General features: G+C 41.2%; 11 protein-coding genes and 4 non-coding genes across 18 annotated transcripts; 4 read left to right on the forward strand and 11 right to left on the reverse strand.

Moving 5' to 3' along the window:
- The first annotated feature begins 20,458 nt into the window (after positions 1 to 20,458).
- Positions 20,459 to 103,671, forward strand: kcnb2b (potassium voltage-gated channel subfamily B member 2b). The gene is made up of 3 exons (XM_058645023.1): positions 20,459 to 21,040; positions 22,051 to 22,756; positions 97,860 to 103,671. The coding sequence occupies exons 2-3, from the start codon at positions 22,118 to 22,120 to the stop codon at positions 99,822 to 99,824; spliced, it is 2,604 nt and encodes an 867-aa protein (XP_058501006.1). The 5' UTR covers positions 20,459 to 21,040; positions 22,051 to 22,117; the 3' UTR covers positions 99,825 to 103,671.
- Positions 103,672 to 104,570: 899 nt separating this feature from the next.
- Positions 104,571 to 109,236, forward strand: terf1 (telomeric repeat binding factor (NIMA-interacting) 1). The gene is made up of 10 exons (XM_058649531.1): positions 104,571 to 104,806; positions 105,008 to 105,103; positions 105,609 to 105,736; positions 105,992 to 106,078; positions 106,194 to 106,343; positions 107,312 to 107,454; positions 107,556 to 107,579; positions 108,257 to 108,354; positions 108,456 to 108,526; positions 108,632 to 109,236. The coding sequence occupies exons 1-10, from the start codon at positions 104,623 to 104,625 to the stop codon at positions 108,791 to 108,793; spliced, it is 1,143 nt and encodes a 380-aa protein (XP_058505514.1). The 5' UTR covers positions 104,571 to 104,622; the 3' UTR covers positions 108,794 to 109,236.
- Positions 109,237 to 109,336: 100 nt separating this feature from the next.
- LOC131472403 (somatomedin-B and thrombospondin type-1 domain-containing protein) lies at positions 109,337 to 114,039 on the reverse strand. Its single transcript, XM_058649546.1, has 6 exons — positions 113,085 to 114,039; positions 111,732 to 112,717; positions 110,730 to 110,924; positions 110,521 to 110,599; positions 109,778 to 109,954; positions 109,337 to 109,614 (listed from the first exon to the last, which is right to left on the reverse strand). Exons 2-6 carry the CDS (start codon positions 111,955 to 111,957, stop codon positions 109,497 to 109,499), a joined length of 795 nt encoding a protein of 264 aa, XP_058505529.1. The 5' UTR covers positions 111,958 to 112,717; positions 113,085 to 114,039; the 3' UTR covers positions 109,337 to 109,496.
- A 6,389-nt stretch (positions 114,040 to 120,428) lies between these two features.
- si:ch211-171b20.3 (uncharacterized) lies at positions 120,429 to 124,159 on the reverse strand. The gene is made up of 7 exons (XM_058625500.1): positions 123,751 to 124,159; positions 123,605 to 123,650; positions 122,880 to 122,971; positions 122,450 to 122,591; positions 121,855 to 121,962; positions 121,707 to 121,762; positions 120,429 to 121,098 (listed from the first exon to the last, which is right to left on the reverse strand). Exons 1-7 carry the CDS (start codon positions 123,965 to 123,967, stop codon positions 120,959 to 120,961), a joined length of 801 nt encoding a protein of 266 aa, XP_058481483.1. The 5' UTR covers positions 123,968 to 124,159; the 3' UTR covers positions 120,429 to 120,958.
- A 90-nt stretch (positions 124,160 to 124,249) lies between these two features.
- On the reverse strand, positions 124,250 to 128,361 carry rpl7 (ribosomal protein L7). Its single transcript, XM_058625489.1, has 7 exons — positions 128,231 to 128,361; positions 127,634 to 127,733; positions 127,375 to 127,541; positions 126,689 to 126,826; positions 125,802 to 125,911; positions 125,037 to 125,253; positions 124,250 to 124,742 (listed from the first exon to the last, which is right to left on the reverse strand). The coding sequence occupies exons 1-6, from the start codon at positions 128,341 to 128,343 to the stop codon at positions 125,045 to 125,047; spliced, it is 837 nt and encodes a 278-aa protein (XP_058481472.1). The 5' UTR covers positions 128,344 to 128,361; the 3' UTR covers positions 124,250 to 124,742; positions 125,037 to 125,044.
- On the reverse strand, positions 124,903 to 124,995 carry LOC131473695 (small nucleolar SNORD12/SNORD106). Its single transcript, XR_009242222.1, has one exon. It is a non-coding gene; the product is annotated as a small nucleolar SNORD12/SNORD106 (small nucleolar RNA).
- LOC131473699 (small nucleolar SNORD12/SNORD106) lies at positions 125,419 to 125,511 on the reverse strand. The gene has a single exon (XR_009242223.1). It is a non-coding gene; the product is annotated as a small nucleolar SNORD12/SNORD106 (small nucleolar RNA).
- On the reverse strand, positions 126,486 to 126,577 carry LOC131473692 (small nucleolar SNORD12/SNORD106). Its single transcript, XR_009242221.1, has one exon. It is a non-coding gene; the product is annotated as a small nucleolar SNORD12/SNORD106 (small nucleolar RNA).
- LOC131473706 (small nucleolar SNORD12/SNORD106) lies at positions 126,896 to 126,987 on the reverse strand. Its single transcript, XR_009242224.1, has one exon. It is a non-coding gene; the product is annotated as a small nucleolar SNORD12/SNORD106 (small nucleolar RNA).
- On the forward strand, positions 128,351 to 141,262 carry rdh10a (retinol dehydrogenase 10a). 3 transcript variants are annotated; one of them, XM_058625479.1, is made up of 7 exons: positions 128,351 to 128,482; positions 130,227 to 130,564; positions 130,809 to 131,044; positions 137,186 to 137,284; positions 138,270 to 138,415; positions 139,479 to 139,610; positions 139,708 to 141,262. In XM_058625479.1, exons 2-7 carry the CDS (start codon positions 130,279 to 130,281, stop codon positions 139,829 to 139,831), a joined length of 1,023 nt encoding a protein of 340 aa, XP_058481462.1. In that variant the 5' UTR covers positions 128,351 to 128,482; positions 130,227 to 130,278; the 3' UTR covers positions 139,832 to 141,262. The 3 variants fall into 3 exon arrangements, with proteins under 3 accessions (XP_058481462.1, XP_058481455.1, XP_058481447.1); XM_058625472.1 differs by lacking the exon at positions 128,351 to 128,482 and adding an exon at positions 129,926 to 130,136; XM_058625464.1 differs by lacking the exon at positions 128,351 to 128,482 and having other exon boundaries at positions 129,926 to 130,564.
- Positions 141,263 to 146,969: 5,707 nt separating this feature from the next.
- stau2 (staufen double-stranded RNA binding protein 2) lies at positions 146,970 to 226,277 on the reverse strand. Its single transcript, XM_058636261.1, has 15 exons — positions 226,206 to 226,277; positions 223,917 to 224,124; positions 223,274 to 223,404; positions 222,452 to 222,611; positions 221,545 to 221,680; positions 208,567 to 208,726; positions 204,101 to 204,208; positions 196,825 to 197,037; positions 196,250 to 196,387; positions 193,552 to 193,680; positions 191,385 to 191,442; positions 183,788 to 184,140; positions 172,324 to 172,437; positions 150,030 to 150,095; positions 146,970 to 147,933 (listed from the first exon to the last, which is right to left on the reverse strand). Exons 2-15 carry the CDS (start codon positions 224,113 to 224,115, stop codon positions 147,898 to 147,900), a joined length of 2,001 nt encoding a protein of 666 aa, XP_058492244.1. The 5' UTR covers positions 224,116 to 224,124; positions 226,206 to 226,277; the 3' UTR covers positions 146,970 to 147,897.
- Positions 226,278 to 227,514: 1,237 nt separating this feature from the next.
- ube2wb (ubiquitin conjugating enzyme E2 Wb) lies at positions 227,515 to 236,809 on the reverse strand. 2 transcript variants are annotated; one of them, XM_058645035.1, is made up of 6 exons: positions 236,759 to 236,809; positions 235,757 to 235,848; positions 232,679 to 232,781; positions 230,047 to 230,202; positions 229,863 to 229,938; positions 227,515 to 229,766 (listed from the first exon to the last, which is right to left on the reverse strand). In XM_058645035.1, the coding sequence occupies exons 1-6, from the start codon at positions 236,795 to 236,797 to the stop codon at positions 229,753 to 229,755; spliced, it is 480 nt and encodes a 159-aa protein (XP_058501018.1). In that variant the 5' UTR covers positions 236,798 to 236,809; the 3' UTR covers positions 227,515 to 229,752. The 2 variants fall into 2 exon arrangements, with proteins under 2 accessions (XP_058501018.1, XP_058501028.1); XM_058645045.1 differs by lacking the exon at positions 236,759 to 236,809 and adding an exon at positions 236,238 to 236,390.
- Positions 236,810 to 238,046: 1,237 nt separating this feature from the next.
- On the reverse strand, positions 238,047 to 240,359 carry eloca (elongin C paralog a). The gene is made up of 4 exons (XM_058636153.1): positions 240,213 to 240,359; positions 239,733 to 239,760; positions 239,397 to 239,540; positions 238,047 to 238,529 (listed from the first exon to the last, which is right to left on the reverse strand). The coding sequence occupies exons 2-4, from the start codon at positions 239,734 to 239,736 to the stop codon at positions 238,339 to 238,341; spliced, it is 339 nt and encodes a 112-aa protein (XP_058492136.1). The 5' UTR covers positions 239,737 to 239,760; positions 240,213 to 240,359; the 3' UTR covers positions 238,047 to 238,338.
- Positions 240,360 to 245,241: 4,882 nt separating this feature from the next.
- On the reverse strand, positions 245,242 to 275,098 carry jph1a (junctophilin 1a). The gene is made up of 7 exons (XM_058636986.1): positions 274,996 to 275,098; positions 274,352 to 274,871; positions 271,441 to 272,209; positions 255,204 to 255,322; positions 248,083 to 248,807; positions 247,811 to 247,907; positions 245,242 to 247,685 (listed from the first exon to the last, which is right to left on the reverse strand). The coding sequence occupies exons 2-6, from the start codon at positions 274,728 to 274,730 to the stop codon at positions 247,827 to 247,829; spliced, it is 2,073 nt and encodes a 690-aa protein (XP_058492969.1). The 5' UTR covers positions 274,731 to 274,871; positions 274,996 to 275,098; the 3' UTR covers positions 245,242 to 247,685; positions 247,811 to 247,826.
- A 2,490-nt stretch (positions 275,099 to 277,588) lies between these two features.
- Positions 277,589 to 282,671, forward strand: gdap1 (ganglioside induced differentiation associated protein 1). The gene is made up of 6 exons (XM_058636334.1): positions 277,589 to 277,774; positions 279,035 to 279,227; positions 279,590 to 279,763; positions 280,902 to 280,996; positions 281,353 to 281,467; positions 281,590 to 282,671. Exons 1-6 carry the CDS (start codon positions 277,619 to 277,621, stop codon positions 281,940 to 281,942), a joined length of 1,086 nt encoding a protein of 361 aa, XP_058492317.1. The 5' UTR covers positions 277,589 to 277,618; the 3' UTR covers positions 281,943 to 282,671.
- Positions 282,672 to 288,358: the final 5,687 nt, after the last annotated feature.

Raw genomic sequence — 288,358 nt, forward strand, 5'->3', positions numbered from 1 at the left:
GATTATACCGGCGTTTGCACCAGCGTTATCATCGAGGGAATGAGTTAGACTGGCTTTTGACTACACAAAGAGGATACTCCATCTGCCTTGTCAGGTTTACAGAAGTTCTTTAAAAACACACCAGAATATTATATGTAGTAAATGAAGAAAAAAAAAGTACAGTGGATGTTTAACACATTCATTTAAGCCATGTTGGCAGTGGCCACAGCAACAACTGTTGTCAAGGAAGATAATTACTTAAGTAAATATTGTTCCGTTTTTTGTTGCCAGTTTATGTTTCAGGCCACTTGTTCTTATTTCAGAAGCAAATATTGCAGATTTTATTCCAATAAAGCACTATACCTAATGTACCGTACATATAAGACAACAAGTCATGAAATATGATCATGAATTTAATCACCCAGCTGCACAGAGAGCAGGTCGGAGCTACATTTTAACTCGCTGTAAGATTAAAAGTGCTGCTTTTGCATTAGTGCGTCACAAAATGAACACAACATGGTGTTTACAGTATCCACACTTTAGAAGGGAATTGACATCTGCTCGTAATTAAGTATTTGTATTGGGTCACATTGGTACTTTTTGATAGATGTGGGTACTTAAATGGTCATGGTACCAAAGGCTGAGTCATGATGATGTCGTACTTTTTGTGCAGCCATCAGCACAATGTACTCACACTGAACCATCTCACGTTTATTGGTTTGACTGGTTTGGGTAGGTTTGGGTACTACCAAAAAAGAAAAGAAAATACTTGAAAACACAGTACATTTAAATTTAGTAGAACTTATCTAATTCAGGGGATAAAACACTCAAATGTCTAAGCACAAGGCTGTTCTGTGGAATGGGGATTCGCACTGCGCCTTAAACACTTTAGAAACCTTATACAATATAGACTATCTATTGGGCATACTTTGTGGCTCACAGCAACGTAGCTGATTTCATTTCTGAAATGAAACCTTGAAGATACTTGCAGCTGTCGATGCGGGACTGATATATTGCTGTTGTATTATAATCACGGAACCGGTACATCCACAAACAAGCAAAAAATAATGCATTTTATTAAATAACTTTTAGATTTGTTGCTGAACAACAGGTACAAAACTATCTATCACAATAAATGTCACCAAGTATGCTTTTGCTAAGAGCCAGAGTCACCAACTGTAAAAGCACAGGACTAATATTTGTCCGGATATTGTTCTCAGGAGTTTATCTATATGAGAGGTCTTGTTGTAATATTTACAGAACGCCACGCATGAAGCAAACGGCAGAATGGTTTTTACAAAGCGGAGTATTATCTTTCCAGGTGAGCTGAATTGCTTGCATCAAGCTGCATAACACATATATAAACACAACAGATCTAACTGCACCACAATAGTAGATGAGTTTGTTTTGGAAATTAGCGGTGGGGACAGTCTTTATTGCACATGAATAGATAGATGTAAGGGTAAAGCGAGGTCACGCTGGTAGCATGTGTGTGACAACTGACTTCTTTGAGCGCTTCTGAATGTGTAATGGATATGTAACAACAATACGATTAAAATGTTCTTTCATTCAGTGTAAAGAATGAGTTCTTAGCAGTGGAGCGATGCCAGAGGTGGAGAGTAATGAATTACCTTTACTTGCGTTGCTGCTATTGAGTAGGTTTTTTGTGTATTTGTACTTTTTAAAGTTGTTTTAAAAAAAAAAAATCAAAATTTAAAATTTGTCATTTTACTTTTACTTAACTATGTTTATTTGGACGTTCTGTACTTCACTACATTTTAAATCACATCCGTTACCATGAGTGATGCGGACAGGTGAGTGAATGATGAGGACAGGAGAATGATGAAGACAGGTGAATGAGGGGGACAGGTGAGTGAATGATGAGGACAGGTGAATGATGTGGACAGGAGAATGATGAAGACAGGTGAATGATGGGGACAGGTGAGTGAATGATGAGGACAGGTGAATGATGTGGACAGGAGAATGATGAAGACAGGTGAATGATGGGGACAGGTGAGTGAATGATGAGGACAGGAGAATGATGAAGACAGGTGAATGATGAGGACAGGTGAGTGAATGATGTGGACAGGTGAGTGAATGATGTGGCCAGGAGAATGATGAAGACAGGTGAATGATGAGGACAGGTGAGTGAATGATGAGGACAGGTGAATTGGTGTTAATTAAGGTCCAACGAGTGAGTGAGCTAAAACGTTTGTGACCTTTGACCCATGACTGATTGACTGATACATTGTGTTTACATATTTTATTTTGTCAGCACTTTAATTTGTGAAGGTTTGCCTTTAATTAACAATTCATGTGAGATTTGTGTCCCTTGTCCTTTTTGCACGACACAAGAACCCCAACAAAAGTAGATTTTACTTTTAAAACAAGCTACTTTTTACTTGAATTTGAGTACATTTTTAAAACATGTACTTATACTTAAGTAAACAATTGTACTTTTACTTGAGTAGAATATTTCATTACTCTTTCCATCTACTGAGGTCTGTGGTGGAAGGGCTGTTTTTACCGTTACAGCAAACTGTAAAAATCACCACTGCATTAAAATGTAATTCCAATTTGTGTCCTCATATTCTTACCCCCACATACGATACCATTATAATTCATTTCCTGTTATACTCGCTTGCCCTGATTTAAATATTGACACTTTGTTGGGAAAAGGCAAAATAGGGGGATGACAACAATAGGGGATAAGTTTGTTTTGGAAATTAGTGGTGGGGATGAGCTCTATTGCACATGGATAGATAGATGTAAGGGTAAAGCAAGGTCACGCTATAGTAGCATGTGTGTGATTTGACAAAATTGATTTTCAGGGACTTCTTTGAGGGTTTCTGAATGTGCAATGGACATGTAACAACAATGTTATGCTCGCTTGCCCTGATTTAAATATTGAGCACTCTGTTGGGAACAGAGCATCTTCAGGCAAAATACAGGGGGGTATTAGTAAATGTGACTTACAAGAGCTATTTTAAGTGTCTTGCTTCCAGGAGCGAAGCCTCTTATTGGGTTTTCAGAGTGTAAAAGGGACAGGTTAGCGCGTTGCTCGACACAAAAGTGGCTGAGAGCAGCAATATGCAGAGTGCATTAACTGCTCAGATGTCAATCAGAAGTTCACAACGATTCTAAGTGGTGCTAGTGTGTGTGTGTGTGTGTGTGTGTGTGTGTGTGGGTGTGTGGTTGTAACATGTGGCACCGCGTTGGTGTGCCATAACTTATAAATGAGGTTACCTAAGAGTGGCAACGTCTTTTGGGACTGTGCAGCTGACACTGACATCTGCTGCTGAAGATGCACTCAGCATGTTTGATTTGAAATCTGAAATTATTGAACTATCCAAAAAAAGGAAAGAAAGAAAAAAAGAAGCCACTTCTCCATTAAATTAAGCATCGTGAACTTACACAGGTTTTGTAATGTTACGCTCATTATCCCCCCCCCGCCCCGCCACTGATAAGCCTTTCAGACAGTTTAATCATTTGGAAATGAGGAACATGTTTCCACAGGGAATCTCTTTAGTTACACCGAGGATTACATTCTTTGTGAGCATGGAATTAAAAGCTCACAGACAGGCTTTATTCAAATATGGAGTTATGCCAAAGGGACGTATTAAGATGATTTTCTCTACTAAAAGAAAGAAAAAAAGAAGTATGAGATCAAATTTGTCACTTAAGACATCCTGCAAATTAGTATTAAGGAATGCACATTTGTAAGTTCAAAATGTATTTAAATACGTCCTTATTTAAGTTAGTTATTTATGAAGTATTCTCTGAAAAATGTTTATTTTTGAGCATGTTTTATTCATTTAATGTATATTTTTGTTATGCATTTCTTTGCCTTCATTTGGACCCCATGATTTAAAGAGAAGGTGTGAATTTGACAGAACACAATGTTGCCGTGTGCAAAAGTTTCATAGTTTTGCATTAAAACTTTGACTCTTGCTTCCTAAGCACAAAAAAAACGTTGGGTTTCATTCCCGGCGATTAACCTTTTGAAATGCTCCCCTTGTGAGATGTTGTTTCGACATCGTAACACATAATGTTGACATTTACCTGTAAGTGACAGTCGGAGAGGTCACAGCTAACAGTATGATAAACGACGGCCCCTATCCCTGAGACCCAAAAGTGTTCCGTCTCCGACTCTGCCCCTTACTTCCCGTCTCTCATGGGTTTCCTTTCTCTCCAAACCCAAAACTGTTCCGACAGCAGCTCAGCTGCATTGTCTTGACTCCGCCACAAGCATTATGACTACACTGGAACCCCCTGAAGTCTAAATCCCTGATCCCAGTGCCTGTGATTATCTGTGTGGATTTGCACAGGTTCAATTGGGAAAAACAATCATGATCTGCACAGGCTGCAGCGACAGTATCGTTTCTATCCCATCCTGCGACCCCATCTGCTTAGTCTGTAATTGTGTTCATTTTTCCTGCATTTCTTTAAAGTCATGTCCATTTGTTATGCCTGACATTGCTTCTAAATACTTTATATTACTCCTCATCACATAATTATTTTATGTTCTGTGCTCTTCCCCTGACAGTTTCTTCATAAACTTTTCAAGATGACGGACGACACCAGCGTCCCCCACCGAATCACACTGCAACATCAGCAACAACTGCCGCAGACCAGGACTGAAGAAGAGAAAGACCCCTTCCCATGAACCGACCTTTAATCCTCTTCTGGAAGTATTCTTCCCGCTGTCAGTGTTGTGCCCTGTATCAATCATTAGCACTACATTTATGCTAATTTATGCAAGTTTGGGTAATATCAAAATAATAATTTCCACCAGTTTACCTAACTGTGAATAATTGGATTTAAACATTTCATGCCTAATGTTACAGCAAAAAACTATTTTATGAAGCCTAAGAAATGTGCATTTAACTGCCAATTCTTTACTTTATTTGGTTAAATCCTTATAGAAACACTGTGTTTTGCTTTGAATAAATATGTGTATGTAAATATGAATGACAGGTCTTTACTGTTTGTTTTTTATCTGTCCTTTTTTTTAAAGCCTCTGTTAACATCTTTTGGCACAACAGATGGTTCGGGAGGCAGGCACACACTCTGTCTTTACAGTTAGACTTCCTTCCTTTTTAATAAAGCTTAGTTAGAGATGGGGACAGAGAGAAAGAGAGGGAGGGAGGACAGGAAGGAAAGGCTCTCACTCTTTATCTTTGTCCTCATCTTGCAGGCTGCAGGATCCAGATCCAATTTCAAGGTTGTTGTTATTATCACTTGCAGTAGTATTATTGTCATTATTATTATGCTATAATCAAAGTTGGTATTGGTATCGTTTATTTTTTATTTTTATCAACAATCCCTGCTGCTGCTTGTATAAATGACATGGATATGACATATGTGGAACTATAAACAGGTCATAACTGATTTAGGATTGTCCTGTCTAAACCTATAAAGCTTGCTCCTGGTTTCTTCCCTCCGTCTCTACCTCGCCTCCCTCTTTCCTTTTCTCTCCCCCCTCTCAGTCCCCCATTTTTCCCCTTTCACCCCAACCGGTCAAGGCACGTTTTTGAGTCTGGTTCAGTTAGAGATTTGTTCCTGTTTCTCCTCTCTCTATAAAATTGTATCTGCCTTACTATGTACAGAGACTTAAGTGTATGATAGATTATTGACAAAATACCATTTTTAAATAATGTCATTGGTTTCTGGTCTTTTTGGTCTTGAAATGAGGGGGGCCCACTTTAAATATAGCAAGCTTTATAGTTTGATAGAGTTTGATATATACTTTTACTGCCAGTTCTGTAACAACGTATGCTTTGAATACTATAGGTAAACCAGCCTTTTCCATTAGATATCGTTGACATATGACTCACAACATTCATATTTGTATGTGTTATTAAAAGCGTCCATGTCTGTGGTCAATGTACCTACTGTTCAACGCATACACGTGCTGGCGATGACTCAGTTGAGAGCATCATGAGTCATTGTTAGTTCCACTTGTTTGGCCGAGACAGCACTTGTTAACAGTGACACCGTGGAAGTCACGCCTGAGTAAACTACCACAACCAGAACCGACCACTCAGCCACGTGTCACCGGGGATGGAAAGGTAGTTTACATGTTCTTGTAGTGTGTAATCAATCATCATTTGTTTTTTTTACACCCATAAGAGACTTGGAGGATTGGCAAATCAATAAGTAATTGATTTCTGATTAAAAGAAGTTCTTCAGCAGGGTGCTAAACCTCTGGTGTACGGGCAGGGCGTGAAAAAAGGTAATTATGTTTCTATGGAAGATATGAATGTATATGTTTTCTATCGATTAGGGCAATATATCAGAACAATAAGAAGTTGAAACGTTTTGTTTCAAATCATCACCACGTACAATATTTTTGGAGTAGTCTTGCAGTTGTTTTTAACGGGAGAATTACTGTTTGAAGACAGGATTACAGGATACCATTTAAGGCCTTAAAAGCTGGACTTGGATAAAGTTACCAGACCATCTGCAATGAAGAAAGAGTGAGTGGATAATGCATTTTTCCACCATACAGACATTTCACTGTAACGTGAAGATTCACATTTGGAAACAAATTCGATTAGCGGACATGTGGCTCAAAACCTATACAGCCTGAGTGAACATTACCTTTATAATGATCATAGTGTTTTTTGCTGTAATTACAGTTAGAGATGAACAACTCACCATATTCCCGCTTGTATATAGAATCATTTTATTACTTTCTGTCCCTGTTTTATTGATTTTGCCCTCATTGCTTCACAGTCTTATCATTTCTAATCTTGTTGCATTATTATTTTTTTTATATAAAAATAGAGACTGCACTTTTGTTGTATGCTTATTCATGTAATGGACATTTAGTTCTTAGCTTAATTGTATTTTTAATAATATTTAAATTGGCAAATTGTATCTATGTGTAGAGATAGACATAGAGCAGCAATGCATGCAGAGTTTACAGGTAAAAGGGTGAGAAAGCACAGGGGATTGAAAAGAAGGGATACGTAGCGGAGATAAAGATGAGCGTCGCCCCTCTTGAATGCTCTGTTTACCTGCCCTCATTTCGTGATTGTGGATGTGTGAGCTAGAGGACTGACAGGCATTGTGGGTAATGAACTGTCTCCACTTCACTGCAACCATTATTTTGAAGGTCAGTGAATGGGTTAAGACAGCCAGCTCCTTGGACCAAAACTGTGGTAATGCCAGCTTCACCGGCTCCCTCGGCTGAGCTGAACACTACAGAAAAGCAAAGGTCCAATTAAACTGACCTAAAACATATGCACATAATTCAAATATTTCTCTTCCTTGTTTTGCATAATTCAGAATTCACTCATTATTCTATTTTGCACGAGTTTGCACTGTTTCTTTCAGGATGTGGTGTAGATATGGGGGAGAAGAGAGAGGCCGGTAGCAACACTCACTCAGCTAAGAGGCCAATGGACTGTTGTGGAAATGAGCTGCAACATTCAGCTAATGAGCATGACACCACCTTGTGGAGACAACTCAGATTTCTGACTGGAGCAGTCGACGACTTGAGCTCTCTTACTATTTCAGACATACCGTTCAAAAGCATCATGCAGTTCTTAGAGAGGAAAACTGTTACATTTTTAATGAAAGAAAAAAATGCTTAGCACACAAGTCCACAAATATACTTGAGGAGTGCGGCGGAGTGTGTCCTCCTAAAAAACTGAGCGCTTCCTCTTATTAATCTTTTCTTACCTCGTGGCCACATTCTGTGCTTCTGCTAAGGACATTAGTTTTGAAATGTGTTTCACTTCACTGTTTAAGAGGTAACACCAAATCAAACGGGCGCCATCTCCTTTTCCCTGTCACCCCACAAAATCCAATCAGGCTTGATGAATTTGGAACTGATGACAAATCTTTACGGGTGCGGACGCTTACTTGTGTGGCGAGTGTGTGACTGAGAAATGTGAGCAAGAGAAGGTTGGCGGCAGAGATAGCGAGGAGACGGCTCCAGCAGCGAGAGGGAGAGGAGTGAGGATACACCGGGAGATTTACGGCTTCTTGTTTAGAGCATACTGCTGAAACAGACTCATAAATGTTTTTGATGGTGCACAAATAAATAACTCCCAGCATGTCTGCTCAGCACACAATAAATAATCCTAAAATTTGTAATCATTCTCAATCCCCCTCCCCCTAATATACACTGGGGATATTTATGTAAGCCTATATAGTGTGTACTGTGGAGTGTATACTGCCATAGAGGTGCACACTGTGTCACCTTCAGACCTGTGAGAGTTTAATGGAGCTGTAGCCGGTATTAACATAAAAAATGTTGCTCGGGCAAACTTGTGAGAGACCAAAGCTGCGAGAGGATTTTTGTTACGGCATCTAAAATTCCGTTGAGTGTCTCTGGTGTGCGGTAGTGTGTTTGCTCTCAGAAAACCATGTTCACCCTTGAACCTCCTCCTCTCGCTCTCTCTCTCTCTCTCCATCTCTCGGCAAACAGCTTCCCACATGCACAGGTCAAGACACTCGCAGTAGAAGTTATCCTCTGTGCAACTCAGTTTTCATTGTAACACGTTGGGCTTTTGCAAAGATACTTTATGTGTAAATGCATCACTTCTATATCGCTATATTCGGCACGGACGTGTGACAACGTACAGGACTGTGCCTGACCATAAGATACACACCAGTGCAGGAAGAAATGTTGTGGATTGACCAGTGTGTGCTCATGTGTGTTGGTGGAGGTCTTTTTTCTAGAAAAGCAACAGAGCTGACCTTGCAGTTTAAAAAAAACCCATAATGTTTGTATTGACAATGCACAAATTTTTCTCTATCTTCTATCAGGAGCTCCCCGCTGTTATCTCAGCTGTTTTAAAGCGTCTCTTCCTGCACACTGTGCAGTATTGATTCCTTCCAAATACTCTGGTACTTTGGTTCAGGACATCGAGATCATAATTTACGATGTAATCAGTGTTCCTTGTAGCTTCCCCTTCATAATCTGTAATCAGTTTGATACCATTTTATGGATCCGCACTTATAAGCATCACTACATTGTGTATTTTCAAAGCCCTGAAGCTTAACCTCGCTGTAAAAATGTCTCTTATCGGACAAGGTCCAGCTGGCAATGTCAAACAGATGGCTTTACACCCTCTAGGGTTTCCATTCAGAATAAATTAGATCAATAAAATACCAAAAGGGCATTTAAAGCGCAGACAATTAAACACCTTGCATTAAAAAACAGTCCAGCTGTATTTCTAATGTCTGAAAGCTTATACTGATGAATGCAGTCATTAAAAACGGCAGCACTCAATGCCAAATCAACAACACAAAGTAAACACACGAGACAACCTTAAATGGGCCGGAGCAAATATGGGTTCAGAAATTGCCGTTGTGATGTAAACTGCATGACTCGCACCATATAGAAACGTGTTGATGTTTACTTTCACGTTGAATGTATCTTCTTTTGACATGTTGAAAGCCTTCCATTTGTGCGCGTGATGCATGACTGAAAAATCTCTGGTCACTATGGTGCATTAACTCCAATTCAGCACAATAATGGGAGACCCACCTATTGTCTGCATGTAGGATGATTATAGTTGTTTGTTTGTTTTTTTTTTTAAATGACTTCAGGTTTCACTGAAGTCTAAATGCAGTGCGATTTTGTGAAGCGTGGATAATAAATGTTAGAAAAATCCCGCCTGCTTTAATTACTTTCAAAGTTAGCGAGGAAGGATAATGTATTTTCCAGGAGTGTCACACGGATCGCCTGCTCTTCTCCAGTGACTTTTCTCGATACACAAGTGTGGTGGCGTGTGCGTGTTCATTGCAGGAGTCATGTTCAGTTGCGGTGATGCTTGTTAGTAGCATGACTATCTAACACTGCTTTGCACTGCCACAGGAACCACAGATAATGAGATGAAATATTCATTGAATCCTATACTCAACATAATTAAACAGTCCTTACTTAATTACATTTGCTTCTGTCACAGTAATCAAATGGATAGTGTTCAACAATGTGCTAACCTTTCCCTCAGGTGTGAGTTACAGAGCACCCAGGGGATAACATTACCACCGCTGCCAGGGGCCTGTCCGTCCCTTTCTTCGTAGGGCTTCATTCCTTTTCTGTCTGACTGCCAGGCCCTGAAGGATTTTCTGCCACAGTAGCTCCTGGTTGTGCATCTCTATCAGCCCTGTCCAAAAACCAAAGACAGTATTCTTACAACAATAATTCAGTTCCACTGTGACAGTTTGCTTGCATCCGATCCCTTCACAGGATGTGGGTGCCACGATCGCGGCACCACCACCTGTTCTCGGGAGGGGGGGGGGGGGGGGGTTGTTTATGGTGACACCAATAACTCATTGTGATGCTTCTCGCCGTGACTCCGCTTTCGGACAAGGGATTGGACCTTTGTGCTGGGTTAGAGGACACATTGAGGCGTGGAGGGTTGCCGTGTGCATAGGATGATGGATGAGGGGCAGAAAGCCCAAACATGGATCCATTCAGTCGGCCTCGTCATTGGGGATTTCTAAGTGCAAAGCTTGTGTAAGGTTTTTAAAGTGCAGTCAAAATCAATTAGGAATCTGTCCTCCAAAGAAAAGCATCAAAGTCTAAAATGCTTTTAGCTCACGCACTTCAGAATAGGACTGGAACCATTTTGATCTTCGGTTGCTGCTGAGAAATGAGACGCAATCGTTCACCTTTGAACTGCTCACACTGTACATGTTTGGCTGTCATCACTGCACAGGAAAAACACAGAGGAATCTATCCAACTGGGGTTTCCCTGGGAGCAACAGGAGTGAGTGGTTGTTCATAAAAGTAAGTCATGGGATGTGAAAGAGTGTAGCTTACATTGACAGGATGACAAGTTTGAGATTCATCCAAAAACCCAAAACTGCTCTTTTGTTGCTTACTGGACTTACAGGTGTATATTTAAAGATTTAAAGGGAAAACACTTAAGGGGCCTGTGTTAGATTTACAGTGGTAGGAAAAATCCCTATTGACTCCCTGTGATAGCTAAGTATATTGAATTAAAGGGCCATAAAGAACTGAGAATAAAACTCGTGACAAGCAGGACCATAGTGATAAACTAAAACCTGAGAGACAAATGCACATGTCAGCCTCACAGCACATGTTCATGTCACAAAAGGGCGTGTGTGTGTGTGTGTATCGTTGTGCGTTTGACGACATCAGTGCGCTGGTCAGATCTATTTTTACACAAGTATTCAGACACATTAACAGTGTCAGAGATGACTTCATGGGGTCAGCCTTTTGAACTTCTACTAGTGAAAACAGGGTGGGAACAACAAGTGGCACCTTCCAATGCCTGAGCAGCTTTACTGTACTGTACATGACCCTGAGTCGCTGATCCCCCGCCCCCCTCCCCCTCTCTCCTCCCCCCAGATGGTGAGGAGCTGTACAGTGAAGGAGGAAGAAGCCTTTTGAACTTTAGCAGTGTGAGAGGGTGTGGAAAATAAATCGCCCTGGAAAACTGTAGTGCATTACTTTTGAATAAAACATATTCTGTTCAAAACCATTGTTTAGAACCCTTTGACATTTCTGGGCTAGTATATAGCACAATAGCATGATGACTGCAGACAGGTTGGCGTATGACTGACAACGCAGGGAAATGCCCACAAAAAGTGACAGAAGTGACGTCTATCGTTCGAGAAATGTTCTGTACTCAAAAACTCTCTCTGAGGCATGTATGATATACATACCGTGTCTCCACTACATGGTCCCAGCTCGCCTCGCTTTGGTTGTGTTTCCATTACAATATCGTACCTCCTCAACGTGGGTGGAGTCATCATAGCACGTCCGTGGTAATCGCTGGAGATTAACCCACGTTTTTAGGATTGTTAAGTCTTTTTAACTGATCTAAAGTTCGGCATTACTTGGCTTGATTCTTGCGTCGGACGTCTTGCCCACGCCTCTCCCTGTGACGGCGCTCTGACCAATCAGTGGCCGGCAGTCTGGCGACATCACGCATAGGGATCAGCTCAGCTCGCTTGGAACCCCGCCAGTGCATGGAACTCAAAAAGGACCAGGTGCTTTTGCTAATGGAAACACAAAATAACAGTGACAAGGCGAGGCAGAGCATGCTCGTGGAAAAGGGGCTATATGTTGGCTGACAGATTTTGTTTTCAGGTGAAACACGTAGTGTGAAAATAATGTTAGACAATATCTGCTCATGGATTCTAAACATAATAACATCATCACCAAATACGGAAACACCTATCATCAAGTTATGCACTGGAGCTTTAAATTATTTGGTGAAACTAAACAAACGAGCTTAACCAACACAGTAATGACTCATGGTTCACCATGGTAAATGCTCTAGTTTCACTTCCTTATGTGTATATTTTATGCTTTGAATCCCCAAAGTTGTATCCAGAAATCACAAAGGTGAACATAAACACCAGCCTCGAAAATATAGGAAGCCCTTTTTGTGTGAGTTTGTCTGGAGCTTTAGTCAAACAGAGAAGACAGGTGCAATTTATCTGTTTCACTGAAGAAAGAAAAAGGATTCCCAAGACTGTGGGAGTGAAAGACAGCAACGGGTACAAAGTACAAAAAAAAGAGAGAAGGAAAGGAAGTGGGCAAGGGCAAAAAAAAAAAATGTTGCCCTTCCAGTACATTTCTATCTGGGACAATGCCCAAAGTAATAGTTTCCTTTTAAAGGCATAATTGTACTTCTCTGTCCCCAGGCCACACTAACTTTCAGACCTCCAAGACAAAAACTGCTGCTCCTTGTTCCCTGCACTTTTTGTCTAATGTCTACAGTGTTTCTATGAATAATTGATTACACACTGACTCTGCTGTGGGGTAATTTAATTCAAAATGCATTATAAAAGTATTATCCAACCTATACGAAATGAAGGTTTTAAAACTCAACAGATTCTGCAGAGGATGTAAAGTGGGACAGTTGTACGGTACAGACCAGTGAATGTACGGTACACAGTAAAGCATTGAGGCTGATGGTTTTCCAGACTGTTCAATCATGCTTGGTACTCAGTACCATGATGCTGACCTGGGTCAATCACTGTGGGGCCCACTCTGGGGGATCGCCTACGTCAAGGACGGAAATTGAGATCAGCCACGGTGACCTCTTTAATAGACTGCTTTAAATTAGTGGGCACTTCCATCAAGAAGCCATCAAGAATCTTGACATCGCCAGCAGTTTGCATTATCTTTTAAGTCCAATATGTGTGACCTTGAAGGACACGAGCGAGATGAAACGATACCACGGCACCACTGGACACTGGCAGTGATACAACATATCAATTGTGTGCATTAAATTGCCGCACGTCTGGCGACTTGACAAAGTGTTTAATGTAAATATCCAAGGTTATCACTCACCCAAGCCACACAAACACTCACATACGCACATCGGGAGGCATAAAGTCGAGTTGGCTGAGGGGACGGAGGATTGGATGTCAGCACAATGCCATCGCCCATACTTTAAGTACAGAAACAGCTCGCGGTGGCTCAGTCTCCTCAATGTGACTGGGATCCCACGTCAGCAGGTAAACAACAGAGGCGACAAGGAAACAAGATATGGTCATATCACCTGCTTTAGTCTGACCTTGACTCGCAGACAATGTATGTCCGCACATGCCTACAGTTAGCGCTGTTTGTAAACATTTGTCACCTACTGTATTTTTGGTCTGTCTGCAGCAGTGAACACTAATATACAAACTGCTTAATCAGAAATGAACCAAGAGAGACTAAGATGAATTGATCCAATCATTAAGAACCAAGAGCATGTTGTTCCATAATACGAGAGCAGCTGCTGCTTTATTTATTAGGGGGCTATAGAGAGACTTGTAGCTTTGTTCTTTGTCAATATACTGAACCCCAAAATTGGCACACAATAGATTAAATGTTGCTTCCTGCAAGCCAAAGCATTTTAGGGCAGGGTACTCCCTCAAAAGGCTATTAGTGGTTAAGTGCAGTATCAATATTAGAGGCACTGTAACCTCTCCAATATTTGATTACATTTAAAAGCTGCCATTTCACTTTGTTTTCGCTTTGTTTTATATTGGGAAATAAAATGTTTTTTACCATGTTTTGGACTTTAGTATAGGATTCAAATCATTCTGTCACTTTAAAAGGTTAAGAACAAGAGTCAGCATTATCCACACATTTAAACAGACTACCGTGGTCATTTGTGAGAGGAAGAAGGAATTTCCCCCATGATGACATTCCTTCCAGCGAGTTTTGGTTTCCTGTCCAAATGATTAATCGTTCACATTTTTTTACAGCGCGACTCGCAGCATCGCAACACTACCTGTGGACCCAATTACACAACTGACAACAGCATCAGTGCAGCTCGCTGAATTATGGAAGCATAAACATGGGAATGTTTGGGGTGCATCTGCGTAAATGATTGAGAGGAAAGTTCTAACGCATTTCTGCTTCTGTTGGTTAAAGACGCAAAACCAGTCGTATAGACTGTGTATGAAAAAAGTGGATGTAGTCTTCCTCGGGTACAACACAAACCATGATTTGCAACATGCTATTGCAGTTAAAAGGGGAAATGCAAAGATGTCACCAGGCTGGTGAGCACACTTTACTGTCTCTATATCTTCCTATAAATGGAAACATAATTTAAAAAACTAAATAAATAACAATGTGCTATTGCAGAAGACCTGAAACCTTGAGTGAGGCCATTAAAGTCCCGGGAAATTGTTGACTGACTTTGTAAATGAGAAGTCTCAGTATAATTTAAACTAAATTATTTTTGTAAATGGTAAGTGGCTTGAATTTATATATTAGAGCAACATGGGGTTAAGTGTCTTGCCCAAGGACATATCAGCATGTGAAGCTGGGAATCAAACCCACGGACTTCAAGATGAAAGACGACTTGCTACTGTCACCCCCTGGTGAGCTTATTGCCACTTAAACTGAAAACAGAAGACTATCTGTCTATATTTTTATGGTTGTAATATATATATATATATATTCTAAGAGCCGTCCATTACAAAATGTCCCCATCACCTAACTTACTAAATGGTTCACCCCAAATCCCAGATAATCTGCCCGCCAGCGCCATCACAAGTGACTTCATTACTATTCATACCATCATCCATCCTCCCTGTCTTTCACTCCAGTGCACATCACACTTTAATCACTAGAACATGCTTGAGGTGCCACACCTGCCCTGATTACATAAATGCTTGCATTCATAAGACGACTCTTGACAGGAGTGACAGGTCAATTTGCCAGTCTGACTGTTTTCACACCAATTAGTGCGAGAGCATTATATTCACATTATCGTTCAGCCAAAAGCACTTTGGGTGAAGGTGCAGCGTTGAGTGTCTTGTCTTCCCAGCAAGGTGGAATTATTCACAGTGACAAATGCAGAGGGAGTATGACACGTTATCCTGACATTTGGAGGTATATGCAGTGACGCTGTGTGCAAATGTAGCATTTTTTGGGAAAGGGCGATGCAGGGGTTAAATAAGAGTAAGAGGAAGTGTTTCTTTCTGCCTGTTTTTGCTTGTTGATTCAAATACAGAAGCGAGAGAAACCAACAGTTACACTATAAATGCATTTATTTATTGCGGTAACTATTCTATCTGGGCCTGCAACAATTACTCCATGAAGGTTTTCAGACTTTTCAGCTTCTTAAATGTGAGTATTTTCTGCTTTCTTTGCTCCACGTCACAAAGAAATCCTTAAAACTGAATCATTCTGGACATTTGAGAACATAATCATTGACATTCAAATAATCAAGAAAACTGATTAATCGATAATGAAAATGCAGCCCTAATTCTGTTTATATATAATACACTTGTCCATAGCATTGGCCGTATTACACAAACAACTCCAGACAGATGGTGGTGTCATCAATCATGTGGTCAGATCTTACAACAAGACATACTGTACACAGACGTCCAAAAACTGCTTGTTGGTGGTGGATTGAACCCGGATCTAGTTATTGCAAGGTTACATGTTACAGACTAAGGCTGTTAAGTCTCCGGCACATCCTGCACAACCAAACACCAAAGCATGTTCATGTTCACGTTCATTGAGCCATGTGTATTTTTGACACATTCGGAGTTGTTGGTGGCATCAGAGGTGAACAGGTGTGTGTTGGGGGGGGTGGATGAATGAAAAGATGACATAGATTAATGACTCTGGTCTACCGCAGACCATTATATCGAAGGCCACTGCTGCCCACTGTGGGTGGGTGCTTGTGTGGACCTTGACATGGCCGGCAGCTAAAAATAGCCAAAGAGAATAAACAGGCGCTTGTGTTTCCTCCCTCTTATTGACAAAAACACACACACACACACAGGAAAGCAGAGACGGAGCCGCACACTCTTTCGCACGTAATGTATTGTGATGGAATATGCGAAGTCACACAGATGGTGGTCTCACGTTGGAGCCAGTCACAGAACTTTGAAATTCACCGAATAATAAATGACACCTCTGAAAGTTATACACAAGGCCTAAAAATTTAATGCACAGGCAACAGTGAGAGAAAATGGGGGGGGGGGGGGAGCATGGATATATTTCCTTTTTTACTTTGCCTACCTATGAATTTTTGTATTTTTTCTCCCCTACCAAGCATTCAAATCTGTCTTAGCTTTCCATTAATAGAAAGGTACTGCGCATTGATTGAATGCTTATTATTGTAATTTAAGCGAATGTGACTTTTGCTCTCCTCCTCCTCCTGCAGGAGCACACAGTAAATTACAGTTATCCACAGTTCTTTCTCCTCTCTCTATCTCTTCCCCTCCACGCACATTCACGCACACTCACTGACACAAAGCCATTTTATGTACAAGAAAACTACAGAAGCAAATTCTTTATCAAATGCATTCAGCTGATGATTTGGAAATCTACGGAAAGATCCGTGTATTGGCCCCTGAGTGTATCTGTCTATGAACAGATGATGGTGACGTGTCTCACTCTAAAGTGCTGACAGCATCAGAAGCCGGAGCTGTGAGGTGCGAGATTGTCCACAGTGTCATTTGGATGATAGAGTGGATGCATTTGAATTTGATGACAATCTGGAAATGGAAAATATCACCAGCCAGTGATGGCTCAGGGACGAGGCAGATGGAGAGTCAGTCAACTCTTTTTGCTCTAAGATTGATGACAGTGTGTGACAGTGACACCAAACACTGGTGGGCTCCACACCTTTGAAAGCTTACACACAGAATAATACAGAATAAGCTTCTTATCACGGCACAGGATCGTCGCTGTCAGTCTGTGTAATAGTATCCTGTTAAACACAGACACTAAAGGTTAATTGTCCAAACAGCTGATTCAATCATTGTCACAAAATAGCAGCCACGCTAGCTCACAAGCCTATCTGGCTCCATGGCCAAAAGTGTTTCTCCAGCATGATGCTACAATTTGAGTTGCTATGGCAACAGCCCACACAGGCTCACATGCCCACATTGTACACAGAGCTTAAAAAAAAACACATACACAACCTCATCTCTGTGAGCGTCCTCAAGGGGAAAACACATTTTCTCATCGTCTTCATAACCTGCAGAGCATCAACAAGTTTCTATATGGTAAGTTAGTAATTATAGATATCAAGCTGGTAACCAGAGTTATTCCACCCACGTGGATGGACGCAGGCTGGCCCCAACTCCCCGGTGTACCGTGCATGCAGTTGGTTTTAGTTTAGAGCTGGAAGCATCTAGTGCACCAAGTATCAAATTACAATACACAACACTTGCTGCCTGCTGTAGAGGCCGCGGCGAACAACACCACCGCGGCTCAGCTGATTGTTGTGTGTGTCCATGTCGCTGCTAACTCACACATCCTGACTCATACTCCATGATTGGCTGCCAGTTTCATAATAACTGACGAAAGGGGACGCAGTCAGTTACCCTTAATCCTTTCACTGTACCCAGAAATAATTACCAGATGCAGCGTCAGCAGTTTTGATGTCATCAAGGGAATAATTTGCATCAATCAGCTCAGGGTCAGGGAGAGGCTTCTCAACTTGAGTGCTGCCAAATTAATGTCATTGTGCTGTCGAGGGTTTGCGGGAAGGAATTCTGCAAGTCTGCTAACTTTATCTTTACCTCAGTGTTATAAACATCATGACCTACTGTTGCTTGTTGATGCAAATGTCTAATCACAATACCAAATGGCAGCAGCGTAATGTATTGAAGCATGTAGACATGGTCACGACGACCAGCTGGAGTTCAAGCTGAGCATCAAAGTGGAAAAGAAAAGTGACTTTGAACGTGGCATGATGATCCGAGTATTTCAGAAAATGCTGACCTACTGTACGGGGGATTTTGATTCACAGTCATCTGAACCACTTACAGAGAATGGTCTGAAAGAGAGAAAATATCCACTCAGTGGCAGTTTCTCTGAGTTGACACCAGCGATCAGAGGACAATGGCCTGGTCACTTCAAGATGAAAGAAACTTGAAGCTGGGTGCTACAGCAGCAGAAGACCACACTGGGTGCCACTGCTGCGTGGCCGGCGAGTGTGTACTTTCACACCTCTTTGTGCCTCTTGTCATATTCAAATCAAATTTGCACAGCAAACCCACAGCTCGTGTGCTCTAGACTCAGACTGAGTGGAAAGGTCACATTCAAATGATCCATATGCGATTACTGGGCGTGAAGAGTCTGTGCACCTGCAGATCTACTGTATGTCCGAAATCAAGACAGTGCCAAAGCCTTTTGACCTTCAAAAAAAAGACCAAACAGTGACCACACACTTAAGACACACATGCACACGGAGCCCCCCCCCCCACACACCCTGTTTTCGTCAATGCACCATTATTGATCACGTGTCACTGGAAGGAAGGAACATGGCAGGGAAATCAATTACACATATGCAGTGCATAATCAAATTTCTGGAAAAACGCTTGGCTAAGGGGAAACGCTCAACTGACACATAAGCTCTACAGGGAAATATCATTGCTGTATTGAACACTATTCATGTATGACTTGAGAGCGAGGGAAAGACAGAGAGGATTAGACGGAACAGTGACACAGGTAACGATCTGGGGGATAATAAGGGGAACTAATAATAATCTAATATCTTTATTTATTCATTCAAAACCAGGGAGTCAGGAGATCATTATATATTGATAACTAATAGAGAAAATGGGTTTGATTACTTGGAGGAGGCATAAGGTGCATCTGCCTGGCTTTATGACTGACTTACTGCTGATGGCTTTCTCAAGTGTACAAGAAAAGAAAAAAGAAAAGGGAAATCAAAGTGCAAAGTGAAATCGAGCATCTCAAGTACTCGGTTTAGTGAGGTTTTTGGCTGTTTTGCTCGTAATAGTCGGCAGCGCTGTTAGTGTGAGAGTGAGTGTGGGTTGGAGGCAGCAATTTGTTGTGCTCGTGTCCTAAAAAAGAAGCTCAGGGAAAATATTATTTTCAGCCAAGTTGGTGGCAGCCTTTTCAGCGCTGGAGATTAAAATCGACATTTGCGGCGTGGCAAATGCGATCATGTGTGTGGTCATTTCACCAAAGGTTGCTGCAGTTTAAATGCTTCTGTAATATAACGAACACCACCAGCACTTTAAATGCAGCCTTTAAAAAGGTCCAGGGTGCAACATTTAGTTTTTATCTAATGGTGAGACTGCAGAAATTGACTCACACATCAGCACATAGTAGAGAGGATGCCGTTCTTCTTTGTTTGAATAATAATAATAAAAAACAAATCAGATGCTCTGGCAGGTTTGCCCTGCTGGAGAAACATGGCAGTGCAAGAGGGCGGCCTCTGTAAAGCAAGGCCCTTGCAAGACGTTTGTGCAGATCGCGGACCCTGGTATACTAGCGTCAGGGTCCTGCAGTATCCCACTTCACCACTGGGTGTCGGTACAAGTCTGGATGCAGGGAATGGAACGCATTCCTACCAAAGAAGAGGAGAACAACGCTACAGCTCCCTCAGACACGTCTGGTTCGCGCGGCTCACGGCTGAAAGGCCCGTCGGGCAGGGTAGTCGGGGTGTCAGTTGGTTCGAGGCACGGACAACTATCCTTGAAAAATGTTTTCGACTTGGTGAGCGGGGTTTAATACTCCACCGACCAGTGAGGCAGAAGTTTAGTCTGCGCATGCCCTGTCTACGTACGCATGGTTCCAAAATCTGGGCAGATGTGGTGTAATGCCCACGGTGCATGTGGAAGTAAACCAGGCCCTTAAGGTACATAAAGAAGGCTATAGAAATGTATAAGTGTATATAAACACTTATTCAAACAAACACATAGGTAGTAAATTGAATGATACACATTTAGTGACATCGAATTGTGAGGCTGCAGATGGTAATACATTGAATAACAAAAAAACAGATGCTCTAGCTTTGCCTAAGGTACATATATGAAGCTATAGAGGGCTACAGAAATGCAATTCTTATTTTATTGTACAGTGATTATACTCTTTTTCAAACATACTTGTGGGTAGTACACTGAATATCTGCTTCTAAGTCCTCCCAAATGATACACACTGGACCTTTAAGGAGCAATCGGCAGTGAATGCTCCCATTCTAAGATGCGAGATGAGGTTCTGTAACATGTTCTAATAACGGAAGTAAAACTAACATCAATTGTTTTTGCTTTCTCAGACTCTCGGCGCGGGGGAAATAGCTGCCTATAATGTCTGTGTTGTGTTTCGGAATATAACCGACTGGTGACTTGCATTAGGGTTTTCACTTCGGATGCTGTGCAGCCTGAGTGCCTCCTCTGCCTGCTCCTCCTTAAGTAGTGTACAGCGGGACACTCTGCAGTTCGCTTATCCCGTTCCCTCTCGCTGCCTTTTACGCGCACGACGTCCGCAGCCACAGTGATTCAGTGGAGCCAGTGGAGCCAGTCTTCTCTGCACGCGCCCAGCTTCTTTGGATGAAGGCGAGACTCTTTCCACAGTGTTTCGATGGCGACACAGCGCTGGCTGCGAAGTCTTTGAATTATTTTACTGCGGGATATTCACGCTTTTTCTTCTTCTTCTGGTTTTCCCCCTCAACGCGACTCATTTTCAACAAAATGTGGGGCGCGCGTTCTCTGCGCAGCGTCCGCGGAGTGTTCTCTACAGTCGTGGCCGCTTGACTAAAGGGGGATCCCGGCTCCCTTTCCATCCGCTGCTCCCGTAGGAACAAGAGGAGTTTGCATGCAAACGGTGGTTCATCTCGACAAGGTAAAGACTTGACTGTATTGACGTGATATTGTGCGTGTCTGGTGAGCACTACTTTGAGCCGAGTGGAGAGCAACATTTGCGCGTTGCCAGGACAAAATAGTACTCTGAGTTACACCGGAGGTGCAGGAATATGAAGGCATTAAAAACCCCTTACACGTTGTAGCGTAACAGGTATCAATGTATTATTTAACAAGTAGATATAGATTATCACTGTGATGCAGCTTCACCACCTTCATCCACTCACATTGTTCCATGTGGGGGAAAAAAATAAAATATTGTATATGTGAGGTTTAAGAAATGAGTGGCACATGTAAACTGTTGCATTCAGGAACAACCTCTAACCACACACATATTATAGCTTTACTAATACAAGTATTATACGTGTGTTACATCAGCTACTCTACAGTGGTTATTTACATTATAGGGACTTGATATCATGTCAGTAAATGTGACTATAATGACTGAAGGTTAACAATATTAATGAGGAATCAAACAACATTCCCCGACTTGCTCTCACATTTGTCTCCTCCAACCAAACTGATGATATATAATTGAATTTCTAGGTGTCTTTAATTTGTTCACTGACTTACCCCTGAGTCCCATTTTGACCGATGGGCTGCAGAGAAAGTAGTGCTCCAGCAGGAGTTCATCGCCTCACTACAGCCCTAGCAGTGCAGGAGAGGAGTGCAAAGCATAGCAGCCATATTGACTGTTAAAACAAAGTCATTGATTCTGCCTAACACCTTTGTAGAAATGTGAAGAAGGGATCGATAACACTAAACAGATGTTACTATTTTTGACTGACAACACGATTGTTGATTGCCAAGGAGAGCTGATTTACGGTTCCATTGTGGAACGGAGGCATTGCATTGTATATTTGTATTTTTTTTTTTTATTACTTTTATCTGTTAAACTCAAACTCATTTTAAGACCATTTCCACTACCTAATGTCGCTTATTGATAGTAATTGACAAATCATTTCTCACAAGTTGTCTCTTTTCTTTTCTCAGCCATGGAGGGACTTGTGTAAAGAGGATCCAACATAATTCAACGTTTTTGGATTTTCTTTGCCATTTTATGCTTTTGGGTCACCCTAACATCTTCCCAGACACGTCTCCTTTCCCACCTGCCATGGCTGAGAAGCTTGGACCAGCAGGGCTCAAGCCCACCGATGTCCTAAATAATCCCTCGCTGCCCCCTGAGCCCATCGACATCATCCGCACCAAAGCCCGCTCACGAAGAGTCCGCCTTAACGTTGGGGGTCTAAACCATGAGGTGTTGTGGCGGACCTTGGACAGACTTCCCAGGACCCGGCTGGGAAAACTGCGAGACTGCAACACGCACGAGTCCCTGATGGAAGTGTGTGACGACTATAGCCTGAACGAAAATGAATACTTCTTTGATCGGCACCCGGGCGCATTCACTTCTATTCTGAACTTTTACCGCACAGGCAAGTTGCACATGATGGAGGAGATGTGCGCCCTTTCTTTTGGTCAGGAGCTGGACTATTGGGGGATCGACGAGATCTACCTGGAGTCCTGCTGCCAGGCACGTTACCACCAGAAAAAAGAGCAAATGAACGAGGAGCTGCGGAGGGAGGCAGAGACTTTGAGGGACCGGGAGGGAGAGGGAGAGTTTGATAACACCTGCTGCCCGGACAAGAGGAAGAAATTGTGGGATCTCCTGGAGAAGCCCGGCTCCTCTGTGGCTGCCAAGGTAAGGAACTCAAACTGTGAGATTACACCACCCCCATTTCACATTTTCTGTTCACATTAATAGCTGATCACTGAATCACAGCACATTATGGGCACACTCATTGGAGAACGGCTCCCACTTGGCAAAAAAAAAGCACCGTTTCATCACTTTGGAAATTGGACAGACGAGCTCTGCACTCTCACCAGGTGAAATCCGTACAAACAGTTGTTAATAATGAATTGAGAAAGCCGTCTTTGCATAACATTTTGTGTGGACCCAATATGGTGAAGAAGAAGACGAAGAAGCTGAAGATGAGGAGTTAAAGGAGTTGTGTAACCTTCATGTAAACAGCACGGTGAAGTCAAATGTAAATTTCCAGACGTGGAATCACGGCAGGAGCTCAATTTACACTCCGTTTGCTTTGATGAAATAAGTGCTAGGTATGTCAGCTACTAGTGTTGCTTTCTTTGCTTTGATAAAGTGTGTCAGCGCAGACCTGACCTGTCAGTGGCTTGACACATAACATGTACATGAAAAGAACAGATACAAGTCTCTTGGCTCGCTCGCGCGGCACCATTCTGTGCCCCTCTAAATGGACTGATGTCAAAGGTTTGTTGCATTAACACCGCTTCCTCAACTGTTTGCTTTGGCCACATTTGCTTCGGTGTGATCGAAGGCTACATTTTTCCCGTTCCCAAATGTTTAGAAGAGTTCGGCCTCAGCCACGCAAGGTTCCATTATCATTTGCACACTGTAAAATCTATAGAAGGCTGTCGAGGCTCTGCCCCCCCTCTAAAATGATGATATCTCCCTCAACTCCTACACGTTCACCTCTTCATCTTATACCTGCTCTCACTCAGTCTTCAATTAGGTAGGTCAACCTTGATGAAATCCAATCACTGGTAATTTACGTTGGGTCTCCAGTATCCCGACCTCATCATCAGGCAGTGTAGGGCAGGGCTGCACGGGATTATATTCCATGTCAGAGGATCATAAACACAGGGTTGTGTGTGTGTGTGTGTGTGTGTGTGTGTGTGTGTGTGTAGTGTTGTGATCCTTCTTCCCTTGAAGCAGAGGATGTTTTCCTTTGGCGAAGGCATTTTTAGAAATCACCATAGATTTCCGGTGCTAAATGTTGAATAAAAAACAAAAATACACTAATGAAACAAAATATGGAGTTCCTTCAGTAGGACTACCATTATATTTTTGCTGCTCGTCCCTGCACGGCTTGTATTACCTGAATAAACTACTCGTGTGACTGTGACAAGAGTCTCATCTCACCTAAATAATTGTTTTCAGCCTCTGTATGGAAGCCGGGCATCACATGAATCAGTTTTAAAGAGGCTGCCAATATCTAATCTCAGGCAAATCAGGTGATGGCAGTGGGTAGGTTATGTGATATGTAAAGTGATTTACCCTCTCATTATTGTCCCTCATTCTCCAGACGCACGTCTCAGTATTGCTGACCTGTTCACTATACCTTGTGGGGGAAGACTTTAAAGGGAAATCCCACACTAATTCAAATTGCATTGACATTTTCGCTGAGTGCTGTGCACGGAGAACTTGAACGTGGCTCTAATGGCCTCGGCCATGTGATCGTGCTATGGTTTTCCACAGCAGAAAGTACATTTGGAAATAGACTGCAGGGTCTGCTCCACTGTCAGATGGCAGCTCCTTGAGGGTGGGGAAGCCTTTAATGGGGCATGAACTGTGCAGCAAGGAACCCTTGAAAGCTCTTGACCGAGGAAATGCCATCAGCAGGCTCTGCACGCTCATGTTGACAAAACAAGCCTGTTTTTGTCAAATGTGATCACAGATTCTTTTGGTATTCTCTTTTTTCCTCACTATACTCAGATGTGACAACACACGGTGCCGCTCTATGGCACTTGTGGCCCGCTCTGACCTTAAACAAAGGTTTAGTGTGAGAAAACTGACCTCTTCAACAGGGTTAATTGAGCTAGAATTACATTCATCAGCGACAACAGCGGCAGCCCCCTTTTTCAGAGTTGGGGCGAGGGGGGGGGAGATGAAAAAGGCATGCTGACATTGCACCAGAAAAAAACATTAGTGGAACACAACAGAGAGGTGTTTCAAGTGACCGACAAGAGAAGAGAAGAGGTGGAACAGATAGTGACAGAGGAAAGCCCTGGGAGAGAGTGATGTAAGAGGCGTAGTCATGTAAGTAAGTTATGCCCACAGATGCTGAGCTGGATCTTTGCAAACCTTCCCCAATGAATAATGAATGAAATGGTCAAACCTAAGAGGACACGGCTAATGCAGTGGCCTCTTTGTGATACGTAGAGACATAGGGTTGAGTGATTGAGGCGGAGGAGGAGGAGTGTTATGCTTGGCTTGTCACAGGTGAGTGTCAGAGGGTGATGAAGGCGAGAGCGTCATATTACAACACAGGAATATTAGTTGAATTTCCTCCTCGCATTAAAACTTTGCAGAAGTTGAAAACATTAAAATATTGAAGTCTTAAGAATGAGAATTAGTGGAAGTGAATTTGGCCTCTGCATTTAACCCATCCTTCTTACACACCAGTAGTGAACAGCAGTGGGTAGCACTTATCTGAGCCCGGGAGCCACGGGGGATTTGGTGCCTTGCTCAGGGGCACCCCAGCCCTTAGCCTGTCCCAGGATTGCACCAGCGACATAGTTATGATCTCTGTTTTGTTTCAATATCTGCACAGCAAGAGATTCTAATGTGCTCGTAATTATAAAAGTGTGTGACAGTCAAGTATATGAAAACACGACTGTGCCATGAAGGGATATGTCCATTGTTTTCATACTGTAGGCTATAATTTCTATTAATCCAGTAGTACATGTCATCTTTGATATTGAGCCAGATGGATTTGTGCTGCGCTGACCCTCTTTTGTTTACAATGAGTCACGGTCGTATTTGTGCATCCAATGCACTTAGCACAAGCTGCAAAGAAGCCCCATCCAAATTACTGGACTACTTTAAGGACGCTGAATTACGGCGACTTGTGTAAATGTTTTACCATTACAGCCATGATCCCTGCAGCGATTGATGCAAATGTGCGCAACTTGTGAATGTATTTCATGACCTTGTTTATGTTTTGCCACTGGGAGTTTGTGTTGTCGACAGGCCGACAGGGGAATGTGATCAGTTCCCTCAGATGTCTTTCTCTCTCCGAGCTCCGACAAACAGAGCGATATGCAGAAAGTGTGCAATAAATATCAGGACCTCACAGAGTGTTACTACACATCAGTGATTTAGTGAGAGCTGCAACATTAACATATGAGTCAGTCTGTGTTCCTGGTATCATAAATTAATGCTATTAGTTGTTCCATGCCCGGCTGCAATGCTCTGTTTTAATATATCTATGGTACGGATTGCAAGACCAGCATCTTCCTGTTTTGATTTGTGTTCACGCAAAAGCTCCAGGATAAGATCTGCAGAATAATAACTATTAATGTAATATGAAATATTCAAGCTCTAACACAGGCCGAAACCATACACTTTTCCTGACTTAAGTGTCTGGTCTCTCTAGGCAGCATCAGAAAATAATTGCGAAGGATTCTGAGCATTTTAAAGAGATCAATGTTTTGACCAGCCAGAGATTTTCTCTCAGCCTCTCTCTCCCCCTTCTTCCCTGCATCAGGCACCGACCAAGTTCATGTGCACCATTACTCTCTCCTTTATCTAATAAGCTGCTCTAGCTGGTGGGAATGCTAAGCAATGGGCCTGCATGGGTGCAGACGGGTGCTGTTTGGTCCTCCCACGCTTGGAAGCAGCCAGAGTCAGTCCAGCACATGCACTGTTGATGATGATAACACAATTGTGAGGAAGCTGTAGCATAATAAGATACAGACACCCCAAATGTCAATTTGGGTGAATGTCGGCGTTGTCATAATCATCCGTCTTTAAACTCCAGTGTGTAACATTAAGAATGGTATAATGGCAGAAATGTAATAATATGTTGAATAGCTTGGCTTTTGTAGCCTTAGAATAAGTCATTTATATGCGCTTTAGGCAATGTACATTTTGCTTTATGGAGGCCGGAACAGACAAATGAGTCGGAAGCATGCGTTTTACATCTTAACCCTTTAACACCTAAGCCTCAAAATGTTCGTCTTGTTAAATTTAACCATAAAAGGGCCAGAAAATGTCCTGTGGCTAAATGCTTTTGCCCATTTTCCCAGAATAACTTTCAATATCTGGCGGTTATTTACAATTTACTGCATGTTAAAATACTTAAAATACAAGTTTTATTTAAAACAGCCACTATAGTTGTACATCCATATATTGCGTGCTAAATTAGAGATTTGAACAGTATAAAACATATTTAAAATAACATTTGCTTGAGTCTTTATCTAAATGGCCAAAAACAGGCCAAAAAATTGAAACCATGCACAGGCGTTTTTCCAACTATTTTCTCTCTGGTGATTAAGACTCTGATTCGCCGGCTTCCTGCAACAGCGCGAGTGAAATTACCGTAATAACCACATGTTTGCTTTGACGTGCAACTTCTCAGCTTTCAGACACTGTTGGAATTGTTCCCGCTAGCACGAACCATCACATGATTACAGTAATGCAAAGTGTGCTTGTGTAAACTCGTCATCTGCTCGGTGGTAAAGGGTTAAAGCAGAAAGCTTACATCATCCTTTCTGGTATGCACAGACCACTGTAGTTCCCTGACACATGTGGGACAGGGAGGCGTGAGCAGAGGAATCCTCCATTTGTCACAAGCTGATGCCTCACCATTGGATGTCAGAAATTCTTTCACACCGGACCTTTAATGTGGTGCAGTGGCAAATGTACAATACACACCCTTCTGAATGAGTGATTTCATTTAATTGTGAGGAAAACTGCAGTCATTCGTGGCTCCTACTTTGACAAGAACAAGTTCAGTTGACCTGCTGCTGTGATGTAACTTCAGCTCCTGGAGCTGCAGTGTTGCTTTTGCAGGTAGAGCTGGATATAAAGAGAGGTCTGCAATGGTAAAAGTGACTGAGAGGCCCTGAGTCAGCATGACGTCAAATGTCCTGTACAGTATGGTCCCTTTGGGTGAAATTCAAGCAGCACGTCCACTACCTTGTGTTTCATTATCATCCTTTCATCTCTGCATGAATTGTGGTAGCTCCACAGAAGGTTAAATCAATTGCATCGACGTTTTATGGAAGACATATTCCGAGCTTGTTGAGTGAATGGATTTGTGTTACTTTATGCTTATTCTGTAAGAAGTCTACCGGCTGGATGCTAGCCTTGCCCTATAAAATCGGGATTTTTTTTTTGGGCTTTGCTTTTCTTCACTCATACTTCATAATCTTATTTCACTGATTTTTAAGCCTGTTATTCCTCTCTCTGTGTGTGAGCGGCTGATCATGCCTGCAACCTGTAGCGAGTGTTATTGTACAACAATATCTTACACGACCTGTCAGAGTTACTGTTGTACTACAGTATATTATTTGACCTGTCAGAGAACTAGATTATCTTGTTTGACCTTTAGCAAGTTATAAAGATGTATTATAGGAGTGTGGTTTATCACTGAGGTGCAGCACACCTTCTCCCCTCCCCTGCAGACGCCTAGTTGCATAAGCCTTCCACCAGTCTAATCAGTGCAGCCTAGCATTTAGGCTGCAGCAGCCCCCTAAATCCTCTTGACCCCGCAATCATAATCAGATAAAAGAGAACCTCCTAGATTAAAGACACAGGTCCGTACAGTGGCTGTGTGCGCAGAGGCAGCGCCGTTTGTGTAGAAGTAACCTACTGTGCAGCATCGGGATTATCTTCATTTGAAAACCCAGTTTTAGAATGATTTGGTTCAGATCTGGACAGGTTGTTATGAGACACGGGGGTCAACAGGATGATGCAAGTTGTGATAAGGCGCAGAGATGAACAATCGTGTCACCACTTCACAATGTGCATCCCTTTCTTCCATCGAACAGTCTCAATAACCTATATTCTATATTCTATCCTATATTGTTCTTTTGAAAGTGGCTCAGTTGTTGCATATAAAAGGGAATACCCTGCTGTCGACTCACTCTAAACACAAATGTCCTCATATGGACAACAAACTGCTCTCGGGTTGTACGCAGTGGACACTGTGCTTTCCAGTCGAAACAGGTTTGTCAGCATCAGTGCATCTCTTGATATGGTGATTTGATATTAGAATGTTTACATTGCAATTAGCTCTCACCGGCACTGCATTTGTATTTGATTTGTGCTGATGGTGTTGATGGACGACAAAAATAGAAACGCATGTGGCGCACAGCGCACACTGGGAGAATAATAAATCAACATTTCACAACATGGAAGCTATTTTTTGATTTTAATTGCGCCGAAACGTACCCTGCACTTGTGAGATTACCTCCCACTGTTAAAGGGCTGACTAGACCTCATTTGGGTTTAAGAGAAGAAGAAGAAGTATCCCAGGGACGTATTTAAACCAAGAAGGAAGTTAGGAGACTGCAGCCTGTTAATGATCCAACTGAAAGTGCTGTATGTGTGAGTTTCACCTGCAGGGTTCAGACGGAATATCTGAAGTCAGTTAGAGGAAGTAGTCGAAGACAAAGCTATTGACTTTGCTGACCATTAACATTGATTAGTTGAAATCATGCTTTCCCTACATTTTTAATTATTCAAGAATGAATCACTGCATTCGATTTAAAATGTCCTCTTCTCTCTCCTTTTTCTGTTGTCGCGTTTGTGTTGCTTTGAATTTGCATGCAGAGGAATGTTGAGGTGATGGAGCTCTGTGGCAGTGGTGCACCTGAAGCTCCCACTGGCCCGTCTGAGGGCTTGTTGTACTTGACACTTGCGCATAGTGATTTATGAATGAAAGACGCCATTAAGTGAAATATCAAGAGACACAACCAAGCACAGGAGAACTGTTGGCGCTTTGTTATGAGCACAGTGTAAGTAAAGGACTCCGTGCTACTATGAGACAAATCGGGATTCAGTGGAACTTCAGTGCAACACAAAAAACTTAATTCCCTGACAAGTCTAGTATCAACAAAATGGCCAGTACAAGCCAAGGCTAATGAGTGGCCAGATGGTGTGAGAGGCCCGATGGGCTGCAGCCTCATTAGTATTTCTCCTGTCATCCCCAAAATGCACCCTCACATTTTTCAACAAATAAAACTTCACTCAATTGTCAGCCTTGGCCTTCGGCTGTGAAAAAGAGGATTGTTGTCAACATTTATCAATCTGTCAATGACATGCTCAATGAATCATTCAGTGTACAGGAGTTTAGGAAATATAGTGGGAAAAATTTGGTTTCCAATTCCCAAGAACCTCCGGTAATGTCGCCAGGTTGCTTTTTTTGTGCAAATTGTGGTATAAAACCTAAAGGCATTCAATTTGCAACCAAATATAATATAACATTAAGAACATTAACTCAAATTTTACAAGCCAACACTGGTGAATGGCTGGTATTTTGTCACAGTAATCACTCAAATGATTATCAAAACAGTTTCCTCTCCTCAGATTAAAGAGGATCTATCCTAATCTTGTATACTAAACCTGTGGGGGGGGGGGGGGAATAAGCTGTAAACACTCACTGGCAAACCATAAAGTTGAAGCGAAGGAAACAGGCTGTCATTTGTTAATTGTCTCCGATTAAGTAACTAGTCTCCCAAAAATGATTGATATGATCCATGTAATTATAAGATAAGAAAATGGAGACTCAAGTGGTCAAGTGTCCTGCCACGAGGACACGACGGCATGCGAGGATTACTGGTTTTGTGTTGCCCACAGTTTCGTATCCACACTGCAAATTTCACACTTTAGAGTTTTTCAGCCAGCAGAAACCCAAAGAAATGTAATCTGGCAAAAAGCCCTGCGGTCTGAGCACCGTCAAAGTGAGATATAAATCCCACTGAAGGCAAGGAGTGGCTGTGGACCAGTAGCGAGCGGCAGCACTGGCTGGCACTGCCAGCTTGAGTGACACTTTGAATAAGAGGCTAAGGTGTTCCTTCCTCCTCCCTGATTTCCTCATCTACCTTCCTGTCCTGCTGCTCTTTACCTCCACTGCTGACTCTTGTAATGTTTGCTCACACTGTCTTTGCTGGGTTTCTTTTTTTTTTTTTCTCTCTCTCGTCCCAGAAGGCATCAGAAAAAAGGGGCAGATGGAGAGAGAGAGGACAGGAGCTGGTAGAGAGTCATCATTTTAAACGCTGTGAACACCAGGTCTCTATTACGTGCCTCAGTGATCCCCCGCCACACACGCACACACAAACTGTATCCCACGCCCAGTCTTCCACATCTCTGCACATACACAAACCGTAAAACACACATTATGCACTCAATAAGTAAAGCACACAAACAGGAGTGGCCATATACGACACACGCACGCTCACGTCTTTAACTGCAAACCTTCAAGTACTGCTGAGCCAGCTCTCTTTGGGTGCAACAACACAGTCGGTTCCCCCGCTGTTGTTTCACTCTTTTCATACCGTCTCCTTTTCAATATTCTTCACTTCCTTCTCTTTTCCCATCACATTTTCTTTTTAACATCACCTTCACAATGCAATCCTCCATTTCCTCTTAGAACTTCAACTTCCTTTCATCTCACTGCTCTGTTTTTCACCACCCCCTCCACAATTCTGTCTTGTGGTGGTGGTGGGGGGGGGGTTGAATTGTGGTCGTGCTCACCCTTCCATCTTGGAAGCGGTGGCATGAAAGTGCATTGGTATTCATTGCAGTGTTTTTACATTTGGCTCTTTATCAATCATATTTGTGATTTAGCAACAGTGGTGGGAGCGATATTTCCTCAGGTGGCTCAGCGTTCTGCTCCTAGAACTGCTCTGCAACATCGCGTTGATTCTGTGCGATGGTGGATTTGCACGCTGTCAATGCACAAACGATCCATTTCGAGAATTTCCAGCAAACAGAAAGGGATATCCTTTGGCGGCAGAGCCGTGGCAGCCTTCTCTGACCAAGAAAAACCCTCCGAGAAGCCCTCGGAAATGCAAAAAAAAAAAAAAGGAATGTGTAATCAACTTCATTTTGGCTCGTTTCTTCTGAAATGCTGTGTTTGCGTAGTTTCCATGGCGACCATGGTGTGCCATGGTGACTTATTGACACCCAGGGAGCAATTCATCTCTATACAGGCTGTGCGAGAGCCAGAGCAGCTGGTACCTCAGCCCCCACATCCAACCCCTGATGCAAATGTCTGGGAAACGCTTGAGCTCTACCTTATCAACACAGTTCAGGTCTCACTGACTTTTATTACATGCTTCTGTTATTGAGATTCTTTATTTGTACCTTTGACTCAGTGTCTTTGGCAACTTTCGTGGTGTAATTTCTTCCAAAAAAACAAAATCTCAGTGAGACAATAACCTCGTAATCTGCAGTAGAGTGTGTAAAATGAGCTGCTGTGATATGATGATGAACGCATAAATACCTCTAACTTTAATTGCACCAAAATGCAATAATGTGTCCTCCTCTGTTAGGGGCAGTTGAAAAGAGAAGGGAGCAGCAGGGAAGTTGGGCTTGTGTCACTGTGAAGGAAAGAAGAAAAATGTTGTCACTGTCGCCGTCTTTCTCGAGGCTCGATTCTCTGGACCTGTCCGCGTCTCCAGAGAGTCAGCAGCCCTACAGCCACTTGGTTTGGAGGCTATTAATTAAAACTCTATGCTCTATGAAGGAGCCTCCGAGGACATGTAAGAGACAAGAGATGGATAGAGCGGATCAGGCGGAAGCTGGGTTGAAGTTATTGCCTCGTGGATACAGGGTGACGGAGGTTAGGGGGAGGGGAAGCTATTTGTGATTGGGCATTTCTTCACTTTTCCTTCTCATCACCATCTTCTCCTCCCGAGACTTTTCCTGATTTTCCATTTCACTCTCCTCCTTTGGATCATTTCCATACAATGTCTTCCATCATGTGCTGCTGGTGTCACTGTGCGCTGTGATAGCAGCCGCGTGCCGTCTCCCAGCACACCGGGAAGTGACAGAAGAAAATATCATCTCCATAACTCCCGCTACTTCTGCACAGCCAAAGGTGTTCCTCATTGATGACCACATGACACATTATGCTTTATTGCACTTACTGCACAAAAAATCTATTCATTATAGCTTTCGGTTAAAAGGGTATGTGAAAAAGCAACTTTTTATGTTTAAAAAACAAAGTTTGAGCACAATATTTAATCATTTCTACGTCTTCTTTCTGATATTGCAACAGTTTGATTTGTGTTAAATTCTCTGGAGATTGTGTGCTAATGTAAGTATCAGGTGATGAATTATAATAACGCGAGTAGATCTGGTGACTTTGGTTTAAAACCTTAGTTGTGCTCATACTTCATTCTCTTCATCCTCTTTGCATGCAACTAAATGCATTGTGTTTAGCATTTTCTTTATATAATTCTGCAGGTATAACATGAACAATGTTTGTTTTCACTGTAATAATTATATTATTACCAGCACAGCACTCAATGCTACATCAACTACACGTCATTGTTATAATAAATAATCTGAGGTGATATTGTCAGATGCACCGTGGCTCATTTTCCATTCTCTCAACTTCTTTCTACTTTTTTATCGAAGAAGAACCAAATGAAAAGTTTTTCAAAACCTCCTGGTTTTACTTCTGCATTGGCTTCCTTAGGAGAAGACTACATGTCTATGTCCACTTTTATGTATGGTGCATATACTGTATGTATTAATATTAATGCATACCGTATTCATTTTTTAACATTTAACATATTTTGTAATCAATAAAAAAAAAAACATCCCACTGCAGTACACAATTGTTGCTTTGATTCATTCATACATTAAAATGATGTATGATGTTTTGTTGGCTAAATTAAGCCGTCCAGGGAGCAGGTTCTTCCCTAAAACCTTTAATCCACGCATCAGATTTCACAAAATGAAGGGCTTTATATTGTCTACTCATCTCCCGTGTCATTACATTTCCAGCCAAGCCATTCATGAAATTAGTAAATCAGTCAATCACATCAGTACATGCGTCTTCAACCAGAAGCGTCCATCTGTGTGTCTAGCCAGCCGAGGCCAGGAGATGCATTGATACACTCATTTAACGCCCTGATTGTATGACTATAATCAGCTTACTGCTACTGTATGGTGAGGACCCAGCTGCCCTGAGGGCACAGAGCGACTAAGACGCACACTCTGACCGCGTGACTCTCGCCAATGCCAGGAAGCCAAGCAGCGAGCCAAAAGGATCAGAATCTGACACACCTGAAAGGTCACGCATGAGGTTTTTGTTTGTGCTAATGTGGGTTTGGCCAACCGTAAAAATACCTGCTACGAACAATTTTGAAAATGAAATTGAAACGGTCTCTCTGGACATCCTCTGAAGTGTCATCACACACATCGTGGCACAACTCTCCTCGCTGCGGTGCTTGTACGGGTCACCGACACCTCAGGATGTGTTCTGCATCACTGCAGGATGAGAGAACATTTGGGCCTGTTGGGTGTTGACATTTTACCGAGGCCTCGCCAATCGATGGGAAGACTCTCAGATATTAAACGGTGTGCTGAAAGCCCACCTGTCTCATTTTTATTGCTATGTACAAGTTGTGTAGTATTGTGCGAGTCTCAAACATGAGCGGCCAAGCGTGATACGGCTGCACTGACTTTTCCACTGTTGTATACTGCTGATATTTGGTCTTTTATTCCCCCAGCTGCAGCACATATTGTGTATTTATGTCTGGATTATTTTATTTATTTCCCTGAACTTGGTTCTTCTTTCACAGCCCCCCAGCTATTTCCTTTATGTTCGCTTGTGATTCACCTTTGGTGACTCACACCTAAGTTGATTCTCTTTATACCTGTCTTTGATTATCTCCATCTCTGGTCTGAAATATTGCTTGTTCACCGCTTCTTCATTTGTCCTTCATTTTACTTTGGTGTCCCCCCGGTCACTCACTGTTGCTTCCAAACCACTTGTTTACCCTTCTGTCTTCAAACTGGTGCTATGCAAAACAAATATGTATTTCAAAGCACGTTCCAAATGTTTTCATCTACTATACCAGGAACTATAGAGCTATAAGGATTTACCAAACGCAGTATAAGTGCAAGTTATTTCCCCGTGTCTGACTTACCCGTGCTGGAGACTGTCACTGGCACTTTACCAACTAAGGATTTTTAAAGTATACTTGTTTTGCAATAAATCCCCCTTAAGTAGCATGACAGTATCTAAAGGCCACCTAGCACTATTAAACGTCCCCAGTTTGTTCTTCCTTTTCCAAGGTAATGAATACAGTGTCTGAATGCAAACTAATGTTGATGGATGACTGTTGATACAAGGCGAAGTATAGCACCAGCCTTTGTCACGTTTCCAACATTGCTATTCTTGCCAGTTCACTGAAATTTGCCCGCTTCTGTTCGGAATCACACTAATACCACTTTAAAAGTGCATTAATGTTGCCATAAATGTTATATTATGGCAGAGATAGATCATCCTAAAGCTTTACAGCACTTAGAAGCAAATGTCAAACACCCACAAGGCGGCTGGTGCCGCCACGTTAGCACACACTAAGTGAGAGTAAGCAACAGTGTGTAATAATGCAGAGAATTAAACCTTGGAATCGTGATTTTCTCTCTTCTGTTTAGTCTTTGGCAATACGGCTACAGATTAAGAGGTAACATATAGCTGCGTTGTGAATGGGTAAAGGCTAATGCGGATTATAATATGAAGCATTAAATCGGTTAAGGCAGTGATTCATCCAACCTTGGATGCATGATTCATCTCCTCTATTATTACTTCAGTATGTATTTATTCCGTTTCTTCACATGTCACGGCTGATGAAAGCCCGGCCTTTAATCTGTGCTTAATTCAGCCGGGACAATGTGGACGTGAGGCACCTCCAGAGTGACATATTCGGCCGTGTGCACTTCTGTATTGTGCTGTATGTATACGAGTTTAATTTTTAAAGGAGTCTCAAGCATACAGGAGTGCATGCACACACATATCTTTGGAGGATTATTCATGGAAGACAGATGAAGGATGATAAAGATAACGTGGTGTCAGTTTTGCTGGATCAGAAGGCAGCTGAAGGGACTAAAACCTGTTTTTTTTTGTTGTGGTTTGGTTTGATTTGTCACATAAAAAATTAATTTCCTGTCAGATTTGTCCCTTTTGACATTTACTTTGTTGCTATTTTCATATATCTTAGTTACCGCTCAGATTTACTGGTTTATTATCGCTGATGGATCTCCGTGGTGGAATGTGTCAGGAGAAACAGCGCACACTTTGGCAGTGGAAAGTTGTGTGACGGAGGAATGCTGTTTAAAAGTTTCATAAATATTCATTGGAAAATGTTTACCATTTCCCATGTGTTAAGAGGGAGCACAGATTTAGCCTCGGCAGTGTCATTTCTCTTAGTGAACGCAAACAAAAAAATACACAATTAACTCTCATAATTGAAAGTCTATTTTCTGGCAAGGATGAACACTGGTCTAAAAATTTATAAATCCTTCCTCCTGTCTTGTTGACTGGCAGGCAGACACACCCACTACCTGATGTACTGCTACCCTAATCCCATCTGAGGACACTACAGAGTCACAGGACAGAAATTAACAGCCCTGTTACGTAGTGTCATCTGTCTGCTTGTCATCACTATAATCACACTACCACGATGATGCTGAATCAATTAGCATTGCTGGCATATATCAGATTAGGAGTAAACAGGGCCAAAGGGAGGCTCATTAAAAACCGTTGTCTGTTTGGCTCATCTAGCAGAAGGACAGGCAGTGGCTTAGCGTCATTAAGAGATACTGTGGATTGGAGCGTTTGGATTCTGTCTGTCTCCAAGCTGAACAATAAAAAAAAGGGAGTGAGTGTGTGTAGGTAGAGGCAGGCGTATGAAAATAAATGCATCTGCTTAAATTTAAAGCTCCTCTCGTTAGTATATTGGTGTTAAATTTATAGTTTGCAGGTTCGCTGGAAAAAAATAGTTTTGCTAAATTTCATCCGCAGGTTATTAAACTACTCGTGCAGCTGCTTTCATCCGGTGAGCACGGACATACCCACTCATTTCACATGTGATAGATGACTTGAGGCAATCTCTTTATCTTGGCAATTTTCTGCTGATATTTAAATATGTCCAACTCTCCTTAGGTTTCTTTGCATTGATTTACCATCCATCTCCTATCACTTCATCCTCCACATGAGGGTCACAGGGGTGCTGGTGCCAATCCCAGCTAACATAGGGCAAAAAGCGGTGTACACCCTGGACAGGTCACCAGTCCATCACAGGGACACATAGAGACAAACAACCATCCTCTCTCACATTTACACCTCCGGTAAATTTAGAATGTCTAATTTGCCTAATCCCCTAATCTGCATGTTTTTGGGCTGTTCTCTAAGCAGCAAAGTTTGTCCTCAGCAGGCAGCTGTTCCAATGAAATAGCTCTAAAACACACTCAGTGCTACCTCCCCAGCACCAAACAGCAGAGAGACAAATTATGCAATTATAACTGGTGAATATATTCATGCATTTAACATGTTGAAGACCAAAATCTACCCTCAGGAGTTAGCGGAGGGAAGAAAACATCTATAAGGCTAACTCGTTAAGTCACCTAAAATGAAAATCCACATTGCATCAGTTTGTCCATATTTGCCTCATTACACATTAGGGAAATATGGACATGTTTATGTAACCAACTATAACTTTAAACAAGTTTTTAGTCCAGCATGTTTAAAATACATCATAGACAAAAAATACTCAGCACTGGCAACAACCAGATGAAACTCAACAATTTCTCTAGCAATTTCACCTATTGCAGCTCCAACCATACCTACCATACCTAACTACTAACTTGGGGCGGGCAGAAATGCTACTCGAATATTTAAAGCGGTTATTTGTCAGATGATGGAATATAATATCCCCCTTCACCACATACACGCCATCTGTCCTCCATGGGACAATTTTGTAGGTATCCGACAGACACCACAAAAATACAACACGATACTTGACTTCAAACCAACTTCACAGCGATCATTATGACACGATCAGACTCATTTTGTCACAAGGACAACAAACAGCAAACTGCAGTGCATGAGAGCTAGTGAAAGTAATGCAGGGTTCACAGCGTGTTTGACAACAGGAGCAGCTACAAGATGCATTCAAGAAACCTTGTGAAATGAATCACTTTTGCAAACACACACATGCAAATGCCTGCTTCTACTGCCAACCCGTGGTAATAGATTCAGTTCTGTATTAACTTTTCAAATGGATTATCAAATATTCAAGACCATTACTACTACTATCTTTCCCCTAACACCAAAAACACATTTGTATTATGTTAAATGATTCCTGGAGGTAAAAAAAAATACATTGAAACTGTGATGTGATAACATGCATGTGTGCTCAGATTCATGTAATATCAACTTAATGCCTGCAGAAACAATGTACTGTATATAAGAGCCTTCCCATTTGTCCCCACAGGGCTCCATGGTGAAAAATACAGTGTACACAGCCTCAGCAGATCACATTAGTGCACAATGGATGTGTATGTGTGTGTGTATATGCTCATGGATGTGAAGGACTGCGAATGCAGCACACCGTAGCCAGTCATGTAGAACATTGCATGGACAGCGTCATGCAAAGTACAGTGCATTGCTGTAGCGCTCTGCAGTGCAAGCGTGAAGTCCCATTTGCAGAATAGATCAAATGAAGTCTCAGCGGTAAATGTCACACACATGTGCCTTTAGTTTCTTTGTACTTCAGATTACACGTGAGCTCTGGATGAGCTAACGTTTTCGCTGAGACCCTTTTTCTTTCTATGAACACGAACAGAATGATAATGAAATCTCCAAACTTGTCGGCTCTTTGACAAAGCACTCACATTTATATCTGTGAGCACCAGTGAAGGGCTTTTCTGAAGCATGGGCTGGTAAGGAAGATGTACTTTGATATGAAATATTGATGGCCTGATCATTGACTTGACAAAGTGCTTGCAGAGGGAATGCGTGAGTTTTGGCTCAAGAAAAAAAAAACAACAACAACTGAATGATGAAGGCCAGGAACCACCGTTGAAGGAAAGCGAGCAAGAGATGGGTGAGGTCCACATTGTCAGACTAACAGACTGCAGCAGCTGGACGGATAAAATCCTATTGTGAAGAAGTGCAGTCGACACAGCCTCACAGGGTTGGTGCTGTGGTGAAGGTTGTGACTCTGCAGCCATAACAGCAAGGTGGCTCCTATCCACAAGATTTTACTGATGCCTTCAGGGCTCCTCTCCTGCTCTCCCTCCTGCTTTCACTTTATCCGCGATCATTTGTTCTGAGCCCACATCGAAGACTGAACATGGAAGAAAGCCACAATGCTGAAGTACAATCAATAGTTCCTAAATAATTTCTTACCTCTATTCATTTGATGTGCGTTTCATTTTGAGAGTTTCATTAATATTGCTGTCAAATAGAGTCTCTTTGGGTGAAGCAGATTGAGGTAAATGATTAATGACCATGTGTGTTCTGTACCACCATTTGCACTGTGTTTTTACTATTTTACTAATAATAATAAAAAAAAAGTGACAGCCCTAATATACACTGTAATATACACTGTATAATGGGCCTAACAGATCCATAGTCTGGGGATATTGAGCTGCTCATTACATCTATAATGTGGTGCAATTATAAATTTTACCTGCACCTACACCATCACCTTACTGAGATCATAAAACATCCTTGTTTATGTATCTTATTTACTATTCTTTTTTTTGTGTTCTCTTTCTCCTTACAGTCTGCAACTTTATCTCTCCTTGTCTTCATTTTCTGCCCTCAATGCCAATCCCTTTTTCTTGTTCCTCCCACACACCCACCTACTATGCTCTGCTTTTCTGTCAGCAGAAAAACCCAAAAACCCTGCACTGTATTTTACTTATTCCATGTGGAGAACAGTGCACCTAACCTTTTATCATCCCAAATAGCACTTTTGTACTCAATTTATATTTTATGAAATAGTTTGCAACCATTTTCTCCGCAGTTTTGGACACTTAGAGTTGCGGTTTTTCAAAATCTGACCCTGAACTCAGGCCTGAGCATTCGGCGTATGTACAAGTCATCACATCACCTAATCTGACTCTACCACATTATACAATTTAGCAAATTAGCCAGGGAGCTGTGCCTGGCCTTGTACTAATCTGGTATGGACATAGCAAAGGTAATTTGAAGTTCCATGTCCACTGCGACACAGCTTTACACGTGTACAGATATCACTTTATCATTCTGATAACTTAATCCCTTTGTGTGTGGTCGTCCAAGAAGCAGAAATTGAGGGCGGCTTGAGTTGGAGGTTATTTGGGCGCGACTGTGGATAAACAAGCTCTGGTTGGAGCAGAGCAAAGAGAACATACCTGTACACTCCTAGAGATATAAGAATGACCATAGTTTGATCTAGGGCAACTTGGGTTTTTATGATTCTAATTAAAACAGAGTTTAAAAAAAAAAGAAATCTTCAGATAGAATGTGAAAATTGTCTGGGGCTTAAGTAGAAGCGTCTTCAAAGGAGACTCTGCGAGTACAGATAGTCCTGTGTTTAAACACATCACACTCCCACAGATCTGCTTCCAAGAAATGGAACAACCCAATGAAAGTGATGTTTACTTTAGTCCAAAATACTGTCTCAGGCTATGGAGGATGATGTGTGCACGGGTTGCTGTCATTGTGCGAGCGCGGCGTACACATTATGTCTACGCACTATCACTACTCACAGTTTCCAGATTAGCAGTTAATCAAGGCCTTTGGTCCCAGCTTTTATTTGACTTGAAAATGAATGTTTTTAAATGCGCATGCAGGGCTGTGCCATTGACAGGCAGCGCGTATTTATTGGAGTAGAGAAAAGGTGGGCATGGTGGTGAGGTGTGATATGGAAAAGCTGATGAACTGTAGCCCAGAAAATAAATTGTAAATGTGTGTATGGAATAATATAGAGGTGGAGAGGTGTATGGGGAGAAAGAGAAAGGGCAGCAGGATGGGAAAGAGAAATGAGAAGGGAAAGGAGAGGTGGTGGGATAGAGGGTGAGGGGACTAATGTGTCCTTCATGGGGTGAGGCTGGACAGAAATGGCTCAGCGTGGAGCTAAATTGACTCCATTACAGGAGCAGTGCACCGGAAAGCATCAGTGACATCATCCACCCATCCCAGACAGGCAGTTACAACTCTCGGAGGGAAAAGATGAAAATGGGAGCAGCCTATCTGCAGGATGCGGCAGCCGCTGTGATTAAGGCGTGTTTACCACTGCTTTGCGTGTTTTACACGTGACACCGGGGAGAACATGTAAGATCATTTACTGTATGCTTGTGAGCCAACAGACAGTGTACAAGTAGCACTACAACAAATATAAATAGTGTCTATCAGAGGAGTGCACTCATCAGTGGGTTCTCACTCGTCAGCATGCTGGTGTAATTTCCCCTGCAGTGAAACAAGCAGGCACATGTGGACATTTGGCCTTTTAAATGCATGAGGCATCTACAGTACAAACACTTCTTTTATATATTTATATTGAATAAATCAATGTTCAAAATAATCCGTTTGGCCTGTATATAAATAATTTTGAAATGAAAAATTAATTTAGCAGCTTTCAGTTTGGCATTCCTGAATTTATTATTTTTAGTTTTAGTTTTAGTTTGTGTGTGTTTCGAAGAAAACAGGTGGCAGTTTCGGTAGAAGAAATTTGACGCTGACACTAAAAGCAGAACAACTAAAAAGAAAATGCAGTTAAAATTCTGAGCTCAATCCTATCTGCTAGCTTGGATCAACAGCAACACAGAGGAATCTGTATCTGACTCTGTTCCAGTATGGGATTGCTCATGCACTGGCTAAAGAGAAGGTCATGCTACCACAAGTATGGGAATCACATGCCAGTCTGTCATGTTGCTCTGTGTATTTGTTCTCTAATACACTATTTGTTGAGGCTCATTAACTAGGCTTCATTATTGTTAAGGTGACAGGTCGCGTGGTTAAACTGGTGGTCGATGTTAAGCGTTGATTGTTTCAAGTGTCATTTTTTTTTTACATTCTGCCATTCATTTTTGCTACTTAGTGCTTCCCACTGTGTTCCAACTGTTGACTCATACCAACGGGAGCTTCCTCTGAGTTCAGAACCCTCAGTGATATTTATAGAGGAAGAAAATACAAGAAGGAAGATGTAACCAAGACAACAGTGGATACTTTCACACTTCACACTGCTGAATGGAAAAGAAAGCGTACAATTATGTCTCTCCCCTCACTGTGATACAGCTGCCTGATTATAGAGGCACAACATGCACACGCTGATGAACACATCCAAATAAAAAACAACTGTGGGACACAGTGTGCCGCATGTAAACACCTTTAACATGATCGCGTGGAGTAATTCCATCATTATTTTGTCTCAAGAAGCATCTGCTACCACTGTTTCAGCTTAAAATCCCTGTGTCCTAAACAGCTGATACTGTGTGCTTTCCTTAATGTCTATTAGGAGGAGCAACAGTGATGTAATTAACTATAAACAAAGGCAAAAAAAAATAAAATAAATATGATTTGCACAAGCAAGCAACTGATTAGGGCAGGTTAGAGGAGTAATTATGCCGCTGTATGGTGTAGTTAATTTAAAAGAGCACTTGGCACATCAAGCGTATTAGACACGCAGAGCATGAGATGGAGGCACCTCAGCGGCTGCATTCTTCCTGGCCTTTGGCCCGGGCACACAGTTTCTCCTCCAGCTCCCCAAATCACTCCCAGGCCTTTTCGATGAAGCCAGAGCACCAGGTGTCCATTCTCTCACCATATTAATGTCTATATGTTCTTGAACCTCCTATGAAAAATAAGACGGGGGAAGACAAGAAAGGGAGACCCCGTCATGGTTAATGCAAAAGAAGTACGTTGCCTGCTTGTCTCGTCTCTCTGACCCGTTCCATTATTGATGTCTTTTTCCAGAGGAATTGTACAGCTACTGATCTTAGCCAGTTTGGTCTTGACCCATGTGTGACAGTCACAAGAGGTGCAACTATACTTCGCAGCTGAGGGTAGACAATTCAGTTCAGCTTTATTTGTATAAGTCCAAATCACAACATACATTATCTAGAGGCACTCTACATACTTTAGTAAGGCAGAAACCTTTACAATATTGTATAGAGAGAGAAGAGAAAACCGTCAGTGGCGAGGAAGAAAACTCCCAGAGTCAAAGATCTGAAAAGAAAGCCATCTGCCTCGGCCGGTCAGGGTGAGGGACAGAAAAGTAGAGACAGAAGAGAGAGAGAGACCAGGAGCAGATATAAAACAGTTGCATTAAGTTTTAGGTTCAGTCAGGACAGCTCTGAATCGGTTGTGATATGTTTATAGTACTACTATACAATGTCATTTACACAAGCGGCATTGATTTTTGAAAAAACAAATATCTACTGGTATCAATATCAGGATGAATGTCAATTCAAATTTCACTCAGGCCGCAGTGAAATATTCCTCTGAATCTCTTGTTCCTGTTTGACATTTGATATCTCGAGGCAAGTCCCATTTGTGCCGCTGTCATTTCTTTTGTGCGCGAGAGCAGAAACAACACACTTTCTTTCTCTCTTTCACACTGAAATTGACAGGTGTAGCCGGGATTTTGCCCAAACTTGAATAGCTACTGTACCAGTGATCAGTGACATCTCTGACTCCAATAGCTAATTTAAAACGATCAGGTTTAAAAAGTAAGGATAACTACATACTAACAGCCAGAAGATGAATGGGCAAACAAAGATTTGACCAAGGATTGAATGCCGATTAAACACTCCCCCCTGGTAAAAAGAACAAACAAAAAAAACCCATAGGAATGGGTCTGGTTTTTACAGTTCACTTAACCCAGGGGTCTTGGCCCGTGGGCCACCAATCGACTTCATGCAGCCCGCCACTTAAATGTATGTTTTTGATACTTAAAGATACATTTTGCCTCATAAATATGTTTTTTATTGTGAACTATGTATCCATCCAATCCAATCACCCACTCTCACACCCACACCTATGGTCAATTAAGATGCATGTTTTTGGACTGTGGGAGGAAACCGAAACCCAAGTCCTGGGTTTGCTGCAAAGGCAAGAGTTCTAACCACTACTCATAAGACAAAAAAGCTGGACTCCCCCCCCCCTCCTGACCAGACTTGAAGCTCATGTGACCCCCAAGGTGATTTGAGTTTGAGGCCCCTGACTTAACCCCTTGTGTTGGGTTGATCTGGCCCCCGTTACTCCAATTAGCGGAGTAATAATCACACCGGTGCACAGCATCCACTTGAGTGGTATTAATTAGACACTCGCGGACTCAGCATTTGCCAGCTGCTGTGATGCCCTCATGTAGGTTCAGAAACCTCTCACACCTGCAATGCTTAATTCCTGTCCCTGTGCTATCGGTGCCCTTGCATCTGCTCATTTGCTAATAACACAGTGACCCTGCAGCAAGACTGATTCCAGTGGCCCCTATCATCACAGGGCAGCACTCCATCACCACAATTAAAGCTTTATGTTTCAGGTTCGTCAGGTCTCCCACTCCAAAGAAGGTGAAATGAAAGACACTGCAAGTTAAAGGGGGCTCACGGAAAAGCAGGGCGTGGGGGGAGGAATGGAGGGAGGGTAAGGTGTGTGCTGAAAGGGTAGAGGGATTATCTGTCCTTGCATTCATGCAAATAAAGGCGTTTTCTATTCTCAGTATTTGACACAAAGGGGAATGGAATTTTTTATCAGTTTCATAAAGGGGGCTGATAAAAGCAAAAGCAAGGGAGAAGCTACCTCTCAGACAAAAAAGTGAAGAGGAGATAAAAAAAAGAAAGGAAAGAGTGGTAAAGTAAAGGACAGAGGCTTTTTGAAGTAGAGTTGGTTTAGTTCTGGCGAGAGGCTCACCTTTATTGTTCAGGTGCACTTAGCCCAGATCTGAAACGAGCTGACTCGGGCGTCTCATTGGAATTCTCTGAGGTTTCTATCTTTATCAAAGAGCACTGCCGCTTCAGAAACCATGACTGCGGGGCTGGGTTACTGTCTGCCCTGTCAGGATATTTAAATTTTTCCAGCTCTTATGCGCACGAGTCAGGAGAACGGGGCAGGCGTTTCTTACACGGCCTCGTTTGCTTGTTTGTTGATTTGACGTTTGACAACTTTTTGTTCATCTTCGTTTGCATACTAACATACTGATTCTTAATGTTGTCATTTAAAGCCATTTAATAGGATTCCATTCAGTAACAGTATTAGATCTACAGTATATGAGGTTATTGCTAATGTGCACTATTTCTTTCAGGTTTCTAGTTCACATTTAAAGCCTTTGACTCATGAAACACTGTTAAATATGTGTCACTAATGTTGAAAGTGATGACGTGTATTTTCTCCAAAGAAAACCAACAAAACAAAATAATCTCTACTTTGTAAAATAATGCAGAAAATTCTAAATATGCATAATATATTCTAAATAAATATGCTAATCTGTCGGATTAACTACCCAGCAAGTCCTTCCACTATTGGCTGGTTTGTGAGTAACTACTCGTACCATGTGCTGCAAAACTTTGCTCACAGCCAATTATTTTTGACTGACTTTTCTATTAGAGCAACATGATTTTGTTTGGCTGCACTGAAAACCAATGCACAAGTTGCTCTTTTGTCATACTGTATGTCTCGCATTACATCTGATTAGATTTTTTGAGTTTTGTGGCTTAATAATGAAGTAAATTATAAATGCATGTTATATTGATGTGGTCACTCATTTACAGTTTAAAGCAAAAACATATAGAACAATATACAAAGGTTGGTTTGTTCTAAATGTTCTTAACCTGTAGCTGGAGGTTAAGTGTATTCTAAGGTGGAAACAGACACGGCCGTCCCAGTGGACACTCTGTCCCAGGCTTTATTTTTATGTCTTGACGGCCGGACTGACTTTACCTGTCCTATGAATGTGGCGGACTCCCCCACATCCTTCTGTGGTCCCGCCCACACAACAGCAGGCCGACATGGCCCACGGCAAAGTTAGATTTTTCCTCATCCATAAGGGAATGCACATGCACAAAAAAAGAGAGGGAGAAGGAGAGCAAGCCGTCGCAGCAATATGAACGCTGTGAACCATGACCTGTAAGATTAACAAAGCAGAAATACAAAAAGAGAAGAAGGGGGGGGGGAAGAGTGGTTTGACAAAAATATAAGAAAGAAAGAAGGACGATAGAATACAGTAGAGACAGGTGAGTCACTTCGATTCTGTCTGAATAATCAGATGTTGTTACTCGTGCAAAGCGAGCTGCTTCGCGCTGCCACGGGCCACGTGCAAAAGCTGAATTACTGTAAAGAAAGTGAATGATAAGCTAATGAACGTCTGTGAGGAATCACTCTGTGTGGAAGTGCACAGTGTTTTCCTTTGTAACATTTGCAGCAGCAGCAGCAGCAGCATCATGGCTCATTATTGTGTGAATGAGCTCATCCACATAACTGTGGAGCAATGACAGTGGAAGAGAGAAAGGCTATGGGATGTTTTTCTTTTACCATTGGCATTTGAAAAGCAATCTCTCCTTGAGTCGATGATTCAATGCACAAAAAATAATAACTCTATATAGCAAAGCTGTACTTTTTGTAACTTTTGGTTATTTTCATGTTCACAAACCAAGGTGAACAGACACATGCAACATTTTCTTCTAAAATCCTAGGAAAAGCCAAACTAGGATCTGTGAATTACTTGCGTGTTCTACCCTTTGCAAAGTCCAGTCCATGCACCGATGCACTCTCTGCCTCCGTCACCACCTCTCCCCCGTCTGAGCCCATACACGCAGTGTCATCTTTTCAAATCCTCATGTGTGACAGTATTGCATCTCCCTCTTTTGAGTCTGACAGCTGCTGCAAACCATCAATTATGAACAAATGCAGGGGTTTGGTATGGTGAGAAGAGCTGGCAAAATCTGTTATTCTTTGTGTAGTGCAAATCATTTACTTTTCCCTCTGCTCTGAAGTTCTTTTTTCCACCACATGCAGGTCGCATTGGGGCCATGATGAATATAAAATAATCATAGAAATGCTCTTCAATAAATTATTTAGTGAAAACTTTAGTTTAAGCAATTATATTCCACACATACAGAAAGAGAAAGGTTAACTTTATACATAATATGTAAGTATAATATTATTATACTTGCAGCTAGTAGGTATATTGACACTAATTATAAAAACAAGTTTGTATTAGGGCCGAACAATGAATCGAAATTTTATTGAAATCGCAATACAGCCTACTGCAGTTATCAAATAGCAGGAGGTGCAATATTTGTTAAAGCCTAAATGTGTCAAATGACCATTTTAAATGAAATATTGTCCCGACAGACTGAAGAAAACATTGTGTCTCACAGATCTGCGCAAATATCACACAGTAATCATTTTAAATATGTGACTGGGGTAAAAAAAAAAAAAAAGAATTCCCTCTCATATCGCAATCGCAATTTCAGTCAAATATAATCGCAATTCGATATTTATTCAAAATTGCTCGGCCCTAGTTTGTATGCAAGTCTATGAAAAGACAACAACCAAGAAAGTTCCCATGTCATCAAAGTCAGTGAGCATTAATTAAAGCATTTCATTTAATGTTATGTCAATATAATTAAAAAGAGCAAAGCAATTATCACAAGTCGTCTGGGGTGTAACTTGATTTAAGTTTAAATTAAGTGAAACATTAGATGACATAAAAGTCATTTTGATTAAGAAAGTAAGAGTATACATTTCAGCTTCTGTCCTTTGCGTCTTGCCATGTGTCCTCCGGGGTTTTAGACATCCAGTATTTGAAAGCAACACTTTGGCAGCGCTTTTTATCATCCATCTACCCATCTATTTTTTATTTTCTTTTTAATTCATTTATTTACAGCATTTCTCGCCTAAGGACATAACATTAATGATGAGTTCCATTGTTGATCCACTGGGACTTCTCACAACTCAGCGAAATTGCAGTGCAATGAAGTAACCCGCAGCACAGCAGTGTTATGATGAGAACAAATGACTCATCATGCCTCGAACTATTTACTTTTTTTTTACATTTCGGACCAAATGAAGTCGTCAGTGAGAGCTGAAAACTGCACCAGAGGAGTGGCAAATGCGGTAATAAAAAATGCTGTCGCACGTGACACAGTCGTCTTCTCCATTTAGTGAGATCCATGTGGTAGAGGGTCATACTGCCTCTAACTAGGCTCCTGTAGTTGGAATTAATTTGATATCCAGGTATAAAAGAAGGGTGAGAGAGTCATTACTGTGCGAGGGGCGATCATATTTTCCTCCTCGCAGAAAACCATTATTCTGTCTCATTTGTCACATGAGGCATACAGGATGGCCCCGTGATTAATGGGGCCTTTATGCCGGTGTGCACATCGCCCACCCTCCCACATTTCTATACCTCCTCACCATGTGCTTGTTCTGTGTCGGACAGAAACGATGATGTGACACGTAATAGGCATAAGGCTCCCGAGACTGTGACTGATATGAATCAGGAGTGGGTGTTAGCAGATGGTTGTCAGTAACCTCACCTTAGCATAATAGATAGATACACGACGTCACGATCCCGACCTTCCGTTTAACAACCACACATTACCTCCTGCTTCTCTGAAATCACAGGTGTGGAAGTATGTCACGTTCCCCGTGAGTTCTGTCAACAAGGCAACTCTTCCGTCCACATTTGGAGCCAAACCTCCTCAAAATTCAACCAACGCTATAGACGTGATTACAGCAACGGACATGTGACCTTATTCAGTGGTGGAAAACGTTGTATGATGACGTAATTGGAGGTCAGAGGATTATCAACAGATTTCTGGACCTTCTGAGCAACACAAAGCTACAGGACTTCTCTTCTTTTTACAGTTAGTTTCCAATTCATTGGTTACTGTCACATACGTACTGTTAAAACATGATTTCAATTTGACAATAAGGCCTTAGTGTGGTGCAGTGCAAACCAATGATGGGCATTATGTCACTCATGACACCATCAAAATGGGAATTAAAAAATTAAGCGAGTCATCATGACATAAAACCAATGATCCGAGACTAAAAATGACGAATCAAGGATTTGGAGGATCGTGACACCCCTAATGGACAGACAGACAGACAGACAGAATCTTCTTTCAAACTCTCCGTCCTTCAACTTTGTTGTTTTATGTAAAGAACCTTCTATTAACTTTGCCTTGAACCGCGTGGTCCTCACATCTCTGGGGGATGAGAGTATGCCTGACAGTAATTAGCCATCCTGCCGAGATTGGGGTGACATTAGCCGTGGTCTAATTTAACGCGAGCTGATTATATGACACCGTGACACACCTGAAGGGTTTCATTGCTAGTTAAAAAGGATGGGATTGGAATTTGCGCGACCTGCCCATAGCTCTTTTCCAAAGACGCATGCAAGCTCTTTTATGACAAATAGCCTTAAACAGTCTTCCGAGACCCTCGTGCTATTACCAAAGTGCACAAAAAAAACCGAGGAGAAGAGATAACGAGGCTCAATTTTGGGCGTGATGTACAAACTACACACTGTTGAGAGCGAGATAACATCCTGTGTGTGTGTGGTTGTTGTTTCTCAATGACTGGAGTTAAATGTGTGTGATGTGTGTTTGGCAGGCTTAGTAACCGTCAACAGGCCCTGCTGTGATCTCCTATTACTATTGAATATTGTAATTTGCCGTGCTCGGCATGAAAGCCATCATTAACAGGAGCGGCGGAATGACGCTTTGTCGCTGATTGCAGGAAGCAGAAGAGCGATCTGTCGTGCCGCATCACAGTTTGGAGGCTTTTTATAGAATCACATGGAAACAAATGAGGGCGCACCCACCCATTAGGTCACTGTCATACAAAACGATCACACTCGACACATCATCAAAACCACACATGCAGCGAGAGAGACAATGCAAAGACAATGTACGGGTACATAGCCCGGGCTCATCCCTGTCCCAGCAGTCTGTCCAAGGAAATATTGACTTTATTGCTGCACCACTGACGGCTCCACCCACTGATAACCATCGGCTGCATCACACGCTGATCTCAAGCATGTTTCACTTCATTAACACGGCCATTATCACTGACGGTGCTTATCAGGACGGGACGGACACTGAGCATGAATATGAGTGTGTGTGTGTGTGTGTGTGTGTGTGAAGGTCTATGGGGAAAAGTAGTTTGGAACCGTCAAGGACTTGATGACTTTCATAATGTGTGTGTGTGTGTGTGTGTGTGATATTGACATTCCCTCTGTGCCAGCCCCTTCAGCACACAGCACAGCAGGTGTGACACTGCACGAAAGGATCTGTTAACTGAGACAGAGAGATCTTCCGTGTCCCACGATGAGACCCATTACAAGATGTTAGGGAAGCACGCCGTCCTCATAACTGTGCACTTCTGTCCATCTCCACAACAATTTACAGATCCAGTGGAGTAGTAGCCGGCGTCACAGAGTAACCCGGTGCAAGCCCAGTTTTGATTTATCTGTGGCTTTTGCCATGTGAAAATGAGTCACTGCTTCATCCAAACCAATGCAGAATGCAGTTTGACACACTCCCCCTAACTGCTGCTTTCTGTAAATCACGTTCTGAATGTGTATTGATTTAGTTTTATGGCAGGAATTTGCGTTGTTTTTTGACATCACATAATTTAATTTAGCAAGTGCAACATCATACTGTATACTGGCAACAAAACTGCTGCTTTTTTTTCTCTGAGTTATCCCATTTTTGCTTCCTATTTCTCAGAGGTTTTCAATCAAATGTTCAATTAAGGCTGTTATCCATTTAGGTTTATATAAAGACACGGTGCCATGCTATCGGCCCACATGTGAAATTGTACATTAGCATAAGGTTTTATGCACTTGCTGGCCCAACGCTTTTTGCTGACATTAATGATACACTCTGGTATCCCTTTGAGGAAGCTGCTAATTGTTTGATATTGGAGCCTCCCTTAAGTCTGTTCAGGGAAATAGAGATGGTAAAAGCTCCCACAGATCACTGCCATCACAGGAGAAAGCTTTTCTACCACATGTGGCCCTCCTCAATCATATAACTGAGCCAAAGAGCTAAATAGACTTTCTGGAAGTACACTACAGTAAACAGGATGAATTCATGTGGAGCATGTGATGTGGCCGTATTGTGATTTAAAATGTATGTACATTAAAAGTAACAAATGGAAAATGGTTTAGTGAGAAATAAACCTAAACAATGGACTTCAAATAAGTCAGAGAAGACTGCTAATTCAGAAACGGTCTATGGAGAAAACGGTCATGACTTCTCTTATTTCATGCGAGTGCAGGATCTCAGACTCAACAGTTGGGGCTGGGTCAGCGGAGCGTGCCGTCTTCAAGTTTATCAAGTCCTCTATGTGTACTGTCAGAGTGCCCTCAGCGGAGACAACAATGACATTTAATAGGAGAATAGACGTTGGCATCCCGCCTACCTGTCACTCTACGGAGGCTTGACGTTAACATATGCTCTCAGTGTGACAAAGTCATCCAACTGCACACTTTACGGCATTTAACTCTTTGACACTTGCATAAATTGGCACAAATTTCCCAACGACTATCCATATATATTGTAGACAGACTCGTAGGAAAGTGTCAAACTGTTTCTTAACAGTGTAGATTTACTAAAGAGCGATCGGTCACCTCTTTTCTGAGATATTACACATCATTTGGTCCTGTATTGTCTTTTTTTCCCCCGTCAGTTCAGACAATGGTGCAGAACATCCATAATTCATAACATCATTACACGGTAAAAAAGAGGTAGATGCTGTGTTCGATCTCTCTCTCCACGTGTGCATGCAGGTGGGAGAGGTGGGTCATGTTTAACGGGCAGCGTGGTCAGAGTTGCCGTGCAACCTGCTGCTTGAGTCAGTGTTGTATGTTTGCAGAGTATGTGTTGTGAGGTTAATCTGGTTAAATGAGACTGTACCACACGGTGTGTAATGTATTGCATGTGTGGGATATGGCAGTGTTTGTTATTGTGTCAATGTTAGTGAAGAAGTGCAAAATGTAGAGGCAACAGAAGGCAAGACAGAATCCCAGAGCTGTATTTATAAATGTTGAACATGCACAAGAACAAGCTTGAATCGTGTTTGTGCTTTGATGCAAATGGAACTTTGAAAATAAACTGGAGGGGATATTTGTAAAGCGGAGTCATTTTCATAATAAAAAAAAAAAATAAAAAAAAAAATGCTCCAACACTACCTTTCCTTTGCCTCTGAAGCAATTTATGAATGACAAGTAACCTGTGAAGTGTGTAATTGGGTTCTCGAACACCTCTTTTTACGTCCATTAGAGAAGCCTCCTTGGTTCATTAAAAGAAATTGCATCATTAGACAGGTCTGTGTCTCCTTCCTTCTGTGGAACAACACCTCAGATGAGACCATCTCCTATTATAGCAGCCAAACACCACTGACAGAGTTGGAGCTCAGGTGTCTCCCAAAGCTCAGCAGTGGCAGCTATGCTTTGTTGGTGCCCGGCAATATCATTTCTTGGCGCCGCCTTTGATATCCTACCACTTCTTCTAGATTTGCGGAAGGCTTTTCAGCTCGCCGAGCTGGAACAATCGTCGATGCGGTGGCATGCCGTCACCTAATAAACCTTCTCTCATGACAACCAATGACCTGTGAACTATGAACTATAACAAACTAAAAAAGGACTTCAGCAGGCCACCTCTGTTTGACATTCAACACTCCTCACCGACTCTCTTTGTGGTTCTCTGTTTAAAAAAAAAAAAGTGCCGCCGAGTTATATTCACATTGTTAACATGCAGTGCAGATCCTTACACCTATAAAAAGGAAGATTGCACTGCATCAGTATGGAGCGTTGCATAAATCAAAACATACTGGCGATGTAAAAAAGAGGAAGTCTGTTTGAGATAGACAGGGAAACAATGCGAAGGACTGCATTTACATTTACACCGAACCTATCTTGTTTTGTGGATGTACAGGTGAATCGTGAGATACATGGTTTATGAGCAGAAACAGCAAGCAAGAGGAGAGCCATTACAAACAAAAAAAGCCTTTCTTTCCTCTTAAATGCGGAGAGTTTTCTCACAACCTTCGATGGGGATAAGTCCAAAAAACGGACTGATCTTAAACTTGACCACTGTCTTGCCTCCGCAGGCAGCATCATGCACATTATGTCCCATGATTAAGATGTGGATTTTATGCTTTATTCTCACATCCCTCCAAACCCAAAACCCAATTCAATTAAAGAACAATTGCATTCTAATTGCCACTGCATCACTGGCTTGTTGGCAGAGCTACCAAAGTGCCTTGTGTTGTGTTTTCCAGAAAGCTGCCCACCCGCATAACAAGAAGGGATTGTACCGGAAGTTTTGAGTGGATTGAGAAAGACCCACTTGGATTGAATTACTTTGCCATTACTGACCACTTAACTGTGGAGACACACACTCTCACACACAGTAACATCTAGGTTATGGAAGTCTAGATGGTAGGCACTTATTTCATCCACTTCCCGGAGACAGAGGTTGGAGACAGAAAACTAAGAAATACACTTGAAGCTTCCAAAGTCTACTTTTGGGACTGGCGACTCTCTGATGTAACATAAAAGTCAGAACTGCAGGAAACATTACATTGCAAAGTATTGGGGATTACGTCATGTTCAGACTTAATTGCCCTTGCAGAAAAGGGTTCCTCGGCAGGAGCTATGGCTCACAGTTGATGGATGGTTCGGGGATAGTGGTGGATTTCATTATGTGGCATCTGTTTGTCCGTTCAGCCTTAAATATCGTGATGATTTGCAGCCCACAAATAACTGAAACACATGTCAAGATTGCATTAAGAATCACACAGCAGTCGTGGTTTTAATGTTAACCACTCAACTCTTTCTGCTTTTTCTGCTCTCACGTTTACGGATTTGCGCCAAGGACAGTAAAATCGACCAAATATGGTAATCTTTTCAATGAGCCAGACAGTTTTCAGGAACTAGAGTGTCTTCATTAGAATTTAAAAGAATAGATAAAGTAGTGTGTGTGTGTGTGTGTGTGTGACTGGGTTTTTTTATTGCCCCTCTGCTCTGACGTGCACGTCGAAACCTTGACAAGAACCGAGGTCAATTGACAAATGACAAAGATGTTCAATGGTGTCAGCTGATAAGGACAGTTACCATGGCAGCAAAATAGAGTGGCCCCTGCGATGTAAAGAGCTGAATACTTGATGAGTCCCACCATTGTCGTAATGACTGGGGTGGAGATAAGATTAAATCCATGGCAGCACTATCTTGTCAAAGGGACACAGCTGTACACACAAAACACATTTCCTGACATTTTGAAGACACAACCTGACACTTAGGTCTTAAGTTTGAAAAGTAAGTGATTGCCTCCCTTATCTGACCTAAAAGGGGAGTTTGAAATAAAAAGTGTAACTTTTTAGGTTCTTTATAGCCATTGTTTTAGTTTTTAAACTGTAATCATAAGTGGTGATTAGGTGGGATGCTTTTGGACAAAACCATGCCCCTAAAAATACCACATATTCATTTTTTGTAAACAAAACAGTATTTTCAGCAGTTTCGACCTCATATTTCAGGTCAAGTATGTGGTTCTTGACTGCTAATGGATCCCACCACTTGCATCATGAGCTCATGGACACTCAATGCAATCCCCCTCATAGCTTATAGCAGGATTGCACCAAAGAATATAGCAAATACCAGCAAAAGGGCTTAAAAAACCACGACTGCTTGCCTGAAGTCATGGGTGTAAACAGTGCAAGATTCAAATAACTGGAATAGTAATTGCTGTCAAAAACGTGAGACCTTCAGGATACATGCAGTGTGTTTTGGTGAGTGATACCACTATCAACTTTGTACGACGTAAGCGCACATTCATTTCACCTGTAAGAAGACAGCAACTCTCTCCTCTCTGTGTTTTTCTTTTATTGAGAGCCGGGCGGTCTAATCCCATTTTCTAAGTGTCTCTGTTTTTGCTCATTTCTTGTTGTTTCATGAACTGAGCCTCCTACTCCTTTGAAGTGATTTATTCATTAATTAGCCGCTGCAGAGCACTCTAGAGGCAGCACTTGTTAGCCGCTGTGCAGGAAGATCATCTGTACTGAGTGGGCCAGCGCTGCTGACCCCTCTGCTTGCTGCACAGATGGTTGTTGTGCTCCTCGCTTGTTGTAACACATTGTTCTTTTCAGTCGGGGTCAACGTGGAGACACACTTGTTGTATTTGTTATATAAGTGCCGGTTTTGGAGAATGAATATTTGATTGCGGCCCTTAATGCAAAGTGAGCATGTAGATGAGGAGGTGGTCAGTAGGCGGAGAGCAGTGAGCTGCATCTCAGTCCAGGAGCTGGCAGCGGGCCAACGTAGAAGAGAGCTTTTACTGTACCTACACTTTCACTCCTTTCCTCTTCTCTCTCTCTCTCTCTCTCAATTTACTTTTCCACTTCTCTTCCTCTCTCTCCCCTCCCTCCACTCTCGTTCTGTCTCAGGATGACCATCCAGTGCACACAGCACCTTCATAAAAGGCTCACAAAATGTTCCACTGAAGGTTTAGGATGTCTTTAGTTTGGGTGACTTTTCGTTTCGGCTCTTTCATGAGGCTTCTGATTAATCAAATGACCAAATCACAACACACATTATCTCAAGGTACCTTACAGAGTAAGACAGAGACCTATAATATCATATGCTGCAAATATACAAAGTGTGATTATAGATAGTGTTAACACTGGCACATTTTCACCATCGCTGTATGATTCTGTGTTTTATCCAAGTATTGGCTTTATACTTGGCGTTCACGCACCCTCTCACTGTTGCTGTAAGCAACTATGCAATTATATTCAATGACTGGTGTTATTTATTTGGTATGGTGGGAAAAAAACTGGTTTCACCAATGGGGATTTATAAAATGAGTTTTCTCTTCTTTTTTTTACTCTTTACGTTTCTCTCCAATTGTGCCTTTTGTTAAAACTCTAGTTCATGACTTCTAAATATAAACATACAGTATACGTCCATTGCAGTCAAGCCAGTGTTAAATGAGTTCACACAATGCTGATTCAGCCCATCGGCTCCACTTAACTCTCTCTGTGTTTAGTGTATAGTGTTTAGGTCTTGCCAAGCGACTTTCCCACGCTGCACACAGGAAGTGATTCATTTCATGTCAAGAGAGACAGAGGCAACAGCAACACTGTGCCTGTTAAGTGAGACAGCTGCACACAGGTTGGAGTATGACATAAGAAAATATCAAAGTGAATTCTGCTGCTCAAAAAAAAAAACCCTGATCATTGAGCCGTTCGACTGGACACACGCTTCCTCAGACAGGATAGCATTGTTTGACCAAGTCCATATTCAGATAAAGGACAAATAATATTTCATTGTTTCTAAACAAGAAATCTCTATCTCTGATTCTGTCTCGACAACAACACTCTCCTGTTTACTCTGGCAAAAAGTCTGACAAATCCATCAATGTCTAATGCATTTGTAATAGATTTCTCATGCACCAAGATCATCAGATTCCTCTTTCTCTCATGTAGCATGCCACGTCAATGGTACTGTAGTGTACTACTGTTGGTTCAGAGCATTCTGGGCTTGACAGACAAACATAGGGGAGAAAGCAGGCAGTGATGTGGGTGACTTTGAAGGTGTACTATAATACTATATAGACTTATTTTTCTCTTTTTTTTAACATTCCCATTTTTCATTGTTAATAATAATAATAAGAATAATAACAACAACAACAACAACAACAACAACAGCTTGTGAGAAGACCGATGTTCCACTTAGCTGTGTTCTGCCTTGCCTCTGAAATCTGACTGTGATGTTACTACAACACCATCGGTCATTTGCATACTAACAGTGATTAGATTTAACAACGGTAGATGGGGGGGTGGGGGTTTTCTCTGGTTCTCCACACACACACACACACACACACACACACACAGCGCTTTTCAACTATACAGTTGTAGCATGGCACGGCTGGACTCGGCTCGTTTTTTGTTTTTTTTCGCTTTTCCTTTAGAGATAAAATCAGCTTATTCTAATGATTCAGTTACACCGTAAAACAACTGCTTTGCTCATCACTAGTTTGTGTGTTTGGGTCGCGTATGATAGCGGGAAAAAAACAAACCATCTTGAGTCCAACCGTGCTACAGCTGTATAGTGGAAAAGTGCCATATGTGTGTGTGTATCTAGCTTTGGATTGACTCCAGTAATTATTCACATTTTTAGTTTACCTGAAACCCTGGGTTCTCAAACTCAAATGATCTGATGGCCACTGAGCATCTAGTCTGGCCAGTCATCACACATCACAATAACAATATTAGTGACTATATTTCACAGTATTCATGATGTAAAAAAATCCATTTATGTTATTGTTTTGCATCAAAACATACAGAAATAGCACATTCTAAGTTGATATTATGTGACGGGCCAAATTAAATCCATCGGAGGGCCACAGAGACCTCTGCCTATACCTAATCTATTAACAAATTATTTTCCTATTCCCCAGATTTTTGTTTAAGAGAGCAAAACACTTGATTTCCACTGTGAGGAGTCAGCCCCGAAAACAAAAATCACCAAAAGTAGCTTTAACTGCTCGGTGTAGTTGAGTGTTTTCCAACACTGAAAGAATATGATCGCTGAATGAAGTGGAAGTGGAATCTGTATGCTAAAATATGGGACGTGTGTACAAGTGTGACTTCACACAGAAAGTGCTCATGTTTATGTACAAGACTGTGCATGTGCGTCACAGCCCAGAAAAGGCATCGTTAAGTTTACGGGTTAATTTGACGCTTCATCGCAGAGCAGCGAGGACTTAATGTTACACTGAGTGACATCACGGCCTGTGCTGCTACCCAAGCTAATAAGGGGAAACCCACCAAAGTATGATTAAAACAAACTGTAGGAAGGAAAATCCCTGTGGATGAACTTTCCCCTGTTATTATATCTCGAAGCCTAATTAGTGCATGGGTGTGTCATGTGTGGGGAAGGAAAATGAGCATCAGATGAGTGTTGTTACCGACTTCACACCTGCTCTTGAACATCCCGCATGTGTAGATGAACAGAATGAACCTGCACCGTCATGGTGACAGTGATGGAAAAATTAGACGACTGATTATTTAAACCAGTTATAATTAATTGTTGACAATGTCAGCCAGACGTTAAAATGAACAAAAGGAAATTTGCATGATATAAATGTTGGAATACACTGTGTTGAAATAACAGGTGAATAAATAAATAATTAATATTGGCTCAGGATTTTCAGCGCTCTAAATCATGCTGTCATTTTATGGGTGCAGAGAAAATCAGAACGCCTTCAGGTAAAGACATAAATAACTTGGGTTGTTACTTAAAAAAAGCCCAAACAGGTTAGGCTGTGGTCAAGTTTTCTGCAGTAGGTGCACTCACAGACAAGCTAGGTCAAACAGACTGAAGCCTCAGTGAATTACTTCACCCTCGCGTCTCACCTGCTCACCTTCCTCTGTGGACTCACTCAGACAAATGGACAGAGTCACGTAGCTCACTTTGTCCCTGTATTCTTTTCCAGCCACCTTGTCTCTGTTTAACCTGAGTGGTTTTTTTTAGAGGTTACAGCCTTTGAGGGAAGGGTGCAGCTGTTCATTGGCAGTTTTTCAGCTCTAATTTTCTCTCTATTCTCTCCCCATCGCCCGCTCACCCACGGGGGAGGTCATGGAGAGAGGTGGTTTGGCACCGGTTTGTTGCTTGCCTAATTGTCGCTTCCAGGTTGCTGAGCAAATGATAGGGATAAGGACTGTGGGGTACAGAGGGGACAAAGGGGAGTCAAGGGTCAATCTCTCATAAAGGCAGTAGCTCATAATAGCATATGCAACACCGAGTCTTAGCTCATAATTGTGGATGAGACACACGGGAGTCCAAAAGCACCGGCAGCATTCGCATGGACCTTCACTAACCATCCCAGCGAGCAGATGGCAATTGGTCATATAGGGACACGGTGCAGCGTGGCAAAGAATAAGAAGTAGAAACAGAGAGAGAGCGAAAAGTAAAGAGTGGCATAGAGGGGGGGACAGATGGTGTGACGCATACGTGCTCACATGGCTGCATTGTTTTCATAGGACATCTGTTGGCAATAAACACAGCTATTTTGTTTATACATCTTAACAAGTATTTACTGCAGCGATGGTTTCCGGGACATTTGCATCACCTTTTCTTGTGTTGTCAGGATTTTTTTTTCCCCCCGGAATCCAGATTTGTTAAAGAGCATTAAAAGGACATGGATGTTTGTTTTATCCGTGTGGCATTTAGTTGGATTTGAGGTGTGAGTTATTAGTGGGCAAAATGTCCACCACTGAGTGTGTGTACATGTTTTTAGTCGGCCGTCTTTGTGGGGACATTTTGGCTGGTCCACACAACTTTTATGGGCTTTTTGAGGATTGGTTTTAGGTTTTTGGGGATCTAGTTGTGATGGTTAAAGTTAGGGTAAGGGGCTAGGGAATGCGTTATGTCTATGAGTGTCCACTCAAAGACTGCACAACCAGCATGCATGTGCATACCAGTAACTAGGGCTTAGACCTGCGAGTGCTTCTGTGTCCATCATCTTCACCATTAAACCCGTCACAAACAATTCAAAATGGGTTTCAAAATGATTTTCATCCATGAATGAAGCTTCAGATTTGCCATTTATATTCTGTGCCTCCTGGTCTCCTCCTACATAAATAAGAGCATTTACATAAAGATATGGAGTCAAATTACTTTCTGATATCGTGATTGATTCTCCGCATCATTGTTATTAATTTTGTTGTGCGGGGATCATTATGCAAATTGAAAGGACTACATTTCATTAAAAGTAACTGTCAGCATGAAAGCGGAGACTCATTAACTGGAACTACAAAAGGTTTCTTGTGAATGATTTTTCTCAAGCCCTTGCTCCAAAATTGAGTTATTCTTAGCTTTGGTAGCTCCAGGCAACTGTTGCCATGCATACATATCCATAGATACGCTTGGTGGTGCAGGCTTTCCTTTTTCCTTTTTTTTTTTCTTTTCCAGCAATGGGGAGACGCAGTGGTAAAGAGGGTGAAAAAAGGGGGATTGGTGAAATGAACCCAAGGGATCATTGATTTCCGTGGGGCAGGAGATATCGCAGTATGTTTCCACAGTTGGACATGGAACCATAAAATGGCCATTGTTTAGCACTGGGTCAATGGAAAGGGTTCCCAGTGGGAGGGAAAAGCATGACATAAAAAGTGGAAATAAGAATATGAGACAAAATATTGTTGTGAAGTGGTTGCAAAATGATCCCGTTGTGCATTTGCGCACCTGTTTGTGTATTTATGTTTTCACATGTGTGTACATCAGGCAGCGGCTTAGCTGTTCCTTCTGGCCTGGTGTGGGCAGATGTTTGTGGAAAGCTTCCCAGAAAAGAAAGCTCTCTCCCTTGTAAACATTTCAACAATACCTTAAGCTTCTTACAGACTTATATTGTGCTGCGATTGACCTGCATGGTTTTAATTTACGTTTAATCATCTGCAGTGCAAAACCTGATCATCTCAACAGCATTTACCACTTCAGTGACGGAGGATTGATGCGACTGCAAATTGAAAATGGAACTTGTGATGAGACTAAAAACAGATTGAGTTTGAAACGAGCTCAAGCAATAGATTATCAGTTATGTTATTCAGTTTGAAAACTTTTGGATCTGACACCGAACTCTAAAGAGGATTTGAAGACTGATACCCATGATTTTCCGATATGCATTTCTTCTTCCTCCGTTTACTTCCTCAGCTGGGATTGACTACAGCTCTCACTGCCATCCTCAAAGGTTAATACAGTATAGATTATGGATGGATGGATGGATGTTTTCTTCCTCTCTCACTCTCTTTCAATTGCAACTCACATTTCTAAAACTGTTATTATCATTATTAAAGAGATGATACATAATTTTTTTGCAGTGTACGCTTCAGGAGGCAAGAAAGATTAGGTTTTGGGTACTTTTTAGTTGGTTGCTCTCCCCAGGTAACTCAAATTGAATTGATGGATGTTAGCTGTATTGGAAAAACCCTCCAATGTCCAGTGGAGAGTGATCATAAATGAAAAGGGGAAGAGAAGAAATCCAGTGTGGCAAAGGTTAGGACAGCGGATTGGATTTCCTGAGCTGTGCTCCATCCATACATGGATTTATCGCAAGGGATCCTTAAGCTGACATTCTTATCTCATTAATTCTGGTCTGAACATGTGTGTGTGTGCAAATGTATATGTATGTTTACTAGTGCTTACTGTCATTATGATGTTCTTCATGTCAAAGCACAAAAGTGGCATTTGACGTGGCAGCGTAGGACCGTTAAACTCACTGATTGCCACTTAATCAATATAATTAGTTATCTTTCAATGTCGTCGAGCGTTCGCTAACAAAGGACAGACATCTGTCTGCAGCAGGAATTAAGGAGGCGGGTGAAGAGTCGCAATTTCTCTCTGCTTTTTGCATCATGCCCTTTCTGCACACCACCACTAAAAAAGCCCTGGAAAACACAACTTGTAATCACCGCAGTCCTGCTGGGAGCTGAGGAGAAATGTTTGTTTTTACTTAATTTCAGTGTGCACAGAGAGAACCGTGCTCGGCTAATCATTCGCCGGCTGTTTGATTAAAGCCTCGTGGGATGCTGCATGGAAGCTGAGAAAGCACAGCACTGGAGTGACAGTAGCTGCATTCTTTTAATTCAGTTACATACATGAGAGGCTGTAATGTAGCCTCATAAAAGCCGCGTGATGGCAGCAGGAGTGTGATGGGTGTCGAGGCAGATTATGGTTTGTTTCTGTCAGGTGTTCACTTTACAGTTTAAAGGGGTTTATTTTAGGCAAACACAGGGAGAGGCGGTCAGAGGGAGATTTTAAAGTAGAGGCCTTTAGCTGTGAAAGTGCATCGGCTCTGTTAGAAAGCTGCATACTGGGCTGATTTTTCCCCCCCATCAGTAAATCTTGTAGAATACAGAACCAGTGGAAAATAAAAACAAGCCTGAGGAGATCACCAGTGTACTTACACCACATTCACAGGTGGTACTGGGACAAATGTGGACAACAGTGAGTACGCTATTGTGTCCTGAGTCACATTGAAGCACTGCTGACGTCCCCTGACCTGCTCTGAAGTGGAAATACATTTACATATTTGGGTGTCCTATGATGATATCAATATGACGATTTTCTTTTAAAAACTTTTTTTTTTAAATGAGTGAAATCACAATACTTCTGCGGCCGTGCATCGTGCAGAACTCTTTTTGTCTCTGTGTCACTCACATGCACAAAGTCATACTTGCACGAGCTGAAACCAAATGTAAATGAAGTACATGAGTGTTTGCATACAGAGCTTGGAAGTGAAATCTGATCACAAGCGATCGCTTGAGACACAACTATGATGCTAGGTGTTAATACACGGGACGGGCATTGCAATCAAAATGCTAGACAATAATCCCTGGGTATTATCTGATGGGAGACTTTTTGCTATCACCGGACTTTAATCAGCAACGTTTTTTTTTGTTGTTGTTAGGATGAAACAGTTTTCTCTCTCTCGTTCAATTTCCAAATTCTTATCTGATTAAACCCGTTGGTATTTCCCCTTGTGTGCAAAACCTGCCACGTGGTTTCAATGACGTCTCCACTTCATGCACTTTCCCAGAATATGTACAAGGGATGCACAATATTATTATATGCAGATATTGGCTTGAAAAAGACACCAGGATCTGCCGATATGACTAATAATATAATTTTTTATATAATTGGTAACGGCTTATAGTACCTAATATTCACTTTTACTCTTCACCTCCACACCAGCACCATTTAACCGATTCTAATCCTCCCCTCGTTTCCAAATTTCTCACTGTATCTCCTTAATCACGAGCCTGCAGTCATGTCCCTGACAGTCTGACCTGCCTCGACCTTCTCTGTTGTCATGTAGTCTTTTGCCCGAGGGCTTATTTCATCTCCGAGTAACTCTACTACCATCTGTCGCCCCTGCAAACATCTTATCTCCCTGTAACTGTCAAAGACTGGGCCTCCACATGCGGCAGCTACATATTTGTGGTTATGTTTTCTTTTTGAGCGCACACACACACACACACACACACTGCAGCGTTTCCACCGGCGCGCTTTTCTTCAACACCCACAAGTTATTTCTGCACAACCTCAACACTATATTTTCTTCTGGAATGTTGTTTTCTCCCCCCCGCGCGCCTTATTAATCTCCTTTTCATTTATCTCGCCGCCTTTTGACAAGCTTATCATCATAAAACGTGACAGTTTATGCAGCATTTTATGCAAATCGAGCTGGCATGAAGAGTCATAGCTGTGTCAACTCATTCTACAATATTTATAACGCTGGTTGACTGTGCGATATTTATAACCTATGACTTAAACTTAAACTGAAGCAACACAGTGCCAAATGGAGGGACTTTTTTGTAAAGCAGGAAGACCTCTCAGTATAAACAGTAAGGCCACTTTGAGTGCTTTGTTTTGCTGTGCGGTGCCTCATAAGTAAAACACTGTTCCTCATATAAGCAGGTGATAAAAACACTATCTGGGGAGTAACTAAAAGTGATACTACAAATCTGTATTTATGACTGTTATCACTACAGTGCACGGTAATATTATGCTGGAGGGGTATGAGGGTTGAGGTGTCCGTCCATCTGCTCAGATAATAACAGAACCTGTGAGGATGATGTGTCTTGGCAGTGCGCGTCGATATTTAAAGCTGCGTTAAGTTATATTTCTGTATCAACACTGAATAAAACAGCTCCCTGTAAAAACCAACAAACCAAGTCAATGTCAGCTCCTATAAAGCTCAGAGCAGCAGGTCATATAAACTTGTTGAACATCACCCGAGCAGATGGAGTTTATATATTGTATAATGTCATAGTAAATATAAAGAAAAAAAAAAATGCTGCCATTTTACAAGTTGTATTGTCAAGTTTAAAGGCAATATTTAGTATTGAGCTTTTACAAAGTTATACAGATCACTTCTAGAGTGGATCCTACATTACCCAGAATGCAACTCCAAAGAATACCTTGTTTGGAAGTTGATTACTGCTTTTCCAGACTTGTTTTTGATGGGAAAAAACTCTTTAAACTGACAGGTTTTATGTCACAACAATGTGACTGGCAGGGTTTATTGCTTAGCCTCTACAATACGCGTGATTGTACTTTAACTTCCATTTTCCATCCATCCATCTTCTACCGCTTTATCCTCCACATGGGGGTTGCGGGGAGGGCACTGCTGCCAATCTCAGCTGACATAGGGCGAAAGGCAGAGTCACACCCTGCACAGATCGCCAGTCCATCACAGGGCCACACATAGAGACAAACAACCATCCACTCTCACAATCACACCTACTGTCCATTTAGAGCAGGGGCCTCAAACTCAAAATGACCAGTGAACTTCTAGTCTGGTCAGGAGGGGCCGGGTCAAGTGAAAAAAGTCCCAACAATTTTGGGAAAAATTAACGGTTTAGTGATTAGAAATTAAAATGATTCCTGTGATAATCCATCATGATGTTGCAATTACAAATATTTAGCATGACATTTCAAAGTAAAAGTGTTTGTTTTGATATATAGTTCACGCACATTGAATGTCCAATTTACCTAATCATGCAGAAAGGGCCTTGTTCCGACTGGGTTGTGAACCCGAGTCTTCTTCGCTGCAAAGGCGAGAGTGCTAACCACTACACCAACCGTGTGGCCCTGACTTCCATTTTATTACCTAAAATACTATGTTAGGACCATGGATATGATGTCATATTTTAGTGGACGAAAGAAGGATTTGATATGTGTTGGAAATAAAGCTCAATGGGCCGAGCAAAACAGAGAGCTACCACCCCGCAACTCCTTCCTCCCGTGCCATGAGCATGAACGTTCCTGTAACCCGACAAATGGATCACCCCACTCAGCCAAAAGGCATCTCAAACTAGAGTTGACATATTTCACTTCTGCTCCATTCTGTTGAAATGAAAGGAAAGAAAGTGCCAAGCCTTAGAAATATTACCTCATAGTTTCTCTCTCACGCACTGTCAGCAGCATGATATAAGAAAACGGAATAGAAAGTTGGCAATATAAAGAAATATGACTGCCATAGCCCATTTTCTAGATATGTGGTCATCCTTACAGGCTGTAATACAAGTTCATAAGGTACGATAGATTATACAGCTTTACTGTGGACACCTTATCCATCCTTTCACACAGCATACCGGAGGACACTGTAACCATGGTCACCTCATTAAAGAGGCAGAAAAAGAGGCAAAGAAAATCATCGCAGAGGAGGCAGTGTTACAGCTCCACAAAAACACCACACACACACACACACGCTCACATTTGTACAACAACACTCACAAGCAATGTGTGAGTTCATAAATGCCTGGCGTGCACACTGTTAAATGTGACTTATTTTAAGTAAGTAGTAACCGGTATTGAACGTGGCGATGTCAGCGCTGTGTCACGTCGCGAGGGTTAAGGTCAGGAGCATTTCTGCTGGTTATTTCTCGTGTTTGATCACATCATATTAGATCTGCACAGCGGGTGCAATTTGGGGTTATTAGAAATGACCTTGAAGACGGCGGCTGAAATGATCCTGGGGAACTCTTTGTACGGTTTTTCCAATAATCTGAGACCAAAATGTGGGAAACTCAATATACCCACTCTTTCATTGCTCCTGGAATAGCTGTATCGATCATGGTACTCTTCTGTGCAGGGTTTTTTTTTTTGGAAAGGAGGCACTTGAGAAGTGTTCCCCCAAAATACACCTTCCTTTAGCCTTCACCTTCTCGACGCACTGGCTAAAAGCGATCAAATGTTTGCAACTGGAAACCTAACGTCACAGGTTAGCCCCTTTCCTCTAATGTTAATTTGCGTCATTTGCGAACTTTAAATGTAACTACGGTTAACGATCTGTGCAACTGTGAAGCTGTGGCACCTCATGCAAATTCCTCATTTTATGGTCCTGCTTCAAAAGATACTGTAGAACCAATAAAATATTGATTACAGATGGATTTAAGTTGATGTAGTGCCTATATTTCACACCACTTTTAGATATGATTAAAGTTTAATTAGTGCCTCCGGGGGAAAGTAGGAAATGGAAAGCTTTTCAGCACAATTTGTAAAAAAAAAAAGAAAAAAGGAAATGAACTGAGAGTCAAAGACTCTTTGTTACATAATTGCAACACATTGTATACTGTTGTTTTAAAAACAGTATACAACAAATGTATTGCAGCTATATTAATTCAATATAATATTCCAGTGGTACAGTAATCTGCACTTCTTTAGGCCTGGGCTGCTGTTCTTTCCTGTTCTTTCCGAGTATGGAAAGGATTGTTAGAGCCATGAATGTAGACTCCATGAAAGTATGTCTGTGTCTATGCAAATGAATGTGTGTATATTTTGTATTTTATGTGTCACTTGTACCTATACCTCCTGGAAATACTGGACAAACAACAATTAACTTGTCATTTGTCGTGGACTACATAGATTACATCATCAGGTTCAAGAAAAGATTGGTTTGAAAGATTAAAAGAAAAAGAAAATACAGATAAACAAAATGTGGAAACAGTCCAGCAGTCACATTTCCACGAAGGATGACAGCTCAAAATCGGCTTTGGTTTTCTGCCTGAATACACAATTAAACCCATATAAGATAATTTAAAATCCACTGAACCTCAACGATTTTTGGTTAGAAAGGAAATGACTTTAAAGTTCTTTGGGGTTTTACTGAAGATTAAAACAAACACAATCAAAACAGTTGTATATGCTATTTATATATATTGATGGTCCAGTCTATAAAATGATTTAAAGCTCCCCCTGACAACATATTGGTTTTTATTACCACACTGCTCTGACAAAATGTTGGCTCCTGATGATCTCAGATATTTGTCAGGGAGGATAATAAAGCGATGCTTTACCCCCGTCAGGGCATAGGTCATGGACAGAGCGATGCATCTTCCTTTCATCTGGTCATGGGTTGTTCCAGACTCTATTTTATTTATTTCTATTTTCATTTTGTTTTTTTGGCTTCTCTGGTGCTTGACTTTCAGTCACACACACACACACACACACACACACACACACACACACACACACCAACAGTTCAATCGAATGGTTGCTGGTTAAATAACAAACACGTCCTGTTCCATGACCGTTTAACTCACACTGTGGTCGAGAAATGAGATTTATTTGCAGCATTACCTTCAGAACAGAGGGAGCTAAAGGACGCACATGCTGTACTTAAGTAGAAGAACTGATACTTGTGTAAAAGAATGAGTAGAAGTACTGATTCAGCTTATTTTACTAAAGAAAGTACAGGCTCTGAAAATCAGTGGCAGTTTCTGTTCTTTGAAAGAGGGGAAGCTCATTTCTGGGCCCAGTTATTTATACATCAATTCTGCCAATGAACAACTAGAACAAGGAAATGGGATAATTATGTAAAACTGAAATGCTATAATAGTGTACACAGTGTATATGTACAAACAAAAATGGTCTATATCGCCGAGAAAATAACACACAACGACCAGCTATTTGTTTACAAACTTCCCTCAGAATCCACACAGGACTGAGGCAGAAAAGGCTCCTGTGTGCCTCTGATACGCTGTCAATCAAAAACTTACATGGAAGTGACGATTGTGTCGCATTTGTCCAAGCTCACCGCAGTGAACGAGACCTATTCTGTGCCAAGCTGAGCTTCCCATGCTGTCTGAGAGCGTAATAGCTAAACATTTCTACCTGCACGCTGCTGGTATAGAGAAACTGACCAAAACTTGTGGGTTTTAAGTTGGCACAAGACATCGCCATGAATCATTTTTGGCACAAACAACATGGAATAGCTCTCTCAAATACAGCCACGGATGGGTAATGGTGCATCGTTATCGGGAATTCTCGCTGGTTCACTTTCTTCCGCCTATCAATAGCTGCACACTGACTCTGCGTCTCCTCTCTGCGGTTGACTTTCCCTCTCTCGTTCACATTTTTATCGCTGTGTCGTCATCCGCATGTAGAGTACGTCTAGACATTAACACACAGTCCTATAATAAGCCCCATGGTCATATAAGTACAAAGGAAGAGGCGAGTGATGATGCAACAAATTGATCTGTGCTTCATATTACTTCAGACTTACAGCATCACACTGTTTTCTTTACATTTTCACCTGCACCTTTGACAAAAAAACGCACATATGAGAAATCCTGGAACACCATCTCTCCCACCATGAAACGAATCGTAACAGGCTGGACCGTGAAGCAGTAAAAAGTGAAGGTCGTCTTATAATTAGCCCCCGCTGATGAGCTTGATGTTGTCTTTTTGTGATGTCACGTTCTCCAAGGAGCCTGTGCAGCTTACAACACCTGATCAATGCATTAAATCACGCAGTCTCATTATGGCACCTCTGGGCGAGCGCGAGGCATCTGTATAGCATGCTGAATGTAATTTTGTGTCGGGTAGACTTAAGGGACTTTTAAGGGAGAATGGCTGAGAGAAAACACATTATATTAAGGTCGTTTAAGGTTGCTGAGCCGGACGTCTCCGCTCTGGCATTTCGAAACATTCGCCGTCGCTAATATTGTACAAAATTAAGGATTTATTGAAGTGAAATGTCATTTTTTGACATTCTTTGAGATCATACCTCAGTTCATCAGCACATTCTTTTGTCTTAGTTCTGTAATGGCAAATAATGATGATCAGTTGCCTTGGAAACGGCAGCAAGTGACTTGACCTTTTCGGAAAAAGTGGAAATTATGTGCATTGGTGAGATTTAGTGTTTTTGTGTGAACGCAACCATGTGTGTATTTAGGTCGGGAATATCACAGCAAAGAAATCAGGAAAGTCCTTAAGTCTCACTGCACATGTGTGACTATAATGTAGAATTTATTTATAAATACTTTACTGGTTTTACAATCCCAATGTCTGTGTCACTGAATTTACTGAAGCTATCGTATAAAATCCTGTGTGCTCATGTGACAAATTAGTGTTTCATGGGGACCGATCATACGTCCATGTCTCTCGTGACTGATGGTTTTTTTTGGTTTTTTTTTTAGTCTTTTGTGTCCTCATCTCACTAGACACACAGGCCTGTAATTTTTTCCCACTCGCTTGTTTTATCTCCGGCACAAATGATAAACATAATTCTCTCCTGTCAGTGTGTGCAGAGGCAGAGGAGAGCCTCCGAATCTGCACCGAGATATGTTGCCATAAACAATCCCTAGTTTCTTCATCTTACGCTGAGCAGCTGATACATGCGGAGCTGGAGGAGGCGTGTGTGTGTGTGTGTGTGTGTGTGTGTGTGTGTGTGTGTGTGTGTGTATGGGGGGGGGGACTATAGAGTGATGAAGAAAGATGGGACGAAGAAAGCACAAAAGTCTTGGAGTCGGCCCAGCTCAATGAAGGAAAATCCAAATCTTTCAATTAATCTGCTTCAGCTCCCCTGTGGGCAGATGTTGCAGCGGCTGCAGCGGAGCACAGGGCTCAGACATAAATAAACAAGGGGAATAAAGAGGGGGGGGTGGGGGGTTGGTGCAGAAGAAATCCAAACTTCACTGCTGCCTCTGAGTTGTTGCGTACCCTCTGCACAATCTTCCCTGCCCTTCCAGCCACCTTATCTAAATCTCTTCTTCCATTTCTTTTTTTTTTTTCTCTCTCTTTTTCCTAATCAAACCAACACCATCTGGGTTCTGATGCGGACGGAAATAACTCGCGAGTGATGTCAGTACTGCTCTTACGTATTCCACTGTGGGGGTACAATTTAACTAACAGCAGTACTTGTGCATATGCCTTGGTTATTTCTGCATTCTCCATCACAATTTGTGATCCTGAAGAATAGAGATGGTGTTGTTTTTCAGGACCGACACACTCTCCTCTGTCTGATGAACTCGTGAACTTTATTTCAGGTGGATTGTCCCGACGGGGAAAGGACAGAAGTTGATGTGGTGAAAGGAGGCAGAAATATTCACTTTAATGGGGTTTGTAAGTTATAATAATTATGTTTTTCCAATTAACTCAGTTCAATTTTTTATTTATCATTTTTCTACACATCACAGCCACATAAACACTTGATCAATCAAGTACGCACCGACTTTCCCCAACACCCCATTCAACAGCGACAGATTTTAGTTTTGCCGTCATAAGCAATAAAACTTCTGCAGGTGTATGAAATGGCTTTTCTTCAGGCATACATCTGCTGAGAGCGCACAGTGTATGGATTATCTTTTTTTTTTTTTGAATACACTTGAGTAATATTCCTTTGATTGTGCTTTTGTGAAGTGTGACATTGGTATTGCCTCAGCTGGAAATGTTCATAGATCTGTTTTCACAGGCAGAGGAAAGAGTCAGGGAATAAAAAGAGCTTACATCCCCCAAAGAGGGATCAATTAAACCTGTATTTTTTTTTTCTCCCTGTTGCAAATTGAAGTGATTGATTTAGCAATTATATGTTGGAGGGAAATAAAATAGCATTTCTCGGGGCCCCAGACTCTTGAAAATGGTCCTGTTAGTGTTTCCATTACCATTGTCTGGTTTCAGCTGGCACACATGCTCCATTCTCATTTAGGATTATTGTATGGATTAGAGAAAATCTCAGTGTACATAAATCTTTTCATTAAGTCTTTCCTTTCTGTGTCACTATATAATCTTCAATGACGCAACTCAGCCGTATATATACATACCTTATCCACACAGATTTATTGCCATTATCATTTGGCATTCCTATTTGCTTTTTGTCGATTTTACACAGAGTAGCCAATAAATCACTTAAATGTGGTATGTTTTTTTTTTCCACATTTCTTGTTACAAATTAAATTCTATCCATCTTTTCATGTCAGAATAAAGGTGTTTTCATGATAAGAATAAGAATTTACTTAAGTACCACAGCTGTGCTGTGAGGTAAATGCTGATATCAGTGGAACCTTTGTTTTCCTGCATGGGATGATTTTTAAGGAAATCTGAATTATCTTGCACGACGACATATTTAAAAGGTTTCTGGATCACGAGGTCGATAATGAGACTGGCACTCTCAACTCGTCAAAGGAATAATAAGACTTCCAACCCACAAACACAATCACACAGGTTTAAAGAACATGACAAAATAGATTTAACACAAAGAATATGGTGTTAACAACACTGGAACATTTAGTGAGTTCAGTTTATCATTTGTTTCCATACATTTCTTATTTTTCTTTCTTACTTTTTACTAATTTTCAGATTTGGGCCCAAACAAAAAATACCTGATATCTCAGGGTTTTTTTCTTAACTGCAAATAAATTAAATTGATCCCCTTGGAAAGTTGCATTTAAAAGGCTCGTACCATCATAAAACTCAGTAAACTATACATGTTCCTCCTGTTCAGATCAACAAATACAGGTAATCTGTCAAAATATACAGAAAAGAACGATTTTCCACGTGCAACTTCTAGTCTGGTCAAAAGGGGGCCAGGGGTCGCTCAAGTGAAAAAACTGTTTTCTGTTTAGTAATAAAATATTAAACTTATATCTTATCCTATCATAATGTTGCAATCCAAAATATTTAGAATGATATTGCACACCATTTAAAAACAAAAAACATAATTGTAATGCAAAATTAATCTGTAAATAACAAAAACAGACATGTAGACAATTGTAATTAAAACACTAGACAAGCTTGTATATGATTAAATGCTAAATGTATTGAAATAGTTTTTTTATCAGTTTTCATTATGATTCTAAAATGAAGTGAACGGCCACAGGACATCAACTGGGGGGCCGCATGTGTCCGCGAATTTGAGACCCCTGTATTACTAGTTAGTTAGTTATTGTTGCGAGAGGTCTATTATTTATTGTGTAATTAATGTTGAATGTCTTGAAGGCATTCAAGTAAGAATTTCATTGTATTCCGTACCCTGTACTTTTTATGCAACACTTTTGAATCTTTTGAATATACCAAACAGTAACAAAACACTCCAACATATTGCTTAACTAACCTGTATTTTATCAGCATCAAAATGTGCACACCTAAATGGCTAAATAACCAAGTAGCTCATCTCATTCTTACCATGTATAAAAGTTTTTAAAATCATTTCCATGTCGAACAGTTGTCATTTCAGCTGTTACAGTCAGTTATTAGCTGAATAATGTGTGCTCTGCAAACCACAGGTGTATCACTCTGCTGGAGGACATAAACTCTACCAGAGTTTTCTCTTAATGAGGCGTTTATGGACCTTCTCTAACTCAAGAGAACATGATACTATCTCACCCATGGTGCATTCAATGAACCTTTTGGACCATAAAACACCATCAAGCATGTTCATACTGTGACAGTATTTGCACGGTAACATGCCAATGTCATGGTTACCCATGTGTGGACATGCAAACATTGGCGTTCTTAGAGTAACACTGGTGCTGAGGCAAATAACAGCATGACACTTCCTCAAATCCCCGTCCTCCCCATGTATCAGCCAACAGAAGCTACATCTGGTCCCTCCACTCGGTTTGCAGCCACGTTGTGCTCGCTGGAGCCACAGCTTGCAGCCTTATTAGCGCCAACAAAATCGTTCCTGACGCTAATTACAGCTTCACACTAAGCAGTGCAGTGGGCTAGACAAATGAAAGGCAGCAATCTCCCCATCAGCGAGACCTTTTTTGTAAGCACCAACAGTGACAGGTGTGGGGGAAGGAGGAGGGAAAACAATGGATCCTCTTCTAGCTTCTGGGTTAAAGGTGGCCTCTTCAAAGGAAGGAGGAGGATGAGGGGAGGATGAGAGGGTAACGGTGGCAAGGTCATGTAGAGTGGATCTCTTTTGTCTGTACTGAAGGTTGAGGGAAGTTGAGAGAAGGTTCCCATGGCCTTTCTTCTCCATGCATCACGAGAGAGTCAATATATCTGTTGGATCCATCTATGTTCCTTTCACTTCACATGTTCCATCCAACAGTTAGGGATGAGCCAATACAATATGCAGTATTGACATCAGTCAGACACTGGTCAGAATCATTGGATCCTTGACCAGAGTAAGGATGGGAATCGTATCGGTCAGTATCGGCATTGGTCCGATACCAGTCAAAATCACTGGATCGGATATCGGACAGATAAAAATGTTAAATTTGTTACTATCCAAAAATACTATATATCGCATTCTGCACTATGCAAAGACAGTAAAAAATTCAATAAAAATCAGAAAAAAATGTTCATGCTGTTTGTTACACAGTTGGAGAATTACTGTATGTCTTTGACTCAGTACAAATGTGTCATGAACAGATTCAAAGTTCATAAATGGTCTAAAATGACTGTATCCGATTAATATCGATATCGGACACAAATATGGTATCGTCCCATCCCTACTTGAGAGCACTCGGGTGCATTACATGCAAGTTATAAAACCCTTTTTTTTTTTTTTTTTTTTTTAAATCTATACTGGTTCGTGAGATAAGAATGAAGTTTGTTTTGTTACCAAGTTTCCCGATAGGTCAGTGAATGTGTCTTGACTGTCAGTGATTCTAGAGGCCTGTCAATCATCTGAGGGCCCTGTGATTGATTCAAGATCCTTTACTGTTATATACTACTACTGTAAGTAATACTCTAACATTATTACTGGTAATGGAATTCTTTGTGCTCAACGCAACAGAAGAAAAATAGATGCAAAATCACTGAAATTGTGCATTTTCATTCATTAAAATGGGTACTCTTTTTCTTTTTTGCCTGATGGCAGGAGTGTGAAGAGACTGTAGCTGCATCAGAGAGGTGTGTCTTCCTCCTGCAGTGCTGGCTGTAAATGTCTTGAGGGGTTGAGCAGCTCTAAGCTGATGATGCGCTGCGCTGATTTTATCACTCTCCACAGTGCAGACTGGAAGAAGAAATTTAGAGGGAACACCTGTGTTACTGATGTACCTAAGCATGGGATATTGGATGTATAACCCATGAAAGTGATGGCCTGAAGAAGCACTCTTTTAGCTGTAGTTGGTACAAAGACAGATTGTTCAACTGCAAGATGCAACTGCAACTTTTTGGGAGTTTAACAGCCTGATGTGTGTATCTGATAAGGGGAGTTTTGTGGATAAAGTGTAAATCAAGCTTCTGCAGGAGCTAACAAGGACTTTAACTCATGGAGTACATTTGGCTCAGTGGAAGTGAACTTCCACAGGATGATGGAAAGTGGACATTGCATTGATTGTAATGTTCAGTGCCTCCTGCAATAAATAGCATCAACAGTACAGAGTATACATACAGTATTTTACTACTTCTAACCTACTAAGTTGCAGCCACAGTGGTGTAAATGAGATGCACAGTATGTGATAAATGACTGTGTGGCTAATTTCATACTCAACTATACTTTGTGAGTGACGTTTAATTATAGGAAGTTGATTAAAAACAAAGAAAGTATGTCAAAAATTAGCCCTCGTGAAAATGAAATGCCTATCCACCGATTTGAATCTGGCACTAATTCTACTGGATCAGATATTGGAGAAGAAAAAACCTACACAACACGTAAACGCTGCACCAGACACTGGCTGTAAAGAGAGACGTCTGCCATGCTGCAGTGATTCCGTGATTTATGTGGACTTGTGTTGAAACAAAAGAAGGAAAAAAGCAAAACAGGTGAGTGTCACGTTGGAAGAAATACTATCAGACCGACATTGGTATCAGTAGACACTCAATGCTGTGATATCGGTAACGGACATGAAACAGGGGATCGAGCCTCCCCTACTAACAAACTGCTCTAACCCACAGAAACAAGAGCTCACAATCTCGGTTTCCACCACAGCGGTGCGGAAACAATCTGCATTTCCTGTCATAGGTTTCAGTTGCAATCTATATAGGTGTATCCCCATGTGAGATGAGAGTTCACTCAGTACATCCCCAGGAGGAGCAAAGGCCTGTGACTGTGCAAGCGTCTAAAATTGGAACAGTTCCCCTGATGTCAAGTTACTCTCAACCTTCCAAACATCCACTGTGAAGGCTTGTGGTGGCAAAATGTTGGCACTGGTAATGGGCACACTCACAGGACTTACTACTTTAGAGGAGTCAGGATGTAACTGATGATGAGGAAGGTGTGTAGGTGGACCCACCAACGCTGCTGCAGATCAGTAGAGAGAGCTGCACTACACACACACACACACACACACACACTTATACATGTACAATATGCTAACTTGTGCTCCCGCAGCTATTGCTCTGAAGAGGAAAAACACTGTGTTTTTTAGGGAGTTTGGATCATAAAGCAGATACTAGGGACTGCATTTGTTTCTGGTCAGGGATCATAAGCCAGGCTACAGAATGCCTGGAGCGTACTTAAAGCAGTTGGGAGGACAGTGACTCCTTCAGGAGTTCCAGACAGGCCTCATATTTACTGCTGTGAGTGGTTTAAGGCCACACAAAGGTTGTTACAGTTCGATTGAGCTGACCCTGTGGTATTTCCGGTTCCAAATGGGATTGAATTTGACAGATGGGCACCAAGCATAAGTTTAGGCAAGTCCTGGAAAGTATTTCGATACTTTTACAAACAACAAAATTAGAAGAGAGCAGATACAATGAGTGATAGCCTTTAGGCACGGTAAAACAAACACTAGAAATTGTTTGGAAAAGCCTTTTGCCCTGTGTCTAATGGACGCACACACCGAAACTTGGCTTAACTGACAGTGATACTCCGAAGCACCAAATATGGCGTGGATGCGGCGCCGTCTCTTGGGGAGATTCCGTAGTCCTCCCACATGTACTCCCATCTGTAGTATTTAGTTGTAATGTAAGACTCCCCAATCCGCCAAACTGGCACGCACACACACGCACACACACACACACGGTGTGTACGTGAGTACATGCACATATGTGTTCAAGCATGCTGTAATATTTGGTCATGACGATGGACTCCCTGGAATTTACAAAGGAAATTAATGGAGAAGTGTTTAAAAAAAAACCTTACCACAAACACTGTGAGGACCAGTCGTCCTCATGGGAACTAAAACCTGGTCCTAATAAGGCCAGGTTAGGTTTAGGCATTAACTGGTTATATGGTTAAGGTTTGGGATAATGCTTTTTTTAAGCCGTGCAAATGCATGCGGTGTGGCTATTTAATAAGGAAAGGAGTGGCCGTGGATATTTCCACTCATTTCCTCAGACAGTCTTGCACGTGACCTCCTCTTTTCTCAGAATCACTTTTCTTCTTCCCTCCCTCCTCTCATTATCTTCATCTTTTTAAGTAATTCACGAAAGCATTAAATATTTACTCTCCTCGAGGATCGTCCTTGTACTTTATCCCCTCGCTGAATCTGTCCCTGAATCTCCCTCGGAAAAAAGAATTAATGAAAAGCAAACTTTCTGGAAAAAATATTTCTTTCTAAAAAAAAATTAATAAAAAGAGAATGGTAAGTTTGCTTTTTTAGTGTCTTTTTTAGTGTCAAATTAAACTCCCCTCAATAGTCCACCTGTCCAAAATGCTGACGTAGATCATGTTCCAAAAAAAGAAATAAAGCCATTCAAGGCTATTTCTAACATTTCCATACACATGAATCGGCGTTCTATGTTTATATTTGCATCAAGGCCAGAGTAATTGTACACTTGGGATATAAAGGCATAAAGCTGCATCTATTTCTACTCAAATTAATAACTGAGAGACATTGATTAGTCAGGGTAAAAAAAAAAATGCTTTGCCAAACAGTGTCATACATTCTCTTTTAATTGGTCATTTGTCCTTAATAATCAGTGTGTGCCCCCTGTAGAGGTCTGAAAGGCTAACATCACGATCATTATATGAACAAGGAAATGGAGTAAAACTGTTCATTAAAAAGGAAATGAATGTTTCAGCATAATTATGTGTACTGTGTGTGTATGCATGCTTGCATGTGTGTGCAGTTTTCTTTGCCACAGAATGTCCACATGTTCCATGTTCTCTGGCGTAGCCTCCACACAACATCATCATCATCATCACCACCACCACCACCACGCAGACATGAACAAAGAAGACTTGCTTGTTTATCCGACAACCCACAGTGAAGCCACATGCTCCGGCGCAAAGCGGCATACGAGCGCTGCCACTTAACTGTCATCAATATCTGCCTTGTTGGCATTAACAAACTCAAGTGTGCCACAGAGAATCATTAGTGGGTTTGTTTATGTCAGACAGGATTATACGTTCAGTCCCCCCCGTCCCCGTCCCCGTCCCCCTTCGCCCCCGCCCGCAGATGGCTTTGGCAAGTTTTTGTCCTAAAGACGTCAGAGAAAGCAAAGATTGTATCACGCTGTGTTGTTTCCTCATCTAATCCGTCATAAGTGATAATGTGTTCACTGGATGCAAACCACCAAATGAGGAGATTAATCAGGTGTAAAATGTGGGAGAAGAGGCAGAGGGGAAGCTTTACTTTATGAAATAGAAGGGGGGGACACTAATTACGTGATGCATGGAGCATAACTAAGTCCTTATAACCCCGAATTATTTCAGGATATCAAAACCAATGTAGAATCTGAATGAGCAGGGAGAGAGAGATTCACCTTTAGAAACAGCATGTGTGGATTCTGCATTTACATTTTAATGTGTTGTGTCATTTTAGCAGGTAGTTCTGTAGTTTTAACGTGTATTTAACGTGTATTCTATGTTAACCCTTTAACACCTAACACCATGTCTGGACATTTTTGCTTATTTTAACCAGAAAAGGACCAGAAAATGTCCTGCATGTCAGTAAGTGCTTCTGCCCATTGTTCCAGAATAACTTCCAATATCTGGGAGTTATTTACAACTTACTGTATGTTAAAATAGTGTATTAACAATTTAAAATGCAGAAAAACAAAATTTTTTATTTAAAGAAACACAGTAGGTGTACATGAACACTAGATTTTCTGTATTAAATTTGAAATTTGAACTTTGAACAGTATAAAACAGCTTCCTGCAACAGTGCGAGTGAAATTATCGTATTAACCACACGTTGGCTTTGACTTGCAACTTCTCAGCTTTCAAAAACTGTTGGAAAACCATCACAAAATGACGGTAATGCAAAAGTGCGCTTGCGCAAACGTGTCTTCTGCGATACACGCATGGTGAAGAGTTAACTGTATTGTCCCTATTTATATAAAATTATATAATATAATATATAATAACATTATATTCTACTAGTAAAAAAAAAAAAACTAAGCATTTTCTTCATTGTCCTGCAGACAAAAAACAAAACAATCCTCTGTGGTGAAGTAAATAATACAGTGTACTACGAGTTAAAATTATCAGTGGTGTTGACCATCAGCAGAATCTGTCCCGCTCTATCTCTCTCTCACGTTAAGTAAATGTTTTAGCTGCCTAAAACCGAGGTAAATGGTTAAGTGCTTTTGTCTGTTTGAAAAGGAGGATTTCAAGGGTCACGGGTGGAGATTTTAATACCTGTGGGTCTCAGTTTCAATTCGCCTGAAATATATGTGCCAAGGATTTCCTAGAAAGCAGTGCTGGTGCGGACTGGAATATGCTGGTGGGGGTTGGGGTGGGAACTGGATAATCTGCAGGTCTGTAACAAACTGGTGTGAAACTCAAAAGTTTTCCACAAAAGTGGAATAAACAGAGGTGAGTTGTAGATGATTTGAATGCCAAGAAAGCTGAGGAGGGAATTTGAGGAGAAAGCAGTGATGGAATACAATGCAATCTGGCTGCCAAGGTTAAAGCCACATGTTGTCCGTGTGGCAACTGTTCTTTGGACCCCTTGTGACATCGGTTTGTGGCCTGCTGCTGTCCCCAAGCCTAATTTAGCCGCAAGCGCTGGCAGCCGTAGAGTCCACTGTTCCCGTTTGTCAAGCGGGAAACAACTTATGCCAGCGATGACATCAGCACTCGGCTGTACAGGAAAGCTTTTAAACCAAAGACACGCAGAAGCACATGGGCGATTCTTCTGAGGACACTGGAGTGACTTCAGTTTAATTTGGACGGCTTTACAAAGTATAATCCTTAACCTTAGTTCCTCAGAAATTATGTTTTGCCTCATTAGGACCAGGTTTCCATCTCCATACTGGTCTTGACAAGGTCAGTGATAAATGTCAGAAAAGGTCCTAAAAGGTAACAAATACAAGTGCACACACACATACAGTATTCAGGATCCCTAAAGGAATATCATCTTTACAAGTGCAGCCGATGTTATTTGTGTTACACTGGACTGGTGTCGTGTCACAGACGCGTCTGTGTTTCTTCTTCACTGGCGGGAAAGGCGGCGTAGACACAAACTGAGAGGAACAAAGAGATGAGATTGGTTTGCTTTTCGAGAAAGTCATCACGATGAGGGGATTTGACTGTGATTTGTGGAACAAAATGAAATTTGGACCATAATCCCTGAAGGACGCCTGAGCTCCGCAAACACAAACTCACACCTCGCTTCTTCTTTTCTTTTTCTTTTTTAACGCGACCACATTTCTCAACAAACCAATCCCTCATTAAAAGGTGATGAAAGTTTCAAGAGGGTTTTGTTTTTTGTTTTTTCACAGTATAAACTTCATGCTGGTAGAGCTTGTGACTGGATTTAATGAAAAAGAATCAATATTTGACATTGATCGTGGGATTTTCTGAGAGTATGGCGCGCCTCGATGGGCTGTTCTAGCAGCATAAATTTTTGTGTTTTAACAGGAGCTGAGCAGCAAGGTCAAAACAGGAAGCAAGAGGCTTCTAATGCTGCTCATTAATGTTGGCTGTTAATGGTCTGGTCACTAAGAGCTCTGAGATTTAGAGCAGGGGGGTTTTTTTCTACCACCATTCAAATCCAAACCCTTTCACAGTAGCATAACTGTAAACATCTTTCTTCTCTCAGATGATGATGATGATGATGTGGTTTGAATGGTCAGCTTTACTGGATATCATTTATTATGAGTGTCCAATCCTGCAATCGAGTGAATAATAGTATCATAGTTTTCGGTGGTTTCTCATAATAGAACGTGAATAGAAGTGGCAGAGGTTTACACTCATTTTGTAAATTAATCAGGATTAATCAGGTACATGTTTGTCTGACAGAGAGAGTCTTCTGTTTCCCAAGAATTGCCCCAAGCACATCAGACGTGTTTAGCTAAGTGCTGTGAAGAGTAGTCGCGTTTGTTTGCTCAGCGATGTGCATCACCAGCAGGGGGAGGCAGAGGGGGCTTCTTTGTTTTCCCTGGCTTCATTTTTGGAGAGGAGGAGCTGGGGGAAGGTAACTGTAATAAATGCTTTACCTGCTGTAATACAGACGAGGCAATATAGCACCAAACGAGAGACACGGCCAATTATTTTGACCCGACCTTGAGGCTGCATCACAGTGTGAAGTTGTTGTTCCGCTGTTTTCATGTTGGGGCTCATGAGAGGGGAAAAATCAAAGTTCAAAAAGCAGGCCAATTACTGCATGGCTGTAGTAGACTGCTCGGAATTTTCAACTTTCTTTTCACCCACGGTTATAAATTATACATGTTAAGTTTAACTATTAAACTTTCCACGAGTGCACAAAGCATTCTGCTCTTTAGTAGACCAACTTTCTACTTTCCTACTAAACCAGCATCATGGGTAGAATTTGTTTTAAAGCATGTCATTATTATTAAATTATATGCCCAATTTTTATAATGCAGAAAACACAAAAAAGCCGACTTCTTTTATGCCATATCACATTATGCTAAGAAATGTTATGGCATACCATTGTTGGTTCCTTTGAGGATGATTTGTTGGGAGATTTAGGTTTAAGCGCCTTTATGATTTAAGACATCTATTGAACTCAAGATATTACCTTGTTTTGTTTGTTTTTGTTTTATTTTATTTTTGCACTTATATACGCATACATATAAAGAAGGAAGAATTATTACTTTTAAGCGGTGAAGAGTGTTGTTGTTCATTACAAACTATTAGTTTTTGTCAAGTAGCAATATGCTCAGATAAAGAAATTCACCTGTTAAGTATACATTAGTCTAATTTCTTTAATGGACTCCATCGTAGTTGTAATAACTTTCACAGATGCTTATGGATCTAAGAGGGGAGATCAGGTCACTGGAGAAGGTCTCTGCTTTACAACCTTTACACAAGCGGAAGGAGAAATCCTCTTGGTTCCTCCTTCATCAAGATATAATTTATCCCTGATTCCACATTAGCCTGTTTTATGGTGTTTTCTCTCTGAGGTGCACGAGTTATTGGACTTTTAAAAATGAAACAGTTCCCTACAAGGTGGCAGTGCTTGCTTTTTATTAGTCTGTGCAATAAAAGTGATTAATTGACGCTTAAAATGCTGGCAGTGCATCGTTAATCAACAGGATATACCATTATCTGACTGATAGGAGATTTCTGCTTGCTTATCGTGACATTACAAGTTTTTAAGCTGTATTAAAAAAATTAAAAGTCTTAAAGTCTTAAATAAAAAGTAGTGATACAGACCTGAAAGAAGTTAGTAAAGAACTACTCAGAGGCCATTTCAGGTCAGTCATATGGATTTCCGAAAGCATTAGGTTCCCAGGAGCTGATTGGTAGCTTTAGCATTAGTATATCTGTCTCTGTACATCTATTTATTGTCTTTAATGTCTTGTCTATTGAACATGAGTCACTGAAAGATCCGCGCAACAAATTATTTCATTTCCTAAAACGATTTAACCGTCTCATGTAAACATCCTCTGCATTATCTTATCTGCAACGTCTTCATATTTCTAAGTAAAGTAAATGACTTCTGGTGTTCTGGGGCCTGTTCAGGGCTGCAAATAACATTTTCTATTTGTTGTTGTTTTTTTTATTTTCTGAATAAGGGATTGATTGATTACTCGCAAATGTCAGAAAATAGAAAATACTTTACAACGACACGAGAGGGAAAATTGAACATGACGATGAATCGATGGTCCACATTGTTGTCTTTCTCTCCATTGAGCAAATGGTCACTGGGCTTTGAGAATATGTATATGTTATATATACACACGTTTATATATATATATATATTATATATACACACACGTTTATATATATATATATATATATATATATATATATATATATATACACACACACAGTATACATATTAGTCCAACAACAGGGAAAGTTGCAGTGTCACAGCAGTGGACGTAGTAAACGGTCAACGTAATAAATAATAAGCATCCATTAATATAACAATATAAAATAACAATTTTGGAAATATATAAAAAATATTAACATGATTAAACGTATAAGTATATTCATTTCTTTTACACGTGGAGATGATTAATAGGCCTTCTCAACAAGTTCCTACAAAATGACCGCGTAAAATAATTACCATTTTTAGGGCATAGAAAATTTTGTCATCCACTTAGATTTTTTTAAATCAGTATTTTAGTGTAGGAAATTGAAGATATCTGTATTTGTCTCCACATTTCTACAGTAAAATTGAAAACTGTGTCAGAGGTCAGGGATATAAACATTTACAGTGGGGAATTACAGATATCTGTGTCAAACTTTTTGCATAATTAACCTTTTCCCTTAAGAATGAAAATGGCAGATGCTTGAGCGGCACCCTGGGTCCATCTATGCATGTCCATAATTAGTACCAATACTGTCTACCACTACGTCCCTCCACAGGGAGGTCAAAGGTTAAGGTCAAAGCCGCTGCTTGTTGGGATTTGGTGTCTTGCATATTCAGATGTTTTTCCACGTCTCACTACACTCTCCAAATGTGAATTGTCTGTGTGTTCTCATTCTTGCATCTGCAAGTGCATCAGCTTCGGGCCACGATGACTGTATGATTATCAGGGAAAGTTAGCTGTAATATTTGTGACTTTTGCCGCGTCTGATCATCCATGTTCAACCCTCCACTCCTCTCATCTCCCTGACTTGAGGCCATACACTCGACTGCAATATCGGTGTAGCGGTGTACTTAACCCACGCTGATCAAAAGGAAACATCAAGTGTTGAGAATTCACTGGCTTGGTGTTAGTACAACACCGGAGCACCACCTCCTTCTCCTCCTCCTCAGCCTCCTGCATTTTGGGGTGTTCAATCTGCAGAGGCATTCATGCCTTTCACTCCGAGGTTGATTCAGGATAATTATAATAGGATTTAATGTCTATCTTTAGAAAAGATCCAAAGAGGGTTGTAAGCAGTTACTCACCGTTTCCCTCACATGAAGGGGTTATAGACATATAATCTGATCGCACACCTACCCTTTCATTTTCAAACTGCCTCCCTCCCCCACACACACCTGCACGGAAACACTCTTGGTGTTTGTGGAAATGTTGGGGGAGCTTATCGCCTTACACACACACACACACACAGATTTGTTAATCCTGTATCTGCTCCAGCGCTGCTGTGCTGATTACCTGATCTGAATGGACCGTATAAGCCCGATGGCCACAGTGACACACATCGCGCTGATATGACAGTACGGGCGGCAACACAAAGCAAGGACGTGGACACACAAAAACGCAATTATTTCAAAATGAGAAACTCAAAACCACGGAATAACTCCATAAAAATGAAATATCTGATCAAGGAAAGGTGAGAGATATTCATATTTTTTCATGTGAAACATGGGACAGCATGTTTAGCCATGCAACTATTGTTTGGTTGGGATTGTGCTGACATTTTGGGCCGATGATTGTGCACCGATTCACTGACATTTTCCCTACAGGCCTGAGGAACCTGCTAATATTGCATCACCAGCACCGTAGCAAAGTTTTCATGGAAACTAAACTGCAGTAGTCCGTCCGAAATGAATGGAAGTCAATGCAATTTCCTTGTGTGTGAGTACGTAACTTTTTTAGGACATTTTCTTGCACAAACACTGACCTCTTCAGGACCATGGAGACGAAAGCCAGGTCCTAATGAGGCAGAAACTCATTCGTAAGGAGCTGGTTAAGTGTGGGCCTAGTGGTTAGGTTAAGGTAAGGGTTAAGCATTAACTGGTTGTAATTAAGGTGAGGAATATTACTTTGTTGAGGCTGTCCAAATGAATAGAGTGCAGTGTGGTAACGGGAACCTGCACAACTTTAGAGTGTGTGTGTGTGTGTGTGTGTGTGTGTGTGTCTGTCAATGCATGTATATCCATTCCTCGTTTGGATTAATTAAAAGAAGTCTCCCGTGAAGTGTGGGGGCGCGCCAATCCAGCCTCCTCAAGGACAGACAACCTATCGATAATACCCCAGCCTCCGGCACATCCTACAAGCATTACTGCCACCCACTCAGATGTCCACACACACACACACACACACACACACACATATCACACAGGTTTGAGCAGCTATTCTTTTTGAGATACTGCATTTACAGCCTTAACCATAACCATAACCTAACCACAACACAAGACTTAGCCCTAAACTTAACCAGTTCCTCAGAAATGAGGTTTTTCCCCACTTAATAGGACCAGGTTTTGGTCTCCAGGAGGACTCCTGGTCCTGACAAGGTCAGTGTGTATGCCACAAAAGGAGGTACTAAATACAAGAATACACACACACACACACACACACACAGAGGCATGCCTCATTCTAACACCATGGAAACCGTCACCCCAGCACCACTCCCAAGCCTGGTGATCATTACTCTCATTTGCAGGCGAACAAAAGGCTGTGAAACGTTGTCTGTTATTGCAGCTTCCGTATCAGTGCTCCCTGCTTGCCTCCGCCATGAGGCAGCACTCAGCTCGACTGCTCAGTCATCCATACCAGGTTTTGTTTTGTTTTCTTTTTTAAGCCACATTTCTATTGTGGTGTTCTTGTGTTCTTTTGTTGCTGACGAACACTCACACCGAGTATGATCCAGCATGAGTCATTAATAAAGTAAACATCATGGCACATTGGGAGGAAGAGAGTAGCATGTTTTTGCTTCCGTGTAAAAGGGCTCCCCCAACAGAGATAATAGCTGAAATCACTCAGTTGTTTCATGCATTTATTAAAATCCCTCAAATGCAGCATGAAAAATCTCCTTTTAGACATAAAAAAACTGGGGGATTCCCATCACAAGTTTCTATGGTTACAGAGCAGCAGTCTGCAATGCGTGCAAAGTGTGCTGTTTGAGTAATCCATGGCCAAGAGAAAAGGAACTCGGCTGGTAACCAGAGGGATTGCTGGTCCAAATCCCAGGCAGGTCAGGGGCTGGGGTGGCCCCTGAGTGAGGCATCTGTTCCCCAGTGCTCCCCAGGCGCAGGAGCAGTGTCCAGCACTTATCTGCACCTGGGGAGAATTGTGTGTTCACTACTGGTGCGTGAAAAGTAGAGCTGTAACAACTGGTTCCCTTTTTTTAGGATTGGGCTCCCTCTGGGTCACTAAACTGATCCGGGTCAGCGTTTGCAAATCTCCAGCTGAATTGTTTGTTTTTCATAGAAGTGGCTTATGATGAGAATGAATGCACTTCCAAATAAATGACAAAGTATCAAAAAATGAATATAATTCTTATTATTGATCTATGGGACTCGTTTAATTGGTTTATAATGCACCATTTTTTTATGAAACACCAACAGAAACGTCATTGTGTTTCTCGCTATATTGAACAAAGTGTTATAAATTACATTAGGCTCTTTATTTCATTTAGCCTGATCTGTAATTCCTGCAAATAGCTTAATGGTCTGTCTCTGTATTGTCTTACTGTATGTACGGACGGGTTGAGGGTTCTAATTTCACGGTACTTGTATCAGTGACAATTAAAGCTCATTCTCATTCTCAAGTTAGTGTTGGCTGAGCAGCCATAGTCACTCAGAGACTCTGAATCATCTCTTCACATGTAACAGAATAAAACAGTTTCACATCTGTTTGTTGGTCCTTGCATTCCTCTTCTTGCTTCCTCTGCCCCATCAGTCTCACTCATGAATGTATTCATGCCAGCATCATCAGGGCGGATCTTATTAGGAAAAGGGAACCATGTTGTCAAATGGCTGTGTTTCTCGTGGCAAACAAAAGTTGATTCACGCCAGTTTCCAGAGGAGAAACCAAAGTTATTTGTGCGTGTGCTTGCATATTTATGTTCGTATGGTGAGTGATCGAGCTAAACAATGAATTGTTTTCAAATCCAAATGCAATGAGCAAATCGCAACAGCTGTAATTTGCTCTTTTCTATGCCAGAATATCTTAAATATAACAAAAAAGTGCAATTGAGACAAAGATATTTCACCCAGATTGTGAAGCATTACGGGGAGATTTTGATCAAGGTACAGGTTGGTCCTGAAGCTGAATAAAAAAAGGAAATAGAGGCTGCAAGACTTTGACCTGAGATGTGAATCCACCTCAGGTCAGAACCATTTTAAAAGAATCACTCTACTTTCTTTTGTACTTTGTGTTCTGCCGGCCTCGCATCTTCAAAGAAAAAGGAGTAATCTCGTCTTATCAAGTACAAGTGGGGCCGAATAACCGTTAATCAGCCGAGCCACAATTTAGAGATTTTCCCAGTGGAAGCACATCATTTGAAAGAGACTTTGCTGGAGCTACAACGTGATGGACATCTGAAGCCAATAGACAAACTCAAAACAATTTGTAATGATCGTGTTGGATACTAGATTGAGAGAGAGAGAATAAAAAGAATGGGAGTGACACTCAGGACTCCAATTCTCTACTTGATAAGGATTAGCGGCTTCTCAGTGGGTACAGCCTTCCTTCCAAAGGAGACAGCAAGATGTTTTTCATTCTCTACATAACAGAGAGAGAGAGAGAATAGCCGAGGGATTTTCCAATCTCCTCGTTTGCACATCAATAATTAACTTTGAACTTGACTTTTGTCTCAACTTGAGAAAACAACACAGCTGCCACGAGTTGAATCCAACTTCAAAAGGGCACATGGGCTCCCCCTTGTGGGCAGAACGAACACAAGTTTCCCACAAATGCAAATTTTAGCTCACGCCGATGGAATTCGTGGTACTGAGCATAACGGATTTTGAATCGAATTCCAGTCCGCCATGTAACCTCTCATTACCCTGGTATCTGTCTGTGTCGAAGGGCTTCTGCAGACCACTCAGCTGAATGGTAAAATAAAAAAATAAAAAAACGTTTTAAGTCCCTTTCTGCTCAACTTGTGCAAGTGTGAGACGTCTCCATGGTTACACAGTGTGACTCAGACAGCGAGGTGATGAGTCGCCATTGAGGAGAACAGATAGGGGGTACAAGGGGACAACCGAGGAACAGTGAGAGAAGAGGGTATGAAGGGAAATCTCTTTTTCTATAAGAGCCTGCTGACACAGTGCAGCTGCATGTGACAGTGTGTTCTGAAGAAGAGAGGAAAAAAATGCTTTGAAGGAGTCTGAGGCAGGACGGGAGGGCATTTTAGAAGCATTTGTACTGTATGTGTTTGTAGCCACATGCATTGTGCAAGTGTTTGCATATATAAGCGTGTGTGGGAGGTGAAAGGAAGTTTTTCTTCGCCCTGACGAGGTTTCCCTCGTCTCCTCTGTGAGGGAAAATCACCTAGTAGATGTGACAGAAGGCTAATTCTTATTCGGAGTAAATTTCGGGGGAAACCACAACACACACACACACACACACACACACCAGCACAACCACCGTCTCCACCACCTTCCTCAGCCTCTGATCTGAGATGGATGATGTTATCAGGAGACTGAGGCGTAGAGGAGAGCAGGGAGCTTGTAAGAATTCCTTCTTGTGTTGTTATCTGCATATATACAGGGATCCCCTGCAGGTTACCTGCAGCACATTGTATGAATTTTAACCGCTTCGTGGCCGACATCTGTGCGTTTTTCTTACTCTCTGTCCTCACTCTGCAATTGAGGCTTGAGGAAGCCTTGATTATTGTGCTTTTGCCTCTGTCATTAACACAGTGATCGCTACTCCGATGCAGTGGCTAGCACACTTAGCACTAATTACACTAAGCCTGTTGACTTTCCTCTTGGGGTCCGTCTCTGTCACACATGAAGACACTCCCCTGGGCTGAAAATTAATCAAAACACGAGCAACTTACCTCCTGTAATTATGCAGGAAGTACGGTCGTTTCCTTAATCTTTTTGCAAATGCATATCTAACACGTGTGCGTGCGTGTGTGTGTGCAGTATGTGTATCATTTGCACACATCTCTGTGTGTACATGCACACGCTGGAAAAGTCCTCGTGCGCGGACACGTGCAGCATTGTGTGAATGATTTGGAGGGCACTGGCTGTATATCTGGTCTGCTGTTCTCTCAGGGGGGGTATGTGGGGAGGATGTCGGAGGCGAAGAGGTTAATAATGATGTTTCGTTACAGGGGCTGGAGGCTTGTTCTCCCTTGAAACTATTACACACACACACAAATGCAAAAACATATGCACGTGCATGCTGGCTTTTTTTATTTAAACCCTGAGTGATGGGACGTGGAAAGAAGGGCATCGCTAAAATGGGTTTGTAAAATATATATCACAGCCAAACCAATACTGAATCTTTGAGGCTGACTCCAATTAATATAAACACTTTGATGTATTGGCCACACATTTGTAGTCACCTTTGTAGTGACATTATAGGTCAATTAAATACACAGCATATTTTCTTTTTTTTCTTTTCAATTTATGCATGTTTAAATCCCCTCCCGTCTTATTCTGCATCATGTCCTTGAAATCGTAAAAAAATTCAAAACATGGAGACGTAATTACTAGCGGTGTTGTGGACACTGTTCACTCTCTCTCTCTGCAAATCAATAAACGTGGACGCCATGGGCGAAGCGGCTCTTACAAGTTGCCCTCCCAACTTGTGGCTGTGTCGGCACATTTTGGTGCTTGAATTTGACGGTATTGGTCCTGGAAAGTCCTTGAATTTGATGTCAACCAAGGTGTGTTGACAAATGTTAGATATTGTACTGTATATACATGGATACACTTAAGATAAGTTGATCTAGCCATATTTTTACTCAGCATCCGCAACTAGATCATCACCAGAAAGATCTATTGTCAAAGCACTTACAAATCAACAAAGTAACAGCCGACACAGGCATAAACAAACGTCTGCCTCGGAGCTCAAAGCCACTTCTTACATTCTGCAGAGAATTAGTTTTATAGGATTTTCTCCTGCTAGGAGCAATGTGATTTGGGGTTTGTTTTTACGACAGGTTTTAAACTCATATATTTGTTGTTTGTTTCACAAATGAATTGTGCTCCTGGATCAGTGTAATGTTGATAGTAATATCTGCTGTCCCCTGCTTTACTGGGTTTGCCTTGTAATACCCTGCCCTCTGTGGGGTTTTTTTTTTTTTATTTGTCTTAACCCGACCTCATTGGTTTTGTGAAAGTTCCAAGTTCCGATTGGCTGCAAGGCGTCCAAGATGACAACAGTGATGGGCGGATTACAGATGAAGGACAGAGAGGAGCAGTTAAAGACAACAGCCTGTTTTTTGTTGTTATTAGGTATTTGACAAAAGGTAAAAAAAAAAACACTTAAAAGTGTTCATCACATAAGACTAAACCAGACACTGTGTTAAATATTAATTTGCTTCTTGCATTAACTGCTTTGTGGCGCAGTGTGCTTGACTTTCCGTAGTGTCCTTCCTCAGAATAGAGGCTTGGTCTCAGTGGGAAGCCACTTTTACATCCAATACGTAACTCACAAAACTGCTGAGTCGCCCACAGAAATAGCATCAACACAGTGTGGGCTATCTTCCTTTCTTTTTTTTTTCTTTTAGTACCCTGATGAAGTATTGTTGAACCGCAATCATGTCTGCCGTGAAGACTACACTGGGTGTAGAAATAGGATAGCAGACGCAGAGGGCTGTGTAACAGGATATGCAGCCGCACATCCCAGTATTATGCGTCTATTTCAGTCGGTTAAAAGGCTCAAGGATCCTCTCGAAGCTTAAAATAAAGTCATCGATACATTTGATTGAGAGTTGCAGAAGTTCTCTCAAGGTTGAGCACAGAAAACGGCCGTGCTCACTTACAATGTGGGCTAGCGTTGCGATTACATTTGTTACTGTGTGAACACAAATTTTACGGATGGCACGCTACCACTTTTTTGTGTCCGCTACCGTTATCATAAACTCGAGTATACAATATCAATAATCTTCTGTGACTGCCAACAGGATTTGCATACTGATATCTAGAAAATTCAAAAACTATGGTGAGATTGGCCCAGCACTCTGCGCAACCCTCATGTCATATACTTATATACATAAAATCAATATAAATCCAGATGGCCTCATTATCTTCATGGTCATAAGAGGGTTAAGAAACACATCTGTGTCCATTTCAAGCCATTTCATAGCCGTAATTGCTGTCGCTGATTTGTATTGAATATTTTTACACTTTGAATCATGTGATATATAAATCGGATTGGATTTTTGGATTGGAAAAATAGAAGAATAGAAGATCAAGTTCCTTGTTTTTATCCTCGAAAATGTTATTTCTGAATTGGTAAAAAATTGAAGCTGCATTATTGTATGGATGTTTCTGCTGGACTCCTCAGCATTGTCTGACAGACAGAACTCCATATCGATTTGGCTGAACCTTTAGACTTCCTGTTTTCTGTGTCCGGTGCCACGTGACTGTGGTTTTGCTAAAAGCTTGAAAAGTCATCATTTTCCAAGTCAAAGTTACAGGCTGCTTGCTCGCACTTTCATAACCGTATCACTCTTCTCTGGACAACCCCTCAGTTTGGGGTGTTTGCATCAGCACAGTGACAGTACAGCATCACAAATGAAGTCAGATTATTAATGCTGTTTCTCAATTCTCCAGACTCACAGGGCTTCATTCACACACTCGCCTCCTATGTCATTATCACAGAACAAAAACCAACAGACGGCATTGCAACTCGTTGCTTTCTGTGTATGATATTTCAGTCTGCTAATCACAGCTGCGTCGCTGGGCCCAAACTCCCCACACCTGTAATTAAATGTGCCACATGCTGACACGAACAGGGCTGTTCCTGTGTGTGTTTTGTGCGACCAGTGGTCCAATGGACGAACACACACTATGAATATTTCATATTAGCCCATTTCTCTGGTTCTACAAAAGAAAAAGGAAGTAGCACACAAACAGACATCACTCTAGTATAAAGGAAGACTGGAAATGAGTGAAAAGGGCTTCGAGAGGACGGCTGAAGCGCACATAAGCGATGTGTTTACAAGAATGGGAAGAAAAGAATAAAGACTGGAGTTTGGCGAAGAGAATATATTGCACCGTGGCTCTGCAGAGAATGGACTCTAGCATCAGTGGAGGAACGTGGGGGAGGTGGAGGGACATTTGTCTCAGTGTTTGTTTTTTATTGATTCATGCCTTCCTCCTCACTTTTATCTCTTGTCGTGTCATGTCAAAAAAAACCACTCTACCACTCAGCCAGCCAAAAGGTACAGCACCTGTGACTTGACAGTAAATAAGAATTTTATTTATTACGACTCCTGTCGTAAGCTCTCTGCCCATTCAACCACTTTTTGTGCCGCTGAGTGAGGCTAAGGCTAAAATCCCTGACAACCCCTGCTGATGCATGTCTCCAACAAAGATGATATGAAAGTAAGAATGACATCTGCATCGCTTCTGGATGTCACCAAGCAAATAGCAAGAAAAATGAAGTAATATCTTAGAGTGTTTCTTTCACACTGATGGTGAAGACACACCCCCACAGTGGCACTGACCCTGGACTTTTGACTGAAATAATATCACAGTGGTTCTCCTGACAAAGGCTGTGCAGCACAGAGGGACATATTATATTATATAGTCTCACCGTCATGATGACAGCGCAGTGTATGCCGATGCTGCGTTGTGCCAAGACAAATGGGTTAACATCCACTGCAATTATTGGCTGCGCCGAGAGCTGTCAAATATATGAAGAGCTCAGTAGTTTTTCGTGAAATAATAAGATCATATATCATTATTGTGCACTGAACTCCCAAAAGCAGTAGCCGGTGATCATTAACCAGATGAACACCGCAGTGATTCGTTATCTGATTTTGTTACAAATGTGTTGGAACAATTTTTTAATTAGAACACACGCTGCGTCAGCATCCAGATTCAGCTGAATCAGTGTTGTCGAGTTTTTTTGGACTAATTCATCCTGTACACGGACTAATGTGTTTAGAATTGTGTCATAATTCCTCTAAACTTCTTCGAACCTTGAAGGAACTTTGGGACAAAACAGGGACAGCCAACAAATATCTCAATCACTGTGAATTTTTTGGAAAGTGGCCACAGAAAAGGCCCTCAACCATGGACTCTTGACAGCACGGGAGGGAAGAAGTCTCTCCTGTCTTGATTAATGTTGACTCTCTCTGAGGGCGTACGTATTCAATCATGCGATTGAAGCCTTATAAATCTCTCTCAACGTGCGTCTGGTTCTTTCTTTGGCTTCTTAATAATGCTATATTTGCTCAGTGTCATTATATAAAATGCTGCTATTGACAAATCTTGTCATTTTGGTCTACCTCAAACCATTTCTTGGACCACAGGGATAATTGAGATAGACAAATCCTCTACAGTCCTTCAAATATTACATAAATGATTGTTTGTACCCAACGATGAATTGGCTGTGCACAAAGATGAGGACTTAAAAAAAATACTCTCAGGCTCAGAGAAAGTGCAAAGAATTGATTGTACAGCAGAGCACAAAAACTAGCTAAATAATCCAAAGCAGTAGGCAAGTCTCCAAAGGGCTAAAGGGTCAGAAAACAAAATGCTGGAAAGCTACACAAGGAAAAACAATCTGGTAGAAGACAAAGGGAAAAGGGGGAGTATATAGAGCTCTGGATGTCACATGACTAAGTTTGCTCATACCACCATGTTGGCACACAAGGCTTCTGAAAAATGGCCGGCATATATCACACAACCTGACAGGCTGAATTCATCTGATCCCTACAAAACCCACAAGTATGAAAACAGTCGGATCGGACATTATTCCAGACCTGCAGCATTACGACATCCTCAACATTACAATGAACTTTTCCCACATTCTACTCTAGAGAACACAGACACATTGCAATAAAAAAACACATACAATTTCCCATTTTTCAGTACCTGATATGAAGTGATCACTCTACAAGTGTTGTCTCTGGGCCCCCGTCACTCCGTCTTCTACGCTCCACCGCCGCGGTATCTGTGGTAATCCGGTAAAATGTCCTTCCTTTAGTCAGTCCCAGACTGTCTCTGCATTCCTGGCACACAACAGCTATCCACCATCTTCATTTAGTTTGAAAACCATGCTGTCAGGTATATACGCCTGTAGATGTGAACAGTGCCACATTCTGCCAACACACGGTTGTTTTGGTGTTGCCTGATAGTATTATGTGACGTCAGCAACTGGAGCTCTGTCTACACACTAGGACAGGAGAGACAACTCGACACAGGTGATGCACATTAAGGCAGGGCAGGTAATCACACATGCTGGAGAGCAGGGGGGGGGGGACAGGAAGTGGTGAAGAGACCTGACATGACACAAGAGGTGACAAAAGGAAGTGTCAAAATAAAATAGGAAATGGTCAGATGGAATTTAAAAAAATATATGAAATAAAGCAAAAACAGAGACTGAATGAACAGGTTGTAACATCCAACACATGCAACACATGCATGCCTTTGGCGCTTTTGCATTATACAGTTCTCGTACTTCTCTGCTTGACTTGGCTCTACTTGGTTTTTTTTTTGCTTTTCCATTAGGGATAGTACCTGGTACCTGGTGGTTGTTCCAAGGTAGCCGATGCTAAAATGTGACGTCAACAGACTGCCGGGCCGCTGATTGTTCAGAGTGTCGTTACAAGTCATGATGGCGACGTCCGACACAAGAATCAAATTGAACAATGCCGTAGATCGAACTGTAGATCAAATCTTAAAAAAAAACATGCTTTAATCGCCAACATTTAACAAAAGGACACTTCCAAAATCTCAATATTTATAGGAGTCTGGTGTATTTAGTGACAGCGACTGTGCAGGAAGTCCTGAACAATTTGGGGAACAAATGTTTTTAATTAACTGATTCTAATGATTCAGTCCATCAAAAAGAACTGCCTTGCCCGTCACTAGTTTGTGTGTTTGTGTCGCGTATAAAACGACATCATGGTGGAAAACAACGTGACTGATACCAAACTGAGTAGAGTCGAGTCGCGTAGGGCCAAGTGATGCTACAACTGTACAATGGAAAACTGCCATTTGATTGGTCAACAAAAAGATCAGGTCCAGATGATTACATCCCAAAGGTCCTGGGATTAATCCACACTATCAACTCTAATCTCTTGGACTGATTCCACAGTAAAAAACAAAAAAACTGTTATACTTTGCTCAACTGGTCCTGCACACAAATTGATGACAAACGTGGAAGTGGGTGAACGTCAGTGGGGACCTCTGAGGTGGATCATGGTGTCCATAATGTGATGTGCACACGATCGATAACCTCCCCTCAGTGGGTAGATGGACCACATGGTGTAGCGCAGATTATTTTTCCCCTCTCCCTCAAAGAAAGTAATGATGTGGATGGGGGCAGAGGAGGTGATGCGAGAAGTGGGGGTGTCACTGTGCGACCGCAGGGCTGCCACTGATGACAGGACATTTAGACAGGACTTAGCGCCTCTGGTGACTGCTCCATGTGGGAACTAAAGAAAAAGGGAAAGGCCAGTCTCATGTTTTCAAGAGTGGTGGTTTCGATGACAAGTGGCTGAAAATGGAGGACAAGAAAGACTCAATAGATCTCTTCACGCAGAGGCTGCGGATTCGACTTCACACTTACTGCTTAGAGGCTCTAATGTTCCCCTTAAAAGAGCTTTGAGTGTGGGTTTGTGGCTAAAGCACCCTCACGTCTATGATACATGAGAGATATTTATCCCAACTGCTGAACTTAAAGCTTCACTGGCTTCATCTTTTCGAGGCTGTCTCTTGTGGAATGAAACCAGCTGGTTTAAATTAGGACATTTTGTCAAGTCATTTATTCGATTCTTTTATTTTTTTTTCATAATGTGTACAGGAGTAAATAATGTTGTTGTTAAACTAAGAATAGTACACCAAATGCCACTGCATTAGAGTCACAGTCTGCAAAATAATAAACTAAAAACATTGATATCATTAAACAGGTTCAGACAGATGTTCGGAAACATCAAACTGAATGGATATATGATGGAGCAGATGTGCAGATTGTCTCGCTAAGTCTTGTCTTTTCCTCATTTGGTTGAGTAATTTATATGAATGAACATTTAAGTTTAAAGACATCATATAAAGATTTTTTAGGGCTCAATTAAGTTCACACTTCCTTTCTACTCATTTTGGACACAGAACAATGGTCTCTCTGCAGCGTAGTCACACTAAACCTTTCCAGTGGTAGAGTTTGTACAAAGACACTAAAAGAGTCACTGACAGGTAAGTCAGGGCACACATTACCTAATCATCGGAAGACATTACCCTCTTGTTTGAAGCCAGTCAGGTCTCATGACTGTCCTGACCGTGACCTGACGATGTCACTCTGGGAGCAGAGAACGGGCAAATCTGTTTCATTTCCTATACTTTGGCATTTTATCAAGCAGTTTCCTTTACACTGAAGACAAAATGCAATCATTTATATGCCAAAGAAATTCAGGTAGAATCTTGCTCTCAGGAAGTTTGGTCTGAAAACAGCATTGATTGGTAAACTCATCAGGATTCTGGTAACATTTCTATCACCTCATTCTTACTCTTTGAACTCCTGTTTATAAAAAAGTTCAACACATCAGAAAGTGTTTATTTCACTTATATATGTAATTCTTCTCTTCACTTTCTCTTTTTAGATGTCATTTGCCATTATGTCCTGCACCTTTATCTGTTTGTTAATCCACCACCTGTGACATTTGATGCTATTCTTAATGCACCACCACACATGCAAATCGGGGGCAGAGAGGACTAAGTTTGAGTAATTGATCTTTTTAACTACTCCCACTCAATTACAGCAGGTTAATGCAAGCCACCACAGGATTGCTCATCCTCACACTCAAATGCCATTTGCTGGTGTCCGTGAGCAAAGAGTGCGCGCACGTGTGTATGTGTGTGTGTGTGTGTATATGTGTTCGTATGCGTGCCTACACGTCCATTCAATCAGCTGTTCATTGTGGAGTTTTAAAGGGTTCTTTTGCGCCAAAGTGTGGATCAGTGGAAGATTAACTGTCTCCTCTGAGGCAGCTAACGTGACTCTATATAAAGAGCAGTTGACCTCTAAAGAATCACTTGTTAACATTTGCAGCTGTATGTATATCTAAATATCATCCTAAATGTTGTCGGGCAGCTCATGGCCTAGTGGAGAGGGAACTTGGCTTGTAAGCGGATGGTTGCCGGATGGAGAATGGCAGGTCAAGTGCTGAGGTACCTCTGAGCAAGGTGTCCAATCCCCTTTGCTGCCCATTGATTGGGTTAACTGGACACTATGACATCCAGTGTACTCCTATGGGATTGTCGCATCAGGAACGGCATCTGGCGTAAAATCTCTGCCAAATCAAATATGCGGATCACTATGTTTCACTTAAAGAACTTGAAATGACCAGGTCAATTGAGGTGACTCATCCCGAGCTGAGCCCGTGAATCACTTTGGGAATTTTGCCCAGATCTGGCCCGACCCATCGGGTACATGCGCCACTATACACGAAGCAAAATCATTATCCTCTAATCTACTCCTTCTTTTGAGCTGACCTGGTGCCAAGATGGTCAGCAGCACATGACACAGGGTTCTCTGACCGAGTTACTTGGCAACAGGGGTGAGAGTGAGCCTCAAATGAGCTTCTCAAAAAAGTTGAAGGGCACGGAATCAGCCTGCACACTGACTGTGACTCGACGGTGTTTCAGCTCAGAGCCATGCATGAGCAGGTTTTCTCACTTAGCTGCTAATAGGTTTAACCTAATCAGCAGCAGCATTCATTTAGTAATAACACTTAATCTGCTGGGCCAAGACACCCCCCCTCTCCTGGTCTCCGCTTTAGAGCTTTGGAGTAATTAATCACTTTCAAATCATGAAATCAGTCTGCGTTTTATGCCAATTTTAAAACTGTAGCAAACAATTACATTCTTTAAGGTCTCACTCATCCCTGCAAATAGAATAGCTTGATGGTATTTAATGTGGTAATGCGCCATTTTGTTTTAAATAAACACAGTAAATGTTGAACTGAAGCTTGACAAAAAAAGTTAAAATCGCAATGGCATAGTTATCAAAATGTGTCCGTCCCAATCTGTTTATTTTTATAACGATACAAAGTAGTTACTTTCTAAAAAAAAAAAAGTTCCATATTGTATTAAAGCAAAATTTTAAAATTTATTTTCCTTTGACTACTGCCGGCAGCGTATCAGTGCTGTCAGGCTCATGACTTCTGTGTTGCTGTCACATTTGCGCTGCGATAATCAGCGCGTTCTGCAACGTCAATATGATTTGTGATTAGTATTCAGAGCGTCTCGTTTTCTAATCTTGACTGAAAGTCTTCTGTCGTTGTTCATTAGACTTTAATGTGTTTTGTATTGCTCAGGACATTGATGACTTCACACAAAAGAAGGCAGATTGTTTTCCCCTGTGCTGTATGTAATGTAATTATCGAGTACTGTGAGAGTCCAGGACACAGACTTTTCACCTGAGTGGGTTGAGTCACAGAGTCAAGCTGTGGAAAAATGACATTCACTAATCCCAGCAGCATTGTAAAGAGTTATTTCTGGGAGGATTTTGTTTTTATATAGTGTTATAATATGGAAGGAAAGGCACATGCACTCATAAACTCTCTCCTGCACCATGTATTGCTCACTCAAACACCCATTTTCTAAATGAGCGGGAGCAATGTCAGAGCATTTAAGGACAGATTTAATCTACTGAGGTCAATAAATCCTGGTCAAGGTAAAGAGCTGAAACGCAGCCTCATGCTGTGCTTTCATGGGATTACGTTCTTACTCTTTATCTGAGCAGGAACTATATCAGCAGTAACACTAAACTTTACAGGAACGACAGTTTTCAAAACTTTTTAAACTGAAAGCAATACATTGTATTTTAAGCCAGTGTCAGGGAGTTTTAAACTGTTGCCAACAGGTGGAGCTAAAATCCCTTTTTCCCATTGTAGAGGTGATGTCATACAAACAGTCCTCTACAGTGTTTCCAAAATAGTTACACCACACTAGTTGTACACTTGTACACATTTCTTATTTGTCCATGTTGTATTACCCTTACTTTCAGCACTCTTTAATACCTGATTTGTATTCTTAATTATGTATAAGAACTACTTATTTTCCTTCAAGAACACACTCCTGATACATTTGAGGAAAAAATTAGATTTTTTTTTTGAGGCGTTAGTTTAAATTTATTTATCAGCCACCTGGCCTGATAAATCACATTGTGCCACAATATGTAGAGAGAGAAAAAAAGTATACATTCACTACTAATTCATTCAGATTGTGCTGTTTATCTTGAGTCAGTATTTTATGGCTCATGCATTTCGGGCCAGAATTAAAAACTCTGAATATTTATCCTCTTTTCTGAGTTCTGTGTTAATTATGACTGAAAGTATACATTCTCTCATATCCTGACACGCTTTCCTTTCTGTGTTCTCTTGACAGATTCTGGCCATCATCTCAATCCTCTTCATCGTCCTCTCCACTATTGCTCTGTCCCTCAACACTTTACCAGACCTCCAGGTCACAGATGAGTTCGGCCAGGCCAACGACAACCCCCAGCTGGCCCACGTGGAGGCCGTGTGTATTGCCTGGTTCACCATGGAGTACATCCTGCGCTTACTCTCCTCGCCTAATAAGTGGAAGTTCTTCAAAGGCCCGCTGAATGTCATTGACTTGCTGGCCATCCTGCCCTACTATGTCACCATCTTCCTGACAGAATCCAATAGGAGCGTGCTACAGTTTCAAAATGTGCGCCGCGTGGTGCAGATATTCAGGATCATGAGAATATTGAGGATCCTGAAGTTAGCTCGGCACTCCACAGGGCTCCAGTCTCTAGGATTTACTCTGCGAAGGAGCTACAATGAGCTGGGGCTGCTTATTCTCTTCCTTGCCATGGGCATCATGATATTTTCCAGCTTGGTGTTCTTTGCTGAGAAAGATGAGGATGCCACCAAGTTCACCAGTATCCCTGCTTCTTTCTGGTGGGCAACCATTACAATGACCACAGTGGGCTATGGGGATATTTACCCACAGACTTTGCCTGGAAAGATTGTGGGTGGGCTCTGCTGCATTGCAGGAGTGCTGGTAATTGCTCTACCCATCCCTATTATTGTCAACAACTTCTCTGAGTTCTATAAAGAGCAGAAGAGACAGGAGAAGGCCATCAAGAGGAGGGAGGCACTGGAGAGGGCCAAGAGGAACGGCAGCATTGTCTCAATGAACCTGAAAGATGCCTTTGCCCGCAGTATGGAACTGATGGATGTGGTGGTAGAGAAAGGAGACGACAAAACCTCCCTTGACAACCACCTGTCACCAAACCGTTGGGTCGGCTCAACCAGGCATGCCTCCTCCGAAATCAACCTCAAGTCCCCTGATAAAAGAAACCTGGATTTTCTGCCACAAGGCTCCCCTCATCGTATCACCATCACAAACGCTGGAAGTCCGCACCATACAAGCAGGACCCCACAGCACCTAAATGTCCAGAAACTGGAGGAGATGTACAACCAGATGACCAAGTCGCAGTCCTTCACTAACCTCAACACTACAAGCTCCATGAGCACCCTAAGCACAACCATGACCGCCCCGGTCTCGCCGAAGAAATCTCACAGCCAAGAGGAGGTGGAGCTGGAGATGAAGGAGGTTCAGCCGTCCTCAACGCATAAGGTTGCCAGTTGCTCAGCCGGCCTTAAAAAACAAGGCCTCAACTCAGGTGAGGAAGTTGCTGGGGCATGTCAAATCAGACACCCCAAGGCACCACCATTTTTTGATCTTAGCTGTACAGATTACTTGAGCTCACCTGGCATCATACACAGAGATGGCCTCTATGAATCTGTCAACCCAGGTGAGGAATCAGAGCTCCATATAGAAGAAGGGGAGAGCTTTAACAGTGCTGTGGAGAATATCCAGAGCTCTCCAAGAGGGAATAATCCTCTTAAGATAAAGGGGTTGAAGGTAAACTTCACCAAAACCTCTCCTGAAGGCCCACTAACACCACCCAGCACTACCTCTCCTGGAGACATTAGCTCCAGCATCCTGGAGGAGTCGCCCGAGGGAGAGACATCTCCACTCATCGCCAGTTCAGATGAGCTACTCCCCATCTCTAAAGAGGAAACCTGCCCCTTGACCCCAAAGAGGTTGATGGTTGACACCCCACCCGGCGACGAAGATCAAGTGGCAGAAGAGCACGAGGAGAAGCATCTGATGGAGATGGCAGGAGCTGCAGTCTTGCCCATGTCACCGAAGACAGCAGCACAAAATTGCACCCAGGGTGTCGTCGGGGCCGGGGAGGAGGTCAAGGCTGACAGCAACCAAAGTGGACACAAAGCAGAGAACCACATGTTTACATCTGATATCCACCTGATACCCGGAGACGGCAGCCTTTCTCCAACCTGTGAAACCAGCATGTGACTGTAAGGGAAGCCCTTCGGAACTAGAGCCCCACCACAACCTCGGCCCGGCGTGTAGGACAGCAGCAAGACGAGACAAACGTGCAGTTGTAGAGAAAGATATTTTTGCATGGCATGACAAGTCCCTTTTACTTGTATTGTTGTGTATCGCTGAAAAAGAAACTGCAGTATTTTGTGCAGACGCAAGAATGACTTTGGGAGTAATAGTGGGCTCGGAGAAAAAAAAAGGAGGGAATTCATCAACTGATGCAGACATTTTGGTCGTCCCAATGTACATACTGACAATGTCCTTTTTTCTAGCAAGAGAAGGGAAATGCACAGAAGGACTTATCTGTAAAAAGCATGCATTTAAATAAGACAAGATATTTTAAGGTGCTTGGTTGGCTGAAAGCGCTCCACTGTAAATATTAGGACATCTAAGGCAATGACAATGCACAGGATGGTGTAGGAAAAATGTTACTGACGGTACAAATATTTGTTCTGTGAAAAGAGCGAGGGGGGGAGGGAGGGAGGATGGGGTTGAGACACGAGAGCCCTCAGCGTGGCGTTGCATCGTAGCGACCTATAAGAAAAAAAAACATATCATTACCTTTTGTGGAAATGCAAATTGTTCCCATGACAACCCTGTAATGTTATTTTCTTTTATTCGTGTGAAAAAAAGAAAAAAAAACGGTGTATGAAAAATGTAACGTTGGCATTATTGCTTTGGTTTTCTTAATGACTTGTTGAACTTTCAGTTTGAGCATCCGATATATTATAAGTCTTTGAATTAATGGACGTGGGCAAGAAGGACAAAAACACCTTGTTTCCTCTCAACGCATACACCTGTATTTGCCAAATAATGTTATCTATATAACCAGTGAAGACGGGAAGTATCAGATACTACCATTATTTAAACTATTTATGATGTGGTTTCAGAGGTTCAGAGGTTGAGCCTTTCGATTCCATCTGGCAGAAACAGAAAAAAAAGACGTATTTACTCGCTCTCAGACATCTGATATATACATCCAAGTATTTTAAGAATAAATTATGAAATACATAGCTCTAGATTGGTTGTAGAAAAAGTCTACAGTAGGTAGGTGAGACTTCTTAAAACAAGAGTTATTAACTCAGCACAGTAAACCTGGTCATGAATACACATATAAAGTAAACGCTTTACACCATTATTATCTCTTTTGGCACCTCAAAATGGATAGACTACCACAATAAGACGACAATATTCCTTTGTGATGTCAATGGACCAAATCAAGCACACTGACAGGCTTTCATCTTTCTCAGCTGCATAATTGCATATACAGTAATAACATATATTATAAAAGCAGTTTTTTCCTTAGGGTTTGTTGACCTGCATCGCGTTCATCGTCCTATCCTCAGCGCCCCGATGTCGTTATTTTTTGGACATTTTGTTCCATACTACTGCAATTTGAACCCGATCCTGCTGACTGAAGTTGAAGGCATTTTTCTTCTTTGTAAACCCGTCGTGTCTTGGGTTGTAATTTATTGTGAACAAAACTATTTTCAGTCAAACTCAAACCCAAAGAGTTTTGTTGTCGTTGCTGTTGTCGTCGTTGTTGTTATGCTCATCTTTTGTCTCGCTTTTGTTTTACACTGACTGAAAATGATTTATCGTATTTTGCCTTTGACTCCACTTTTATTGCTGGAATTGTTTTTTTCTTCTTTTTGTTTGAATACTTGTTTTTCGCATGACACTTTGCTGAGTGGTTTGTTTGTGAAAGCCACACAAACCTGAACGGTACTGACAGGAAGTACACGGGAGAGTTATTTATTCTTTGATTTATTGTTTTCTTTCATATTTCTTCTTATTCTTATGGTCATATTTTGTTTTGTTCTCACAGAGAGGTGTGGAATGTGCAATACCGCATACTGCAATCTATGCAGGCCAAGAATTGTGGCACTTTATTTTCTGTCTATGGGAATTTGTAAGTGTACAGGCAGAAATTACTTGTATTTTTCAAATGTTATATCTTTAATACAAGGCAAAACAGTATTACAACCACCAGAATCTCACATAAAACGCAAAGGAAAATTTGATCTTTTACTTTTTTTCATACATGGCTGGCATCATGCTGTCACGCACCTTAATGCCACGTATCAATGGACCTCAAATTTGTCCGAAGAAGGATCCAAATTGACCACTTTAGGCCTTTTATACTACTGTTGGATTTACACATATGTCTAACAAATTGTCTGTGATGAAGATAATCTAACTTCAATTGCCACACACAAAGGATTTTATGTTTTTTGTGACTTAACGTGGAGAATGATTCTATTTTTTCTAAACCAAAATGGAGCACGACCACAATTTCCTGCCATATGGTGGTTGAAATGATGCGTGCCTTTTCATAACACTGCTGTTTATGAGAAGGTAGCAAGTCATTTTGCTTTGTTCATATAGCACTGTACAGAAAATTCTAATTTTATAGGAGAAATCAGGTCTTTATGTAATAGATACAAGTAATGTTATTGAGTTCTCAGGTTTTCTATAACTCTCTGATGTTCCGATTGGATAGATTCTTTGTTTTTAATTTAACAGCTTATGTCAACTAGTAACTTCTGTACTTTCTTTGAAAGGTGATGTTGTCAAATTCATATTGATGTCTTGGCTCCCGGAGTGAGGAGCGGCAATATTTCTCCCTCCTCCTGGGAAATCCGTGCTCCACATTCAGTATCCACAGCCATCAGTTCTCAGTGAGGCAGGGAAGGAGCATGAGCAGAGGGAACAACAGTGGGACTGTTTAAGAGAGCTGTGAAATAGACAGAAAGGAGAGTGATGGATCTAACTCCCGCAGACAGGCAGTAAGAGATCCCCTACTGTCACTCAACTCATCCATCTGATTATTTCCCATGCTGACACGTCGTTGTGCTCCAGTCCCTACAGTTTCAGAACCTCTAACCCCATAGCATGGCCTCAGGCACAGTGATCAGAGGGTGGAGAACGCTGTGAGACGGCAAATACTCCCAAAACGATCACATCACATCTCTTACGGTCCACATTTCCCTCTGTCTGTGTGTCGTGCTGTTTGTCCAGACCAACGTCATTTTGAGTCCGTCATCAGAGAATCATGTGAGAGCTCACTGAGTTGTCTTTGTGAAAATGATTGATCCCTCGTTGGAGAAATCTTTTGTACTCTCTAAAGCATAATGATGTGGTGTCAGTACTCGTCTGTAGCGGTACGTTCACTTGGTTTGTTTTTTTTCCGTCACCCATTGTTTGTAGTTTTCATGTCTCCATGTTATCCCAGAGTAATTCATTTTGACAGGTAGGTGAGAGAAACAAGGGATACTGATTGATCAGCTGTGTCCACCCCTGGGATGACATTTGTGTGGATACTGAAATTAACTGTATGAGCTGACAGCATACAGATCGTTCTCTGTCTTTCTCTCTCACAGCGGCATTATCACACGTGATACTGTGCAGTGTGGAAAAGTTGTGTCATTATTTTCTGCGAGAGAATGGGTATTGTCCGTGTCACTCATGCGTGCTTATGAAACCTTGCTCCCTGAAATGCATAAAGCTATATTCTTTTCTCTTATGTCTCTTATGTGTATTCTGCCTCTTGCGTTTATTTTTTTTTTGTTTGTTTGTTCGTTGATTTGTTTTTTTCTCTCTGTCCTGCTTTGGAGAACATTATTATCATTAGACACACTCTTGAGCTACAGACTGTTTCTGTACAAAGCAACATCTTTGTATGCATGTAGTTGTCCGAACAATTATGTGACCACAGAACACTTTGTTATGGTACATGTATGTCAACATTTCTGTAGAGCATTGTTCCCCATTACATCTATTAGCATATGCAGAATAAGAAATAAATGTGTATATAACTCCTGCATGTGTATGTCTTTGTATTGTATTGATATTGTTTGGCCAGGGATACTTTTCATGCACATTAGGGATCATTACATTAGTATGATACAAGTATATGACCTTGTACATAGCATTAATTAAACATGATATTGCATTTGCTGCATAAAAGTATGAAAAGTTTTTTTTCATGTCTAAAAGTGCACACAACTCAGCAAACTGGCATGGCTGGCTGATAAATGATTTATCAGTGGAGGGAAATGTACTCCATTCCATTAGATGCAATTAATGGACTTCCACTTTTCTGCTGCAAATTGCTGCCAAATAGGGATACTGAACATAAGCAGCTCTCTGCAACCTCAAACACAAAAGATCTGGCATGTAATGTCTTTGATATCGAAATACACTCTAAAAGAAAGCAAATAATGCATTATACTGGTCTACTGGCCCGTATCACATACTGAGAGTATTACATCCATTGAAGATTAGAGTTCCTGAATCTACTGCACTGAAGAAAACTCAATCGATACAGCAATAACATGTCAAATCTGAGCTAAAAAATAAATAAATAAAAAATGTCAGATCAAAGCCATGAAACATGTCATTTCAATGTGTTTCAGCAATTTGCACATAAACAATTTGATCTCATTCAAAGGGAAGACAACTTTATCTTCTGAAACGACTGTGTTTTAATAGAGTGACATCTCTTTCATTATAATTCAGGTTAATACAAGAAACACACGACCCTATTCTGTGGTTATTGAGGTTCAATTGATGATTACTGTGTCGCTTACTTGAGTAGAAGCTGAATGCGCTGCTACTCCTAACCGCCAGAAGGCGCTGCAGTCTGTACGAGAGCACACGTCATATCACAAAGCAACACCACACACCGTAGAGCAACACTTAAATCCCGCGGAAATCAAACTATATCCTCACAAGAAGAAGAAGACGAAGAAGAACTGCAAACATAAACATGGAAGCTGAAACTAGCAATAAAAGCGTCACAGAAGCTAAAGATGCGGAGCAAAGTGTCAGTTTTCAACGTGTCAAAGCTGTAGCTACGGGATGGATCGTGGACTTCGTGTTTGTAAGTCTGTGTCGACACTTCAAGGAAGGAAAGTTCGAAGATTTCAATGAGACGCTTACAGTTTTCGAGGGTAAGTTCCCCCCACTGCTAATAAATCGATAGCTAACATGAACTTCTGAAAGCGTAAATATTTACAAAACAACGCCCACTAATCACTATACAAAAACATTTAAAGTATTATTAGTCATGTTTTGCAACTCCAACCCGAAAATACTATATGCACCGAAATCAAAAAAAAAAGCGTTAACGCTCGTTTGGGGGTCTTTTTCAGCCATATCGCAGAGTTCATCTCCAATAGCAGACGAATACGCAGAGAAGACAATGATATGCGCCTTCATCGCCAGAGTCATGCACGGGAAGCACTTGGGTACGTTGAAAAATAAAAAAACTGTTCAAAAGTTGTGTAAATGTTTTTGTGTTGCTGCTAATGCACAACTTACTCCGTCACAACACTGGTTCGGTGTTGAAAATGCATTCTGAATAAAGACCGTTCTCTGCTCGGTTTTAATGAAACTAACATTACTTACTGTATTTTTTGCAAAGTAATACCTTTGTTCGCTGAAACTTGATATATGCTGCTAAGTAGGTCCGAACTATTAATTGTTTTCAAATTGAGATAGTAAAGGCTGCACTTGAACTATATGTTATCCTTCTATATTCTATGTAATTTGAAACAAAAATGTACAGACCACCCACTACTGAAGAAGATTATGACCTGTATGACTGAGAATCTCCACCGACACTTCTATCACAGTCTGTTTTTACCATCAATTTAAGGCTGCAATTAATGATTCTTTTAATTATCGTTAATGATTAGTGTTTACCAAACCTGTGAATTATGTTCTCGAATGTTTTGTTTTGTCTGTCTCCAGATTCCCAGTTTGAGGAGGATGACTCTGTGATGCCTCTCATGTCTGCTGCCAAAATATGGTCGAGACTGAAGGTCACTGTGGCAGACGAAAGTGTGTTTGAAAACATAACCGTTCTTTTGTGTGTTCAGGTAAATCTACAGCACATACATGGGTGTTTCTTGTAAATGTTGCCTTATCATTTAAACACCAGAAAGCTCTGACCAGAGAATATCCAGACATTGATGACGATGCGTCTGGTTGAATGTATTCCTTGTGACAGCTCATCTGTAAAGTGATCATCAGTTGGTGAAATAAGCAGGGCTCATTGCCCAATGTTGTGCATGGATGCTTTGCTTGTTCTAATTTTCCAGCGTTTCAATCTTTTAATGTGCGATGTTCCCCAGTCTGTGGCTGTGTGCTTGGAGAGCGGCCAAACATCTTCTGCTTCCTCAGCTCTCAACTGGTTCAAGAACAACTATGAGCTCCCTCAGGTCTGTTTGTTCTCTTTTTTTGCCTCAAAAAAAAATACTGACTCAACACTTGGACATGAAGTGGCAAAGTTTGATTGATTTTTAATGGACAACAACTGATGTGTTTCTTCAACAGAAAGTGAGACTAAAGCTGGCAACAATAGTGTCACAGAGGGAAACTTACGACCCGTTACTCAGGAGCTTCAGCTTTAACAAGTTGCTGGAGACAGTCAAGGCTTTCTTGGATGCTTATCTTCAAAAGAACCCCTCTGACAACCTTCTAAAGGTACATTACCCGACACAACCCATCTCCGAGTTTAACTAGGTCACTTCTTCTACAGTCTGCCATGTGAATAAAATGTATGGACCAGCTTTACAATAGATGGAGGAAATTATTGATAATAAAATTGGACACGACAAAAAATGATTGAGAGCTAGTTAGTCATTTTGTTAACCCACCATTAATAATATGATGGACTATGAGACAATGGGCACCGAGATATACTGTCAGGTTAGTTATTTAGTTTCCTTCAGGCTTTGGGGTTGTTTTGCTTCTGTTAGTGGTCAGCTTTAATCTTTCAGGGGTGGTTAAGGGAAAGAACTTAGATGTGCAACAAACTTTTGTTTGAGTGCAAGACTTTGACCCAAGGGGATTTAATTTGTTGCTGTACTTCGTGCTCGACCAGAAATCACACCAGCATGTCATAAATTAATCAGAACTTATAACGTCTGAATGAGTGCAAACATAATTCCTGTTCTGCTGTTTGTGGAGTGAGGATTATTTCACATGGTTTCACTGGCGGATACATAAGGTTTTCCAGTGTTTTCGGCTAACGGCAATGATTAACAAATAAATTTCAGTAGACGTTACATTTTCTGGATCTTGGGTTTGGTTGTGCTCTTGTTCTTCTGAGTAATGGTGCCCTGTGCAACTGAAGGTTCTGATGCGACAGTTACAGATAATTGGCAGTTTGTTGTCAAATTATTTGCAAGGGCAAACCGCTACGTACAGCAGAGTCTGAGTCTGCCTTGTCACATTCAGTTATTCATGAAAGTTTGGTGAGGTGATTTACCTGTAGGCTCATGACCAAGGTTACACTTGGAAGGGTATTGTAATGACAGGCCTCATTAGTTTTACTTAAACATTATAGCAATACTTGCACCTGAAAGGTAATTGTTTTTGAAGATGATTAAAAAGTAATTTATAGAAATGTAATTTATGTTTGTCTGCATGTTTATGTCTCCATCTATCAGGAAGCCACAAAGATGGTCCTGTCGTCACAGAACTGTGAGGCTTTAGAGGACAGCGGGACAGAGGATGCCGAGACAGAGGACGCAGAGACAAAGGACAAATCTCTCTCTGAAACGGCCTGCAAAATGAAAGTAGAGGATGTGAAGTAAGAAAAAGGTTTAATACCAGTTGTTTTTAGTGAAATTCATGCATGATCTGAGTCTGTCCTGTATTTAACAACATACATGTACATTTATGCTCTACTAGGAAAAAGGAGGGAACTGTTTTGAGGTCAGTACAATGGAGTAGACACAAATACAGTTCTAGCACTACTCGGCTCGGTTTGGTATGAGTCACATTGTTTCCTATTTCAATAGTACCTCCTCAACGTGGGCGGGGTCATCATAGCACAGCTCTGTGAAATCGCCGTGATTTTGTTTTTTAAGCGACTAACAAAGTTGAGGTTGTTTTACTGAATCATTAGAATCAGTTAATTAAAAAGATTTGTTCAGTACTTCCTGCATGACCGGCGCGCAGACTCCATCCGACACGGTCACTGAATCGAAATACGGCTGAACGGGTTCTGATTCGGCTCACAGTCAGTGGCTTTTGGCAGTGCTGTTATTAAATACACCAGACTCCTCTGTTAAATATTGAAATTTTTGAAATTTCTGTGCTTAATGTTGGAGATTAATACACGTTTCGGGATTTTTAAGTCTTTATTTAACTGATCTACAGTTCGGCATTGTTCGGTTTGGTTCTCTGACCACTCTGTGGCCGACAGACGTCACATTTTAGTTTCAGCTCAGCTTGCTTGAACCCGTGCAGGTACCCAAAAAAGCATCAGGTAATATCCCCAATGGAAACACACAGAAAACAAGTCGAGTCAAGTCGTGCTAGAACTATATAATGGAAATGTATGATATTAGAAGTGCCAAATAATGTCATAGTATATTTTATTTCTACAGAACAAAACGGAAACTTATGTCAACAAAAATCACTGACGTATGGAAACCTGATTCGTGCAAGAAGCCATGCGTCTCCATCAAAAGACTCTCCAAGAATGGTATGTTTCATTTTGGTCTTAATGTGAAATACACATGCACTTAATAGATATCCATGAAAATGCACTAAAGCTAAAGCAAATGTCAATTCTCCCTTTGTCAGAGTTGTCTCAGATAATTTCAGACAAGTCATTGAATACAACCGTGGTCCAAAAGAAAAGAAAGACAAGGCAGGTAAGCTGAGTCGCATCGATCCTTTTCATACTGTGGCCAAATAATGAATCCCAAATCACTTATACAAGCAAGCAGCACTCAAGTGTAACCTTTTTGTTTCTTTAGAAATGGACATGGCAGCTGGACACGTACCTCAGGAAGGGTGTGGATCGTCATGGCCCGGGAAAGTGGTCTCGCATTTTACTGGACTATGACTTCGAAGGACGCACATCAACCATGCTCAAAGACCGATGGAGAGTTTTACTGAAGTCACATGCAGTGAGCTGAAGAGGGAGAGGAACCATCCCCATTCTTTACTGACGCAGTCGACTTATTGTAATGTTTCAAAACATTCTTTTATGTTATTGGCTTTATACTTTGCTATTTGCACTGAAAGAACCACCACTAGAGGGCACCTGGGACAGGGCAATAAATGTGGTTATTTCTATTGTATATAAGATGATTTGATGGGTGATGTAGCAGTTTACCTTGTACATGAAGTTGGACGAACTTTGTTCCTTTATTGCTTGGGTGCATTTTGTTTGCTTTGTCCTGCCATAAAAATATGAAAAAGTAAATGTAGATCATGAGCATTTCATTCAGGGCCACAAATGTCAAGTTTTTTTTTTTGTTTTTTTTTTTTAATTTTGAATTCCAGTTAAATAGACTTGACAGAAAAAAAATGTATACAAACAGTGTTGTTACAAATAAAAATATATATACAAAATCAACTTATTGGTGCTTCTCATGTTGGAAAAAGTGACTGGTGATTTTAAGATGCTTTTTGTATTGTGTGTGTGATTATGTGTAGCTTATTTATTTATTTACATTCCAGTAATTGTATTGCACCACCGTCGAGCATTAAGCATCTCAGTGAGAAGCCTGCCGTGTGCAATCATCTGATCTGAACACGTTATTTTCGTGCTGAGGGGCGTTCGGGTGTGAACTCCACACCAGAGCACTGTTCTGTTTCTGTGCTGCTTTGTTTGGATCAGATGAAGACAAAGCTGTGTTGTGGTGGACAATCGCACTGCTGGGTTGTCTGCATCTTCTTCCACGTCCCACGACACTGAGGATTCCCCACCGCCTGCCAGTGGAGCAAAGCTCCTCTGCAACAACAGCCCACATGTAAGTGGAATTCCACACTACCACTTTAAAGTTTCACAAATTCAAATCTGATCTATGGCAAGGTGTGGACATTAACTTGCAGCACACCATCTTATCTTGCACATGGCTAAAAGAGGCCACATGGTAAGCATCATAAGTTCATACTTGTCTGATTCCTGACCGTCTCCTTGGCAGTTGCCACTATTGTTTCTCATGGCTGGCGGTTCACACGCCACACACACTTTAAAGCCCTCGGTTATGTAGCGCATCCAGTGTGTGTGGGGCCTGTTCTCAACAGTACAGTGGGGTGTCCTGGATTTCAATGTGAATTCCACACAGAACCTTAGGGGAGTAGAGACGGTGTCAGTCAAGAGTGTCATTCCTTGCATAATTGGATCAGTCAATCAAGATGGAGGACAAAGGCCTAACCTTTACAACAATTATGTCGTAGTCGTCAGAAACTCCTAATTCCCTATTGTGAATTTTTTTTTAGCAAAATGGAGATCTACAATAATGCTGCCTGCACACTGAGGTGCTCATATAATACCTCGCCTTCTATCAGCCAAACCTTTTGTGCGCGTGCTTTTCATGTGACTGTCCTCATTAAAGTATTTCATTTCAAAGGGTTGTGGGCTGTCTCAGCGCTGCTCTATTTAGTGGTCTATGGACAGAGAGACAGGTGAGCAAACACCCACTGCATGGTCACTGATGCAGCTGGATTTTTTTTTTTTTTAAAAGGTAGTGCTGTTATCTTTTCTCTAACAAACGGTTTGTGTTACACAAAAAAATGGAATTATTCCGCGGCAGCTCTTGTGAACTTTTCAACTCTTGAATCTGAAGGTAAACCTAGAGGCAGGTGCAGTTTCTCATGGAGGCTTTATGGGGAGGGAGTATGACATGAAACTTACCCAGGGTCCAGGGGGTTTCCATAGCTGTCATGTCTGCGCCTTCCTTTGCCAAACTCCATGCTGGCAATGAATGCAGGACCTGACAAGAGGAACCAATCCAGTCTTTCACTTAGTAGTTGGACGAACAAGACAAAACAGAACAAAAATGCACCTTAAATAAAATAATGAGGTGTATCTAAGGTGAATCCAGTGTGTTTGTGTTTGTGTACCTGAGTTGAGTCCACAGTGGTTACCCTGGTGATCTCTGTACTCCCTGCAGCCGGCTTGTTGCTCCAGGCTGGGACATGGCTCTCCACTGTTACTGGGCCTCTGCTCGACATGACGGACACGGACTCGCACCGAGGGCTGGCAGTGCTTTGCACAGCCGCTCCAGAAGCTCCAGTCGCTCACAGCACAGTCCTGAGCTGGATGTTACCACCCATACCGGGGCGGAGGGAGGTGGAGAAGGTGACAACATTATTACAGGATATCCTCAGCAAACAATCAAACCGATATAAAGGTCATAGATGTTGGACACGGAGTAACTGAGGTGACTGTTTTCCCAACAACAGTAAAAACAACATAGTTATAATGTACCTGTGAAACAGTGTAGCTGAGCTCAGCATCTATAAATCTACTGATTGTGAAATGAGTTGGTCATGTATGCACAATTAGTAACTATCAGACTATAACACACATTAGTTTCACTCGGCGTGTTTGACTCCGAACTGTAATTGCTGCAAACTGATTGACAGAATGGCATTCTTCAAATATTTGGACTTGTTCTGTGTTGTGGGCCGGTCCACAGAAATGAGGTTAGACACAAAGCTGCCTGTGGTATCTGGCGAAAAGATTGTTGTTTCTGCAATCACAACACGAGTGAGAGGACAAAGAATCAAGAACAGACCACACATGAGAAACAATCGACCAACAGTCTCACGTGTATGGAAAAATGCTGGCATGTATACACCCTGTTAGCTCTCTGTCACATGGCGATAGTGATAATCTGTCCAGTATCAACCAGATAGTTGAAATATTCTTCCATCTCCTGTCTTTTTCTTATCTTTGGTTTGAAAACATGTATTTACCTAGAGTACAGGTTATCTCACACATCAGGTTATCTTACTCTAGTACCATAAACGTAAGGTGTGTGCAGTAAAAAAAAAAAAAAAAGCACCTCCCCTCTTGTGATTCATTCACACTCGGAGTGGCCCTCTCCATTCATCCCTCACCTGGACACTCTGTGAAGTAGTCAAAGCAGCAGTCCTTGGTCCTGACGCAGCTTTCGTCGCAGTAACAAGTCCCAAACACGCGGTCCATCCTCCAGTCTTTGGTGAAACAGATCAAGTCTCTGCCCCGACAGCATTTGCCCGAACAACCGCCAGACACCAGGAGGTTCTTTCCCAGTGTAGAAAGCATCAGCAGCAAGCAGGCGAACTCCACAGAGGATCCCATCATGAGTGGGTCAGGCCTGATGTTGACCCCTGAAGTAAAACGTCTCGCAGTTCTCGTCCTGAAAATATTGTTTTATTCCCACTGTCGTCCTACTCTACTCCTGTGACGCTCATGACTGTTAGAGGCAGAGTTTGGAATACCAGCCCAGCCCAGCCCAGCTCAGCTCTGCTGTGCCACAGGAACCCTCCTGACCTGGAATTCCTGTGTATGTGTCCAGCCCCTCGGTTTCCCTCCAGAAACAGGTTTGCAGGACAACCTACAGAACACAACACCCCATTCCAGCTCTGATCACAGTCCAGTGTCTCTTATGTCGTGTGTGTGTGTGTGTTCTCTCCCTCAGTGTTTTCTCTCTCCCCTCGTTCCCAGCTGAGCACCTCCCTCCAGTCGATCACACACACAGGAAAAAGACAATGAGGACAAGGGAGGGGTAAAGCTGCCGAGTGTTTTCCTCTTGCTTCTGTTCTCTCTCTCTCTCTCTCTTCCTCACCTGTACGATTCTTGTCTACCTCTTTTCTGCCTCTCCGCGTCAGTGCAGAGTTACCGTGACCCCGGTGTCACTCTTGCCCAGCCACTCTTGCCCACCTCAAACCTCGAGTTCCAAAAGAAAGGCAGGAATGTGAGCAGTTGGCAGGTCTCCAGTCAATTGTGCCAGGGGCCCCGCTGAGTGTTGTAAAGCCACCCTCTGGTTCTCACCTCTATCCTCTTTCCTCTTTCAGGTCAGCGCTGTGTAGCAGAAACCTGAACTCCTCACACATGGTTCTCGCTGCATTATTTTAAATGATAATTACTTTTTGTGTTAAATGGTCTGATATGAAAACAAAGACAAAACTAAAATATGAATCCAGTGTCCTGAGATTAAACTAGATTTATGCACAACCAGTGTTTCTCAATCCTGCTCCTTGGGACCCCCTGCATGTTTTCGATGTTCCCCTTCTCCAACACACCTGATTCAAATAAATGGCTCGTTATCAGTGCTTGTTCACGAGCTGACCTTTTGAATCAGGTGTGTTGGAGCAGGGAAACATTGAAAACACGGGTCCCGAGGACAAGGATTGGGAATCACTGCTCTCCACTCTGTTTGCAGCCTTAGGAAAATCTGGCCTGTGAGGAGAGACTTTGATAATACGTACTTGACATGTACTCCCAGTGTTTGAATGGTCGTCATGAAAAGTGGAAGAAGTCTGAAGAGAGCCATGGAAGTTCCTGGAGTCATGTGGTGCCAAAAAGTGCTGCCAATGCTAATGTTTACATCGAAGTTTCCAGGAAGTGATGAATAGTCCATCCATTTTCTATCACTTCATCCTCCACTTGAGGGTCACGGGGGGCTAGAGTCAATCCCAGCTGATAAGTTAAAGGCAGGTTACACTCAGGTCAGATCACCACTCCATCGCAGGGCCAACTTACAGAGAAGGGAGGATCATTCGCTCTCAAATTCCCACATATGGTCAGTTGAGTGTTCAGTCAACCTAATCCCCAATCTGCTTGCGTTTGGACCACAGCTGTGATGAATACACAATCAATGGGAATTACAGGCAACATATGAAATGATTTTTGCAGCGCGGCAAAAAAAAAAAGCATCACATGTCACCGTTTGCTCAAGGAGCCTGAACGTCTGAAGAAACACACTTCCACTGTTTTTGGGCAGTTCCTCCTCCACCTCATGGGACAGACATGAGGCCTCTGTAGGGAGCATCAGTGCAGAATGAGACCTAGACAGACCAGATATTCACAACAATCTGGATACTTTTGCCTCCGCTGTGGAGAAAAACAAGCTTGCCGAGAGCAGTGGGGGGTCTCTGTGGGTCCTTTGATTCCTCCTCTTGCTGTGGAGCAGGCAGGTCAAGCGACAGTAATGGCTTTCATCTCCACGATAATAATCAGCAGCTGCATCACCGAGGAGCATGTGTTTGAATCAGTGTACATTAAAGTTGGATGACGTTGAATGCAGATTGACCTCAGGGCTAAAGCTACAGTGTTACGGTCATTTTGAGGTGATAAATAAGGTAATGTGGGGTAATAAGTGGCTACGTGATTTCAATGGTGGGTTTCTCATTTTGTAAGTTTCATCGCTTAAAGCTGCAGTGCATTATCTTTAGTGATTTTTTGGGGGGGGGTTTTATTGCAAAAGAATTGTTTTAATAAAAATTTTTTTTGATTCTTATACTTAAAAAACTGTTGCCCTACGGTGGTGAGAAACATCGCAGATAGGATACATATTTTTATTGTGAAAAATGATTAATTTAATAAGATTATATCAAGTTGTGAGGAAAGATGCAGCTTTTAGTCATACTCTTTATACTTCATAATCATTCTTTTTTGCAGCCAGCTTGCTTTACTAGAGCAATGTTGCAGTCAGACATTCTAAAACTAAGAGAAGGAAGTTATAATTTACGTTTGAAAGTAGCAAAGTGAGAACAAATATCAAATATGGATGTGTGTCAGTTTTGGGGGTAAAGTTCTTGAATGAACATTTCTGATTTTCTGGGTTTTTCTTTGTATTGTACAGGATAGGCAAAAATAAGCCACGTGCTTCAGCCTATTTTTTTTTTGGTTGTTGGCACGTCTGTGTTAAATAATCTCACTTTATGTTTACTTTTGAACTGAAATTAAGATGTTCATTCATTCATGTGTGCTGTTGACATAAATGTATAATTTCCAAGCACATACATTAAATGCATTACCAGTGCTGATCTGATTTGCCCACTGATGCAAGACTAGCATCAGGTAGCTGTTGGAAGCGCACATCAAAGCATGTGTGTTTTACATCTGACAGGCCCCTGAACCTGGACCTCCTGCTCGTACTCTGCACTTGTCGAAGGAGATGAGCTTCCCCACAAAAACACGCCCTGCTGGCTTGAGTTTTCCTCCCTCTCCCCTCACATACACTGGGGAAAAAAAAGCAGATGAAGTCCATGTTAATGTGTCATGAGACACCGCCTGTTATCTTCAATCTCTGTCACGGGCACAGAATTCATGAATTAGTCTGACAAATACACGAGCTAAGACATCGGCGTACACAAGAATGACTAATCAGATTTAGTCAAACATGAAAGCGTGCATTCCTCGACTTCTTGCACTGGGTCTTAAGAAGACCCAGAGTGAACTCTTAGCTACATCTCGCCTCAATGGGGAATGCAAACGGTGGTTGTCGCCATGGTAACACCTGCACTAGGTTGCTATGGTTTCAAAACATTTGTTGACAAATGCTAGAATTAATCCTGTTATGTGCGATGAAGGTGCGTCGATGATGTCACCTCAACCCTCCCCGTTTCACCTATAGGTGAATATATGTTACTCTGTGTGTATAGACACAGAATTAATGTCTTAATAGTTTCACAAAAAGTGAACGCACAAAAAGTTTGACATTAACTAATGGCCGGGTAAATATATACTGCACGGTTCAGTTCACTTTAACTGCGGGTCATTTCTTTAACTTAGACACTTCATTTTAATGTCATAATAAAAATGAGGAAAAGAGACGTGAACCTAAAAATAACATGACCTCGGAAATATTTAATCTTTAATTAGTCAGTCTAATGAGACAAAGTGTTGTTTCCTCCCGATGAGTGCACCCAGTTTCTGTCTCATGAATGAAGCCTTTGTCCGCGATCCTTTCAATTTACAGCTCATCTGTCTTCCACTTCCTTCCGCTGCTTGTACACCTGTACATTTTAGTGAGGCGTTGTAAAACTGTGTGAATGAGTTTCAGTTCTTTGTACTTGCATTAGTCCATGTAGTGGCGTCTGATAATGTCCCGACAGTCTTTTTTATCTTATTTCTTGTGAATGATGTACCCAGCTACAACAAAAGCACAGCAAGATGCATGAGTCAGTATTTAAAGAGCTGAGAAGGTGGATGTTTGTCTTGTGCTTGTGTCATCAGATCACTATTTTCAGGCAGAGGTTGATCTGGGGGAGATTGTTCAGCAAAAACACGTGACTTTTCCTTCAAGATTTACATACAATTCACAGCACACGTGAACATGCATGTGGCCGTACCTGCTCTGTACTTGAAGAATTGCCATTAATAAGCCTTAATGGGGCTTTTGCTCTTCACATCACAGAATGTATGATGATGAGCCATCTAGTGCATCCCACTAATGACGTTCCATTCATTACTAGTCATTACTGCGTGATGGTTTAAGGATGATACACTTCCTCAAGACCACGGCAGCAGAAAGATGTGATGATGGCCTGGCAACAGCTCTGCACGCTGGCTGACCTTGGAGCCGTGCCAATGTAATGACAACAGATAAGACATATTTCCTTTGCCCAAAAATGACATCATCATTGATAATTGTCCCCTCATCAGTCACCTATCTTGGCGTTCCGTTCCATATGTATGTAAATCACTGTGGGTATAGGAAGCAGCAGATGAAGTAAGATGTGTGGCAGTGGAGTGGGACTGACCTCTGCCTCGGAAAGAGATGAAACTTCAGGTAATGATAATGACTCGCAGCACTCGGTGCATCCATCACTGTGAATTTCATAAATCATATTAGAAAATGCCAGAGAGCAGGAAAGGTTAGTCCCTCTGGACTTGTGAGTGTATGTGTGCATTGCTCTGCCAAGTGTATAAATTTAAAATGTAAAAAGCTGAGGCGGGACTGACGCCGATAATAATTTTCACAGAACCTCTCAGCCATGTATTGACGCGCATTGTTGGTGAATAAGTAAAATTTTCCCCATGACTGACAATAACAGGCAGCTCTGAGAGGGACTGAAAGGACAAAAAAAAAAAACACCTTGCAGCGATAAAAACTTGTCCGCAAACAATCTTACAAGATAAAAAATGATCTGTGTTTTTTATCACCTTGCGATTGCAGACAAGCAAAGAACCCAGGGATTTCTGTTGCACTGTAAGCTCTGTTGCCATAGATCTGTCATAGTTTTGGACTCTTCTGTGTTTATATGATGGCAAAAACAAAGATTTGACCCCTGAGTGCCCCCACTTGAATACACAGACACAGAGATTACCATTGGACCGGGAGTTTCTATTGACTCACACAGCCTGTATGCTTTGTTGCTGATCGTTGTGTAACTATATTATAGGATCCTTTAACTTTTTAGGGCATAAAATGATTTCACAGCAGCTGCAAATGTGACATATTGACAGTTGCCTTGACACAAGCAATGCTATGTCAAATGTGGAGTCATAAACAAGAAGCTAGACTTGCAGGGGAATTCATTAATTGTCACTGTGTTTTGTTGTCCTCATCTTGCTGCTCTTAACCTATTGCCCACAGTGGGACTAATAAAGTTGCAGTTAATATCCAGTGAGCTTGTCTTAGCACAAGGACACAAACAAAGGGGATATTAAATCCAACTACAAACATCAAAATCAGGCACTTCTAACAATCAGTAATAAACATCTGACATGTTTATTGTGCTCCTCGTGTCTTTGGCAATGTATGTTCTTCATATAAAAACAGGAGCATTCACAAATTCTCTGGATCCCCCACTAGTTTCCTGTTTCTATGATCTATTTTTAACAAATGGAATATAATGGGCTAATAAGTGATCTGTAACGATACAGATATATATAGGCAGGCATGGCAAGCGCTTGATTTCCTTGTTTTACTTTTTAGTCTTGGTGCCATGTTAAGAAGCTTCTGCTCGTAGCTTTAGGTCTGGAATTATAAGCAGACACACAAGGGACACGCTGATAAATGTGTCTGTCTTCCTACATTTTTATGGAGCACCTTTATGTTTTATTTATTTCCATTTGGAGCCCACATTGCAGCAAGCGTTGAATCAAGCGATCAACTTGATAAATGCAGGTTCACGCGAGTACGACTTTGAGCTTCCACTTTTGTTCTTAAATGCCGACAAACCTTGTCATTTCACTTTTATTGTCCCTCTGCTGATTTTTATATGACCACCATAATCCTGCAGGCCTGGCCCATTAATGTGGTTGGCATTCAGTGTCAGACATCTCAGGGATTTGAATCATCCAACAAAACTTTCTCCAAAATGTCTTTTTGTATTTCCACTAGGGGTTGTTTTTTTCTCCTTATTATACACAAATTGAATGTATGTTATCACTGCTATACAATTACTATTAAGGCAAAGTTCAGACTCTAGTGAGTTTCGAGCAGATCGGTGAATGTATGGCGAAGTTACAGGGCACTTCCTGTTCCGTGGTGAATGGTTACGATGGTTGCCTTGGAAACGCCCTTTAGAATCTGCAAGACCGTTTGTTGTCATCTTTGACATGTTTAGTGAAAATTTAAGTGTTTTTCATGTTGGCCAAATTCCAAATGATCCAGTTCCTGTTGAGTTGAGACCATAGTCTCAATAAACTGTTTTGTTTGTCTTGGGCTGTGACATGTTTCCACCAAGTTTTGTGAAATTTGGTGCTACTGTGTAATACCAGGTTTCACCTTTGGGGGCACTACTGAGCCACTTTTACATATCCCCCTTATTCTATCAAATATTTCACCAGTTCTGATTCGTTCTTTGAATGTTTATAACCTCAAAAAAGCAATAATTATTTTACCAAGAATTCCAAATCGGAATCACCATTGTGTGATTACTCGGGCCCTAGAGTTCTGAAGTCCCAATTTTAATGTGTGAGACGATCATTTTCCTGTGTCTTGATCATGTATCTCTGGCACTGGCTTCACTCCAGTAGACTTTCCTGAAATATGGATTTTTCTTAATGATTCTCTCATTTGTTTTTAAACCTCTGTGTGTACTGGCATAATCTCACAGCTCCATTCTACTTAACCTACATTCTACATCCGGGAGATATTTCTGTAATCATTTTTTTATTATTTTATTTTAAGTCTTGGTTTTAAATAAACTATTAAAAAAAGAATTTAATTTAAATTAATACATTTCTTGAGTGTCAGATTGTGCACTGGCTCAGCAAAAACATCAGCTTGAATTATTAAGGTAATAAAATACTGAACTTCGTTTCCAAGCTGGCTCATTTCCTCTCACACTGACCCAAATATATTTAGGGCGACTTTTTATTTTATTTTATTTGATGCGTTGGCAATGTTATAATTTGGCAGACAAGGCTGCATTCTCTTATCCCTGTTGATGGAGTCAACTGGCACAATATCAAGTCAGGTGAAACAGTAACACAAGTATTCTTCAGTATTGCATGAGTAAAAACAAATACCCCGGTTGCTTTTAACGAAAGTGGATGATTCTGGTAGGAAAAAAGACTGTAAACACACAAATGTTGAATGGCAACAGCTCAATAAAGTCGAGAAACAATCTTAACAAATCTATTACTGCAACTGTCCCAGATAACAGTTATGTCGACTTGCGGTGAAAGGATAAACCACTAGCTGGCAGGCCTCAGTACAGCTCTTATTAAAGACCTCATTGTTGACAGTTTGTTCCGGGTCATTTTGTTTCAGCCCACATGAAAAGGAAGGTAAAAACCCTGCAAGAGACTGAGCCTCCATTAAAGAGTGAACACAGTCCCTTCACTTAACGTGAATGAGGGAACGGCTCCGTGTTTCTAGGTCACTGATCGTCCCTGAAACGGACACCTTAAGATCCACAGAGAGGGGACGGAGGGACACAAACACAGCCTGTCGTTTTAAAACATCACAATAGGACTCAATGGGGAGCTCTTCTGCCACAAGCTTGTAATGTTTTATGACATTTGTGACAAAAGAGAAATAAGAATTACGAAACTTGATCTTTAACTTGAAAGACAGCCTCACTGTTTCCACTCTGTGTGAACTCAGAAACAGACCGCAGGATACGGTCGTCCTTCAAATGACATTGACGTGGACGTCTTGGCCGTTTCCTGCCATTCTCTACCAATGAATGCTGCTGCAAAGGTAAAGATGCATGTAGTGGAGGGATAACACAGCAGAGATTGGTCAAACAGCTGCAGCAACTTCAAATTGAACATACAGAATTTCATTATTATTGAATCGTTTCTTACGTTCTGACTTAAATATTTATAGACAGCCTGCTAAAATGAAATTTCAGAGACTTGAATCAACAGAGTGGTCAAAAGGTAAGAGAAGCTTTCTTTCAAACTAATTCTGAAATTTCACAATGATGTCAAAGAACGACTCTACGTATTTGCTTTACAATGATTGAAGTCCAAACGTTGTCCTCCATGTGTCCTATTGTGTTTGCACAGTTTGAAGATAACAGTGAATAATGGGAGTTGTCATTTCTCTGTAAACAAAATGACAACTGCTCTGACTGCTGTCTTTGTCAAACACAATGAACATGACTATTCAGACATAAGCTGCCCTCTATACAGCAATGTGCTATGTGGGTAAGTACCACATTCTGGGATACGGGGGCACAGTTTTGTCTGTTTGGTAGATATGGAATGCACATCATGTTTCATTGCAGTTTTTAGGCATTTGGATTTCTGTGCTGGTCGATAGAGTGACTGAAAATGACAATGTGAAGCTCCCCCTTGTTAGCCCTTGTTCAATAAAAGGTAGAGAATAACAGTTGTGATTTACAGAAGACATAAAGTTATTGTGATATGAAAAATAAATTTGTTTAATTGTAGGAAGACGTTTTACAAGGCACAATAATAGCTTTGCTAAACCATTTACTATGTACATAGATGTCCCTCTTGCTTAACAAAGCGTATGGGTATACAACAGCAATCTGAAATATTGTCGTAATGAGATCCAACCAAGACAGCATCTGCAGAATACTGATGATACAGCAAGGCATATGGCAGTATTACATACCAGCCATTACAAGCCATTAAAAAAGTAAAATAAATGTGCAGATAGGGAAAGGTAAGCTCCAGAGAGAGTCTTAATGCAGTTAATAAATAAGTAACACGATCTGTGGCCACTAAAAGAGAGAAGCTCCAGTCAGGAATCCCAAAATGTGAAGACCAGCCATGTTAAGCAAAAAACTATTACCACTGAGGATAAACAGGCAGTAAAAAGGAGCCACTGAAACGAACAAGGTACCTTAAATGTCTTTTGTTCAGATGCCGTTGGCACAGATTCGATAGTTTTAATCCTTGACCAGTGTGACTGGGAAGAGGGTGATTGTCAGGATGGGGGTTTTCGAGGTTGCCTCCTTTTCCTCAGCTTTTCTTGTCTCACGGTGTCGGCCTCCAAAGAGGACAGCTCAGATATCCTGTGGATAAAAGAGCGAGATGCTCCGACCACTGGGTCTGGGTAAGACTGGCCTGTGTGGCAAAAGACAGTGAAAATGTTAGGAGGACATCTACAATCAAACATTATGATGATAAAAATACTTTTGGAATGAAATGAGGAGAATTATCCATAATTATAGTTTACAGTCCTGCATGAACAACTGATGCTTAAAATCCAATTAACTCTCCTGCGTCTCTTTCTCCACATCTCAATCTGTGAGTGGTATCGATTAACTAAGGAATATCAATAAGTGGTCAAATCTTGGATACTTTCTTTTTCCTCATCACTGTGTGCATCACAAACAAACCTCAGAATAGTACAATTACACTAATGGAGAAAATCTGAGAGGATATGGCATCAATGAGGTGGTTGGGGGGAAAAAAGTCTCAAGCTGACTACAGCCAATAGTTGAAATAAGAACCCTCACTCCGGTGAGTGACACTGAACACTGAACACCGTGGGCAACAAGTGACCCTTACTGACAATAATGAGGCCGTGGATCTGTGTGTTTAAAGAGGGATAACTCTGTCAAAATGACATGTTAACTATCAGTAAATCCTGAATGTGGAAAAGCAAATACCTGAATGTGGGAAAACCTATTCACTATAAACGTTACAGTCAACGCAGTAAAACGACTCACTCTTTTGATTGTCTTGAACAGTCAATAGGTTGCAAGTTGGATAATTCACCTTAGGCCTGCAGAACAGACGGATGTTAGTCATGGATCTGAGAAATAATCGAAAGTATTGATATGGTCTTATTGACTTTGTAAGGATGGAAATAAATACCTGCTGAGCTTGTACTTTTCAACTGAGAGGTTGCATCTGCCGTTGAGGAAAAAAGTGGAGGGAACGAGGACAGCTGGATCTGGGTTCAGTTCATATCTTTCAGGGTAGCTAGAAGACACAACTGAGTTGATGACACATTCTGCTTTTGCCATTAGTTAAATTCTAGTCATATTAAGGGTTGAAAACAGACTTTTTACCATGTAAAAAGACATTATGTGTGTTCTCCAGTGCATTATTAATAGGATTAAGTACTATGTAGGAGCAATTTCAGTTCGCATAATTGTCATCAAAATAATAATGTTCCCACAAAAGGCTGCATGACTAAAATGAATATAAATAATTGTACTCATTATTGTGCATTATCATATTTTAGCTGTCACATTCACGCAGCTTGAATTCTTCAGTTTGTGACAGATAAATTATGCGTGTCACAATATTAACAGAGTGTGTGTGGCTGCAGTTTTACTTTGTTCATATTCATGCGAGACGTCATCAATCAAAGAGCTCTTCAATATGATTAGCGCTATCTGTGCAGCTGTCTACAGAAATATGCCATGAAGAGCAGGACTGAGTGACATGAATCCACGGGTCTTACCCCAGGGTGAACGGCTGCTCTGCGTGCCTGTGGGAAAGCTCCTTGGAGAGGCTGAAGGGATAGTGGTTGCCAGGTCTGTGGACACGGTAGTCTCTTGGCAGTGGAGGAATCACAGTAGCTCTGGTCCCCTTTAACGGTGCACCTCAAAACAAATCATGTTCAAAACTATGACAATCACCTTTAAAAGTAACGTCACACATTTGCAGGCACTAAAATAGGACCTGTGCTCATTATGAATGATAACAGCACCACCTACTGGCTGTCAGGTTACAAGACAGAGACAGACCCAGACTTCAAATCCACTTGTAAAACACAATCCAGTTTTGGGTCAAAGATGATAAGTTTTATGGGAAAGAAAATGTAAAGAATCTTCTACACCAGCTGTCAACTGCAACAGTGAAAAAGTAAAATCATATAAAACGGTTCTTACATTTTTTATCAAAGAGAAAGTGCCTCCCACATGTGTCCTCTGGATCATTATTCTCTGATTCCAGCTTGTCATCTTTACCCAAGTTAGGCGACCTACACATAGGTGGGAGAAATGTCAACATTCTTTATTGCACACATTTTAAGGTCACGGAGGGAAAGCACAGGTGTAACTAATCAAATCAATAATGGCTGAAATCCATTCAGCTTCCTCAGTCACGCTAATGATTTAATGCTATCAGTAACACCTGTGCCTTTCCTGAGAAAATGTCAAAATATCTGGTCAAAAATCATACAATGGCTAAAAAAAGTCAAGTTTAATGTCAAACTAAATGTTATTAATAAGGTCGTTATTTATCTACTGTGGTGACATTTGGATAATATATATAACGGACTGCTTTTGATATAATTTATAACCACTTCACTACCAAATACCATATTCTCTGCACACCCTGTTGAGACAGCGACCCCTACCAAACTCCAAGGGTATGGCAGCACTGCACTAAACTGAGACTACATAAAAATAAATAAACTGGAAAAACATTGATGGATGAATATTATAGGGTTGGTAATACTATAACCTATGGCCTTTTATGTAATGCAAATAACTGTCAAAAAAAAAAACAGTGACACAAAAGTACCACATTAAATGATCGAATACTGATGTAATAACTATATTGATGCTACATTTTATAGCATAAATGTAGTATTAATAATGCCACAACTTACCTTTCTATTAAATAGCTGCTAATCACTGATTTCCCGTCCCTGCAATCTACAACAGAGATAATAGTGTTGCACATTTATTTGACATGTCTCGCTAAGCTAGCCGCATCTCAGCTAGCACATAAAGGACATAAATGATGCTTACTCACCGTTTAATGGCGGTATGGCAGGACATTTCTTCCTCAAATGGTTATTTTGAGTGAAAGCCGCTTGTCCTCTTCCTCCCGCTCCCATCATGAAGTGCCTGTATGTGGAGAATCCAGCAGCATCTAGGCCGCGCTGCTTCCTGCCGCTGCTGTTCGAGCTCACTGCTGCTGTTAAAGCCTCGGTCGTTGGTACAGAGTTAACGTGGTACGTTATCATCATGTTGGCAGATATCTTATGAACATAAACTGCGTATGAAGCTGTATCACAATAAATTGGTCATTGTGACTGGCTTCATCTCTGGAAGTGCACCGTTAAGCGGCAACCGCAGCTTGAAAACGGTGCTGTGTCACGGCGTAACCATGGAAACGGCGCATATATAAAATTGCCACCGGAGCTCGAGACGTTACTTTCACCGGCGCTTATAACAGCCCCATTCTAGGGGCAAGGTTTTTTTTTTTTATTTAAACAAAGTCTCAAATAAACTACCCTCAAATACCGGAGTCCAAAGACGAATGTCTTCACCGGGGTTTTGTTTTTATTGGGTCCATTTTAGAATACTTTTGCAGGATATCCTTTCATTTGATTTTACCACTATCATATTATATACTTTGACAAACCTACAAAGATTAATAAAGGGCCAGTATGTAAAACTTTGGTGAATGCATTTTCATTTGGCTGTAATTGAAGATACATGTACCAATTATATTTTTAACTTTCTATCAGGAGCTTGTTCAGGTCCACAGAGGCAGCCATTACGGAACACCATGTGTTTACAGTTGTCAAAACGAACAGACTAAACATTGACTTTTAAAGCTTAAGAAGATACACAGGTTTTCCAACAGGGTTAGGGTTGCTAAATTTCACACAGTAGTGTACCAATTTACTGTCATGAAATGACAAAAATGGCAGCAGTTGGGGATAACAGATTCAACAAATGCATCAAGACAAATTTTTTTTTCCATCTTTTATTGTACAAGTTGACTCCATTGAAAACCTGGGAGAAAAAAAAAATCAATTAGATCCATAAAAAATTTCAGAATTTTCAGAAGTATTTCAGAATTTAACCGTTTTCGTCCACCCTGTAAAAATCTAATTAGATTTCATCTTGCAGAGACAAACATCTATAGTGGGTGATCTAAAGCTTTTAGGCTTGAGATGTGGTTTCAGACATTATTGGCTTATTTTCAGCAGGTTTTCACCATAGTCGATAAGACGGGGAAAAAAGATTATGCATCATTAACCACATCAATGCCAATTTGGAGATGTGCAAATGCTCCTTAAAACTCACCATTAACTTTAGTTCATCCTCCTGATCATTCTGTTGATCTGATCCTCCCTGTTTCCAGCATCACCTCCCTCCACAAAGTGCGTGGTCTTCTTGTTCATGCCACCACGGGGTGACGACAACTTGAAGGGCCACAGGAAGTTGTTGGCAGACTTGAAGTTCTTTCCAACTGTGTAAACCTCGTGGATGAGGTCCTCCATACAGATGATGCCATATTTGCCTGCAGAAAAATGTTTTTCATTGTAATATCTGTACTTGGTTTAAAATGGAAAGTTGGCAGAATTTAATGAAGATAGAAAATGTGTACACCTCAGGCAATTTAGGCTTCAAGGTTATTCATTGTATGCCAACAAGCAGTTTTAAAAACACAACTTGAGTCAGACAATCATGTGGTTCAGACAAAACTGGCTTAGTTCTCAGTTTTTTTTCACCATAGTCGATAAGACGGGGAAAAAAGTGTGCATCATTTACCACATGCAGGTATGCCTTTGGAAGACTTGAAAAAGCACAGACTATGCTAAATACCATGGGTTAATTGTGACTTTCACATTAACTCACATTCCCTCCATACCAACTATCTCTGAAAACATGGTATGCAAAGTGATTGATTGAGATACACAACCTTATGCCACATTGCTCAAGACCATGTGCCATCTTAAATTAAGCTCAGATGTCACTACTCCATCTGTTTTTCAGGAAAGATTTCACCTCATATGAACCTAAATATTGTCAAAGACATTTATTCTTTGTGTAAGTAAAGGGTCATACCAAGAGTCTTTTCCACTAGAGCGTTGTCTGTGAGGGCAATGCGCTGTTTCCTGATCCTGCCATGGCCACGTTTGTAGATGAGCTCCCGCACAGACTTCAGGTTGGGGTATCTGGAACAATGGTCAACAAACATGGCATTAGCTTGAATAAAGTTTAGCAAATGTAGTTGACATCAAGACTTGCATATTGTCAACATCCTTCATGCAATATTACTCCAACAACATTACTAACTACTAAAACAATGTACATATTATGCATCCGTTTATGTCATGTAAATGATCCCTTTTAAAAGAAGCAGCCTACACTTTGTAAGAGTTAAACTCCAACTGACACCAATCAGAAGGGTCACAGGGTTGTCTTCACCTGTTCAAAATGAGTTTAACATTGTGTATTTTATGTTTGTTAAAAATTGTTAGTTTCCCCCTCACATCTAGCCAGACAGCACTGGTGCATTACATGCCCAGTTCAAATTTTATTAGGAGAAAAAAGCAGCAAAACACAACATACAACATTAAAAAAAAAAAGGTCTTTGCAACACTTCTCCACATAGAGAACTGAGGCTATGGTCGTGAGCCCTTGTGCCACATTTCAGAAATCCACACTGCTGTTTCTGTCATTTCTCAATGTGTGTAAATTTTCACATTGATTTAAATATGCATAAATACCTATAAATGTATGTCATAGAATGTGGTTTCAGACAAAACTGGCTTAGTTTCAGTTGGTATTCACCATGGTCGATAAGATGGGGAAAAAAGTTCAGCATCATTAACCACATTCTTGACAGGCACATGTCCTCAATGTCAATATTAGTCCTATTAACTGAGAATATTAAAAATGGACTACAATTATAGTCCATTAACGGCAGTGTTATGAAACAACAGTCTTACCCCCAAGCAATGTAGGGCTCAGCAATCCTCAGCATGTTGATTGAAGCCTTGTTTAGCTTAACGAACACACCATTGAAGATCTGGCGCAGACGGAGCAGCTGCAGAACTTTGCGGACCTTGGGGCTGACACCATTAATACTGAAAAATAAGGACAATATATGATTAGCTCAGTTTTATTACCAGGGGAAAGCTTTTCACATAACATTATTTGTGGTTTCAGAATATAAATGGCTTATTTTAGACATCTGTTTCACCATAGTCGATAAGTCGGGGAAAGAAGTTGCATCATTAACCACAAAGTTTACAGATTCCTGTGTTGACATTACAGCTGACAGCCTTTATAACCGTGGACATAAGACAATCATTTTGAGACACATACCAATAATCTGTATAAAAAAGTTTTCACATGACTGGATACTGTGCAAAAAGGTAACAGCAGGTAACAAATAAAAAGCTGAATAAGCTTTGAATTTGGGGTTCAAGTGGCCCAGAGAAAGCAGGTGGGCATCAGGATCCAACACACCTCAGTCTTAACACTAGACTGAGGAGTTTCAATCACTACATTGTCTCTTGGATGATGAAAATGAAGTTGTTAAAACCTCCATCACTAAGGGCTGTCCATCAGTCACAATCTAATAACACTGTCTAATGCTGCGTCTAATCAAAAGGGACAAACGTGTACTCACCCTCTGATCCTGATGACAAAAGCCAGTTTAGGCTCAGCTGGTACATAGAAGTTTCCCACTTTGCGAGCAGTGCGGCCCAGGCGGATTTCACGTCTGTACATCTGTCTGTACTCCTTGTGATACTTCTCAGCCCTCTTGAAGATCAGTTTCCTGGTCGATTTCCTGGCCTATAAACACATCCTTCTTAAGTTATAGAAAGAAACCCCACCTAAAAACACGAGCTCTTTTAACTATACATATCACCAGGCCTATTAATTACCTTCTTCTCGGACAACATCTTCTTGATGCGAGCGGCCTTCATGGAGGCGAAGGCCTTTCGCCTTTTAAGAAGGCTCTCAGGGACCGCCGGAACCTTTTTTCTGTGAAACACACGCACAGCGTCATGACACCTTCTTATGCACACATACAGACAAACTGCATACACGCGTGGAGCTCATTCACGAGACAGAAACGTCACATCAGCGCCGCCCGTTGCTGCTAGCTTGCTAACCCCATCACCACTATCCCATCATTTTATAATAAAGTGTTAAACGTTGCACACAAGAAGCATTGAAAATGAATATATAACAATTTAAAAATGGCTCATGGCACGTTCTCGTCACCAACTTAGAAGTAAGCCACTTTTGAAGAACAGCGGCCAAAGAGACAGCCATGTTGTTCTCCACTATGTAGCTACACGTAGCCGGCATGAAATACTCACTATACAAGAATAACCTCTAACAAACATAATCTTGAACAATAGTGCTCAGATTATGATGTTCACAAACTACACTGTCTATACAAGATGTAAAATTGACAAAGACAATTGTTTTAGCAGCAGATGTGTTCAGATTATAATACAGAGGCAGACACTCACTCTGCGTCCGCCATCGCGTCCACCGAGAAAGAGAAATTTTCCTTTGCGCATGTGCGCATTAAAGAATTTAGGACCCTCGCGTTCTGTCCTTCCAGCTGCCTGATTGTAAGCATATCTTTTACACGAAACAAACACCAACTTCTATCATTTATAATGAAGTAAAGGTTATGACAGTTTTAAAGAAGTGCGGTGTCGAGTCGCTATAGGACCACATTGGTTAAATTGTATTTGACTCAACACTGTCATATCTCGGTAAGTTTTAAATTTGTTATATTTTTCAAATGAGTGTTTCAGTTAAGTTCAACGTCACCGTTAAGTTAACATGGATATAACGTCCTGTCACTTACGGACGAGTATAGGTTTTTCGCTAATCTGTTATAGTTATGGGAAATAATACAGAGACTGAATAGGAGTTCGAAACGCTCTCAGTTTACATTGCCATATCACAAGTGAGTGTAATGCGCGTGTTTGCTCAGTAGAGGGCGCACTCACCTCATCTTATAGGTAAACAGTGGAGAGCGCGTGAGGGGAAGTTATCCGTCTGCTGGATCGCCTTCACCTCAGTGAAGAAAGCGGCACCTCGTCTCCTTCATGATGTAACACGTTGGCTGCGAGTTTATAAAATCAGAAAATAAAGTGCCGTTGCACTGCCTTCACAGGCCGAATTTGAATTAAAGTCCAAATGCATCTGATGGACATATGTCATGTTTATATTTTACAATTTATCATTTATTGTCGCACATTTGTAAATTTTTTTGAGAGTATAAAATATTCACGCATATCAGTATTGTCAAAATAAAGCTTTAATATACATGTAGCTGTTCATAATGACTCATTGCAGATGCAGGAATTATGCAGAATGCAAGTTTCACATTTTGTTCAAACGCAACTCATTTTCACAGATAATATTCTAATTATTATTATTATAATAATAATTATAATCATACTATTATTTTCCAGCGGATTATTGTTTTGTCCATAAAATGCAGAAAATTGAGGAAAATGTCAATCGTTTTACCCTAATCTGAACCAAAGTTTTTCAGCAAAATTACAATAATTTTGTAACTATTAATCACTGACTAATCGCTTAATTGTGGTTGCAGCTCTTTCTATCATTGACAATCTTTATTATCTTCATTTGTCTCTATGTAATTAAATGTTGGGGTTACAGATCCAATTCCATTGAAGACAAACTTTTTGGGTGTATATTAAAAAAAAAAAAAAAAAAAAAGATTAAATCTAGATTATCTTGAGGGAATACGGTAGTTTTGATTGTTTCATATGCAGGATGTGTCCTGATATGAGTAAAAATATCATAAATGATGTCTTAAACTGTATCAGTATTATCAACAAATTGCTTTAAATGTTGTTAAATTCCTAATCTCAATTCCCTCCTATTACAAACATAAGGATTACGACAAGAAATAGGTGGGGTTGTCAATTTAATCTGACATTATTCAGCTGTGTCTGACAGCTGTAAGCCACTTTTTCTTTTATTTTTTCTAATGAAGAAAAGAAGCTGCAGCTTGTGTAAGTATGACAACCACAGTCTCTGATCATCTAAAGGGAAAGTAACTTTGAAGGGGGGGGGAAAACCCGAGTTGTTAGGTAAAATCATCCAGGTTACATCACCTCTGAATGAAGTGACTGCACCAGGCGCTCAAGTCTCAGCCCTATTGGGTCCAGCGGTGATGGGTGGACTGAATAAATAACGAGTGAGATGCGGCTGAGAGGATGAGATGAGTGAAGGAGCAGCAGAGGAAGTAGGAGGCACACACTTCATAGTAGCTGCTCATAAACTCTCTGCTTCTGCAGCTGTGCGTTGTAGAAGCGTCTAGACTCTGAATCCCGAGCAGCATCTCGACGCTCTCTCTCCTCACTCTTCACTTCTTGCTCCTGTTTGCGTGTAAGCCTTGTTGTCAGCGTGTTCCCACGGCCACGCACCGCGATCCAAGTTTGTCGCCTGCCTTTAACCGCACTTCTCTGCCGCAAACAGGTTGCCCACTATCCCTGCGCGTGTCCTTCTGCTTCCAACTTGATCGATCAAGATGATGATGATCATCGCTGAGTTCTTCGTGGTCATTTTGAAAGTGCTCTGGGCTTTTGTCACCGCCGGGTCTAAATGGGTAGTGCGGCCCAAGGAGAAGAGCGTGGCGGGACAGGTGTGCTTGATCACCGGCGCCGGCAGCGGCCTCGGGCGGCTCTTCGCCAAGGAGTTCGCTCGGACGCGCGCGATACTCGTGTTGTGGGACATAAACAGCCAAAGCAACGAGGAAACGGCGGAGATGGTGCGACAGATTTACCATGAACTGGACGCTCCCATCACAAAAGACGGTCAGTTTGATTCTTCTTTTCTTTTAATTTGCAGCACTTGTGCTGGAATGGCACTGGGTTTTTACGCACGGTTAAATGTGAAGTGCAGTGTATTTAATTAAAATTTTCTAGCAGTATGCAATACTTAACTGTTTATTTATTGAACATTTTTATTGTGCAGTATATTTAGATATATATATTTATGAAATTACCCATCTACACTACTTGCTTTTATTAATCACTTTTCTATTTTCCTCCCCTGCAGGACCCATTGGAGGTGTAGAGGAAGTCCCTCCCTTTCAGCCGCAGGTCTACACCTATGAGTGTGATGTGGGGAAGCGGGAGAGTGTGTATTCCACAGCCGAGAGGGTGCGTCGAGAGGTGGGAGAGGTGGACATACTGATCAACAACGCCGGTGTGGTGTCTGGTCATCACCTCCTGGAGTGCCCCGATGAGATGATCGAGCGCACCATGGTGGTCAACTGCCACGCACACTTCTGGGTGAGTTGAGGGTGTAAAGCCATTATCATATCATGTTGATGAAAAGAGTCAAGTCAGTTGTGTGTGTGTGTGTTTAAAATACGAGGGTTCACCCTGAGCACTGTTTCCACGCACACAGTGTTATCACGTGTGTTTGCTGTGATGACAGTTTCACTCTCCTGTTCATAATCTCACCCTTCTATGTGCCAAACAAACACATTGATCAAACCTGCCTTTCTCTCTCTCTGTGTGTGTGTGTACTTGTATTTGTTCTTCTCTGGCATGAACCTTGTCCTTGTCAGGACTGGTAGTCGTCATGGAGACCAAAACCTGGTCCTAATGAGACATAACCTAATTTCTGGGGCTAAGATTTGAATTGTGTTTAGGTTAAGGTTAGGAATAATGTTTTAGTTTAGGCTGTATAAATGAAAGGAAGTCAGTCCAGTGTCCTAAGAGGAGTAGCTGCACAAACATGTGCGTGTGTTCCCTAAGTCTTAGCAAATATGACCATAAATAGTTCCCTTGCGTGCTGTGCTTATTTCAGCTGTGTTAAGTTTGATTCTGTCAGAGGAAAGTCACGGGTTTGGCTCTCTATAGTCTTGTCTTTGCTTCTCTCTGGCACCTCATCAGTGCTGATCCTCACGGTATGTCAGCTCGTCCTCCTCCTCCTCCTCTCTTTCACCACACAGTTCTGACTTCCATGAATGAAATGGGTGGTTCTGTGTGTGTGCGTGCGTGCGTGTGTGTGTGTGTGTGTGCGCGCGCGTGTGTGTGTGTGTGTATGGGTTGGATGCATCTCAGATCTCCGCGCCACATTTTGTTGGCAGGGAGTGATTTGTTGTGTATCAGATTTTTCTCTGGCTCTGTTCCTTGGACCTTTTTCAGTGTGAATACTTATCTAGAAGGCTATGTGGACTTGATGGAGTCAGAATGTTGCACTTTAGATAAGCATATGCTGCGGTGTTAAAACAGGCCAGGTGCTCTTACAGCCTTTGCGTGCGTGCGTGTTTGTGTGTGTGTGTTTTAGGGGTGTAGAAAGACAATGGTTGCTGCCTTGCCGTAAGATTTAGAAAGCAATTGAGAGGAGCAACATCACTCCAGGAGAGTTGGTTGTCAGCACTGAAGCCCTTTCCTCTAATTACTAACAAGCCAGTAATGAGAATTGATTGCGTTGCTTGGCCATGACCACCTGTTTAGGGCAATTATAATTGTAGTGTTTGTACACACATAATTGTAGTGTTTGTACACACATTTAAACATTTGGACTGTGTCCCATTTCCCAGCTGCATGTGCTCTGAATTCACCATCATGTCAGATATTTAGGAACGTATCGAGCGAAGTGACTGATGTTCATTTTGAATCTTTGGCTGCCGGCTTTTCTTCTCCGCTCGGCTCCGTTCTCTATGACACCATGAAACCATGGTGATTGTGAAGCCCGTTAATTGAGCGTGAAAATCTCTTGTGTTGTCAGTCCGACAGGTTGTTTTATTTCCTCTTCTTTAATGACGCCCCATTCAACAAGTGACATGCCACCTGCACGCACCAGGATCTGGAGTCGAGATGCAGTGATAAGGTGGCAGATTTGGGATTCTCTAATAGAGCTCTGTGTTCTCCCATATTCTGTGGCGATTGCAGTTTCTTTAGGAGGAGGAGGGGCAGATGAAAGAAGTACTTAATGAATGGCGACAGCCTGTATGGAGGATGTGGTTCATTAAAGACAAAAGCCACATGAATAGAGCTTAGACTAACAGAGACCTGTCCACTCTCCTGTCTTACACAAACACAATCCAGTTAGTCACTGCATACAGGTGCTGTTACACAAACCTTTTTTTTTTTTCTTTTAATACCACTGTTTAATTGTGGTCTATGACTCAAGTGCCTACTGTTGAGCTGCGTTTGAAGTGGAATTTTAAACCCTGTTTATTGGGTTTGATGCTTTCAAGACTTTCTACAAAGCACAGACACCAAAGGGGTTTTACAGAATAGAGGATGTTTTTAAAGCAGTCAGACAGTCCGAGATAAATATCAGACTCTTAAGAACTTGTGATTTTAATTTAGATTCACCATGATTCATGCCGTGGTCAGACGTTAAATTTCGTTTCAAGGTTTTTATGGTGCAGCAGTAGATATAAATAGATTGGGTCACATTCTTTTTGGCGTGTTCAGATGATATTTTACCAAACGAGTAGTTTCTCGAAAGCAACAAAACAGAAGCTGTAACGCGTTCTGTATCTCAACTGAAACACTGGTTCACTTTGAGATGATTTTTTTGGGTCCAAATTTTAATTCTTGGATAGGGCAGGGATGGAGACATGAGCAGAAAACAAATGGTGTGTGTGTTTGCCGGACCAGCCTAGACCCCACATTTCTTCTGTCCTCCTTCCATAGGCCCCTCTGACTCCTCCCAATCTGATTTGGAGGCAGTGGGTGCAGCTGCATTAGAGTCACACAGGCCAGCTCTGCTCATCCGGCTCTGCCACACACACACAAACACACACACACACGAACAGCTATGATTCAGTCCCTCATTCCCTTTTAGGTTTTTATGAGGCAGGGGGGTCATCACATTAAATTTCTCTGATGCTTTGATAGCCCAGCTGGTAATATTTGATGTTTTGAGTCATACTTAAGTCATTTTCACTTAAATGTCACTGGCATTTTTGTTTTTGGAGGATTAGAGTGCATCATGAAATCATGCCCAGCATCTTGAGCTGGTTATCCTACAGGTGGTTTGGGAACAATGAGCAGTAGATCCTCCTCTCTTGGAAACCCTACCTCTCTCCGCTGTGACGACATGAAAGCACAGAGCGCCCGGCAGGGACATGGCGGGAAAAGAGCAAAGGAAAGAAAAGAGGAAGGAAGGCAGTGCCGTCCCATCCACAGGCAAGGCGAGAGGGTAATGGTAAGCTGCTGCTGACCCACTTTATCTGACAATTGGTTTCTTGTCTGTGGATCAACTTGACAAGATGCCAGGCGACAGGAGCCAAGTTCCGCAGGCCACATTCCTGCTGTAGCCAGAGAAAGGAGGCAGCCAGGCAGAAGGGTCCTACTTGACTGGTTTTATATGGGTCCCTCCTCAGGCCTGATGCACCTGTACCCATGAGTAGAGCTCACCATGCCCACTCCGATGTTGGGTTTCTCCCCTGACACTCACCTGTTACATTTCAAAGGATCGGATGAGGTCTTAATTATTTCCCAGAACCCAGGATGTTTTCTTCCAACTAACCATTTAAAAAAGATATTCCTATCATTTCCTATTATGTCGTAAAGAACATCACATCCTCACATTTGAGTTGCTGGTTGATAATGAACATAGTCAAATATTTGACAAATTTAATATGAATTTTACAAGTTTAGGTCAGAAAATTAGGACATAAAATGAAATAAATCCCCAAAAGAAATTAATGAATTTCATTCATTAATGAAATTCATATAAGTGAGTCTAAAGTCCGAGAGTTAAAGGTCTTATCTTTATGTTTTAAATCTGTGAGACTTTTTTTCAATTTATAAAAAAAAATAATGGTTTACTCAGAAACCAAATGGCAAAACAAAACATGATGGGTTCAGACACTGAATTAAAGGTGAATGAATTTAGTGTTTAGTCCCTGTTAAGCTCTGCTGAGCCATAACATTGATCCTGGGACCTGAGGGGTTTATACTGTATTGACACTGCCTCCTCACTTGGGACTATCGATTGTGTCGTAAAGGTAAATTCGAGGTAAATGGAAAGTGTTGTCAAGTGTAGCCGTGTCTCACTGGTAACCGCATGTCATTAGCTAAACACGAGCACTCAACATCCATCATCCCTGACAACCAGCAAACCAGGATCGTGGTATCTCTCGGATTCCTCGATGTGTGGCAGGATCAGATTGAGCCCAGACATTTTTCTCTCTCCCTCACTCTCTTGTTTAGGGAGAAGTCAGCCCAATTAAATGGCCATCTGGTGCTACGCAAAGGCCAATATTTTGTTCCTATTCCTGTTGGTCAGACGCTTGCACTAATACAGCCTGACACCCCAGCTGTAAGCAGCTTTGTGTGGCTCAAATGCTCCTGGGGGCACACACCAATTAGGGGGTGCAGCGGGCAGGGCAGCCCCACGTAGGCCAAGGAGGCCCGGCTGTGTCAGCGGGTAATTTAGCGGAACAAGGGAGCGTTGAGTCCCAATTACTGCAGCTCTTGATGTAAGACACGAGCCCCTGGTTGCCTTCACACATTTGGTGTCTGCGAGGTCACGGGAGGTTATACCCACATGCCAAACTTGCCATGAGAAGCAGGACATCAGTGGAGGTTGGTCACGTTGAGCCACATCCTCCAGTTGAAGGGAATCAATCTCTCCTCCATCAGTTCCACTTATTTTATTTTTTTTTTTAGACCACTCAGCGAAATTGTCCATTTGTGTCTGAATGTTGGCTTTCGGCGTAGAGTGTTGTGCCAGATCAAGTAATTCCCCACTCTCTGAAAGTTTCTGTGGGAGTGGGAGACTTTGGCTCGGATCAGGTATGGGCATATCTTAAGTTAATGCTTCATTTGCACGCAACTCCTTCCCTCATCCCACCGCTGCCATTCTGGCTCGCAGCAGAGTTCTTTCGCTCCCTCTGCGCGGGCCCCATCATTTGATGAGCTGAATATTGCAGCCACTTGAAAATTTATGTCCTGAAAAAGGAGCAGATGTTTGGAGCGGAGTCAGATCAGTTTATACTGTACCTGGCAATTAAACGAACTCCAAAAATGATGACGTCATCTTCCTTAAACCAGGCTTCCCCTGCGTAGGTTCGACTGATTGATTTCAGTTTTATTCATCTCACAAAACAAGGGGAAAAACTGTGGAGTCGACCAGAGGCTGCACTAGAAGTCAGAAGGTCTGATGTAGTTAATCTGAGGGCAGTTTTAATGAGGCTTCTCCTCCCCTGCCAGTGGTTTCATGGCTGTACTACCTGGTACCACGCTCTCGCTGGCTCCAGCAATTTTTTTTACAAAAGAGGCTGAATCACTGCTCACTGCACCAACCAATGAAACTGTTCCCTTTCATTTATATAACCATAAAATGATTGGAAAACTACAAATAAAGCTGTCAGAACGAATAACAAAACCCCACTTTTTTCCAAAGCACAAAATGATATCTTAAAATTGCCAGGCACCACATACTACATAAACATTGTGGTCGGTAAAAAGATTAATTTGTTTAATCAATTTATGAAGCAGCTCTTGGGCATTATTGGGAAACGAACTGTAATAAAACGGAGCCGTCAGCGTTTTGTAACCTCTGACATTGAGAGAAGGAGGTGCCGGCTTGTATGTATTGTTCCTCGCTATGGCAGCACACATTTGACTTGAATAGATCGTCTCTGCTCCCAACAAAAGGCCTGTGGCTTGTTTGTAGACCTCCTAGTGGGAGAGTGATTGGTCAGTTCCTATCATTGCTGTCACATGTCACACCTGCTGATTGGCTCATGCTGTGTCCAGGGCAGCTCCAAAGTTGGCAGACTTGAGGAATGGATGTATAGGTCAATCAGGTGAAACCACTAAGTCTCCCTCTCTCTGCGTGTCGTCCTGCAGTGTTGCTCTTCTCACTGGACGCTCTCTCTCTGTCTCTCACGTGGCGCTCTGGTGAAACTCTTTCATCTCGGTGCTCGTCTCGCTGCAGATTGTTCCGCCGACTGCTGCTCGGTCAGAGCGCGAGGCTCGGCGGGTCAGGCGATCAGCTGAATTGTATTGTTTGAAGTGCTGAGTGAACGGAGGCCCGTGATTGGTGTTGTCACCAGCTCTTTAGAGCCGGGCTCGACGACGGGCACCAGATCTGTGTGGGAAAAGAACAGATTGTGCGGCAGCGCGCACACACGTACACGCACACCTGCTCATTCACCGACTATCTGTAGAGGGGAAACCCCTCATCTGTCGCCCCCCTCTCTGTCTTACACAGATACATTTAAAGGCATCACTTCTGACTCATTTTTTGAGTGTGTGTGTCTGTTATGAATTCTCATTCAAACGCCTCTCTTTGCATCACCATGGAGAAGAGGGAGAAACAGAGGAGGAGAGCAAGAGGGAGGCCGAGAGGATCAAAGGGCTCTGGCACAGACAAACTGCACAAGTGAACTAACCTTCCTCTTTCTTTCTTTTTTTTTCCCTTTGCCCTTCTGTCTCTTCTGTCTTTCCCCGCAGACCACCAAGGCATTTCTCCCCAAGATGCTGGAGCTGAATCATGGCCACATTGTGACTGTTGCCAGCTCTCTGGGTTTATTCAGCACAGCTGGAGTGGAGGTTAGTATCATACACAACAACACGGGACACAAACCATCGTTCCCACCATCCAAAACCAGCACTTTAATCCAAATCCGTCGGCATGCCAGCGAGCACACTGAGTCGGGGGGAGGTTTGGCCCCCTTTCTCTCGTTTTCCCTCCACCCGTTAAATTAAGGGACACACATGAGCATTGGGGAGCCTCTCATAGATCCCTCTATCTGCAGCTGTGGGGGTGTGAGGCCCCTAATGGGCTCTGGCCGATGAGCTGACAGCTCCCCGAGGGACAGAGACATCTTCATCACTGCTTTGAGAATAACTTGATGCTCACTCAGTATTCAGCTCACAGCAGCATTGCTTTGCTTTTCTATAGTGTTTTTTTTTTTAAATTTTCTTCCTACAATAGATTCTCTTTATTATTTTAAAATGTATTAAAACATGGAGTAGGATGATTTTATCTCTATAAGCCCAGACAAAGTAAACGGGCATGACTGCATTCACCTCACGGCACTGTATACTGTACACTCACTCCATGCTTTTGTTCCACAAGCATTCATTCGTAACGATAAAGACCCCCATCAAAAAAAAGTTCATATTATGCTTCCCGGAAACGCCTTGAATGGAATTTCAGACGTGTGCATTCATTTGAGAGAATCAAAGCCCTTCCTTGTCATGTGGGCACAGTCCCATCTCTTTATCCTCCTGCGTTTATTGACATCCATCTGTGTTTGCCCAAGCCTGGAGATTATTTCCATGGCGAACCACATCAAAACCTCCTCCACCAAACTGCGCAGTCTCCTGATACACGGGAGAAGAATGCTAATGAAACCGTAGAACGGACGCGCTTGGGTTTTTGTGGCCGTGTCATTAACGGCAAGGAGAGACTTCTGTGCCCACGGGGTGTGTGATAATGTTCTCTGCGGTTCGTGGGCGCAGGCAGGGCAGCCAGCGCTTTACAGGACTAACCTGTTCTCGCTCTGTCTTTCTCTTTCCTCTAATCCCACAGGATTACTGTGCCAGCAAGTTTGGTGCCATTGGGTTCCACGAGTCACTGAGCCATGAGCTGAAGGCTTCGGAGAAGGATGGCATCAACATGACTCTGGTGTGTCCTTACCTGGTCGATACTGGAATGTTCCGAGGCTGCAGGATAAGGTTAGTGTTGATACTCGCTGCCCAGAGTCATTCATGTCTTCAGTCTTCCACCTGGTTTGAGTTTGTCGCCTATAATTTTCACGATATAAAACCACTTCACTGACACGTTTGAACTTCAAAGCCGCAGCTGAGGGTTCGGTGTTTCTGTCACACTCGTGTCATGAAGTCACTTGTGCTCCACTCGCTGGGCAGCAATCTGCCTGAACAAAGAGGGCTTGACTTTCCCAGGGGAAAACTACCCCCAACAGGTGCACCTGGGCACCAAACACCCACCACCACCACCTCCCCCTCCCCCTCGCTCCTCTAATAGTCTTCACTTTGTTTGATGGTAACAGTCAGCAGGTGGCATGTCCTCTTAGCTTTACTGTCCCAGCAAGTGGTGCAATTACCAAAGTCTCTGTCACTCTAGAGTCACAAGGTTTACCTGGCATTTCTGAACCCGTGTGAAGGGTAGGGACAATATTTTCCATTGTTTTCTCCAGTCATTGTTTAGTTATTCGGTCCATAAAATGCCAGAAAATATTGAAGAACATTAATCTCGTGAATTATTATATGGAGGAAAGGAAGCCGAAAATAGTCAGTTGAAAAATCTCCGACACACAAAACAGTTAGATAATTAATCAATTAGCCGTTTCAGACCTATCTACCTCAGGCCCCGGTCAAACTCAAGGGGAAGTGAACAATTTTAAATCGCTAATAAAATGAAGTAATAAAAAAATATACTGTGCCCTGTTGTGTAAAGAAATGTTTGCTGAAAAACATTCACTGCTCACGGCCGGCAGATTAAAAACATGGCTCAGCCTAACTCATAAAACATTAAACCAGCATCAGCTCTGGATTAAACAGGTTTTTGCACAGAAGATTGAACACTGTGCTGTTCACCACATTAACTTACTATCACTTGTCTCATCATCAGCTCTAGCGTGTTGCAATTATTGCTCCTAAAAGGTGTTTTATTCCAAAGTCTTTTCATTTAAAAACGCCATTTGAGTTTAAGTCTTTCTCTCAAAGTAAACCAGAAACCTGTTTCTGTCTAAACTCTTGTACTTTTCTCTCCATTCAGGAAGGAGATTGAGCCTTTCCTGCCTCCACTGAAGCCAGAGTTCTGCGTGAAACAGGCCATGAGGGCAATTCTCACCGACCAGCACATGATCTGTACGCCTCGCATCGTCTATATGGTCAACTTCATGAAAAGGTACAGATTTTTTTTTCTCCTGTGCATGGCTACATTTCAGCAGATTGGAGAGGAAGAAAGAGTAATTTGTTTTAATCTCCATCTCCTGTCTTCACAGCATCCTGCCCTTCGAGGCCATCGTGTGCATGTACCGGTTCCTCGGCGCCGACAAATGCATGTACCCCTTCCTCGCTCAAAGAAAGGAAGCCATGAACAACAACGAGGCAAAGAACGGCATCTAAGGAGTGAGGGGGGGGCGCTGTTCCGCACACAACAAATAGGGGCACATGAGACGTGCAGGAAACAAACCACTGAGAATGAAAATTGGGGGAATAAAAGGAGGAGAAGAAAAGACTGAATTGAGACTGGTGCACTTGCATTGAGCAAATGCAAAGGTTTACCATATTGTTCCTCTGGAACAAAGAAAGCTGTGTACTACACAAAGGATTTATTTTGACTTTTGTTTTTGTGTCTCTCTCTCTCGTTTTTTTGTTTATGTTGTTTAAAGAAACCAACATCTATTTACTATGTCACTAGTTTTGAAATCATACAGAAAAGATATCCATTAATTAACTATTTACATAAAGTAGTCACCAGCCTTATCTAGTGTCATCGTGGAACTATACAGTATGTTACTGTACAAACAGTAAAAAGTTGTTTTTGTTTTTTTTCACTTTTATTTTATTTTGTAGACATGCACTGTAATTTCAGATTGTGTTTTTTTTTCTCTCTACACTGCCAGCAGCCTACGCCCCCCCCCCACCCGAACTGATCCCAGTCTGTGCCATTTAATTAAATAACCCCGAGACACATATTTCACATTTCAACTTTCACCGTATTTTGTTTTCGTTGGAACATTACGTTAATAATGAAATCCACGCATTCCTAATGGGACATTCAGTGGCCAGATTTTTGGCTTTCTTTCCACAGGAAGTCGCCCCCCCCCCCCCCACCCCCACCCTGGCTCAAGGTTCCTGCCATTTCACGTCAGCGTTGACAAAGCTCTCTAATGAGAAGTGGACGAGGGAGTCGATGGGGAGAAAAATGGGAGAAGGAAAAACTAATTAGTCTCTTCATTTGTCTTTATTTTTTTAAGATCTGTGGTGTTTATATTGTAAATTTGTGTTGCCAATATTATTTGTTTAAAAAAAAAAAGAACAATAAAAAACAACAAAGGCTGTAACTCCAGGTGAACCGCTGTCCCATACTGATGATGTGTGTTTGAGGGAAATGTATTAAGGACACTAGCTTTTTTTTTAAACATCCCTTTTCCCAAAGTAACACGTTAACTCCCATCCATTGTCCTCCGTGTACAGTTAAAGTGAAATGTAAATGTTTAAATGTTGTGAATACACCCCCGTTTCCCCCCCCAAAAAAAGCCTCTCTCCACCATATTTTTGATTATTAATATTTTATATTCCTTTGGGACGACAAGAGTTTTTGAATTTCAATTACATTCCATTAGGCGTCATTCCTTCATTCAGTGATGAGCCTAAATTCTCTACCTCTTCATTATTATGATTTTTTTTTATTTCAACAGTATGACATAAGCCTCCTTTTTTCATTTTGTAATTTTTCTGATGACTGCTCCATGACGGAGCACATGTGGTTCCATTGTTTAGTGTCTCTACCTAACTTAAATTAATAAAAAAAAAAAGTGATTTAGATTATAACTTGGTGTGTCGTTGCTTTGTGTGAAACGGTGGTGAAAACAGCGGGAGGCGAGAAACTCGTGACAAGTATCGGTGTCACCGTCCTCCCACATTGTGCTCCGCTCAAGTCAGAGCCCTCAGATATGGGTGTTGGCTAAAGAGCTGTGTTCCTTTTTGTGAGTAAATATAGCGTCTGTACACACACACACACACGCAGACATGTGACAGCCTCATCCCAGAGTCAGAGATGTCACACTGTGAGGAGGGAGGTCAGAAAAATGCTGCCTTTTTTTATTAAAACAAGTTTAGTCGGGGTAAAACGACATTAAACGAGACGAAAACCTCACTTTCTACACGAGCTGTCGCTGTCGCTGACCCTCACAGGAAAACAAATAAAAAAAATGTCATTAAGACATCATGAGCAGAGTTGGACTCACATGCTCTAACTGCTGAGTTTTTCCAGAGCTAAAGGTCAAGCACTGTCCTCTTTGTCTGCAGATGACGGGGATTTCAGTGACCTGAGGTGATATTTCATGGTTTAAAATTAAACCACAAACATGAAACACGGTTATTGTTGCTCGGGGTGAGGAGTTATTTTTAATGCGACACATTTCATAAAGGTTTTTTTCTTTAGTCTTATCACTTTTATATTTGGTGTCCTCGCACACACGAAGAAGCTGTTTTTCATTGTAATCCACGCACTTCGCAGAAGAATCTAGAATCTTTGAATGTGCAAATGTTTATTTCAACAGTTTTCACTGACTGGGTTTGAATGGAAACACATTTACATTGAACTTGTTAACATGTTACAGATTTACAGTCTATTTATACAGTCTATTAGGAGGTTTCAAACTTGCGGCCTGTGGGCCACATGGGGGCCCTGAAGCGTATTCAAGCGGCCCGACACTTATTGAGTTATGAGGTTTTTTTGAATGAAAGTATTCATTTTGCATCATAAATACCATTTTATTGTGACCGCTATATTGCTCCATATCAACACAAACACTTTTATTTTGAAATTCGGTAAAATGTCCTCACATAGTTTTTTTTTTTTCCCCTAAAAAATTCCACTTTTTGTTGTTGTTGATTTCCACATGACCAGTGCACTCCTGACCAGACTCCATGCTCAGTGGCCCCCAGGTCATTTGATGATTTGCTGATTTAGAACATGCAGTAACCGCATTACATTATGTCAGCTGATGGGACAGCTGATGGGACAGTGGGACATTTTAAACTGATTCAAATGCATTTCAATTTTAACTTAAAGCCACATTTTAATCCAATTATTGATTATTCAGAGTATGACCTACTAATTCAGATTAAGGTCATAAAACAAATGCTGTTTACACAGCAGTGTCTTATTCAAACAACTGACTTAATGAGGTTAATATGCTGCACATTATGTTATTGTCTGCGTAAACATAAATAAGTGGCTTCAAAACCACACTGAGCTCAGAGGAACTCTGCACACGCATCACTGTGCACAGCAAAGGTCAGAGGCGTCATGTCTATTGGCATAGCGACGAAATACGTCGCAACTAAGTCTTTTTATTTACATATCACCTTTCACAGGTATGGAATCACAAAGTGAAATACATAAAATACTGACCATTCAAATAAAGCGACACCAAACAATTGAGGTTTCCTCTCCCTGTTTGTTTCCTCTGGTGTTTGGTGAATTAAGTGTGAAAAGAAAGTCACTATTTTGTGGTTGGTTTTGTTTTTCCACTGCAGAAAAAGATCATGAGTCTTTTCTTGTCACTTCCCTTTCTCCACTGTTAGGTTCTCATCAGATTAGTCAGAAAAACTACACACCTAATGGCTCACTGATGATAATAATAACACTTTGACATTTAGATTCAGGCGGTGTTCAAGCAGCACTCATTCAGGAATCGAGTCCTAGAAAGAGTCTGGGAATCAAAAAAATGACTTCTGACATTCAGATTTTCAGACACTGCCATGACACTGTTTGATACGTGGCACACACAGACTAGTGACTTGTAAAGCAGTTATTTTGGATGTACTGAATCATTAGTCTATCATTAGTTAATTAAAAAGATGAGTTCAGTACTTCCTGCATGACCGGAGCACAGACTCTGTCTGACACAGTCACTGGACTGAAATACTGCTGAACGGGCTGTGATTCAGCTGTCGCTAAATACACCAGACTCCTCTGTTAAATATTAAGATTTTAGAAATGTCCTCGCTAAATGTTGGAGATTAAAACAAGGTCGGCATCGTTTGCTTTGACTCTTGTGTCGAAGGTCTCGCTCATGTCTCTTCCAGTGACGACACTCTGACCAACTCAGAGTCACCCGTGCATGTGGAGCTGACAGGGTTTAATCAGCATTGTCTGAATTTATTAGACAGTTGTTTGAATCTAATTGACGTTTGTTTGTATTTAAAGGTTTTACACTACACTCTTAGTGGGGACTCAAGGTGATTCACTGGCTTCAGTTGTGTTTCTGTGTGGATGAGGCCCATTCCAGGCAAAAAGAACCTCTGTAAAGAACAGCTCACTTCATATAACCATGCGTCCGTGACAATTGATCCTAATTCCTCCACACAGACACTCATCTCTCCACGGAACAAAGCGATGACTAAACACAGAGGCAGAGAGAACACACCCATCCTTCCTCACACAGCCTCCACCGTCCGTTAGAGAGAAGCGCTGAGATGTCAGAGCTTCGGCGTGCAGCGCGCGCTCCTCTGCTGCGACTAATCAGGGCTGGATAAAGTTGCTCAGTGGGAGATTAGCTCTTATATGAGGGAGAGTCGTACTGACAGTTTGGATCTCTCTGTGTACAGAAGCAATCAGCACCAACTGCAGCCATTAGCAGCTACTGTTGGGACCCGTGACAAGTGCTATTTAACAGGCCTTTCTGTGGTCTGCTAAAGAACGCACGGAAACCCCCCTTTGGCTCATCCCAGAGAGAGAACTAGCAGGATTTTTGGCTTCAATCGTTGCTGGACACTGATCAATAACTATAGGATTCCTCTCACTCTTTCATCCTGCGAGTACGGCTTTAATTTAGAGGACTTCAAGAGGGTTGATTGCGCATAATTCCGTTGGAAAAATCAATGATTCTGGCATTTGCTTTTTGCATGGCACGGATAAGCTCCACAGCCACATTGATTTTAGTTCTATTTTGGGCAGTCACGCTCACTTCACATATCGGAAGGCCATTCATCTTGTGTCTAAGGTGGCCCCAAGCAGATCTGCCTCTACCTGAACAAGGCCTGAGGAATAGAGATCTCTGCTGCTAATGTGGATGGCCTTGGCGCTGCTCAGCGGCGAGCAGACGTAGCTGCCAGCGGAGTCCATTAGTCAGTGACGTTGAATTTAGATCATTGTCGTCGCCGCCGCCGTCGGGGCTGCTCGTTCATCTCGCTAATGGGAGAGAGCCGGGTGGGTTTGACGATGGTGATGCAGAGGAGGTCGCTGCGCTGGAGAGACGCTCAGGACGTGGAGTCACGGAGCAACTAACTGCTGAAAGTTGAATGCACTGTAAGTCAGTCTCTCAATCAAAGCAGTGACAAAAAGACCAGGTTTGATGATGTCAGGAAGAAGCAGGGATCATGGGGATTGTTGTCTTGTTTGAAATGGGTGGTTGTGATCCAACGTTATAGCAACGATGTCTAAAGCAGATGAGGTCATTAAATGTTGACCCAAAGTGAAACAGTCCGTTACTTTGAACAGAAATACAGATTTCTCTGGATGTAAATAGTGTTAGAAACTCCTCAGCAACGTATAGAACATTAGTTGCCTCCGCTGTACGTGTTTTACAGCACAAATGTTATGTATTAACCCTTTAAAGATGTAGTATCACCTTTGTTTCTTCGTGTGTCAGCAGCCATTACAGCATTTAAAGCTGCAGTAGGTGGGATTGCAGGAACAACAGGCGATTGTCCCAGATTTTTAATTTTAAATTTCATGCATTCATGCATTTACTGCATGACTCGCGGAAATCTCTCCATTTTCTGACATGTGTCACTGACTCTCCTTCAGACTTTCCTTCTCTTTAGAAGCCACGTGGGGTGAAGTTTCTTGCCTTGTGGATTAGTTGAGCCAGGAATCAAATCCTCAACCTGTCGGGTTGAAAGATGATGCACTGATCCACCGCAGGAAATGATTTTCATGTGTGCTGCAGCAACAAAAGGACCCGTTTGCAGAGCGGATGCAGTGGAACAGCCAATAGGAGCGTCCGTATGCACTCTCTGACCGGTCCCGTGCACTGATTGGTCAAAGCCTCTCATTCCACCACAGATTTGGGTGTGAGGCTGTAAACAAAGTCCAGACGTGGTGCAGAAGTGTCTGCCTCGTCTCAGATCTCTTGATTTACAACAATCCTCTTCTTCCTTCAGCTTCACCCTTTAGGGGTCACCCCATCTTGCCTTATGATGCCAATTTAACAGACTTGATTTATAATAATACTAAAAAAAAAACATGAAAACATGAAACCAGTATCGTTTTTTCCCCCCTCAAACATGAATTTGTGAACATGTTTGACTCCAAAAAGGTCCATGAACTTCCAGTTTGTTCTGAAAATGGCACAGGTGCACAATTATGTGATATTCTGTGGGATTCTGACCCTGAGATTACATGAGTTGTCCTGCTGTTGCCAAGTGTTAATTCACAGCTGAACATAGTCAAGCAACACTGTAGGAGTCAATTAGCCTCGACCTTGTGTTGTGAGTCTCATTAAATCCCTTCATGGTATTTGCTTGAGGTTTGAGTGACGTAGTAGACGGTCATGTGATGTTTTCGTAGGTTCTTTTGACACAACCTATTATTTTGTCTCATTGTATCAGAAGATATGCTGTAAGAAGGTAGATAACCTTTTTACAGCATAATATATAAACAATCATTTCAGTTTTATATGAAGCCAACTGACGAAAACCGTTTGACGTGGTTGAAAATCATGTACAGATGCTTGTATGAAAACCACACTATTATCAATTTGTGTTACAGCTACTTTCATGATACTGTTTCTCATTTTCACCGACTAAAACACTCGTAACAAGATAAAACGGTGTTAAACTGCCACTGGGGTAATTACTCCGGGTTTGAGATTCAAGGTTTATATTTGCGTGTTAAAGAAAGAGACACCAAACGTTTCTTTTTTCTTTTTTTTTCCACATGAACTGAGGTGTTTTTACTGCATTTCGACAACAGAAATAGCCTTTTTACACATTGCACTCACAGCGAAGAAGACGACACATCCTCAGTGTCAGTGAACAAAGTGATTCATAGTGTCCTTCAGCGGAGTGGACGCTGCGTTTGGCCGCAGGCTCGCTCCACTTACAAGATCCAGAATGCAGGCATTAAAAGCACCCAGTTGATGCCTCGGTGGGTCAATACAACACACACAATGGGTGTAGATGTGATCGACAAAACTGTGGAGGGGTTGGGGGGGAGGGGGGGGCATGGTGGAGAGAGAGAGGGATGATCCACTGACACAAAATCACTGGAATGGAGAGGACGTTTCACACACTGGAGGACATGCGGGCCGTACAAAAACTCCCCGGAGTTCGGACTCGACGTTTAAAGTTTCACTGTTTCACATATTGCGAAAATGTGCGCAATAGATGAGCCACCGTCGATGAAACTGGCCTCTTTTTCTATTTTTTAGAAACTGTTACCACAAACTGTGGTCTCTGGTGTTGTTGTTGTTGCTCCAGTGATGCTATGCCAGTGTGGGGTTCATGTTAATAAGGAACAGTTAGACCCGTCAGGAACTACACGTCAGTCCAAGCGTCACTTCCTGCACGGTCAGCACTTCTACTGATTACTGCTAACACCAGTTTTGTCCGTTTTTGTCCACATGAAAAAAAAAAACTTTTTTCTTTGTTATTTTTCGGAATATGATACTCTTGCAAGTCATACACATCCATATAGATAGATGAACTCTTTTTTTTTATGTCAGCATACAAGGTAAGCTGGGTGACTATATATGAAGACAACAACTACAACTTTCACAGCACTGGCATTGGTTAATTTTAAATACAGTACTCAAGCATTGTTAGATTAATAAAATAACAAAAAAAAAAAAAAAGAAACAGAAACATAATACCCCCGAAAAAAAAGCTACTGTACGCAAGTTGGTTTCTCCCCTAAAATGTTTCATTTGTGTTTCAATGGCATGATGTACATATTTGTTTTAACCATACCAACAAACATTTATCCGAAGGGAAATGTGTTTATCACTTTGGATTTCCCTTGGTTTCATACAGTACCATGCATTTATCTTATCAGTTTGTATTTCATTTAATAATTGTTTTTTTTTTTTGTTTTTTTTTTATCTCATGTGTCTCGAAATTTTTGAATCAACTCATCAATAAACGTGTTAAGATAGCGTTGTCTTCACATAGACTCAGGTAATGGTGTTTTAGTCGGTCATTTCTCGGTGCACATCCACCCTATTGCATGTTTGCAGGATACAGTGGCAATCGTGGGGAAGGGGTGGTGGGGGGGAGGGAGGGAGAGGTAGAGAGGGTGAGGGAATTGTGGGTAGAGGGTGTAGGTTATAAGAGATCAGGGTGAAGGGTGGGGAAGGGTTTGTGTATGGTGTAGGAGGGGGTTCGGGAATGTCAGCTCCTAGACGACAGCCTTTGAATCCTTGCAGACCTGAGTGGTGGTGCCTGAGTTAGTCTGTTTAATGTCCATCCTCCCTCCCACATGGTTCACTGGTCTGAAAAGACAAATGAAACTCAGTTTAGGGCGGATCGTGTCCAAGGACTGTTTGAGCGGTGTTGCGAATAATCGCTCTTTCAAAACAAGATAGGGCCATTCCCGTAAAAGACAACAGAGGGAAAAAAACGAAAGTGCGGCAACTGTGACTTCAGACACTTAACAAGCCCTTGACCTCACTTTTCTTCACACTACCTGAGCAGCTGTGGATTACGTGCTTCTATGTTAGTTTTTCTTCCTGCTCAGAAAAAACGAGGCAAAAGCCAAAAGTGAAGCCATTTTTTCACACAAATATAGTACGGAGTGCATTTATGTGCTTTTCCATTGTTAAATGTTGAAAAGGGCACTGAAATAACCAAACCACACTATTCACACCTTTCCATTTGGGTCCCAAGCTCAGTAGTCCAGATCCATTTCGAGAAAATCATTTACGTGTAACGGTAAGGGTTTTTCCGTGCAGTCTTCTCTCACACAAAAATGTTGTTCTTCCTCTTGTGATAAACAGCCACACACCAAGAAGAAACAACATAAAGTGGTGGATGTCCTCCATTGTTGCTCTTTTGTTGACTGTGTCACATTCTTCTTCTTTCTTTGGCGATGCAACGTCACGCTACTTTGACGGAAACGGCGATGTAACTTGTCCGGACTCTTTCAGCAGTGAGTTAGGTCAAGGTGGATCGTTCCAAATGAGGCAAAAAATAGCTATTTTTTCAGCTGACCTATGACGTCACAGAAGAAAAAATTAGCTGGCGGCTACTTGGGGACATGTCGAGCGACTCACCATCCTTTAACTTCAAAACATGTCATTCTTTCAGCTGAAAGAGCATGAAGTCGGGCACTCTATCAGTCCAACAATGTACCCGGCTGGATTTAATCATGTTTTTGTTTCCTTCCAGATTCCAGTTGAACATAACATACAACAGTATTTGCATTTGCTGCTTTATCTGGGTGTCAATTTAGTACAATGACAGTCGGACTAACATGTTTACAGCTTATTTAAGTCAGGTTTTTGTCCGACTAACACAATAATTAGTTTTTTTTTATTACATCATATCAACTTACAGGGAGGTATAAGACCAAGGGGACTGGAGTGAAGTAAGTGATTAACTACTCAGGTGAAAGAGTAATTGCTGCCATATTTGGCCTTCTCCTCTGATGGTGACATGAAATTAACTGTCTGGCTTTCCTCTCTTTGTTTCCTTCTAAAGGAGACACAGGGGTGAAAGTCTAAAGGTTTTTCCCACGGCAACACCTACTATGAAAATACCCCAGTCAAAAATCAAGGAGTCCCTGCTTTCCTTCGGACTCTCTGCTGCCATCCATCCTTCCTCCTTCCTTCCTTCTCATGGAGGAGACAGGGAATGAGAGAAGGGAGGGGAAATACAGGGAGAAAGCCCTTTTTTCTGTCAGTGGCAGGAATGTGGTGCATGTAAATATATATGCCTACTGTTGTTCTATGGGAGACAAAAGGGGAGTGGAAATGTGTGTATGTGTAAAATGAGATGATAATGGTTAGTAGTGTTGGTCCGACTGAAACTGGAATTTTAAATGTTGTCAAACTGAAACTGTACTAAATTAGATTTCTCAAAAACCATGGCAAAATCCAGAATGAAGCATTTGTGGATGTGATGACTAAAATGAATGCTATGTCAGCTTAAAGAACTAAATATTTTAAAGTTAATGGATGTCAGAAAGGCCCAGAGTGACACTGCGACATAAAAAATGACGAGCCGACAGCTAAAGTTGTCATCAGTGATGTTAGTCCCGGAAAATATGTGTGTCCTCATATTTTTGCGTGCTGATTTGTACATGTGTGGGTACTGGCAGACGTCCACATATGACCTCAATCAAGTTTCCATGGCAACGTCGTCTTCAAAATAAGAGCACGCCATGAGCTGTACTGGAAAGAGACAGCGTGTACGGTCCACGTAAAATCAAACCGGAGGTGTTATCGTATTCATTCACGTCTGATCGATCTGTGCACACACGTATTTGAAAAGAGACCCGGGAAATGCCTAATAATAACAAACTAAAATGGGTCATATTGCCACATAGTGTAGTGGAGGTGGACACCTGAATGGCCGTGTTCTACTGTACCTTGATGGGGCCATCCACCGGGTCCAGTCCCTGCTCCGACAGCTGTTTCAAGGCACTTAGAGCAGCCTGAGAAGAGAGAGAACAGCAGATGGTTGAGTGAAAGCGGGAGGAAGAGACACAGAGAAAGAGAGAGAGAGAGAGAGAGAGGGAAGACTGGGTGGGAGGATAGTGAGTGTCACCCTTCAGCTGCTTTTCTAATAACACTTACTCTGGGAAACCTGATGCCAGCAGGACACTTTCCCCTCACTCTGTGTTGTCTTTGGCTCTTCTCCTCTCACTGTTTATCTAGCGTTATTGGGTTAACATTTCCACTTTATGTTTTGGCTACTCTGCATTTTCCTAAATCGGTCTGAGTGACATCTGTATTCTCTGTGGCCACAGCTAAACAAATAGCAGCCGGCCGGAAACTTGGATAAATCCTTAAGATTGACAAAACCATCTCATTATAAATCAATCGGTCACCCACAACCCCAATAACTAACCATGAGTGAAAAATATACAACTGTCCATGTGATATTTTTAATGCTGATTGTGTAATGACTCGACAAGAAGGGAAGTCTTAAGTGCAAAATGGAACCTCTTAAGACACATAATTCCCATCACCTCTGCCATATCTAAAAATGTTTAACTCCAAGAATTTGAATTACACACATAAAATGTTTCACAAGTTCCTCTGGCCAAGCTTACACCAAAATTAGCTAATTTCCTTCCTGCTGTCCCAGCTAGAGTGGCTGCTGATGATGTGACGTGAGGTCCAGAATACCATTTTAATAAAGATGTATGGGAGTCAGGACATGCAATTTAGCCTCAATCTCAAACTATGTAAAGTGGGATTGAATAATAGACAAGAATCAATCCACACAGTCCATGTCACAATTAAAACCACTTGTGGGCCACTTTTAGAAAAGAGCAGCTCAAGAGTGACAAAGTGAGCTTTTGGGTTGTAAGGACAGACGCTGACAAGGATCATTCCTCCGTCGTAACATTCGTCTCCTGCTATAATGTTCCTGTTTCTGCCTCTCTCTCTGTGTGCCGACTTAGAGCAGAGGAACTGGCCGTGTTATGTCTCCAAAAAAGCTGACACCAGTGGGTTTTGCCGTGTTCACCTCTTCATATCACACTAACCACCACAAGGGACCGCAGTTATGTTATTACACATTCTACCACATATTGCATCTTAAACCACGCGTTAAGTAAGAGCCTGATGAAAAAGTAAAAGTCGCATTGAGTATCGGAGCCAGAAGAACCTTCGTCTGTTCAAACTAGAGCACAAGTTGAAACAAAGGTTTGATCTTGAACACATTGTGTCGGAAATGTTTCAAAAATGAACACTGCGACAAGAAAAGCTGAAGCAGGAAAATCTGATTCTGTAGTGGTCAGAACCAGCCTGGATCCATTACACGCTATCACTAGTTAATCAGCATCGAGATAAGGCATAATTGGTTCCGCTCAGCAGATGAGTGAGATGCGATGACTGCAACGTTAACCCTTTCATGCTCAAGCCCACCAACATTCTCTGCATTTTTACTCTGAATATTTATTTCAACCATGTAGTGCTGACATATCGACCATTCGACTCACAGGAGCATCCGACCAGAACACATCTGTCTGATGGTCTCTGACAGGCAGACAAGAATGTGAATAACTGTCTGCATTTCATCTTATACACACTGAGAAGAAACATTTATCACGCTTTAATTCAGACAAAATATGAATCCCAGTGCATGGCGCATCAAAGTGTCTCTGTGGAATGCAATATACCAAGGAGGATGTTACAAACTATTATCTGCGAGCTTTCTTCCAAAATCGTTTTCAAAGCGATCGACTTCAGATTATGAGAAACATAAGCCATGAAGCGTAATTCATGACTAACAGGTGCAAGGGTCAAAATCTGGTTTATATCCATCAAAGCGAGAAAAAAAAAAAAAATCGATGATTACAGGTTAAAAAAAAAACTCTGCAACAATATTAGCAGGACAGTTTGAAAAATTGATACTGTTGGGTTATTACTTGAGGCCTTTCTCTGGAGACTCAGAAATCAACTGAAGCCCCTCTGAGTCTGTAACAGACAATTTATGGTGCAATGTGTTTTTTTCTCAGTGAAGATCCGACAGCCTGTGAGATTTAAAGCTTATACTTGCAGTGATTTAAGCTGACAGCCCTGTAGAACATGACAGCTGAAGGAATGTTTTCACAATTGTACTGTTAATAAATATAAATCATACAGTATTTGGGAACATGCAAAAACACGACGCAAGCACTAGAACTGTTCACACATACGGAAAAAGCATTTAAGATAAGAGGGGAAACCTAATGCAGCCTGGTTTATATGAGCCACATCATCAGTGTCACACCTGATAAGCAACAGGGACAGATCAAACTCCCATTTTTCTCCGGTGACCAATAAATTGTAATCACAGCCAACTTCCCCATGATTACCTCTTGTTTGTTGTATTTATTCAATCGGTTTGGGACCTTTCTCTCCCTGAGTAAATAGCCTGAGCCCATCTGTTGGAGGGCGGGTGGTTTTGGGGGGTAGCTGGAGATAAACAGCCATAAATCAGGGGCTTGACGGTGGCAGTTCTGCTGATATACGACAGGCAGGTATAAAGGCCGAGCTAGCCAATCCCTGGGCTCGGCGGCTCAGCGAAAGATGCACAGCCTAAGACAAATACTGGGCCTATCTGTGGGAATGGCAGGCAGTGAAATCATTATTTTTCTAATGAGATAAGTTGGCCATCGTTAGAGGCAACCGCTACACTGATGCATCAACACCAGAAGAGTATGTTTAGTCTGAGGCCTTGACATGCAAGGTGGAGGTGATCCATCCCTCACATGGAACAAAGAGAGAGAGTAAGAAGGGCGTTAGGAGACAATGTGCAGAGAGAAAGCTTTGCACTAAGTCATCCACAAACGGGAGAAGGAGGACAAGATCGACCCTTTTTTTTAAGTTTTAAGTGTATGAAGTGGTTAGTTGGCAGCTTAAAGCTTGATCACTTCTGAAGCTAAAAAAAAGAACATGATTTTTCAATGTGAGGTCCAATTCTTTCAGACATTCCAGAAAGAAATTCAAATTTTTGAACATACATACACACAAAATGTGACGGTAAAACAAGGAAAGGCAAAGTATTGTCATTTAAAATGATCCAAAAAGACAAAACAAAGTGCACTTCTTGGATCACATTTAATCTTCTCACCAGTATCAACAGCAACATGCCAACACCAAAGTGGCCCCTTGAATTTGCTACGGGACAAGTTTTCAAGTGAGCCTCATCACCTCCTCTTCACCTATCATCTTTCCTCACCCACACTTCAGATAAGAATCCAGCATTCACCACCAAACCCTGAATGTGAGCCAGCGCCCCAAAGCACTTTACATATGGGCTCATTCATCCATCTATCTCGTTCTCCCGAGTTCAAAGGCTTGGACAAACAGTGGTCAAATGTGACAGCATCTGAGGAGGATCTGCGACCGTGGCTGAGCTCCTGATGTGGAGTGACAAGGGCAGCTCATTTTTCTGGGCCTGCTGCGCTCTTAATGGCTTCCCCAACAGAGGCTTCGCCTCCATCAGCGGCTTAGCAAAACAAAGGCCCAGTCCCACAGGAGTCCACAGCATCAGCCTGATGGATCTGATGGATCGTTGAATCACACTGACCCTGACAAATCAGACCCTTGTGTCAAATCTCACTCCTGGACTACTCAGAGGGAATTGATGAAGACATTTTCGGGAAGGGACAGCTGAGGAGAAAATCTGAAAAAAGAGGGTAAGAGTGAAGAGACGTGAGAGGGTAAGGACGAAGAAAATAAATGTTTTGTGGGAGAGGAACTGAGATCATAGGGTATAATCCTTCGATCCCCATCACCTCACCCTCTGGCCCTTAGAAGCCATCAAAGACATCAGGGAGGTCCAAATGAGGTGAAGACCACCAGCACATCATTCAATCTTGCATTCTTACATCTCTTACTCTCCCCCACTCTTTTCTGAAGCTTCCTCATCGTAGAAGAAAGGGAAATGTTACCCTAGTTTGCCTGTTCTCGTTATCAATTCAGATCCTGCGTCTCCTCTGTTGGAGGCCAGATGAAAGCAAAGACAACAGCTTAAGGTTTAACCCAATGACCCATCCTGAAGCGTACAATGTGATATTTGCCTCTTTTTACAATCAGATGAAAATTCCCAGGATTTTCCTTGACCCTGTACAGTCCAGGTAGACCAATTAAACTATTTGCTAATCTTAAGTACAGGCCAAGAGCATCAGTGACAGCCTCTCATCTTTGCTTTGATCCTGAAACAGCATTCAGTTGAGCCAGTTTAGGGTCCTAAACTGACTTTTTGGTCCATATGCCAATGGCTGGTGAACAGGAAAAAGTTACAGACCAAAATCCTATTCTGCGCAAATCCTGCGCAAATCCAAAATGTTCATGGATCAAGGGCTTTGCTATATGGCTTGAACCTCTGAATATTTGTCAGAATCTGGGTCTCACATGCACCTAGTGCTGTTTTATGTCTTTACTCTTCTACTCTCTTCTATTCTCTCCTCTTTTATGCCACTCCACAAACTTAATCTCCCATCTCTAATCCATGCTCCTTTACAAGACAGACACATTATGCTGCTTTTACCAAAAACAACAACCTTCACTGAGTTGCTCAAACCACAAAATCATTTCACAACCAAGTCCTCCAAGAATTTGAGATGACAAAAAGTTGGATGGACCATAAAACACACCACTTACTTTTGTTTGCTCAACTGTACAATGGCCATTTATCCTCTTATTCTGCACCAACATACTCGCTGCCAGGCCTCAAAAACCCTAGAACGAGCCCGATTAATGTCACTTGGCTTGGTGGTTCTGAGCTGCTGCAGGTTGGGGGGACTCAACATGAAGGGGAAACAGGACAGCTACTCATGGGGATGATCTAAGGGATGTCCAGTAGACTAAACAATGAAAAGAGTGGATTTCAAACAGGGTGTTTTACAGGCAGGACCTGGGAAGATGGAAAAATGAGTGCCCGCTTGTCAAAGAAGTTGTGAAGCTGGATATATTGTTCTGGAGAGGGCTTGTTCTGTTTTCAAAAGGCCACATAAAACCTTGACAGTGTTCCCTTTTTTTAGCACTCACTCCCCAAAGCATAAAGAAATATGAGAAGAGAAGCGGACAGAAAGTCCCAGCTTTCTTTTTTTTCCCCTATGCTAACCCTGTAGTCACTACCATGCCAACACATCACATCTTCCTCTGATGTTCATTAAATTCTTTTAAACATTATTATCTCTTGCAGATTTTCTCTTTTCCTTTCCTCCTCCTGTCATCTACGCTCAAGCTTCTTCTCATCCCTTGGCTTTCCTTTCCTCTAAATTCCTTTCTATTCCTTGTATCCACATCAAAACCCTGGACAGGGATCACTGGAGCGTTCCCGGATAGCTTGAGGAGAACACCTGTGTGTGCATGAGAACAGGCAGTGTATGCGTCTATTTGTTAATGCGGTGCGATATGTACATGGATTCTTGAGAGACTACAGAAAAAATGTATTCAGATCCTCTCACCAAATCTCTTCTTCACACTCTCTCCAGATTTCACATCCTCTTCCACATCAGAGGCACTGATAAAAACAGCAGTGTGTACTGGCAGTGTCCAAGCTGCAGCCTGACATGACGTTCATTTCTCTGAAGTAGCACTTCACATCTGCCGCTTCACTTCTTGTGCAACAGTGTGGCAACTGTTAATGTTGTACAGCTAAACAAACTTATCTGTGAGAAGAATCTATTTGATTTCTGCATACCTCTCAGTCACATATTAATGCTACCTCATTGTGGTGACCGGAATTCCTTTAGTAGATACCATGTGTATTTTTTGTGTGTGTGATGAATGCTGAAGACTGGCCGAGCAGCGTTAGCGGGTAACGGCTGTGGGCCTCCCCAGGGGGGCAAGCCTTTGCTGACATGGGAAGACATAAATAAGGGCCCGGGGCGCAGCGCCATGTCATGCGTCATTTGGGTCGGAGAGGCCTGCTTTATCCCCTCCCAACTCGGAGCTGCTGAGCATGGCACCTCCTAGGGCGTAATACAAAACATATGAGCAGAGGGCGAGGGGCAGAAGCTCCTAAGCATACCATACTCCTGCCTTGTCAGCAAAGCATCTGGGAGGAAAAGCAGATACAGCCAAAGGCAGCTTCTGTGATAGCAACTGTACCAGTGAACCAGAATCCAACTTTGTCAAGAAATGGTAACCTAATCACGGCGCATAATTATTACCTCAGCCGAGAGGATTGTGTTTTCACCTATGTCTTTTTTGTTTGTTTGTTGGTTCACAATAGGTCCTGGTGGAGCGATTGGGCACGGACCAGGGAAAAACCCATGACATTTTAGCACAGATCCAATTCAAACAAGCTTATACAGGAAGTTTTTAACATGACATTCCTTAATAATGACACAATTTATTTTTGGAATTGTGATACTGATGTAAAATTTAGACATATTTATTGACATATTTATGTCTATGTACAGTCTGGATGATTCAATGTATAAAAGTTCATAAATATAAATGTGACATACAAGGAAATATATTATAAGTCAACATATAAATACAGTATTTACCAGTATCAATAATTTATTCTTCATACATGAAGATGAGAAGAGATTAAAATTCATATAAAGATACAGTATTACAAAGATAAAGTAAAAGCAAAAGTGAAGGAGTGAAGAGATTAAGGTAGACCAGCATTGACTCTGCACTGGCAAGATGACACATTCTTTAACTACGAAAGAAAAGAAAAGAAAGTGTGAGACTTTCCCTTTTCATCAACAAAGGAGATAATGACACATTTCCAGTGAGAAAGGAACTAACCACCCACAGGAAGTTACACAGGGAAACCTATGTTACATCTACCCTCAATATTTCAAAGTTGTGTCATGGTGACTGATGAATTGGTGACCAAATACAGCATGAGATGAGATATGGGGCATGAATAATGCAGTAGTGATGGGACTACTGTGTAAAGATACTGGGTAAGAAGAGATTAACAGCCTCAAGGCCAGTGACTCACCAACATGACCACCGACAAACCTGAAATGCTTCCCAAATTCCCCTTGAATTTTCCTAGGCAAACACCCCCCCCCAGATACAAAGATGCAACCTGAGTGATTAGACACAGTCTGGGTGGAGTAAGCCTTTATGACTCATTCAATTCATTCATAATTCATGCTTCACTTGCACTGATGATTTAAACAGAAAATAATGTTGCTTCATCAACATTACTCTGTATGCAAGTCATTCAAAAGACCGTACAAATTTGGGGAGATATGGGGAATTTAGGATTGTCAGATGTCAAACTCAAAGAGAAAACTCTCTGTGGTGAATCATGTTTCCAGAAACTGGGCCACATCACAGCATATTCACTTGTGTGGAGCTTCCCTTATACACCAAAAGGGAGAGGAGTCTATAATCCTGAACAATTGGACTTAGATTGCCCTGTGGGAGAACAAGAAAGGTGCAGGAAGAAAAGCCAGCCTTCAGGCACTCGCTCTCTTATCAGCTGAGATATTGATCGTTCCCAAGGGGAGTCCCATTTCTCCCCTTTTCTACTCTTCTCTGTCTGCAGATCTCAATTTACCTTTATACCTTTTGTGTCAAAGATAAATGGCAAGATCCTTTTGACTTATGTTATCATTTTCTGCCAGTTTTTACTGTCCAAAAGTCAAAATAACAAACTACAACTGTTTGCTTGGTGAAGGGAGTCCCAGATTTATTAGAAGTGGGCAGTGGTTGGGTGGGAAAGCAATTGTGATGGCTGAAATTGCTGCCTGGCTGCTATACAATCAGAGAAAAAGACCTTTCCATCTGCAATGTGGAAGCATAGATTATAAAGTAGGCAGATATATCAGACTATATGTCAAAGAGTAGCTGTTATCAGCCATTCCAATAAAATTGGAATCTGTCATCAACAGTCCAAATGAATGAGATGCATCCAATAAGTCAATGAAGCAAGATCACTTTACGGAATTATAATGAAAACCTCTTAAATTTCAGTGACATCGGTTATTGGTTGAGATAGGCCGAGATCTTTTATTAAGTTTTCTTTTATTTAGGGTTTTCTGTTCAATATGGCCATACTGACAATGGGGATCAGAAAGATGCCCCTGCCTTCTTGTTAACTTTTGCGCACCTAATCAGACTGATGTTTCCTAAACTCATAAATTCTATACGTAGTTTGAAAACTGTGGGGGCTGGGGTATCAGTCATTTTCTCTAATAATCACTTCACATAAGCACACTGTCCCCTTAACACCAACAAAAATGGATGACAAGATTTACAGAAGAGACTGACAGGTGTGGAAAGGCAAAAAAAAGGAACTTGGGAATGTAGTATATGAAGGGGTTAAGATAAAGGGTGAGTGGAGAGGGGTTAAGTGTCTTACTGTGACAGCCGGCAGCTGCATGCAATAATCCTTGACTCTCCATCATGAGCCCTTTATGTTTTCTTGTCAGAACAGCAGTGTGTATAAGAGAGTGGATGTCTGGTAGAAAAATCATCCAGTAACTAGAGAGGATGCGGAGTCAGACAGCATTTTACACCTTCCTCTCGTCTCTTCAGACCAATTCGTGGCTTCCGTCAGCTCGTGAACAGAAGTCCTACTGCAATCTGGGGTATGTGTACACAGACGTGTTCCACATGCAAACTACGGAAACATGATTACCATGTGACAGTGAGAAAGAGTTCTACCTGGAATAACAATACAAATTAAAAAAGGAACCTTTAAGGCAGCAAGAAACAATTGTTTTCATAATCAATGAATCTGTTTTTTTGACTGACCGTAAAATGTCAGAAAATGTTTGACAATGTTCATGCAATACTATCAGACCTGACCTGAGGGAGTATATGTGTATATATATACCAGAAAAAGAAGGGCGGGAAATGTTTGTTCAGTCAAACTACTGAACAACCAGGTTTCTGAGAAATAGGGTTAACTTCTGAATATATATATATATATATATATATATATATATATATATATATATATATATACACAGATGGATGCCTGAAGGAACCATTAAGTGTTATGAAAGCTCTCTTATGTGACAACTGTCAGTGTGTACTGCGGACAAAGATTATGTATAAGACATGTTTACAGAAAACAATACATTCCACTGTGGTTATATCAAGAGAAAAGTCTTGCTGGGTCGCGCTCCTCAGACCAGGATGGTTTTCTGATGAATAGGTCTACATGCACACACTAGCCAAATCCAATCGGGGGGGAAAAACTTAATGTGAAGCTCACTGAAAACATATGTCCATTTAAAATGTTAGCATAATGCCAATAATGGGTTGGCTTAAAGCCAACGGGCCTGTCACAAATTGTTCATAAACAACAGGAACCAATCTCAACGGGAACAAAGCAATGTTATGGATTCAGTCTGCAAACATTGATGCGAGCCAACGCCAGGCAGGAGCGGCTGACGTGATGAGCAAACATAAATTCACATAGGCACGGTGGGCCTCACAAGCACCATAAAAGCAGCATGACATGATCTTTTCCAAAGCTGGAGAGCAGAGGAAATTGAATAACCTGTGTGTGCCACAATTCAGCCCAGATAGGATATTTCTTAATATCAGTTTTCTCTAAAATGTCATAAATTAGGACAAGAGGATAAAAATAAAGTGACAGTATGTGCTTTTTTTTTAGAACGAGTAACTTTCTTTGCGGTTTTGTAAATAGTTTTAAAGATGCAGCTAAAGATGCAGCTCTGTCAACCCTTTCCAAACTCAAAAGCAAGTACATTAGTGTGTGGTAGCACATTAAAGAGGATATAAACCATTATTTGTCAGTGACGCTGTGATTTTGTTCACAAAAGAACCACAAGTACTTAATCCTCCTGTGGGCAAGTTTTACGAGCCACCTCACACATTTCTTCAGCAGGGATAATGGACAGTTAACACCGCGAAGGCGCTGCACTTCAACACATGATAAGACGCAGCTAATTAGATTGTGAACAGTAAAACTGTGAGGAGAATCGTAAAATGGGGAGCAAGGGGCGGGACTGAGCGAGGCATCAGGTACAACCAGCAGACCTTTAAGTCAAGACACTCCGCGTCACTGATAAATGACCAAGGCGGGGTGTCTCATTTCTGCTGCCCTTTCTGTGGTGAAAATGTAAATCGCAGATTTTCTAAGGCACAGATAGGAGACTCTCACACACAAGCTCCTTATGTCCACCATCCATCCATCCATTCTTCTCCGCCCTCTCCACCTATGCAGTGGCTGGTCCCATGAAACAGGGGTCAGGGTACTAATGGAGGACCTTGTGGCCTTGTGTGCCTCTGGAAACAACACCCCCCAACTCCTTGCTCTCTTATAAATCAAGCAGGCTTCATTGAGAGTGGCAGAGTCCTCTGATGTCCCAGCCATGTCTCATTTCAAAGTCCCTCTGAAGGCTCACACGGTTCCACGTTTACTCACTGGGCACAAGGGAGATATGTGTGTGTGTGAACGTGTGTGTGTGTGTGTGGAGGGGGTAAGTGTGAGATTCAAAAAGAAAACAACAGAGAAATAGATTCAGTAAGAAAGAAAGAAATGAGTTAGGGTCAAGAGAGAAATAGAGGGAAATTAGGAATAGAAAAAAATATCCCAGAGGAAAACGGGGCCTCTAAAACAAATGTTGATTTAGTAACTATGCTGCATTAGACCACTCACTTGAAAGCATGTACCATAAATCAAACCATTATGGGAATCACTTTAACACAATGTGCATATGTGTACGTGCATATGGGCATGTGTGAAGGCAGCGCAGATAAAATGCCATCATCTACTACACATGCACAGTTTACAAAGCACCTATAAGTGCAATCAAAACATCATTTCCCCACTCTTCATGCTAAATTGAGGTGTGTATTCTATAGGATACATGATTGAGATAATGACATTCTGTGGTTTGCTTTAGTCTATGCATTCAAAACAAAGCCAGATGAGTAACATGTGGATTTAAATCAATGTTTTCCTGACTACACTTTTCCAGACATAAATATATCAATACATCATGCGAATGACGTTGAGAGCACATAATCAAAACCAGCAACGCTCACTCTTGAGGGATATAAAAGGAAACAAAAATAACGTATCTTGGCGATCAATAAAAGTGAAACACAAAAAAAACGTATTCAAAAGTAATAATACCTTAATGTAACCATGAGGAAAACCATAATATCATATAATATTTCTGTCTTGTTAAGGGGTTGGATGAGAAAATAATACCACACATAGAAGATAACCAATCTGCCAATCAAAACCTCTCTAAAGTATATGCTATATCCATGTACACTCCTGTAACACATTTTAGTTTTTAAAACTTGGCAACTATCCCTTTGAAAATGGTCTAATGAATAATCATCATTAGGGCCTGAGGACACAAAGTGTGAAGGACACTATTTCACTTTGAAATACATAAACATTTTGTACCTGAAAGTGCAGTGCATTTAATTTGCTCATAAATATAGATAGACAGAGATCACGTTCAGGATAACTGCTTGCTAAATAATTAAAAGGCACTTTAGACAGATATGATACGGATATGTATCATATTTGACAGGAGAAAGCAGGCCTGCCTGTTGCACAACTGGTTTAGACATGTGCAATGACAGTCAATCTCTGTTAAGAAAATGCAGCGCCTCTCCAATTTCACTCGCCACTGCGATTTCTTCCACTCACACCGAGCAGTGACAGTGTGGTTTGCTCAATCTTCTCTTATCTCCTGTTAATGCAAAAGAAATTTGCATGTTAAAGACAACGCAGGCTGCCAACTTGTGACTTTATTTACAGAGGAGATTTGGGAGATCACACTGTTATGGAGCAGGCACAAACACCCACACACTGTTTACATAAACCACAGGAGTATGCGACACCTCAGTCGTAACTGGCGTTAACCCCCAATGTGGCTGTTGTTTTGAGTGTTTTTAAAATGTCGGCTGTTTGAGCCCTGAGAATGTGTTACCATCAAGAAGAGAGGATGGTGGCTGTGATGGGGTGGAGGGGTTGCGGTGTGGGTGTGGGTTTGGGGGGAACAGACAGACAGAAAAACATTCCCCAGTCGCTACGCTCATCTCCATAACTCAGTGCGCAGCCACACAGAGCACTGATCCCGACACTGGACATTAATGACCCGACTCCCACCACTGGAAGTGTTGTTACCTGCCACTGAACAGTAAAGGTCATTTAGGGCCCAATTCATGACAGTCACAACAGAGGGGGCTTATGTCTGTGCCTCCTGGTTGGGTTTGGAGTAAATAAATCACTTACTAGTAATTCTGTATCAGACAAGAGGAGCCTTGTGTCACACAGCTATGGACCCGTCAGCAAAATCTGAGCGGCAGTTTGTGAGATACATATATCATAATCATATTTTGCACGGTGGAAATCAAGAATAACTTTTACCGACAAATAGCACATAAGCATCTAGCAGATCGGGTTTCATAAAGTCAGGAAAAGCAACAAAACAGAATAATTACAACCAACAATACGGGTCATTGTGAAAAGTGTGTGCCCTTTGTGTGCGTGTGTTGTAGATGTGTGGTTGTTGTTTTTTGTCCTGAGAGGTAAACTGCCATGCCCACAATTACTGTCAGTGTAATTTGCTTTTGGAACACTTCTGTGATGATTAATTCTCAGAAGTTTCAAACCACAAGACGTATGTCACGTATCAAGTTAAGTGGCTCTTCAACAATAAAAAACTTTTATTTGCAGAGTTGCACAATAGAGGTTCAATGCGTTGTGCAATTGTGCAAGTGTGGTGGAACAAAGACTGACATTGACAGTCAGTACGTTTTCGTACACATTTTCAGATTTCACTACTCTCCTTGTCACAGTATTCAAGTGTGAGGAGGGAATTCATTTATTGAATCAAGTGTGTTTGACTCTGCTGTTGCACAAAGTTAAACTATGACACGGCAGACCAAAACAACTTTAAATGGTGGCTAGTAGCTAGGTAGCATGCATGTTTTTAGATGACAGAGCATAAATTCAGTATCCTCATCGGTCCAAAAATACACCGCTCTAGATTTTTGTTAATGTTTTTCTTCCCGTTGTTTTCTTTTTATCTTCTGTGTCAAGGCTTCTTCTATTGTTACTAGGTCAAAGAGTGTGGGTGGGAATTGTGCAGCATGAGCAGAGCACCTAGGCCAATTTGAGTCCGGTCAAACGTATACATGCAGCAATAATTCAACTCCTAATCTCATTAGCAGGGTGTGTTAGTCTGACTTTGATAAAACTCAATTTAGTGGAAATTCAGTCAGAATGACATGTTTACATGTATTTCAAAAGTCCAGTTTCAGACAGACGTACACAAGACGTAGATATTTTCTAATGTCATGTAAACATTAGTATCAGTTTATGAGAGAAGAATATGAGGCGATACACCAGCATTACTTACATCGCCATAAAACTGTGTGTAAAATAGAGCATTGTACTTTTAAAAGGGCTCAAAGAGGAAAATTAGTGAATACATTATTCAAAGGCAGAACATTTTGCACACGGCTGGTTATGAAAGAGAAACATTAACCTTTGCAGAGTGAAAATGTAAATGTGTTGGTGTTAGACGAGGTGTTTTCTTCACAGGTGACATGACTCACTGTCACAGGGCCGTGGCGCAGCAGAGGGAAAAGATTACATACCTGGCCCTTATCTCGAGAACCTTTTCAGTGAGGCGAACTATCACTCAGTATCAAATGACATTACGTTAATGAGCACCAAAGACGCTACAAAGAGCGGTGGCTAGCTAATTAGCAGCATGCCATGCATGTGCCTGCCACGGAGGTGAAGAGAGAAGAGAGGTGTAATTGGTTTAGAGACCTTTATCCATGCCAAACTTGCGTGTGTGGGAAATCACACGCGGAGCCCTAAAACACTGAAGGTTGCTTGGCCACTGACAAAATAACATGCTCCACTTAGCATGGAGGTGATAATGAATCTAACACCTCTGGTTGCCTTAAAGGAATCACACTGGTCTAACAAGTGTGAACCAGTGGGGGGGGGGGGATTTAATTTGTATACACACAAACATAAAACATCAACATTACTTCAATTCAATATTCACCTAAACAAAATAGTTATTTATAAGCACAGAACTATAAAATAAAATAAAATATATATCTGATTACAGAGGTGATACTGCTACTACAGCAAGTAAAATCACATTTATTAAGTTGTGGGCACAGCCTCAGTGTTTCCAAATGTATCATATATCAACAATTCAGCTTTCAGAGACACTCCAGGTTATGGAATTTAATCTAAACTGACAGGTAGGGTAACACTATCTGTCATGCACACCATATATTTGAGTGTCTGACAATTTTACACATCTCGGACAAGTGTCGAGTTTCTTTCAAGCACATACTTTACCAACAAACACGCCAACAGCCTGGAGTGCAGACGCAGACGATTTCACGTTTTGTTTTCATAACTACAGAACAGGAGTTATCCTCTGGTTCGAGAGAACGTTTGGGAAAATATTATTTCTTGCGTGAGAAGCTTGTTTAATCAACTTCCATCCATGTTTTTCTAATGCATAGCTGTGGAGGGGAGAGTGTGAATGCATCCATAAGCAGAGATCGTGCAATCCTGAAGAGTCAAACACGGTGATCCATTTCACCTCTCACTGAAGACTGAGGTGCTGCACGAATCACATGCACACCAGGGGTAATCTTTTAAAGGAGATGTATATCGGCGTTAACTCATGCTGCTCATGCAAGATGACACAAAGCCTGCTGCTGTGTTACATGGTGTTAAAGGGTCAGTTCACAAAATCAGAAATATACCGTATTTTATCTTTCTTAATGGAACTATTTTCTCCCACAGAAAATTGCCAAAACAAATGGGAAGTATGTACTAATTAGTGACAATAATAGAAACACTGATTCTGCTCAGTGATGTCGAGGCAGAAATCTTAAGGAGACAAATTAAAGTAACCAGCATTTATAGCTCTGCAAATGATTAGATTTATTTTGTAATAAAAGGTAACCAACCTTTAGTGATGCTAATATATACTGTATTATTAATGATCTACTGTATATTAAATGAGAACGTAATGCAAATATATCTGTTGAAATAGAGCTGAATCAACTCTATTTTTTGAAATATCTGACCATTTAGATAATAATAAAGTTTGGGCTTTGGACACTGTCAACAATTTCCAATATGTTGATATTTTTAGGACTTGATGATGAAACTATTAATTGGACTACGACATATGATGCAGTGAAACATAATCCCCCAAAAACCTGATTTTATCTTGGATTACATACAGTGCAAACTAGTTTGTTCTCCGTCTTCTATTTTATATTTAACAGTAAATCAAGCACACTACAACTCAAGTGTCCCTGTGTGTGTTTAGTTCCACACCATGTCAGCTCTTAACAGACATTCCAATTTCCAAAGGGCCACTTGAATCTATCAGCACATCCCCTAATGGGCAAGTTCATGTTTATTCTCTCCCTCTGGTCACCGTTTCCTACAGTGCGCCAAAAAAAGACAGTCGCTATCTACCATTTTCTCATTCCCTGTCCTCATCAGTCTCTTGTAATCCCACTCAATCAATTTCTCTGCAGCTCCTTTTCTCCACTACCCTCCCTGTCCTCCTTTTTCTCGTTGCCTTTCAGAATCGTTTACTCCTCTCCCTCCTCCTCCATCATTCTTTCACTGCCCCTCTCCTCTCCCATCACACTCTAATCTCCCGGTCTGAAAGGTGTTTCCTGAGGAGTGCATGTGGGAAGACAGGCGGGAGTGATGGATTGCTCCGTGGATGCTTCACTTTGCCCTGTCTCTAGGGTGGGAACAGGGTGGGGTAAGGGTAGTGGGAGTAACAGGGGTGGAGTAGGTTTGACAGTGCGAGTGCTGGGTGAGGTGGCGTTGTGAAGGTTGGCAAACTTTGAGCTCCTTTGAAAGGTGATGTTGAAGGGGGAGCCGGGGAAGTGTCTGGGATTGCTAGCTGTGAATGATGGAGACTAATTACTCTGAATAATGAGAGCTGTGCAAACAAGGGCTTCCTGCTGCAAACTGCAATCATAACATGTTCATTTAAAGTATTTTCTAACTTGCTTTAATTTGAGTTAAATTAAATATTGTAAATAACAAACTCATAACATAGCCATGCTAATGTCTTCTAATAAAGCAAAATTGCAAGTCAGGTAATAATAAGTTATTAAACATTAAAAAAGCTCTCCTCAGCTACACCTAATATTAAGCACTTAAGTTTAACAGTTGTACACAGCAGTGTTTTTGCCAAAGCATATTTTAACTCTATATAAATCTGAGCAGGAGGGTCTTTCTCACTCAAAAGTGGTTCACTTGCTTTGTTTACATTCATTTTATGAGGACAAATTTGACAAGTCAACCATACAGTCCATGTGGTCACATTCCCTGAATAGTTTTATCTGCTCCAAGTCTACAGTGCACTTCCACTTATGACCCATTTCCAAGGTGCTAAGGAGTTGTTGGACTTGCTGAGCTTAGAGAAGCACCAGATGACTGCTCCTGCAGGCCAAAGTTTTGGATCATTGAGCTCAGCTGTGACCTGATATTAGCCAAATATTTATTGGTCTTTTTCAAGCTTTTGGCATGTCGTATTTTTACCCAGATTTTCCTTACGATGCACACATAGTAAGTCAGCATGAGCTACAGTGGAAAATTAAACACTTATCTAAACCCTGGCAGACTGTGACATGGCCTACACACATACAGCTGTCAGTCAACTCATCCATTCAATTATCTTTACTTAGGTAAATGCAGCATAAAAGCATAAAAAGTTGAATGTATACAACTAATTGCGTCATTTAAATGGCTTGTCTTTCCTAACAATAGTGACACGTCAGTATGTTGGCAGATGGTTATCAAGTTATTCCAAAACTGGACATGTCTGTTCCTTATTTAGTCAAAACTGTCGGGGCATGTGAGTGCAGATTAGGTCCCTCACCATTGTTTTACCCACATACATCGAGGTCCTGTGTTTGGTTACACGACACAGGGCACATAAAGAGGAGATAGGCAAGACAGATAAGCGTGGAGGAGAGGCTGTCCGACAGCTGCCTGCCTGGTTGGGTAACACTCCATCAGGACCCCCCGTGAGGAGCCCAGCCTGGAGCAACGTCTGCACTACAGTCGGGAAGGAAGACTTCAAACAAGTCCTGTGCAACCTCCACCCCTTTGCTGCTCCCTCTCCTGCTGTTCCCCTGAGCTCTGCAGGGAACCTCTGAAGACCATCCCAGCAGTGACCACGCCATGAATCAGAACCATCTATCTTCTCACACTCTCTACACTCTTTCACTTTCATTCATGCTCCCTCACTTATTACAAATTTTAGAAAAATAATAAAAAGGTAGGGATGTGTGTTAAATACTGTATAAATAAATCCTCATCACAGGGCCTCATTATTACATCCCTATAGTCTTTTATGTTTACAATCCACATACCAGGGACAAGGTCAGGTGCCCAATTAATCTTGGCAGATCTCTCAATGATTTATATCAGTGGGAAGGTCTGGGTAACCTGGTGGCATGGTTATCTGCATGAGTTAGTGGATCTGGCTTAAGATAACAGAAAAGGTCAAACGTGAACAAGTTTTCCTTTGGCAAGTTAATGTCAACCTAATGCTGGGAAACCATGATAGTATCGTAGAAGAGGCTGTTAAAGAAATCTTTGCTAAAGAGCCAAAAAACACATTTTTGGACTTATCTCTGAGCCCGGCACACAGAAAACCCAATATACTAACACAATCCCAAACAGTGGACCTCATTACCTGCAAGCACAAACATTTTAATCCCAATGCACTGTGTCTAGCACATCATATCAAATCAGCCGCAATGTGCTCTTGCTGCAGGAAACTAATGCAGCCACAGCTGACACTCAGAGAGACAGGGCCCTTGGGAGCCAAGATAGCTCAGCTGAGGACATAACTGCACGCAAAACAAACCACACACACAAAAAATACACACAAACACACACAATCTAGTGGCAGACAACAGTCACCCTGTCATCTCCGATTGTGGCCTGCTCATGTTGGACTAGCAACACCTCACACACAGCTCAGTGGGCCTTAGCCCCCCTGGTGTCCCACTGCCGCCACAGAGGGACTGCCAGACGGTTACTTCAGCTCTGCACAACAAACACAGATATCGACCTGTTTAAAAAGTGTATAGGAAAAAATGTCTTTATTATCAGTATTTAAAAAAAAAACTCAAACAAGAATAAAACAGATATAAACCGAGGGAGTGTGGTTTTAAATCTGTAGTGCATAACTTTTAAATATAAACAAATGTCTGTTATATTCAGACCGTTGTCAAATGAGTCCACACAATGCGGATTAAGCCCAACGACTGCACACAACTCTGTGCTTCTCAGTACGGTGGTGTTAAGATCTTGTGTCGCTCGGTGACTTGATTCTGCACAAAGAACGTGATTAATTTAATGTCAAGACAGATGAAAGCAACAGCACCACTGTACTAGAAAAGTGAGATGACTGAAAACACATACCAAGTTTCAGAAGTTCATTGTACAACTTAAAAAAAAAACAGGCTTAAGGCTCTTGACCCCTCCCGTCCCTGCATTGCCGATGTATAAACAAAAGTTCACTCAGTCATGTCTGATAGTACTGCTTGACAGAGCCCTTTTTCAGATGAAGGACACAGCATAAAAATGTTGCATTGTTTCCGTTTAATAGACGAACAGACAGATAGCTTTATCAAAGCAACAGCATTGAATGTTTGCAAAGACAGCTAGTTTGTGGAGTAACCCGTGGATCTAAGCGCTTAAAACAAGAGATCTCCCAAAAATAAACCTGGTGCTTAATATGGGAGCAGAGACAACACCAGGGCTCCTGTATAGTGAGAAGAAGTTGCTGACCGTAGTTTTTCCCTTCTAATCATTTTGCTTCAAAATGTTAACTAAACATCGTGTCAACAAGAAAAATAAATTCAGAGCCAAAATGGAGGATGAAGTGACAAACATCTTCAGCCATAGGCCACTTTCAGCTAATGTTGCAGCCCGAGGGCTCACATGTGTTTGGCAGATGCCACTGAATGGATGGCACATAAGGTCAGAAAGAGCACTCGGCTGTACATCTCTCACTCATACAGGCCTGCTAGGAATGTCTGCGCAAGGCAAGGGATTATTGCACCTCAGCTCTGTGGTGTGTTTGCTCGTGTAGGTGCTCCTCTGGTTTGTGTTTGCATTTGTTGATAAGGAACAGAAAGTCAGTGTAAAAATAACATTGGTAACAACGCCGCTCTTGATCATTAATGTTTACTGTCCAAAAGAAGGCTGCTCAAAGTATCCACAATCAGATCACCAACTGTCTGCCTTAAATAATGTCATTATGACCAACTCATATAAGACAATGTTTAAGAAAAACTCTGTCATACAGGGCACTGATAATACATTTTCATAATGTATGCAACAATGTACGACTGGAAACTTGACCTAAGAATATGATCTGATGAACCAGGAGAAGATTAACTTTGTTCTTCAATGTTCTCATATCCAAACAGAAAATAATAAAATATTTGACACTAGATCAAATGTAATGTAATGAAGATGTAAATTACAAAAAATATATAATACACCTAAAATTACCAATCATTTGAAGCACCATAACTAAATTAGTGAGCGGTCAGATTACTATGAAACTCTCCATAACATTTAACAATGATTATTGGTTCTTGTGTTACAACATTTCATGGTACAGTGAATTTCAATTTGGATAATAAGGTGCTTGTGATTGCAGCATTGACCTAGTAATCATATAACTTATAAAGGACCTTATGCTTCAACAACCATATCAATAGGAACACGTAATCTGACTTAAAATGGTAAATAGTCTGAGTCTAAGCATTATTAATACTAAGCCTTTATACGATTGTTACTACAATAAGATTACATCTTTTCTTTGATATTTAACAGACAATAAAATGTTTCTATCCATGTGTGTTCCTCCTACAAATCACTGCTTTACTTCCATGTGACGGGAGTTGATTAAACATATTAATGAAAAGCTGCTACAGGTCTTTTTTTGTGTTGAAGTGTATCGTAAAATGTTTTAATGTATTAACACATCTATAGCAGCACCTGACAGCTGACCCACGGCTATTCATTTTGAGTTTCGTTCAAACCGTTGCCAAATAAATCCAGGAAAGCGAGAACACACACTGGATTTATTTGAATGATGAGAAACACATTTTGGAAACAACCATCTTCAGTGAATGACACAAATCTCTGTTGTACTTTGTGTCTGCAAACAACAAAGACAAACAAAACTGTAAATCAGACAGAAAGAAGAGAGCTTCTGAGAGTAATTAATCAAGACCTTGTTCACTTCTCATAAAGTAACATTGTGCATTACGAGGTGACAATTTCCTCAGCTAGTCATTCATTACTGCGGTCTTTATCCACATCTTTCTTGTATATATCATGAGCAGAGATATGTGGAGAGGATTGCCCTTGGCTGTTGATCTTTATCAGATGCTCTGGTCCACCTGACATAAACCTTCAGATAACACAGGAGGAAATTCTCAGAGGAATGTAATTAAAGAGAATGGGATGAGCATGTTACCGTGTTACCTGTATGTGTATAGCAACAAAGACTGGCTCCGTAAAAGGTTTATCGCTTCCTAGGCGCGACATCCTCCGTCCCATCTCATCAGATTTAAAATGTCAACACAGATTAAAGCTCAAAGTGTACGTTTGTGTGCATGAATGCCAAGGCCAACACGTGGCATAGGAAACACGTGGATCTCCCCCGAACTAGTAATTGGAAACTCAGGCACATGATGGATCGATGTGAAAGGGTGAGACCGGATGCCTGGAATCCACAGGCATGAGGAAAATCAGCTTTATTGATTTACAGGTAACTGTGAGGGGCTTATTAGTGGGTCAACAAACAATCCATCCTCATAGCAGCACCACATCCTGATCATGGTAAAGCTGACCAAATGTGTGACGCTTTCAGGCCTACTTTGTTGAGCAAGTGTTGGGGTTTGGGGGGCTGCTGAGGGGCGACCCTTCATTGTTAGGTGCTCCCTTTGTGGTCGTACTCCTCACTGTACCAACATGAGGGAAAGAAAGGGCTTCTCTAACAGTCGGTCATGCCCCAGTGCTCCTGGCAACAACAGGTCCTGAGGACGCAGACCTGCATGGCCTATATTGGCTTGGCTCTCAGCTAGCGGTGGCGGCACTAGCCCCCTGTCAGCTGTCCCATTCAGGGCCAGGCCGGCCCTTTATTAAAGCTTTGAAGACTGCTCAACAAAGGGGCGTCCTATGTTTAGAAGATAGAATGTAAGCAACTGTTTTTCTGCTTGGGCAACACAAGACAAAGAGCTTCCTTCTAAATATGGGGAGTACGCGCAAGACAGTGAGTGAGAATACGAGAGAGGGAGGGAGAGAGAGAGAGACGGAGGCTACGAGTTGTGGTGATCCGCCGTCAGATTTCAGAAAATGGGATTACTTTGAGAGATTGGAAATCATGGTGAACTGGCAGCTGTGTGAGAAAGAAACATGTTTGTTTCTGACAAACATGAGTGATTATCATCACAGGTGGTTCTGATGATCTGGTGATTAAGATTTAGTCCAAAGAGACGGGACTTCTGTTAATTACTAGATGGAGGAGGACAGAGGACTGCTGCCTCCTTACAATATGACCTAAATACTATACTGTACACACTACATGCTACACTTCACTAAACCGGAATAAGGACATGTGAAAGCGCTAAGCCCCGATGACATTAGAGGCCATTTGTCTGCACAGACGGAGAAAACAAACAGCAGAGCAGTGAACTGTGGCAATGGAAACTTTTGTTGGGAGAATTCATCAAAAAGATGAAAATGTGACCTTTGCTTTCTGTCAGCAATTTTAGTTTAGTGTGTTTTATTTGTAGCTACTGCTCATTCAATCTACAGTCACCTTTATACTGGTGCCATTGATACTCAAATTATCAACAATTTAAAATGTTTAAATATGTGGGAAACAAATTCAATACCAGCCACATCAGACTTTTATGATTGTCCACTATTATCCAGTTTTGTCTGGGCCCAAATAAAACATGTTGATTCACTAGTGTACAAAATACTTCAGTATAACACTGTTAGTACGTTTCTCTTTTATCATACAACATTTTTAATAAAAAGCAGCTGAACTTCACTGTCACCCTCTAGTTTGGGTGAAATATTATGTGCATTGTGGTGTAAATTGGAGCTGGAGGCAAAGTTGTATTTCATGTAGGTGACACCCACCCTTCCTCTTAGCTGCAAACACCTGAGGTCATACATACCTGGTCATGGCTGGCTTGGAGGGTGCTCCCAGTGCCATGGAAAGTCATCTGCACAGGAGAGAGGGTCAGATAGGTCACAAAATCCTTACCACTCTGCGCATCACTGTACTGCACCTGGAAGAGTGAGCAAAGATAGACAAATAAGTAAGTAAGTAGATGAAATCATTCAGTGCACAAACTATCAGAGAACTGAAGTTTTCAGTGGTATACAGTTTTGTGTTTTTGGAAGTGATTGGCCTGAGAGTAAATCTTGCATGCCTAATTGTCGTCAGAGCATTTGGGTACAATTAACCCATGCCATGAAGAGATGGCAATAGAGGGAAAAAAATGTAAGGGTGTGCATGCGCGATTGCGATGGAGCATCTGAGGGGGGTAGTGATTACATCACTGGCGACCCCTCATCATTGAGAGGTTAACTCTGCAGGCATTCCTAAATGCTGAGCAATTAAGGCTGTTATGACATGATGCTCCTCTGGGAGAGTCTGCTCCTGAGATCCAAGAGCTTTGGGTAACACTGCCTTGCGTTTCTGCCCTACTTCTCACTGAGCAACTCTGTGCTTACGCGTGAATTTGCATGTGTATATGTCCGTTTTTGTGTGTTTGCCTGGCCTACTTATGCCAAGGACAGCTGCAGGCATACTAATACATGGTACAAATAACTATGAGAACTGGAAAAAAAAAAAAAAAAAAAAAAAGAGGGAACTATCTTACTGATATTGAGAGATGAAGGGCAGAGGGGTTGGAAGAGGACAGTAGTGATTCAAAATGGCTTTTCATTTCAGTGGCCAAATGAAAAAGTAAGCTTGCAGATATGGAAGAATATAGTCTTGGAAATAACAGGGCTTCAAGCAGGACAAGGACTAAACTTGAGCAAGAATGGGTGGAATTTATTCAGACCAAAACAAACTAATGAAAACTGCAGCTAAGATTAAACAGAAAACATATTCAAGAAAATGTGAATGCACATATGATGTGAAAGAACTGATTTTCTACTGTATATTTATGTTGGCTGGAAACTTTCAACTTTTTTCTATCCTCTTAACCTGGGAAAATCCATATGCAAGAGTGTGTGTTGTTACTAACTTCACATGACCAAAGTTTAATCTCATCTGAGCTACAGTGTGTTGACCATGCATGTGGAACTCATGCGCGCGCACATAGACGTATATGATCTGTGACTGAAAGCTTCCAGAGCGAGGTGTGCGAGTCTCTCCAAATGAGTTATGATCGTATGTGAACAAGTATGTGTGTGTGTCAGCACTCCAGGCGTCCAGACACATGGCCGTCTGCCCATAAAGACACAAACCCATCATAACATGCAGAAAAACACGCGCTAATATCACGAGCGCATATGCGCAGAGATACAAACAATCAGGTGATGTTACGTACAGCACATGGGAAGACGCATATATGCATGTGAACGCCCACCTGCTGATGAGGAGATGGCTGCACAGTGATAAATTGTGGAATGCTATCTGTTATGTGTATGAATGATGAATGTAGTAAAGTGAGCCGTGGAAAAAGCCTTCTTTGACAAGTTAATCTCTAATAAATTCTCCAGACGTCAACATTAAGGGGAGAGAGGCGGGGAAAAAAGCAAAGGGTGAAAAAAGACAGAGGGGTACTTTTTAAGGCTAAGAATATAATTGTCCAGTAACACGAATCCTAGATGACAAAGTGTGAAAATACATATGAATTAGTCGTGAATTTAGCCTGTGTGAAGAAAAGCAGAACTATGGGTGTGAACACAAACATATGAATCTCTGTGTGTGAGCGCATTAGCAGTTGTCCAGCGCGCCAGTTCATTTATGCAGTAAACGACCTATGGTTAGGTGCCTGTGATATATGGTGTAATCATGCTGTCTGACCAGCAGGCACTTGGCTCAGTTCCTCTATTGCAAGCTGTCAGGACTGCAGCTGAGGGAAAGGCACTTCGATAGTGTTGGAGGAAACACACTTGTCTATTTAGATGAGATATATACTCATACAGAAATATTGTTGGGTCAATCCCATTTGAAAAGATTGTTGATCATGAAGGGCTTCAGCTCAGGATTAAATATATCAATATGTCATTAAATTAAAAAAATACTTGCCACAGCTCGACTCTACGAGGTTTGGTTGGCTTTCCATTACAATATAGTACCTCCTCAACGTGGGCGGGGTCATCACAGCACGGCTGCATGAAACTGCCATGACTTTGTTTTATTTGCGACACACCCAAACTAGTGACTAGTGACATGTAAAGCAGTTGATTTTAGATGTACTGAATCAGTTAATTAGAAAGAATAGTTCAGTACTTCCTGCATGACCGGAGCACAGACTCCATCTGACACAGTCACTGAACTGAAATACAGTGGGAGGGTTTGTGATGCGGCTCGCCGCTTGCGATTGCAGGCTTTCAGCAGTGCTGTCGTTAAATACACCAGACTCCACTGTTAAATGATGAGATCTTAGACATTTCCTTGCTAAATGTTGGTGATTAAAGCACATTTTCAGGATTGTTCAGTCTTTTCTAACTGATGTACAGTTCCGGATTGTTCAGAATTGATTCTTGTGTCTCTTCCTGTGATGGCCCCCTGACCAATCAGTGCACGGCAGTCTGGTGATGTCACGCATAGTATCGGCTCAGCTCGCATGGAACCTCGCCTGAGTAGGTACTAAAAAAAGAAACAGGTACCAGTACTAGCACTAATGGAAAAGAAAATAACTGTGCCGTGCCGAGGTGAGTCTGGTGGAACACGCCATTAGTGCTATCTGTTCAAAATTTTGACTTTACCAATATTTTGGGTAGAGACCATCAAAGACTACTTTGTGGTTCGTTGCAGCAAATAGAGAAGATTTTTATAACATGTTTCATATTCTTGGAAACAAAACATTTATTCTAACAAAATATTGTGACGGAATAATTTTTGAACTGCTCCTGTGCCTGGTTTTTGTGTGTTTACTACTAGTGTGTAAAAAAGGATGGGTTAAATGCAGAGGTCAAACTCACTATCACTAACTGGCTTGTGGACAAAAATAACTATTTCTAATTCTAATTAAAACATTACACGAGTGAGAACACCATTCCCAATTAACCAGAGTCCAACAGCCTTATTTAAAACTCCTGTTTCCTCATGTGCTGTTATTTTTTTAAACTTTCCCTCAGGATGTTGTGTTGAGTCTTGAAACATTGCTGTTTTGTTACTGTAAAGCCAGACGACACACAGGATGTGATATTGGACAACATAAATAAACTTAATTCACTCTAGTCAAAAGCTAAAATCTGATTGAAACGGTCAATTTGGCAGCTCAGCAAACATCACCTGACAGAGTAGTTGCTATTTTTGATTTACCAGGGACTGTGACCCACAGGCAGGAAAGAAAGTTGCTCACTCTCACTTTCAATCATTTTGTGGAAACTAGAATAACGAGCATCTTAAAAACAAACTGTCTATTCTCCCATCAAGCCGGTCTGTTTTGAGAGCATGTTTGTATGCATCTGTGAGTGTGTGCATTCTAAACAGGCCTAACTAATCATCCCAGGTCCCAACTCAGAGAACAGCCTCTAATCCACTTCCTTTAGAGACAAAGAGGCAGGAGAGTTATGCAAGGCCTGCGATTGATCGGCGGCACTAATGTGGAACGACCTCTGACATCTGGCTTCTAAAGCTGGATGGCTTCCTCTTCCAATGCTCCTCGTTATTCGAACAAACACGAACATGCACAAACTAAAAAGCAATCACCGTAATAGTGCTCATGCAGGCATGAAAGAGGGTATAAAAATGCTGGCAAAGTGCATGCTCAAACAGACAAAGGATATACAGTATATATGCAAATGCATGTATAACTAGGAAGGTGTTCCACAGTGCAGCCAGAGTAAGAGCAAATACTTGGGTGTGTTGTCGTGCCACTCCAGCTAAAAACAGAGTGCAAGTATTGCAGGACTAAGGCTGAGAGCAGGCTGTGGAGAGTGAACACTGAAATAACTCAGACTTTACTATGAAAAGACAAGTCCTTTCAGCTAAAGAAATGCTGCCATTGTACGTGAGGAGCAATTAGAGGTCCACATTGAGTCACTTCAGTGTAGGCCTCTGGGGTCAAGAGTGTTTAAGTGCACTATTTATATACTTTTGACTTCTGCTAATGACAGTGCATTGACGAAAAACAAAAGAGCAACTCAAAAAACTTTTGAAGTGAAAACAGATTCCAGAGGAAAAGGTATTAATGATAGCTTAAGTGTGTATATTTAAAAGGAAAAGCAACATGACATTAACAGACAACAATATCAGAGCCCTGTCCTGAGAGGTTGAGGCCTGGATGTCATTCCCATTCTTTCTAATTAACGTCTATCTTAAGGTCCAACTTGTCAAGCACTGCTTGTTGTGCTTGTCCTCACCACTTAACATTGTGAAGTGGTATTCCCATCTTAATAATACACAAAAGCTAATTTCCCGAAAAAAAAACCTTTATATTAGATTTAAAAGAGCAGATTTTCATGGTAGATTTTTTTTTAACCACTACTAAACTATTTCCTGGTGTAATACTTTGTTTAGGAGGTATGCCAGGCCATACTTTCTGCATCCGTGTGTGCTCAGCGGTCAAACAGTGTGACGTAAATTTCATAATCACCCATTTGTGCTTTGGTCCACGCAGAACCCTGTGCAGATGAATCTGCGCACAACTCCAGTTTGAGTCTGCACCGACCGAGAGTGTCGACTGCGTATGTTCCCTGTAGCACAACATACATGTATAGTGTCTTGGTTAATAGAGACACCAATGGCGACGGTAACCATGGAAACTTGCTTCAGGTTATAGGAGGAAGTCCGCCAGTAATCATACATTTACAACTCAACTCTCAAAGACAAGGGAATACAAATAAGGCGAATTTCCTGTTGAGAAATCAACACTACTGGAATTACTACAATGATGCTGACCCTTGTTTAACTATGAATAGAACTGCAGGATTGTCCATGCATGCGGAAATGACCCTGCATATATTGTATTCCAACCACTGCTTTATCCAGAAAAGTTTGGTCACAGAAAATTCCTTATGCCGGTGTTTCCATAATGTTAATATTCATCATTTTAAGAGGCATTGGAACATTTTGGCACTCTGTTTACATATTGTGAGAGAGCTCACTCAGTGCAGAGGTAGTTTAAATTGAGAGTAGGCTGCAGGCCAGATCACTTATAAGAACAGTAACTGGTGGATAGATAATGAAGAGAAGTGTTTGGATTCCAAAAAAGGGCCAGTTTTAACACACCCTCCATCGACACATGCCGAGGCTGACACATACTGTATACTATCACTGCCTAGTGTTAAGAATTAAGAAGTGGTACTATACAAAAAACAAAGGCAAGTAAACGAACAATTATGCTGCATATTCAGAATTGCAATATGCTGTGCTGGCACTTGAGGGTATTTGATTTAGAGGTTTGCAAATGGGCTTGATTGTGTAAAAACATCATCACTCAGTTTTGCCAAACACACACAGACACAGGGATACACACTGACATGCACACAGAGGGCCACCATGTAAGCAGAGAGACTGTGCGCCGGGCCAGCACAGCGTTAACGGCCTGATTTATACCACCGACAAAACTTGTTTTCGAAGATCGCTCTTCACACAAATATGCCGCGGAGCGCAGCTGGAAGCCATCTCCCTGCTGCAGAAATCAAACGTGGTGGGATTAGCCATCCCGAAATGTATTTTCTAACGCAAATCCTAGAGTAAACACAGAGCGGAGGAATGAGACGATGACAAGATGGTTGGAAACAAACTGTTAGTCTTTGAAAGTTTGTACCAGATGAGGCGTTTGATGTTGATACAGAGAAATGAGAGTTAGCAATGGAGATCAGGAAGGGAGGAGAAAGGGGGGAGGAGGTGGGGGGGGGGGGTAGAAGGTAGAAACTGCCAGGCAGGGCACAAGGTTTAGTCGGTTATATTTGAAGTGTTTTTTTTTTTATTAAGCCAAAGAAGGAAGTGGAGAAAGGGAAGAACAAACAATGTGTAAGTGTGAGAAATCCTGGGAACTGCACTGAAGGGATATCAACACCAGCCACCCTCCAAGGATAGTGTTTTCATTAACATGGGATTTCCAACATAGAAGTACTGATTCCAACACAGCAATGAATACAGCCCTCCCTTCTCTCTAAATCCAACTCCCAAGTTCAGCATGTCATGGCTAGATAACATAACTCAGCTGATTGCTATCTGTGCTGTGTTATTGCTTTTGGATTTAGCAGGTGGACAGAACGGATAGATACAGTAGATACCATTCAGCCTTTCCAGACAACCTGGAATGTTATGATATAGTACAGTATGATCTTTGATGGCCATGCATGCAAGAGGATATTAACGGTTTACAACAGGTGGCCATAATCTGCGATATGACATCAAGAGTTCAGATATGACCCATAGGAACATGCAAGCTGTTACGTTTGGTTATAAAAATGACTACAGTGATCTGAATGTTCCAACCTATACACTCAATCAAACAAACTAAACAATCAGAATATGCTGTATGCTCGGGATCAAAACTCTGACACAAACCTCTGCTACAATACACAAAGTAGTTCTGTCATATTTTCCATTTGCGCAAGCAAACCATAACCTTAGGAGGGGTATAATTTCTTACTCTTGTTTAAAAAAGGTGATACAATCACTGTACTGGCCAGCTACTTTGGAACACGGCTCATGGTATTTCAGTATGCACAACCAAAAAATTTGATTCTTGCCGACTGCTGTGTCAAACTGTTTTTATACTCGTTAGGAAAAACTAAGGAAAATCAGGTCAATATCCAGTACACAAGTGGGTTCCAAACACTGGGTCAGGACCCACAAATGGCTTGTGGGAGATTATTTCTGGGTCCCCAAACAAATGTGCAGAATGTTCTTGGCAATTATTAGTTTACCAATTACCTTTTTTTTTTCTTCTTTCTTTTTTTTACCAAAAACTATATTAGTTCACTACATTATGCAGAAATGTGCTCATCAAAATTAGGAATGGGATTTGGTCACAATAATTTGTCATCTTTAAAAAGTGGGCCCATATAGAATGCAACTTTAAAACCAATACAACTTAGGTATGTATAAGTATGATTTTGGTCTTTACATGGATAGGACTTAAGAATTTTAAAGCAGTAAAATACACTTAACCAAAAAGCTACATGTAGGAATCTTGCCACAGTCTCACATACAATGGTCATGTAGCTTATGGTGGCTAATGTTAACCAATATTTGTTATAGTTTGTTTTGATTTCATGACTCATGTGCTACTGTGCTTAAATGTGTAGTACTAAATAATAGATGATTTGGATCAAATCATGATGATTCAAAATGATATTGTGAATACATTAAGGCCTTGAAACCCTCAATATAAATGTAACGCACAAAGCCGAGCAAAAATACAATTAGATACAAATAAACCAACTTTAAATTGTTCCTTAAAAAAGGAGGACAATTATTATATCCAGGTCTTACACAGTTAAGGAAATCTGTCCACTGGCTACTCATGTAACAGGTTCATGTAACTTGCCATTTAATGCCTGGAATCATTCTCAGTATTTGCCCACAAATAATAGTAGCATGTGATCTCATCACACACACACACACACACACACACACACACACACACACACACACACACTCGCATATCCACACTTCCTCTCTCACTCTGCTCATTTCTCTCCTCTCCTCTCTAGAAATGAACTTGTCCACTCTGCCAATTCACGTTGATATGGACAGACAGAAAGAGCTTGTGTCATAAGAAAAAGTCTTACAAAAGCCAAGTAACTTATTTTACACAAAGTGCACACAATCAGTGTGTTTGTTTTAGTCCAGGTATGCTTCATATGAGAAAAAGAAAATCAGATTTCCATCAATCATTGAACTTTTATATAAAAGAAATCCAGCTCACTTAGGTAGTGAGTGGTAACAGCAGTCTCTGATGACTATTAAGTAATGTGATGGCAGAGTAATTGGGCAACTGATGATGGCAATGCTGAGGTCGAACCATTCAACATATCCAGCCTACACTCACAGCAGGTGAAATGAGAGTTAGTAAATTTGTGGATGCAAAAAAAGAGGAAGACATTATGCTGGAGCTGCAGACAGACCGAAGCATAACAGCACTACACATGATTATGTTGTTTAATAACCAAAGAGCAAACAGAGAGACACGGGGACAAATAGAAAGAGAACCTGTTCTGTGGCTCTTACTCAGTTCTTCATCATTGGCCCATGTGTTGTCTATTACCTCCTGCTCCTTTGTTTCTGCCCTACTTCTAATACACATATCCACCGTGCCAACAACACGCCAACCAAATTAATAGGAAATACACACACGCACAAACACACAGGAGTAAGTGCCAGCATCCTTGCTTCGAGCTGGCATGAGTGCAACACACTGTTGCTTATCCAGTCAGAGCTTCCACCAGAGGCTATTTTCCAATCAAATCAAAAGAAGGGCTTAGCAGGTAGGTTCAGGCCTTTGTCTGTGGAGCTGGATGGATGAAACAGACACTATGAGAATGTCCTCAGTCCTTGCCTAGTTGCTCTAATCCAATGTTGGGCAGTCATTGTAATCCACTCACTTGGATAACATAATTAGATTACAAAAACAAAGAACAAAAAACAAAGTTACTAATCAGACCAGGAGATTATTATCAAATTACCAAAAAAAGAGAATCTCATAGTTGAGTATGGTCAAGAGAAAGCTTGCTTGTTGTGACGCGGCACATTACTGATTCATAAGCTTCTAATGGTCAACCTAACATGGCTGTGGACAAACAGATTCTTTTTACAAACCAACATGATTTGAAACATCCCTTCAATGAAACACATGTTGCCTGCATTTCTCAACTACAGCCTGAATTCGTCAAAACACACACAGAGAAATGTGTGACAGCACTCATGGTGACTGTAAGTATTTACTGAGAGAGAGAAAGGCTTGACAAAACATACTTATGAATATCTGAAATAATGATTTGTTTCGTACACTATACACAAGAACAACAAGAACTTTGCCTTTACACACAGGCTTCGTCTTTCTCTTCCATCTTCCACTAAACAGAACCTGCTGCGTGTGTCCGTGTGTGTGTGTGTGTGTGTCCAAGTGTGTTTGGGCTTGGCCTGGCAGCAGAGCTCTCTCATGTTACCCACACACAGGAAGGCTCAGAGCAATAACAAAGGCCTTTCAAAGGAACCCTCAGCAGGTTTAGATAAAATGTTTTCGCTCAAACTGATAAAAAGCATCTGCATCTTAAGTGAACAGGGACTGGTATCAGTGGTGTGGTATGCGCCACAGATCAGCCGACACAGATTAAAACAAAACCTCTTTAAATGGACACAAAGACACATATACAGCGTTCTGAGTGAATGTGTGTGTCTCTGTTTTTGTGTGTGTGTCCAGTCCAGTCAAGTAATGGCAGAAGCACCTGTGAGTTTTACTTGTAGCTCTAAATCAGCAGCCTGTCACTAATGTCTACAGAGTGTGTTATTGATGGGGATGAGCTGAGTGAATATGCAGTATCAGTCCGATTCGGGTAAAAATCACTGCATTGAAGATCACAAAAAGAAAACATTAAATCCAATACAATCCATACAACTCTAAATATCACAGAAATGCTTCACTAAGAACAGGTTATAAAGAGAGATGTGTGCCACTGCCATAATGACACACCAGACTGTGAGTGAGGCTAGTTTCTGCAAAAGCCAAAACAGACAAACCAGTTAGAGGATGCGTTTCACTCTTTCAAGGGAACATTTATTACGCAAATGAAAAACGACATCTGTTCTGGTATCAGGATATTCTGAGTCATGCTGTGGACTATTTACTATTATTTGTTACACAGTCAGAGCGTGTTTTTAAAATGGCTGATTGAGGCTAGTTGTTAACCCTTCTGTGACCACCCTGTCATCGCCGACAGGATTTGGCATGCATACTTCTCATTACCGTAACTCCAAGACTCCAAATTTCAAAAACTGGCGATCTGTCCAGGGTGTGACCCCCGCCTTTCGCCCTATGTCAGCTGAGATTGGCACGGCACCCCACACGACCCTCATGTGGAGGATAAAGTGGAAGATGGATGGATACCAGAAAGCAGAGAAATAGAGCTTTGCGCCCATATACTTGTCATTACAGTAGCCCTTAGGACTTCCGTGGAATGATCGTCCAATCACAGACATTCACCAGCATGTCACATGTTTGTAACGTCAGCTTATTCCGAAATGGTTGAATAATTGCCAGATATCGAAAGTGATGGCTATCTTGGAAAACGGAGCAGAGAGGGGCAGAAGCACTCACTCATTGAAAATTTTTTGACAATTCTACAGCCATTGAATCAATATAAATCCAGGCAGCCTCATTATATTGTATGGTCATAAGAGGGGTAAATGCAGCAATAGGGTATTAGTGCTAATAGGTTTAAAAAAAAAAAAAAAAAGTAAAACAACAGTTTTGAACTGATAATCAGTATCAGTAGATACTCAATATTGCATAACCATCAAGCAGTGCTATATTTTAGGCTCTTCACAACTTGTCCTGTATCTATATCACTTGCATTACCCTTTGATAATGCAAAGGGTATTATCATTCATGTCCTTGAATGATAAGTAGTATGATTCATGTCCTTAACAAACAAATACAAATATGCAGCATTTGCAGGTGACATGAGGCCAAGAGCTATGTTCGGCTTTGCTATGTAAGTGCGTCTTGATCCCGAGAGTCTGTGACTCTCAAGCAGAGAGGTTTCAAGTGGTGCACATGTGGCTGTGTTTGTTTGTTTGGTTCAACCCCACAGGTTGACCAAAACCACAGTCTTATTTATAGCAGTGGCACAAAAGGGAAAAGAATCAGGCCACGGGGGTGTTGGCAAGTGTGTGTGTGGGTGGGGGTGGTGGTGGTGGTCATACTTTTGCATGGTCACGCAAACATCTGTCTGCTGTCACTTCAGCATGTGTGCATACTGTATGGCCGTACCACAGGGTGTCTGCAGTTTATGAAATGATTCATGGACGACTTTCATGATGTAATTGATGCCAGTTAAAATGAAATACAAGCCTACATTCCAGAAGTGAAATAAATGTGAAACTGGAAACAATTGTAAGCCTATCAAAATGGAGGCCTCCGTGATCTAGCCTCTACCCCAAAAAAACAACACAATTGCGATGTGGATAAATTTAACTAATTTCAATAACTAAATGCAACTCTGTGAGCTGTGACCATCATTTTGATAACTTCACTTATCACGGTGTAGGATTAGGTCAATTTCAACCAGAAATTCTGTGATATTTTTCCCATGGAGAGTATGGGCAAATGTTGATTTCATAAAGTTTGCCTCACCTCGACTTTTATGTATCTTTACTTCAATCATGTCAAAATAACTTTATAATGAGATATTGTTTTGTATCTGTTGAATTTACAACAGGTGTCTAAATGTATCCTAGTGGCATTATGTCCGTGTCAGGATGCATCTCACCTGGAAGCCCTGAATGCGAGCCAGGTAGTCCAGCTGCTGTGAGGGTTGTACCGAGACACCACAGGGCAAAGCTGGGTTCTTCCCCTTTATGGGCAGGGAGGCGTCGGCAGTGGGTGACTGACCATTAAGCAGCAGCTCCCTGGCCATAGTAGCAGTTGGGCTGGGCGAGGAGGGTGAACCGCTGTAGTATGGGGGGTGTCCTGGGGGCAGTGGTGCAGAGCAGGGTCCCATGTCTTTGGATGTTATGTAGTTGCCACTACTGCCACCAGGGCCTGAAGCATTGCCCCCCTGCTTCCTGCTGGCCTCCATCTCCTGGTAGACGTCCGGGCTGAGGTGGAGCAGACCTTTCTGGGCTGAAGGGGTCAAGAAGAGAGAAGAGAAATAGGTGGGAAAAGGTTATTAATGCTGTCATTTCTCAGTGTCAAACTTGTGTACATATAACTCTCTCTGCTCACAAGCCCTCCTTGAAGTCTTCATGACCTTTAGAAAAAAAATTGATGAATATATTTTTTGTGCATGTTGGCAGTTCTTGTGTCTGCTTGGAAACACTATTCTCTCATTTTAAACAACCAATATGAATAATGAGGAATTACTTCATAATTGATGGAAACCACATCAGCTAATTGGCATACTGCTTCACTCGTTTTAAAAGCAGACATGGCAGAACTGAGAGGCAGGTTTGGTCTCAGATGAATGTTCTTGTGAGAATATTTGCATGTGTGTGGAAATATCCTGAGCTATTTTTCTTGAACAGGGTGTAGCTCGACCCATCCAAACATGCTGTGGTTGTAGCCTCCTGCTGAACACAACAGATCTCAAACCCTGTGATTCAATCTAGACCATTTGGATGAATCTAAATGTTGGCTTTCTGTACTCTCACATCACTGTCCTGAAATGGTCATGACAGGTGGAAGAGGGAAACACGACTGGGTTTCATCACTTTGCAGCTGCGATAGAAGTGAGAGGAACAGATATAAGATGTGAAAGAAGACGACAAGTGAAGGAGGAGAAAGGCTTAAACAGAAAGGATGAGCTGGGAGCCAGCTCAGTTGGAGGATGAGGTGGGAATAAGTGGATGTGAAAACCATGCGGAGCCTCCGAAGTCCAGCCAAGGTCACCAGAGACAGGAAGACCAGCTGTGTATGTGTCTGTGCGTTTGTCTGTGGGCTTGTATGTGAGACCGAGTGAGAGTGTGTGTGCGTATGGACCAACAGCTGGGAGAAAGCACTAGAGTGAGCGCATGAATGACAGGCCACTTCCTGTTTGAGTTAACATTACCATCTCACACACACAGACATACACGCACAGGGCGATAGCTCTTACTCTAGTCTAGGGTTTCTGGGAACCTGCAGACAGTATTTCCCATTATGAACAATGCAGTTTGTTCCAAAAGAGCAGAGAAGCTGAAGGAAACAGCAATGAAATCCAGGACTTATTACTCATACTACAACAAACTGCCCCATGCCAACAATGACACAACTGCTAGGATTTTTTCCCCCTCCCAATCATGATGACAACTTTAATTTGAATTTACACGCAAGTAAAACTTGCAGGCCTTCACATTCTGAAATGTAGCGTCATAAAAAATGTAAGGTGTTAGCCAACATGACATCAGCAGTGGACAAAGGGTTCTGAGGAACTGGAGGGGGGTAGTGAATGTAATCCATGTGAGTGTGTGTGTGATTGTCTGTGTAAGTGCATGTGAGGAGGTTTGCATGTGATTGAGTGCTTAAAGCTGGTGTCAGATGGCAAGCAAGAGCGTGAGAGCAACACAGAGACATAGTGAGAGTGAATAAGTAAGAGTGACGGAGTGTGTTTGTGCGTGAGGACAGTGATTGTGAAATTGTGTACATGAAGTGGGAGCAAGTCGAGGAAAAGAAAAAAGAGAGAGTAGGGGGAGAAGCAGAGTGAAGCACAGAGTGTTTGTGGTGCTGGTTCCAAGCAGTTTTGGAGGGGTCCCACCCAGGCTCAGCATCCAGTGGGCCAGGGGAGCGCTGGAGGGAAGCCAGAGTCAAGCATGAGACTGATCGAAAACAGATAGGGCCGAAGCCCACCGCTATAAATCACCACGGTGGAGCAAGACCTTCACATAGTTCACACATGCACACAACGAACACACAAATATATGCACAGCAGGAAATGAAATGTGGCAACTCGAGTGAAAAGCCCTGCTGCAATACGCATGGGAATAGAAGAGTGAAAAATCACTCTTTTTTTGCTTCTTTTTGCACTCCCTTCCTGTCTCTAAGCCACCCTGATTCTAGCAGCACTGCATCCCACAGCTCACCAGGGCAAAGGACACTTACATTCACATCCACTCACACACAAACACATGCATGCGATGCTTGTGTTTCTCATAGTTTGCTGTACAAAATGCTGCCACCAGAGCAGGAGTGCTACTTGTTTAAGTGCTGGAGCTAACCTGTGACACACATGCACAGTCAAGTTGTGGTTCATTTCAAAGGTGATATAAACACTGTTCCTGTGGCGGCAAATCAGTCAACGACAACTGCCCATATGATTTAATGTGACTGACTGACTCTTGAGTAGAATATTACGCAGCGGTCAGCCAATCATCAACGTAATACTTGCATGAGATGGTAACATACATGTCGTAGATTGTAATTAGTGATGCATTCAAAACTGTACTGTGTAACTTTTAAATAGTTTTAAATTAGTTTTCCACTTTCATGAGCAAAAGAAAAAAAAACAACACAGACCAAATTACAAGAATGAAATAGTGTACATTAACTTCACCAACAGGGGTCATATACATTGTTATTTTTAGTTAGAGTCATGTCAAAGGAAAACCTTTTTCCAGTCTATGATTTACTTGCAAAAACAAAGTGTGGGAGCCCTTCCTGCAATAAATTAACAAGATCACTAGGAAAATGATCAAGAAAGGCTTGCCATATATTATCAAGTCACAATTGTTGTCCTTAAAAATAACAATCTTAAATGTTTCTCTGTACCATTGTGTGACTGAGCGAGGCTTCTCTGGAAGCAAAAGTCATCTGTCCTGGAGCTGACCTTTAGGTATACTAAAAAACAACAACAATGCTGAGTCCACTGTAACTGTTTTGTGGAAATTTGTACTAAGCTCCAACGCAACACTTTTCCAAAACCTATCAAATCAATGGGCAAATATAATAATAGCAGGTTCCTAGTGGAGTTAAAAGTCAGGAGTGCACTGTACTCCGTGACACACTCACAAAAAGTTTCCTCCCAATTCTCATCGCCCTGACTTGTCTTTGTCTGAGTGTGTGTCACAAAGAGGTAGCAGAAGATGTGTCTCCTTCACAGCAGTGTCTCTGTCACTCCCTAAAGAAGCTCAGTTTGTCAGCTTTTATCTTTAGATCACACCAAACGGGGGCTTTAAGAAACTTATATATACAGATGAACACGTTTCCCCGAGTGATTTAATTAACTTACTGTACATTTGCCAAGTAAATTCCACATTCAAAGCATTCATTTGGAGGCAAAGTTGTTGTACAGGCAGAGGTCAAGCTCATCTAATCGGCCAGGGTTATGGTAACACAACTAAAGCACATTAAGCAGACATTGTGGATGTAGTGATGAGTTTAATGGGATGGCTGTTTTCTTTACAAATACATTAATTGAGGAATGAGTCAAAGACATACTATCGACGTAATATTGAATGTTTTCAATCAATACACCTTCAAATAAGACCATTGGCAGAGAAGAGATGGAATTCCCACCACTAGGATTCACAAATTGCTCTTCTTCTGTTGAGCATCTGTAACAGTTGTTGCTCTATGATGTGGTCACTTGTCCCGAGAGGAACTGAGGCCCTTTATTGTTTAGAGAGACTTGTCGTACCCATCAGCGTCCGTTGGTGTGATGAAATAAATTAGAACTGGAATCGTTAGGGGTATTACTTCAAGAACCTTGTAAAGTTTTATTTTATTGGACCTGTGGAGTTCTCCTGAAGCCAGTTTGGAGTAACATGTTGTGTTTCTCACCAAATCCCATTGTGTGCATCTTTGAGCCAAAACTAAAATCATGTTGTGTGCAGTTTCTTTCTTATGACACAATTTTTTTAATTTATATATTGTGCAATATTTACATTTGCAGTTTCTTCGCCCAGGGTCTTCTCCCCTGCTGCTTTTGTTAGCACATTGAAACATTTGTTGGAATTCCACTGCCACCAAATGTCAATCAGCAGAAGTGCGTAAAACCAACAGCAGGATGTGAATTACGCTACATGCTAAATTGCACATTTACATCACCCTACATGATACAAACTAAATGGGGACTCCCAGGTAAAACATGGACCTTTTTTAATTATTACCTTAAATTCTGAACTCAAAATATCAAATTATTTGGTTCTTAATTTCAAATCATATAAACAACCAATCAACCTTGCTGCCGTGTGTGTGTGAGTGTGTATGTGTGTAGTACATGTTTTAGTTACCTATTCAGGACCCTTTTTGGCATAAACACTGACCTTGTCAGAACCAGTAGTCCTCATGAAGACCAACATTTGGTCCTAATGAGACAGAACCTCATTTCTGATAAACTGTTTGGGGTTAAGATTGTCATTGTGGTTAGGTTAAGATGAGGCATTAACGGGTTATGGTTAAGGTTGGGAATTACGCTTTGTTTAGGCTGTCCGAATGAATAAACTTCAACGCGGTGTCATGAGAAGAACAGCTGCACAACCCCACAACCGTGTGGGTGTGTGCGCGTAGGGCTTTCTTTATAAAAACCCTTCAGCACCAACTTCTACTCAGCTACCACATTGAAAATATTCCAGTCATTCCGATTCCACAGTTAAATGAATATGCTGCAATTCTGCAAACTGATTCAGTTATTGCTACTTCTATTTAATAAACAGCTAAGTCAATCAAAACAACAGACAGACCAGAAATATCTCCTACTCAGCAATTATAAACACACGCACAGAAAACTGAGACCAGCTGTATCTGTTTTAGTGAGTTGTAAATGGTGTTTATGCAATAAACATTATTCAGACATTAGCGTCGTGTGAGTGTTCTGTGGTTTGGGCAACTTTAAAGAGGTAATTAACAGACAGTTGAGCCTCATGCTGAGTGCGAGATAAACTATTTGAGTTGGAATGGCACAGGACCAAAGGCACACTTCAAGCCAGCAACAGGAAACAAACACCAAATAAGGAAGACCGTTTCCCAAGGAGCTTTGCTCTGGAGGAAATCAAGCAACGCTTGAAGAATGGCTACCATAATAACCACAACCAGCAAAATAAGTTTATCCAGGAGAGCAATCATTTATGTATAAACACAATTTAGTGCTGCATAAATTCTGCCTACAAGTCCGAGTGATTTGTCTTACCAACCAGCTCTGTGCTTTTCATCATGGAAAAGTTGAAATATCAGACCAGTTCTCCTCTACAGGCCTAAGCTGGCAGTGCTGCCAAAAGCCTCTTCGAATAGGGGCTATCTGTTTGTTTTCCACTCGGCTGCTCCACATTTAACAGACTATTCATCTGTCCTTTAAACTGCTCTTTCTCCAGCTGCTGGCATTTACTTAGCTGACATCAGTCGTGAAACTGCTCGCAGTGTGTCGGTTTTTTTCCAAGCTGGGACATCACAACAGATTCAGCTCAGGTACAGAAATGCATGTAAATCTCACAATTATGACTTATTTGCCAAACAAGTTTCATCTGTAATAAATATTAACTTAATCAAATCCTACAGCATGTGGAATGAATGGAAAAACAACATCACTGCCAGACACTGGAGACCAGGAAAGCAACTGAAAATAGAATGTAAGGTTCTTGAAATAGCATTTTGACTTTGGTGAGGAGAGAGAGTTTTTCATTGTTTTTATTTTGATTACAGACAAGACAGCCAACTTAACAAGAGAAGCAGCTGATAGAGACCAGCTGTTTCCTTTGAAATTGCAGCCTTAAACTTTTTAGTGAAGGATCATTGAGTCCTTTAACCTCTATAAATAAAATGCCCCTTGAGGCCGTCACATTCCCATATACATAAATCAAGTCATCATAGTATTTTGTCTATGGTTTAAAATTTCCATAAGTAGAGAATTGTTCCCTAATAAGAGAATGACGGAGGACGCGGTCTTTGACATATCTCTGTGTTCGCTTCATATCTGGTTCCATTTCAGACAGAGACAGATGGACAGAGACGTAGCCGTGTTTACTTGCAGTTGAGTCAACAGAGTATGTGTTGGATTTTTGCAGCTTGCAGAACGATGCTGATGGGACATTCTTCAGCGTACTGGGAAACTAAACAATTGTTAAGCCTGGGAAAAACAAAATTTCTACCTACAACAATCTGTGTAAGTTACACAACAGGTGGGTGATATTACCTAAAATTTCGAGCACAGAATGTTTTTTTCCCATATTCCACGATGCAAAAAACACTGAACTGAACTTTAAACACACATTTTTATCTTTTCAATGAATTTGCAATACAGAATGCATGATGACGGCTGTGTGTAGAGCAGCCTCATCATAGAAGCAGAACATATTTGGAGATGATAATCAGCTTTGAGTCTAGTTCCGTCATGCTGATGCTGGTGTTTTGTTTGATATCTGTGCGTGCATTACTTTAATTTACACTGCACATGTCTGCGATGAAGGAAATCTCAATGTAGCTTTGATTAGCAGCACTGGGCTCTGGTTTGGGTCAGGGGCTCGGTTTGTTATCTCTCCGACCCGATCTGAGCTGTCATGATTGATTCTCTGTGGCGCATGAAGCTGCACCTAGTGCTGCTCGCTCTCTCTCAAGAGTCAGCCGCCACAGAGGGAACACAACACAGCTGCGTTAATTCCGTCAACCTTTTACTTTTCTTTACTTTTTTTAAACGGACAATTCATTTTGACAGAAGTTAAAAAGTTTGAGTTACTCGTCTTCAACTTCCGCATCAAAGCGCACTCAATGCTCAAGTCCGAGTCCAAGTTCAAGTCAAACCGGTTTGGAGTACAAATGCTGGACCAAAACCATCGTAATGGCGGTCTCCTGAAAGCAGCAATTAAAGCATGTGGAACATGTGCTTACATACATATAGTGGGTTAATTTTATTCTCATATCAGGTTATATATTTATATCAGGTTTGATAGCAATTAGGTCACTTCAAAGTTCCTGTACCTTTCATGTGTTTTTTATCTTATTATGGACTTGGCATGTGTTAGACATAGCTAATTGAGATATATCTTGTATGAAAAAATCCCTGTATCACATCGTCACATATCCTGCCTCATGATGGGCTTTGTCTCTCTGTGTGCGTAAGATTAAGGGAATGTTTGTGTGCATCTGTGCTCCAGTGTGCTTGTGTTTTAATCCTGAGTGAAAGGCTACGTTTTTGCACAGGAAGGCAGTGGGGGGACACCCCAGAGGGCCTCAGTTTGCTGGCTCTGTAAGCCTGTATGAATGAGCCTGAATTCGCAGGCTCCCCACGAGGACGCACGGCCGATTAAGCTGACAGTCAGAGGCCCATTGACCAGTCACAGAGATTAAACGCCGGGCCATCTCCTCGGCTAAAACCACCTGCGGGATGGAGGGAACGATGGACAGCCGGCGAGAAGGAGGAGAAGGAAGTGGAGAGAGATACAGGGAGACGTGCAGATACTCACTGTTGCTTGTTGCTTCGGTAAAAGACGCCTTTTGTCCATTCCAGCCTTTGTTGTCCATCTGTAGTGATGTGGAGAGAAGGAGACAAGGGGGAGGTAAGAGAGATGTAGATTCTTGAACAGACAGCTTCTTCATGCATGTCAGACAAGTTCCTTCCTACTGTTTGGGCCACAAAGAGACGGACGCTCAAATGAGGGGATGCTTAAGGAGCCTAGTGTCTGTCTAGGCCAGCTACTTAATTAAAGGGGTTGTCAATGTTCAGCGACAATAAAGACGCTCCTATTTGATGTGTGTCCTTTGCTGAGGTATGCACAAACACACGTGTGTGAAACAGAAACACAAATAATTTCTGATGTGTGTGACAGCTAAAGAGATGACGTGGTTGTAAACAAATCCCCCTTCATGCACTCTCTTCACACTTCACAGATCACCCACAGTCCCTTGATGGGGATGTAGTGCAACACAGTTGGCAACAAAAAGGGAAGAGGGGAAAGGACGAGAGACAGAGAAAGAGCTCTAAAAAAAAAGACAACCTATCCTACAAAACAGGATATTGTTTAATTATTCCACAGAGCTCAGGGTTGTCTACGGATCTAAAGAAAAGTAGGGCATTCATCTGATTTTTATAGAGATGTTTTCAGAGTTGTCAAGCTAACTCCATCCTGTCTAAATATTCAGCCATGAGTGTAACCACAAGGATCACTCTGCTTATTTCCAGTACGCATACGCTCATTTATCTGAAACCTCAGACATCAAAACATGGTGGTTTTCAGGGCCAACGAGTTAAACTTGTGATGGTGAGAACAGAAATCCAATAACTTGGGTGCAACACTCTGACGTTTCCTTGTCATCACATGCAGCTAGAGCATTTTTAACTGTGCAGCACTTTCAAAAACGTGATGTGCTAAAGCTTTAGTACATTTGTTTTATTGGGGTAACATTGAATAATCGACACAGGATGGGGATGAAGGTAAAGACGAACATTAAATGCAAATTGGGTTTTAGTTTCTGAACTTCAGTCATTGTGATATGAGCATTGTGTCATTACTAGCTTTACGGTATGGCTGTCAGAGTAAAATATATGCAGCTGCACATATCAAACTAATGAGCTGTCTGGGGAAACGCCGTATAGCCCTGTATATGTTATGTAACATCATTTCAATCTAAATCTGCTCCCTTGAGCTTAAAAAAAACCAATGAGCTGAATGCAGTTGATGTGATCAATTGCTGCTTGCAAACACAGTCAGTGCAGAGGAGCTGAACAGATTACATAACAGATTACCAGGACTGGGATTCCTGGGATCTGAGAATTGACTGAGTATAATTATTTCATGGATTCTGCACACGGCTGTAGAGATAGACGCATAGACAAAATAATGGTGGTGCACAGAATTGTTTTATGTAATCCTTCCGCATACAGCTGCATGGATGTTCACCAACCAGCATCAGGATCCCTAGAGTCATGCTGCTAGCATGTCCAGAATACCAATTGCGTAATGTTCTCGATAACATTTGAGTGTGTGCATGTAGGGTTTGCAGAGGTTTTCTTGCCATTATAGAACATGGGTGCATCATAGAAGCAATTTTGCACTTAAACAAAAAAATATGCTGAGATAAAGAGTCTAATGTTAAAAGATGTTAGTATGTTATTATTCAATACAACACAATTTCCTTTTTCTCCTTTACTCACGGTCACTGTAAGTCATCCATTGATGTGCTAATAAACAGACAGCTGTCAAAAAATGCTACACTGTCAGATGGCTATGAGAGAAAGTGGAAATTGGGGTCACTCAATCTAGTAATTTTATTTTTAATTCTATTACTGTGCATGACACACAATGATATCAACACCAAAAAACTGTGAAAGCACTCGATAGGATTGGGGGACAATATTATAATAGTGTCTATTGCAACATAAAATAGTTTCATTGTGGTCATCTACAAAAAATATGCTGCCCAATATGCATACATCATATAATAATTATACCCTATTTGACTGTTTGTCCAGCACAATTTGTCTGTGTGAGTGTTTTTTTTTGTTTCGGCTCATTTGTAGGACACCAAAATCATACAAAGTAAACCAGTCTAAAACAGTTACACATCTCAAAGAGTGAGACACATATAAGATGTGAGCTAGAGTTGGAATCAGCAGTAAAGTAGAGTTCGCACCTCGGTAGGGTTCTGAGGGACTGTAGAGGCCTTGTATCCCAGCTGCAGCAACATCGCCTCGGCTGCGTTCCGCTTAGCTACCTTCTTGTTCGGTCCTGTTCCCGTGGCAACCTCATTATTCACCTTCACCTGCATGTACACAGATGTAAAAAAAATAAACACAGGAAAAGAGTCTTGTTAAAGTGTGTATATATGAAATACAGATAATGGGGCAACACAGACACCCGTTAAGATGCCAGTGGCTTACTTGATACCTTAAATTGTAGTTTTTCCCATATTGTATTTTATTATGGATGGGATCTCTTGGTTTCCTGGCTGAAGCAAACCTAGTATTGCATTAAATAGCCACCAGGGGATGATTCAACTCATTGCAATAATACGTTTTAATTATATTTACGACACAAATAAACATCATCCGTTTACCGGATCAATTGCTAATTTCAGGCCTTCTTCAATAGAGCATGACTGTCCAGTAGAAGCCTGGTTGGAGGTGAACGTTCGTATGCAAAACCTCAACATGGTGCTGGCCTAATTGCAATTCTGGAGGCTTCAAATGGGAGTTTTAGATTCTTCCAGGTGACGTCAGGACTGGTTGCTAGGTTTTTCCATGATTTTGCTGCAGTTTTTCACACTTGCAGGAGAAAACACGGCTCTGCTTCCCAATTTGAGTCAGCCATGCGATTTGCCTCACACAAAAAAGCCTCCAAGTGAAGTGTTTGTTTTTCAGTGATCCCAAAACATTAAATCTGTCTACACAGAATGTAAGCAGATATTTCCAAGAGCATATCAGACGTCGTTATGTTATGCAAACAGACAATTACACTGTACAAATACCACTCTGGAAGCCAAAGCCTGTGAACAGTTGGACTTCACTGCGCTTACTCAAAAGTGGTCCGACATGCTTACCAAGAGCTGGCCTGAACGTATAAAGTAGGCCACAACATACAATGAGCAGGAGTGCCTCAACAAATAAAACAAATAACACAATTATATTTTATTTAATTAAAAAAAATCATCAATGCCAAAGAGGCTTCTGACACAAAGTGAAGCCTCTTGTTTTCGTAAGATGGGTGATGATTTAAATAAAAGACTCATTTGAGGCCCACTCTCTACTGAGGGAAACAATGTGGACATTTTTAGACGAGTAAGTGGACTGACAAAAGGAACACACACACTCGCTGGGGCTCAGTGTGTTTATCAAAGAGGCATGGAGAATAGGTTTGAGGCTGAATTACTCCCTGATGCTAAGACGAGCTTTGTTTGTTTTGTGAAAAGAAACGATTTAGGGAGGCAAGGAGTGGAATATGACTCAGAAAGACAGATAGACAGAGAAACTGCAGTTAAAATGTAAAATGTACATTTTATATAAACTGAGCTATGCCAGCTTTGCTAGTTATTTGTCTAATACTAGCAACAGAGCTAAAAAGAAACCACAAATCCAAATACAGCTCAACTCTGAAATAGGTGTCCAAACAAATTCCTTGCTCTGGTTACTGATGAACAGCAGCTCATCGATAACTTTGTTAGGTGTTAAAGGTCATCGCTGAAGCAAGACCGAGCATTTTATTCCGTTAATGAACACTGGCTCCTTACTACACAGCCACAGTAATAAGTCTCTGAAGCGTCGAGCACCATTGCTATGTTTTCTTTATGAGCAGCAAAGTAAATGGCAATTGATATTATGTTGGCTGCTTCACCGAGGACACAACAGAGCTATAAAGATGGACGTTAATCTATGATACATAACATTAATAATAATTAACATTAAAGGGAACTTTTAAGGGGGTAATTTCAATGGGGGGTGAGAAACAGAGAAAAGGACTGAGTATTGCGTGTGAAAGTCAGTTGATTGTTGCAAAAACAGTGAAGACATATTATGACATAATGAAGATACACTACTTAATCTTAATTGGGGTGGAGTGGCTCAGTGGTTAAGACCCTACCCTGTGTGCGAAAGACATCATGGTCGCAAGTTCGATTCCACCCCTGGCTGATTGTACTCAATTCCATTGTAAGTCGCTTTGGATAAAAGCGTCTGCTAAATGACATGTAATGTAATCCTATTTATTATAACATTGTAGGTTTTGTAATTTTTGGTTAGTGTTGTCTTAGTCCCTTAAAACAGTGCTTTGATAAGAGTCAAATCACCATAAGTTAAAGTCTTCAGATGTTGCAACTGACCAAAGTGACTGGTAGTTGGTACAAAAGGCTGCAGAAATGAGCGACAGAGCAAAGGTTTGGTGCAATCGTGTTTCTACCACGGGCTTTACATCATGGAGTATGTTGACTGAATGCAGGATTGGGCTGGATGTGCAGACATGACAAAAATAGGAAACTGGATCATCGTCCCGGGAGGAGAGGTTATATAATGCTGCTGGCTTCCTTTGGTCAGACAGAGGGCCTTTATTCTTGCTCTTGCCATCTGCTTGTTTTAACCACAAGGTAATGAATAAACTTCAACCATATTCTTTATCCACCAAATCGTAGTCTGTTTCTTTTAACTTATCCATTAACATAAAATTGAGCACATGATCACAAAGCTCATGTGGACACATAATTCCCATCCTTCTCATCTCAGTCCCTTTTCATTTACATAAGCCTGAATCAACTAAAACTGTCCAGAAACTGGATTCTGGTTAAAAAAAATGTTTACTGTAATTTGAAATATGACAATATGATAAACAAATTCATTACTAACCTGCATGATAAACTCTCGGCGTCGGGGCATCCCCCTCTCAGAAAGCAGCAGGTACTCGGGCTCCTTCTCCTTCTTGGCCTGTTGGATTTGGGCTAGACGGCTGATTGGATTCATGCCTTGGCCGTAGTCTGGTCCCGTCTGGAGAGACATGATTCCAGTTGTTTTATTGTCAAAGGTGCTGACACGCTGGAGTTACCATATAAGGTGAATTGTCCTTCATATGTTCAATATTCATTCATTTATTGTCTAAGGCTCTATCCTCCACATAAAGAGAACATGAAAACTGCATGCAGAAAAGCATGGATGCATTCAGATCTGTACTTGTGATTGGATCACTCAGATCAAATGTTTATGTCAGGTCTTGGCAGGGACATAAAGTGACAAGTAGGGGAAAGCATCTTTTTATGTAACTGATACTAGCAACTAATAATTCTGCTGTGCTTATAAATATTAGGACTGACTGCATCACTGTACTTTGAGTACACCTGTCTTCAGCAATAGTGGTAACTCAGTGGATAAAATCATTCCCTGCTTTTACACCAACACTTTTTCCTTTCTCCACCCAGCTGCTGTACCTTGAGGATGGTCTTGGTGCGTTTCTTATAGTGTGTCTTGGGTTTCTCCACAGCTGGAATGAAGGGAAGCTTCTTCAGGTCCTGCAGGATGGACAGGGCAGCACGCTTTTTGGACAGCTTCTTGCTGTTGCCCTCACCTTCGGCAGAGAACTCCCCCACAGTGACGCGAGTCAGGAAGCTTTTCATGTGCGGGGGGCCACTCTCCTTCAACACCTGGTGACACAAGGTGGACGTGTGCGTCTTGTGTAAATAAAATGTTAAATAAAAGGTTCGCTTATATACAGTATGAATAAAATGGTTGTGCAATGTTGTACAGGAAACAAAAACACAGACAGTAGGAATGCAGTAAAGACAGAAAATAAAGCAAAATAAAGCTTAATATGCAAGTCTATGATATGTGTGTGTGTGTGTGTGTGCGCGCAGCTTGCTCTGCAAGCAGCTTAATAGTTGGTCCAAAACATCTGCTCTTGCTGGTCAGAGTGCTGCCCAGACATGTGTGTGTTATTCATATACGAAACACACACACACACACACTGACACATTATGAAAAGTAACATGTTCCTAGATGACAGTCCCAAGTGATGAAGGCTCAGTTTCCTTCCTCTAGCCTCTGGTCACCTGGGAGACCTAAAACAAACACCGGCTGGCGTTAGGTCATGCTTCTGCAATCACATCCACTTCCTGTGAAGTCTAAGAACAGTGTGAGTGTGTGTTAGTGTGTGTAGCAGGTGGGCTTCTCCCCAACCCTATTTAGAAAAACACACTGGTGGAAGAGCACAGCTTGCTGACTTTCTATCGTTCTCCCCCTCGAGCTATAGCTGCTGCATGGAAGTGTTTTCTCTAGCTATTTCCACAAAACTCTCTTTCTTCGCCGCCTCTTCTGTTCTCCTTCACTTGAGCTTCATTTGTGGTGCAGACAGCACAAATTGCAGCAATCAGATGCCATCTTGAAACAGTTAATTTAAACCTAGTGACCGATAAAGCAGATTAAAAATTATAAGTGGAACCTTTAGCATTCCTCAAATACTTAACACATCAACACAGACTAATACCAGACCTTGACGAGGACAAAGGACATTATGTGCACACCTCTCCTTCCCTGCCAGAGCAATATACCTGTACAAACTAGTGTTTTAGTCAAATAAGAATCTAAAATGAGAAAGCTGGTTTGTTTCTTAAGAGCAAACTAAAAAGGGTCAGGTCCAAAACTTAAACGCTCTCTGTAATCTATGCATTCCCTGTCTGCCCATGGTTCCATTCATACTAAAGGGTACACATCGGTCTGGTGTTCCACGAACATGCACCTGATCTCACTTGTAACACTTGGAACATGCACATTTGCTACATCTGGTCTGCACAGTCACACATTTTGTGTTGAACAAGGACATCAGTAGATGCCATATTTTTCCATTATGAGGATCACAGCAGACCTCAGTGGACGAGCGCACAAGGTAACTCTTTTTTCAGCTTATAGGAAAAAAAAAAAACCTCTTGACATTCAATTCTGGCATTGACTTCACAAAAAAGGGATTATATTGAGGCTCTTTTTTATTCCAAGTACGTGACTGCAGGACATGCTTGTTAACACTGCTGACACTTGGCCCCATGTTTGCTGTCAGTGTAACTGTCAACATTCCTGCAAGTATACAGCATGCAAAGATGTGTGTTGCAGACAAGCCTTGAAGTGTTAGCTGTCCAAGCTAACAGGCAAGCTCTCCTCCACCCGGGGGATATGCTCTGGTCTTGCTCATCACCAGAAAAAGGAAACGCAACATGGCAGCATCGTGCACATTACAACATTCAACTCTTCTTTCCGAGTTGTTTCAACTCCGTGCTGATAATGACACAGCACATTTCTGGGCACTGGTCGGCCGACACTATACCACTTTAAGAGAATAAATATGAGCTACTAACAAAACGTAGATGTGTTTGGTTATGGGCCAGAAAGCACAAGTCTCTAAAGATGAAGCTTCTGCTGCTGCTCTAAATTCTGTATCTGTACTCACTTAATCCCTCACTTTCCCTCCTTGCTCATTACAGACTCCTTCAAACATGTGTAAGTGTTCAGCTTATGTGGCTGAGCAGGATGGTAATACAAAGGCTTGCTTTCCACAAACAAAACCACATTCTCTGACAACAGGATGTCACTTTTTATCTGTAATTACAATATCTATTCGAGTTTAGGTGGTTAAGTTCAAACTCAAACCTTAAAAATCGGTTCAACTCTAAAATATACAGCCCACGAGCGCTGAAGACTGCGTAACATAACAACCAGTTGTCCAGCAGAGGGCACTGTGAGCACAGATTGGCTTGCATCCATGCCCTCTTTGCAGATCAGAGGAAGACGTAACAGTGACGTTATGTTGGTTTTGTGGTGTCAATGGACTAAAAAAAACCAAGCTTTTATGTCCTGAGCTGACAATCCCCAAACTAAAGCATATGAATTCTGCCTGTGCAAGTATTTCTGGTTCTACACCATAGATGGCAAGGTAACAGTGGATTCAGCTGTTGGCTTCATAGTCGGCAGATGCATCACACACACGCATCTGTCATCGTGTGCATCTGTGTGTGTGCAGGGAAGTGAAATACCGTGTGTCACGTTCATTCAAGCAAGATTTTTGGAAAAAAGTGATAGCACTATTGGACAAACCATTTCATCAAGTTCTGAAACAGCCTGCAGTCGTTTAATGTTTGATTTACTTTCACGGTCATTTCAAACACTCGATTCAAGGTGATTTACAGGAAACTTGCACAAGTAAAGAACAGTAACTGCTGCAGTGATAAGATTTACTTGTGCTTTTCTCGAAGTGAAAACACACAATTACGAACAAAAAGCGAGAGATCAGATGTGGCCCTAATAGATCCCAGTCAACAAAGAGTATGGATACAAAGAGTGTATCCGTGCACACGTTACACACTCCTGGCCTAGGATGGCGGCAGACGAGCTGCAGTCAGTCTCCTGGCAGACAATACAGGATCTACACCATGCCGATGGGATTTCAACACTTTCATTCATTGACACCCATACACTAACACCCGCACACACACACATACAAACAAACACACAAACACACCTGCCCCCCCCTCAAATGACAAGGATCAGGTTAAGCACAGGAAACACTTGGTAATTCAATGTTGTTGTTGTTTTGTTTTTTTTCAGTCACCTTCTCCTCTTGTCTCTTCATCTCTTCTCTTGCAAACATGGGAGGCCTTCTCTTTGGCTTCTCATAGAGACATTAATACCCCGAGCAGACGGAGGATATGTGCATGTGAGACCTCAGGTACTCCGAAGAGGAGGCTATGGGAGCAGGGTAGGACAATGGTGGGGACTAGGAGAGGGAAGAAAGGCTCTTTTGTGATGAGTGGTGGATGGACAAGCCCTAAGGGAAGCTGCTTCTAGTAAGATGGGTGGTTCTTGGCCCGGACCCTCATTTCTTGTGTCCTCCTTGGAAAAGGAGCCTCCGATCCAACACACAAGCTGTGATTTATAGATTGGTTCCTCTTTGATGCTGACATCTGTTTGATATTGCCTGATGGGTGGATTAAATGAGCCAACTGCCTCTCAGGGTGGCGGCGACCCTCATCGTTGCAGAGCGATGGGAAAGCAGACGCTCGTTAGCAGTGACTCACGAGTAATGTTATGCCCTAGTGAGGGCAGCGATGAGATTATGTGAAAACATGGCTGCTGTGAGCAGAGTTCACATGACAGATGACCATAACATTTTTGTGTAGGATTCCTAAATGCATAACTGCGTGCAAGTTGAAGACTCTGACTGGGGGTGTAGGGAGTGCACCAATTCTTCTTAAACAATCAAACAAGACGCACTTAAGAGGAAGTGACATAGCAGGGAAGAAGATGAGGCCAAACTCTGTCAAATGACTTATAATGTAATAAACCCGATGGGCAAAAAGAGACCCATAGCGATGTGTTATTCATACTTGGTCTCCAGCCACAGCATAGTGGCAGAGTGAGCACATATTGCATGCAACACAGTGATTGAGGATAAAAATGAATCTGCTGGAGAGCCATCAGGAGTGTGTGTGGGGGGAGAAATGTGTATGCTATGCCAGGAGCGGGAAATGATGATTGCAGCCTGGCCTTCACACAGCTTAGTCTGATATGGCAGAGAAGAAAATGTGGTGAGACTGATCTGCAGACATGGAAAACATGTCCGCATATCAAAAATCAACATCTTCATGAGCACGGCTTAAGCAAGAAGAAAATAAACAAAAATAGGGAAATCGAACTGTTTCCTTCTCCCCGCTCTGCTTTAAATCACAAACGTCCACTTGCTGATGAGAAGAGGCTGAACAAACCAAGCAACAAAACACTCTGAAGGCGCACAAACAATAACTTGTTGAATAGACAGACAAAATTAGCTGTTGATGGAGATATAGACACATGGTGACAGAAACACACAGAGTGGGGAAGAAATGTACTGATTTACTGCTCATCAGACTGCAGTAATGAACAGCCAGCCTCCAGACTGACAGCAAGCACAACAGAGCCTGAATGGAGGAATGGGGCTGTGGTCGACTTTAAAAAAACAACACAGCTTCCCACTTCCAGTTTGGAAGGAGTGAAAACGAAAGTGGAGTTAATTGCTCACAGTGACAATGACATGGCAGATAAATCACATCAAATCCAGATTAAACAGGCTGAAATTATTAATAGCCATTCCAGGAAGGATAGCCATGTCATGCTTTGATGAGCAAATGCATTTTTGAACAAAGATGATGATGTAAAAGGGAGGAGTGGACCACTTTCCTGATTAATTTTTCCAATGTTGTGTAAACACTTATTATACTCTTATAAGCAAGAAAAGTCAGCAGAGTGACAAGGGTCTCTCTCCTTAACTTCCACTCCAGTCTCAATTTCCTCTCACCCCCATCTGCCTATCCCTTCAGCTTCAACATGCTACCGCCCAGTGTGTGATTTTTGGGAGTGATACTGTAGTAGGAGAGGTGGAAGGGAAGGATTCTGGGGAGGAAGGGAGGGGGCACACAGAGTAAACTGAGCCTCCCTTGTTTTTGGCACCTTGCAGAGTAAAAAAGAGGGAGAAACGAGGGAGAGAATATTGGATGAGTCAGCTATGATACGGTAAAAGCCAAAGAGAATGAACGCAGCAGGTCATGTGAGGACACACTAGAGTTTTGTGGATTTAGAAAAGTAGGGTGCAGTGGCTGCAGTGATGTTTTTCTGTTGTTTTTTTTTTTTTTTTTTTTAAATGGTGGAAGGAGTCACTCCAATGTCCACAGCGTTGAACACGGTGGTTCAGTTAACCAGTGGAAATAGTGGGAGGTAGCAGCAGTCACACTGGGAAGTTTCCAACTGAGTTTATCAATGTCACTACCCCTCTGCCAAAAGGTTTTCACAGAGACAGCTGTGAAAAAGATTTTTGTGCTTATCAAACAGACACCACCATGGCTGAACAAGCAAGCCAATCTCGCAGTGGCCTTAGATGGATTTTCTCTTATGGTCACTGCATGCTGACGTGGAGATGAAAAAAATTGTTTCTCTACTGTTATTTGACTCAACATAATTATGTGTCTGGTATAAAAAAAAAAGGAAAAAATGGTGAATAATCTGGAATAGTTGCGAGTATGAATAGACAATAACTAGCAGATGAACATAAACAGTTGTCACAACAGTCTGTCGACTCATCGCCTTTAACCACCGTGGATCAACCAATGAATCAGACAGCGTAGGTCCCTGAGTGCAAGTCAGTGACCTACAGAATTTATAGTCATGGGGAGAAAGTTAAATTAAAGAGGGGATGAAACATCTGCACCTCTGAACTCAGGATTAATCAAACAGTTGGAAGGAAAAGTAAGAGAAAGACGATGATCTTCTTGATCTGGTAAAATCAAAAGATTTGTTTTTATATTATGGATCCTTTAACAATTAACATGGGGGAACATCACCGATCCTGTGAGAATTTTTTACTTTAAAATACTTTAATAATAAGTCTACAGTATTTACGGTACCAAACAGATACATTTCCAAAGTTAAACATTAAACTTCAGAAAATAAAGCCCGGTCAGTTTTTGATCACACAGGATAAGATGCTGTCGGGATGGGAAAGATATTCATGCCACATGTTCTGCAGAAAACAGAAAACCTCTTCCAGTCAGGAAATGTTGGAGGGATGCAGGCCCGTCACAGTCAGCTCCAGGTGTGTGACGAATAATTTACCGCACATGCAAAAGAGTGCAAGCATAACGTTGGTCAAACACTGACTGAACTGAATTTCGTTCAGTCCGATCCTCTCCGTCTGGAAGCACTTTTATAAATACATTGAAATTAAGGTAATTTTAACGCTTGATATTAAGCAGCTGGTTCTGTACTTTATATAAACTTTATTTAATAAGATAGTCTCGCTCAGATCAAGACCTCTTTAACAACACAATATTCTGTAAAATACTTTTTGTTTCACTGAGCATACAGCCACAACATATAGTTCTGCATTGAACTAAACACACAAAATACAGACTTTTAATTTAAAGGATACAGAAATTAATTACTTTTTTTTTATAATTGATGCATCAAATGTGCAAGGTGTGAATATAAAGCCCATGTGTGATCTACTTGAGAACAAGAATGAAAGCTTTGGTAACCTTATACAGTGACCTTGCTTGCTGAATTGGACTGCATCATAATATGTGGCTCACCTTAATGAGATGCATAAAAATGGGTCAACATTTCCAGCAAAATAAGTGACAAATTAAGGGGAACGGCTGTATTTGTTAAATAAGATATAAAAAAATATATAACAGTGCTAGATGATCCACATCAATGTGTACCTTATCAGCTGAGTCACTGGAACCACGTCACTAGAACTAACACCAGAGTACCACATCCGAGTGTGGAAACACTGAACTTCACACCATGAGAATGTCCACATGCTCCAAGACATAGTAATCTTACCAATAACTTTGAGATAAGTAACCTCACTGATGCAAAAATTGAGCAAAACTGGGGAAACATCATTACACAGTTCATATTTCATTATGGTGGTTAATGATAAATTAGTGTGACTACTTTAGTTTCCCACTTGTTTTCTTTTCAAGAACCGGAGGAGTCGTCACGGCATTGTGGAATTTCATAAACCAAGGACATGCATCATGACTACGCACATATTTTCTGTTCTTTTAGGGCATGGTTTGATCCTCATTGACCATTTTTTTTCATGTGATCACTTGAAGGAAAAACATAACAATTGATAGTACTTATTGAGACTGTGGATTTGATCGATGTCTTTGTGGTCTTTCTCACCTCAAAGTTGACAGACAAGTTCCTCTTGAGGGCAATTTCGTAGACCAGGCTGATCTCTGATTTGTTGGCATCAGTGCCTTCCTCAACCTCCTCTTTCTCTTCTGGGCTCTGAAAAAAAATTACAGGTCATAGTGGTCAAAGAAGATGTGCCAATTGTTCTGCTCAAATAAAGAAGTGATGAGTGTTCAAATGGTCTTGTGTTTTGTAACACTCAAATCTAAGTACTATTTCTCATATTTTCCTTTGAGAGACTGTTTCTCACTCCCTCTCTGACCTGCATGCAAGAAAACACTCACTCACACACACACACACACACACACACACACACACACACACACACACACACACACACACACACACACACACACACACACACACACACACACACACACACACACACACAAACACACAGAGCGAGAGGGAGGGTGGTACATGTATTTAGGTATGGGATGATTGTTGCGTACAGCCAAAACTCAAAACTGCAATACATGTTGGCACTGATAGATAAACCTTTTTCTAAGGTTTTCTGTCTCATTTAAGTGCCATTGCCAGTATGGTGCATGGAAGGGAGAGCTGATAGATGAGTAAGTTCCTGTTGGAAGCAGTGTGGTATTTTCCAGTTAATGGGTAACAGAAAAAAATAGCAGACACTGTACAACCTCACACTGCATGTCAGATAACATTCTGTTTGTAGAAATAGCTACAATAAGGATAGTGTACTAATCTTGCAATGGCATCACTGTGCATCTACAGGGAGGTGCAAGGTGTTCTCCCAACAGTATTCCAGGCAAACGCAACACCAAATCCCACAAGAGAACTTCACATATCCAACCACATTCAGTCATAGAAAACACCAAGTGCTTAACATTTGCTACAATGTTTCTTTTTGTGCCGTTATTTTATTTTTTTTTTTTTTTGGATCAATTTTGAGCAATAACAAAACATTGTCTTTGAGTTTTATGACTGCAGCAATAATTATGGCAAATGAGTGATTCTTTTATGCTTACTTTAAAAAAATCATTTTTTTTTTTTAGCTACAGACATATGGGTTGTGGGGTCACTGGAGCCAATCCCAGCTGACACAGGGTGAAAGGAGCCAGTCCATTGCAGGGCCAACACACAGAGACGAATAAGCATTCAGTCCACATACCCAAGGGCAATTTAGAGTGTTCAATTAACCTCTGCATGTGTTTTGGACTGTGGAAAGAAACTGGAGAACCCAGAGAAAACCCACGCACAAACTCCATGCAGAAAGGTACTTGTTCCTTCTTCCTTTTTTGCTGCAAGGCAACAGCGCTAACCACTGCTGTGGCCTTTATCAAAACCAATAGTTTTCAAAATCGTACACATTGACAGTGGATGACTGCCAAGCCGCTGCAACAAGACACTTGTCTAGATTTTAGTTGCGGATTCTTATCTGATATGAGAATCAGTACTAAGTATTCTTGGACATGACTGTTGGTCTTCTGTGTGTACAGGAAGGTCTCCTAAAAAGGGTGGTTCACTAAATTTGAGAATTAGTGTACACAAACTCTCTGTTCTAGATAGTTGAATTAATATTTGTGAACACAAAGAGCCATGATTCCCTCACAGCAGTAAACTGTAGAACTTGAGAAAGGATTGTTTAAATCAGTGGGAAAGCACCAGCGTTTCTTTTCTGCATAAAATATTATTTTTGTCTTCTTTTTTTTTTTAGTAATACCAGCAGTATCTGATTCTGGTCTAAGCCCTCAGTCAGTTTAATAGTTTTTAAATTACAAAGTTAAATGTTAAGATATGGATCAGACAGAGTAAATCTGCAAGTATAATAATTTCCATGAACGCTTAGATGACTATTTGCTTTTGAATTATAGTAATGCTATTTATCCCTATACTAATAAAAAACAGTTTGCACTATAGAGATTGTATCAGTCGTACAAGAGGCTTTTCAGTGCCAACTGTCTATGAGAATGTAGAGCAGTGTCTCAATCTTTATCTTCTCATGTCCAGGTCTTTGTCTGATTAAGTCTGAATGGCTGTGGTCTCCCCCTTTGGGCTCCTTTCCTTCTCCTTCTTCTCATTGTGAGACCCGATACGACGCATGATTCATACTGTGGGATCTCTTGGATTTCACAGGAAACAGTCACATTTGATGCCCCTAACACACCGTGACGAAAAGACTTCACTTTGGCGAGACATGCTCTTTGTATTGTGTACGCTGAGACATTCGCTATATGCCTCCTGCACTGTATGAATGTATGTAGACATGAGAGAAACCTGAGAGTGAATTAGTCCAAAGGGCTTCAATGCTCTCATCCAATTCTCTACCATTTTAGCATGTTTGAGGTTTTCAATCCGTATCCAGCACTCTTGATAAACATGGTTAATAATACTGTGAATCCCCTCTCAAGGCTGCATTATGAAGCCGCTGGGCACGAGTGCCTGCATGTGCATGAGCATTAATGTTTAAATTTGAATGGGCAAGTAGATCGTCAACCTTGCAGTGACAAAGACAGATGGCGCTGCCTCTTCTCATGGATGTACTGCGCAGAGCTTGGGGTTCGTAAACACTCTTTCATTAATTTCAGGGCTGTTTCAAGTACTTTGAGCCAGATTCCCTCAAAATCAAGGACCCAAAACTCAAATGTCTGAAAGCTCATTTGAGTTTAAAAGCTCTTTAAATGGGTCACAACTTCACACACTTGCAGAGATCTTTGAGAAGTCTGCATATGATGCTCACAGACATGAACACTCACCCCGAAGGAGCTTTTGAATGGACAATAACTGTGGGCGAAGAGAATGCCTCAACTTAACATCTATACTCATGGGAAAATGATGTCAATATATGGGGAAAACATATCAAAGAATAGGAAGGAGGAAGTCCTGATGGAGGGAACATTATGAGAATAGTAAGTTTATTCAAAAAAGGGAATAATTGCTCAATTATTGGAAGAAGAAGTGAAAAGAGAAATCCTCTAATGCTAGAAATTATTAGAAGAATAATTTCCCAGATCTAACTACATCGTCACATTTATCCACAAAAAAATTGTTTTCCGCAAGACTACAAATTTACTTGTTTAGCATTATGTGTTTTGAATTTGGTATCACCAGCACCTAAACCCACTTGCACCAAATTTACAATTATGTCAGCGGTTTCATTATTTTGGTATCACCCAAAGACCTTTAAAGTTAGAGATGTTGCTTTTGAGTTTCCTAGGGTTACATAGGGTTGCTTAACCTGTGTATAAACACTCTAATTAAAGCGTCACTGATATTTACCTGTGGTCTTCCTTAAAATAAAAGGTTTGACAGCATATGGTGAAACAGAACACCTGCAGCCTGAGGGTGTGGGTAGGAGGAGCGCGCACACACACACACACACACACACACACACACACACACACACTCATGTGGACTCATACTGACAGACATATACTGTAGACACAGTGCGCTTCAAGTTGTAAAGCAAGACTCAGAAGCATCGGCAAACAAAGAGCTCATTTATGGAGGCCGACGCCACAAGACAGCGAGTCAGGCAAGTGAGAGGAGCCAAGGCGTTTTGAATAACCATCAGCAATGCCAGGCGTTGAGGATATGGGGTAATTTGATTTCCGGCGGGGGGTGATAACAACAGTTAGTAGCTATGCCTGAGGGGAAACTCTGGAAAGGTACAGTGACATTGGGAGTAGGCTGTAAAAAAAAAAAAAAAAGAGGAGTAGATAATACATTCTTAACAGGTGCGAACTAAAACTAAGAAGATTGCAGGGCTTAAATCATACATTAGAGGAATTAGAGATGGGTGGATTTGGATTAAATTTGATTAAAGCTGGTTTTGAATTAGTCTTAGTGGCTGCAGAAAACAAAAATACGTAACACTCTTTGAGCCTCCACAGAGAGAGCATCAATAGATCGGTGGCACAAATCCTGACATTTCATTATGGGGAGAGTGTTCACTTTGGATGGGGTCAATACAGAGACAGAATACAGAGTGTCATCTGGGGTGAAAAATGTCACAGGCCGCACACGTGATTGTCGAAATGAAAGGAGAACTATTTGTGTGGAAAGAACTATTATACAAGCATTATAAGCAAATGAATGACAAACTATCAAATTGGAATGGAATGACTCAGTGTAAATCACATGTATATTTCTGATGTACTTATGTGCAACTAAGTAAGGGAAATTCACAATGCACAACACAATGGTGACTTAAAATGGTAAAAGAAAAATGCCAAATGGCTAAATCCCCGTCTTCTAATTTCAAGCAGGCTGTACACTGAGAGGTGTAATACTGCCCTCCACAGTTTGAAGTTCTTACTCTTTATCTTAATCCGTCAACAAGGAAATAATATGTCTACACAGGCATGACATAATTTTACAGTGATACTGAAAGTAGTAGAGGGAACTTCCCAGAGAATAAGTCATTAAGTGTGCGTGAAAAATCGAACTGGTTATAACGTGCCATTGTAAGCTTAATATGTGTTTACCTGTGGTGGCCGTTCTGGAATTGGTTCATTGCGCAGGGCTTGCAGGGCCTTCGTGGCAGCATTGTGTCTTGCTGCTTGGCGAGTGCGTCCCTCGCCAATAAACTCATGACTCCCCACAGACAGTTGCACATAAAAGATCTTAGGAACAGGATAATGGTACCTAGAATGAACAGAACAACAACAACAAAAGGGAGAGGGGAATATTTGTCATGAAAAACTGTTTACATCATACACCAAAATGGAGGAGTTAAGGAACATTAAAGGATGAATTTGTGTACCACCTCAACTGCACGTTTGTATCCGACATAAAAACAGATGAAACGCAAGAAAGGGGAGGCACCACGTTAAGAGCCAAGGTATCAATTCACACCATTTACTGCGTTCCCAAATTAAAGGCCCATCACTTCATCAGGGTCAATTACTTCACAATAGCGTGTTGGCGAACCACTTGAGTAATGTCTTGCTATTGAATCTCAGCTTAGGGATGCCTAACAAAGCACAGGGACATATATCCCTTCCTCTTTCTTCTGGCTTTGGACATAGATTTTCCTTTCTTTCTTTAGGTCATGACAGAGCGGGACTGGGCTGTCACAGAGGAGATTTAGAGGTCTGCAAGTCCGCGTGTGTGATACCCCCTCCTGGGTCAGGGGGAGAATGGCTGAGAATGTCTGCAGAATCTGGGACAAGGAAAGAGAAATAGTGGGAACGCTAGCAAGAGGAGAGGGGACTCCAAAGTTTTTCATATCCGTCTCCCTGTCGGCTTTCTTCTTTGCCAGTATACAATTATACTCAAAGGGACTTAAAGTCGCCATATGTGGTAGACACAAATGGATAGCAGCAGCTTAGATCTATGGAAAATAGTCCTGACTATAGCCTGGTGCCAGAATGTTTACAATATTTTCACATTTGGTGCAGGCATAAAGCTTTTAATGAGAGAATGAATCAATAGTGAACCCTATGAAGAAAACTGAAACCAACATCTATCTCTGTGTATGCATACAGTATCTATCATTTTAGGCTACACCAGCCTAACATCCTAAAACAGCTGTGAGATGTGAGACTTAAAATTTGACTGAGTGCGTGTGGGAATTTGGGGAACCCAGTATGATTGAAACTTTCTCCCAGTTTCTTTCACAACCAAGCACACACATGCACATCATTAAACGAAAGGATCTCAAGTCCTAGCAACACATTCAACAGCAGCCCCAACCATCACTTCTTGATATGTTTCAAGACTATAATGCTCCCCCGTGTGTATGTCAATATATTTATTGACTGAGCTCATGTGTTATGAGTTATTTAGTCAATTGTGTCCCTGGATAGCAGCCAGGCTAGTGGCCTTGTGAGGCTATAAACCAGTGCTTTAAGATGTAAGCTTACGTCAGCATGCTAACATGTTCTCAATAACAATAGCAGCATGCTAACATTCAGCAGGTATAATGTTTATCACTGTTTAGGATGTCGCAATTAGACTATTTCTTAATTGGGACAAAATACAGATGTCTTCAGGTTTGCAAGGATACGGTAATAAACTAACATATTGCATAAATTTTGACCTAAGAAGTTGACATCATCGTGAGGAGGATGTCGATGTGTGCACTAAATGACAGCCCATCTAAAAGTTAGAGAGACATTTTACAGAAAACCACAAATATGAACCTCATGGTGGAGGAAAAATCACCGGATTACCAAAGTCTTTGGTATTCACTGACGCAGAACCATCCATCTACGAAGCACTGAGTTATTACATTGGATAAGTTAATACCTTTGACCTGCTAAAGGGAATTTATGAAAACTCAGGGATCACCATGTCATTTGAGTTTATATTAAAGCAGCCCAGATATCTGAATCAAATATTCATCAAATCCAAAAGGTGTAGCACGAAAAATGGAATATCTGAGTCAGTAGGATGCTTCATCTAGGGATAACGAATGTCACAATTTCATGGTAATTCATCCAGACCTCAAAATATTTCAGTCTGGTGGACAGAGAGATAACTACTGATCTCATGGGGAATAAAAAAATAAGTCACTACGGACAATTTTCACAATGAATGTAGTTTTAAATTTCACTAAAACTTTCATGAAAGGTTGAATTGGGCAACAGCACTGTTGGGCAATAGGATCAAAGGTTACATAATTGTTAAGATTTGTTATAACATGGATCTTGTTTTCATAATCTGGAGCAATAATAACAATGTAGGTTTCAATTTGATAGATGAGATCTGGAAATCAGGAAACATTTCTCATTATTTACCTTCAACAAATGCAGGTACTTAGGTAGCTTATGATCCAGTGTAGTAATTAGGGCTAGAGTGACATGCTTTTGTCACATTTCAACTATATTTTGATACTTGGGTGTTGTATTGAGATCAAGATTGATTACGATTTGATAATATCAATAATTTAAATTTCCTGTTCCTCCTTGGAACAAAACTGAATGATACATTTCTTTTTCAAAAAAGTAAATGTTCCAAAATGAACGCATGTCAATCAGTCAGTTTGACATGTATCTAAACGGAAAGGGACAGTGGTGCATAACAGTGGTCCGTCAAGAGTGGTACGTAACATTTGGGAGAATCGTTTTCTTTTTTTTTGGGGGGGGGGGTTAAATTGTAGGGCAAGGGTTCTATTCCCAGCTCTGCTAGTCTACATGATGATTTGTGGGGCAAAAAAAGCATGGCAGATAAATGTGGTGTATAGCAGAGAATAGCAAACAAGTTTTGATGGTCGAGACTAGAAAAGTGCTTCATACTGTAAATACAGACAATTTACCGTGTTTTTACATTAACTGCCCTAATTATACAAGAATGTTATCACATTCACACTATGTACTTTAAAAATACAGTGTCATCATAACCGACAGAAACTGTGGCATGAATAAGATCCAAGTTTTCCTCTCTATTGTGAGTGTCTGAGATTACTCACAGACATTTTTAGAATTTTTTCCATGAAATACTGGGAAACAGTTATCTTACCAGATAACTTTTAACTACACGTCATTGCTTCGAACATCTCCCATGTTCCCTTTCCCAACATCTCTTCCCCCAATCCCTTGCCTAACAATGAGTCAGCGTTTTACTCCCAGGATTCCAGCAGGTCTTTCTCCAGCCCACAGCTCTCCTCTCATCCGTCTGCTCTCAGCTCCTCCTGGCCACAGGAGCCTTCCCTGGGCGGGGGCCTGCCTGGCCCTCGCACGTCAAGTGTGGCCCCAGGGTCTCAGAGGACATGCCAAGTGCAACACAGGCTTCAGCCAACAGCGCCGAGCCGAGATGAGAGCAGCTGGGACTGGAGAGCTGAGTACAGGTGCAGAGAGGAAGAGAGAGAGGGATAAGAAAGAAAGAGAGAGCGAGCAAAGGAGAGAGAAAAAGGAAAGTAAAGCAGTAGAGGGGAGGGGGGGCGTGGTGGGAGGCCTGTGGGGGACCCTATTCCACAACGTGGGAAAGTAGTGGCTTACACACAAGAAAGTCAGCCAAGAGCACAGACGAGCAAACGCACACACATCAAAATCATGCAGAAAAGAAAAAAGGCAGGGGAATCACGTCAGCACGCTGTGGCCAGCACAAGAATCAGCACATGCTGGCTGGGTCGGCCTGTTCTATGTTATCAATTATTATTATTGTTATTATTATTACTACAGAGAGGGAACCAGACCAGGACACCTGTAGGGTGGGTGTAGAGGCTGCTGAAAGGGAAAGAGAATAATTGACAAAGAAAAACACACCATGTCTCTGTGATGACGTGTGTGTGAATATGGTATGACTCAAGCATGAGTGACAGAGCGAGGCAGAGGAAAAAAAAACACCTGATGCCAGAACTCAATCAAATGATAACACATCAGTATTTACCAACGCGTAATGAATTAGACTTTGAAGGCACAAGCTCACCCTGCAGCGCTTTATGATGTTTGTTAAGGTTACTATTTCATCTTAATCATTCAAAGGCGTTTTTCAGCCCACACTAAATCCCACTGCGACACTGGAGATATGGTTTTACAATTATTACTATAAATGACACCATGACATTTCAGCTAGAGACCACTTACTCTTTTTTTTCTAAATGCCTGCATGAATCACACTTGTTTCTAAACAAGTCTCTAAAATTTACATTCCAGGTACCAACACATCCACCGCTTTTCATATGACTCAAGTTAATTACATTACACTAAGTGATGTCAGGTAGATCATGTGTTTTGAGGCAGAATACTTGCGAAACAATTTAGCACGGTCTCAAACTGCAGTTGCGCGTGACACTGTGGGGAAAACACAAGTGCAGTCCAGCCGTTTGTTGGCGTCGATGCCAAATGAAGACGCTTTCAAGACACGCATAAATAAAAATACAAGTTGCACAAACGCAAAGTGGTGCTAGAGACTGCATAGCTCCACGGAAGCAAATTAAAAAATATGGGGTCTGTAATTAAACACATAATACCGTTGACCAGTTGCAGATGGATGTGCACAGGGAGCCATGAAATATTCAGCTGCTTCAGCTGGCAAACCTGTGAAGACTGCGGCAATCAAAACCAAATGCAGCGCTTCCTTTTAGTCGTAAAGCTGCCATTTTGTCCATGAGAACACATCAATCTCAGCTGTTCTCAGAAAAGAATGCCACCATTAATCAGAAGAGTCAACAGTGGTTATTGTTAGAAACACAAGAGGAAGTCACATATATCACCCATTAGATTAGTCATTAAATATTAAACAATCAAGCTTTGGTCGTCAGTTTATACTTGGCAACACGTGTTATGGTGCCTACACACTATCCAATGAAATGGGTCAAATCAAGCTTCAGAAGCAACCAGTGTAAATACATTTTGGCATATCAGATGAAATCCCTACGTATCAAAATGATGCCTTGCAAAAAGCAACAAAGCATCATCATCTGCAGCAAGACATCTAACTTGGACTGATGATAATGGACTTCAAAATCGGTTGTGAGATGGTACTGACAATATGGGTGTTTTTGTTGCACCTCTCCAGAAAAAAATACTACTAAAATTATGCACAACCATGAATAACTTTTTATTCATTTTTTAGGCCATCCACTCAAGATAAAGTTTGGATGCACCATTTACATATACTTTATTTTCATGTAATCATCAAGAAATAGTGATTGTACAGATAACCAGTTAAGCTTAATTTAACCCTACAAAACAAAAACTGCGATATCCTTATTAGTTCTGCATTCAACGGTGTAAACCTCCCCAAATGTTAATTACCACTTTTACCCCATGCTACTTCTTTAAGTAATTTAAACTTGTTTTCTACTTCAAAAAAGCAGAAAGTAAAAATGACGCAAATTAAACACAGACAAATAACATGACAGAGAGACAGAGAGAGACAGAGAGACAGAGAGACAGAGAGACAGAGAGAGAATATTGTCCCACTTCATCTTTCCAGCATAACTGAACTTGACCACCAAGAATCTACAGGCCACACACAAAACACAAATAGCTGTTTGCATTAAACCACCATTACACAGACATAAACACACACAGAGCTCTGCACAGGGTGACAAAAATTTGGAAGGCAAAAACTTGGACAGACTCAAACTTCAGCAGCTGCACTTTCTTCCGATCTCCTGCCAGAATTTTTTTTCCCTTGTTTTCCCTCCCTCCCAACTTCCATACTTCTTTCCTTGTGTCTATCATTGATTACTTCTCTTCCATTCTGCCTCACGCAACAGCTAACGTAGAAACTGCGGAATAGTGTGAGAAATCGCTCCGTTTAGTCGAGCAATCAAAATGCTCGAAACACAAACTGTCGTGGTGTTGGGGGGGGGGGGGTTGTTTGCAATTGTTTGGAAAACATCTATGGATAGAAACCTCTAATCCACAAGGACGAAACAGCTGTGTGACAGCTGAGTCGTGGTTCTAAAATAAAATTATTCTTTTGGCTGTAAATGCTTGTTAAATAATATTTTGGCAGCCCTTGTACATGACACAGAAAACCACTAATGTCCAAATAAATGTATAGACAAATATAATCAGTAGACCTTTCCAACATTTTGGACTCTCTGAGCCACCATACAATTGAATCAAAAAGCCTAAACTTTGTTCTTATATGACAATAATGGTGAAAACTCAACAAAACGCAACTACAGTACTTTGTTTTACCAGGTATCTAGGGGACTGTGTTGGACTCTTTTGTTTCATGATTTCATCATAAAATCAGTGGAATTTTGTCTGAGAGTTGAAAGAGATCGAAGACCATCAAAATGTAGCTCGTTTCAGATTAACTCACTTTTGGTAGCTTTATTCCAGTGGGAAGACCATGACAGCTACACCATTGGATCATAGACACACCAAGAGCCTTTACAGTGTCAACAGTCATGTATATAAATCTGGCATGCACAATTGGATACAACGAAAGTGCCTAAACTATGAACTAACATGGTTCAAATCTAACCATCACTGTAAGGAGAACAAGACTGTGAACCTTGTGGTGATGCTTCACAACTGTATTAACAACACATGAACCAGTTCAGTGTAAAGTAATTCATAGGCCTCTAATAATACTCACTCTACAGTGCAATAACCTGACACTGTGTAGGTTTTTCATTTAAGTTTGTCATGGGGGCAACACATTTACTCCATCATTTCCCTCCAGTGTGATGAAATATACTGCTGTGTCTGTTGTGCCTGTTGTGCAGACAACCGGTGTCTCATATGGATGACTCATATCAGTGCCGACAAGAGGATTGTGCATTTAACAGAGGTTTCATAACTTATTTTGATTAAACTGACCAATCTTGCCTGGCGGTGCTCCTTGTTTCTACTGTTTGTTGTGGTTTCAGTTTTGAACAAGAGATTAAAGGTCTCTTTGTGCGAGAGCTCTGTAATCAGTGTCTCGGTTGCCGTCCTTCCATGCCCGACTCACAAGAAGTCATGCCCTGTGTAAAGCTACCCGAGCCCCTCTGTCCTACTTAACTGCAGAGTCACAGTGGTACATCAGGTACCGTTTCCATAACTGACAGGTGCTATGCTACTGAAATAAATGCACGTCTTACTGGGGAAAAGATAAATCTTGATTTTACTGTGCGAGTATTAAGAAATCACCTGTCTAAAAAACTCCACTAGTTTTTACAAATAACCCAGTGCACATCAATCACATGTGCATTTATGTGACAGAAAAACTTAACCCTCGTGCGCTTTGGCATCCATTTAAAAAAATCCTGCCTGTGCCTGAGGTCCTCGTCAACAATATTGTTAACCTGCTCTTTTATGTTCACCATTATTATGAATGAATACATTTTATGAAGGGAATAAAAATGTGTTATTTGTTCTGACTTGGTTTCACTGAAAGCCAATTTGCATGCAAATTATTTTCCCAAACTAACATCTCCAGGAGCAACATAAACTATATTTTGACATAGTTCTTCCTAGTTGGCAACTACCCTTTAAAATAAAAGCAGTAATTAGCATTTGCGCTTGAGTGAATCAAATTACGACAATTATCTTGAGTAGCATGTATTGGTTAACTAACTTATAACTAAGAGTGGCCAAATTCAATTCACCTCTTTAGTTTGAGTCATTCAGACAGGTGAGAACAATCAGTTCAAACTCAAAGATGTGAGATTCTTTCTTCTATTTTCCTCCTTTTTTTAAAAAAAAACTACCGTGTGGTTTGCGTGTGCTGAGAAAGCAACACAGGACCAATTACAGGATGTGAAACACAGATTCTTTTGCCTTGCTCTAAGCAGCTAGGACCACCAAAGAGCGGCAGCTCTTCACTTAACAGAAGCCTGAGAGGTACATTTGCAAAATCCCACAGTATGTCTACTGCTGGTGTGAATTAAATTAAAGTAAACAAATCTAAAATTGTAGATTTCTGTATTCCTCGTCACGTCTCCCAGTGACGCATCCAACCACAGGAGAGCGAATGATTGATGAAAGATGACGAACGATGGGAGCCCAAAAATGTGTTCAAGTCTCAAGAATATGTTTCTCCAGGAAAGAAAACCTGTCCTCATCAAAATTAAAGGTAATGAGAGGGGGAAAGAAGACGCACACAAACACTTGGGATGCAGTTGGACGTAAAAACTGGACTGGAAAAGAGTGTTTACTGATACAGGCTGTTTTTCATAAGGGCCTCTAATATGAAGCAGGAAACTTCTTGTATTGGCCAGAGTTGTGTTTTATGCATCTGTATCCTATAATGACGACGCACAATGTGTGCAGTGGTGGTGTGTAATAAAGCACTTTCACTTAAATGCTGAATTTAGTTTCATTTGAAGACATGTGACATGTGTGTAACCAATTTACACTTCAAGTGTGCTTTTATACTTTTACTTATGCAGACTTTAAATATGGGACCTTTATTTGAAAGGAGTTATTTTTGCATTATAATCTGTGTACTGTGCAAGTGAATGACATGCTGATACAGGGGAGGAATTTAATAAAAGTGCTGCCTGTACACATTTTCTGTAAAAATGTTAATAATGCACATCAAACAGTGGTGAAGTCTTTAAACCTAAGAAACCTCTCAACGAACAGTGAACATTTCCTTTGCACGGCCATTTACAGCTCAGCTACCCAGGAGGTAAGACAAATCACTTTGAGTACTGCAGCAAAAGAAGGGTCCAATTTCCTGGGAAAAGACACAAGTAAAGTAAGGAACAAGTGGTGTGTATTCATAAGCGCACTTAGCCGCCTACCTCACCGTGCCAAACACACAGAGAGAGGCAGCATTACCGCAAAGGTGCTTCTAACCTGCTTCGTGAACAGTGGTCTCAGGTTCTTTCTTACATTCAGTACATCAAGGAAAGAGAAGGAGAGGAGGACAGACGGGGATACACAAACTCCAAACTCTACTCGGAGTGGAGATGAAAGGAGAGACCAGACTTCTGTGTCACCGAGTCTGTTGAGTACAAATCATTCCAAGCATTTGTTTATGTTGGACTTGTATCCACTACTCCACCCCAGACTCCTCAATAAAACACCACTTTATGAGTTTACGTCCATTTGTACAATTAGGGCAGATAATTCTCGAGGACGGCATGTCGCCCACGGACATTTATACACCGTCTGAGTGAATGCATCTGATTCACTGATCTATGCACATATTTGGTGGGTTAAAAAAAAAAAAATAAAAATAAAAAATGTCATGAAAGGGTTTCCTCTGAAGTATCTACCTTGTGGGCTTTGGCAGACCAGTTTTGTTTTAGTGCATTAATGACGATGAAGTCGATAAGATAGACCATATCTGTGGAATGCCAGAGAGGAAGAAAGAGCACACAGTGTCCCGATTAGGCTACATGTGACTGTAAAGCTGAACAGGCTTGTGAGCTATAAAAAAAAAACTATATAATAAACTTGAGTGGGAGACAGTGAGGAGGAAAAAGGAGACCGTGTGCGTGAAAAGGACCTCAGAGGATATCTGATAGCTCCACATAGGAAGAGATGAGAGGAAATGTTGAATATAGAAAACGCTCATGGGCAGATTTGTCTTTTCAGGTTGTCTCAATTAGAGATGTGGATGACAAAGTACACCTGTGTGTGTGTGTGTGTGCATGCCTCCTTTGTGTCTGAGCTACAGTTTTGCCATGTGATGTTATTACGACGTCTTGCAGGCATGAAAGGGGTATTCATTTTTCCAGGATGAGGATCTTTCTATTGCAACTCTTTGTTTCCAACAACACAGACACTGTGTCACTAAGGCACACATATGTAAGGTTTTCATTGATTTTACAAGGACACTGCCATTTAGCCACAAGGCACGTCTAGAACACAGAAGAAATGTGTCATCTATGTGCTCTACTGAAAAGCTCAGTTCAGTGTTTGATGTTACTGACATAATCTATGTATTTACTGTCCAACATTTGTTGTTGTATGTTTTTACTGCTTTCCCTTGAAGTTGGAATTAGTTATTTTGCTTCTGGTAATAATACAGTACAAAGAAACATGCAGACAACATTAAAAATCTGTAGCTGTAACAGGTAATAAATTCCCAGATTGTTTTTCTTTTAAGCCTGTATAACTTCCTTGACTACACCAGCTGTGTAACAAATCTCACCAGCAGCGCCAGCATGTTTCCATCAGCTTATAGGAGAAATATCTGTCAGTATTCAAATGTATTGGCTTTACACCATAAACAGCGGTGTGCTTGGGTGAAAACAAGGTTGATAGGAGCAGTGATAAAAAGGCTTGTATGTGGTTAACCCCTAAACCACATTTCCGGGGGAAAACCAGTGTATATGGGTATCTAGTAATGTTATTTGTTGATCCAGGTGCAAAACGTTTTGAAATTATACATACTCTGATAAAAATCATTATACCGACTGCCTCTCCGGTCAAACACCAGCTGCTGCATTCATATTTTGCATTGGCTATTTTACTCCATGTTTGCATCCATGCGTCTTCCTTTGAATTTCCTTCAGTCAATGCAGTACAGAGCAGCTCAGTATCTGAACATCATCAGAGAAGGAAATGTCACAGAAGCAAAGCATCCCCAGTCATTCAGCCCACTCTTCTTTCAGCTGACATAAGGTTAGTGTCATAACCAAATGAGGGTGGGGAGAAGGTGGGTGGCTTCAGTCTGTACTTTTCTACAACAGGGCAAGTCTTATCCAAATTCTAACTCTGAGAGAATGCAGGATGCCGGCACCCCCGCTCCCTTGGGATCAGAGCAGCAGGAGGAAAACTGGGAGCGCCACAGACTTCTACACTGAAGGAGCCCAGTATGACTCATTGGAATCAGGTGCTCCACTGATAACATAGGAATCGGGGATTGTCCATGGGATGAGTATTGATGTAACCACATTTCTTGATAACACAAATATTTTCCTGATTCAGTGACGGAATTTCCATAAAATGTATCATAGCATTTAAAGGTAGGGTGGGAGATCCTTTTCTGGAGCGTTTTCGACTGTATTGTAAAATCCACCCCGATTATTACGAATTAATTCATGCATCACAAAAATGAAAAATGTCAGTCACCTTTGGAACAGACAGGCCTGTAAAAACACCATCCAATCATACTGAACAGACACGAGACACGAGACAGTTGCAGCAACATTATAGCAGAAAAAGTGCCAACAAGTGTTGGTGACAAACGAAAGACGTTTTTTTGGGGAAAGGCTGACGCAGAGTGATCCAAGACCAGAGTGAACTTCTGAATGGTGGCAACAACTGAAAGCTGAAAGTCTTTGTGATCTTTTTTGAGCGTGTTTTTCATGTTGACATTCTAACAAGTATCCAAAAAAAAGTTAGCATCACCAAAAAGTACAGAGAGTTATCGATGCTGCGCAGAGCTCGTGAATCTGTGTGTGTTGCATGTTCATGTGCACTGGAGGCATAGCTTTGGAGGAAAGTCTGAATAAAGGGGCTTGGACTTTTCAAAACGTAGCCTGCTCGAACAGTTTTTCCAGGATCTCCAACCCTACATTTAAGTGGCTAATCAGCTAAAAAAAAGACATCATTCTAAGTAAGAATTTGAGAGTGAACAAAGGCATGGTTATGACTGTAAAATGACAGAGGCAAATTAATGATTTAGATGTCCAGTTGGATGGAAAAGAATTATGCACGGGCCCCTCGCCATAAATAAGATTCATTAAGACGCTGATAAATGCACATTTCATATTATCGCCATATTTTCGCATCAGGGTACTTTCTGAATTAATCAATACTGGTCTTGGTGGTGATTAGAGTGCTGATGGATCAGAGCCAGGTTACCCTTTTAATGGTGAGATTTTCCATCAACATGACTCCAGATCATGAATGATCACAAAGGACATGGGCATATGGAAACCTTCGTTTCGCTGCAGCATCATTAAGGTGACTTATTGTGGACATGGCCCGTCACTCCACCACATATTTAGTCATCTGATGAAGAGAATTCATATCCACAAGGTCTCGCTTTCATTAACACAGGGCTTGACCACACTGAAAGAAAGAGACCCCATGAAAACATAAATGACCTTGGGATAATATATACTCTCCAAGTCATTTCTATGTTTCAGGGACACGCACCACCCCCACGTTTACAGAGTAGCGTAAGAAAACAACACAGACCATGAGGAACACAAATACTGCCTGTCTCTTAGAAACCCATCACTGTGACATATGACATTGACAGACTTGCTGGAAAACAGATTTTCTACTAAAAACGCCCACAGACGTTTGTCTTTCACCCCCTGTTTGTTCTTGCATGGATCAAATAGTGGAAGATGTGAGCCAGATGCTTGACTGTCTGCTGACTAGACTCAGTTACCCAACACTGCAACTGAATCACGGGCATTTTCTGGCAATGTGTTCACATTTCAAAATTAAATTCCAAACATTTGGCATCAGAATACCTTACCATAGGAATTTAGGGAGCCAAAGTTTATATAAACGGCAAAACAGACATATATACTTCATATGTTATGTTTATATGTTTTTAAAATGATAACTCTGTTTATACTGAGTTACCAAGTACTGTTTAACACAGCAGATGTCTTCATGTATAAAAGATACAAAAATTAACTACATTCCTAAATTAACAATACAAAATGGGTGCTCCATCACCTTACAAAACCAGTGCTGATGATTTTTTAAATGAGGAAACACTGCCATCTGGTGGAAGATGCACTGATTCCTTGAGGAACACTTGTTTTTGCCATCTTCTTGGGAACAGTGCACTCTTTTACCTTTGTCACATAACAGACCCATTATTTATGCCTTTATCTACACGCAGAGCAAAGAGGAGCATAGTTTGCATTTCCTGATGTGTACTTTTCATTTTGTCATCCCTCCTTGGTTGGCGATGTTCCAGAGTTTGCCTATTCACACCTAAACATTGCATCGTGTCTTTTACTTCCTGGTTTTTATGACAGGTCACCCTACATGTCAACATGCCCTAATAAAATTCACAAGTGACGCAAATCTGAGCCAGTGGGATTACATAATAATTCCTCAAAATGATCAACAATCGTCATCAGACAATGAGAGACTGGTGTTTCAGGACTATGTTTGGGAATACTAAGTAGTTAGCCAGCTCACCTTTGGTTGAACATTCCTCTAAAGTTGTAGTTCGCTCTATAGTTGGGCATCGGCTTAGGATCCAAAGGCCTGTATATAGCCGGCTCTCCTCTCTTCATGGCCAGACCATTCAGCTCCACTGTGGGTGTTATACTGCCTGTGAGAGAAATTATGAGAATTATGAAAAATACTAAATGAAATATACTGTGCAGAGTAATGATGCTGCATCAGCATCCAACAAATATGACTGATATAAACACAGATGCACCAATTCACTAGTTTTACAACATACACAATGACATTTTAACTGAAAATGAGTGCGTGTCTGTGCTCTTGATTAAAGATTTTTGATCCCAAATCCCAAAGCTCCCTGTTAATGACGCATAAGCTATGAAAGGACTTTCTTCATCCCATTAAGACTATATCTTATATATCTATTAACCAGAGATAAAACACAACTCTGCACTTAAGCTTTATTTAGAGAGTCGATTCTGATCATGGATTTTTTCAATTCATTAATATTAAAGACAGAAAGGTAGCTCAAGCACCATTCAACACTTAACTGTATGATCATACTTTCAATTGAGAAACACTGACAACCCACTGCAAAACACTGAAGTGACTTTTGGCTTGTGCCCATTAGAGCACTGACACCCGACAGATCAAGAGAATCTCTCTCTAGTGCCCATCTCCCTCCAATCAGATATTCACTATTTCAATAATACCTGTAGCTCCTACATACATTTACTTGCAAAGGAAATTTTACATTTTGGTTACTTATCCAGCTCAGATTATAGATTATTTACAATAAATACAATATTTAAATATTAAACAGTTTAGTTAATGCACAACTGAGCAGTTTTCTTAAATTATTTTTTGGAGATTCCAGGTCATACTTCAAAATTAAATTTTGTTGTGATTTAAATACCGGGGTTACTGTTGATGTCCACTTTAGGAGAGCGGGGCGCTGGCCGAGGAAGGACGCTCTCGGCCAGTGCTTTGGCGGCTGTGGAGTGCTGGGCCTTTTTAATGCTGGTGCCCTCCGCCTCCCACACCTGCTCCCCAAGAGTCAGCTGCACTGTGAAGATCTGAAACAGTGACAGCCAAAGAGAGACAGTATGCAACAGCAACAACTATTTTACTGCCATCCCACTGGAGTACTTATACATAGATGTACTCTGCATGATTCATTCTCCTTTATAAAACTATTAAAAAAAAGTTTAAACACATACTCCATCACACATGACATTGGAGAACATAAAACGGCTACTGTTAATTCTTATCTACAACTGAACATGTTCTTCAAGGAAGACTGAGATTTATGTTTTAATTCCACACACATAAAACTATTGATAAGCCACATTTCCATCATGGTACAGTCGGTTTGGTACAGTATGGTACTGGTACGTTTTGTCAGCGAGATACGTCGCGTGACCGTCATACCCGTGCACCACCAACAAACAACATTGAACTCGACACAACAGACAACACAACGGACGGAATGCAGGACGTCCAACAGCTTTTTTTTTTTTGCTCGGTTTGTGGCCATTTGTCTCCACAAGACGTCAAGCTTTGAGAAAAGACTGTGGGCATTAAACACTACCCGTACCCTACCATTACCCTTGTAACCCTAAGGGAAGAGTATCGATAAATGGAACGGTTGGGGGCATGGAAACGCAAAAAAATACGTACTTTACTGTACAAACCGCTACATTCAGTGGAAACGTGCCATAAGGTCCCAATTACTCACCTTAGCATGTGCAGGGCCTCTCTCATTGAGGAGCTTGTACTGTGGTTGGATCCTATTGAAACGGGCTAACTCATTCACCAAACACATTGGAGTTTTCTCTTTAGGGTTTGCCATGTTCTCCTGGGGTGGACCTAAAAAGAGCACAGCAGAAGACATGATACACTAACCTGCATTGTTATAGTACTAGAAACGCATACAAATAAATTACTTTTTTGTATAAATTGGCTTGAAAGGTGTTGGATTACTCTTCATTTTGTCATCTTATCAACAAGGACATTTTAATAATTTGAAATAGAGAAACAATCAAACATTGAATGGACATACATATTCTTGTCTTTTTATTAATTTTTTGGAGACATAGTTACACATTCTGGTACAATTCAAAATGTTTCTCCAGTCCATTCTTGTCATGCACTTTATGGCTTGAATCAATATCAGAATCATCTTGTAAAACAATTATGTTGATAAGAGTTGTATGCAATAATTGTAGAATGCATGGTAGCAATACTGAAACATTTACTCTGTCGTGGTGCATGTGCCACACGCAAAGAAAGAGAAAATAAGTAGTGTATAATTTGAAGAAGAAATCACTGACAATAATAATAAATATTTTGCAAAAGGGAAGGGAAACCATTCAGTCTACCTGGCGATGTGGATGACACAGGGGCGTCCCCATATCCGACTGCAGGAGCAGGGCAGGCGGGTGTGGGGGCCGGGCCTGTGCCGTTAACGGAGGGCTGCAGACCCAGGGATCCTGGGCTGGCCATGGCCGTCGGGGGAACTCCAGGGGAGAGGCCAGGACCAGCCAGGGGTGCTGAGGTCTGTACTTTCACTTGAGCCATGCTCTAATCCTGAAACAAATGGAAACAATTAACAGTGCTGACATTTTTTTTTTTTATAGCATGTTGATCTTGAAGAATGTCACTGTATCTCTTGAAACACTACTGGTGAGACATTTGGGTTACCTTACCAATATACAGGGCAACAGACTCCATTATTAGGGATTAAACATTTGTCTACACAACATGCACTAGCTTAGTTCAAGCCACTGGCTGACATTTGTCAGATTTCTGTGGGCAAGGACTGGAGAACTTCAAACTGATCAGCACAGGCCTATCTCACATTCTGATCCACCGTCAGCTAATACACCCAGACAATGGAGCTTTATTTGAAGGCACTTTGCTCATGTTACTGCTGCTGAGCTCCCCAGAAAAAAAATCAAGAACCCCTGAGATAGCAGCCTGAACAAGACAATGGACACCCAATCACATTATATTCGAGACTACAGAGAGGTACATAGGCCTACATGTTAGTATGAACAACAGAGAGCCTAACAATCGGGTAAAAGTCAATAAATCACATTCAATTCTTTATCTTTTTATACACGTGCATTTTTTTGTGAACACAATTACAAATTGGCCATGCTCTGCAGCCATGCAATGTAAGTAACATAATAGTCTGCCATTTGCTTTTCATTAACTCAATATGATGAAGATTTCATTGCACAATCTTCATCTTACAACTCAATTAAAAAGGTACACACTGTACCACAGCATCTTGCCAAGAAGGGCTGACTACTGGTTCACATTATTACAGGTCAGGCACAGAAGGGAAATGAGGAAGATTGTTGTTGTTGTTGATGATTCCCCAAAGAGGGCAGTGCAAATAATCAGATATGAACATTTGGTGGTGGTGGTGGTGGTGGGGGGGGGGGTACTGACACTTGGGACATTTTATGATAGAGCAACTTCGAGGCTGTGACTTTAGGTCTTGGATAACAAAATTAAACACCTGCAAGATCAAAACAACAAGAATAGAAAAGCCATAGATTAAATTATTGTATATAATACGTCATTGGATACAGATTATGGTAAAATCACAACTTCATGTGTTGTTTACACTGTTTCCATTGTGGGCCATGGCTCGACTTCTACCTGAATTGTTATTCAGGATTCCATATTAGAGTGGAATACTCAAGGGTCAATATTAGTCCCACAATCACTGTCAATATATCTTCTTTCCATTATGTCCCATCTTTAAAAACAAGACACATTGTACCATTGTTATGCAGACAACACACAGTTTTATGTGTGTTGTCTGATACTGATAAAATCTCTTTAATCACAAACCTTGACAACTACTTGGTTGACATCAAACGTTGTGTATTAAGAACATGCCTACAGCTACAATTTAATACATCTGACTTCAATGGACTAATGTAACTAAACTAGCATTGATATGAGCACAAGATATGCACGTTTTCCACGGCGCATGTGAGCACATCATAGTGTAAGTGATATCCGTGTGTTTCTCCAGTGCACCTCGCATGTCCCTGATGTTCTCGGGGTCACAATCCTGCTTTTCGCAAATATGAATGTGATTCTACGTTGGGGCAGACTGAGGACACGAACGAGGACGTGCACACATTCAGAGCTATAGTTACACTGGTGCATTATGTACCAAACTACTGCACACTTAAATACGAATGTGGTGCTACGTTGGGGGCAGACTGACAGGGCTACAGAGCTGTCTACAACCCCCGAATCTTCATTACAGCTTCGACTATGCCCAGCTTAGCCGGAAGCTAACGTTACCAACGAGGAGAAACATCATTTCCCACAACTGTCAGCCCCTTAAAGCAAACCAACAGAAATGGTAAACAAGCGTGCTGTCACGAATATGTCACTGTCATGTCTACCGTTGGTTACACAGCACATAGCCACCTCCAGTTACGCTAGTTTAGCCGGTTAAAGCTCATCATGGCTGATCGGCCGAGCACCCCTCTTGCTAGCATCTTCCTAACGCCCCATCTTCCACGAAAGTGAGAGGAATTTCACTCCAAGGATATAATACACGGCCTGGCGACAGCGTAACAAATAATCCCGAGATTGTCTGACAACACATGGACAAATATTATGGGGTATTTCGTTACCTTTGTCCAGGGCCAGACCCCAGTTACACCTCCAACATTGGCAAACACTAAAGAGAACTGGATAGAGGAGGGAACGGACCACGTAATTTGTCAGGGTAGAAAATGAAAAATTGCCATATTAGAGGAAATTTCTTGTCAGTTCCGAAGCTCACTTGTAACATTTTGTCTGGTTGTCGAGTGTGATTTTTGTATTATTTCCAAATAAACTACCCTGCCGTCAATACAGTTTGGGGTTAATTTTGAATGAATCACTGACCCCCGCGGCGTAATGAATGGTTCATTCCCAGTGCGCTTCCTCGGAGCTTGCAATGTAAACTTTGATTCGGCAACAAAACGTCTCTTTTTAGACATATTTTCTCTAAAGAGTCAACTTATGTCGCGGATTAGAATAAAGATATCTTTATTTTAATCGTAGCAGTTTGCAAAAAAACAAATAATTGTGACTCCGAGCTCACAATTCAAAATATAGTGGCACTTACAGTATAGCCTATATTTTTCCAGCATTAAGGCAGTGCGGGGTTTACCTTTGGGATATGTTGTATTCATTCTGTGAGGTGGGGTGCAGTTCGCCCGGCGGACATTTTACATGTGACATTATGACAAAACAGGTGTAAATAATACACTTAGTGGCGAATTAATTGCACTTAACTGCTTCAGTTTCAGGGTCCTGGTAGTGTGCATGCTAGTACACTGGTCAAATCCTCTTAGGACACTTGAAACAAAGGGAGGCCATCGTTAATGGTATCAGTGACACCTGTGCATTTCCAAGAATTTGGAATCTTAAACATTCTTAAAATGTTTTGGGGTTTTTTATGGTACTACTCTGATATGACCGCTAGATGGCGGCACTGCATCAACTTCAGTTGAATGTCAAATATGAACCAGTATTTTTTTTTTTTGAAAATAAAATACATCTAGATCTAAGATATTAAAAAATGTTCATGAAAACTCTGGTGCATGTACTTAAGAATTAATATGACAGAAAACACTGAAATAATAAAAATACCGTTAACTAAATGTCATACACATGGTTGCTGTTATGTACATTTCTGCATGTTGCAATTCAAAAATCCCACATGGATAATCATTTGACCTTTTCCAAACATGTACAATCACTTCCTGCAAGATAAGCTCAATGAAATTGTTTTATCTGTAACACTGCGATACTTGTTCTCATACAATACAAAAACATGTAAGATTATTCTCTTTATGTGTACACACTTTTAATGGATGTGATAACGACAGGGACTATTTAGTTTTTCTTAAAATCCACAAGTTTGTTTGAAAGGCTGCAAATAAGACTGCGGAATAAAAGTGAATCTTTGCTTTTATTATTGATTATGAAAATGAACAGGCACCTATTACATGGAGCTTGCACATCCCAGAACAAAATTTTAAATATAAATAACACACCCTCATTAGTGTTGATCACTCACAAAAACCTGCAAGCTAAGAGTTCAAACCACATTGAAAAGTAAAACAAAATAAAAATAACGTGTCACATCCAAACTCTTGTAACATATTCAGTTGCAAGTTTTTCAAAATCTCTACTGCTCTATGTGTCCCCACACGAATGCTGTTGTGACTGCACTGACACAATTTTAGTTTTGGACTGACCGTCCTTTCCTTACAGCACAGTGGCGGTGCACAAGAACATTACAATGAGGTTAATAATAATAATCCTTTTTCTTAGAAACAAACCATTGGTTAAATAGACTACTTTTAAGTTATCAATGTAGTTCTGAGATAGCAAGTGTGCTGTGGTAATCTCCTCTACGGAGTAGAGAATCATCACATTCACCCGAGATCATTCAAGAAACTCAGCTAGACCCTGGAAGAAGAAAAAAAAGGAAAAACACAAACAAACCAATGATGGAAAAATTCAAGTATCTCTGACTGGATGGCGATAAACATCTCTATAGGAATGGAGTGATTACAGTCTTAAATGACAAAGAGCATCTGGAGGTTTGTAAAGTCCATCCAATAAACCATTATAATAAGTTATGGAAAGACTTAAAGTTGTCACAATATCTGATGCCAATAAGAAAAAGTAGGGTTTAAAATTGCATGCATCCCCACTGTAAAACTACATAACATTTTTTTAAACCAACAGAAGTATTTGCTGCCAACTGTACACTCAATTAGCAAAAGATGCAGATTTATGTCCAATAAAATAAAGCACTCCTATTATCATTCTGCTATAAAGTAAATGCATCCTCTGCTAATTTGTTTTTCACATCATCCAACAATTCCAAGATGTATATACAATAGTTTCAGACATGTTATCAGTTTAAAACATAACAGTCTCTTTTGGTGAAAATATAGCTAAATTCAAAATATTTAATCGGTATCTTTTTAGAGGTGACCTCTTTATTGAAAAAAGTACCTGAGCCAAAAACTCTGACCAGGGGAATCACAAAACCCTCGTCTCTACGACTCTCCTTTTTATCATTCATTTACGTTCTGAAGATGGAACAAAGATTTAAATTAAATAACATACAAATTAAAAAAAAAAACAACTCAGAAATATACTGACCCATCAAAACAGCCTCCCCCTTTCAAAGTATCAGCTAGTTGAAAAGTACAAAAAAGAGTCAAGACATTAAAAGATTAAAGCATGAGTTTAAAAAAAGAAAAAAAAGAAGTATTTTACAAATAATAACGGATCACTCAACAATGGTCTCTCGCAGACATTCTTTAAATAGAAGAGGTCACTGCGCATTCTCCGTGGCTGGACTAGTGAACACAACACAAGCTCAGCCTAGTTTTATTCCTGTGCCGCCGTTCTGCCAAACAGCAGGAAGAAGTGCAACCAGGTCTCATGTTGGAAGATGAAGAAGGAAATTTGTGTACTTTTGATACAGTGGTTACAAATTAAAACCCTTTAAACCTGATAAATATACGGAGGACCGCTTACAAAACAACGGCAAGTTGAGGACAATGAACTAATAGTGCCTTTTCTTAATAGATACTTTCACAGTGCATATTATAATATATTTAAAAAAAAATAAAACCAAAAGAAAAAAAAAGAAAACAGATGAAGCATTTCCTTGGGAGTTATGATGGTCCGATCCCTTCCAGAAAACGATTCAATTTGGATTTCTCTTTGCAGGCCCAAGCATGCATCCATCAGTTATTATTGCACAACACAAGGACCTTAAAATGCACCCATACACAAAAGGAAAAGGAAAAGTAATGATCTTAAAACAGGAATTATAAATTATCTCACGACAAATCCACCGTGCTTGCTTTGTTGCTTGTTTGTTTGCTCCCCGCGTTTCTAATTCACCGCTGAAAAAAAATCCTTCTTGGGTGCATTTGAACTTCCGATTATTTTCGTATTTGCTATTATACAACCAACTAAAACATGCATCCATCTGTCTGCGGGATGGGGGGGGGGGGGGGGGGGGTGCAGTCAAGAGCCTCCAGCGCATGGTGTCCACTGTTCCAGTCAAAGGTCAGAGCTCAAAGACTGAATGATTAAAAAGTGCTTTTTATGTAGGTCAGTAGGGCTTCTTTCTTGTACGATTATTACAAAGTTTGTACATTAGCATGTATCGTCTGTAAAAGCAAACGAAAACAGTTTTTTAATCATGACATCGTAAATCAACCGAATGCAGATTATGTAAAGGAGAAATGTGAAAGCAAAACACTTACCGTGATACCACCATTTTGTCTTCTTTGGATTTTTGTTACACGTTCTTACATAAAACGAATTATCAGGCGGTCGTCTCTGCAGGGAAAAAAAAAAAAGAAAACAACAATTTCGTTTTAAAACTCTACAAACATCCCGGAATGAATCTCTACGTTTTAATCCTCCCAGATATTCCGGGGCGAGTACCTTTTCTTTGCAGCTGGACAACATGCTGATAATGCTAAGACAAACGGATTGCACTGAGAGGGCGGGCGACCAATCCTCCGTTAGAATAGATAGACAGATGTGACCGTTGCTATACACATGAGGATGGACAGGTATATTCTCTCCTGTGAACATTACCTGCAACAATGAAACAAAGAAACACAAGATAGATTAATGAATGTGTCGTAACAATAATAGGTGGTGAATGTAAATCATATCAGATTATTTCTATTTTTAACAATAAACTCAAACCATTGACTTGCTCTAAGGACATAATGAACTTGGGACATAATAAGTCAAGATTATGTGAGATTTTTGGAATGGAAAATAGCGACACTTGTAGTATAAGCTTATGCTAAGCTCTCTACAGTGACATGGGGCTCTGGGATTAGGACAGGGGGGCTGTGCTGGGGTGAGAGAGGATGAGAGAGAACAGGAAGACATCAGGGGTTATTCGCCATTAAAAGGGTGCAAGAATTAGGGCTAACTGAGGAAATGGGAGAGGAGAGGAACTCAAAGGTTTAGCTCTTAAACCTTAGTGCTTGGTAAATTGCTGTGGGAATAATACACAACTCTTTATATGGACATCCTGGGGCGTGTGTTTATAGGTCACATCTTCAGGCTTTACAAAATGTGTTTTTTCCCATCTTCTTTGTGTTGTTGAGTCAAAATTGTGATCAATTCTGAATAGCATATATATATATATATATATTTTTAAAATGGAAGTAGCAATAATTGTGCAAAAGTCACAAAATAGCCCATTTTTATTTTATTTTTCTTAACTCACAAATTCAATCAGATTAGTAGTTTTTGTCCTGAAAAAAATGGATCCAAGGCATTCTTGTTGCATATTCTTATCGCCTCTGAATATACGTTTTAATATAGTATTGGGGGGAAAGCAGTCTAAATGCTCTGTGTTCTAAGGGTTTAAAACATAAATAAATAAGGGAAAATCAAAAGAGGGTAATGATGGATAACAACGGTTTGAGGCAGTGTGGCACCAGATATAGCCTCACAGGGGGAGAATGCACGCTTCAAGTGACAGGATGAGTGTAACAGACAGGACTGGCTGTACACGCAGAACATTAAGTTTTAAGCAATAAGTGAAATATTTACAAAAATTGCAGTGTTATTTACACCAGCTGGTGGGCAGGCACATTAGACACCCGGAATGTTGTTTTCCTATGTCACTTCTATACCACCATTACTGTTATATTTATATGCAGAATTACGCAAAAACTGCAGAACAATTCAAAAAACGTCAGTTCATCCTATCTGTCCAAACTTGGTGGGAGAGTGCGGTATGGCCCAAGGAAGAACCGATTCAATTTTTGGTGTGAAACCGAGAAATTAATAAATGCTGTCGTGAAGTTGTTGATACATTTCATGCTACCTTGGTGAAAGGGTAAGGGTAGGTAAGGGTTAGGGTAAGGGGAGAGTGGTAAACAACAGCATATCCATGCACTCTCTGAGAGCCCTCTTGTTTAGAGCTGAAATAATTATCCATTAACTATCTATTACTATCTATTATGTGTAACCAGCACCTCCTCTGTTAACTACACACTCATTCTGAACCCAAGGGAAAACTGAGCTTCTCTCATATTTCCATGACATTTTTCATGATATCAGCAGGTTCACTGATATTAGACAGGGTCATTGTGTCATTCATACATGCTTTAAAACATCTCAAGGCAGCCAGTTTTTTTTCCATTTGCAAAACTTTGCTGACAAAAACAATTACTCAAGAGTATATTTGCTGAAGAAAAACAAAAAGTAATTGTCATTGTTGACAACAGCATTTGCAACTGTTGCTAGTGATGTCTTCATACAAGTAATGATGGAGAGTCCAAAGAGGACCACTTTGAAAGCCTGTCCTTTCTCTATGGGATGATCACAGCTAAGTAGCAAAGTTTATCTAATTCTGTCTTCACCGCCTCATTCTCTATTTTTAGTTTGGAAGGATTTTGATGAGTGAACCAGGAATCACTGACAGACTCCAGTGGAGTGGCAGCTTTCTGCTGGAGTCTGTCAGTGATTCCTGCTTGCGGTGTTTACAAGATAGCGGTCATTCATTACAACAACAGTAAAGCCAGTATGCCGTGCTTGTTGCAGGAATCCAGAGAGTGAGAATAGATGACTGTTTAGACAGGTATTTAGGTTTTGAGTTAAAAATTAAACCTCTGTATATTGTACCATCCCTTATGTCTGTGGTGGGAACTACAAAATCATTTCTCTCTCTGATCAAAAGAATTGAACATTAAAGCAAGGGTATGTAACTTACAAGTAAACAGTCTTGCACTTCAACAGTTAATTTCTTACAGCAAAACACACCGCTGCTCGATTTAGTACAAACCAGAACTTTGTGCCTTACTTGGTCTGGTATGACCAGTCGTTCGCTAGTGTTATAAAACATTGGGTAAATATTTCTGTATATAATGGACACAAGTGAGTAACTGCCAATTATTTTAATTTGTTTCCCAATAAAATTAATGTAAATGGAAAGTGTTGTTCGGTGCAGACACGACTTTCTGATTTTTCAGGCAGGGAAATGCTTTTCATAGTGAAACTCTTTCAGCCACATATACATACATGCAGTGAAGCAAGTTATGCTTACCTGAGGTGAATCAAAGGGATATCGACTACTAAATTTGAAAAGCAACTGAAATTTCTCTCCTTCGTACAGTGTTCCGGATGCTCCCTCCATATCTACAATCCACCTGAAAAGAAAGCACAAAATTAAAATATTAAACATCACACTTAAACTATTCAGATAGATATTCAGATAAAAATGCCATTTTGCCACTTTTAAAATTACCCAACAAGAAAATTATTTTTTTCTTTATTTTTTCTTTATTTTATGAGGCAACTTTAAAACTTTAAAAAAATGGAACAAGTAAAACCAGAGTGACAAATATCCTCCTGTCAAGTATGTTCACTTTCTTTTACTTTCTTGTAGGCATGCTAAAAATCTGGCCATGCACTTTGGTAGAGAAAGTCAATCCCACATACTATAACTATAACGTACTATATTAGTATCTATTAGTTATTAGTAAATAAGTAAAGTAAATATCCTTGTGTTTACTCGAAAGCAACCTTTTTTCCATTTAATCAAGGCTAGGTTGCAGTTTGTGATAAACGCTGATAGTAGATTGATATTTAATGAGTATATTAAGATTGGCTATAATTTAAATCTCCTTCAATCTCTGTCACTATCTCTTACTCTGGAGTGTACAGCAAGAAACATGAGCAGAACATTAAATTGATCAAAACCCATTATCATTAAATAACCATACATATGTACATACAGTACATTGCAAAGGTACTTCCAGCTACGTTGGATTGTCTTTCAAATTCTCTGATCATTGGGATTTGGATTGAATGACTGTCAATGAGTTTAACTCATACAACCAGTGTATGCATGTTTTCCATAAACCTGGCACAATAGACCTTTTTCACAGCAGATATTTGGCAACATTAAATGGTAGGAAAAACATTGGTTTTACTAGTAACAATTATTAACAATAATTAAAATTATTGACAATAATTTGGGTTCAATCGCAGGTTTAAGAGCCAGCGGCATGAATTTTTTAAGTACCTGACACTTTAACCCGTGTTAAGTTTTTATTTTAAAACTGCATACATTTTTCCTTTTTATTCTGGATGTGTTCCAATAAAACAATTAAAATATATATTTACAGTATAGTCATTATAGCATAGCTAAAACAACAAATGTAATGGCCTGGTATAATTCAAAATCTGAGTTGTCAATACTGTAGTTAGTGCGTAATGTTTTTAATTGGACTCATTCCAGTGGCATTCAATGCTTGGGTTATGACACACAGATTAGTATTAATGTGATACTCTATTGATCCGGTGGATGAATCTATTTTTGCCCGTGTAGCCCCTGACGACAAAATTGTGCTGACAGAGCCACAAGGGATCCAGGGCCCTGTTCGCAGATGACTGCGAACACAAAGGCTTGGTTTGGACAGTGTAACTTATAAAAAGGAAGAATGTGCAAAAATGTATACTAATGATTAATTTATTACCTCACTCTTCCCTTCAAAGTGAACCTATGAAATGTTCAGTTACCATGAAAACTCAAAAGATGTTTAGTTTATCTTATCTAACACTGTGGTGTTTTGAACATGGCAGCGTCTTTAGAGCAGAGGAATGGCAAACAACTGTTTATATGATCATGTGACTGTACACTTTTTTTGTACACATTAATTAGGTTAGTATCGTTATTTTAGGCTTTCAACCATGAATCGAATAGTCGATAATTAAATTAATTGTCAAATCTTTTGATGCAAAGTAAATGCAAGTATTTTCTGGTTCCGTTGCTCCATATAACTAAGAGATCATTAAAACTGAATAATTTTGGTCTTTGAACAAACAAGCCTGATATATATACATATATTTATTCAAGTCCAGGCCTGAACATTAATGTGCATAGCAGAAACCTTAGAGGTGAAGAACAAGAAACAGTGATGGTGGCATCACAATCTGACCTACTTTCTAATAGACAAGCAGTGGAGATACTAAAGAGACATGTGGATGTTTTTCAGGTTTATCGCCTTGCGCCTCACTTGTAGCCCAGGGCACAAGATCACTTAGGGTGTCATATGAGGTCCGTCCTCTTTGAGAACTTCACCATGCTTTATTTCCCACCAGGAAATGAAGCTTACGGTGAATTACACCTGATGCAACCCACCCCTAACACAGGCAAAGACTCCAAGGACACTGTGCTCAACTTGCTCAAATTCCCCATTGCCTGGTGATTATATGATCCAGTCAATAAAAATAACACAATGTTTCTGAAGAAAGTGGGGGAAAGGACCAAATCAATCCTTGTCTAACCATGTTAAGCCAAGACTATTGCTGTATACATGCAAAAAAAGACAATGTAAATAAATAATAGAGCACTGAGAGGCATCATAACAATGTCATCTTATCACGGTCACATCTTCACAGCATTGTCACCAGGGAAGGCTTGTTCTGGTGTTTGGCAAAGGCTAGCTTGAATGTCAACTATTTGTTCCTTACAACACATGAATTTTACAACAAATCCTGAATTCTGTACACAGTGAAAGAGAGCCAACCAAGGCTGAAGAGCTATTTTGATGTGTGAGTCGAAAACAAAGGACACACCCATACATACCACAACAAAGTTATGGATGCAGAAGCCAGTAGAACTGGTTGGGGGACTTGTCAGTGAAACGATGACAACTCCAATCTTTCCTATGTCAGATTCTTAGCAAGAGTATTCATGGGCAGTGAAGGGAACACCAAGACAGAAAGGTCAGTTAAGCAGCCTCTGATCCATGCTACCCTAAGACAACTCCTGCATGCCAACCGTTAAATATTTAATGGATGAATAGTGACACTGTGCATTAGAACACTCTACTGAGGGGCCAGAGCAGCCAGTCACTTGAATCATCCAGATTTCTCTTGTACAGTCACTGCTGAATCTACAAGAGCTTTGTGTCTTTACACCTCCTGCCCGGTGATATTGCAACAGTTGCCTTTACCAGTTACCACAGTGTTAACCCATAGTGATGAAACAAGCCATGTGGGATTTGTGGAAACATTCTCCAGTGAATACTATATGTGGCTCACTGTTTACTGTGTTTAAAAAAAGCCGACAATGGGGATTAAATGAGTGAAACAAAGTAATAAGACAAACACTCACTGTGTGATGGTGTTCTGTACACTTTTTTCATTGAGCGTCATTCCTGGGGGTGGATCGTTTTGAAGGGCTAATAATTCCTTTTGTAGCCTTTTCTGTTGATGACACAAAGTCAGATGTTAAAATATAAACACATCAACTATATGAGAGAGGGTTTAGAAGGACAGAAGGAAAGAAGGCAAAGGAAAAGGGAGGTAACACAACAATACGGATGCAACGTGCCACAGTACAAACGCCACATCAACAATAACAAGGAAATAAATACCAGAGGAAAATCAAAATAGAATGTTCGACATTTTGGAATTCATAAAACCAAATTAACACAGGATACAACATATGTTTGCGTATGTTCTCTAATGACGTCGCGGCAGTGGCTAAAGTAATTAAAGACAAACTCGTACATCCTGAATTATTTAACGCGTTTCTTAAAAACAAAACCGAGTAATGGTAGACGAAACTAAAGTATTAGATGTTGGCAACAAACCGTATTCATTGCTCGTGAAGGTTTGTGTCTTTATCAGCAGAGGCAAATCTCTCATCGTGAACGAGATGCACCTGTTCCGTCCAGAAGGAAACTGCAACTGCTCAATCTGCGCACCGTCTCGTTAGCTAGCTAACGTTTACGTCAGCTAAACAGAAGCCAGAGCAACGCGGAAATTACACGGACGTCATTTAATGACATCACTTTCTACGAGTTTTCATCAGCGTGTTGCTGCGAAACCACACCACACACAACTGTGCCGAGCCCTACATTTATTCTCCAGAAAGCTGGCTTCTGTGTTCGCTTTGACTTAGTGCTGTTGATGGGCTAGTAGAGTTGCTAGCACAGAGCCTAACGCTAGACCAGAACACTTTACGACAGATGTCATGGCTTTTACATCGATGTCATAGCTGATTTAAACAGATGCACGTACGTAAACAAAGTGGTCAATAGACTACCATGAAAGCCAACTGTGTCGGTGAGGTAATTTGCAAATATGTGATCGCTGTCAATTGTATTCTTACCTGCATCGACGCCATGATGGAAACCCCCCTGCCCCGCATCAGCGCAGAGTGGAGGACTGTACGTCAACGAGTCACGTGGGAGAAGTTGTTTTTGTCAAGAGCATAAACGAAGTCATTTTTATTTCTACACCTGAATTCCATGAGGAAAAAAAGGAACTAAGAAAGAAAGAAAACAATAAGAAAAAGTCAAATGTTTTAAAGATTTACATCAATATTATCAAAGGTCCAATGGCTATTTGTTACATTGCAATAATTGACCTGTCCTTCTGCATTATAAGCACTGTACTATTATACAACACTTATTTTAGTTGTTATATATATATATGTGTGTGTGTGTGTGTATATATGTACACTTCCTCTGTATGTAACCTGTGTATTTTGTGATCTCTCACTTCTCCTTGTTTATGCTTGTCTGAGTGTATTTTTGTTTTACTCCTTGTAACATCAAATCTACCAATGTTTAGTAAAATGCAATGACCCTTTCCTTAGATAAGCAAAGTCTATAACATTTTATTCAAGTACTGTAATTTGACTAAGGCGCCTAATGTTTCCTAGACAAAACATACATCTTCAAAACAGGAATACAGATAAGATAATGCATATCAGCTTGAACTTGACATTTAAACTGTCAGAGACGGAGACTGTCGAAATCATTATTGTCAATTCCTTCCTGTGTAAATCAAAACCTGCCTACATTGAATATCATACTAGTCTGTAAAAAAGGCTTTAAATATGGTGGTCCCAACATCCACATTACAGACTACCACTTAGCATCCTTGGAAAAATCAGAAACATCTTCTACTAATTGACTTAATGATTTACTGTAGCTGCTTAACCACAAAACATATCTTCCCACACATATTCTATTCTTCTTAGACTTGCCAAGAAGTGACATACCACAATATGACAGCTGTTCCTCGTTTGTGTTTTGGTCAGATCCACTATTGGAAATACATAACCGACAAGTAAATGATCTGAAATCCTACATTTAAAGAGCACTTTTCTAGTCTTGAACCAGCCATTGAATAATCAGTGCTCGACCATTGAGCCTCTGCCAAGTAAAACAGTAATCAAACCAACCCTACAAATGACCATATTCGGTAAACCTGAAGCTGATAAAATCTTGATTTTTAAAAAGGTTCCATGTGTACAAAAAAAGCAAGAAAATCAAATTTCCAAAATAGTTTCACTGGAGCACACTCTTAAAAGTAAAGACTGTATTTTGGGTAAGAAAGTGTTATGTCAGACATACTTAATATGGAACAAGCTAATAAGTGCCAACAAAGTGTTCACCAAACATGTATTTTATTAAGATGGAGGTGAAGAATGATTTCTGGGGCAGGGAACACATTTATCACATTCTTGGGAGAGGGATGCAGTCTGCCAAATCCTTTTATTTTATTAAAACAGAATTCTTTAATACTAATAAAATTCAGAGGGAAAGCCAGGTGCAAAAGAAACTTTTCATTTTTATATGATCATTCATGTTTCATACGATGTACAAGGCAAAACAAGTTAAATATTAAAAAAAAAAAAAAAAATCCAAAAATGTTTTAGCTTCTACATTATGTTTCGTAACTTTAGCAATCCAAGAAGTTTGCAGCCATGAGCAGTTCCAGTGCGATCTCAGGAGCAATGGGGAATTCAGGTATTTCTGTGGAGCTGTTGGTGTAACGGACCTTGTAGGTGAAATACATGCAGACCTTGGACAAGACGTGAGATGGAATCTCCCTGAAGTTCACTTCATTGGTTTCATTCTCAGCAAACTGACCTGCAGATGAAGCGTAACAATAGTTACATTAATAAAAGTAAATAATGTAACTGACAGTTATCAAACTCATACAATTCATTAAATATGTTTAAATAACCTACAAAGAATAGCTCCATTAGATGCTTCAGGCTAAAATATGAAGACAGAAGCCCACGACAGGGATTTCAGAATGTTCTATAACAATATGCAGTAAAAAGTATTAAAATTATTGTACGGGGGGGGGACACAGTGCCAACAACTAGAGGCTAGTTAGAACGTCTACTATATACCTCAAAAGAGGTATACCTCCATGAGCTCACAAAGCACATGGAGGTTAGCCATTGTATTTGGATATCAGTGTATTTTGCTGTGAATATGTAAATTAGGTTGACAAATCAATTCAAAATATTCAAATACTATTGACACGGCATGTTTAACATGCATACGATTGGTAGCGCTACCAGTGTAACTGGTTTAATGATGAGAGATTTGCCTCCATGTAAAAATTTAGCAACATATAATGGTGAATTGCAACTGAATATCCCATCACCTCACCCTTTCCTTCCCAGTATGTTGGAAAACATATGTAGCCTTTATTTAGCATCAAAACCAAATGATAGAAACATGATGGCTCAAAATGGCAGCCTCTGGAGAGTTGACCCAACCCCTGATATAAGAGGCTCATTCTAGGGTAATGAAGAACAATATATACAATTAGGTGATTGTTCAAAAAATAAGTAATTGTTCCATGTTCAATTTCTACAAATAAAATGAATGTCACCTTAAGTTTAGACACTGAACTTTTAAATTGGAACGATAGGTAAAAAAAGACTGTTGTATATAGCATCCATAGTGATATGCCCACAAATGACATGTCTAAATTCTCACCTGGCCCACTCAACATGGCTTTTATGGTTCCAGACGTCAATGCATGTTCTCTTTTCACTATGAATTCATGGCCATCTGAAGAGATTAACTTCACATACATAGCATCTGGCCCTTCACAGCCACCATAGGTTCTTTCTTCACCATCTGTGAAACAAACAGACTGACAATCTTAAACAGGTGTGAGACACACCCCAGTGGCAAACATATTTCCGATTATTGCATTAAAAAAATGTTGACTTTGAAAAAAACAATCGCCCACACCTACTCTGATGAGCTTGTTAATGATTCGTTTAATAATGTGTGAAGATGTGTTTTTTTAAAATAGTAATCACTTACCCATACTGTCCACGAATTTCTAACAATCCTGTAAGAGAGCATATAGATATGACCAACCTTCGTATAAACTCTATTTAACCAGTTTAGTCCAAGGCTATACACTGAGTTTAGCTCAAAGCAATTACGTTTAAATACTATTAGCAAATGACTCTGAGTTTATTTTTAGCAGCTTCCTTGTAACATCAACATTGTGTGAAGTATAATGTACCGGGTGCACCAGCTATCGTTGATAGACATTAAACAATTACCTCATCTAAACAACAAACATCTTAAACAACATTTTCACTCCATAAAAAGCTTTAGACGAAATTATTGGTCTCTTAGCATTAGCTTGTGTCGGCTAGCGAGCGAACGCCTTCCTTGATAAACGATCTTTTTTTCCTTTTCTTTTTTACGGTGTTTAGAGCTCATGTCAGACAAACTACCAGATCAATGCCAACATAAAACAACACCTAATACAACGGTAACATCGTTTCTTACCACTCGGGAATGGAATGTCGAGTAGTGATTGGGTTTCAGCTAAAGTTAGCCACTAGACTGCTACTACCCGGAACCAGTTTGTGTGAACAACACGCCTTCCGCGATATATTTCTTCCGTGGGGTTCCACTGGCAGAGAGATACGGTTCCTCCTCATTTTACCATTGAGTAAGGGGATCTCGGTGACATACTGGTGTGCGTTGGACAAATAAAGAACATTATGCAGTCCAGATAATTAATTCTGAAGAGGCTCTTATGTCAAAGTGCACGTTATAATGGTTAATGTTAGATAAAAGCAATTTCAATACCCGAACGCTGTATGACGTTATGCAATACATAATTATAAATTGAAGCGCCTACGTTGTTATTATTTTGTTATTTATATTTACACTGATTGAGCTCAAAATGTTTATCAACACTTTCGATTACATGTCAAATCACACTGGTCATTTCAGAGATGATATTTTCTCTTGTAACCCTGTAGAGGGCGCCTATGTTTCGGCTTAATTTCCATGACTGGCACCAGTGCCTGTGATGAATGAGAGCAGGTGCTGATTGGGCATGACAGAGACATTTTGCAGACCCATAAAAATGGATTAAAGAAAGTATGAGAGAAAGCGAGACATAAGACTTGTGCCACTGCACCACCATCTTATATTTTACACTATCCAGTCCACTGGATAGTGTAAAATATAAAAAAAACTTTGCTTGTGAAGCTTAGATAGAAATCAACAAAAGCACACCCTTTCTAAACTAGAATCGAGTTTGTTTTGTGTTTCAACAACAAAACATTAAAGCTTGTGAAGTCTCTAACAGGTAGTGGGGGCTGTGCTTCATAGACAGTTTAGAAATGGCCACACACTGTACTCACGGTCAGGTTCATAGTTCTTTCATGTGGTAAAAGTGATGACTATTGGAATCTGAGGCCTCTGAAGTGAAGCAGAGATATTTGAGCTATGACACTAGAGCACAGTACTGAGTGTGCCTTCAAATTGTGCTTTCTGATCCACAGGGGCTCTCTGGATGACTCGGACTTGGACTTGGAAAATAGTAAGGATTTATTTACTTATCCCCCCCCTCCCTTTGCATTCTTGTTCACTTACTCACAGATGTAAGACATCCATAACTGACTCACAGGTGAGACAAAGGAGTCCTTTTTTCCCAGGATGCTCTCTGAGTGGAGGCTTACACGGACGGGGGGGCTGACATTTGACCTGGTATTTCTCTTACAGTAATACCAGGTTTAGCAATGCTGTCAGTTTGTGTTCCAGAAAGTTCCTGTAGCCTCCTGCCTGGTGACCGCGCGTGCTGCCTGTCAACTCTCTCAAACATACACACACACACACACACACGCGCGCGCACACACACACACACACACACACACACACACACACACAACCAAAAACAATCACTGACCTTCCAGTCCTCCATTACACCATTAGTGCTCATGATCAGAGCGGGTGGGTGACGGGAGCCGCTTTGATGTCTCTCTGATACGACCCACCCCACTGCAGCTGCTCTCAGCTCTATTTTGGGGAGGCTGCTGTGGGCCCTTAGAACGAGGCCTCCCTAACACACACATACACACACACACACACACACACACAAACACAATATATGCAAACACTCTTGTCATGCCGAGTGATATCATCCATCCCTTCAACACATCAATTGTAAGATTCCTCGTATTTCACTTTCTTGCGCGCTCACACACAGAGGGTCCGTGCTGTGAAATGGTGGCATGTACTTCACTTTTTTAGAAAAGGCCTTTGTCCAACTTTAAGTTTGTCGGAGTAATTAATCAAACATTGATGCCTGTTTGGCATCCAACACATTTAAAATGTGTGTCCTTCAGAGTGGTTTACATACTGTACTACTACGATGGCATATGAGCAGACCCAGTCATGTTCACGAGGTGTATAAGTGGTTCAAACACACCCCTCTTGATCAACGTTAATGATTAAAAAAGTTACGCGACAGTTGGTATGTTGTGGTCTGTTGAGTAAGACTATGACCAACAATAACGCCAGCCTGACACATTTTCTTCCCCCTGAGTTGGTCAAACGCCAACGCATAGGATCAGTTTATCAGTTTGTTAGCCTGAATAAAACCAGGTCAGCATGATCGGGAAAGATGGGGGGAAGGAATATCACAATGCGTCTCTTCTCTGAAAAGAGGGTAAGGCTTGTCACAATGAATTTGAGGGTACTGTCCCTTTAGCCTGCAGTGAGCTACAGTGTCTTGCTATTCTTATGTGAGTCCTATAATCTCAAGACCACTGCTGCTGAAGAGGAACAACAGCAACCCCTGACATGTCACAAACACTTCTGTTGATGTAAAATAATGACGGTAAATCTGGTTAACGTAGCCATGAACCAAATGATCTTATAAAAAATCATAAATAACACAGAAGTTGTCAGCGGTTAATCAGGTGATCAAATTATGTCCAATGAGTCATAGAGAAATAATGGCTTATTTTATGAAAAGGTTTTGGAAAATGACTGTTGTGAAGGTATTAACACAATGCAGTATGAGTCACTGAAGTGTACCATAATTATTATTGTTATTATTGTTATTATGTTTGATAGAGTCATCAACAGCACACCCTGTAACACAGTGATGAGTCAAAGCTAACAACAACAAACAAGATTCCTTTACAGCAAGTTGTCTTTCTTTCTTGTTGTTGTTTTTTTTTTAAATGTATTATTTTTTTATATTTATTATTTTTAAACATACTCCACATATGATATATGCTCCAAATGTTGTTACACACATTTAAGAGGATTTGACAGCAATTTACTTTCAATAGCTTAAGGCTAATAAGGCCTCAGATGTCGGCTCGGTGATGAATCACCCTACATAGCGCAAATCTAAAATGTCATCTTCATCCACATGACACTAGATCAACAGTCTTCTTGAAACTGCATGTGAGTGATTTGTGTCTATCATTTTAGTCGTCCACACACTTGCATTGAACAAACCGATGTAGAAAATGACGCGTTTAAATGACAAGGTGCAGATAATAGTTAACTTAAGATGACAGAGTGATTGCCGTATGGCTTTATAAGATTTGTCAATGTAAATATAACTGATGAAGTGATGCTAAGCTAAGCTATCTATGCAAGGCATGGAAAGGGGATCTGCTTAATACTGATGTCTTAGCAACAGTTTTGAAAAACGCTGGCCACAGATATCCTCTCACTGCTTACTAGCCTGAATCCAATTTTAGAAGCACAACCAAGCTGCATTTTAGGCACAAGGTGGAAGAGAGAGGGAGAGAGAGAGAGAGAGAGAGAGAGAGAGAGAAGTTAAATATACACATAAAAACTAATGCTTTCATCTTGTATGGCAGACTTAAAATACTTATAAGATCGTTATTAAAATCTTAGTTGATCTAACCTTCAAACCACATCAAACATAAGACTACACTGTATGTACGTTATTTTAGAAACAATGCATACTTTTATTTTATGTGATAATATTGTTATTTATTTTATTTTAACCCACTGTATATCTGCAATTAATGAATACTTTTAAAGCACATGTTTAACTGGGAAACTGAAAAGTGATGCAAATAATTTACAAATGTAATAGTGTTTCAATGAATAAGAAAAATAAAAAACAACATGAAAACAATCAGTAAAAACATTTGAAATGCTGGGATTATTTAATTAAAATAAACTAAATGCAGTAAAATGTATTTCAATTTTCCTGCAGTTTTCCCCATCCTTCTTTTTTTGAATATCAAGTAATGAATCCTTTCTTATTATGACTAATTAATATGTAAAGCTATTTTATGACCCAAATCAAAATGTATTGAATGTTTAATAACCTATTTTCCATTTTTTCTTATGCTAAACTTCTTTTCAGTAGCTGTGGAAACTTACAAGTGGCCGGTAAGTTCATCCAAAGGTGAACGGGAATCATTTCAGAGGTAAAGGTCCACCATGAATCAAAAGTAAATACACGTCAAACATATCAGGGTTTCCTGTTTCGCTGTTGTCACTCTCGGTGAAGTCAATTCACACGGCTGCTGGTACAGCCATGTTCTCTGAATATGAAATGTAAAGTTCTTCACTTAGGTCAAAATTATAGCACTTGCAGCTGTAGAATTTGTGAAATGGTCTCTAAGAGTGTTGAACACACTTATAAGGTTTGGGTTTATATTTGTCCAGGACTGCTTGTACGGTCAAATTTTGTCCAGCATGCAGTGCAATATTAGAATAGTAACAGAGATATTCTATACTATTACTGACAAGTTCGGCTTCACCTAGGGGGTTTTAAGTGCATCTGTTAATTTTAAAACTGCAAGATAAACATATTTAATGAAGGCGTCTTTCATATGTTTGTTTTATGATACAACAAATGCAAATATGGATGAGTAAATTAACTCTTGCGTACAAACAAACATTCTGGAATAAGAGACAGTGACATGAGACAGATCCCTGCAGGTTCTGCAGTGTCTGCGGCCATCAGGGGCAGAGGCCAAGTGCATGACATGTCGTAGCTGTTTGCTGGCAGGTGCCGCTGCCGGGGTAACTCGGCACTAATCCACGGCTGATCAGCAGTGGAAAGAGTTCAAACTGACCCAAGACAAACTGGGGCACCTGCCTGCACTCACACCACACTAATGTGAGACCCCAACAAAGATACTTTGATTTCATGCCTGGACTTTCCCCCCCGGATCTCATTATGACAAGGTCACCATGAGGCCATTATTGCTATTGGGAGGGGACGCACAGATGAGACAACGAACCTCAGATGTACAGAGAAGAGATCGTGAGACTGGAATTTAAATCATTCCTATAAGACAAGTGAAAATCTGTGCATTCATCAGTTCAAATTCAGCTGTAGATATCATATCAGTCTAACTGTATCTCCTATATTATGAGGCTTTGTGGGGAAAAAAACATGTTGCATAAGCTGTGGTGTATTATTCATATTATGTTGTGAATGATTTATACTATAAAATAAAAAAAATGTGTTCAAGTCCTGGGTGCAAGGGTATAAAAATACCAGAAATAAACAAAATGTAGTTTAACGAGGCATAACATCTTTATTGTTATACACATAACTTGATCTCCAAAGACTTTGCACAAATCAGTGGGGCAACATGAACCTTGAGATATCAAAAGTCTCCTGCAGTTCCTCGTTATGTCCTAAAATACTCAAACAAGTACATCTGTCTTTCATATCCCCAAATGGTACATACAGTACAACCAATTAGAAATAAAGATTTTTTTTTTTCCACCTTCAGACATTATCATATGTGCATCACGTTACCAATTACAAACAAAATTATATTCATTGTCAAAATACAGGTGTGCAAATTGTTAGAAAAATACCAACTCATACCAGATTCTGGATTGTGCTCTGTAAAAATCCTTACAAATAGTATATAATAATCTATATATAAACGTCTCCAACATGCAATGTTGCATTTCAGAAAAATATCCCATACACAGGCTGTTCAGTGAAACCCTCTGACACTCCAGTCCTCACCATGCTTATGTGAAGACAGAGTAAACAAAGAAAAAGAGGGCAAAGAAGGGCAAATCATTTCATGTTTAGTCACTTTATTTTCTTGGTCTGCTTTTACTGTAAATATTTTTTTAGCAGTTTTCTATAAGTTATAAGGACACATTGCCAACACCCAACCGGCATTCCATAAATGTAATGTGCTGCTTATATTGTGACAGAAAATCTACTGTAGTCATGTCGTACTGCAGCAAACAAATCCATAGACGTATTAAAGCCCTTTTTTTTTTTTTTTTTTGTTAATGATGATTAGCGTTCACAAACACATCATTTGTACAATGTAACGTATAAATAATTTATCTCGGTTGTCGATGACAGCTCACGCCAACCATATAAATAACCACTTTTAAATCAAAGAAATTCATGCCATACCCGCCACAAAGACTACAAACAGCTACGATGAAGCAAGTTAAAGGCATGACTGAGGAGATGACAGCAGTCAAGTGTCCCCCTCACACAACAAAGTTAAGACAAGGATGGCGTCCCTTTTCCTTCCCCCCCGTTTCCTCATCTTTATCCGAGGTAAACAGTAGTACTGTTAAAGACTTTTTAAAGGCATTTTCTCCTTACCCGCGCCCCCCACCCCCCCGAGGCCTCAACCTGAATATAACTTAAACCATCCACAAGACTATTCCAGACCAGTCTCATAAGCATGTAAGCACTTCTAGAAGCAGCTGCATGAAATGAATTTTTGCATTTTAAAAGTATACTAAAAGAATGAAAGCAAAGAACAGAATGAAAGAATTCAAGGCATGAAATAATCACCCTTCTATTTTAATAAATAACAGACATAAGACATTTGCTACTTCAGTCTCAACCTCCCCTTTAAACACAATGCCAGCTGGTAATCAACACCTTCTCCAGCCAAGCATATTCAAATTGTTGAGAGTTTGACTAAATAAATGGAACATAGGATTTTTATAATAGTACAACCCCATTTTGGCAAAAAATATAGTAGCTTTCCTTTGAAATAGACATATTGCACGTTCAGGAACATGTGTAATGTGTAATGTCACGTTACATCTCACTTGGTTAGAAATGAGTAAAATTTGAAAAAACGAAAGGGAAAACAAATTCATTTACTCATTCCAAGATGAGAAATTTCCTTTTCAACTACAAGCGTATGACTGCAGGTAACCAACAATCAGAGAACCACAGTGAACAAGAGAGCTACAGTAGAACAGAAAACAAAAACAAATGTTAAAACTGTACCATGCATGGGGAGTGTTTCAAAGCAGTGTATCCTGGGTAACAATAGACTGCGCTTGAGAAAGCAGGGGTAGTATTTGGGTTAACTGAGTAAGACTGGCTAGTGACCGTGCTAGCACTGACTGCTGGCAACGGCCATGCCCAGTTTCTCATTGCAAGAGGGGTGTGAAGCCCAGAAAATGCTCCGCACACCCGAGCACGCTCCCGCTGCGAATGTCCTCATTGCCTACCCGGTCGCCAGGCTCACATCTCCCCATCAAAACGTCAGATGGCAAAATAGAAAGGCAGCTGTTTGCTCCCGTCATCTAAAAGTGCATCTCACTCTTCTCCTCCAACAAAGTCCGCCAGCCCACCGCTATCTCTGCCAAGGCAGTGGACTTCGGAGACCAGTGCTTGGATCAGCACCCGAGTGGGTTTCAATTACTTCTTTTTTTTCTGACCGTGTACGTTTGGTTGCATGTTTAAACTTTTTTTTTTTTTTTTTTTTTTTCTCAATCTCACTAGACACAACATTTCACCTCAGCTTTTACAGAAGCCAAAGTAGTGCTAATACACGGGGCTGGCCCTTTAAGAAGACCCATAACAGGTTGGTGTTAGTGATGCCTTCCTTGAGATTCTCTTCGGTGTCACGCTGATTCCCAAACACCTATGGCCACCCCCGTGTCTCACTGGCGCCATTTTCATTTTTCCAGGCCGGTGATGCAACTGTGCCAGTTGCCATGGCTTCACTGCAACATAAAAAGATTGTTTGGATTTAATTGGCTGCCTTACACATTTCACACACACACACACACACACACACTAGGCAAACAAGACAGGCAGCTTAGTCTTTAAAAAAAATAAAGGAACTTACCAGAGAAACAGCATCATCATGTCAGAAAATGGACAAATATAATTGCAAGGCCAATATTCAACAGCATTACCATAGCAACAAGGATCGAGTTAGGACCCTGCAAAAAAATGATGATAAAGATCAGATATCACATAACAATCCATAACAACATCAGCTCTGCTGCCAGTGTCTCATATCATCATTTTTGGAAACCAGTGAGATTAAATGAGAAATAAATTAGTAATATTATTATTGATTAGATTGATTTTGTCTCTTCTTTTCCTTTTACTTACTCTTTCTTCTGCATTCTCTGCAATCTCCATACTGGCTTTCTTTGTGTCTGCGAGGCTCTTTGGCTTTAGGGAATCCTGCTTCCTGAGTTTCTGGTCGCCCTTGCTCTCCCGTATGGAGGCTGGCTTAGGAGTGGGGGTGCTAAAGGACCTGGGGGGTTGTGGGGGCATGCGTGCCAAGGCCAGGGCACTAGGCTCTTCCTCTGGATCCTCCTCTGGGTCTGGGGGTAGAGGGATCTTTGTTGGGGTCTTGACGTAGTAACTGTGGTACTGGGTGTGGAGCTGACCGTTGACTGGAACTGCAGGAGGATGCGGAGGAGGAGCAGAGGTTTGGGTAGGCTGCTGAATCTTAGACGGTTTAGGTGGAGCCTCGACGTGCACATGAGAGCTTTTGGGGCCATCAGTGACGGGCAGCCTCTCTTCTTTACTGGGCTTTCTGTTAGATCGCTCGTCCTTGCTGGTCTTATGACTTGGCTTCTCTTCTTTGCCTGAATGTTTTTCCTCTTTACTGGTTTTGCGGTTGTTGCTGTTGGAGACCTGACCTTTCTTCTTGCTGGAGTGGGGCGAGGGGGGAGATGTGGCCACAGGACTGGTCACAGGGGAGTGGGGGGGAGTCGTACCTTTGCGGTAAAAGTGAGGAGAACCTCTCGGGGAGCTGTCCTTCTTTTCGACAGGAACCTCTTTAATCTCCACAGGCTCCTTAAACTGTTGTTTTATGTAGTCAGGTCCTGCAGGAGACACAGAGGTCAAACATGTAAACATCAAAGAGAATCCACACTTTTTTTCCGCCTGTGCATTTGGTTTATTTATATTTTGGTTTATTTGATTTGTTGCCGAAAACGCCTGATACACTTTAATGCCTGTGGTGTATGTAAAATATAAGCCAACTCTCTTGGCTCAGAGTATGAGCTAGTCTGACTCTTTCCAAAAGTAACAAAACCTGCCATTTATCTTAACTCTGAAGCTTAATAATTAACATGCCACAACATAGTATGTATTGAAATGTAAAAAATGAAAGTCATTGAACTAGAAAACTTTGGAAAAGGTAAGACTGAACCCGTGTTAGACTGGAAGTACAAGTGTTTTGCTGAACCATTCATTTACTCCTGCTTCCAATTTATCTCCAAAGCAGACTAAATTATTTATTATATATGAAATCAGCACTATTTATGTTAATTAAATGAGGTATGTGGTAATTTGTCATTTCTGGAAGTCACATTAAAGATCCAGGAATGTGCTCTGTTTAGTTACCTTTGCACAGAGAGAGAGTCTTACTGTTTCCTGCAGTTTTCAGTCTCTATGCAAAACTAAATGTCCCCTGGTTTTTTTTTTTTGTCTAATGCTTGGGCGAAAACAAGACATGCGCTATTTTTTCAAATCTCTTTTGAATTTGAAAAATAGCCCCTGGAAATGCCTTCAAAATATTGGCATGCGTTGAGAAAAATTCATGCTTCGCTGTGTAACTCAGCATGAGATGCACAAGCTGCACCTGCTTCGCTCACACATACAGTAGACTAACTGCACCACCAACATTCAAATTCCCTTCATGTGAAGTTCATGCTCAGTTCAATGATGACAAGGGATGTGGAACTCTGAGGAAAAAAAAAAAACATGCTAATGATATTCTGAAATGTCTTATCCAGCCGCTGACACCACAGACGCCTGTTTAGAGGAGCTAGATTTAAACTAAATCTGTCCCGAAGCATAGTTACTTATAATGAAATATTCATGAATCAACATTATACATGCAATCACACTGCAAAGACTGAGGGAGGAAGGGAGTCGGAGAGAAATAGACTGATTAATGCAGTGTCACATACACCATTTCAAAAAGGAAGCCACCTCTGAAGGCTCGTCACCGTTCAGCGTTCGACCAACATGTCTGCACAGCTGAAAAGTCAAACTAAGGGACGCTGATGGTCTTACTCTCCATCAGATGTTTAAAGACCGTAGTTACATGGTTTGATTTTTCATTATGGACATTAGGTCCTCTAATGTGTGAGCAATGGACCCTGAATTTGAATGTAAATGTCATTTTCTTTTTGCATGCAACAATTGTGCTCAATTGTTCTGCACCAAATTAATATTTATTGGCGACATCGGGCTCTTTGTTTGCTTGTTTTTGTTTTACTTTGCCTAAATTAGACGGTGTCAGAGTGACAAAGACCGGGACAATGCCGATTTGTTTGTCTGGCATGAGCAGAAAGAGATCCTCTGCATTTTGATTTGGCCAATTTGAATGACAGAAAAAAAACAACGATGGAGACAATATATTTTACATGTTGCTGGATTTCTCCCATTTCTGCCTATTCTCCTACAGAATAAGGTCATCTTGCTCTTATCCACTCATGTAGCTTTGATAGAGTTATTGCTTAGAAAGAAAGTTCTTCTGTAAGATCAGTCCAAAGGCTTTGCAGGGCGTCTCTTATAATAAGCACACTTTGATTTTTTTTTAATATTGGTTTCATACTTATCATAGGAACAATTATGCAAACATTAAATCCAGAGTACGAGTACATCCAATCGACATCAATGTAAACAGCCTTGCCATGTAATCTTTTGGGTCTCAGGACGAGTAAGCCCAAAGTACTTTTCAGCTGCGTGGCATTCCTAAATTGTTTCATAACGGCAACAACCTATAAGACCCACTACAAAGAGATGAGGGGGACATTTGAACATCTGCGGCGGCTTAATGTATCTGCCGAGCTTAATTTCACACCATAACTCAATAAGAGTTAGGGCTTCATGGGTGGGCCAGAGCAGTTTCACGTCGTTTGGGGACAGATTCCTGTGACGTGGTTCCAGGGCATTTTCTGAATGGTTCCTCTCTGCACAAAAACACCAGTTGTCACTCAATCACACCGAACGTCAACGGCATCTCTGCACACACACGTTCAATCCAGCAAAATCGCAGTCGAAAGTGCCTCGTCGTGGCAGCGTGTACTCGTAACACACTAGTTCAACACATTTTAGCATGTGTGGATCAATTTGGGTAGAGTGAGTGAAGATTTATTATCTATAATCTACTGAGGAATCCTCTAAGGTCAGCTGGAACATGCACTGGGGACTAAATTACCCCAATGGCTGTGGTGTTTCTTTCATCTTAACACTGAGTCTGCAACCCTCCAAAGAGGGTCACTAAAATAGGCCAAGGATAGTATTAGTCATGACCAAGACAGAAATACTCGACGCACAAACCCAAAATTACAAATCTGAATTTCAGCAATTAGTTTAATCTTGTTTCGTTGTTATGTTAACGTATCGAGATGCTCATTCTGAACCCAAGAAGGTGAGTTGTAATTTAATATCATTGTTTCATTGAGATTATCAAAATACTAGCTTTTGTTTAAGCTGCAGGTTGCCAGGTTCTGCTCCAGTGCACTCCCAGCCCCTCACCCCAACTAACTTTATTTATGATAAACAGCAGTAACAAGAGGGGAGCTATATTATTTTGTGTACGCATGTGTGCATTGAGAGGGAAAGTACAGTAGGTGTGGTCATCACAGCCTATTCAGCCTCATAATCTACAGTTCTGAGCCACAAAGTTCAAAAGACATTCAACATCTTCAGCCCAATCGGGAAATAACGTTTTCTTCGCCATCTGAATCTGGTTTTTCATGATAAGCTGACAATCAAACACTGACCCAAGGCTGCCACTACTCTGTGATTGATGACAGGTCTTGTCTGCCACCTTGGCTTTACATCCTTGTCAGAATCTCAGAGCAGTTAACAGGGACATACAGTAAATATAGCTATATTTCCTTTGGCAAGGAAACCATGTAATAAATCACGTCTTCAGTGAGTGGTACTGAAAAAAAAGGAATTTTTTTTTCTGGTTTCTTGTCTTTGCTTACAATGCAATCGGCGGTGTTTTATTTATTTATACTCGAGTATTCTCTGTTCAGTGTGGGCTGTGGTCCCAGCGTGTTGTCTATACACATTTGTATTTAAGATCCGTGACTTAATTTGTAGATTTTTAGATTTGCTTTTCTCTCCTCCTACTCACACTGGCAGATGGGTGGGGGTGGTGGCATTGGCAGGACGCAAATGTGGTCGCCCAGATTACATCTACGAGTGTAGCACGCACATATACATTTGCACTAACACACAAACAAAGCCATGCAAATGAAACATGGCCCCCATTGTCTTTGGGCTTTATTTATCAGTGGCTGCATGCAAAGACGAACGTGGAAGGCGTCACGTTCGCGCCACATGAAACAAACGGCATACACCACAGAGTTTGTGTACATTGTCCTCCACAAATATTTCATATTTAATGGATATATGTGGGAATAAGTACCATGTATTAAACTAAATGGTTTTTTTGTGTGTGTGTGTGTGTGTGTGTGTCTATTGATCTGCTTATTTCCTCTCACAAGTACCACATTCTCTCAGATCTTCATGCAGTGAGGCACTACACGCTACTTTTGTTCTTCTATAATAAATCATTACATCAATCTATGGGTTACTTTTGAAATGTAGGACAGTTAAACAAGCTTTTGGAATCTATCTTGAAAGAGGACGTGTTGTCGCTGTTGTTCTGGGTGTTTTACAGCATCCATAAAAGGGAAGAGACTCTGTTTAGCATTTAATTAACATGTTTAATATTCTGTATCCTTGAAAGTTTTTTTTTTTTAAACTTTAAAGCAAAACTTTTTTCTTCTGTTGAATTAATGGCTTGTAATGCACTCCTTGACTCCTCCTGCTGCTGTGAATATAAAGCAACACCTGCTTGAGTCTTGCTTTCAGCTCTGACAGGTCCAAGCATTTATGGCTCCACCTGGTCTCAGTGTACCTTGACTGGGTCAAACAGGGTGGGGCAGGATCTCTTCCCACCCCCCCCCACCCCCCTTTCCTAGTCACCGACTGAAGGGACAGCTGCTCTCCCCGACAGTCCCACTGAGCGTGAGTCTGAGCTCCTCTCAGTGTGTAAGGATTTCAGCTATGTCTCCATTAGACCCCAGTGAGCACACATCAGCACCAAATATAGCCCAATTAACGTCATGGACACAGGCCCCGCCCACCTTACACTCACCACTCCCCCTCCAGAGTGCTGTGTGTGTGAACCAATCATAAAGGTCAGGGTCCTGTTCCCTGTGACCCCCTCGTTTTCTTTTGAAGTGTGGACTCCCAATCTGGCCGATAATCTGCTATGAGTCTGAAATGCCAATTACAAACAACAAGGGGTTTAGACTCCTGGTTGTTACCCGGGAGAAATTATTAGAAGAGAATATTTCCGTTGTCTTCGTGAATGGCAATCTTGTCAAGAAGTTGCAAATAGGGGAAACTGTTTACACTTAAACATGACATAACCTGCCCCAGGACAAACCGTGAACCAGCAATAAACACTGGAGGTAGGCCGTCCCTGATTCCCCTCTTACTGTATGTCCTGGGACTTTCATAAACTAAAAATAAAAATCATGTATGGTACATGTTATGGAAAACAGATTCGGTTTATTACAGGTGCCTGTCCGGCTCACCTCGGCTTACCGCACTTGTGCTGACATAACTTAACGTTTAACGCCGCGGCTCAGATGTCACCCTGCGCTGCACATTGTAATGACATCGTCCGCTCTTTCATTCATGATCTGACTTAAAAGGCAAGAACACTCTCCACACAGACTTGTGGGTCTGTAGATCGTCCCGGCCTGCCAAGCATGACCACTGTTTTCCACAACACAAACAAGCTGCAGGATGTCTCTGGGCCAGGCGGACCATTTCTGTGGCTTAGTAGAGGGACATGCTTGAATGGGGTCCCATTGTCAATCTATTTGTCACCCACTCTTCTGTGGTGGCCTTTGGCAAGGGCCCAAGGTCGATTAGCTCATAGGCCTAAATATACTACGCATAGTTAAAGAAGAAAGGCCTTTATACATCTTAAACTGCAAATATAAAATTATACAACTTAGCAAATTCCAGCATCTTTCAGTATAATAAAAGCGTTGAAGAATGTTAAAAAAAGAGCCAATGACCAATCAAAAACAACAATCTTAATAGTCACTGCAACCCTGAGACCTTGAGCTCCACCTTTGACCCTGCCTGTAGTGCTGCTTGTTTAAAAAGAAAAGATCTCACACTATTTATGCTCATCTTGTAAAACTCAGCTGAGCTAGTAAATGAACTAAACAGAGTTGAGCTGACAACCTACGCTGTGACCTGCAGTAGAGTATGGCAGAGTGCCTGTTAAACCTTCAGGCAGCAGAAAGCTGAGAGAACGGCTTGGTTGTCAGGAGCGGGGAGCCGTTAGAGGGTTTGTTTTACCACCGCTCATTTACCTGTGAGACATTTCTACAGGTTTGATACAAACACAAAAGAACAAAATTTAAAAATACATTTGCTTTCATTTTTGGCCGAGTTTCTGGTTGCAGATTTTAGCGAGTATCTCAGAGCTGTTACAACAGGCCTTTGAGAGCAAAGACAAGGCTCCCATCCAGAATACAGAAGTCCGCGTCCAGCAGGCTCTGCTTTGTCTCAGGACAAACACAGTCCTCCATTGTGGTGTTAGAAATCATCCTCAATACCTCTAGTCTTCAGTTACAGTCCTGGAACACAAAAACCCTCGGCTTTTGTACACCCAGAACAAGCTCATTACGGAGTCAGACACTGCCCGAGTAAACATCCCTAAAACTGTGAAAACATCATTATTCAATCCTAAAACTGGTTGAACAATATCCGACAGCCTGTTTTAAATGGGCAGATTGGTTGCTCGAGGATGCTGCAGCTAAAAAAAGGAACGGTGAAGGTGAGGGGAGGGGGGTGAGTTTAGACAAGCATGGCTGAATAAACGTGGCACTGTTAGGTTAGTGAGCCACTTGTGTAAAAGCCTCCCTAAAGGCCTCCTAGAAAAGTCTTAGCAATGGCTGCAACTTCATCTTCTGGGTCAGTCATGCCTACAATGTCTGAAAACCTTGTCTATAAGCATGCACGCATGTATAACCTCGTCAAACATGCATGCAAATGTAGCCACTTAAAATAGTCAAAGTATTGTGTTTCACCAAGTGCAGTGAGCCGACCTCCTCGGCCCTTCAGTGCACCTGCAGTCTCAGTCAGTGGGGGAAATAAAAAAAGAAAGAATGACATTTCAGCGACTTGCTGAGCACATAGAGCTTGTCCTTAAAGGTTACCTGGTTGGTAGAAGTTGGGGGAGAGCTCCCTGGCAACCGTCCTGGCAATTTCAGAGTCGTGCACGGCAGAGATAGCGGCCTGCTCTGCAGCCTCACTCTTTGTCCGGGCATGGGCCGTTCTGGAGAAACACAAAGAAGAATAGATGAAAGTTTAAGAGAAATTAAACACAACGTTTGGCTAAAGAAGGTGTGTTAAAAAATAAACACACACAAAAATCTATATTTAAAATTGTACATAACTCAAAGTCTGAGTGTTGGCCAGCAATCCATGACACTTCACTAAACATTAGAAAAGTCACTCAGCCTGTCACTGTCACTTTGGGCTAATGCAACACCTCCCCGTGTGCTTCTATCTCAAATCCAAATCCCGATTTTGCAAATGGAACGCAGCCACATCCAAGCAAGACTTTAATCCAGTCTGGTGCGATGCACTGCTGCTAGTCCACAAGCAAGCAGTAAAAACAACAAATGATCTGAGTAAAAATATAGAAATGTGATTTTCTTTGCACAAGTAGAACAATAAAGTAAAACTAGATGGAGCATTAATACATGGCACCATCAAAATATTAATTATATGAGGACGACATGATATAAAATGTTTACAACATGTACTTATGAGTATTTTCATTATTGATTTTGTCCAGAAACCCCCCCAAAAAATCAACAATCAACTATAATAACCAATGACTGTTAATCTCTAGTAAATATGTGTATCATGTCATCAGAGAAGATAACTGATATAAAAAAAAATTAAACTTACTAAAAAATAAACTTACTTTATAAGGGTTTTCAAGTCATTATTCTATGACCAGTGAACAAAAAGAAAAACAAATGCCTAAGAAAAGCCCGCCATCACATCCGCTAAACATGAACGAATGCTCAAGGACAAAAAAAAACAATGCAGAAGAGTAATGTGTTTTGGGATCAATGTGAGCTTAGCATTAGCCGTGAGAGGTATTATTGATGCCTACAATGGCGAGACAGAAAGAGGTTGGGGGATGACCCGCTTCACAAATCTCCACCACCAGGAAACATGGACGTGCTAACATACAAACACCGAGACCTGTGACCTGCAGGAGAACACGCATGCAGTCAAAGCACAGAGGATGGAGGAAGTTGAAGCACCTGTTTTCTTGTTTTTTTTTAAAAAACACAAAAAAACGAATTATGCAACAATATTACATCATCATTTAAAGCCTGTGGATTAGTCTCTTAACGTATGACATTAAGTGGAGCTCTGACAGCAAATGCTCAAGCGGTATATGACAACATGTAACGCATGAATCCAGATGTCACAGTAAGTATTGACAGCTGTGCCTCATGTCCTGCCTAACCTCACTCATCCACCTCCCTCTTACCCTTCTTTCTTTCAATCATTGCTCCATTTTTTTTTTCTAATCCTTGTGGTTATTGACACTGCATCCTCTCATCCCCCAGCCTCTCCACGTCTTTCCTCACGCACTCTGTCCGTCTGTCCAAATGACCCCTGCAAACATGTCTCAGACTACTTCTCTGTCCTTGGACCGCTCACTGCCTCTGTTTTTTAAAGGCTGCATGGGACAGTGAGATATTAAAATGCATGAGGTGCCATATGCTGGCAGGAGAGATGGACCATTTCCTCTCCAGAAATAAGTCCCCGCATCAACCGCAGACAGAGGACACAGTCAGACTGTGTTTAGGGACAGCACAGCTTCTGGGAGACACTGACCAGCTGCAGATTTGAGAGTCTGAAAACAGTAACAAACAGGAGAACAAAGAGCTCTCTGCTTCTTGACATGAATTATTTGAAATATGCAGGAGCTGACACAGTAGCATTCCACTCCACATCACGCCGCTGAAATGTAAACCTCGGACGTCCCCTTGCCACACGCGCTACAACAAGGACATAATGTGTCTATTTCTGAAATGTGTGAAAATGTGCAGCCGAGTGAAGGGAAGGCATGGATGCGTCATAAATGTGTGCAACACGCAACAGGACATAATTCCATAGATCTTAACGGTTCCCGTTAGGTAGAGTTGGCATTCAGTCATGGTCAGAGTCAGGAAGTGATGTAGGCTTTTTGCCGACAGGATGTCTGGTGGTGGGAGGTGACAGGCAGAAAACGATGGGGGCAGAGTTGGAGGTGCGACAGAGCAGGGGGAGAGGGAACTGCAAGGCGAGAAAACATGGGAATGTGGAGCAGAGAGAGATGAAAGGGTTGGTTGGTTTTCTTCCCAGCATCAGTACAATTTATTTTATACTGTAGGTGCTACAAGTTCTCAGGAAAATATCTGTCTCTTTAGCTGCTGTACTGACTTTGAGTGGCACATCCATCCATCCATCTTCTACCGCTTTATCCTCCACATGAGGGTTGCGGGGGGCTGTGCCAATAGGGCGATAGGTGGGGTACAACCTGGACAGTTTGCCAGTCCACATAGAGACAAACAACCATCCACTCTCACACTTGCACCTATGGTCAATGTAGAGTTTACCTAATCCCCATATTGCATATTTTTGGAGGGAGGAAGCTGGAGAAATGCAAACTCCATGCAGGAAGGCCCTTGTTTTGACCAGGTCGCTGACCTGGGTCTTCTTGCTGCAAACGCAAGAGTGCTAACCACTACACCAACCGTGTGGCCCCCTAACATTTTGGGATGTAACGACATCATCAATATCTCACAATACGATAATACTAACAAGCCCACAGTATGATATTTATTGCAATGTTGATTGGCCCTACATGTACTGTGCACAGTCCTCTGACAAAGAGCTAAATCGCATACAAAGATATAAAGACATTTTTATATGTATAAAATTGTCTTAATAACAAACTCAAGTCATAAAAGATGGGGTAAACAACAACATATAAGCAGACAACTGACACAGGGGTGAAGGGCCTCTTCTTGGTTTGGTTCACTTTCACACTACACTTCTGAAAGTGGACCTGGACGACGTCATGCAGTTAAAATAGCTGCTCGTTTGGGGCGGTATTGCAAGTGAAATGAGACCCACTTTTTCAGTCGGACCGGAGTTCGCTTGTTTGGTTCGCAGCAGAGTTCAGATGAGCTTTTCACTCTTCAATGAAGTGGACTAAAAGAACTCTGGTCTACAACATTCTACAACTTATCAAACAGTCTCTTTAGTCTCTCTTTACCTGAATATAAACTAACACATTTTCACATTTAGTTTAAGCTCAACGGATTCTCCAGTCAAATCATAACATTTGAACCCTTAAACAAACCTTGTAGTGCACACAAAATTCAGGAAAAAGAGCAAAAGGTGGTAAACAATTTGAAGGCACTCTTTTTGGACTGGAGTACTCTTTAAGAGATGAGAGTGATGAAGGACCGGTGAGATCTATGGCTGTTTTATTACTGTGACAAATGAATTGTGCTACAGAAAGTGTCGAGTCAGTTTGGCAGCGAGTTCAGCGGACGCTCTTTTTTCCTCGATGGGATGTGTGTAAGTGTTTGTGTGTCTTTGAAACAGAGGATGATGAAGGTGGGGAAAATGGAGAAGCGAGAGTGATCGGAGTGGAAGGAGACAGAGAGCGAGACAGAGTGCCCCCTCTGGATATTTAGACCTGCTGAGGTATGCATCTTTGCCTCTCTAATTTTACTGTAGAGTTAAATTTCAAACCTAGCTCCCATGTGGAAGGGTGCATCCTCCTTTAAAGTTTGTCATACCCCGGTCTCCCGCGGGATGCATTTTGTGTGTATCTGTATTATGTGCCTGTTGTGTGTGTGTGTGTGTGTGTGTGCAAATTCCTCTGAGTGAAGCTTCTGTCCATCACTCCCCAGGCTATGTCCTATTTGAAGAATCCCCCATTGCATATGCTGACACAGTTCTGCAACCCCCCCCACCCCGCCTCTTGATCCCCTCTCTGTCTTGCTCATCTTCCTTCACTCCATCTCACTGACCCATTCACCATTCGGGTAACCGGAATGCTGACTGGTACAGTGTATAATAAGACAGAATCAGGAGCTTGTGCGTGGCCAACATCAGCACTCAACAACCCTGCTTTTATCGCCGTCTCTCTCTTCATCAGGCTCATCAGCAAACAACCAAGTGAAAACCACTACCATATGGCTAACTAGGGTCATATTTCAAGATCATGTTCCATTTGCACAGTGATGCTCTTGCCCTAAGTGCACATATCTGCTTTGTGAGGATATTGTATACCACCAGAAATGACCACTGTGTGTTTAGCCCAGAGAGTCTTCTTGTCTAAAGCAGCAGTAGCAGCAGCAGCAGCACAAAACATTGCCCAAAGTCTGAACAAATTAGCACTTAGCTTGCCCCGCACATATCTCATATATTCACCCAGGCCTTGCTATTGAATACCCAGACGGTGCTAATTCATTATTACTGAAGCGTGACTAACACCATTAGTGGTTATTTAAAACAGACGATGGATGCTAAAATTATTCAAGAATTATTCCTGAGCTGAGGTCTGGCCTCACATGCCCAGGGACTGCAGTATTGGGGGACAACAGCCACAGCAAATGAAGCTTTAAATGTGAAACACCGTGGCTGTTCTTAGGAGATAAGATAACTTTAACCTGAAGAGAGGAAGAGGTATAATCCAAAAAATCTGAGTGGTTTAGCAGACATGGGCAAATTCTCCTTTCTATTCTGTTAGTCATTCATCTTCTACTGCTTTATCCTCCACATGAGGGGGCGCTGGTGCCAATCCCAGCTGACAAAGGACAGGTCGCCAGTCCATCACAGGGCCACATACAGACAAACAACCATCCATTCTCACTCCTACAGTCAATTTAGAGTGTCCAATTCGCCTAATCCATCAAATCTGCATGTTTTTGGACTGTGGGAGGAAACCGGAGAACCAGGAGAAAACCCACACACACGGGGAGAACATGCAAACTCCATGCAGAAAGGTCCTTGTCCCAACCACGTCATGGACCTGGGTCTTCTTTACTGCAAAGGCACTTTTTTACTTGTGAATTTTGATTTGTTTGGTAAATGTTGCAGGCAGCAATAATAATCACATGTGCATGCACTTAAGTAAATGACGCAGTGTGGGACAATGCAAAACACACCTGAAAATGTCTCATAAGTACATGAAAGGAATAATGGGGACACGCCAATCATGATATTGCCAGAATCGCTGAAAATAAACAATGAGCTAAATCTTTGACAGAGACTAAAGGAATACCTGCCTTGTGTTTATTTCTCTTTGTTGGCAAAAATCATCACCCAAGTTCATGCTGCAGCCGAAAGCTAGTTTTGCTTTGCTTAGAAATCCTGGCTCTGACCAAGAGTAATAAACGTTAAAGGCCCAGTGTGTAAGAATCTGTGACATCTAATGGTGATCGTGCAGACTGCAACAAACGGAGAATTCCTTAAAGCTCACCCCTCCCTTTCCCCAGCACATGACAGAACTACAGTGGCCTTCGTATACCACAAAGGATGTTGTTCTTCTTGGTTTGTGTTGTAAGTTTCTGTTTCAAACTGCCAAACGGCTGATCAGGCTATTAAAAACAAACAATGGCAAAAGAGATAACACACTCATAAAAACATAGTTATGGGTAGTATATTCAATTTATGCATATGTACATATATATATATATATATTTTAGATGAGTGAAAAACAAATTATAATATAATTTAGAGTGATGTTTGATCTGTTCCTTAAATATCCAGCACACCATTCATCCATTGTCTACTGCTTTATCCTTCACACGGGGGTCACAGGTCACTGCAGCCAATCCCAGCTGACACAGGGCGAAAGGTGAGGCACACACTGGACAGGTCATCACAGGTCAGCACACATGTAATATCTCTGGCTATGGATGAATCTCCTGCTTGTTTTGTCTTCAGTCAGGTGCTCTGCACTGAACTCTCCTATGAGACCTCATCAAAAACCACAGGCGTGGTTACAGGTGTGTTTGTTTGTATTAGCCTGCATCAGGTTTTATTGTATGTGAATGCATCTACGGTAGGTACTGCCGACTGCGACTATGCACACGCTGAATTATCATATTATAACAGACACTGTTTGTCTGTGTTTGTAGTGTATGTTGAGACCACTTTCATCTTGAAGGTCTGCTATGCTCTCCTCTAAGTGCTGATGTAAGTCCTTATGGGCGCGCTGAGAGAGTGACACACAATCCCCTCGCTGAGATGATCCCTCTGGTTTTTGGTGAAGGGCAGTGGCAGGGATTCAGGCCTCAGCTCTGCACTCTTTGTGTCAACACTGCTGGTGAAACATGGCCACAGCTGATACAGCTAATGACACAAAGGGGGATGGGCCCCAGTGGCTAACTCTTGCAGAAAAACAGGGATGTGCCAGTGAAAGGAGGAATGAGGGAGACATAATGACACCAACACAGCCTAAGATACACCTTCTTTTTTGTATTATATTATCTAAAAATATTTCAGTGCAGTAAGATACAGTGTAATAATAATAATAATAATAATCAGCTGCATGGAACTGATACGAAAGTACAACGGGAGTTAGTAATGGCCTGTAATTATGATCCATGAATGAAGCTCAGTGGAGTTCATAACATCACTGAATAAATAAGTTTAAATGTCTTCATTTGTTATTTCATTCCTCAAACAAAACAAAAACAAACACACAAAAAAGAAATCCCAAAACATAAATGAATAGGAGCAGAAAGAAGAAGTTTCTTATATTTTCAGTAGCATTACCATCCATCCATCCATCGTCAACCGCTTATCTGAGACATTATTACACAAGTTCAAAGTTTAGTAGTGAGGGAGGAATGGAGAAGGATTAAGAATCCAAAATGATGGGGTTAAATGAAGAGGGGCTGCGACTACTACTAGTATTGCATTGTTTGTGGTGTAATATTCTAGAAATACCACAATATAGTTAAATTTAATTTAAATTCATAGTCCCCCTGCATTTCTGTGTCAGATGAAAGGCATCAGGATAACATTTCTCACATTCCCCCATGGCCCTGAGGTTTTCGACTTAATAGGATGTCAAACTGAAAAAAAAAATCTAATTTTCTGTTCAGTAAGGGACTAAAATTGGGAAAAATCACACACCATAAAATATTAAATAACTAAATGTGCTGAACTCGAGACGAACCGCGGCAACTCCAGTTTTCTGCAAGTTGCTGCTCGTAGCATCTGTTTGTTTTCACACACCACGCTTGAGTTGACAGTTAAAAATGAACCTGGGACTGTGCTGTACACACAATGTTTCCACAGACACCCAGGGCTCCAGTGACGCAAATGAAGACATTTCGTCACATTACTATGCAAACACTATTCTATTAAAATATAATATGTGCACAGTTCATCTCCGGTTTTGTCCTCCGCATGCGGGTCCCAGCTCACATGGGATGATACATACACAGACAAACAACCATTCTGTCTCACACGCAATTTAGAGAGTTCAATTAACCTCTGCATGTTTTTGGACTGTGGGGACGGATCGCAGAACCCTGAGAAAACCCCAACACATGCATGAGGAAAACTTGAAAACTCAGAGAGAAAGGCCCTGGTTTGGACCGTGTCACAAAGCCACAATGTGAGCCACTACTCTGCCGTGTGGCCCTATACAGGCACATATTATGTCACATATTAACATAACAATATGTCCCTGGAAGGTATGGAAAGATACAGTATATGCACAAGCAGACACAGATGCAATAGCTTTTGATGCACGCCTTACGCAAATGAGCTACCTGTCATGCAAATTAAAGTTAACATAGGTTTTAGTTTACACACACACACACACACACACAGAAAAGGTAAAACATAGCATTAGTGAGCTGTGTCATAATGTCGTCAGTCATTTACTATTTGTATTATAACACTAACATACATCTCTATAATATTTAAAAAAAGAAAAACAATAATGAAGGACCCTTAGTGTGCTGTACATCCAAAGTTAGATATTAAGCCCATTACACAATCCCTCAAAGATGAATAAATGTTCCAGTAAACAAACGCCGCCTCTTCACTCTGCTTCTTTACAAGAAAATCAACAAATGGCTGACACGATGATGACGGCTGTGAGGCAGTAACCATGGTAACCAGCAGAGACACTTGAGCATGCTGTCTAACCAGGCGTTTGGCCTGTATTAATGAATTTCCAAATGAACAAACCCACACGGCAGCCTACTGTATGGGTGTAATTCTGCATAAACACAACTAACCCCCCCACACACACACACAAGCAGCGACTCAGTGACGGGTCTCATTTAACTACAAGGCTCAACCTCTAAAGATGAACCTGTGCGAGTAAAGGTCACATTGCCTGGCAACCACTTGAGCTTAAGGAACTGTTTTAATTATGGTCCTCCAATCTCCTGCCACCATTCACCACACACACACACACAGACACACACACAAGATCATATAGAGCGACATCAATTTCCTCTTTAGTGCAAAGCCAAAAGAAAGTATTAGTGTTAGGTTGCATCTGCCCACTGCTGAAAAAAATGTGATGCAATCTTCACACTCAGATTTTTATAGCTCACAGGAAAATGTGCAAAAAGCAAGAATCACAGTGACATGAAAAGTCAATTATTATGAAAAAAAAATCTTGATAGAATAATGCATCAATGACTGCAAAGATAGAAACTTTAGGTATCCACATTCACTCCCCCCCATAAAATCATGAAGATAATGCGTCACAACACGGTGTCATTATCATCAGGTTTAATCCCACAGGAAAGGATTCATTGTGGAAAAGCAATACTCTGAATGAATCAACATGAGAAATTATAATTCCATAATCCAATCCATGAACAGCTGGAGTGAAAGCTGGCCAAGAGTTGGCCAATCAGGGATTCAGGTGAAACAGTATCAGAGGAACAAAGAAACCCACTTCAGGCAACACAACACAAACTGAAAGCATGGACGAGTCACTCAAGTGTTAGGGCCTTTTTTTCTTTTTTGTCACACAAATGTTTTATGTTATAAACAGAGATGGGAGTAAGTGAAGTCACAAGTATGTCTGAAGTCATTCTTGCAACAATCAAGCAAGTTAAGTCGTATGAATATAGAAGAGGATTTCCCAGATATTACACATTAAAATCTGTAAAAAACAGCTAGAGTTTTACCTGAAACAGAAATACTGTATTACTCACATGTTAGGATTTTAATTGTATTTAATTAACATCAATAAAATGAAAATAAACACAACTACAGAGCCTATTGGGTCATTAGGCCTACATTAAACCATGGAAATGTAGGAATGGAAATGTTAGGCTAATATCATAAGCTAATCATAGGCAGCTTTTGACCCACCAAGATATTAAGTAGCGTTAGATTAAAATAACAAACTACTGACTTCCTGTCTCACCTTCCTTTGTGGGATTTTGAAGTGTTGGTGTTGCTTGGTTGCCAGGTTTGTACGCAACCTCTCCAATAAGCCAATGTTTTCTGTGTTTTTTTAAAGAAACAAATTGGAACGCTAACTCTGTAAATGTTCCAGTCAAGTTGAGTCTCAAGTCCTCAAATTTGTGACTTAAGTCAAGTCACATGACTCCAATCCCCCCATTTCTGGTTATATATATCTTTTTTATGTTATTCAAGGTAAATGTCAGTCCAAAAGAAAGAACTCCAAATATTTGATTGACACATGGATAGCATGTGCCGCAATGCCGTTTTAACTATAATGCACTTTCAAAGTGAAGTTGAGGATGCATTGGCGATAAAAAAAGGTCTGACTTTTTTAAAAGGCCCACAGAATAAAAAGGAGGTGTTAAATGTGTGCTCTGCCTCCTCAGTGCATATTTATAAAGTCGCGGTCTACATGCTGTGGACACCACTTTGAGGACTTAACAGGTTTATTTCTTGTCAGTGATGACACCCCAGGAGCAGGTCAAGCACTGAATTATGGGCTGTAAATCACTGCACAGGACACGACATGAACAACTTTTAACACCGAAATAACACTTACGAGGGACGTCATGTCCTCCTGATATTGAGCTGCGGCAGTTTTAACACAGCGCTCAACCTAATTACCGCGTAATTCTCATAAATCGTTGACTTTTGTCTGAGCGTGACACACCTGCACACCTCACAGAGCCAAGATCCCCGACGTGCTGCAGGCGTGTTTATGTGATTATTGGTACACAGCGTGTGTCGATATAAACTGCTGTTTAACAGGTGCGAAGAGTCCTACACCGCTGCACGCTGACATTTGCTGATGTTTAATGTAACATCTTGTCATGTCACGGGGAAATTCTCGGGAGTAAAATCAAACACACATGAGCTCACACACAGTGGAGGAAATCCTGGGGGAGATTAGTCGCTTACCGAGCAGAAACCGCTCCTGATTGCACTCAGACATCTCAAATCACGGCCTGTACGATGTAATATTTAACCCACTACACTACACTGCACTGCACTGCACTGACTCCCATTAACCTCTGTTACATACACAATTAAGACAGAAGGCCCACAAGACACAAGCAGCTGCTGTGAAGAAGTAGATGCTCCTGATAAACAAAGTGAAGATGAAATAGAGGAGTAGGGAAAACCAGCAGTACATGGAGTACTTTTTAATTTTTAATGACTGCATGTGAACCACTACATGATTTTACCTGTAATAACCTTGGACTTTATTTGACTGGCCCACCTGCACGGCTGACTCATCCCAGTCTTTCTGAAGAAGCTGCAGAAATGTTTTTGTTTCTCCTTACACTCGCCACAGCACCACACTGTAAAGACATGTCGCTGCTGTTGACACAGCCCTCCCATGTGGTTTGGTTGTACTTTGAGCCAAATGCAAATGTCAGCATGCTCACGGGGCTCACTACTGCAATGGCAACATGCTGATGGTAATGCAGGTATTTAACCGTAAACAGAAGAATTTCACGAATCAAAACGTAATCCCGATGGTCACAGTAGGGAAATAAAATCATCCTGAAGCACAAACTGAATATTTGTACAGATTTTAAGATGTTTAGGTTTGGAAAAAAACACTTCTCATTCGGTTGCCTCGCTCTGCTTGTACTGCGTGTAGCAGGAAGTTGAGAAATGTTTCATTCATTCATTCATTCATTCATTCGTTGTCTACCGCTACATCCTCTACATGAGGACTGTGGAGGAAGCTGGAGCCGATCCCAGCAGACATTGGAGCAAGAGGCAGGGTACACTCTGGACATGTCGCCAGGCAATCGCACACCTACGGACAATCTAGAGTGTCCAATTAACCGATGCATGTCTTTAGACTGTGCACACAGGGAGAACATGCAAAGTCACAACATCACAACATGTTATGCAAATATACCAACACAGGCGCTAAGGCAGGTCCTCAGTCCATGACAGGGCCAACATGTAAGCCGCGTTTCCAGCGAGCGGAACGGTTCAATTTGGTACAGGGTGTATTTTTTTTGTGTTTTCATTAGCAGTAGTATCAAAATGACCGGCCCCAACCATTTTACTTTTTTGGCACCCTTCCTTCAGGGGACCAGAGTAATGGTAAGGTACAGTACAGGTGGAGCTAGACCCACGACAGTCAGTTGTTTAGGGGACAGAAAAGCATCACTCCCATGTGGAAACAACGATCTGCTGGATGTCCTCATTTGTTGTCCGTTGCGTTGCATTCACTGACTTTGTTAAAGATCTGGGTAAAGATCCTGTTCTCAGTTGAAACGCTAGTCCTGACCCAAGGCGTTACCACTCCAAACCATTCTGTACTGTACCAAACCAAACTGTGCCGTGATGTAAACAAGCCAACGTGAGTGAAACAACCATTCGCTCACATTCATGGTCAATCTAGAGAACCCACTCAGACACACACGGGGAAAACATGCAACCTCCACACAGAAAGGTCGAACCAGGATCTGAACCAATGACTTTCTTGCTGTGAGACAACACTTTAGCTAGCCACTGCACCACCATGTGGCCCTGTGGTCTCACCTCTTGAGGTTTTTTCCGGCTGCTGCAAGATTACATTACACACTATCATTTAATGGCACTACGGTTTAGTCAAGTGTTCCCCCCCCCCCAACAACTTAAGTTTTTGCTGGCAACAGAAGCGTTTCAGTTATTTATGTGTTAATGCATCTTTGTGCCAACGGTAAATGCTCTTCCATCACATTGCTGTAAATATGAGCCATGTCAGGGGACAGATATACTGTCATATACATGATTCAAAGAGCTGGCAGCCGTTCCCACGGTTACAGTTACTGTACGCTACGTGTCTCGCTGCTACTGTACATTTTGACACTTCATAAGGGGTCAGATTTGAAGCACTTAAGAAAGGCTGGTGTGTGTGTGTGTGTGTGTGTGTGTGTGTGTGTGGTGCCACTTCATAAAACTGCCATAAGAGGAGATCAAACACTGTGTCGTGTTAACACGAGGTCATGGACTGACATTTAAAACAAAACAATACGAAAAAAAACCCAATCCATCTGCTCCTGTTTCAAGCAGAAACAGACTATTGACATAGAGGAAAACTTACATGATGTGATGGGATTATTACACAGGCTGATACTATAAATCCCTTTAAAAAAAGAGCAGGTAGTGAGTGGTCATCACACAGCAGGTGATAAACAAACATCCAGGAAACACACACACTGGTTGGTGCAGCTATTCTTTTAAGGACTCGCATTGACTTCCATTCAATTGGACATCCATATCCACCAGTCAACGCCAATGCAACAATTAAAATCTTAGCCCTAAACTTCACCAGCTCCTCAGGAGTGATGTTGTGCCTTACTAGGGCCCCACTTTGGTCTCCACGAGTCCTACTACTGGTCCCGACAAGGTCAGTGTTTATGCCAGAAAAGGACCTAAAGAGGTAACAAATACAAGTACGCACACACACACATTGGTGAGAGATGATAGTGTGCATGAGATGGCGGGCTGCTATATCAGTGGTGGGATGGGTATATATTCCTGGCTGGTGCTGATAAGCCAACTGATGCCTTGCCTTATTTAGTCAGTGCTCAGTGCTGACACACAAGCAGAGTAACACACACAGCACATGCACCGGCTGTATGTTTTTCCAGGAGAGCGTGTATGTGTTAGTGCATGTGCATGAGGTGTTCCTGCGGGGAGAGAGGTGGGTTCTGATTAAGCAAGTGCATATAGATAGGGGGAGAGAGGGAGAGAGGGAGAGAGTGCATGAGTGAGGGAGGAGGGAAGGCTGGTTTTTGCCATCCTCTAATGAATAAATAGAATTTCAATTTGAGGAAAAAGCACCGTAAAATAATGTGTTGTTGTTTCTAACTGCAATTCTGAGACATAAGGGTGGTTTCACTTATAATGTTTGTGTAATTCACATTCTATCACAGAGTTGGATTAAATTTGACCAGTTTTTTTTTTGATTTTTTACTCATAAAACTTGACAGAAACACAGTGAAGAGCAGTGTAGGGCTTTTATTTTCTTTGAAGGAAGTGACTTTGACGTCGACTCTTTGTGAATGTTATTGATTTTTTTACAATCCCGACTTCCTCTGTGGTTTTTGGAATGAGAAATGTGCCTCAGATCCACTGATGTCTGATGATCGAATGACACATTTATCGCTGGAAATGAATGAAAAACTGTGAATTGGCCCTTTCAATAATTATTTAACCACAGAGGTGTCATGGTTATGGTCTAAAATGTAAAAAATAATCACTACATTTTGTATATTGTTTAAATTGAAGCTTAAATTGAAGCATTCTTACCTATATCCGGATACAAAAACTGCCAATTTATAACAAAGAGGCTTCATGCAAGAAGCATCATCATGTAGTAAACTTTTTAAAAGATGCCAACAATCATTTATCTCACTTCACAGGCCTCAAACAGAACCACTCACACCCCGAGTATGCATGAAGTGAGTGCCCTTTGAATAGATAAGAATAACACAATAACTGAATGAGGGACAGTGAACCTCTACTCCACTGCATCGCACTAGATCGCTATTGATTGGCCGATCACAAGTGTGAGGTCATCAGGTCCATCCCAGAGGGATGATGGGATAGCTCCTCTATACACTCATTCACAGTGGAGGGGGTGGGCGTGTCCGTCATCTGTGATGTGTGGTATTTTTTTTTTCTTTCCCGTCTGTCCACTCCCACGCCCAGACTCCCCAGAAGCCTCTCGCTCAGCAAATTTGCTGCATCTCCAGTTATTCAATCAACAATAATCCCCTTTGCTTCCTCATCTATTTTTTGCTCTCTCCCCCTCTTTTCCACGAGCTCCGTCTCCTCTCCCGTCATTCTCAGCAGATCTGCAGCTGAATGCTCCACATTCAAAAGACAGGGAGTCACGTGACCAGAGCTGGATCGATTGGAGAGCATCTTTTTTTTTGCCATGCACTGTATAATGAGACTTACATAACATGCTTACAACCAACGCCACACTCTCTCTGCCAGTCTGGCTGTTTCTAACACAACTACACCACTGAAATGGGAAAAAGGAAATGTCTTATTTTCAGATTTCCAGCAGCATATGACGGAGCAGCACACGCCAACCAGTAATTTGATCACTTACTACAGCACTGGGTGCTCGTTGGCTGCAATAAACACTTTTCATCAGCTCCAATGCTTTTACTGTTGTTGTTGTCGCGCTATGCATCAGGTCATGTGTTTACTTCTGCAGTAAATTGTTGCTCTCATGCACTGCTTGAGAGATCACGGTCCACATCACGAAATCATAATATCATGGGTCTTATCTGTGGAGCAAATAGTAACCACGCGGTCGAATACTGAGCATATAAAATCCAGGTTATGTAATCTGTATCTTATATCCTTTGAAGATAGTATTTTCTTTTCCTGCTCACAGGAGAGGAAATTATTCAGCATATTATAAAAGAATGAGTGGATATTCAAAATAAAGGCCGTTCTGCTGTTATGCATTGCTCTAAATTCTAATATCACAATGTGATAGTCACTCCAGGGTTTTGTATATTGAGAGTTTTTAATGTATCAGTTGCTAATAGACTGTAGTTCAACACAGTGCTGAAATGAAACCCATTAAAAAAAAACATCAGATCACAAAACAGTGATGCGTTATTATTTGGTGGCTCAACAAGAGGTTGAGATTTTTGATTTTGAGCAAAACTTGATTTAAACTGCAGGACGAACTGCAATGAAATTTGGTACAGATGCAAAAGATTGAACTTTCATCTGAGGACAAAGTTTCAGGTTTTTTACGACCCAGAAATGTCATTCCCATCTCCAGCCTGTTGGAGTCTGTGTGTCCCTTTGACAATAGTCATAAAAATATGCTTTTAACTACTCAAAATGGTTCTCAATGTGAAACTAAATGTTTCAGTGGAAAGCCTCTCATCTGTCATTCCTGCAAATACTTCACAATAGACACATTTTAGGCGTTGGAACTGTGTGTGTGAATTATTTTCTCTGTCTACTTTGCTGTGAAAAGGCGCACGACTTTTCAGTAAAAGTAGGCAAGAGGTCTATTCCTAAAAAGAGCTGAGCAGCTCACTCGTGTAATAATAATAAATTATCATGTGTGCCTAAATAAAAACAAGGTGCATCCAGTGTGTTTCCAGCCTTTGGTCTGCCATAACACATACAGCAACTGACTGTAAAAGTTTGACAACTGAAAAATTATACTTAAAGCACACTGTATTTCTGCAAATATTTGACTGACTTCTAGCTTCCGAACTCCCAGTTTATGTTCATGTGCTTTGCATAAACACATGAACATGCACTTCTGAAAGACAAAGAGAAATCGAAGGACACGTGATGGAAAATAGACCTTTTCACAGCATGTACACACCCTCACAGTCTTCAGTTTAATAATTCCCTGATGCAATGAAACCAGAGGATGTCAAAGTGATGCAGCTACCCTGAACTGTGTCCCAGTAAGGGGGAGGCTTAAGAATGAAAAGGTCACATCTCATCCACCTGTTAAAGAGCAGATGCCACATCAGAGCAACACTTGGCACGGGGAGCAAGCGTCGTTATTGGGGACACGAGACTCGCCTGGCACCAGCGTGGGTTTGGATATATTGCTCACACACATGAACACTCGGACATGCAAACACACACATGATGTCTGACCCCCCCCAATACCTTGGGATGAGAGATATGGGCAAAGAATGGGAAATAGACACAGGGATAATCATACTGCTTACACAAGCCTTACACAGCCTTCACTGTTGGTGGAGAGTACATTTTGGAGCTGATATTTGTCAAACAGGCTTCTGATCTAACTCTTCACTAGTGAAAATAAACGCCTGGAGATGTCCTGCCGGTCTCTCTGTTGTGCACACACACAGTGCACACCCGCATACACACACATACACATACAGAAATGTGAATGAACACACATGAACACAGTACCTGGAAGCTGCTATTTCCACTTTACTCCTGGCAATTGCTGCAGCCCTCTGTGCCCCCTCCACAGCCCGATCAACTTTCTCTTTGGTTTTTGGGTTCTTAAGAGGAATCAACTGCTTCCTTATTCCACGCACCAGCACGTTATTTTTGTACTTCCCTTCTTCTTTGGTGCCATCGGGGAAAACCGTGCATCCATACCCATGGCGCTTGTTGTTCAGCCATTCTCCCTCATACTTCATTCCATTGGATCTCTCCGAAACACCAAATCCATTGCGTTTATCATTCTTCCATTCGCCCATGTAGGTCTCAGTCGTGGTGGCATCCACATGGTCCTCCAGAGGTAGGTCCTCGTCTGGCAGCTCGCCGTCACCGATAGATATGGAAGAGTTGGCATCACTGGAGCTGATGCGGCTCATGGTGGCGTCGCTTCTTGCAGAGCTGCGCTTGCTGGAGATTGAGGTCCGAGAATCAGACTTGCGCAGCTGCCTGAGGCTCCCGAAGAGGGAGCCACGGCGGAACAGGCCCTTCTTCTTGCCGGTGACAACCTCACTGTCTGAGTGGAAGTTAAGGACGAAGCCACCACGGCTGCCTGTCGGCGTGTCTGCGGGAGAGGAGAGGTCCTGGAGTACCGCGCCGTTGCTCTGCTCGGAGCGCAAGGAGGCCATGGATGTACGGAGAGGAGATCGGATAACGGTGGCCATGCCGTAGGGAACACTCTGACGCACGCCATAGCCGTGCCGCATCCCACCCATCCATTGGCCTTGATAGGTACCTGGGGGAAAAGGTGACAGTCAGTCATACTGGTCTGAAGTGATCTCTAGATCAGATCCTGAAAAACAGCATTTCACAAAATCTTTAGTCTGTGTGTATGTTTACTGCCACTTACTGGAGTTGTAATATAATCCAGATATTTACAAAAACAACTGTAGATCAGAGAATGTAATTAAATTTAATGAAGCGCATTCCTTTTTTTCTATATTTGCCTTCCTCGTCAGTAAATCCATTGGAATCTTTCTTGTGACCCTTAGGAGGGACCCAAGCCTTAGGTTTCATGCCAAGCCACAAAATGCAAACATGACTATGTGATATATCTATAAATGTGTCCGTGTTTGACTGTGGTTAGAGTCTGGGCTTATCTCCAAAAGAGGATCTTTTATACAAATCAAACGCAGTTGTGTACAAGTCTACGAGATATCGGCAAAGATTATCATTTATTAATTATCTATAATAGTCAAAGGATTTAGAGTTAAGAATACACATACCAACCTATACAATCTCCCATTGTTATTCAAAGGTCTTAAATAAGAGGTTTCTCCCATTCTGCCAGAATGAAGGTGTTTTCAAGAACCATTAAATTCACTCGCTCCTGATTTAACACAACTGAACTGCTACGACCTGGATGAATGATAATCCAAAGATAGCTATGCAACATTGACAAAAAAGATTCACTTATTCTCTGTTGTGCATCACTGATCAAAAACCCAAAAGGGGCTTGATATATCCTTCCCCTCAGATCTGGAGCTGTGAGCATAACTACCTCCATCGCAGAGATTTGATTAATATACTGGTACGGAGGATCACTTGGGATGAATGTGAATCACTCAGCTCGGAGCCTATTTTCAGACAACTTCTAACTCCCCCACTGACAGTAGGCACATTCACCACCATCCGTATCTGACGACAGGGAATCGCTATGAGTCACATAATGAGAGGAATACTTCATTAATCCCATTTGGTGCTGCTGAGCCCGATGACCATGTGCTGGACTACTGTAGCTCCTTTAGAGCATCATATTGCAACAGTGATCCTTTTAAAGGAAGAAAGGTTTGTTCACAGGGCACCAATACTGCAAAGCGTGCCATTATGGTCAGACTCAAACGATGTGGAACGATATACCACCCTGGGCGGGCGTTTAGAGGGGATAAACAGTGTGAGATTAACAGGCTGGCCCTGCGCCGGCCCGCACTTCAATTCAGTGACCCTGCAGATCAAGTGATCAGGATGTTGCAGGGTCAGACAAGCAGATGTTCTGTGGATCCTGGAGGATCAGCTGATTCACAAACCCAGCCCCTCTGTAACCATCGAACATGTGTGCAAGGCATTTATTCTGCACCATAAGGCGTCTGTTAGAGGAGATTATGCTCAGTAAAATTACATAGTTACACCAATGAATCTGTGTTTTTAGGCCACTTATTATATTGTCACACCAAATATTGAGACCAAATCTCAGAGAAAGGGGTTTCTCCGACTATTTATTGTGCTACTTAGCGTGGCTGTCTTGAATTCAAAGACTAATGGGACTGATATTTCCACAGCGTATTCGCCTGCTTTGGCCAACACTAGCATGAATGACAGTTAGAGAATGACCAAACTGCTACCAAAAGTAAAGCAACAGTGCAGCAGCTTCCCCTCAAAGACACAGGGAATTACTGTTATTTTGGGTGAATGCCCATGACACACAGGAATGGGATAGTTTTGGCTGTAACTGCCTCCAAACTGCCTGATTTGCTCTGGTTTCCAAGCTTCTTCTCGAGGAGAAATTGTGCCACTGAGCTGGAAACAGGAGTCACTCACTCTCCTCCCACTGTTATAAGAGGAGCAACCGGTGGTTGCCAAATTATGGTGTGCCTTTGCAATAAGAGAGGGACCATTATCTACCTATCAAGTTGACATTACCCGGGTTAAAAGTCATGGGTTTATTTTGGATTGGATGATGGTTGTTGAACATGATGCGCAGTGCGCAATCTCAGCATCAACTCAGAATAATATCAGATGGAAATTCATGCTGTGGTGTGTGTGTGTGTGTGTGTGTGTGAGAGAGAGAGAGCATCCTCACTCACTGTCTGACTACATCAAATTAAAGAGACACACACGTGAAACAAACATCTGCCACACGCATCAGGCGGCTCCTTACCGCCATCGCCATAAGTTTCGATGCCGTATCCATCCTGCAGCCCGTTGCTCCAGGTGCCGTCGTATCTCGCAGGTGTGTTGTGGCTCTGCCTGACGCCGTAGCGACCCTTAAAACCGTGACTCCACTCCCCGCGGTACATCCATTTGCCTTTATTCTCCACACCGAGCCCGTGCCGCTTCCCCTGGGACCAGTAGCCCCTGTAGGTGTTCCCGCTGGGCCAGGTGTAAACCCCGACTATTTCAAAGCCGTGCGACCAGGACCCGGCGTACTCGCCCTGGCCCTTAGGTCCGGTACAGATGCCGTGTCCGTGGGCTTTGCCATCCTCCCACCCGCCGCAGTAAGTGCCACCGTCGTCGAAGTCAAACCGTCCGCCCGTCATTCAGATGAAGGCTGCAGATAGAGCAGATGGTGCGCTGCCGCAGACTCAGGCGTCTCCAGGACCGAGGTGAGAGGATCCAGATCCAGGACCGCTGCTGTGATGACAGGATGGTGGTGATGGTGATGGTGATGATGATGATGGCTAGAGGAATAATAAAACACACAAACAGGGGGGTGAGGACAGTGCGCTGTCACTTCCACACACTGACATGTCATACACAAAAGGCACGCGCCGTGTGGAGGTATGAATGGTGGGCGTCATTTACCGGAGGCGCACGCCGGGTTCTCCGCTGTGTGTGTTGCTCGTCTCCCCCCTCTCACCCACTGATCACAGAGGGAGAGAGAGAGAGGCGTTGAGTCCGCGCTAAAGAGAGACACTGGGCCAATGGCTACGTCACGACACTGGGACCGCCCACTCTTCTACTCCCCCCCACACACTCTCACCCACTCACCCCTTTTCTCTCCCTCTCTCTTCTCCAAAATAATACGTTTAAAAACTCCAGTAAATTACACTTTATAATATCCCATAATAATAGTAATATTAATAATATATACAGTGCTGAATAAAAGGCCACCTCTAGGTTTTCTGCTGATGCAAAAACTATGAATTTATGTGTGCATTGTTGACTGTCACTGTACATTCAGGTAAAGTTATTGCCAACTAATTACATCACTTTCACAGCAAGTTGCAGTTTTTACTGTGTTCTAGATACTGAACTTCCACAGTGGCATTTTAAAATACTGTCAATTCAACTGAAAGCTTTTCAAGAGTCACAGATTCACATTCAAAAAGTATCCTGTACTGTGGAATTATTTTCCCATTCCACTATGAACTGAAAAAGAAAAATGCAAATGTCAGTTTCAAGCTATAGAAGGTAAAATAGTGTATAATAATAATAATAATAATAATAATAATAACAAAGATATATACATTATAATCTGTATTTGTTGATACTAGACATGGGAATCGGTATTGGTCTGATACTGTACTTCACAGGTAAAAATAAAAAATCCGATATATCACATGCTTCATGTACAGGCTGTAAAAATGTAAATAAAAACAGCAAAAGTATTTTAGCTGAGTCATGTTTGGACAGTTTATTTTTTTCCATTTGGGAGAACAATATTTGTTACACAGTTGGAGAATTATGTCTTTGAAATGATTCATCACAAAAGTGTTGTTAACAGCTTCATAAATGGTTCCAAAATGACTGAATCGGACTAATATTGGTATCGGTTGATACTCAAGTTAGTGATATCAGTATGGTATCTGACCCAAAAAAGTGGTATCCCTAACTTATACAATATTACAGTGATTTAGCAGTATTGTATAATTACTATATTTAATTGTATAAATTATATTAACAAAATCATTGAAATAGCCACAGCTGTAGCAATTTCACAATAAAACACAAAAAGGTATTGAAGCCTGGTTTCATTTATTGTGAAATCTCCAGTTAAAGCCTGTGAAAGTATGGAAATAATTTACGTTGTGTCACGCACTTTGGTATTTTGAATGAAATGATGGGAAGGTCATGATGATGATATGAGTCAAATGCGTCCTGAAAAAAAATCTGGCAACAGCTATTTCAACAGAAAATCAGGATGAACAAATGTGTTACTAATGACAGTAATTCAGGTTCCACTCCAGGTTTAAGAGAGCCAGGATCCTACTGTTGTTCAAGTGTAAGGGGAGGTCACACTAATTACTCTACACTTCAGTACTGTAGTATTTTCTGTACTCTCACTGTAATGTATGAGTTATTATTTTTTTTAATAAAAAACCTAATAAATATGAGAGAAAAAACCCAAACCCAAAAATCAGGAAAATAAAAGTCCATATAAATTAAAACACTAGAAATAAAACAAAGTGACATGCACACAAGATGCATGTTGAAGTGTTGTTCAATAAATAAATATTTATATTACACAAAATTTGTGCATCATATTTTATTACAGAAACATGTGGAATTGCTGTTTTATTTCATCATTTGAACTGGGTGGAAAAATTCAGCCAAATGTCTAAATATTGACTTTGGCATCAGCCACAGGAAGAAAAAAAAAACATACTGCATATGCCAAGGTCTAGTTTATCGCTCTGGTGAATCCATAAAGATGCATCACTGAAACATCTGTTGCATCCAAACATCACCTGTGATTGATGCTTTATCATCCGGCTACAATGATTTATTGTAGGCTATCTATTTTTATTACAGCTATTTTCTTTACTGATTTATTTGACAGGATCAATCCATGTAAGCATTATTCTATCTGAAATGTACAGTAAATTTAAATATGTTTTACATATGTATATATATATATAGAGGATGCTTAGGCATATGCCAATTTGCAGTCCTTAGAGAATAAAACAACATTTCAACATGTATGAAGACATGCGTTGTTTATAGTGTGTAGCCCACATGGATGTTGTCCATTCTAACAGCACTCGATAATGTAAAAAAACTAACCAAAACCCGAGAGCGACCTCTGGTGTACAAATACAGTCATTGCAAACAATCCATTGTTGTGTTTTTGTCTTAAATTTTAAAACTGAAAAGTCATATTAGATATTCCGTGTTACAACAATTAAATTAAACTAAATAGTTAAGTTAATAATTTTGCACAATAAAATACACAAAAATGTCAAAGATTAATTAATAATGTATGGGAGGAGTGGAAAGTACATTAGAATTATTTGCAGCCTTTGTCTGAATATAACATTTCACAGAATTATACCATAATTTGCCTGTACAACAGATTAAAACACAATTTCAGTCACAAAAACCCTCCCAACATGTTACCCTCCGTGCCAGTAGAGGGTGCCACCTGTCAACCGTGACGTGCTGCGCTGCCCTCGCTTGTCCCCTACTAATAATACTAACAAATAAAATGGCGTCAGAAAGCAGCTCTGAACAGCTGGAGGAGGAGAAGGCTGTTCTCTTACCCTCGGCTCGTGATGAAGAACAGCCCAGTGGCGCAGTGGCGACACAAAGCGAGTCCAAACTGACGCTGTATCACTGGACGCAGTCCTTCAACTCTCAGAAGGTGAGTGTCATCACGGTTCAGCACTACGACACGGCGGACAGCTCCCCATCTGATCAAATGGATGTATATTATGTATTATTTAACTCATCAAAATCGTCATTGCTGATCAATAACACATCGTTATCCACCAAAGAAAGCGTTTTAGTTTGTTTACCGTCATTGTTTTGGTTTGAGGCTCCACATTAAAACATTTCTAGTAAAATCTCCCTTTATCAACACTGCAGTTGTATCCTATGGATGCTGCGGTTTCTTGTGTCTTCTAAAAGAAGCAAACCAGACATACGACTTGTCCTTCATGTCTCAACTGGACAGGAAACTGGAACATTTTCTTCAAGTGTTAGAAGACTAATCAGAATCAAAATACTAGGAAATTGTGTGCTCCATGCCAGATTAAAATATATTTATTTATTTTACCTTTATTTAACCAGGTAAGTTAGTTGAGAACCAAAATTCTCATCACCCAGGCAAGAGGCTACACAACAGAGAGAGAAATGCCAACAACAAAACAATATTAAACAATTCACAACAGTCACATGCTGAATAGAAATTGGTTAAAAGCAGGTGCAACAGTCGTGAATTGTTGCCCTCACTTAAAATATATACAGCTACAAGAAAGAAAGTACCAAATATGACCAGAAAAAAATAATAATATATAAAACAAATGAAAAGTAAGTTAAATGTACTGAACATTGTACAGAATGTACAATTCTGTACAGAATGTGCTGTCACTCTCTCGACACCACCGTCAGAGAATCCAGCTCTGTGCCCACAATGTCACTGTCCGTGACCCTCAGCCTGCTGCCCCAGCAAGAAAAAACTAAAGAAAAAAGTGTTTCTTTTGACAATTCCAAACATATTGTCACATATATTAAATCTGGATCCGTTTTCTATTTCACAAGTTTAGCTAAGATGTCAAACATGCTTTAACGCAATTATGTACAGTTAAAATGTTGACAGTGTGATTTTGAATGTGTGTGAAGAACAGTATCCTGCACTTTTAACTTTTCACAGACGTTTTGTTTTCTTCACTTAGACAGATATCGCGATGTATTGCTGTATGATTCTCTTGCAATACTGTGATTATCACAGAATCGTTGTATTATTGGAATCATGGACCATGTATAGTGAGGTACCCTGTGATTTCCACCCCTAGTGTCAACCGTCAGGACTATGCAAATAGTTTGTTTTCTATGATATAAGATGACAAAGTGGGATATTAGATAACTCTAGTGAGTGGTAATATGACATGGTGTTTTTCAGGTGCGTTTGGCCATAGCAGAGAAAGGTCTGCGCTGTCAGGAGTGTGACGTGAGTCTTCCGCTCAGTGAACACAACGAGCCGTGGTTCATGCGTCTGAATCCGACGGGTGAAGTTCCCGTCTTGCTCCACGGTGACGACATCATCTGTGACCCAACGCAGATCATGGACTACCTGGAGCACAACTTCAATGATGGTGAGACGAAAATAAAGTCTTCATAATATACAATGAGAGGCTTCATTACCTTTTTTTTTTCTCTTTGTTTTTAAACTAATTTGACACATTCTTGTTTTTTATTTGTACATCTTGTTGCTTTTTCATTTATTCAAGTATTTATTTTTTTCTTGGTTTGCACTGATCCATAATAGCTTTGTTCTAATGGTGTCAACCAGTCACCTGATAAGGGGGAGAGCATGGTAAGCATGAAATACACTCATTTTAAAACAAATAAAGAAATCATGTTTTCTTTTTCATAACCAAAGCCTTTGTGTAGGTTTTTTGTTGCTTTCGCTCACACTTTTTCGCCTCCTTCCTCTTTATAACTTGTTTACTTCCAGATGGCACTCCCAGGCTGGTGCCTGAAGAGGGCAGCACATACTATCACAGAGTTCAGCACTACCGAGAGCTGCTGGACTCCCTACAGATGGACGCCTACACCCACGGCTGCATCCTCCACCCTGAAATCACAGTGGACTCCCACATACCGGCATATGCTGCCACATGCATACGAAGTAAGACACAAACAGATGGAGTAATATTTTATATAGGTATTACTGTTTTGACGTCATGTTGTGTACACATTCAGTACAGCATACAGTACTGTATGGGATCTAACTTTATACCATAATAGTGTAATTAGTTTTTCTTTGAGTCATTTTGGGTGAGGATGAAATTCATTGTATAATAGTTTTAAAATAAGAATGTGCAGTTCATTTTGGGCCAGTAATGGTAACATTTGTTATTTTTAATAATTTATAAAATGTTAATTTATGTGTAAAATAGAGACATTAAGTGGACTCGAGGATCGTGCGTCCTATATTGAAAATGTGATGGGGCCATTACCACATGACATGAATGGTTTTGTTAAATTTAACACTGAGGACTGAAATCTTATGGTTTTTGTGTCAGAAACTTTTAGGACTTGAGACTTGCTTGACTAACGTTGGTTAAAGACTTAACTTGACTTATGGAATATTTACATTTTATCATTACAATTTGTTTTTGAAATATGGAAAAACATTGGGTGTCTGCTTATATCCTTATATATATATATACACACATATGTAAACAATTCAGTTGTATGGGACCATGAAACCGTCCTTACATTGTGTGAGTAATATTGTGTTTCTGTGACTGATAAAACTCTAGCAGTTCAAAATCAATCTTTTTTTTAGCATTTAAATATGGAATATCTGGCAAATCATCTTCATCGTCTATATTCATAAGACTTGTAACTTGCTTAATTTAAAGCCGGGAATCGACTGGACATGACATCGGACTTGCTCGAGACTTTAAGCATACTGTATGTGTGACTTACTCCCATCTCTGGGTTTGATTCCCGGTCTGCGACCTCTCTGTGTGGAGTTTGCATGTTCTTGTGTCTGCGTGGGTTTCCTCCGGGCTCTCCGGTTTCCTCCCATCATAAAAAAACAAAACAAAAAACATGTTAGAATGACAGACACATTTGGTCAGGTTGGTCTCTTGTCGCAGCGGCTCTGATCAACCCTCCATCTGACCTCGTAATTTCAGTTTCCCTTTAATGTGAAACTGTCTATTTAAAGTGGAAGCCGTTGTCATGAAAGAAGATATGCATCTGTATAAATGTTTTACTTATTTCCTCTGTTAACACCCTGTGTTTTTGTGTAACAGCACAGATCGGAAACACACAGACTGAGCTGAAGAAACTGGCAGAGCAGAATCCCGAGCTCAAAGATGCTTATGTAGCAAAACAAAGGCGCTTAAAGGTAATTTAATCAAGATAGTAGCACTTAACGGTTTATTATGCCATAGAAATGTATCACATCTATAAGAACGGCACATAAAATCCAGCCATATTAAATATGAGCTAAAAACGAAGCCAAAACTGTGCTAACTACTGTGTCTCTCTCTGTGCTCACATAATTGACTGTATTATAAATAGTAGATTACTACATGTACTGTATGTTCTGATCGACAGCAGCTCAGATAAATAGGAAAACAGAAAACTGTTCATTTTGTAGATTTGTAGATTTTTAAGCAGTTTCAGTCGGTTTTCCATGGAAATGACAATGTCTCAGTTACTGAGAATGAATGCATTCATGTATGACAATATTTTTTGCAGTCTAAATTGTTGGACCACGACAACATGAAGTACCTGAAGAAGCTTCTGGACGAATTGGAGAGTGTGATGGACCAGGTGGAGACAGAGCTCCAGAGGAGGGTGGAGGAAACACCAGGTTAGTAACCACAGTGTCACAATGTGGAAGATATTCATGTTAGTGTGTAACTGTATTTATTGCTGCGTATAAGAATAATAATGACAACAACAGAGTTTTCCATCTGCTTCTGTGTCACATAGAAGAAGGCAGTCAGTCCTGGCTGTGCGGTGAGTTCTTTAGCATGGCCGACATCTCTCTGGCAGTAACCTTACACCGCCTCAAGTTCCTCGGCCTTTCCCGCCGCTACTGGGGCAACGGTAACCGTGTCAACCTGGAAACGTACTACGAGCGTGTGGTGGAGCGCCCGGCCTTCAGGAGAGTTCTGGGCCATGTCAACAACATCCTGATATCAGCTGTCCTGCCTGTGGCGTTTCGTGTGGCCAAAAAGAACGCACCGGTAATTGTTGGTACGACGCTGCTGATAGGAATTCTAGGCGGAGCGACGTACTTTGCTTTTCTTTACATGAAGAAGAGGCTTACCGCGTTTAACTGAGGGAGTCAGAGGTGTTTGGTGAACGGTTGCATACGAAAACGCACATTTAAGCAGATTAAAATACACAGAATAATATGATTCATTAACAGTAGTACATCAGCATCAGTTGGCCGTGTTACTGCTGTGGTAAATGTCTGATTTAAATGCCAGTTTTACTGCATGTTGGTTATATATCATCCTATTCCTCGCTATATTTGGGATGTTTTTGTAGCCTTACAAATTGAGTGCAAGTTGCCGAACAGAATTACATTCATAGTGGGAACAAGTATGACAGGCATGCATGCACACGAGTGGTTTGTTTTTACAGCGCATTCGGCGGCACGTAAACGTCCCGTTCCTCTCGGACAAAATGAAAACACGTAGACTTTTTGACCGCGTGCCATGCAGTTGGATCATAACTCTGGCACAGATGTGAACCGATACAAAGAGATTTTCATACTCTAGTGAAAGTATCGGCTGCTTGACTAATGTAAGGCACGCTTGGTTTACAGTAAATGGACTAAACATCCATAAAATATGAGTGGTATGGTAATTCGAGTGTTTTTGTGTGCACAAAAGAGCCTTATCAAAACAGTTGACCACAGCTTTGTAGCAACTTCCTATTATCACACCTGCATTCACCACACGACTGATGGACAATATTCTTTGTTTCACAACAGTTCATTTGCTTTTCCAGTGATGTTTACATCATATGCCACATCTGTCTGAGATTAAACTGCTTCCAAACGACCTCCAGTGTTTCCCGTCAATCAGCCGAGCACAGCAGTGTGCCATCGTATGTCATACGGGTTTCAAACACTCGACACGTCTAAATGCCGCTAATCACACTTTCCAGAGTCTGGATGCAAGTCAGCATCTAGAGTAATTTGTTTACGTTGTCGCAGCCTCCACGTTCGACGCTGACGTTTAACACATGCTTTGATTTGAACCTCACCCCCCCCCCCCCCCCCCATCCCCCCATGTGAGCTTGGCCTCACTTTAAATAGACACACGCTACATCGTTCAACAGAGACTGGTCTTTGTTTTTAGTGTCCACAGGGCTGGGTAGTGTAGCTGTCGAAGAAATGTCTCACACGTGTTAAAGCCGCATGTGAAAGGACCAGAAGCTCATACAAGAGTGTTAGGTCTGGAAAAAAAACAAAACCACACATCATAACCTCACAAACGGCAAGCAAACTGACATCATTCCCACTGCAGGGGTTGTTTCACTCTGGTGTCATTTTTAACATCAGTCATGCATACATGTAAATGCATATAAGAATGATCTCCCCAAGACAAATCCATGTCTTGGATTGATGCTATGTTGAAAACTATAAACTTTGGCTTTTATCTCCTTCATCTAATGGTCTAATTATAGTCATAACGTGGGTAAAAAAAACACACATTTAGGCGATTGTAAGACTATGGAGCTGCAAAATGATTTCCCTAAGCACGATCTAATTAATGATACTTCAGATACTTACCCGGCACGTTATTAAAAAACTCCAATAAACCCGCATTTTCATGTAATTAAGTGTGTAAATGGTGTGTGTAATGCTTGAAAGCAGGCACACAGATCAGGGGCCTCAATAATGGCTGGTGCCGCATGAACTGAAACCTCTGATCTGTGAATGTTACAGAGATTTTTGATAATCAGGTGAGACGACCAATGATGGAACCTCTGGAGGCAGTGATGAGTTAAGTTGAAAGATTTAATTGTAGACAGCTCAGATCCCAGGAGCACTGAGACAATGCCTGACAACTGCCTGGCGAGCAGCGTGCCAGGTCTGATACATATAGTTAGCAAGACCTGAGATGGTGTATCCGGTCCAAATGCCTGGCCTAGTTTGTGTCTTATCCTAAGTTTTGGCTGTTTATATTGAACACCAGGTCTGATTATAAGAATATGTGAGTAATTAAACTTAAATTAACTTTAATAAGTGACTTACAAAAGAGGAATAAGCTTCATAGAAGAAGTCTTGGAAAGAAATTCACTAGATAGGAACAGTGGACTGACATAAGGTGAGAGTGTAGAAGTGGCTCCAAGTGTAGAAGGAGAGGGGGTAAGGTAAGTGCTAGGACAGAAGATGCTCTTCCAAGAGACAATCCTTTGATGAGCGGAGTAGTCGAGGGATATCATAAGCCTTTATGTAGGTGGGAGCAGACCCATGAAGCACAGGGCATAAACGCTCACCAGAGACAGTCAAACAAAATCCACTGAGCAGCAGTTCTATGGATAGAAACACCTTTCTGATGAACCGAGAGTCGGTGAACGTCAGTGGCCTGGGACGTGTTACAATGTGACATTTGCAGCATTAATGTGAAGCCGACCGATCAGAGGAAATCTAGTGATGTTAGCAATCGTGTCTCCATGGATCAGGGAAAATGTTTACTCCTTTGTACAAATTACGCCTCAAAGAGCTGCGACAGAAAATACTGTTTTAGTTAAGTGTTCATTCTTTGAAAAACGTACTTGATAAATCAGAGGTCTTAAACTTGAACTTTTCATATCAAGTTAGAATGGGAGCTGGCGCCCGACCTCTACTACCTAGATTAGATAGTAGCTAGATTATAGATAGAATAGGCTATAATAGAATAAAATGAGTGTTAGCTATTGTCATAAACAGTGAGCAATTATACATCAGGTTATATATGTCAACCTTTTAAATTTATTAGATTTTACATAAAATTATATATATATAAAATTCAGTTCTTAACTGTCTCATTCCATATAATAACAAACACTTTTACTTTGAAATTCTTTAACATATCTTCATGAATATTGTTGTTTTTAAGCTTTTTTCCACATGATCAGACCCTTATGACCCCTGTGGTTAAGTAAAATGATTCAGATTCTCCTCCCATTCTATTGTTTGTTCTGTGATATGAAGCTGTAAACGTGCACATACTATATGCCCACTAGAGGGCAGTATTTCATAAAGCAAATTTCATCTCAATGAATCACAGGGAGAATCACAGCCACCCCATAATTCACAAAGAAAGGGTCAGGCTCCCAAGCTTGTATTTCCAAATAGTACTGGTCTTTACAACACTTAGGTTAATACCCATGCCATGTAAGCAGTGCAGTACTTAATTAGTATTTTGTTTTTTTGTGAGGACTGCAGCCATATATTATTACAGTCATTTGCAGCTGACAAAATAAACCTCCTCTTGGAGCTGGACCTGGTCAGGTATTGTTAAAATGATTGATCCTGACATTTTTTGCTGTTCATCTGTTTAAAATCCAGCTGCTGGTTCACAATAACTAGGCTGTTCTCATTCAGAATTAAAACAATGGTGAGTTCTGTCCTTGAATGCAGAGTCAATAGGATGTAATATGAGAAGTTGCTGTCAGCATATTATCGATGTATCTACATATCATTAGATGGTGTTTAACACCTACCATGGCCAGACTCATGCAACGACATACTTAAAAAGCTCTGAGCACGAGGTCAAGTGTTTATATGAGTTGCTGACAGGTTTGATAAGAGACATTTAAAAGGATATTTTTGGATATTTACGACCAAAGCTCGTTGTTTTTTTAAACGTGGATCATAGATCTTACTGACATTTCAGTTTCCTCAACGATCAATCATCGTTTTGTCGAAAATTGTCACATCGCTGACAAACATGGTGCCTCTGTATTGATATTTTTCGCGTCTTATCTAAAAGATGATTTCAAATTCCCCTCTTTGTTGTAGATAAAGTGACAAGCAAATGGAAAATCGGCAGTTTTTTCATTCAAGCGTGATTAATAAACACATTATTGCCTATACATCCATCCATCACCATCCATCACCCCAGTGCCTGCAGGGAGGGCTGAGACAAACACAATATTATGTTATTGAAAATTAATTAGTTATTGGATGTATGCAGAGGCTGTTGTCACAATTGTTTTTTAATTTTAGACCAGGTTGTGGAGGAGCAGAGCATTTTCAAGGGATTAAACCAGAGATGTGGAACAGTTAGGGATTCAATTTGTTGTATCTAATTGTTTGTACCAGGTGGAGTTGGAACAAAGGCCTTTCTGCATGGAGTTAGCATGTTCTCCCCATGTGTGCTTCCTCCCAGTCCAAAAACGTGCAATATGGGTGATTAGGTAAATTGGACACTCTAAATGGACCATAGGTGTGAGAGTGAATGGTTGAATATTTGTTTGTCTCTGTATGTGGCCCCGGGATGGACTGGCGAACTGTCCAGGGTGTACCCCGCCCCTCGCGACCCTCCTGTGGAGGATAAAGCAGTAGAAAATGGAAAGATGGATGATGCGACCAACTGTGCAAAGACCAAGGACAAACAAGCATAGAAAAAGACAAACTATAATAATAATAATAATAATAAAACAATAAATACTAAAAATAACCCAGCCTGCATCAATCACAACATTGTGTCTTGCCCTTTTCTCCAAACCCGACCCTTGCCATGCAGTTAGTGGCATATAATACATATACATACCTGAATGTTGTCCGTTCATTAGATTGGTTCAGTTTGGATATTTTTGGATAGATTTTTGCTTTGGCACAATGTAATCATGCTGTGGAGACCTCAAGCTGTGCAGTATCTCTGTAAGTAGAAAGCCATTGGTGTTTATCACAAATAGATTTATAGTAATAATGGATGTTAGATGTGAGTTTTGTGATATTTTCCTAGAATCTAAAGATGCTTGGCCACTGCCAGACCATGTGGGGAAACACATACAGTACAGGTTATCTACTTTTTTAACCTTTTTGAATGGTTGATTAAAGACTGGGGACTGAATCTGCTGCTTACTGTCATCACGCAGATGATGTGGCATTTCAGGTGAGTCACCTCTGTGATATGCTTCAGTTGTATTATATTATGTTGTCCAGATATTAGATTATTGGTTTATGTCTTTGCAGGAGGTAGCGTACGGTGTCAGCTCAGGCCGCTAACCGAGTTGTACGCAGGCAAATTGCTGCCGTGCAAATAAACAAAAGTGTCTTTTTTTTATGTGAACACAGGTCTTCTCTTTGGCACGGCTGGGAGTTTCTAAATTATATCAGAGGGGATGAGTGGATTTGGGCAAGTGTATATTTTGGAAATACATGGAAATCCCCCTTTAGCAGACATATTATGTGCCCACAGACAAACATGTGAAAAGCACAGAGAGGGTGGAGGGCGTGAGTATGACTGGGAGTGATGGATGGAAATGTGCTTGTTGAGGGAAGCGGTCAAGGATGAAACTGGGTCTCAGTTGAAAGAACTTTGGTCAAAGAGGATAATTAAGGTGAGGTCACAGCAAGTGAAAAAAAAAATCTCAGCAAAATATGAAATGTCTTTTTATAGTAAAAGTAGCAATTTGTTTGTGCTTTCTCATTGGACTGAGAGTCGGCGGGCGAGGCAGGTGGACGGTGGTGTGATGATGTGTGAGCTGTGTTGGACGTCCACAGACAGGCAGGCTGGGTAAACAGAAGCCCACGCAGCGCTGGCTGACAGCTAACCTCACTCGATGCGGCTCTTGCCTTTGCTACTGGGCGAAGTAAAAGCATGGAAACTTCCACAGGTACTTCTTGGAGTCAGACGCTGTGAGTTACTTGGTTAGTCGCAAAGGGAAACTGCGATATGAGCCAGTGGAACAATGAGGCAATAAGAAAAAGGAGGAACAGTGTTGTAGTGATTCAGTTTATATTCTCCATCACATCTGCAAAACCAATAGCAGGTGATTCTTCTTGCTGTCTGCCGAATTGAGATGGAAAAGATCTTGGAGAGGACGACGAGCTTCATTTGTTCCTTATGACTGAAGTGACATTACATAATGATATTGAAGACATAGGAATGACATGGCAAGATGAACGGCCTCAGTGAATGTAGAAGCAGCTGCTTTGCTCCTGATGTCCAATGAGTATTGTTGCTGCATCAGACCTCAGTCCCCGTCCCCCCGTGTCTCCCTCTGTTATTTTTCCCCTCTTGGTTACTTTGGACACACTACTTAGACTCAAAAAAAAGGGGACGATGTCCAAAACCTGTTGGCACCATCTGAGCCGGGGGTTCTGAGAAAACCACTAGGCCTCTTCCAGAAAGCAGCCGTCACCGCCTTTCAGCGCATCTGCGATATATACTGTTTGCTGAGTCGACAGAGGTGGGATCTCACGATGTTGACACTACTGTTAAAATGACCCCCCGCCGACTCGCCCTTCACAGCTTTATGACGAAATCCTGTGCCACCATTCATCCCCACATGTGCTCCTCAAATATTTAAACTTGGCCTACATAAACACTGCAGCACAGGACAGATGATACTGAATGCCCTTTGGAGGGAAAACCTGCCGCATTATAAATCTCTGTTCAATTGGCCAGATGTGGCCAAGTCAAACACACCACTGGGTTTTTATTGTGTTAATGAATTTTCTGCGTATGATGGGTTTGCCATTTCCGTGCAAATAGCCACAGTGATCTCATCACCGCACTGAGGTGAC

The sequence above is a fragment of the Solea solea genome, chromosome 1 (genome assembly GCF_958295425.1).
Source record: "Solea solea chromosome 1, fSolSol10.1, whole genome shotgun sequence".
Lineage (NCBI taxonomy): Eukaryota > Metazoa > Chordata > Actinopteri > Pleuronectiformes > Soleidae > Solea > Solea solea.

Bases quoted from the DNA above. Each gene is read 5' to 3' on its own strand.
- kcnb2b (XM_058645023.1), top strand. From the start codon at position 22,118: ATGCTTTTGGGTCACCCTAACATCTTCCCAGACACGTCTCCTTTCCCA. The intron at 22,757-97,859 runs GTAAGGAACTCA...TTCTCTTGACAG, and splicing joins GCTCCTCTGTGGCTGCCAAG to ATTCTGGCCATCATCTCAAT.
- terf1 (XM_058649531.1), top strand. From the start codon at position 104,623: ATGGAAGCTGAAACTAGCAATAAAAGCGTCACAGAAGCTAAAGATGCG. The intron at 107,455-107,555 runs GTAAGAAAAAGG...ATGCTCTACTAG, and splicing joins ATGAAAGTAGAGGATGTGAA to GAAAAAGGAGGGAACTGTTT. The intron at 108,355-108,455 runs GTATGTTTCATT...TCCCTTTGTCAG, and splicing joins CAAAAGACTCTCCAAGAATG to AGTTGTCTCAGATAATTTCA.
- LOC131472403 (XM_058649546.1), bottom strand. From the start codon at position 111,957: ATGATGGGATCCTCTGTGGAGTTCGCCTGCTTGCTGCTGATGCTTTCT. The intron at 109,955-110,520 runs GTAAGTTTCATG...TACTCCCCTAAG, and splicing joins GGAAACCCCCTGGACCCTGG to GTTCTGTGTGGAATTCACAT. The intron at 109,615-109,777 runs GTATGAACTTAT...CTGTTGTTGCAG, and splicing joins GACGGTCAGGAATCAGACAA to AGGAGCTTTGCTCCACTGGC.
- si:ch211-171b20.3 (XM_058625500.1), bottom strand. From the start codon at position 123,967: ATGATGATAACGTACCACGTTAACTCTGTACCAACGACCGAGGCTTTA. The intron at 122,972-123,604 runs GTAAGTTGTGGC...ACCTATGTGTAG, and splicing joins AGCAGCTATTTAATAGAAAG to GTCGCCTAACTTGGGTAAAG. The intron at 121,963-122,449 runs GTAAGACCCGTG...TGTGTCTTCTAG, and splicing joins GAGCAGCCGTTCACCCTGGG to CTACCCTGAAAGATATGAAC.
- rpl7 (XM_058625489.1), bottom strand. From the start codon at position 128,343: ATGCTTACAATCAGGCAGCTGGAAGGACAGAACGCGAGGGTCCTAAAT. The intron at 125,912-126,688 runs GTAAGACTGTTG...CCATTGTTCCAG, and splicing joins GAGCCCTACATTGCTTGGGG to ATACCCCAACCTGAAGTCTG. The intron at 125,254-125,801 runs GTATGACCCTTT...ATTTTTCTGCAG, and splicing joins TCTAGTGGAAAAGACTCTTG to GCAAATATGGCATCATCTGT.
- rdh10a (XM_058625479.1), top strand. From the start codon at position 130,279: ATGATGATGATCATCGCTGAGTTCTTCGTGGTCATTTTGAAAGTGCTC. The intron at 130,565-130,808 runs GTCAGTTTGATT...CCTCCCCTGCAG, and splicing joins CGCTCCCATCACAAAAGACG to GACCCATTGGAGGTGTAGAG. The intron at 138,416-139,478 runs GTTAGTGTTGAT...CTCTCCATTCAG, and splicing joins TTCCGAGGCTGCAGGATAAG to GAAGGAGATTGAGCCTTTCC.
- stau2 (XM_058636261.1), bottom strand. From the start codon at position 224,115: ATGGCTCAAGTGAAAGTACAGACCTCAGCACCCCTGGCTGGTCCTGGC. The intron at 208,727-221,544 runs GTGAGCTGGCTA...TGTTCATTCTAG, and splicing joins AGAGGAATGTTCAACCAAAG to GTACCATTATCCTGTTCCTA. The intron at 184,141-191,384 runs GTGAGTATCTGC...TGACCCCTTCAG, and splicing joins TACCGAAGCAACAAGCAACA to CCCAGAAAGGTCTGCTCCAC.
- ube2wb (XM_058645035.1), bottom strand. From the start codon at position 236,797: ATGCGGGGCAGGGGGGTTTCCATCATGGCGTCGATGCAG. The intron at 235,849-236,758 runs GTAAGAATACAA...TGTCATCAACAG, and splicing joins CCATCATGGCGTCGATGCAG to AAAAGGCTACAAAAGGAATT. The intron at 232,782-235,756 runs GTGAGTGTTTGT...CTTTCTTTTCAG, and splicing joins GTACAGAACACCATCACACA to GTGGATTGTAGATATGGAGG.
- eloca (XM_058636153.1), bottom strand. The intron at 238,530-239,396 runs GTGAGAATTTAG...CTTCATCTGCAG, and splicing joins AGCCATGTTGAGTGGGCCAG to GTCAGTTTGCTGAGAATGAA.
- jph1a (XM_058636986.1), bottom strand. From the start codon at position 274,730: ATGACGGGCGGACGGTTTGACTTCGACGACGGTGGCACTTACTGCGGC. The intron at 272,210-274,351 runs GTAAGGAGCCGC...CTTTTCCCCCAG, and splicing joins CGAAACTTATGGCGATGGCG to GTACCTATCAAGGCCAATGG. The intron at 248,808-255,203 runs GTAACCTTTAAG...TGTCTCCTGCAG, and splicing joins CCCCAACTTCTACCAACCAG to GACCTGACTACATAAAACAA.
- gdap1 (XM_058636334.1), top strand. From the start codon at position 277,619: ATGGCGTCAGAAAGCAGCTCTGAACAGCTGGAGGAGGAGAAGGCTGTT. The intron at 279,764-280,901 runs GTAAGACACAAA...TTTGTGTAACAG, and splicing joins TGCTGCCACATGCATACGAA to CACAGATCGGAAACACACAG. The intron at 281,468-281,589 runs GTTAGTAACCAC...TGTGTCACATAG, and splicing joins GAGGGTGGAGGAAACACCAG to AAGAAGGCAGTCAGTCCTGG.